This window comes from Lissotriton vulgaris, chromosome 10 (genome assembly GCF_964263255.1).
Source record: "Lissotriton vulgaris chromosome 10, aLisVul1.2, whole genome shotgun sequence".
Lineage (NCBI taxonomy): Eukaryota > Metazoa > Chordata > Amphibia > Caudata > Salamandridae > Lissotriton > Lissotriton vulgaris.
Genome location: NC_141698.1, coordinates 1121103403 through 1121347195, shown reverse-complemented (window position 1 = coordinate 1121347195; position 243793 = coordinate 1121103403). Strand labels below are relative to the sequence as shown.

General features: G+C 47.5%; 1 protein-coding gene across 1 annotated transcript; it reads left to right on the top strand.

Moving 5' to 3' along the window:
- The first annotated feature begins 206 nt into the window (after positions 1-206).
- PLEKHA8 (pleckstrin homology domain containing A8) lies at positions 207-174897 on the top strand. Its single transcript, XM_086942199.1, has 14 exons — positions 207-568; positions 7141-7257; positions 23650-23805; positions 29824-29960; positions 33220-33369; positions 41525-41565; positions 57652-57812; positions 74596-74779; positions 81008-81093; positions 82163-82221; positions 125051-125181; positions 128548-128618; positions 171284-171345; positions 174120-174897. Exons 1-14 carry the CDS (start codon positions 529-531, stop codon positions 174318-174320), a joined length of 1596 nt encoding a protein of 531 aa, XP_086798325.1. The 5' UTR covers positions 207-528; the 3' UTR covers positions 174321-174897.
- Positions 174898-243793: the final 68896 nt, after the last annotated feature.

Genomic DNA, 243793 nt, shown 5'->3' with positions numbered 1-243793 from the left:
ACATCCCATGTCGTCCCAGAACACGATTGGTGGTTAGGGGTCGATGGGCGGAACTTAGCCTCCGATAGGCCACCTTCTTGGTCGTGTCCTCGTCAGTATTGGACCACGCACACCAGAGCTGCTCCCATTGGTTGCCAGGGCTGATGGACAGAGCGGACCAGGAAGTGCTACGCGTGTGTCAGTCTGGCTGGCAGTGAGTGTGAGGCAGGGAGCCTCGGGGTACTGGAGGGGTCCAGGCTGGGGCAGGGCGGGGGCCTGGGAGAGGCGTCAGGGCACACCAGAGTCGAGGTGCTGCTGTCTACGGGGCAGGCAAGGAGGGCACAGTGACTGAGACCGTGGGTTTCGGGCAGTAGTAACTCTGAGGGTACGGTGGCCGGCAGGGGTCAGCGCCCCAGGGTTGAGCCCGGGGGTGTCCAGCACAGGACAACGGCGGCCAGAGGAGTCCAGGACGGATCACTAGAGAGCAGTGGCCGGGAGGGGTCCAGGGTGGCTCAGAGCCCTGGTTTGGATGGAGCCCCCAGTCCCAGCATGGAGGGGGAGATGCACAAGTGGACCAACTACTACAGCGGTGAGAGCCTTACCTCTGCGTGTTAATGCACGGGTTTATTATTTCATCACCTTTCGCAGGTGTGTGTCTGCACTACATGCACAATTCATTCAAACATTCGCCCCATTGCTCCATCTCCCTTCAGACCCTCGGTGTCACAAGCTTGACTCACCTGCAGTCATTCATTAATCTCGCTGACCTCTCGCAGGGAGTCTGCTGCAACACAAGACTTAGAAGCAAACCCCCAATGCTTCTCGTCACTCCACAAGTTCCCAAAAACAAGTCTTCATAAAACGCATCTTTTCGAGCCCTGCACAAAACCAGATGGGACCCTGCACCTCTCTCCAGATCTTCAAACTAAACTGGGCACTCTGATCTCGGGTCTTGGCCCCCAGTCTCACCTGGTCCTTGGCCCCCAGTCTCACCTGGTCCTTGGCCCCCAGTCTCACCTGGTCCTGTCGCAGATGCTGCTTTGTTGCCCGTGTCCCATTATTAAGTCTCCCCACTGCCCCAGCCTTCTAAGACTGACTGTTCCTTATGTCGCATGCCTGTTATCTTCCACATTGTTTTGCTGTAAATACCGCCCTTTCGTAGTAAAATTGTCTTCACCCGACAATAAAATTCACATGTAAAGTGCTTTGTTCCTCTGTGAATAAATAGTGTTATATCAAAAAAAAATATAATAAATAAACTCAATAGCCTTTAAGCTGTGCTGTGAACTTATGTTTGCCACAAGGCTTGTTTAACGTGCTCTGTTGAGTCCGAGACAATTGTAAGTGCATCTCGATAGTTAAAACAATATACATTGTTCGGTCCATGCTGTCAGTCACGTGTTTAAGGACATCAGCCTATATGAGATATCCGAATTGTTTTTGACTTGTACAAAAAGGTCTGCCCGTTGTGTATAGTTGTCAGTGCGTTTTATTTACTAATATTGCATGTTGCCGTTGGCATTGTGGTAGCCGACTATGAGGCATGTGAGTTCTGTGTGTGGTGTACCCTTGCTACACTTTACTTTGGTGGCTCTGGCCTGTGTCTGCAGGCAGGCATAGTTTAAAGGCGTCTCAACTTTGTAAATGCCACCAGGCTCATTGAAATCATCAGGAAAGCACAGCAAAGTGTAATAAGCAGGAAGAAATGCATGTTATGTGATGAGTTGGATCTTAATGCACTCTGATCTCCCTGCATCCCAGATAGGACATGCAGGTAGCCTGTCAAGCAGCTTGCAGAGGCAGAGCCAGAAGCCCAACCTGCGGATCCTGGGACGAGAAGACTAGAGCTAACTTCAAGTCGTGTTTTGTGGGTTTTCCTGATACATAAAATATAGGTTTCAGATTATTCTCACAGCAAAGACGGCTTAGAGGGTTTTCATCCCGTTTGTAACGTCCTCTGTATTTATTCTTTACGTTGTGGCCTACACCAGTGATTCTGTATTTACATGTGTTCAGTTTCTACCTACTTACTGCCAATCATGCTCCCTTTTCTTGCACATGTTGCGTGCCTACTGCCCCAGTGTCTTTGTCATAATCTGTGAAGTCATGATGCTACCATGGAATCTCTGCAATCCAGACTCCGCTTATCTCTAATTCAAACATCAACCTGAAAAATCAGCCACACTCTCCTCACATCGCTCACTGACCATTACTAGTTCCCCCAAACTCCACTCTACCAAATACGTAAACTCTATTCAGTCTCCCAAGGAACACGTGCACTGTCGTCCCCTGTTGTTGCCACATCGGCTGGCTGCTAGCCAAACAAAGTGTCTTATACATACGACTTACCTTGTTCTCTGAAGCTATCCCTTTGCACTGCTCACCTTGCCTCACTTAAAGCCTGGACTTTTCCATGCTGGCTGGGACTCGCCACTCTACCGATTGTGAGCTCCTTACTGTTGCTAAACTACTTTACATGGACATTCTGGTCCAGCAGCCTACAAGACATGCATACTTCTCAGCTTCTGACTTGCATCTTTCAGTGTAACTATATATTCAAAAGAACAAAGGGTCCCCTTATTCTCAAATGCATGCTAGAGCTGACTCCCACAACCAACATACTCGGGAGGCACCCAAGACCCCACCATACGTGCATGTGCTGTGTAATTTGTATATTCTCTTTGCAAGTTATGCCATTGTCTTTTTTCCCACTTGTCACACACCTGCGGCACATATCACATAAAGTGGTTCTTTCAGAAACGCTAGTGGCAACCATTAAATGCCAAACGCTCGCCACAATTACCCACAATTTATTCGATGGAACACAGAATTCCAAGTTGGACCAGTTCACCAGATGGGCTCTCCAACACTGGGCACAATGCTGCAGGACAGACTTCCATTTTTGGGTCCAAAGTTTCGCATGACATGCCTAGGATCCTGCAGTTAGTCAGATAGAGAAGGTAGTGTTGAAACCCATGTCTGCGGTTCTACGGTAGCCACAAGACGACATCTCCTCCATCATGTTCTGTAGTCTTAGTCTAGAAAACGTAGGACACGTATGGACTCTCTGGATGTTCTGGGTGACTGGGTAGGTGGCGCTGATTGGGTCGACTCTGGGGTGTGGTGTTTTGTGGACATTGATTCCTAGCAGGATAAAAAGTGAGGTCAGGCAGGACCTGTCCAAGGAGGTCCAGAGGAGTCTGAAGACATTCACCACACAGATGCCTTTGTCGGGAGAGATGCAGCATTCAGGGCACCACACAAGTCTCTGGACGTTCTTCAGGTGCTGAGGGACAACTTTGTGCGACCCCCTGCAATAATGTGGGATTGTCTTTGGATTGTGAGAAAGAACATGAGGCAGATTTTGGTTTTGTCTGCACTTAAGATCTTAAAGTTTAAATGCATCCAGTATTTGAGGACAGCAGAATTTCTGCCTCGAATGCCAAACTGTTCACTATAGATAGTAAGCATTGAGTGTGGAAACCAGCAATAACACTACACAGACACACACTGTTCTCCAGTCAGTGTGCTGTCTAGCTGTGCGCCCTATTCGTGTGCTTAAAAAACATGGCACTAAGGTGCTCCAATTTTGTTAAGTATCTTGTTACAATTTCTTTCTTGGAGATCTCTCTATCTATTTATCTATCTCCTTCGGAAGTGAAACCGACACGACAGGCTAGGCAACGGCTGCATTGTATATTGTGAGTAGGCTGATTGTGTGACTAAGGCAAACCTCTGGGCTGTAGTTGTCACACATTTCTGACACAATGGCTCTTCTCATGGGTGGTGCTTCTTGTTTCTGAGAAGCGGTTTCATGTTGTGCTCACAATGGCTGGCTGGCTGGCGCCTGAGGCCCTCTTCTTTAGTCGTTCGCTGGTGCTTTCCGAGGCGCCTGACCGGTGTCACCTGTTCTTGCAGCCCAGCCCTATCATTAAGGCCCCGCGATCAGAAACACCGCGCCTCTGACAAGCGTGGCTGGGGACGGGCTTCTGCTGCTACTGATTTTTATTTCCCGTAGCAAGCTCCTCAAAACCTCCAAATTTTAAATTTGCCTTCAAATATGCAAAGGTTTTCTGCGCATTATAAGACAATTTGAAGGACACATTTAGATCATTGTTCACTCTGATGAAACCCACCTAAATGTAAGCAGGCTTTTCATCTACAAGTTTACATTTTGCACAGCTTTTTGTAACTATACCTGGGCAAATGTATGGAAATGTATTTTAATGCAGGTTTATCCATTGCACTATCAAATGTTGCAAAATACATGATTTTAATACAAATATTGAAAATTATAAAACATTACAGGTTTTTGAAGTTGCAGAGTTCTCCTAAAACCTTTTTATAGGATAAATCATTTGAGTGTCATTTGTCGGCAAATCAGAGCGCCCCACTCCTTCTTCGAAGTCATGGTGGTCCATGTCCTTGTAATTCCTTCGCAATAATACATATGTCCAGTTAGGCAGTTGGATATTGGACGCAAAGGGATAGTGTGATGAACCCTTATGCATAGGGTGCGTGTGCCGTAGGACTTTGCCATTTTTATGTCTGGGTTTTACAACATAGTTCTCAAACAGACCTTTTGCTAACAATATACATATAGTGGGCTTAGGGTCCCCCACCCCACCTTTTCAGCCACTGGCTTTCTACGCGCAGCCTCTTTCAGCCATTAGCTTGAGACTTTGTCAATATCAGCTTAGCTCAGCCAGTGTAGTGTTCGTCTCTCACCTAACGCTGTTGGCTGTTTAGATGTATCCTTTCATTTCCACTCCAGTGCTTGCATTGAACTACCTGACAAACCACACACAGCTACAGCTCTCTCTGTCCGCTCCGGCTGGGTCCCTTGTGTATGCCTCGCTCTAATGTGCAAATGCTACCCGTGTTGGCACATAAGACGCACACACATTGGCTTCGCCAGTACTTGTTTATTTTACAGTCCTCTGTTAGGTGGGTTCCATTGCATCACTCAGAGTTTCTTTTCTAAATAACCATTGTCGTTTGCCAATAGAATATGAATGAATGCTTCGATTGTGTGCGAACACCAGCAGTTTATCTGAATTGACAGCCTCTTGTTGGTCTGAGGTGTTCTTTTGAAGCGGAAAAGCTCAACCAACAATATGGTTCTTTTGCTGTCTTGCACCCGTGAGGATGCGGTTGTATTGCCTGTGCAGTACTCTCGGTTACTATGTGATTGTTAGTTGAGTGTTGTATGCTGATGGGTGGGAGCGCCTAACCTGCATAATGGTTTTGGTTTTGTTGTTTTGCTCAGGGGAGTTGTGGGGGGGCTGCCCAGCCTGTACTGTTGCAGATGAAATTTATAAAGATGTACTGCCTCCAAACATATATTACGTTTCAAAGAGCTCCGTTCTAGCTCTGCTGGGAATAGGTCGCTCGCTGTTACTGGTGAGGATGTTTCCAGGCAGGTCCTACCCCTTTGTCTTTCCCGGAGTGCTACTTCAGGAAGGCTCATGATTGCCGGGTGCTGTCATCACTTTATTGTGCCCATGTTTGGAGCCCACATCATCGCTACCTGCTGTGAGAGCCATCACCTTGCACAGAGACCCTGCCTACACTTTAGTCAGAAAAAACGTTTGAAAAGGAACCAACCTCAACTTTTTCAGGATTGTAGGCAGTGGATCAACATTCTTTGTGCAATGCTTAATTCTCTAGATGTGTAAGAGTTGTGCATATTACGCACATGCAGTGATCTATGGGAAATCATATATGAGGTATGCCTTTGCATACGAAAGGCACATAAGATACCATCTTCAATGTAGTATCAGACAAGTGTCTACAGTCGTGCGGTGAATGTTGCTTACACATTGCATGTGTCCAAGGGCCGTATGTATCAAGATATCGTTTTGCGATTTCTAAATAGCGATTTTTTGCGAATCGCTATTTAGAAATCGCAAAACGGTATGTATGTATGTATGTACAAAATCGCTATTTTTTAGCGATTCCTTATCATTCTTTGTTTGCGATTTCGCAATTTGCGAAATCGCAAATAAAGAATGATTTCCAATGCATTCCTATGGGCCAGGAGGCCCATAGGAATGATGGTGCAATAATTCTCAAATTGCGAATTCGCAATTTGCTAATCGCAATTTGAGAATTATTACAAGGGTGCAGGGGTGTCTCAAAGACACCCTGCTGCACCCCTCAAATCTACATGTGTGTGCATGTGGCACACATACATGCCCTATGGGCATGTATGTGTGTCACATACCACCCTCACGAATGCCAAATAGGGCATTATAATGAGAAATCGCAAATTACCACCAACTACAAGTTGGTGGTAAATTGCGATTCCTTAACACAAATTCGCACTTCAAAAATGTATCATACATATCATTTAAGGAATCGTAAAATTTGCGATTCCTTAAATGCTATGGCAAAATAAGGAATCGCAAATTATTGCGATTCCTTAAATTGCGATTGTATGATACATTGGAAATAATGCAAGAAGGCCGTTTGGGAATCGCAAAGGCCTTTACGATTCAAAAATGGCTTCATACATATGGCCCTTAGTCACTCTCTGGTTCACAGTTCCCGCAAGACATTTTGTTTCTGAATTAAGTCTCCTACGAGAGAAAATTGCGAGATCTATGTAAGTGGAAGATAAACATATTGCATGTGATGTGCATAGCCCAATAATCTGCGTTTATGCAAACTTACTCTTGTGTAAATTCTAGCTCTTAGTCCTATTTCATTAGCGGGTCACACCAGTCCTAGCGTTTTCTATTATTGCTTTTCATTGCATCGTAATATAACGAAGCATTTTACAAACGGGAGCAGGAGTGCATGGCTAGAGAGGATCAGATGGGACAAAGGTTGTATTGTGCCCTGTAGTATGCTTGGAGATTATCCTTCACACCAGGTGTGACCACTGTAAACGGGCCAGACCAAAGTCATATTTTCGTAATATCCATATTAGATAAGTTTACAGGAAAACTATCCATTGAAGCTCATTTGCACGGAGAAGTGTTGTCCCGAAAATCTGGCAAGGATCCCGTCTTGTTCAGTTTACGTTGATCACCCTGAACGTTTCCGGCTCTTTTCACAGTGCTATGACTGCGCTGCCCCTAGAGTAAGCAGCCGTTCTCCTTTTTGTGTTCATATTTTATTGTTGTGTTGCTTCATGGATTGATTCTTCCTTTTCAGGTTGGCAGCCCAGATGGTTTATCCTCAGCGGTGGGATTCTGTCCTATTACGACTCGAGGGAGGAGGCCTGGAAGGGCAGCAAAGGAAGCATCCAGATGGCGGTGTGTGAAATCCAAGGTAAGGAGGGGCGGAGTCCTAGAGACGGAAGCCTCTTCAGAAGGAAGGGGGCTCTGAGTAACAACTCTGTTGGGCGGTGGGGTAGTCGGACTCTGAGATGGGCACCCCATGGAGGGATGGAAGTGGGACCCTGAGCAGGTGATCCTAAGCGGAGGGGTGTGAGTGGACTCTGAGCAGTTGATCCTAAGCGGAGGGATGGAAGTGGGACCCTGAGCAGTTGATCCTAAGCGGAGGGATGGAAGTGGGACCCTGAGCAGTTGATCCTAAGCGGAGGGATGGAAGTGGGACCCTGAGCAGTTGATCCTAAGCGGAGGGATGGAAGTAGACCCTGAGCAGGTGATCCTAAGCGGATGGATGGAAGTGGGACCCTGAGCAGGTGATCCTAAGCGGAGGGATGGAATTGGGACCCTGAGAAGTTGATCCTAAGCGGAGGGATGGAAGTGGGACCCTGAGCAGTTGACCCTAAGCGGATGGATGGAAGTGGGACCCTGAGCAGGTGATCCTAAGCGGAGGGGTGGGAGTGGACCCTGAGCAGTTGATCCTAAGTGGAGGGATGGAAGTGGGACCCTGAGCAGGTGATCCTAATCAGAGGGATGGAAGTGGGATCCTAAGCGGAGGGATGGAAGTGGGACACTGAGCAGTTGATCCTAAGCGGAGGGATGGAAGTAGACCCTGAGCAGGTGATCCTAAGCGGAGGGATGGAAGTGGGACCCTGAGCAGATGATCCTAAGCGGAGGGATGGAAGTGGGACCCTGAGCAGGTGATCCTAAGCGGAGGGATGGAAGTGGACCCTGATCAGGTGATCCTAAGCGGAGGGATGGAAGAGGACTGATGTAAATGAAGATATAAGGCTATTAATTAAATATAAGGCATTTATTATGCACCACAGAGAATAACTGGTGATCCCATCAGAAAGCAGGGAGCTAACTGACAAGGCAGAACAGAATGGAAAGTGACATCAGGGAAATGGAATGTAAGACTTAAAGGGATACAGTAAAACATAAGTATAGAGAATACAACATATCCTCTCCCCTTCATAAGAAAGGAGCGAAAGAGAAAAAAAAAACAAAATGCAAGCACATGCTCTCCATTACAGGGAGAGACCTTATTTGCAAACAAAATCATGTAAGTAACCTGGAGGTCTCCTCACCCTGTGAGCTCTCCCAACGCTAACTTCCCTGGGGGAAACATCACAGCCAGACTCAGCTTGGGCACTAGCTTCCTTAGAAGAAATCTCACGGTCACATTCAGCCTTTTTGTACAGTGCCACACGCCTCAAGTTCCAACTCTCACCATTGAATAGAGTTACAAATCTTTTATGGACAGACCTGACTTTAAATGGCCCCCTGAACTTCGTCAATCCAACCCCAACACGACCAGGTTTGACTTTCACCCAATCATTTACTGCAATCTTACAACTTCCAACCGGATCACTAACAACAACAGGATTGTCAGGACCAACATTTAACAACTCTTTCATCCAAGCAGCGACAAGTTTGGTGCCAGCAGAACGTCCCCTCATGATACAAAAAGGGACCAACCCAGTCACGCCATTTTCAGTAGTTCTGTAGGCCCAAACCAGGTCATTAACTAATCCTCTCACGTCTGATCTAGAGGAGATTGCCATCTGAATTGCGCCTTTAACCATCCGGTTCGCCCTCTCGACTATTCCATTCCCTTGAGGGTTGTAAAGTGAGGTTCTTGAATGTGCAATTCCGCACTTCTTCAAGAAATTGGCCATTTCTAGAGAAGTCAATTGCGTCCCATTATCAGTGACAATCCTTGTCGGGAAGCCTTCCTCTCTAAAAATGTCATTCAACACAGTGATAGTGTTATTTGTAGTGATCTCCTTCATGAACTTAACAATTAACCATTTTGAGGAAATATCCACTACTACCAACCCAAATCTCATATCTTGGCTCAACTGGTAAAACGGACCAATGAAATCGAGACATATAGTGTGCCATGGACACCCAGGGTCAACTATTGAGCCACAGCCAACGTGACTACCGACTTTAAGCCTCTTTTCGCTCTCTAAGCAATCAGTACATTTCTCTACCCACTGGGAGATTTCTAAGTCCATCCCGGGCCACCAAAAGTTCTCCCTAATTCTCCTCTTAGTGAGGGACTGGCCCAGATGACCCTCATGAGCTAGCTTGAATAATGTAAACCTCACATCTTGTGGAGGGATGAATTTATCTTCCATTAAAATTAAAAACCCATCTCCATCCAAGACAGACAACTGTTCGAGTACTTTTAAATAAGGCCGAAGAGCGGGGGATAGGCAACTCTCTCTCCTTGGACCCTTCACGATCAAGTCTTTCACTTCTCTTAGCACCACATCCTTAACCATAGAGGTGTTCCACAGACTCTTACTAATCGCCCCAGCACAAATATCCACCACCTCATCCACAGCAGCCACAGACCCTTCAGAATTGAGTGATTCTACACCCAACTTGTCTACCATCTCCCAAGGTAGTGGGAGTCTAGAGAGTCCGTCAGCTTGGCAGTTCCTCCAACCCGGAATGTACTCAACAGTGTACAGGTACTCTTGAATCCTAGCAGCGAGTCTAGCTAACCTCGCAGAACCCTTCCCAGCTCCCCCAGGTGACAGAATTTTAACTAAGGGTTTGTGGTCTGTCAGGAGCGTAAATTTGAACCCCCACAGGTACATCCTGTAATACTCACAACCCCACGCTGCGGCTAAAGCCTCTCGCTCGATTATGGAGTAGTTCCTCTCAGCTGTTGTGAGTGTCCTTGAGGCAAAAGCGACAGTCTTGAGCCCTGACTCGTGCACTTGAGCCAACACCGCTCCAACACCCACAGCACTCGCATCAACAGTCAAGACTGACCTACGGTTGGTATCAAATGGTGTAAGGATGCCTGCATCACAAATCTCCACCTTGATCCTTCTGAAACACTCTTCTTGCTCCGCACCCCACACAAACTTGCATCCCTTCCTCAACAACATTTTAATATTTTCAGTCTTCTCTGCAAAGTCTCTCACAAACTTGGCATAGTATTCGATGAGGCCGAGAAATGACCTCAACTGATCTTTGTCGCCTGGAGCTGGTGCATTCCTAATAGAGTCTAATAAATCCCTCTTGGGTTTCACACCATCAACCGATAGGGTATATCCAAGGTATTCAACTTCCTCCACCGCAAATTTACATTTCTCTTTTTTTAGAGTCAACCCAGCTTGTTCCATCCTCTCCAAAACGTTTTTTAAAATCACATTGTGTTCTTCGACAGTCTCTCCGAAAATCAGAACGTCATCTTGGAAATACACAACGTTGTTCACCCCTTTTAGTACAGCCCCCATCATTCTTTGAAACACCCCAGCTGCAGAGGCAAGTCCGAAGGGCATACGTGTGAATTGATAAATGCCCTCTGTTGTTATGAAAGCTGTCAATGCTTTGGAGTCTTGATGTAATTTTATCTGATGATATGCGCTGCGGAGATCCAGCTTAGAGAAGTATTTCCCCCCTTTTAGTGACAGAACTAATTCGTTGATGTTTGATAACGGGAAGTTATCTACTACAATGTTCTGGTTCAGGGTGCGAAGGTCCACACAAAAACGAAATTTTCCGTCAGATTTGGTTGTAATAACTACGGGGGAAATCCAGGGTGATGTTTCAATCTGTTCTATCACTCCCTGGTCAAGCATTTCCTTCAACATCTTTCTCACTTCTTCACGTGCAATGAATGGAACCTTCCTTACCCTGTGTTGCATAGGCACAGCATCATCACGCAGAATAATCTTATGTACATAACCTCTTAACTCTCCAATGTGTTCATCAAACAAACCATTCATCCCTTCAACAATTGAATCCGTGGTTATACTGTCTACAACCATTACCTGTTGTGCTGCCCTAGGATTAATGATTATACCCAAGTCATACTGTTGCCCCCATCCCAAAATTGCTGGACCTGATCTTGCTACATACACCTTTCCCTTGACGGAACGGTCCTGAAATGATATTACACAGACCATAAATCCTATTACATCTATACTCTCACCTTGGTAACCACAAGGACTAATATCACTGGGTAGCAATTGTACATCTTTCCAATACTCTAAGTACATATCCTTGGGAATAATGGTCCACAATGACCCTGGATCAACCATCAACTGGATCTCTATTTCATCAATAAGAAATTGAGCTTTTGGCCTGAATCTTCTACCAGGCACACCTTCACTCACACCATCTTCACCCAAACACAATATTTTGTTGGCACCCTCAACACCAACAATGTCTCTCACTGTTTCCCTGTTCTCCACAACAGCTACTTTGTCTGTATTACCACTTCTACACATCTTGGAGAAATGTCCTTTCCTCCCACACTTTCTACATACTTTATCAATTGCAAAGCACCTCCTAAAATCTGAGTTATGAAAAGTGCTCCCACACCTACTGCACATCCTTCCTTGAAATCTGTTTTTTTCATTGCTAGAGAACCCATTGTTGAATCGCCTCGGGCCTCTATCACTAAAATCTGCACCTTTCTTGTTTACTGCAGCGACTTCATCATGTTCAATACAAGAAACCCCATTCCCTTGCGCATTATCTTTTCCATTATCTCTTTTTTCCATCTCTTTCATGCATGCATTTGACTCCTCAACCACTTTCGCTATATCGATGGCCATTTGCAAGGTAGGATTTTTTGCAGCCCACAGTTTTTCCTGCATCTTTTTATTGCGACACTGCACTATCAACTGGTCTCGTATCATTTCGTCTCTTATCTCTCCGAAGCTACATTTGATAGACAGTTCACGTAACCTAGCCACGAATTGGTCTACTGACTCGTCAATCCTTTGGGGTTGAGTGTAAAATTTATGTCTGGCCATAACAATATTTACCTCCTTTGCATACTGCTTCTTCATACGAGCTTTTGCTTCTGTATACACATTGGTTATTGCTCTTCCATCTTGATTTAGTCCTACTGGAAGATATTTGAATGAGTGTTGTCCTTCCTTGCCTAGGGCGCTTAACAAAAGGGCTTTTTTCCTTGTTGCGCTGAAATCCTTCCCATCCAGCGCTTCTATATAATTTTCAAAGATATCTATCCATTCATCCCACTCAATGGGTGGATCTCCAGTAGTTTGAAGGAACATAGGAGGCACAATAACATTGAGGTTTTCCATTTTAAAAAAATAATAATTTCTTTTAAATAATACACTATTGGTATATGGCCTTTTTTAAAGGGAAAAAAAAAAAAAATTATTGTAGGTGCCACTCTTCTTCTCTACATACAGCTAGTCGAATTTTATTGATGTAAGAACTCTTCCACTCGAAACACACAACTAAAGGAACACATTTGCAAAGCTATAAGGTGCTTTAAATAGACTATTCAGTTTAAAGTCAATCAGTACTTGTAGATTGTTTCAGAAATTACTTGTGCTATCTTTTAAACAAACGAAATGATTTCCTTACGTGGTTTGTTGATGCTTGTTTTTTGAATAACAAGTCCCAGAGTGTGTCTTTAGTTATAAGCTGCGTTATCTAAATTCCTCGTCGATTCGATGTAAGGAACAGCGCTGGTATAACGCGTTGCTAGGTTACTGTTCAATGAAAACAGCGCTCGTGTAGCGCGTTGCCTAGATACAATTGAAACAAAATGGTGTCTGCGTGGCGTCAATGCGTCATTGCCGCCCAACGTCGCCTGACGCTGTGTTCGCGTTGCCTGACTTCCTGCTGGGCATTCGGAATGACGTTACAATAACTGGTGGTGACACGATGTGCACGAAGGACCAGGTAAGCGCTGACTGCTCGCGCTGCGTCTTCGTGACGGCACTTTGAAAAATGCAGAAAGTTTAAATGGTGCAGAAAACCTTTTTTTTTTTCGTGGATCCGACTAAGATTGATGGCAAAAATAAAAAGTCGACCACAAAAATAGTGCGTCTTGTATCAAAAGTCAACCACTAGGCAGTCCAAAGGGAAATAGGCACTACAACAGTTATACTCCGCTCTGCCTCAACTAAATTGAGGATTCAAACGACGATTGTCCACTACTTGCAAGGAACACAAACAAACTCGAAATATATTATAAGTCTCTTGAACTCACCAATAGTTTGAATCAGTTGGTATATGTCGATTTCTTTGATCTTTATGGTTTTTCTTTTCCCAAAGAATGTCTCTTTCTTTATCTGAATTTTCTCATGAAGAAGATGCAGTTCTTTATTTGAATTTTCCCATGAAGAAGATGTAATTTTCCAAAAGGTGTTTTTCTTTCCTTTTCTTTTAAATTTCTTTTCTTCTCAGTATGACGTTTTTTTCCTCTGTTGTCAAGTTTTGAAATAATTGCGTGGTTCTTTTCTCACCAGTGGAGTTCTTCTCCCTCTGTGGTTGTTTAGCTCGCTCTGCTCATCGTCGCCATGTGATGTAAATGAAGATATAAGGCTATTAATTAAATATAAGGCATTTATTATGCACCACAGAGAATAACTGGTGATCCCATCAGAAAGCAGGGAGCTAACTGACAAGGCAGAACAGAATGGAAAGTGACATCAGGGAAATGGAATGTAAGACTTAAAGGGATACAGTAAAACATAAGTATAGAGAATACAACAAGGACCTTGAGCAGGTGATCCTAAGCGGAGGGATGGAAGCGGACCCTCAGCAGTTGATCCAAAGTGGAGGGATGGAAGTGGGACCCTGAGCAGGTGATCCTAAGCGGAGAGATGGAAGCGGACCCTGATCACTCCACCTCCAAATGGGGGTAATGGTATGGGGGTACGGTATGGGGTTACAGAACAGGGCACCACATGTGGGGGAATTGATGGAGAACTCTGAGCAGGAGAACCCAGAAGCCAGAGTGGATGGGCAACACTGAGAATGATAAGCCCAAGGCAGACGAATGGATGGAGGATCAAAAGGAGGGCACCCTCATTGGGGGAAGGCCACCTCAAATGTTGAATGGAGGAGGCACTGAGCAGTGTCCTCAGATGTGTGAAGCAATGCTCATAGAATCTAGATCTATGGTACTGTCTGTTCTAGGCATGATATATTCTAGTTTGTTTCTGTTCTTGTTTCTCCTGGGCTAACAGTGACCGTCAGGAGTACATTAGTGGTCTGTGTGCAACACCCATGTTTTGTTATGTAGATTTTGTAGAGCTCGCTATCAACCGGAAGGGTATCCTGTAACTGAGTTGCAATTGTTGAGTTATGCTGACCAGTGTTATGTAGTGCCTCAAAAACGTGCGTTTGTGTGGGAGTAGTTTGAATTACGCTTGTTTGTGTATGGTGAGCCATTGGAGCCCCTTCTGCTGTGGTGTGATTTGAATGTGGCTTTAGGAGAGTAGGGTCTGCTTCCTATGGTTACACCCACTTTTTGCTGTGATTCTCTGGTTTTTTCGACTTTAGTGTGGCTGTGGGCCTGCTAATCAGACTCGCAGCCCAGCTGTTCTCTCTCTAAATTGATACCATGTACTTTAGGTACATACCAGATTGGTTAGTGGGTCCCCCTTGTGAACCCCTGTATAGTGTACCATAGGTACCCAGGGCATAGGTGCACCTTAGGCCTACCAGGGGCTGCAGCATGTATTGTGCCACCCCTGGATTGCCTTCCAAACTGACACCACAGGCTGATCACTTAGCTTGGGTAAGGTGGTGTAATCACCCCTTACTTAGATATAGTATACCTATATCTATATATACACCTATAAGTCACTCCTATGGCAGGCCTTAACAATCTTGGAGGCAGAGTGCTTGGTTTTATGTGAGAGGGTGCCCTAGCATGAGCTGAGCCCCTCTGCAGCTTTCGGAACCATCTCCTTATAGCTGTTCTATGATATAGCCATACCATATACTCTAAAGTGCATTATAATCCTCGCAGTTAATGCTAACTTTGGTTTGACTTTATCAAAACATGATGTGTAAGGTGTCAAACACTTTGGAATACTACCCCCGCCGCCAGTCCTGGCGGCGGGGTAGCATTCCACCCTTCTAGAGGGAGAAGACATGTAGTTACAGGTTTACCTGGTTAAAGTTAAACAGAGCCTCAGCATCACAAAATGGATGCTGCTGCCACAGACACAAGTCTGACCTCCTGCTGCTGGACGAAACTCCGGCAGGGGAGGCCTGGAAAATAGGTTTCCTGTCCAGGGAGGTGCCAGCACCTCCCCAGACAGGCTTGTAGTGTATTGGGGCAGGTTGGGTTGAATGGAAAGATGCTTTTCCAGACACTGTCTGGGGCACACAAGGTGCTCTATGCATAGCCCGTTTCAACCCAGTTGCTGGGGCACTCAGCCCCAGCTCTGGCGTGAAACTGGACAAAGGGAAGGGGGTGTAACCACCCCTTGCTCAGGTCCACCCATAGGAGGGACCTAGCCAGGTAGTCCAGCCCTCAACCTTAGTATAAGTATAGGAGCTGTGTCCCTAGGACTTTAGATTACCCTGGATGAAACTTTGATACAGAATCCTGGACCTTTGACATTCCATTTCAACTGGAAGACGGAAGACATCTCCCTTGTGGTCAAGGAGTGACCACCCTGTTCAAACGGGAGGCACCAACAGCAACTTTGCCGGTCTGCATTTTTGAGGCTCCCGCCGGATCCCGAAGAATCTGCAACACAGGACACGGACTTCCAGACATCTCTGACACCGACCCACACCCACAGCAAAGCTGAGACATGTGGCGGACACGAAAGACGTGGGACCGGAACTCCTGGACATCCTGCATTTTGCAAGCTGCACTCCTTCAACAAGGTATCTCGAAGATGTGCTTTGGGGTGCTTAAAGTCCCAGCCCCGAGCACCATTTGCCCCGAAGCCCAGGCCCCCACACTCCGCGAGTGTTCCGTGGGCCCGCTTTTGCATTTGAGCTCGACGCGTCTCCCCGGTTCCTTGCCCGTTGGCTAGTGAGCCCCCTGAAGACCTTTCTTTACAACAAACTTGCTTTCCTGGTTGCTCCAGGCTTGCTCCAGCTTCCCTGCAAAGGAGAAGCACCACAGACCTTGCTGGTCTGCAACAGAGCCAATCTTGACATCCTGCGTGGGTTACGGTTGCCAAGGCTTGTTGGGTCCAATCCGGATACCGACACCGCAGTCAACTAGATCCATCGTGGGACAGCTCGAATCCAATGCCTGGTCATAGTCTATGCCTCCTGGACCTTGTGGCTGAAGATGCAAGTTCAACTACTTCACCTGAAATCACCCGACATCGCCTGCTTCCTTCCTGGTCACTGGCTAGTGACCCAGACTCTGTCCCTTCTGCTTTCAGGTTCTTCAGATCTTCGATCCAACCGGACACCTTTCCTCTGGTCACCTGCAGCACTTCTTTGCAGCTCTCCATAGAAAACGACGACGAAACCCGACACGAAAAGACACCTATGCACCCGGCTTCACTGGGTGAGGTAACACGAGTACTCAGGTGCTCCCGTGACTCTCGAAGTGTCCTCGTTTATAAGGGTTCCATCCTAGTCCATCTGGAAGTGTCCTTAAACTGTAACTTTGTAACTTTTACGAACTCCATAGAATGCCAATGGGAACCCGCGTCTGTGTTTAGACACTGCACGCGTCTCCCATGGGCCTCCTACTTCCTAACCTTTGTTTGATTAGAGTAGCCCCAGCAATTCCATAGGCCCCAGGCCTGCTTTCTAATTCTCTTGTGGTTCTTATACCACTATTTTAGTATATGGTTTGTGAGGCCCCTCGGGCATAACGTATACTGTGCAACTTATCGTATATTAATTGTGTGACTTGTATTGTATTTTTACCTCTGACCTCAGAAATAGTGCAGAGGGGTTGTGTTTAGAATAAATACATATATATTTGATACTAGCAGCCCGTCCCGACGTTGTCCGGGTATGAATTGCTGCCGGCCAGTAGTAGATTGTTTTGTAGGATTTTGTTTTAGCATTTCTTATCTGTGACAGGCCTGTGAAACGCTCCGATTCACAGTGCACTGCTGATGCACTTAAGAGTGCACGTTCAGTAGTGTGTGAACTCGAGTTTCCCTACTTTATTTTTCCTTGCAATATTATATAGCGCAAACTTGACAACATGGCATGAGCACAATTTACATTACAGAAGAACACATTCATTTGTGGTAGGCACGGGGAGACAAAGCGATTTGCCTGGAATCACAGGATGTTGAGCTGATGCCGAGATTCGAACGTAGCTCCTCAGCTCTAAAGTTCGCAATTCTAGAACTTGTGGCGGGAGGTGTGTCTAAAAGTGTATGTCGGTGCTGGCCATCAATGAGAGAGACCTGTGCATTTTTCAAATGGGTGGTGAAAAAATATGAGTATGTTGCTGGAGATGTGGGCCGCCGTGCCACCAATATACTTACCGGGGGAGGGTAAACACCCATTATTCCGCAACTTTCTTTCCGCATACCATCACTCCACATACTTTCATTATGAAAGTACCATGACTCCGCAATGCCATTATAACGCATGTCATTACATTTTATATGCTTTTACCAGGCATACATTTACAACGAAATTCGTTGTAAATGCATGAATGGTAAAAGCATGTTTTATTTTTATGTTTGGATAAGGTGAGTATGGGTATAGGGGTATATGTTTTGGGGTACTGAGGTATATGTTTTGGGTGTTTGGGTATTTTAAGGGTTCAGATATAGTTTCGGGTTATGGGGTACAGGGGTAGTTTTAGGGATATTTATGGGTTTTGGGGTACAGGGGTATTTTTAGGGTTCAGGGCTAGGTTTGGGTTTTGGGGTATAGGGGTATTTTTAGGGTCCAGGGCTAGGTTTGGGTTTTGGGGTACAGGGGTATTTTAAGGGTTCAGGGCTAGGTTTGGGTTTTGGGGTAAAGGGGTATTTTTAGGGTCCAGGGCTAGGTTTGGGTTTTGGGGTACAGGGGTATTTTAGGGTTCAGGGGTAGGTTTGGGTTTTGGGGTATAGGGTTATTTTTAGGGTCCAGGGCTAGGTTTGGGTTTTGGGGTACAGGGGTATTTTAGGGTTCACGGGTGGGTTTGGGTTTTGGGGTACAGGGTTATTTTTAGGGTTCAGGGCTAGGTCTGGGTTTTGGGGTACATGGGTATTTTTAGGGTTCAGGGGTATTTTAAGGGTTCAGGGCTATGTTTGGGTTTTGGGGTACAGCGGTATTTTAGGGTTCATAGGTAGGTTTGGGGTACAGTGGTATTTTTAGGGTTCAGGGGTAGGTTTGGGTTTTGAGGTACAGGGGTATTTATAGGGTTCAGGGCTATGTTTGGGTTTTGGGGTACAGGGGTATTTTTAGGGTTTAGGGATAGGTTTGGGTTTTGGGGTACAGGGTATATTTATAGGGTTAAGATGGGTTAGTGTTTAAGGATGTTGGGGTATTTTAAGGAGTAAGGGTGGGTTATGATTATGGGGTGCAGGGGTATTTAAAGGGAGCAAGGTGGGATTAGCACACAATATGAGACATGGCATGAAGGGCGGAACGTACCACACGCCCCCAGCGTTTTGTCACGCCCCCCAGCACACGCCCACAGCACAACGCAGACACGCCCACAAGGGACTACTTTGCTGGCACGGTTCTTTTACCTTTTAAATGTATATGGTGGGCGTCTGCATAGCCTATGTCCTTCTGCTGCAACTGCCCTTTCTAATGCTTTATTGGGTGTTGTGATTGTTACTGTGGTTCCTGAGATTACCTGCATCAAAGGCTTGGGCTCTCTCTTTAATATATTAGTATTGATATACCTTGTGTGGTGTCCTTTCATTTGGTATTTAAGGGATTACAATTGGTAAAACAAACCGCTTCACATGCTCTTTGGAGTTTAGCCTAACACTGCTGGTCCATGCTACCACTAGGATAGCTTGTCTATAAGGTTGACTTTACAACCACCATCAATAATGGTCGATTAGACTGGTGCAAGGTGCCACTAGAACTAGTGGACATCTTATGCCAGGCTAACTTCTCACAGTGGCATTAGAGGTTGAGGGTGATTCTGGCGGCTGAGTTCCGAATGGTCTGCAGCATTCTGGTGAGTTTTTAGTTGATAACGGCATGGAGGGTGTTCCATAGTCAAGCTTGCTTGTGACTAGGGCGTGTGTGACCGTTTTCCGGGTGCTGACTGGGAGTCATTTGAACATTTTCCTCCGCATCTTCAAGGTATGGAAGGATGAGGCATTGGACTGGGTGGTCATGTCAAGTTTGCCATTGATGCAGATCCTGAGGTTCTTTGCATGGGTGGTGGAGTCCCACGTTGAAATGCTCTTCTTGAAGTTTCAAATTCGGTCTTGTTAGTGTTAAGCTCCAGACAATTGGTCTGCATCCAGTGGGTAATTTCAGTCCTGCAGGCATTGAACTTGATATAGGTACTGTGCGTCTTGCTTTTTGAAGGAGAGAATAAGATGCATGTTTTCAGCGTCGGAGAGGATATTGATTGTAAGAGCTGATGATGCTGGCTAGAGGGATTTTGAATACATTGAACAAAGTCTGGCTCAGAGATGATCCTTGCAGAACTTTGTATATGAGGTCATGGGCATCTGAGGTGCCCGGTGGTGCCAGGCTGACTGACTGGGTCCTTCCAGTCAGAAAGGAACCGATCCAGCTGAGTGTGTGTCGTTGGACTCCAATGTCGTGTAGGCGTCGGATGGAGTGGGAGCCAATGTTACACGCTGTGGAGAGGTCCTAGAGGATGAGAGTTGCTGTGTCTCCACCGTCCAGAGTCATGCGGATGTCATTCGTGACGGCAATGAGTGTGGTATCCATTTTGTGGTGGGGTCTAAAACAAACTGAGTGGTGTTGAGGAATATGTGGTTGTTGAGGTAGGTGCGGCGCTGTTGATGAGTTTATCGAAGACCTTGGTTGGGAATGGTAGCAGGAAGATAGGTCTGTTGTCGGCGAATGTCCACAGATTGTTTCTTCAGCAAAGGGAGGACAATTGCGTGTTTCCAAGTGCCTGGAAAGGTTGCAGAAGCGGGGAAGGCATTAATGATGAGTGTGAGCATAGTGTTGATTGTTTGCAGTCCTCTGGAGTAGGCGTGGTGGGGGTAGGGGTCGGATGAGGACAGGGATCCAATGGGGCCCCTCAGTGGATAGAACCCTTGACTAAGTTGGTTGAATCATAGGGTCTGTAAGTGATTTCTTATGCTGATGACACACAGCTTCTTCTGCCCTTCCAGGACGAGGCATTTGACACCTCCATTTTTTCAAAAACTGTTAAAAACAGTGGGTCCTGGATGGGCGAAAGCTGACTCAAACTAAATTCCAGTAAAACCGAAATTCCGTTTTTTTTCATCACAAGCAAATACCCCTGATTCTCTCAGCTGGACTCTGCCCGAGCTGGGGGTTCCTTCCACCCCCTCTTCCTGTGTAAGAAACCTAAGCATCAAGTTGGATTCCACTTTGTCTTTTGAACCGGAGGTCAAACCGGTCTCGGCTGGCTGCTTTGCTACTTTGAAGTCCCTGCGAAAGATGTCGCATATGGTTCCTGTGGCGTCCCAAAAGACCATTGTCCATGCCCTAGTTACCTCAAAATGTGACTACGCCAACAGTATTTATCGTATTTATCTGGGCTTGCCAGCTTACCTACTGCAACGGTTGTAGATTATCCAAAATGCAGCCGCACACCTCATTCTCGGGCTCCCGATATGTCAGTCAGTTTCTGCTCATCTCCGTCAGCTGCACTTGCTTTCTGTAATCAGTCGCAACAAATTCAAGGCTTTAATCTTTGCCTACAGAGCTTTGAAGCTTAAGGGACCTCTGTATTTGAAATGCAGACTTGAGGCTTACTGTCGGGGTAGATCCCTGAGGTCTAATTTACTGAAGCTCCTGCATATCCCAAGGGTCAATAGGGCTAGGCGCAGTGGGAGATCCTTTACTTTTCTTACGGCAAAACTTATGAATTTGCTTCCGGCAATTCTTCGGTTTGCACCTTTGGAAAGGATCTTTAGGAAAGGTCTGAAGACCCATCTGTTTAATGCTTCGGCCGATGCTCAAGGCTGCTAGCCAGTTTTTGGGGTGGTCCTCCTGCTAGCGCCAAGACACTCCTTCAGGAGTAGCTGCGCGCCCTATAAATGCCTATTGTTATGTGGTGGTACAAAAGGGGGTGGTGATGGACAGAACATCTGAACCAATCAAACACTCACACCCAGTCAAAAGATCTGGGTTTAATCCATCACCGTTCTTTAGCCCACTCTGCCACCCCAGTTCAGACATGGCCATATGCAAATCAGTCGACCCTGTGCCTCATGGGAACAGTCCAGCCCGAACTGCCAAACCATGCCTTCCCTGGACCGGAAAGAAGCTTCCTAGGACCAGTTTCTGGCATTGCAGCCGTCTTCAGCCAGGCTTGCTTGAATCCAGTGGCAAAGTGAGCAAGGGACTCACGTCTGAGCATACCCTGCCACACTAATGGCGAACAAAGCGGTACAAAAGGGCACATGAAGCACAGGGTCAAGGCTGATTTGCATATGGCCATGTCTGAACTGGGGTGGTGTGGAGTGCAAAAAAACGATGGATTTAGGCCCAGATCTCTATACTGGGGTGAATGTATGACATTGTTCTGCATTCTGTCCATCAATTGTTGTTTTTGCATTTGTCACCCCGAGTGGGATGGGTATGCTCAGCCGTGAGTCCCAGGCTCTCCACATCACTGGAGTCAAGCTATCCAGGCTGAAGACGGCTGATAGCCAGAAACCGGTCCTAGGATGCTTGATTCCGGTCCAGTAAAGACCTGGCTTGGCAGTTCGGGCTGGACTGTTCCCATGAGGCAGAGGGTCAAGGCTGATTTGCATATGGCCATGTCTGAATTGGGGTGGTGTGGAGTGCAAAAAAACGATGGATTTAGGCACAGATCTCTGTACTGGGGTGAATGTATGACATTTTTCTGCATTCTGTCCATCAATTGTTGTTTTTTCATATTGTTATGTGGTGGCAGCAGTTCCTTCTGGGGTGATGATGGGTCATGTGATTAGCGTTGGTTCTGTGGATCAGATCTGGAAGCGTTTGACCAAGTCTGTCGGGTCCGGTTGTGGGTTGAAGTTGTTGTAAATGGGGGTGATTTTGCTGCTGAAGAATTGAGAGAGATTGTTACAGAGGTCCTGCAAGGGGGTGGTTGAATTGGGGCCGGCTGCTGTTGACCCATCCCAGTTACTTAAAGCATCATCTCTGCCGACAGCCAAGAAGACAGGATCTCTTTCTTTTGGCTCTAGCACCCTGGGCTGTGCAAGATCAGATTTTGAGCTGGATAGTGTGAGCTGCAGTAGGCTGCTCCCCTCAGACATATGAGTGAAAGTTTGTGAATGAAGCTCATCGTGAGCCTGCCTCTGAACCTAGCTAAGGTACTTGGATTGAGAGTTGTGAAAGAACATCTGTTTGTCTACCAGATGTTATCAGAGCCATTTGGAAAGCAGCCAGGGGTGTGAAATGAAGGAATAGGCCATCTCCATAATTCATATTGTGTGACTATTGGGTTAAACATATTGCCAACGTTTAAATGCGTAAAATCGTGGACATTCTGCTCACACTGCCAAACTCCTCTCTTTCATGCATATACAAACTATTCTGTTCCTTTCCGCCTAGCACTGGCCACTCCTAGCCAGGGCCGGCGCTAGGCATGCGCAGTGTGGACAGCTGCCCAGGGCTTCGCACTCAGCTTGCTAGCACTGGGCCCGCAACAGTTTAACACACCACCAAACCTCTTGTACTCTTGCTGATTAACTTGAAAGAAATGTGTCTCTTTGCAATTGGACCTGTGAGAAGGGGGGGTCCTTGGGCCTCTTGGGGATGGTGTTCCAGTTGCAAGGAGACATATTTTTCCCTTTTGTCCTCCAATACGGCCACCTCTCAGGCTGCCCATTCAGAGACTTCGCAGGATGCCCATTGTCCTTCACTTCAGCGCCCCACAGGTTCAACTCTCAGCTCCCAAGCAATTTGCTCGCCTTCAGTCCCATAGGGGCTGTAAAAGAGGTTCTTGTAGATGGCAGAGAGGGGAGTTGCAGCCCAGGAGGAGTCTTCACAAAGAAGCTTCCCGAGCCCAGAAGGTGTCACTTATGCAAATTAGAGGGGCCTCGCACATTCCCTTTCGGCCCTGGGCCCCATAAATCCTAGAACCGGCCCGCTACCGCCTTGAAGTGAGGACTCTTCAAACAGGCCTGGGGTGGTTCAGTATTTCATTGGCACACACTGTTGCCCTCCTTCATTTGCGCAGTGGGTGCAGCCGATCCTCCTTCTTCTGCTCTGTGGGCAGTCCTGTTTCTCCATTTTGTTTAGAAAACTCTTGATTGCCGGGCTGCACATAGTGCTCTGGTATTAACTGCATGCCTGTTACTAGTCACCCTTCTGAGGTCCACCAGCACTGTGTGGCATTTCAATCCAATTTCTAGCATGCTCAATATTGTACCAACATTTGACCGCTCACTTTGATCTTTTGAATGAGGACATTTGTATAGGTATGTCTGTCACTGTGCTGTAGCACTTACCCTCTGCTCTCCAGTTCACCCCACAGACAGCACCCGGATGGACCTGGTCATTCCCGGACAGCAGCGCTTCTACCTGCGTACCCACAGCGCCTCTGAGCGGCAAAGGTGGCTGGTGGCACTGGGCTCTGCCAAAGCATGCTTAGCTGACATCCGCACCAAGAAAGAGACAGGTAAGCGGCCAGGCACACCAGCACAAGCAAGAACCGCACCAGCATAGCTTCATTTTTATTTAAAGCATATCTTGAGTCTATTCTGCGCTCAATAATCTTTAGGCTATGAATTGTAATTCTGGACCCACATGCAAGCCTCCCTCTTTCCTACACACATGAAGCCCAAATACGCCATGGGTGATGCAGCTTTTTGTAACTGTGGGGGTTGTGTTTGAAGCTTTAAGTACACGGAGGCATAATGTTCTCCCCATCTTCACGATTGTTCCGCAATCTTCTTACCAACAGTGGAGAATAGCGCTTAGATGCTGTGCCTGTTCCATTCTTGGGCTCTCTGCTTATCCTGTTTATAGGATGCCAACTTTCTGCCACATGTGTTTTACATTTTTTCTTTAATCTTTTTCCTACAAAACGCTCCAAAGTGGGTGCCTTATCAGTAACCAGAAAGTGGGCCAAAGTGAAATAATGGATAAAGATTAGGGGCAGAGGCACTGCAGGGAAGAATGCCTGGAACACTGTCCTCTCCTGGTAAATCACAGGGTCATGGGGCAAGAGATGGATCCCAGGAAACTGGAGAGAATGTTGACCCTTTTCAGAAGGCAGCTGGGGTATAATTTGTAATGCAAGTAGGTGACTCCAAAGGGTGGCTTTGTCATATTGGTTTAGGAATGCCCCTCCTTTTGAGTGGAGGGCCTTTGCACTCATGTCTGTTCCTCTTCTTCCACAAGCTATGACATGGATCCAGAGCTCTGCTTCCACCTTTTCTCAGTTCCTACCAACTTCTAAATTAAGAAAAATCGACAGCATCCTGGGGAATTGTCATGAGACAAATGCTCCCTGAAGCACCTGAAGGCCTTCTTGGAGCACAAAACCAGACTCTTCCATGGAGCATAAGTAGAGATGCTGACCTTTTAACGTCCAGAGGTCACTCGCGGTCCCCGTCATAAGATATGTCTAAATTGAAGTCAAGGGGCAAGTCACAAAGGAAGCTTAAGAAATCCAAGTGGGGTTTTGCCCTCTTCCCACTGCTCCTGATATAGAGCGAGGTTGTGCAACAGGTGGTCCTATGGCCCAACTCTGGCTGCATCTTCAGACACTGGCACAGTTTCCATCTTGGAGCCAACGAGCCCTGAGTTTCCTGGGCCTTGGTTGTCGCCATAGCAAATAAATGCCGCTAATGTGACCATAGTGCAGTGGTTCAGAGCTGTTCTTGTTCCCTTCGGCATACCCTTTGGTCCCATTGATCCATTAGGAGCTCCAGACAGGCATCCCTCTCCAGGACCATCAGACCGTGCCTAGTCTCTGGCCTCCTGCTAGCACTGGCCCCCACCTCGAGTGCTTTGCTGCGAGCTGTGTCAGAGGTTCCCACTCCAATGTCTACCCTGGCACCAGAGGCACAGCTAACTAACTGCACAGATTCTGGTGCTGGATCTGACCATGGCATGTTCTTGACCTGTGTCTTGGTACGAGATATCTAAGGCTCAGCCTGTGCTGTTTTAGGACTCCGAAGCCGTCCCTTATAACGTTGTTACTTTCGATGGCAGCAGGCCTTTTTCACCTCCGATGCCGGCCAGGTCTTAAATCGAGCCCCCAGGACAGGAACACCGATGAGGAGGTGGATTCGCTTCTCCCGTCTCACTGCACAGATGAATGCCTCTAGGAGTAGTTGCAAATTACTGGAGGTAAGGACACTGCACCTGTGACTGGCCTTCACTCTCGCATGGGTCCTCCATAGAGGAAGAGCGCCCCTTTTGCAGTGATGGTTTCGGAGGATCATGAAAGTTCTGGACTCTCATCTTCTTACTGTTGACACTGACCTCAATCTGTTAATGGAACTCTTACAACAGGAGACCTTGCTTCCTGGCAGTGACTGATTGCATTACTGTGACTTGGTCTAACGCCTTGTATTCGTCCTTCATTGAGCCAGACAATAGTACTGTTTCCCAAGCCTGTTCAGTTCCTGATTAACAAAATGATCACCATGTTGATACTGCCTAAAAGGGCAGTGTGGCCTTCCAATTGCTATATCTGGAAGCTCTCCGTCTATGGTGCCGGTAGCTGATCACTTACAGGATTTCCTTAACAGCCAGCAGCCTGGGGGGTGGGGGTTCCCCTCAATATCAGAACAGACAAACTCGATCAGCATCTTCTTTCAGATTGCCAGTGGTGCCTGCATCTGGATGTGGTGCAGTGCATTTTCACCGCATGGAGCGTGCCCAGGGTAGTCCTGTTCGGTACCTTGGGTAAGACACATGGTTATGTCTTCTGTGTCATGGAGTTTCCTCTCCAAAGTTCTTTCAGAAATGCGTTCCGCCTTTGCTGTGGCATGGGGTTCATTGAATCATTTCCGCATCTGCCAATGATCTCACAAGATCTGAAGAAAGTCAAGATGGATAGAGCACCGCTTATAAACCAGCGATAAACCTTTGTGGCCATGCAGGGTCTGCATTTCGAGCTTCTGAACCTCAGCCTGTGCCCTACACTTCGGCTCCCTCTTCAGGATATCCTGTTGACCACGCAACAGAGCAGGGTTCCTCCTCCATACCTTCATAATCTATGCTTCCATGGGTGAAGATTGGGAGCAACAGGTTTGATTTGCTGGATGTAATAATGGCGGCTCACCGCCCTTCAACTAAGTACATCTACTCGGGTCATTGGGCTAAGTTTGGTATCCGTTGTGAGGACTGATGTATTGATGCTCCTCCAGCGAAGTTGTCTTATTTACTCTTGTTTCTTTTGTCATTGGCCAAGCAAAGTCTTACTTTGGGCACTGTTAAGGGTTACATTTTGGCTCAGTTGAACTTTGTGCCTTGGCCTGATCAGCCCTGTTTGTTCAAATCACACTTTGGGATGCATTTTCTGAAAGGTCTTGTATATTTCCACCTAAACCTTTTGTTATGCTGCAGTGGGACCTTAATTTGTTTCTTACTTCTTTGATGTGTACACCTTTTTGGGTCATGCACAATTGTATCCTAAGGTTGCTGACTCTTAACACCATCTTTCTTATCACAGTCACCGCTGCGTGATGCATAAGCAGCGGCAGGCATTATAAGCTCAGCCTCCATATACCACATTCTTATCTGACAGATCGGTGCTTCAAGCTCTGGTGTCCTTTCTTCCAAAAGTGATCATGCTGTTTCATGTGGGATCACCAGTCACTCTCGTTCTTGTTTTTCCTTCTGCTGCACCCCTTAGTTTCTATATTGATGGCACTAGGAAGCAGTATCTGAAGGATCAACTTTTTATTAGGTTCACCAGTACAAAGAAAATAGAAAGGCCGTCCGAGAGTGGACCTTGTCAAGGTGGATTGTCCTCACTCTCAAGCTGTACCGTTCTTTAGATCAAAAGACCTCTGGAGGGACATTCCACCAGGCCCCCACTATAATCTTAGCTAGGGGTGATCCAGTGTTGAACATCTTCCGGACTGCTACATGATCATCTGTTCACAGGGCATTACTCTATCAATTCTCTGGTCTGCACCAGGGTTGTTTTGCCCACTTGGTCCTTCAAGACTTCCTGGTGTAAAATCCACTTTTCAAACCGTCTCTACAAAAGATGAGGAATCCATGATTAGAAGTATTTTTCAGAAGAAAAGCTACTTACTTTCGGTAACACTCTTTCTGGTGGATGCTTTGACTGCAAATTCCAGACCACCCACTCTTCTCCCCATTTTCTGGAGCAGACATTTTGTATTTAGAGGGTCACAACCTATATTCACCCCTCTATTCCTAGTCGCCCCTCATCTTAGGGCGTATAAAATATGGTGATAAACTGAATGTAGCACGCAGGGGTGGCACCTATACGTGGCTCCTGGTCTTCACATCCGGAGATGGTGCGTACATGGTGCAGCACCCACTAGTACAGTCTGCTCTTGCAAGGTTTCCAGATCCAGTCTGGGAGGATTCAAAAGGTGACACACTTGCAGTTTGGATACCCACCATAAAGAGTGTTACCAAAGGTCAATAACTTTCTCCGCTTCTCACCTGCAATAGAAACTTACTGACAGGAAGAGAGGTGTCTCCACTAAACACACACCTATACTAACCGCAAGAAGGTTATTTGTCGCTCACTGTGGGAACACACACACACTGACAGGAAGAGAGAGGCCTCCACTGAACACACACCTATACTAACCGCAAGAAGGTTATTTGTCGCTCACTGTGGGAACACACACACACTGACAGGAAGAGAGGGGCCTCCACTGAACACACACCTATTCTAACCGCAAGAAGGTTATTTGTCGCTCACTATGGGAACACACACACACTGACAGCAAGAGAGGGACCTCCACTGGACACACACCTATACTAACCGCAAGAAGGTTCTTTGTCGCTCACTGTTCAGAACACACACACGACAGTAAGAGAGGGACTTTCACTGGACACACACCTATACTAACCGCAAGAAGGTTCTTTGTCGCTCACTGTTCAGAACACACACACTGACAGTAAGAGAGGGGCCTCCACTGAACACACACCTATACTAACCGCAAGAAGGTTCTTTGTCGCTCACTGTTCAGAACACACACACTGACAGTAAGAGAGGGACCTCCACTGGACACACACCTATACTAACCGCAAGAAGGTTCTTTGTCGCTCACTGTTCAGAACACACACTGACAGCAAGAGAGGGACCTCCACTGGACACACACCTATTCTAACGGCAAGAAGGTTCTTTGTCGCTCACTGTGGGAACACACACACACTGACAGCAGGAGAGGGACCTCCACTGGACACACACCTATACTAACCGCAAGAAGGTTCTTTGTCGCTCACTGTTCAGAACACACACACTGACAGCAAGAGAGGGACCTCCACTGGACACACACCTATACTAACCGCAAGAAGGTTCTTTGTCGCTCACTGTTCAGAACACACACACTGACAGGAAGAGAGGGGCCTCCACTGAACACACACCTATACTAACCGCAAGAAGGTTCTTTGTCGCTCACTGTGGGAACACACACACACTGACAGCAGGAGAGGGACCTCCACTGGACACACACCTATACTAACCGCAAGAAGGTTCTTTGTCGCTCACTGTGGGAACACACACACACTGACAGCAGGAGAGGGGCCTCCACTGAACACACACCTATACTAACCGCAAGAAGGTTCTTTGTCGCTCACTGTTCAGAACACACACACGACAGTAAGAGAGGGACTTTCACTGGACACACACCTATACTAACCGCAAGAAGGTTCTTTGTCGCTCACTGTTCAGAACACACACACTGACAGCAAGAGAGGGACCTCCACTGGACACACACCTATTCTAACGGCAAGAAGGTTCTTTGTCGCTCACTGTGGGAACACACACACACTGACAGCAGGAGAGGGACCTCCACTGGACACACACCTATACTAACCGCAAGAAGGTTCTTTGTCGCTCACTGTTCAGAACACACACACTGACAGCAAGAGAGGGACCTCCACTGGACACACACCTATACCAACCGCAAGAAGGTTCTTTGTCGCTCACTGTTCAGAACACACACACTGACAGCAGGAGAGGGACCTCCACTGAACACACACCTATACTAACCGCAAGAAGGTTCTTTGTCGCTCACTGTTCAGAACACACACACTGACAGCAAGAGAGGGACCTCCACTGGACACACACCTATACTAACCGTAAGAAGGTTCTTTGTCGCTCACTGTTCAGAACACACACACTGACAGGAAGAGAGGGCCACCACTGAACACACACCTATACTAACCGCAAGAAGGTTCTTTGTCGCTCACTGTGGGAACACACACACACTGACAGCAGGAGAGGGACCTCCACTGGACACACACCTATACTAACCGCAAGAAGGTTCTTTGTCGCTCACTGTTCAGAACACACACACACACACACACACTGACTCTTTACATAAGCCACAAAAACAGGTAAGCATGTACAAATCAATTCATTTTTGTTTAATCTGTAAATGATAAATTGTTAAAATTGTGAGCATACCTACAACTGACTGCCTATTATATATTTGTAACTTTGTATATTTTTTTCAATGTTTTCTAGAGTTTGGTGATCACATCTCAGCATTGAAGGAGAAAATGTCTGAACTGCGGCTGCGCTGTGATCTCCTCATTCAGCAGCTCAATAAAATCAAAGCCTCGTCTGCTGCACCCTGCACAAGCGCAGATCCTCCGGCACAGGTGACGTTTATTGGGGGACAAGTTGGCTGTGCCTGAACTCCGCTCTAGTGGCTGGCTGAGGTTTGTCCTAGTGGCTACGGTAAGATGCAGTGTAGTAGCTGATCTGTGCACTGCCCTCGTGGTTAAGCTTACAAGTTGCCTGTAGTGAGTTGCTCCCTGCACATCGAGGAAATACAGGTTCTATTATTTGCTTCCCCCCTTGACAAAAATTGTAAGATTATATCTAGGGGTGATCATAACTTGCGTAATTATGCAAAATGATTGCACGATTATGCAGAATAACATGAGGCGCCTAACCCAGCATTTAGTACTTTGCACCCTTGCGCCCTAAATGGACAAGAGGATGAATTTTGCGCTAAGAAAATGTTGGTAAATACAACAAAACACAAACCGCAGCAGCCGCTTAGATTTGCTAACTTTGTCGTTCCTGTGATCTTGCGGTAGCAATTATGCATCAATTTACTCAGAATTATGCAAACTTGTGTAATCGTGTCATCTTCTCTAATTTCCCTATAAAATAGTAACACAAAATTCCTCCCAGACTTTATTCTAGTACAATTACGTCATCTCTTTAGGCCTATATTCCTTATCATGTACAACATGAAAAAGTTTAGAAATGGGTGAAATGCTTCGTAATCAGGACAATGTAAAGAGCCTGGACATTTCCATGCGTTGCAGAGAGGCCTGCTCGCATTGGTCGCATGCGCTGTCCAGTAATTCACATGATCTGAGCCCACCCAGCAGAGCATTGACGGTATGTAGCCCTTGTATCTCGCCGCCTCCTGTGTGTTTTTATAGGTGGATCAGGTGTTCTATTTGCATGCATGCAGTGTTTGCAGGGCTCCCTCTTCCCACAGTGAGTTTAGTGGGATCCGTGTAAAATCTTTAGCCGCAAGAGACATTTGTGTTGATTAATCCATACAATGCAGTGGAGATCATTTAGATGCAGCCCTTACAGTCACTGATTTTTAATATCAAATTCATTATTTGAAGCCGCAGTAGCTTTCAAACAGCACAAGCTTATCATTAATTTCCCCACACTACAGGCAATATTGTGTAGGAATCTTTTCTCTTGTGTGGACACCTTTGAAGCACCACCCAGACCCCCACCCGCTCCACTCCCCCCATGAGTCCCAGTGTGCAGGTTGTATGTGTATAGTGGTATTGGCATTCATATAGCACAGCCTGTCGTTACTATTGCCTAGTAGCAGACTTTCAGAAGTCTGTATAGCTCCTGGTTTTCCTTCAGTGTCTGAGTGGTCATGTGATAAGTTATGGTTATCATCTTTTGTTTTGTATCTGGGAAGGTCGTGCTATAAGGGTCACTGAGCTGTTGGGGTGTTAGTTTAGGAAGGGAGTCGTTTAGCTCGGGCTTTTGCTATTTTCTTATGCGCCCCTTATGCATCCCTCATGCAGGTCAACTGCTCAATACCCATTGACCAGAATTGGGCAAAGGATTGTGTTGAAATAGTTTGGTATTTTTCAGCTTTGTCTGTGTTTTATTAGTTGTTTATGTGAAGTGTATCATCATGACAAGGGACATTTGGAGCAATCTGAAGTCCATTTATATGGCAAATACGCGCAGTGTAGGATATATGTTGAGCTCTTTGGTTGTGTGTGTGTGTGTGTTGTTTTGTGATGGTGAAGTTGTTTGGGTTTCTCATATTGGATTTATCTATATGGCACAAGGGCAGAGTAGATATGTTCATACTTTTGCTAAATGAGTGTAAATAAAGGTGGCCAATGGTAAACTTTGGCAGAACATGTTGTCTGCCTCCTCTCAGATTGTTGTTGGGAGCAAAATACACAAGAAGGGAACATGAGATGGGGTAATGAGGTGAACCTGCTGTTTCCCGTTGGGAAGCCGCCCTCCTCCATCTTACCCTCCACTTCATACGAGGAGCTGTTTGCAAATATTCCAACAGTAACCATAGGCTTGTTTTGGTAATAATGAAACATTTGAACACAATAATGGAATCCTGTTACCTGAGGTTGCTGGGCTTAATTTACAAGGGGGACAATTGGAATCACCCCAGGGGGCAGGTACTGCACTCCAACATAACATAACAGGCGTATTTGTAAAGCGCAAAACTACCCGAAAGTGTTCTGCCGTTGAGTAACAGATGTTTATTGTTACCCAACTCAGTGGTACTCCTTTTATCGACCTTGAACGAATGAAAGGCTGAGTGGACTCGCCGGGATTTGAATCTGTGACCATGATGTCGAACACATCCCCTAGGAATTGTGGGATTGGGGACTTCAGTTTAATATCTCTGGTCGAAGGGTGCCCCAAGGGACTGCATCTTAGGAGGTCCTTTAGGATTAAGGTCTCTTCAAACTCAGTCAAAAGAAAAAGATGGAAGGTGGCTGGATGTGACATCTGTCTCAGCCCATTAGGGCCTTTTGTTGTTCCACATACATGTTTTGTAGACCCCTCTCTTAGACTACTTTCAATGGGTCTCTCTTCTTCGACAGCATGTTTCCAACCACATCACCTCCTCCGAGCACTGCAGCTTGCCCTCACTCTCCTTGGCTTTATCACCACCTTTTGCCTTTCTCTTGTTCCTCTTCAGTTTGCTCTTTACACTCCCTGGGATGATCAGTCCCCCGATTCACTGACTCTACAGGGTGGGAAGGGTCATTCCCGACTATAGGCTTTTTGTATATTTCCTATTGAATGTTGGGGGGTGACCAATTCTACTTCAGTTTGATGTTGTTTAGCTGTTTGCCGTAAACTTAGAGATATGAGTTGGTAGTATAGTATCCAGGTTTGAAATATTAGGAAAACTGAAAAAGCAAATTCATTGGATGTTTCTCAAGAAACAATAGTGCTCAGAAGCAGCCATTACACCGTTTGTTGTTAATATGGGCTAAATGGTAGGTTTTCTCAATTGGGGATTTGCACACTCGCAGTATCTGAAGGAAATAGCATTCATTGCGTCTTGTACAAGATGTTAATGCATCATAGCCTTTCCAAGAATTTTCAGAAGGGAACTGGAAGGCCTTTTTTTGGTTCTTTATGTCTGCAATTTGGGGAAATTTTAAGTTTTTCTAAAGTAAATTTATGTCTATAGATGTTACGTTAGGTTAGTGCCATTTGTATAGATGATTTGTTGATGACTTTCATTTTCAACTGTATTTTGTTTATCTTTGTCCTCTTCAGTCTGTTTTTTTGACTACGATTGTAGGGTGCCCAGACAATCCTTGGGGTGTGGTTTACTCCTTGTAAAAAGCTACATTTGGAATGTTTTGTTTTTAGGAAGTAATTGAAACAGATGTACTACTTCAGTCTACTACCAATGCATTCCTGAAGACCCTAGAAGAATGTATGCAGATCTCGCACACCACCTTCAACTTGAATGTCCCACCCCAAGAATCAAAGCCGGCTGGAGTCCCCAAACCAAAGAAGGTAAGATTTGAAAGGCATACTAGATGACTTAAACCCTGGGAGGGATGAAAGGACTTCTTTCGGTATACTCTGGAAGATGGAGATCTAACATTACTAGTGGCGTCTGAAGGCAGCTTATGGCGGTATGGGAGTGCCTTATGGGTGTGAATGCAGCAGAGAATGAGGTTTGACTGTAGCTTATGGGTGTTAATGCACCTCCTGAGGGAGGGTACACTGTGAGAACCCTCCAAGTATTAATGTAGTTGCTATCCCATTACCCCACAGGGGGGTGGGGGTGGGGGTGGGTGGAAACAAGCTAACACAATACAAGGATAGGAGGCTTTCAAAATGTATACAGGTGTGCCCTCTGCCTGTGGGGAAAAAACAAACACCAAGGTTACCACTCTGGTCTTGAATGACCTCTACATAGGCCTAATGTATCTCAAAACTGTTCTTAGAGATTTTGTCTGTAGTGAGTCCACATACAGCAACTTTTTCTGTTTAATACTAGAAAATGTTACACAATTTATTATGGTTGTGTAAATGTGCTTTCTTAGGAAACAACCCCATTGAGATGCATTGAGTGTTGTGAGGTGAAGCGTTAAAAAACGTTGTCATTAGTCCATTCCTAAAGCATTGGATTAGTCTGGAAAGCAAGAAAGTCTGGGCCAATAGGTATTTATCGTTTTTTTTCATTTACTGGGGAAATCTGTAGCTCTGCAAAGATCCTCCCTGGAGCTACCACCCATCAAGAAACCTTTGTGCAAACATTGAGACTCCCAAGGGTGCGGCTGAAGGAGTTTCGGCCTAATAAAATTGTCTGCCAAGATTTTTGATTTCTCGCAATATCAGCAGGAGCATCCAAGCCACTCTGGGCCTGAAAAGTGCAGCTATGGCCGTATCAGAGTGTTATTTAAAGAAAATGACTGCAGCCCCAGCCACTAAGGGCTGCCAAGAAGCACAACCTTAGCCACTGGAGAGCCGTTAGTAGATGCAGGAGCATGTGTACACACTGAATATAGCATGGAAAACCCTCTGAGGACAATATATGTTATAAAGGCCAGTGCACATCACAACCCCATAAGGTACGCGTGTCACAGCGCGGACCAGGATGGGCCGAAGATGGATCTTTTAGAGATTAAGCCTAACTCTTGGGCGACCTTAACTGTTGGCAATGCGTTGGCAGAGACCTGCACTGTACGTGGTATGGTCTCCAGTAAAGCACCACTAAACAAAGACTGGTGCATACAGCTTTCATTCAGGGAACTCCCATCGGCCAATCCGAGACAGGAAAACTGAAGGCCAAGTAGAAAGGCAAAATAATTGCAACTGGGCACTCTTTGTTTGCGAGGCACACTAAGTGGTACACAGTGAGTGAAAGCAGGGGTCCCATTCCAGAAAAAGAAAGAAATTATTGATGCTGCAGGGGCATAGTCAGTGGTTGACGGCCTCTTGGATGGTGACATTTTATGGCTCATTAGCACATATGCAGCAAAAGTTCCACTGGTGCTACGCTTGCAAAAGGTTTAGCATAAACTGATAAACTACAGCCGGTCCCTCACAATATGGGGTGGGGACTTTGTGTTTCAGAAGTTACAAAGAATAGGTCCTACCCTCCCCAAAGGACAACACGATAAACATTGTAAATGCAGCGGATAATTAGGAATGGATTGAAACTTGATGAGGACTATAATGCGAACATATCAGCCAGGGATAAGGGAACACTCCTGGTGATCCCCAGGACGTAAGCCAAACACCCGCATTGATAAGTTCATAAGAGCGAGACTCTGTCACGAGCACATACAACTGAATATTTACGTAAGGACAACTTAGATCCTCACCCATTATTGCTGACACCTAAATGAGTTGTACCCCTCACCTTACTACTGTCATGGCTCCTACAAATGTCAACCCTACAAGACTCTGCTTCCAGAGCGATACTGCGAGAGGTTGTAGGGAATTATTTGAAAGAAACTGGGGACACAGTGGGTGACATGGGATAGAATGGGAGGTCTTTAATGAGGTTCTGAGGGGGCAAGTTCATAAAAAGAGCTAAGGCCATTAACGATACAGACCCAGGGACCTAGAAATGGAAATTGGGGCTGAAAAATGTGCTGATGTCCTCATAGGAGGATGAATTGGATAGGGAAAGAGAATTGTGAGCATCTGTGCTGGGATGCCCTTGAAGCCTTGATTACAGAGAGTACACAAATAAGATGCATACAGACAGCGTTAAGCCTGTGGCCCTATTGGCAGTGTTGCTGAAAACTGAGCAATCTAGGGGAGAAAGGGCATTCCTATGTACCGATCTAGGGGATGTAGTGCTTGAAAAATGTATGGCTCTTTTTAGGAAATTCAACCAAAAGCTACAAGAAGAGCCATCACCGCAGACAACTCACAACTATCTGAGTACTTGGAGAGAGTGGGGTTAGTATCTTGTTTAATGTTTCGAGAGGCCACTTGAACATACCATAGCTGTGGAATAGAAATGAGAAGCTGTATGCACAGTGAGCATAAACAGATGCCTGGGTCAGTTGGCTTGGCAATTGAACCCTGATATGTATGGGACCCACACTTCTGGATCTAAATAACAACTGTAGCAAAGATGTAATACTTCCTAACATAATGAGGAAACAATGGTAGCCTTACCTAAGCCAGAGTGTAGCACATCCCCATATCGGAAAAAGCTATTCCATGTTCTAGCGTAAGTACCAACGGAATACCCATCGACTGCAGTACTGGCATTAGACCTACAGAAAACATTTAACTCATTTCATTGGCCATACCTTGATGCAGTCTTGAGGGGGTGGTGGGGGAGGAGGGAAGAAGTGGAAAGGGTATTTGTATCAACAATACTTAGTTGGATTAAGTTATTGTACACGTACCACATAGCCAGAGTGTAGAACGGTGCATGTGTAGCTCAAGGATTGGTCTTTGGGGAGGAGTACGGTGGAAGGGTGCCCTTTATCTCCAGTCCCGTTTGCTTTGTCTACAGAGTCTCTCGCGGAACACATTAGAAATATGGAGCACAGGATGAAAAGATATAGTTGGGTCCCTCCAAGTGATAGCCCTATATGCAGATTTCATGTTTTGTTTATTAATACGCCTGAAACACAAATACGTGATATCACTGAGTAACTAGACTACTTCAGAAGCCTGTCGTGCCTGGAAGTTAATTGGCGGATGTTCGTTGTTCCCAATACAATTCACAAACCTTGGAGCACCGCAGTGGGCCTACTCGCCACTCTCCCCTTCATTCCAGCATCTATGACCATCAAGCATCCTCATGTGTCTTGGGGTCCATTTTATATTGCAGATATCGACCTAACAGTGCGCAACATCCTTTGGGCTATCCAGGGTTATGTACAGTTCTGGATGACACGTCCCCTGTTGACGATGGGTAGATAGCACTGTCTAAGATGATAACACTGCGTTTTGCTACACTTCTTAAACGTTTGCCAGTCCTCCTGCCTAACCAGTGCTTCTAGAAGTTTGCCTACTTTAATTTGCACGGACCTAGAAGGGCGGAAGGTGCAGACATTACTAGATATATTGCATCCTCTGCCGCAGAAAAGGGGGCTGAAGGCTTCTCACTGTTAAATCTACTACAGTGCTGCACAGCTCCAGTTTATTGTCACATGGGCCCCCCCAGTCTGAAGTAACAGAAGCTGAATGTGCGAGTGTCAGCAGTTTCATATACATGGGGAGCACATTATTTGGGTAAAAAACAAAGCAGAATGAACTACCCAAACTAGTGGCAAAACCCTGCTGGAGTACAAATGTCCTATTCAAGAACGAGGACCAGATAGGTGCCCTAGACCTGCCACATATGTTTGAATTGAATTGAATTGAAAGAAAATTTATAATGCGCAAAACAATAACCCGCAGGTATCAAGGCGCCTAGCAAAAGATCAGAGAATGATCAGGAAAAAGACATGAAACCCTACACATATGCTTGCTGGAAGAGAAGGGTTTTTAAGGCAGTACGGAAGTTCTGTAAGGACGGGAGAGATCTCAGATCCAGAGGAAGTTTGTTCCACCACTTAGGGGCAAGAGTGGAGAAGGCTCTGCCGCCCCATTTGGCTCTTCGTACATGGGGGGCTGCCAGAAGCAGTTTCCCAGAGGAGCGCAAGTTCCTTCGGGGAACATAGTGGGAGATGATGGATCCTATTCCAGTGTCGCTCTTTTTGGCGATGGCTCTGTAGGTCATACATAGGACTTTAAACCGGATACGATATTCTACCGGCAGCCAGTGCAGCGTTTTCCTGGCTGCAGTGGCCGAAGAGCGTCTGGGAATATCCAGGACAAATCTGGCTATGGCGTTTTGGACTACCTGTAAGCGCTGCAGCTGTCCTTTATTGAGTCCAGCATACAGCGCATTACAATAGTCCAGACGCGAGCCGATAAGAGCAACAGCTATTTGTTTTCTTGCCTGGAGGGAAAGATATTTCCTGACCCTTCGTAGGGTGTGAATCAGGCCCCAACAGGTGGAAAAGGTTCTGCTCACCTGGCTGCCTAAGTCAAGGGCAGGGTCTATTAGCACCCCGAGATTTTTAGCAGAAGATGTGGGGGAAGGGCATGTTCCAAGAGAGTCAGGCTACCAATTGGCTGACCAGATGTTTTCTTTCCCCCCAAACACCATCACCTCCGTCTTCTCCCCATTCAGTTTCAGAGAGTTCTGGATCATCCATTTACCAACCGCCTCCATGCAAGATCTAAACTTGGAGGCGATTAGTTCAACTGAATGGGGAAGAGAGATGAGGATTTGAGTGTCGTCTGCGTACGAGACTACCTCCATTCCGAATGATCTTATTAATTTGGCTAGTGGGGTAACATAGATATTAAAAAGGGTCGGGCTGAGTGCTGACCCTTGAGGAACCCCACATAGCACAGGACGGGATGGAGATAGGAACTCCCCAAGCTTGACTCTTTGTTCCCTCCCCGTGAGGAAGGAGGTCAAGAGATCCAGAGCTGCGTTCTTCACCCCCACCTCCCTCAGCCGCGATGTAAGTACTGAGGGGGAGAGGGTGTCGAAAGCCGCAGTTAGATCTAGCAGGACCAGGAGAGAGGTCTGGCCCTCATCTACTGTCGTGCGGATCTTGTCAAGCACGATGGTGAGGGCTGACTCGGTGCTGAATTCTTTCCTGAATCCATGCTGGGAGGAGTCTAAGCATCCCGAGCTTTCCACAAAGGCGGCAAGATGCTTGTTAAGATGTGTCTCGAGCATCTTCGCAGGAGCAGGGAGCAGGGAGATAGGCCGGAAGTTTTTTAGGACCCCCGGATCCAGAGAGGCCTTTTTCAACAGGGGTTTTACTACCGCCTTCTTCCACTCTGCAGGGAAAATGCCATCTCTAATGGCTAGATTCATTATCTCTAGCAGCGGTGGTAAGAGGGTCTCCCTACACTGCTTGATGACTTTCAGTGGGCAGGTATCCAAAGGGGAACCAGACTTGGTCTTGGCTAACAGTAGCTCAAGATCTTGCAAGGCCAGCGGGGGAAAAGCGTCCAGAGTGCATGGTGGGGAGATTTCTGTGATGATCGAACTCGTCTTCACCCTGGGTGTAGATGCACTGAGAACAGCTCTTTGTTCCTCGAGGGCTAGGTGGATATCCTGAATTTTAGTGTGGAAGAAGGAGGCGATCTTATCACAGAGATCCTGCGAAGGAATGACCGGGTCAGGGGCTTGCAATCTGACCAGGGAGTCAACAGTTTTAAAGAGTTCCTTCGGGGAGGAGAGAGAGGAAGTCGCGGTAACAAAGTATTCTTGTTTAGCCTGCACAATTTCAGCTTTGTATTTTTTAACAAGAAGTCTATGAGCTTCCTTGTTCTTGAAGTCCCAACTAGCATGCCATAGCCTCTCCTTTCTCCTCACTTCTTGCCTAAGAAGCCTAAGGGAGTCGGAGAACCAGGGGGCAGAAGGTCTCTTTCTAGCGCGGCGCCGGGATTGTTCTGGGGCTAGTTTATTCAGGGCCTCGGTAGTGACCTGTTCAAAGTGAGCGACTGCAGTCTGTACGCTATCTAGGCCAGTGATAGCAAGGCTTGCAGCCCAGGGCACGAAGGAATTGCTATTAATATTCCTGAAGTTTCTAGTAGTCTCTATTGTATGGTTCCCTAGTTTACGGGAGTTCACCCTGTGGTGTTTCAGAAGGAAAGGGACCGCCAGATGGTCAGACCAGGAAAGATGGATTGGGTCCTTGGTAGTCAAACGGGGGTCATTGGAAAAGATGCCATCCAGAGTGTGTCCTGCACGATGAGTGGCTCCCGTGACACGTTGCGTAAGCCCGCAAGATTCTAGGGCCTCAGTGAGACAGGAGGTATCAGAGAGGTCGTGCCGTTCTAGGTGGTAGTTAAAGTCACCCAGGATGGAGAAGTTGTCTCGGCCAAAATAGGGTTCAAGAGATTGGAGGAGGTGGTGCGTGAAGTGGGTTCTCGAGCCGGGGGGACGATAAATTAAGATAGCGTTAAAGAAGGGGCGTTGCTCTTCCTTTATTTTAAAATAAAGAGCTTGAAAACTGTCAGGAAAATCAGTCATGGGTACTATGTGGCATTGAAGGTGATCTTTGTAAAGGATCGCTATCCCCCCTCCCACTCGTCCCTGCCTATCTAGTCTGGCCAGGCAGTAACCTTCAGGGACAGCCTCTATTAGATCAGGGTCGGAAGAGTCCTTAGCCCAGGTTTCGGTCACAAACACTAGAGTGGGCGTTCTGTCCAGTACCATCTCCTTAAACATAACCTTGTTCTTGATAAGGGAGCGGGCATTGACCAAGATGCCCTCTACTCCTACTATATTAGACCTGGATGTGACGGGGTGTTCAGGGGTAGGGTAGATGGGGGCGGGGTTGGGAGGTCTTGACGAGAGGTAACAGCCACATCGAAGTGGGAGCAGGAAATCATCCGGTTCATGAGAATGTGAGCAGCGTTTTTTACAAGGTTTAAGAGCCAACAGATCGCGAAGAGAGTAGCTGCGAGGGGGAGATGACATTTTACCAGAGTCCAGGGACCAGCCGTCCAGTGCGTCCTCAGCGCGGACGGGCGCAGACGGGCTGGACTCTGGCGTGACTCCGGCAGGCATCCGGCGCATCCGCTACCGCGTCCGCTACGCGGAGCAACAGGGGTCTCTTTTATAGCGACTAGAGCGCGAGGGCGCGCCTACACACCCAAGATGGCCGCTAAACAGCCCTCGCCTCCCCGGGACCAGCTCTCAGCGTCAACACTCAGCTGAGAGCGGCCCAGGAGGTAGAGGAAGGTAGGGAACAAAGATCCTAGATGAAATCCGCTTTTTAAAATCAAGCGCAAATAAAATGCAAGCGTCACTCGGGACGCGATTTAAAATTAGCGTTGCCCTCTGCAGTTGAGTCTGTGCCAGAGCAGGTAAAGAAAAGAGGAGTAGAACCTCCGGCTTCCGCCTCAGAGGTTGAAAAAGGAGTCCGGTGGGCCCGCCGCTCGCCGCTTAAGCTCCAGGAGAAGAAGATGTACTGTTAGAAACTGTAAGGGGCATGTATTCTGACTTCATGAGGTGCAGTTTTGGAAATCAGATTGGTAATATGAGATACCACGTGGAGAGTTCCTAATGCTCTGGGCTATAAAGCGCAGTGAGGCCCATATAGGATTGTGACAATGTAGACCCACAGAGATGGAACCATGCCAGCAATAGTGATCGCGGGATCTTGACTTGGGTGATGTCGGCCATGCATGACCAGCAGGAGAAATACTGTCTCTACCTTCAATAGTCATGAAAGACACAAAGCATACCAAACTGGACATGTGGGAAGCTGCTTTAGCGGTGTTTACTAGGAAATCAGGTGAAAGGCCCCATGAGGGAGTGTAATGAAGCCTCCTATATTAAAGTAAAACGGTGACTAGGAAGAAAAGTGGCGGGGGAGAAATTTGTGTGTATTAGTTTTGTTGTTCACCACCTGCTATTATTGCTATGTAACGCCTAAATAAGATGCAGGCACCATGTACACAGTCGCGATGAATTTAATATAAAATGTAATCATTACAATGATTGGGAGTTTTGTGAGGAAATGCCTGTACTGTGGGTTTGAAAATGTCAGTGTGTTTAAAGTCTGCCCAGCAGTAGATACATGTATAATGCATCTGTTTCAGAGTGATGAAAAGGGATTGGAACCAACTTGGTGAATATTTAATAACGCCAATTTACTTTTCCCCTCAGGTCAAGCAGCCGGAATTGTCCAGTGGCGTCAAGGCTGAGAGGTGAGCTCCCTTAACCTCCCTTCGCTGGGTGGTGTTATTGTGAGACTAGGTGAAAACAACAAGGACCCCCTGGGTAGTATATAGACTCCTAGGGCAGGGTAATAACTGGTGTGAGAAAAATCCCAGGACGTCTAAACGTACAGTGTGAACAATCGGGATAGGTCAGTGGTCAAGAAGGAATAATCGAGGAATTAACAATGTTTATATAAAATATATATTTTTAATGAGTATTTGTTTAAAAAAACATATAGTGTATGACCAAAAGGTCAAACCATATGATAAGGATAAAAAATGCTTCAATTACATACAGTTCTAATAATCATACAACATAAAATTCATAATCAATACAATGCAATTTATACACAAAAATACACGTAATAAATCAAATAGTAAAAAAGAGCATAAAAACTCGACGCGCGTTTCGGCAGTGAACCGCCTTCTTCAGGAGACATAGAATAAATCAACATTGGACGCTCTATCCATGCAGTAACAATGATGGAAGGTGAAATCCTCTGCAATTTTGATAGGACTAGAATAGATTCAAGGTGGAGATGGTCCTGATCTCCACAGTAGTAGGTAGAAATCGATACTAGGGCTAAACGATGTCTTGTCCAGATGTGGCTTTATATGGTTTCCGAGTACACTCACATAACTGGATGTTTCCAAATGGAGCTGGCAATGTATGTAGCGCAGATGTAGACAGTTCTAAAAACGTTGATAACAATATTGCTTTGACTTTCACGCGATATAAATGATTGCAGTTTCGGTGAGTATTGCCCGGTATTGGTTGACTCGAAGAATGATAAAAGAAGTTTCTTAAATAAGTGAACATTGGACGGACAGCAGGGTAGTGCTGCTCCGACGCTCGTGTTGTGGGGACCCGACCTCCACACAAAAAGAAGATAAGACTTCTCTTAAGAAAGTAGACGATAAACGGACAGCAGGGTGGCGCTGCTCCGACGCTCGTGTTGTGGGGACCCGGCCTCCACGTTTATCGTCTACTTTCTTAAGAGACGTCTTATCTTCTTTTTGTGTGGAGGTCGGGTCCCCACAACACGAGCGTCGGAGCAGCACTACCCTGCTGTCCGTCCAATGTTCACTTATTTAAGAAACTTCTTTTATCATTCCTTCGAGTCAACCAATACCGGGCAATACTCACCGAAACTGCAATCATTTATATCGCGTGAAAGTCAAAGCAATATTGTTATCAACGTTTTTAGAACTGTCTACATCTGCGCTACATACATTGCCAGCTCCATTTGGAAACATCCAGTTATGTGAGTGTACTCGGAAACCATATAAAGCCACATCTGTACAAGACATCGTTTAGCCCTAGTATCGATTTCTACCTACTACTGTGGAGATCAGGACCATCTCCACCTTGAATCTATTCTAGTCCTATCAAAATTGCAGAGGATTTCACCTTCCATCATTGTTACTGCATGGATAGAGCGTCCAATGTTGATTTATTCTATGTCTCCTGAAGAAGGCGGTTCACTGCCGAAACGCGCGTCGAGTTTTTATGCTCTTTTTTACTATTTGATTTATTACGTGTATTTTTGTGTATACATTGCATTGTATTGATTATGAATTTTATGTTGTATGATTATTAGAACTGTATGTAATTGAAGCATTTTTTATCCTTATCATATGGTTTGACCTTTTGGTCATACACTATATGTTTTTTTAAACAAATACTCATTAAAAATATATATTTTATATAAACATTGTTAATTCCTCGATTATTCCTTCTTGACCACTGATCTATCCCGATTGTTCACACTGTACGTTTAGACGTCCTGGGATTTTTCTCACACCAGTTATTGTGAGACTAAACCTGTTCATACTATACTTTCACCATTAACCCTTTCCATGCGGCCGCGATTCCCCTGGTGTGCTGTAAACAACACGAGCAGGGGCGGGCCGTGACGAACCCCAGCCGTCATCAGCACACGAGCACCGTAGTCCATGACGGCTGGGGTTCGTCATCAGCATGGAAGGGGTTAAGATAAGGAGTTGCGTGCATCCATGGCATTGACCTCCGCTTTCCTTGAGGGGTTGATGGCTACACGCGGCATTGAAATAGTCCCAGACTAGTGTCTTCGCATGCCAGGTTTTACGGTTGTGACTGGGGGTGAACTAACCTTGTGCTCTGAATCCAAGGGCAGTGATGCACTCTTCTGTCTTACTGTCTCCATCAGAGATCACATACTCTGGAGCGTGAGGGCTACTGGCAGAAACAGGGAAAGGTGAGTGGAATAAGAGAGACAGCAGAGACACTTCCCTCTGCCACTTTGATTTCTCACTTTTGTTGATCAAGGGTGTCTCCAGGATATAACAGATAGCTGAAAGACAAAATGTATCTTAAGTACCGTGGCACAGATGGTTCTCTGCTTATCTATTATAGTGAGTGGATATACTGTATCTATATCTCTGTATATCTTACCATCTGTACTTTGATGGGGAACTTGTGATTATTGAAAACTAAACCTACAAAGAATGCGAAGAGCCAATAAACTTTCACTTCTCAAATAAGTGCCCCGAGCATCATCACTGTGTGTTCTCTTTGGAAAATGAATTCTAGCTTCTCCTTGACTTTTGAAGAACTGCAAGGTAACCAGCAATGTTGATGTTCTGCTGTTCCCTAATTATAGCAATTAGTGTACATACTAGAACTCGAATGATTTATATTTTGATATTCATAGCTGGCATGAAGAAGATAGTCCAGTGAAGAATCCTTCATGGTCTGTCATAGAATAATCCTTGGTAAATGTATCAATCTCAGCAGACCTATAATTCATATCAATGGTCAAGTTTTATTTCCAACAGAAATTTTACTTTTTGAAGCCCTTGTCTGAATTTTCAATTTCTTACATACTAATCCTTAGGAAAAGAAATGGGTCTTTGCAAAGGAATTCTACGATCTTTGTACCAAGGTTCTGGCTGCAGGAATGTTGTATCGCGTTGACCTAGCAAAGATGCTGTAGCCCATGTGGGAAGTTCTAGCCATATGTACAAGATCACTTCACCTCTCCAAAATATAGAGGTATTCCTGGTAAATATGGTTCATTGTCGGGTCGTTGTTGCATAGCACATTCTGTGCGCGGCCTCAGTCCAGATACTCTTCAATGACCTCAGTGCCAGAGTTCTTGAAGTATCACTCCCCGCGCTCGTTTGGATACATGCAGTACAGAGTGCCTGTAGCCCCACTTCCTGATACCCTACTGAGGCTGGCTACTTTGGTTTGTGTTTCCAACTGGTCAACAGAGGGTTCGTACCAGCTCTGAGCTTGTCTTCAGAGACTGGTTTTAAAACGATGACAGTTGTGCATATTTATTCCTTAGCAGGTGAGGAAAAGCTGAGATGGGGGAACATGCTTGTCTCCTAAAATGTTTTGAAATGGTAGTATTTACTTATTTCTGCCAGTGTTTCTTTTCCACAATGCCCCTTTTTGTTTTTATGGAGTGATTAAAGACTTGTGATGTTTGGATGGCCTGTGTAATCTCGACATCTTGTAAGACCACAAGTGACACAATTATTCAGAATTTACTTGTAACTGTGGTGCCCAAAGTGACCCTGGAGGCGCTTGAAGCCTTAAGTAGCAGAAGTTCCCAAATATGAGTCCAGGTCAGCTGGGTAGTGTGAGGGAGCTCTGAGCAGGTGGACAAGTCTCATAGGGCCCAAAGTACCACCACTGCAGCTGCTTAAATGCATAAAAATGAGACTAAGAGTCCTCAGAGGATTAGAGTGGGAAAAGACGCTTGTCAAACGGGTTGGACCAGAGCCATAAAAACCCTTAGGCAAGATGCAGAAACCTTTAAATTGAGCTCTTTGTTGATGACTCTGCTCAGAGCAGGTTTTATGACACAGCAGAGCAAAGAACCCAGTCCCCTGAGTAAGGGTGCAGCAGGGGTTGGGCGAAGCGAAGTCGCGTGACAGCAGAGTGCTAATTTTTCCCAGTTCCTTGCGTGATCAGCTCATCGCCAGGGTGTCTTTTTGTTGCATGTTTGGATTTCTACTCTCTGCTTAACCAATTATAAAACCAGGGCTCCAAATCCCAGAAAACAAGGAACATTCCTAGGCTGGATGATCCATTCACCCATGGACTATGAAACTTGAACCCTCTGTGATTGCAAGCTGCTGCAGTTTGAAACTGTCCCAGGGCAGGAAGAATAGCTTAAAGCCATGAACACAGGGCAGAAGACCTCTAGACGGTACCCTTGGCAGTCACTGGAGACATTTAACCTTCCCAGTTCCAACTGGCGTGTCCAATGAGGATCATCACAAAACTTCATAATAATTATCGTAACAGTTCACACTGCATCCTGTAACCTTCTCTGGATCCAAAAGAGTGATGTCCACTACCCCCAGCAAAGGCCCGCGCTCCCCAGATGACCCAGTAAGGGGTGGAAAAGGGAAAGGTTTACTTCATGTCTAAACAGCATCTGTCTCCAAGTCTGATGAGCCTGTTCGTGCAGTCTGAATATCGAGATGGAAAGGTATTCTACATCCCATGTGGAGGGGTGCGCAGTGGCACGTTTCCTCCCTGCAGTTTAACAGAGGCCTGTCCCTTCCCAGATATTCCTCAGCTATGTGGCGGCATGCTCGGAGAAGCCCAGGCTTGAAGAGCAACGCCAGCAGTGAGGTTTTTCAACCTCTCACGTCCTCTCAAAGCTAGCCTAGCCCTGTAGGGGAACTCCATAGGCTCTCTCCTCCTCCAAACCATATCCAAAGAACCTTGTGGTTACAACAGTGCATTTATAACAGTGTGATGGTACCACACTACGTAACCTTGGGAACCAGCTGTAACTTGGCACCAACCCTCTCCACAAGATTATATTACCTGCTTTATAAAACATGCCCTGCCTAAAGCCTGCTCCTGTCCAAGGCTAGTCCTGAGCCGGGGACTAGAGTACTTAAACAGTTTACTGAGGAGCATACTCCAGCTAGCTGCTGGCTTGGCTTCCCTTACCTTTGTAGCCTTGTGGAGCTCTCTGCCACGGTCTCTAGTGAGGACCGTGCTGGGTCTCCACAGCCTAACTTACATGGGGTTCAGCCACTCCTCCTAATACCCCCTAACCCACTGATGGAAGCAATTCTTGTGCTTCCTAGGGCTGCTCTGGGGTTCGTGAGCACAAAGCCATGCAATCAAGGCCCCTTCCTGATCTGAAGTGTGCACCCAGCAAGTGATACTTGTATTGTATTTAATGCAACGTTTCAAGGCACAATGCCAGTGCCAGCCAATCTTATCAAGTGTCCTCTCCTCGCTGTGCATTCCATGTAACATGGAATGTCCCAGGGCATGCGCAGAGCCTCCATGAAGCCGACACTCGCCTGCTGACCCTGATGCCGTGTAGTACAAATCATGGCATTCACCTGAAAGTTGGAAATCTGAAGTGCCAACAGCCACATTGGCATTTTCCCGACTCTTTGCGCTTCCTGTGTCACTTCCATCGACAATCCTCTCTTCCGCTCCACCTCCACCATCTCTGTCGGGCAGGGCTCCCAGTAAACGGTCCAGAGCTCGCACAACCTTCTTCATGTCGCATGCATTCACGCCAGCAAGCACTTGTAGGATCTTTGGAAAATTTGAAAGATTTTTTTCTCACTCTTATCAAGCCTCACTCTGAACCAGAGACCCATCTTAAATCCAAAATAGCTCCAAGGAGTTACATTACCATCTGTTCTCATATCCTTCTTTCATGATAACACTCTTTCCAAATATCCAACTGCAAGCTCGGAACCTGAACCAGCAGTGCATCAACATGTAAGTGGCACAGCCATTGGCTCTATTGGGCATGGTGCAGTGAGCCCACACCAACTTCTTCATGGCATCAATATACCGCACTCGCCCAGAATATGCTCTCACCCTACCTTTACACGCCTGTCTACCTTTCCACATGTCCATTGTGCTCTGGGGTGATATTCCAATGTCAAGGCATGGCAAACTCGCAATATTTCCAAGAATATTTTGTTGGATACCAATTGCATGCCATTTTCTGTGAGTATCTGTGCTGGCAAACTCTCCCTTTTGAACAATTATTCTAAAATTATGTAAATATTTCTCGCTTCTACCTGCTTGACAAAATGTACTTTTGGCCTACATGTATAGTGATTGACTACTTCTATTGCAAACATGGAGTCTGAGCCCAAGGCGAGAAACGGCCCAGAAATATTCAGTGCTTTTTAACACCAAGGCTGGTTGGTGGTGACTACATTTCAGGAAAGAAGCACTCATCCCTCCATGACCTTCATGGGCCATCTTTTCCGCGACTTATGTGGAACTACTGAAGTGCACTTTCTCTTCAAAACGTACTGACAGAACATTTCTAGCTCCACATTTTCCTAAGACTGCTCCTCCTCTTCCGGATCTCTTTTCTTCAGCCATCCTGACCAGAGGTATTTGCTAATCTTTCTCAGTATTTCAGCACCTTGCTTCTCTATTACCCGTTCCATCTGGGGGACACAAGTGGCTTTTGCCTAATTCACAGTTCTACCATACATAATTCATCCATATCATCCTGTCCAGGAGAAAAAGGTAGTCTGCCAGGACTCTACCTCCAATTTAAATGATTGCAATCTCAAGAGCCATAGATGCATTCAAGGTGTTGCTGGATTCCTTTCTTTGAAATCGGATCAACCAGTAGTTTATGGTCCGTGTAGACAACAAGTTCACTTCCCCGCACGTGCTAAATCCCCCCAACCCCTAGTAACAGACCACCATATAGTAGTCCTGTGATTGTCTGAAAACACTTGATGCATAAGCCACTTCCTTTCTGTCCCTTGCTTGCTTAAGCACCACACCAAGTCCTTAGTGGCTCAAATCAGTGGCTATGATTATTGGAAGTCTTGTGCCAAAAGGTTTGAGACGAGGAGCTTTGCATAGATCAACTTTCAGTCTTTGGACATGTTTATCTTTTCAGTACAATTCACTTTGAACTCGCAATATTACTCCACTTATCCGATAAATGAGCAGAGTTGCACCATACTGACTGGATCCCAAGCTGCCATTATTACTTGTAGCAAGCTTTCTTTCGGTTTGATGTCCAGTATTGTGAGCTAAGTAATCCTCCCCTTCGATGCCCAATTTGCGGTTATGACCCTTATCGATAGACCGCTCGCCCTCAAATTGTCAAGCACTTCTTTTAATGTGATTCTCCCAATGTTTTCCTAACACCAGGGTGTCATCCTAAAAATTGGTGACATTTGTGATCTGTTCGAAAGGTGTGTGCTTCTCCATTTAAAATACCTCAACCCAAATGCAAGTCTGAAGGGCATGCTACACAATGTATATTTGGAGTGACAAATAAAGTTAGTTGTGTAGAACTTTCCTCCAGTATGATCTAGTGGTACGCTGAGGAGAGATTCAGGGGAACAAAAGCGTTGCACCTCTGAGGTACCAACGTCACGTTAATATTAGGTCATGGGTGTTGATAATCCCATATGTTTTGGGTGAGATCTCTTAAATTGATGAACATTTTCAAACTGCCTCCTGCTTTAATTGCCAGAGCGACTGTAGTCAACAACTGTGATGCCTGAATATGTTCAGAGGTGAAAGGTGATCAGAGGCTCTAGGGAGACATGTTACTCCACATCATAGCGGTAAGGCCCCTTATGTACAGGGCATCCCTTACATATTGCTAATTTACACATGCAAACATATCTGATTTAGGACAGCATTACGGATTTCTTGGAATTGTTGAACAGGACATTTTTGCTTGATTGGGTTTCCAAAATGTGTGAGAAAACTGCAGGTTCGTACATATTCCCCTCCGGACTCCGCTTGCCCAAATCCAAAATGTTTAGGCGAAAATGTGCGGGGAATGGGTGATCAGTGGGAAAGCAGTACTGGAATTACAGATTTCCTTGGTAATTGCTAATTTCTCTGAGAATGCTAAAGGTTCACCCTGAATCCCTATTAGCCCTGCACTTTCAAGTTAAGTGAACATCTGGTATCATGAACTCTGGGCGTGCAGAAACCATTGCATTAAGTTCAATTATAAAGAGGATGCTTGAGGGGGAAAATCCATTTTTTTTGTAAGCAAAAAATACCACATTTAGCTTTTGTATGCTGAATATTTTCTTAACACTCTCTGTCTTTGGTGTTCCCAGATTATGCCATGTATGCTGATCTTTCAGTAGATGCATGCAGGCTTCGCTCTTTGTACAGAGAAACTGTTTCTGACAGGGGCATCCTAAGGTAGAGATGTCCAGGGTTAGAAGGAACCTCAGCAGTTGAAGCGAGTATGACGAATGCTGCTATTATACAATCTCACTCAGGCTGTAGATAAATAGCAGGTGTGCCCCACAATGATAAATAGCAGGTGTGCCCCACAATGCTTCCACTGCAACAAAAGAGCGAATAATTACCCACACCAAAGCAGTGAAAAAAGGCGTTGCACTGACAGAAGAATTTTGCCTATGGAAGAAAATGTTCATGAAATTAGTCGGATGTAATAAATTGGGGCACACATTTTTCATAGTGGTTTGTTTTATTCTCTTAGGGCAAAATGTACTAATTTTTCATGTAGCAAAATGATCACGTTTTATGCGTTGCGTGAATGGAGGATGCAGCGCAGAAACAATCGAATAAGATATGGCACTGTATCGCTCTCCCCATCTATTGTTACACTTCAGGCTGCCTTGCTCTACACATACCCATGAACCATTGTGCAACGCTGTACACATGATGCCTGCAAAAAGCACAGTTGATGGACAGAATGCAGAACACTGTCATACATTTACCCCAGTAAGAAGATCTGGGCCTAAATCCATCGTTATTTTGCTCACCATGCCATTCCAGTTAGGACCCAGCCATATGCAAATCAGTCTTGACCCTGTATGACATTGTTCTGCATTCTGTCCATCAACTGTTCTTTTTGCAGTATACATGATGTCTAGCATGTTTTGTACTGGGAGGGTATGCTTCCCGTACCAAAGACTGCACTTAGACCTAGTTTTAAACTTTTTCAAGTTTGTATGTGAGCTGAACATGCAAAATTGGAAATGTTTGCAGAAATCTTTTCTCCAATGTTACGACTACCTCAAGGATGCATCCATTTTTGATTTAAAAACCATGTGCATTTTTAGTAGATGGAGCCTCGCATTTAAACCATGAGTGGATCTATAAGGACTGTTGGACCTGGGCTCTCCAAGTCACATAGGGTAGCTTGGCATAAAGTAGAAAGGCCTAACTCCAAGGTACATGTGTTAAGGTTGCGTCTCACCCACTCAGTAACTCAGTGCCCATCCATCCAAAAATGACACTACACCTTAGTTTTTATAAAAGTAGAAAAGGTTTATCTTTCCTTCAGTGTTTTTATCAGTTGCACTTCATTCAATACATCACATAAAAGTCATTACTTCTGAAGCACTGGCATTTGCAGGTCTTTTTCTAAAGTACCCGGACAGATTTAATTTGGCAAATCCTTTCAGCTTTCTCTAAATCAGGAGGAGTAGTATGATTATCAACAGAAACTCTTTACATTACCCCTTTTGCCAAGAACACATTTCCATAGTACCTCCACAGCACTGGTATCTTGTCACAAGTAACAAATAGTTGTTAAACTAAAAGGCTGCATGCAGATTAGAGCAATAGATCAGTTACACGGTGAAAACATTCCACATTCATTTAAGGAGAAAATTCACAATAGCATTTCATACAGGTAGGAAGTTGTTCACATCAATTTGGACAGTTTAACAATTCCCTCTAGGTAAATAAAGAGGTGGATATTTTCACGGACTTCTGGCCACACCTCGGCTTTAACCGGTTAACAGAACTCCCTCTCCGGGTCTGCCAAGATTCAAGTTTGTAATAGTTTTAGTCAAGCTCTGATTCCACCCTTAGCGTAACCCCGCTATCGCCAGCTCCCAGGGCCTCTACACGCTCTCGATGTATCACAGGGAGAGAGAGCGAACCAAGAATGGGCCCCGCAGAATGCTCCTGATTACTCCGGTTCGACAACCCCACTCCCCGCTTACTTCAAAACCAGAGACACTGACACACTTTCTCCCTTGCCTCTCCCTCGGGACTACCGGCGGTTGAAGGACCTGTCACAGCAGCTCCTGCGGCCTCCGCCCACTCTCCCCGCTTACTTGAAGAGTTCTCTGGCTGGTTCAGAGTCCTGTCCCCGGTACTCGTCCAGCGGCCGTCTTCGCTGGGGCCCGGGGGACTTGCGTTCTTCCCACTGCCGTTCGAGGAAACGGGAGGGAAAGGAAATCCGGCGTTCCTCACCACTCTTGACGGATCTTCGGGAACCCTTATTCCACCGGCTCCTTCCATCGCAGGCCCCGCCTTCTCTCCGCCTACCTCACTGTGGGACGGCCTCCTCCAGGGTCACGGCTGACTTCTTCCTCCTCAGCTACGCCCCTGCCCTGCCTCCTGTCACGACGTCACGCCGCTCATGGCGTTTCCTTGATTCCAGCAATACAGCTGGCCGAGTCCGCCCGAGCCGACTCTTCCGTCTCCTCGGCAGCTTTCACGGGGCTCTCCTGCCTCCGCAAGTTCGACCACAGATCTCGCTTAGCTTCCTCCTCAGCCACTTCGGAGGGAGCAAACCCCAAAAACGGCACCCCTCGGTGCGGTCGTGGGACACAGCAGACACCTGGAAACAACGCGTCAGATCCTTCCACACCGTGAGTGAACCCACGTTCTCAGGGACTCCTGCGCCTCGCTTCCCTCAGTAGACTCAAGTTGTCTTTAAGTGCGCTGGGCATCTGCAGTTAGACTGGAGTAACTCGGTGTTAGAAGGGCTGGGTCAAATAGCAGGGGGAAAACGTCATACAAGTAGGCAACCGATCCAAGGAACGATCTCCCTTTGCTTAATGCGCCTCTCTCCTGACAACTTTGCCTCACTCCTCCTGCGACCCGGTTCCACAACACCCTCTGGCCAATACTCAAAATGGCTGCCTAACATTCCACCTTATATAGGCTGACCCAGGAAGGTCCAGAAGGTTCCAGATGGTTCTGGAACATTCCTATGCTAACCTATGGGTCCAGTCTCTAAGGTGGCAGTTGTGGCAGTTGCTGGCCACCATTTTGTGGGTCTTGTGAATCTAGTCAGGTAGGCGCTAAAACCTCAAGAAAAGACTATGAGGGCAAAGAACACCTAACCCCTAGGCCAACACCTGAAAAATCCAGTGGACATAAAAAAAAATGAAAGGTTGTGAGGGGCAAAAAGGGGAAAAAAGAAATAATTAATTAGGAGGGACTACCCAAAGGGCAGACAGGTCTAACAAGGACACACTCATACCACCCTTGGTATGCCCCTATGTCTTAAAGTAGCAACAATATATTGCTGCTTTGCAACATTTTAGGTCTACATTCCAGCACTAAACGAGTTTGGCCCTGGAAAATAAATCCTGCTTCAACACTTAGTGCCAGGTTTACATAACAAAGGGGAAGCAAACCAACTAAAAGTATTACTAAATCTGCCCCATAGTGCTGTAAGGACATTCATAGTATGTTGCACTCATTAAATGTAATCTGACATTGGGTAAAAGATGCCTGCATTTACTGTCTTTCATGCAAAAGGGCACGATGTGAAAAATGACTTGCCTTTTACGTGAAGAATAAAGACTTGAGCAAGATGTCATTATGGGCAAGTACATGAGGGACAGGAGGGGTTCTATCCATCTGGCCTTTATGTACTTGTCCAGTGCTTTTGACAAGGTTAACCGAGAAACTTTGTGGGCACAAATGGCGAAAATGGGCTTTGAAGAAGCTTTGGTATCCCTCCTACGTAGACTACTCTCTTCCACAGCGGTCGCCATTTGTTATTGACCTGGGGGGGAGAAGACGGGGCCCATTGTCTCCACGGAAGGTGTTCGTCAGGGCTGTATTTGAGCTCCATTCTTGTTTTTATTGTACACAAATGGTCTAGAGGCCTTTTTACAAGGAACTTGATTTCCCAAAAATAGGAGGCAAGGCAATCCCAATGTTATCCTACGCTGATGATACTGTTTTAATGGCTTTGACAGCCAATAGCCAACAAAAGTGTTTGAACGCTTTTACTGATTTTATGTCCGTGTTGGACTTAAAAGTAAATGTTATTAAATCTTATGTTGTGGTGTGTGGCACTAAAGCTACGAAAAAAAGGAAATTTGAGGTTGGGGCAAAACCATTGATAAGTTAAATAATTTTACCTAATTAGGGAACATTTTTAATGATACTTTAAATTGGGAGCACCTCATCACCGCAAGGGTACAACATACAAGTCAGAATGTAGAGGGGCTGTTTCGCTCTGCCGTAAGTTAGGCCACAAACCAGTGACAGAACTTGTTAGCCTATGCAAAGCGAAATGTCTCCCCGTGGCAGGCTTTGGGGTGGGGGTCTGGGCTACCATAAAACCTGTCATCTGTAGGTTCTGGAAAATAAATGTTTTAAGAGACTGGTGTGGGTCCCAAAGAGTGGCCCTACAGCCTTCTGCCACCAGGAGCAAGGGTTGACTTGTCTGGAAGATCGAACTGCTATCTCCTCACTGCTCTTATGGGCCTGATCTGGTTATCTGAGGACTTGATGTTCTCAAGGGACGTTATCAAAGATTGCATTGATCTAGACAACGCATTGTCTATCCCCTGGCTCCGTTTCGTGAAGGGTAAATTACATGCATTAGGATTGCGGCACTTCTATGACAATCCTACAAGTATTGATATCAATGCAAAGAATGTTATAAAAGAGGCATTTTATGCCAGGGCACATTGGCATCGTGTACAAATGGCAGCATTAGGCACCTCAAGTTCACTACTTGGGGAACAGAAATGTTACCTAACTTTTGCCATCCATGTTCAAACACTCTTTTATCTGCCCAGGCTTCCAGTTAAGCACATTGCACTTTCTGGTGGCCTTTCCAAAGCAATTAGGCTGGGTCGACAGTTTACCATCTTCATATGTCATACTGTACGTGTGACAATATGACATCTCCGAGCACGTTGCACTTTATTTTGTTCTGTCCTCTTTATAAAGAGACAAGGGGGAAATTTGTAACCCCAGTTTTAAGGGGCGTACAGCCATATCGCTATATTGTTGGCTTTAACCGCATCGATGCTGCGGCGATTTTTGCGCTGTGCGGCTCTTTTCTAAAAGCCGCGTTACATGACGAGCTCAGCTCGTCATCAGCACACGCCACCCGTGGCTGATGACGAGCTGAGCTCGTCATCAGCAGCGAAGGGGTTAATTTCTCACAATCCTTGACTACTGCATCTATTCGTATAGCTGTCTCGAATTTTATTAGAGTTGCGATGTCTGTAAGAAAACGCTATGCGCTATTGGGACTTGACTAAAAACCTTTGTCCCCCTTTTACACCAACCAATCCAAGGGGTGAAATAGTATGGATGACATTAGAGGCTCATATTTGGGGTATTCTATGTTTCTTTTTAAACTGGTTTGAATCCCATATTGTTCCTCCTTTTACGGATTGCTTTTAACCATCCTCTGTAACCACAGCATGTAAATGTATTGAAGCAAAATGTATTTGTGAACTTTTATGGTTCTTGGAACCGAATAAAGATTACAGTCCCAAATATGCCTGCTTTGCTTAACCATCAGCCCTGCACTGTGACACAAATGCAACCTTGTTCTATCTGGTACAGAATATGTATGTTTTCCAGTACAAATTCTGACTTGCAGTACCTGTACAAGCGTACGTCATGTAACATTCAATTTCACATTAATCTCCCTTGTGGATGTAACATGTAACTTATTGTGCAACATATGCCTAGTTGCACTTGGCTTGATCATTGGTAGAAAGCCAGTTTAAGGTATTTTAGTTGACCTGGATGTGCATCAAACCCAAGTGGTGGTTGCACCAGTTCCCATGAGGCACACCTTGTTTGCATGAATGAAGGGGGTTTTTTGTACTTTGAAGCGCAAACCAATTTTTATGCTGTGTAGGGTTCAGCTTTTGGGGCTGAAACTTTAGTACAGGAAAGTTGATTGACACAACAATTTTCGCTAAGGAACAATGCGATGGGACACACAAGTGCCTGCTCAAACTGTTAGTAAATCTGCGTATGAATGTTCTAGTGCGCATTTTGCTCAGTTCATATCATATGAAGCCGGGTGCATGTGTGTATATGGGCTGGCATTCTGTGCTCCGAGACTTCTATATGCAACCCGTATTGAATTCCAGCTGGGAGGTCTGAAAATGGTATCTACAGATGAATATTTGTCTCTTACAGTGGTGCAAAATCTGCTGTAGGAAGCGATACACAAAACAGAAAATTATAGATATGTTATAATGGGATATTGCTGAGTCTCTGTGCCGTTCACCACAGCAAACGTGCCTTGTGTGTCGCTGGAGTTTTTGAGTGAGGATGATTCGGATGAAAATCATTGAAAGTTGAGTGACATAAGTGAATGGCTAATTGTTCAGTCCAAGAGATTTTGCAAAGGGCTGGCTAAGTCTGTTTTAGAGGTAGTAGAGGGTCTCTGGGGTGGTTGAAAAGTAACTCATGGTGGCCTGATCTTGCTTCTCAGCTTATATATTGTGCACTCCAACAGCGAAGGGAGCCCACACAAGCTATTTTGACCCCAGGTGTTGATATGGCTCCATCACCACTGTTCAAAGTGTCAGCCCCACCGAAGGTTTGGTGTAGTGGCCCCCTGTTGCAGGCCATGATGTTGCCAGAGAAATAACGTCCCTACATGTATATCATGCCTATAAGTTAAACTATAGAAATGCTGTCAATGTGTAGATTGTCAAGTAACTCCACCTTGGCAATATTTTGAAGTCGATGCTATTGTTACAATAACTATGCAGGTCGATAGTTTGATCGTAGTTTGTTTGGCCATGCCTGGTATTAACAGTTTCTCAGCTACAAAGTCTGTAGTGCGGGGCGTTTAAAGACGGCCGGCCTGGAAGGCCTCGCCTCGGTAGGCTGCCATTAGCCGTTCCTCCATGGAAAGAATGGAGTTCTTTTTTCCCCAAGCAGACACTCGCCCTTGCTTGTCCTGCTGCCTGCTGCTCATTGACTGCTGTGTGCAGGTGGCAGCACGTGGTCCAGGAGCTGTGCACTCATCTTGCTGTCATCCGGCTTTTCCCTGCGAGTTCCTACTCTGGATCAGTCGAAAAGCCAGGTCTTGAGGTCCTTCCTGAACGTGTGCAGAGTCCGGAGCATCTGATGTTAACAGGGAGCTCGTCCCAGGTCTTGGCTGCGATGTGGGAGAAGGCTCTCCCGCCTGCTGTTTCTGCGGATGCGGGTACCTCTGCGAGGGTGAAGTCGGCGGAACTGATGTTTCGCTTGGGTACGTGGAAGGGTAATCTCTCTTTGAGGTATTTGGGTCCGATGTCGAGTGATTTGAAGGTGTGGATGATGAGTTTGAAGGTGACCCTTTTCTCGACGGGGAGTCGGTGGAGGTCTCGTAGGTGTTGGGTCATGTGTTTGTGATTCAGATTCCTGAGGATTAGTCTGGTAGCAACGTTCTGGATGGTTTCGAGTTTGTGTAGAAGGGTTCTGTTGATACCGGTGCATAGGGCATTGCTGTAGTCCAGTCTGCTGGTTATGAGTGCGTGGGTGACTGTTCTTCTGCAGTCGGAGTCCATTTGAAAATCTTGCGGAGGATGCGTAGGCAGCTGAAGCTGGTGGAGGCGACAGCGTTGATCTGGCAGTTCATGGAGAGGGAGGAACCCTTTCATGTCACACATGGGTATAGAGGGCACATGTGGTGCTCCATACCTCCCCCTTTCTGTGTCTGCACCACAGATTGTGCCTGGTCTTCCGCTTGGTCTTTGCTCTTATACTGTGGTTACTCATGTGTGAAGGTAACTCTTTTTAATATCACACATGGATATGGAGGGCGCATCTGGTACTTCACACTTGACCCTTTCCTTGTCTGCACCACAGATTCTGTCTGGTCTCCAACTCGGTCTTTGCTCTTGCACCTCGGTTACTCCCCTGTGTCTGGTCAGGCAGCTCACCAGTATCTTTTTATCATTGTTGTTTAATATGTGTGTCTCCAAGCACTCGCTCAATGCAGGACGGGAGGTTTGTGGGGTGCACATGCTAGGGAAGGAGTTTGGGGTCCTTACGTCAGGTCTTGCTTGGTTGGCAGCAGATGTGTCACTCCAACTTCTGCTCTTTCGCAGGCTCGTCGAGTTGAACAATAATTGTGAGAACAGGCCTGGGATCCCGAACAGGATCTTCAGGGAGGTCACCGTGATCCCCAACGACGTGCAAGCCCGCCCCCTGAGCCCCAAGAGAAGCCACGAGGTCCCGGCACCCCAAAACCTGCAAGAGAAGGCGACAGGTAAGGGAACCTCACTTGATGGTCAACTGCACGAGGGGGGCAGTTCTTGCACAGAGGGAAATGATCACACTAAGATTGGATTATAATGAAGGCAGCAAGGGTCAGGTCAGAGTCAGTCAGTCAGCCTCACACGTCAAAGACTGTCCTTCCAGAAGGGAGAGTTACATGTGACTGCCTCTTCCCCAGCCCTAGCAACTCTTTAGAGGCTTTGATCTTTTTAGGGGATTTGCTTATACACTAATCTTCTGTCCCATAGCTGTTTGGGATAACACTTTATTTTACCAGTCTTCATAGCTGTAACCCTTCATTAGTATGAGTACTACTATTATTATTATTACTATTACCAGCTCTTGGGTCTAGTTTGTTTGCAAGCCTGGCCGATGTTAAGGACTAAAGCCTCGCTCTGCGTCCTGGCGTTTTAAGTTAAAACCAGCATTGGCAAAGCCAGTGGCTCTCGCCTGTACGAGCGTTATTGCCGTAGTCAAAGTGTTCAGCCATTTTGGACTGCTGCGTGGCTGGGCTGCTATGCATCATGGTTAAAAGTTAGGGTAAAAAGCGCCATGATACATCCTGCGCTGGAAGTGTCAAGGCGCTTTTTTCTGGCAGGACACATTAGAACAGTGCTCTTGTGTAATTTCTGCAGCAGCCGACTGTAAAACGTTTACATTGAAGCAAATATCTTGAATTCTGCAGCCGAAAACAGGATGAAAACAGGATGAAAATGAAACATCCATTGTTTGATAAGGCAGTTATTAAAGTCCCCCTGATATTAATACTGTTTGATCCTGACTAAGTCAACAGTGTATACAATGGACATCTTTTGTCCATTCAAGGAAAGCAGTAATACAGAGCATAATGTTTTAGCGTAGAATAAAAATGACCCCTCGTTTCCTAGTCTATGCGTTTTAAGATATTTGACAAAACTGACGTTTCAGCGACTAAGTGCAAAAAATATATTGCACTGGGGTAAACGGGGTGGTTAAAACAGCACTATGAAGTGGCCAGCCATGACATTGTTTTAAACTTCTTTCAGTGGTAGGGAGAGCAGTAACGGGAACAAAAGCAGGTGGAAAAAGAACCTGGATGGGGCGGTTAGGGGTGAAGGGAAAAAAAAGGCAAAGCCAATCGGTTTTGCCACTTCAAAATCTATTTGTTTTATCATTTCATTTTAGACATGTGCAATGCGGCTTAAAAATAAATAAAGTGCTTTGACGCAGCCAGTGTTGACTGCATAAGTGCCATTTTTTTCTTTTATAACATGTTACACTGCAGTTTATGCTGCTGTGCATTATGTGTAAAAAAACAAAAAATCATGGGGAAGATGGTTGAGGGGAGTAAAATGGGCGGGATAAAAATGGACAGGGGGTGAAAATGGATGACAGTGGGGGGAGAAGGAGAAGAAAATTAAACTGCACATATAACGGTTCCTTTAAAAACTCTGTTATGGGTTTTCTTGATATGGGTGTACGTGTGGGATGGGGGTGTTTAGTACCACTAAAACAGGTACTGCGACCAAAACAAAATGTCAATTTAAAAAGCTTTTTAAAAATACTTGTGTTTGAGATATTGAGCTTAATGACCGTTACTAACCAAGTTTTTACCGGAAAAGCACTGCAAGGTTGTTAAAATGGTAACCGGTTTTAAGCAAAGCGGGTGCATTTTCTGCATGATCCCCCCCCATTCCCAAAAACACACACATGCATGTTATTGTGAGAGAGAGAGTTGCCGGGAACACAGCATATTCTGTTTTTAGACTGCGGAGGTTTAGGAAACCAAGCAGGGGGAGGGACAGTTACAGCGAGCCACTTAATACTTGCTCAATAGAATGCTCTGGGTCATAATAGCCCTTCCTGCTCATCGGCAGCAAGGAGGACGAGGCGCTGCTGTTATTGGGGCTTGGTCGCATCCAGCATGGGAGAGAGGTAGGGGCAAAAGGAGACCTGCTGCACACGGGAGATGAGCCACTTAACCACACATACGCGAGAGGGGGGGCACTAATAACTGGAGTGACACCAGTAACAGCTGAAACCAGGGGGCTGGACAAGTTTTACACCTGAACACTGTGCAGTGTATTTACAACTATAGAAGCGGAAGAAGCTCACCGTTAGCAGGTGCATGTGGGAAAGGACACTAAAATTACACCAGCTCAGCGGTCAAAGTGGATTAAAACAAGCAACACCGGGACATTAGTCACTTTGAAGTCAGAAAAAGAAAAGTAAACAGGCACCCTCGGAAAACCGCATCTGACAGTTGACCTTGGTTTTTGAATGCAAAGCATATGCGGCGAGATGAGAACAAGATTTACAGAAGCGGAGCGAGTGAAAACACGAGCGCTCATGTGAAGTGTCCTTAATCAAAGAAAAAAGCAGTTCCTAAAACAGTTCCTACAGTGGGAGCAATGGATGGATAGTAGTATTTGGTCCATACTATCGGGGAGGGCTAAACACAGAAAGATCATGCATGACTTGGATAAATGGGGAGAAAGAATATGAAAGCAACGATGGAGCCAGCAAATGGGAAGCATATGGGCGGGTTGAAGCCCACATATTGAATACAACAGTCTCTTCAAGATTGCACAGACACTGTCTAATTGAGACCTAAACAGTGGCTGAAAGGTGTGCCGCCTTATGTCCAGACTGCAGGAGCATAGAGTAGAGCTCAGACTCTCGGCCTCTCAGCTCGCACGTGCATTGATCCATGAGCAGGGGAGTAGCCCAAAACTATAAATACCCCCCACTTGAACCTGCAACCAGAATGTTTGAGAGCGAGACCGCTTCTCCATAAAAGGGTTATCCTTTCATATTTTCTACCTATTCTCTTTTCACTTCTTTTTACTAGCACTCTCTTCCATTAATCGCCCCTTTCATCCTTCCTCCACCTGTCTCCCTTCTCCTTTTGTCTTACCCTCCCTTTCCTTTCACCTCTCTCCCGCCTGCTTCCTTCCTATTTACTACTACCCCTTCTTCTTTTATCTCCCACTCTGTGTCTTGTCCGATCCTTCACTTCCAATCTTACCTTTGTCTCTCTGCTTTCTATTCATTTTTTTCTCTTTCCCTTTCTTGCCTTTAACGCCTCTTCCTATTTGTCTAATTCTCTCACACCCCTCCATTTGGCCCTTTTTACCTTTTCATCCTTCTGCTTTCCTTTTTCGATCACCTCTCTTCTGGACAGTTGAAATAACAATTAACATGTTTTGTCCAGTGTGGTACCCTATGATTTGATCCACATGTTTACGAATTTGGACTAAAAAGTAATGTAGTTGATAAAATAAAAGCAAGTGAGACATAATCATAACGATTGGTATTTTTCCTCCTTAAGGGGGAAGAGTAATCTAAATATTAAATATGAAAAATTAGTCATGACAGTTACAAATGAAGTTCCTACACTCTCTATAGTGAGCTATATGCATTTCTGGGGTTATAAAAAAGTGAGTGAGTTTCTGCAGTCCTAAATGAAGGTTTCATTCTTATTCCCCTTTCTTATTTTCAACTTATTAAGAACATAAGTATACTTTTAGTGCTTAGAAAGAGCAGAAATATATTTTGAGCTTAAAGAAAACAGGTTTGAAGTATGTGGTTCAGACTTCCCACATGGAGAAAACTCTCCACAGATGCACTTCATCGAAGGAGAAGAGGGAGAAAAAGGCATCTATGGCCTCTCGCTCTCCTGTTAGACACAACTTCTTGTGGTGCTTGAACAATTTTCAGAGTGGGAGTGCTGCAATCCATGTTTCATCACTAAACTTATGTTGATAGTGAACAATTCGAATGTGACGCAAAGGCCACGTGTAGACAACGAGCCACGTCTATTCAGCTGGAGAGTGGTAGGGCTCTGGTATGTATCTGGCGGCGTGTGTAGGATCACACAATCTCACAAATCTAATATTAAAGCATGGAATGGCAGCCCACTGTTATTTCTAGACACCACATTCCACATTGACATGGCCACTAATTTGTGCAGACATTTCACTGACACAACTATATAGCGCGCAAATGATGTGTGGAATTAGGTTTCAGCAAATATTTGTCTTTTGGGCAACACCAAGTAATTGATTTGTTCTGATCCTATCAAAATTATTGTTTCCATCAAACTTGTAATTAAAAAATATATATTGTGCAATCATGCGAATACATTTTAAACATTTGTAAGGTTCATTGATGGGTATGTACGTTTTGTTGTGTGTTTGGAAAAAAATGACACCTTCGTCTTTCCTTTCACACCAGCAAGATTGCCAAACACTTCACCTTTCAAAATCCTCTCGCTTTGCAGTTAAAGAAAAGTAAACCTCAATTTGTCAGAAATAGTTTGACATTTGACCTCTGTCTTTAAATCTAAGGCAAACATGATAGGATAAAAATAACATTTAAAGGCTTGTTTATTGGGTGTTCACCTTTGGAACTCCAGCTCGGTGATTTTGGGTGTGCTACCGAACTGCCCGCGCCCCTACTTCCAGCGACTATGCTATTAAAACAAAGCAGGCCTTTGGTAACGCGAGCCAAGAGTGATGGCTGACCTGGAATTTGTCTTGCTATTTATCTTGGGAGAAGGGCAGGCACTTAGAGGCCCTCTGGGGTTGTAGTTCTACACAGGCAAGCCTCCAAGAAGAGGAACCGGTGTGTGGACTACGACCCTCCCCCCCCCCCCCATAAACCTCACTCATCGTCACGAGTGAACCGAGCAGGAGCTCCTCTTGGTTCGGTGCAAAGTGCTCTGTGGGTCCAGTAGCATACCCACCCCCCTTCCCCCTCTCTCGCTTCTGGGGCAGGTGGTTCAAGACTCCATTGTTCATGAGTATCAGAGGATGGAATTGGGAGTACATTCTCACTCTCAGCTCTCACATGCATTGATCCATGGATATAAGAGCATGGAAAGGAGCACAGTCTCTTGGCCGGAGAGGCGGAGAGATTGTGCTCCATTCCATGCTCTTCACAGTGGGCAGGGAAACAGATGAAACGTCCGCTCCCAGTGGGCGGGAACATTTTTCTTCCTCCCGCCTGCTGGGAACTGTTTGCTCTCGCTTGGTGTGAGCTTTCAATTGCTCCTGCAAAACGAGAGCAAACCAAGGTTGCCTGCCCGCACTATTGCAGGCACGGAAACCGCTGTGTCTCAGGAGTGGGCACCCCGGGCCATAGCTGGAGCCGGGCCATGGGTGATAAGATCCTCAGGATCATTAATGGCTCCGCCAGGTGGGCTGCGCAACACCTCCTCTCTCACTCCCTCTCCCATATTTTTTAATGGCAGTGTCAAGAGGGTTGGGGTCAACGGGGCCGAAATCAGTCCGGGAAGCGGGGGCCATATGTCCTCCTGCCCACCCTCTTTTTATTTTTAATTGCTGAGACCCGGGAGTGGTGGTCCCAAAGGCGGTGTGTCGCCTTCATCTTCATTTTGGATGGCCAGGCCCCAGGGAGGTTGCTGTCCCTGGGGCTGAAATCCACCTGGGAGGGAGTGTGTGAACCCTCTTAACATAAAAGGTATTTCCCCCAGGGGCCTGGCCTACCTGGTGGGCTTTAGAAAAAAACAAGCGCAGAAGCCTGAACTTGGTGTTTTTTCTTTACATTTTGCATCAGATTGACGGATCCTCTGCAATTATGTGGAAAATTTAGACAACATGTTTTAGGTCCCTGTGTGATCCCACCTCCAGGCCTAGAGGGTCAAGGAATTCCTACCCTGCCCCCTTATTGTTTCTGTTATTGTTTTTTCTTGGGAGATGGCTGCCAATTCTTCCTGGTTGAAGTGTTGGCAGCCAGTCGGACCTCCCAAAGAGATCTGTTGGTTCCGTGGAGGATTACCGTCCCTAGATATCTTTTTCCTTTAATAGCTACTGAACTGTTTTACACCAAATTACAAAAAGCACTGCTACTGGGCCAAGAACTAGCTTGCTTGTAAATTTAGTGTAATTCCGTTCAGCGGGTCCGGCTGTAGTCGTGTTCAAGATCCCTTTGGGAAATTGCATGCAGAAAATATCCCAAAACTTTCCAGACGGTAGCTGAAGTGAGCTGTACACTAATTTTGGAAATTTCACGAAGGTTCGTCAAACGGCACCAATGTTTTTGGCAAAACAAAAAACGCTTTATGGAAACTAGGTCCTAACTATAACTACCTATTGGCTTCTGCCATTAGGAAATATAGATATATATTACCTACAAAACACAATATCCCCATGCAATTTCCATAGAAATCTTTGAACAGCGCTACAGCAAAAAACAGCTGAAGGGAATTGCACCAAATTTTGCAGAAAGCTGGATCTTTACCCCAAAAACATGCGTTTTGTAATTTGGTGTAGATCAGTAGTGTTTGGGAAATTTAAAGTTCTAAATGTATAGATATTTGAATGGTTTGGCTAAAAATAGACTATTCTGACAGGCTCTGGGTGTTTTTTTCCCAGAGAAAGCCCTCTGATTGGCCGGCCACAACATGAAAAGAAATGCTGTGGCGGCTATTACAGGACTTGGGTACTTGGTCCCTGATCTGAAAGTGTATGGAAAAAAGAGGACCTAAGAAGTCGGGTTAGGTGATGCCCTGACCCCCTAGCATTTGTGGGGGCAGAGGTGTGGGGGGGTTAGGGTCCTGATGATATTATTATTTTTTAAACCTTTCGCTGTCCTGCAGCACTTCAGCGGGGCTGAGAAATAACTTGCATACTGACCTCCTGAGAGCAGGCTTGCATGTGAGGGGCAGCAAGCTGCCCACGGAGGGCCAGCAGAAAGGGACTTGGGCATACAAATGTAGAACAGAGTAAGGAGGGCAGGTCAACTTGGGCAGCGGGAGCACACTGAATCACGAGGTCAAGAGGGAGGGAGCAGGGGCAGCAAGCGGACCACAGCACACAACCTGTCATGGGCATCTAGCTGACCACGAAGGGCTGATGGACGGGAGCAGGAAATTCACAGACTATGAGAACACGGGGAATAGGGGCTAGGCCATCAATTTGACCACGGAGGAGAGACCATCAAGAGCAACAGTGAGACTACAGACAGTAGGTGGGAGGGACAAGCAGATGTAGAATATAGGGAAACGGACAGGGGGAGGCAAGGGCACCACGCTAATAATGGAGGGCAGGCAGGCTTAGTCAGAAGAAGCACATTGGATCACATTGGTCAAGAGGGATTGCTTTGGGAAACACACATGGAGAATAGAAATCTGGTGGGAGGGGATGAAGTGACGAGGGCTGAAAAGGTGCCATATAGAGAACTCCAAGACAACAGTGTAGGTGAGACTTGGCGTTCCCAGGCGCTCTCCCCCTTGATACCCATTTAACTTGGGTTAAGACAATAGGGCCAACATGGCAAAAAAAGAATATCAAAAGGGCGGTCTCCATGAACGAACAGCGCTGCCCAAACCTGAGCGGGAAGAAGAACCTCCCATACTATTCACTAATTCCTTGTGTTTGAAAGGGAAAAAGGGGGTGCAGGGCCTGCAGAGTGTGCCAAGATGTAATCCCCAGTTTCAATGTATTGTGCCTCACTTATGCTCTTGGTGTAAGTCCAAATGTACAAGTAACTTAAACGATTTCTATGTGTTTGCTGTGTCTCTCATTACTAAAGGGCATTAGTGAACATGGTGTCTGAGACTATGCATCACTGATATAATTGCATATGTGAAGTGACAGATTAGTGCCAAATTATAATATCTGAAGTCTGTGGAGTCACTTCCAGCAAATTTAGTGAGGCGATGTCGATGGGCCCGCCATTGATGAGCTGTCCTCCCTCATTGATGGGACATGTGTTGCCTCACTGTTAGTATCCTCTGGAGTAACAGTTATTCGTTCTGTTTCACGCACAGCTTTCTGCCGCTCCTGCATGATCTGTTCCAGGTCGGGCCTCGATATCAGACTTGGTGGGCGTTTCTTGCATCACCGACCGCAGGTCCTGAGTCCAGCAGCTACTTTGTTCCGAGTACTGGGAATTCCAGATGGGCGAAGGCCCGAGAATTGTCCAGTGGTTTCTAGCCAGTCCCCCGTCTCCTGTGGCATGTTGAAAAATCTTATTTTGCCACCTACCAGCACTCAGAGCCGTGCTGGGTATAGCATAGAGTATTGAATGTTTTTCTGTTTAACTTGCAGAAAGGAGTCTCTCTGGCGTTGCACTCCTAATGTATAATCCAGGAAAAATATTACTTGCACATGCTCTATTTTAATGTCCGTATGCTTTGTCGTTTCATGCAAAATCGAATCTCTGTCCCTATAGTTCAGTACCTTGAAATTAAGAGGACGGGCTCCAATTCCATGCTCTGGTCTTTTGGAGGGGATGCGATGCACTTGTTCTATTGTGAAGAAGTGGGACAGAGAGGAAGCGATCATTAGTTCCTTAACCCAGTGTTCCATAAATGCAACCGCAACCGCATATTGGCTCTCTGCTCCTTCCGGTAGTCCAATTTAGTGGATATTATTTCACCTGGAGCACCCTTCCCCGTCTTCCACCCTGTCTTCTAGGTAGCGAATTCTGGCTGGCTTTGTACGTGTTTTGCTGTTTTTCAATGAAGTCCGTAATTGGCTGGAATTCGTTCAGGGTATGCTCCACAGTGGTCCCAAGACCTTTCAATTTTCTATGGTCTGCATGTAATCGCATCAGGTCAGTTGCCACCTTATCGATTTTGGATTCCAATGAGACTCTGATTCATTCAATGCCGTTTAATATTACATCCAGTCTATCCTCCGGCGGGCTTGGCTAGTCTGTGTGCGCGGCCTGCTTCTTCTCATCCATGTTTGGGGTGTACGAGGAATTCTTTGGAGGCTCTCGGTCCGACAGTGATGGCAGCTGTCCGCCACCTTGCAGGGCCAACAGGCGCAATGGATGGGAGGGCATGAACCAGGCATGGCACCTCTTAATGTATCCGATGATGTCTTTCTCTGGCTAGCGGTGTTGTAAAAGGGGGCTCGCAGTTCAGCTCAACCACAGTACAGAACTATAACCCCCGGCTGATGCCCACCTCAAGCTACTCAAGGAGTCTGTGTCTATGGGCACAAACTGACACATCCTCAAAGATGCACAACATCGTATTGCAAAGTTTGTGCAGGACTAAACTTGAGTGATCCGGTGCCTTTATCTCCCTGCAAATCCAGGGAATGCCATGTTCGTGTCGTTGTTGTGGTGTAGGGCTTAAACCCAAGTGACCTCAGATGCCAAGAATGTGTTAAAGATTCCGCGTGGAGGGAGGAGCTTTGTGCGCAACCAAGATGGTCGCGTGAGCACAGGGCTCCCGAGACCCTCGCCACCTCCCGCATCTATCCTGAATTTTATCCTGACTACGACGACGGGTTATTGACAACGTGACCCAGCTGATCTAATAGCTGTTTCCAGACATTGATTTGGACTCCGGGAACCGTAACTACGATACTAAATTTTGTGGCCTGCTCCACGGAACTGCCTGGGGCTCGAGTCATCATGGTGCCCAGGTGGTAGTTGAACAACAACGGCCAGCGGGGTCCCGCTTACGACCTCAGAGTTAACTTTCGGTTTCGTTTTTGATTCCCCTTGCCTCCTCCTATTCCTGCATCGCCTTGCCAGCCCGGGAACCGGACCCCGCAACTTTACTGTGGGCCAACAGTAGGGTGTCCCTGGTCGTGGGACACCCAGCCGGGAATCGTATCCGGGGATCCCCGTGGGTGGATTGCGAGGAGTCATTTTTACCAGGTCCCAAAGGCCCCTTAGGGGCGCAGCACCTGATATGGCGGGCAAACCTGACAGCGAGAAGCGAAAGACTAAGACCATTCACCGTGGGGGCACCATTCAAACGAACATAATGGATCGCTATACCCATCCTAAAGGGTCCCCCGGTGGTACGAGTCGATCTCTGGAGGACGCCGGCGACTCCTCAACTGCTGTGGATGATTTGACCCTTCGCGATGTCATGGGCGACATTGCTAGTATGAAAACATCCATTGGTCAACAGTATGAGGCTCTGGCCCTAAAGCTCGACACCATCGCAATTGACGTCAACCTGATCAGGACTGACCTATCGAAAACCAACAAAAAGGTCAAATCCTTGGATCTTAAGACTTCCAGCCTTACGACTGATGTCTCCGATTTACAGACGGAGGTTTGCAACTTACGATCCTCCAATGATCTCTTTGCCCGTCGGCTGGAGGATTTTGAAAGTCGGGCCAGACGTAATAACAACGTATCATTGGGGTCCCTGAAAAATCGGCAGAGTTCCCAGCGGATCTCCTCGTAGAGGATCTCCTCTTGAACCATCTCGCCCCCAAAGGCCTGAGCAACTTCTTTGCGGTGGAACGCGCACACAGAGTGCCGGGTGGGCAGCCTAAACTGGGTGCCCCGCCGCGGCCTATAATTGCCAGAATCTTCAATTTCAGAGACAGAGACGCTATCCTGCAGGCATCGCGAGTGGGGGGGCCCCACGAAGTTCGAAAACACAACGGTGAGCTTCTACCCTAATTTCACCCAGTTTGTTCAGAAACAAAGGATGGGATTCTTGGGAGTGAAGCGGCGACTGCGAGACATGGGTATGAAATATGTGATGCTTTTTCCAACTCGGCTACGTGTTGAACACAATGAACGGACGTTCTTCTTTAATCGCCCCGAAAACGTGAGTGACTGGCTGGACACCTTGCCCGCACAGCGTGATCGCTCGGAACATTTTGGTGGGACTGAAGGAGCCGAGGGTGGCGCGCCGGAACAGGAATGAGAAGTGGTAGCGTTTTTTTCGGACAATGTACAGAACTGGCAGCTGTGGTTTCATGACTTTTGCGATACTTATGGTACTGTACCCAGAGGTGGCGGGGGAGAATGGGACTCTTCCTCCTCCGGGTTTCTTTTTGTAGACTAGTTTAATAATGGGGCGACAGGCACACTGCAAGTTGGGATGGCTTTTGAGTCTATCGCAGGGGTGCATGGTGGAGGGGTGTATTTTTGGGCTTTGTGGGGGGGATGTTTGGGTCTGTTTCATTTTGTTTCAAGGCAACACATCGTCGTACATCTTGATCTGGGTGTTCTGTTCGCTATGGGGTAGATTCCTCACTGGTTTTTGGGATGGGGGGTAGGGGGTGGAAGTTATTGTGCTGGAATGTCAATGGGTTGGGGACAGGATAAAACGTGGGGTTGTGTTACAACTATTGAGACGCCTTTCCCCTGATATAGTTTTATTGCAAGAGACACATTTGATTGGCAACACATGCCATGCTATGAATCGGCGAGGATATCGTCTGATTGCACATTCTGGATTCACCACCGGATCTAGTGGGGTGGGTATCCTAGTCAGGAGTTCCCTCCCCCTGGAGGTAGACGACATAATCCTTGATGATAGGGAACGCTATGCTGTGCTCACTGGTAGGTGGGAGGGGAAGAACATCTCACTGCTCTCTATGTATGTTCCACCTGGGCTGCAGACCACAACCTTTGCTGAACTGGGGAGGGTTGTTGTAGGGCTCCCTGAGGGCACTCTGATTATGGGTGGAGATTTTAACTCTATTGTTTAATGTAGGGAGGACCGCAACCCCCCCAGGGACCTCACAAAAACACAGTCATGGTTAGGTGAATTTTTGCAGATGCTGGGACTGGTAGACTGTTGAAGGCTAATGCATCCGGGACAGGCGCAATTCTCTTTTCACTCTGGCGCTCACGGCCGCCTCTCAAGGCTTGATTATATCTTGATGCCGGCGGCGCAGGCCTCTTTGGTTAGGGAAGTTAGACATCTTGCCAGGGGTATTTCGGACCACTCCCCACTGTGTCTTTTGATGGACAGGAGGATGGGTGCTGAGGGTCGAGTGGCTCCGATTAACCCTTGGTACCTCTGTAACCCCAAAACCAGGGCTGAATTGATTAAGTCTTTTGATCATTATTTCACGGAGAATGTGGGGTCTGTATCCTCTTCTGTTTCATTGTGGGAGGCTTTCAAGACTGTTATCCGTGGACAGGCACTATCGCTAATCGCTGCTGCTAAAAAAGGCAAACATGAGGCAGTGGTCCTCCTAGAGTCCGAAATAGCAGAGTTGGAAGGGGATTTAGAAGTGGAAATCACTCAGGAGAAGGTTCATGTCCTTGGTCTCAAACAACTCGATTATAGAGCCCTGGTAACGGACGCTGCTAGAATTGCTAGTAGAGAGCAGCAGGGACGGCTTTACGATGTGGGAGACAAGGCTGGGAAGCTGATCGCTTGGTTAGACAAAAAGGAGAGGGCGAGTCGTGTGGTTCCTGTGGTTGAGAGAGCTGATGGAGTGCGTGTGACTGATCCGGTTGAGATTGTGGAGTGTTTTGCGGAACATTTACGAAATGTGTACTTTCCAGTCTCCGATAGACCAGAGGAAGACTCCCATTTACTGCTAAGGGACATCGCGTTGCCGCGCCTATCGGACTCAGATAGGGATTTGATGGACGAAGCATTTTCGGTTGATGAGGTGGCTGCTGCCATCCGATCAGTCCGCTCGGGTAAAGCTATGGGCCCCAACCGTCTCCCCATTGAGCTTTACAAACTGCGTCCCGATAAAATGGCGCCGCATCTTCGTGCTATGTTCCTAGAAGCTCGAGACATCGGCTCCCTTCCCTGTGATCAACGACTTGCGACCATCGTGGTGATTCATAAGGAGGGGAAACCGCGAGATCGCTGCGCATCCTACAGGCCAATATCGCTCCTTAACGCTGAGCCCAAGATTCTAGCTAAATTATTCGCAAACCGCTTGATAAAGGTGATCGGTGACCTGATCCATCCGGATCAATCTGGTTTCATTCCACATCGCGACACGGAGCTGAATCTGCGACGCCTGCGTGGCGTCCTGGCGAGAGCAACGTCGCTGCGTGATCCGGCCATCTTGGTTTCTTTGGATGCTACGATGGCCTTTGATACGGTGGAATGGCCATATCTCTGGGCTGCTCTTGCAAAGTTTGGTTTCGGTTCCGGTTTCATCGGCTGGGTGAAACTTCTGTACAAGGAACCATTGGCTCAGTTTGTTGTAAATGGTCGGGTCTCAAGGTCCTTTGTTTTGGGGAGGGGCACGCGACAGGGGTGCCCGTTGTCCCCACTTCTTTTCGCCCTCGCCTTGGAACCTCTAGCGGCTTGGCTGCGGTGGGAACCATCAATGAAGGGTATTCAGTGGACCCCAGAGTTTGAGGATCGAATATCATTATACGCAGATGACATCTTGTTGTATCTCTCATCACCTCGAAAGTCCTTGATAGTACTGATTGATGTACTGAACTCGTTCGGGAGGAACTCCGGCCTTGTGATTAATTGAACCAAGTCCTGTGTTTACGTACTTTCGGGTGACACTCCCTCTTTACCGCGCGGCTGTCCGATACAGGTGACACAGACTGGATTTAAATATCTGGGGGTCTATATTACACTGGACCCCGCTGCCCGCTATGAAAGGAATCTGCTTCCTCCACTCCGACGATTAAAATCTGATGTGTATCGGCCTGGAGTAGATTGCCATTGTCCCCTCTGGGGCGCGCAGCCCTGTTCAAAATGATGTCCTTGCCGCGGTTTTTGTATGCACTTCAGAACACGTTCGATGTAATTCTGGCGGGTTATTTCCGTGCGGTCGAGAGTCTACAGAGGCAGTTGGTATGGGGCGGACGTCCACGTATCGCCCTCGCCAAATTGACGCTCCCCTGGTATGACGGCCGTATTGCACTTCCGGACATCAAGCATTACTACTGGGCCTCCCAGCTGGGAGCGATCAACCATGGAATGTACGGTCCGGTGTTGAACCCCGCGTTCGAGATCGATAAGTGGCAGCTACCGGGTGGACACTATAACAGGGCGCTTTACTCCAAATCTGCGGAAGGGAAACTGTCGGGACCCACTAATATAGTAGTGCGAGTGTGGAAGTGTGCGAACGTGGCAATGGGATGGGCAGACCGTTTGACCCGGGCTACTCCACTCTATGCCTCTGATAAATTGGCTAGCTTGTGGAAGGCGAAAGGCTTTGCGAACTGGGATAGGATTGGTATTAGTAGGGTAAGCGACCTCTGGGCCAAGGGTAGGATAAAGACCTTCGAGGAGTGAAGACAGAGTACAAACTTAATGACAAGGAGTTTAACCGTTATATACAGGTCCGCCACGCGCTGAATTAGTTTTTTCCTGCAGTTGTTGCTATCCCGGAATCGTTCCCACTCGAAGATCGGATGCTTGATGGATACGTTCCAGACAGCAGTATTTCTCTGATATATAAAAAAATGAATAACGACCGTGCTGACCTGTTGATGCACCTTAGAGAGGTTTGAACCAATGATGGTTTAGAATTAGATGATGAGGACTGGCAGTCTGCGATAGTCTCTCCCAAGGAGGTCGTGATTCCAGTCTGTCTCCGATTCGTGCAGCTTAAGATCCTGCACCACATCTACGTGACTGGCCATCGCTTGATTCAGATGGGTTATTCTGTTGATGGATTGTGCAAGCGTGGGTGCGGTCTAACTGGTACTTTCCTCCACATAATTTGGGAATGCCCGGAGATAGCAGGGTTCTGGAATCGAGTGCATGCAGTGATGACAGAGGTCACGGGAGTTGCGCTACTACCCGAAGCCAGGCGTTGCTTGCTGAATGTATGGGAGACGACGGATTATAATGTGGCGCAGACTCAGTGGGTGACCCTGGGGAATATGGTGGCCAAGAGAGATATAGCACAGTTGTGGGGCTCCCAAAGGCCGCCCACGGTCTTGGCATGGAAGGAGAACATGCACTGGTGTAGGTTTCGTGAGAAAACGGTGTATGTGGCACGTGGTAGGCCGAGGAAGTGGGGTAAAATTTGGGGTCAATGGAATGCTTACCGGGACGATGCGTGCACACCTCCCCTCACCGAAGTTCTAGATGCTCCTCTCTCCCCCTGATCCGACATTCCCAATGCTATCTGATCCTACTGTAAAGTGGCTTTGTTTCCCCCCTGCCCCCTCCCCCTTGTTTTTCTTACTGATGTTCTTTATTACATTGTGATGAGTTCCCTCCCCTATTTGAGCATGTACCCAGCTGTATGTCTACTATTGCCTTGTTTGTTATCGTTCTATTCTCAATAAAAAGAGTTTAAAAAAAAAAAAGATTCAGCCTGGACCTGGCAGGTAGTCTCTTAGTGGTGTGCAAGACTTCGAGTAACAAGCACCCCCAACACAGACTGGCTCCTGCTGTCAATGGTAGTCTACTGTGGCCAGTGATGACCCTGGCCTATCACTCGGAGCAGCCTCCTCTCACCAGTTCTTGGGCTCAGTGGTTTTACTAGGTTGCCTTTAGGGCGTTTATGCACTAAAAAGTTCCAGGGCCGTGCATCCTAGGTGAGGTTTATGTGCCCAGCGGGTCCGGGCTTGATCTTCGGCCTACCGGGTGCTCGCCTCCTGTGACACTCCTTGCGCTGCCCCATGCACCAGCTCCTTACTTCGTTCCGGTCTCTGTTGCTCACCCGTCGTCTCCCTCTGCTTCAGGACGCGCTGCCATGGGCTTCCATAGCAGCGTCTCCCATATTGCGCCGGTTTCCTCGCAGCTCTGCACCTCGAACCTCCGTTGTGCTGGGGACTCGTTCTCTGGGGCATGTCACTGTGACTCACACGTCCGGCTCCTCGCTGCAGCACCTCACAGCTGCCTGCCTACGAGCAACACTCCCGGTCCGGACCCCATCTCAAGTCAGTCAGCAGAGCCCGGTCGCTCAGGTGGTACAGGACAAACCCCCCCCCCCCCCCGAAACCCACCCCACCCCCGAAGCATGCAGAGACCACTGTCTGGTCTTCCCTCTGTGAATTCTGTGCGAACACATTTGGCAGATTAAGGGAGTTCTGAGCGGAGCAGCTCTAAAGTGTGTCCGCCATGTTGCTCCTGCAGGCCATGCGTCCCTTAGTGCATAGATCTTGCATATGAAAAAGAAAGCATATTTGCAAACATGAAGAATAAAAATAGAACCTCTAGAACTTAACACATCAAAAAAAGGTGTTCGTTATTTGTTACAAAAGGATATTAGAATCTGTTTAATACAAGTCATTTTCTTTTTTAAGGACACAGTAGCGCGGAATGTGTAGATACATGCAGAAAGATTGTAACTTTTCTACAATTACCTAAGGAGTGCAAATAAATAAACATGTTGCCATAAATATCTCCGTTTTGTTTAGACTTTAAACAGCTGCTTTATTTATGCTCCATGACCAGACCTGACTTTTCCCCCAGCTGCTGGCTCTGGCAGCAGGCATTGTAACCTCAGAACTCAACTGTAATAAGATATTACAGTTGCGTGGCAATGTCATTTCTTGATAATAGTCGACTTGGTGTTTATTATGAAGATTAGAGACCAATCGTTATACAGGGATTACAGAATCCCTTCTATTATATATACTTCTCTTTCACAGGCGGGGTGGATGAACAGACTTGTCTGCCTCTGGTTAGACCTGCACAGAGATTTTTCCCGAAAACAGGATTCTGTCATGTCTGGCAGTGGAGTGTGACATTTTCAGGGCCATCCTATCAGAGGCTTAAAATGTACATCTTTCTCAATATTCATCTCCTCTCTGCCCATTAGTTGTAGGATCTGCTCAATAGGTTCTGACCTAAACTTTTGCCAGGGTTTGATTAAAGTCTGTAGCAGCCATAGGGCCTTTGTTCCCTAACAAAGCGTGCACGGGTATTAAAGGTACCAATGGGTTGTGATTCTGTGTTTCCTGGACTTCCTTTTGTCAGTGGGTGGTAGAAGAGGGTAGTGGATCCACTTGCACAGTTGTGGCATTGGTTAAACTGTGATCAAATAGACCTGGTGCAGGGGCGGCCTCTGCTGCGCTCCAACAAAGAGGGCTGACTCTGGTAATGTGATATGAACCTCACAGCACTGATTCAGAAAACCTTCTTGTTTCTGGCCTTTAAGGTGATGATACCCCAGACGCAGTGTGCGAATCATGTGCAGCCGACGGTGACATCGGTAGCCGTTCTCTACCATCAGAAGGTGATTCCCTCCAAGAACCCAGCACTCCGTCCCAACCAGAGGTTGAGCAGGACCATGGTGAAGACAGAACGCAAGTGAAGACGTTCTTCAGCATCATGAGCCACAGGTAAGGTTCCCCCTTGACGTACGCAACCAGGAAACTTTGCATTTCCTAAGTTGAGGCAGAGGGAAATGGCTCCCTGAGCAACCATCCGCTTACACCCCAAGGGGCAGGAGCAATAACATCTCATTCTAGTTCTTTAACTGTAAAAAACCCATTGAAGTGGTCAGTTCACACATGGGTAAATGACAGGGAGCCTTTGACATGAGTGTCTACATTTCCAACCTCTCTGGTGAGAATTAAAGTGGCCCTCAGATTTGAGGGCCACCATGGGCCAGGTCCCACTAGCAGCTAGGATTTAAGGTCTGTATGAGTGCGTTTGATCAGTGAGGGGTAATTCTTTTTAATAGTTTCTGATAAGCACAAAAAGACAATCAAACCGCTCCTGCTCTTTTTTTTTTTCCCATTTGGTTTATTAACCAAATGTACAGTTATTTAAATTCATTACAATAAAACACCAACCAATCATATATACGTAAAAGTGTCTACTCATATGTGGGTTATCGTCAACTTAAACTCACTGCTGTGAAACCTCTGAAAGAGCTTAGTGGTGCACCAGAGGCTAAAACTATACATAAATGACTGCTGCTGCCACCGCACTAGTGTTCAAACCAGTTCGAGGCATATGAGCTGCAGATTACACACCATGCATAGATTACCACCATGCATAGATTACCACCTAGTGTTTGGCCCGGATGTTTGCAGTTTGTTTTTGTCCTGAAAAGTCTTTGGAAGTCACGAGATAGGTGACTCCTCCTTTGGCCCACAGTGCACATGGGCATCGCCTCCATTCCCAGATGTTTTTTTCCGCCACTGGACTCGGATGTGTTTCCTGCGCTCCGTGTTGGAACCGATTTTCCTTCAGTGTGCAATCCTCACCTACTCCAACAATATTGTTTCAAACGCGTTTCCAATCAACGCTACTTTCCAAATTCTTCGATTCCGGTCGTCGACGAGGCCTTCGGGCCTACCAATGCCTCATCCTCCAGCTCATGGAAAGGACGCCATTTAAAAGATTTCCTCAATGTGGGTCGAAGTTTCCCCACACCGATCTCCATGAGGTGTGCAACCTTTGCCTCTCACCGGAGCACGAGGCCAGAGTCTGTTCGGCGTGTGCCTCTTTCCGCTCAAAAAAGACAATTCGGGACCGATGAGCTCAAAGAACAATGGCTCGCTCGTCAGCTTCCATCCCGGACGACATCTTTGAAGAGGGCGTTGGCATCCCAGAGCAACTGCAAGACCATGGCGTCGACCGCAACTCCGAGGCTGAAGATTCAGAAGTCGATCGACATCACTCCGGCGCAGAGGGTAGTAAGTAAGAACGTCGACCCCGACCCTTCCTCAACACCTTTAAAAAAGGCTTTGTCACACCCTCACCTTCAGGCCCGGGTGCACACCGAGAGACTGCTTCCGATGTCCCGCCTTTGAGCTCGGCAAAGAAGCCTAATAAGCCTCTAGGCGACTCGGAGCACACCTGCCGGCAAAGAAAAAGAAGCCATCTTCTTCCTCCATGCCAGCTGCTTCCACATCTAAGCACCCCTTCTGATCCAGCATACATTAAAGGACCTGTACCATTAGACTCTCTTGTAGTCTCCAACGCAAGTAAGAGAGCGAATTCACAAACATCAGGCGAGACTCTCCCGCCAGATAAAGAGTCTAAGCTCCTTGATGCATTAGGGGAAAGAACAGCGTCACAGGCTGCAAACATCTGGCGTATTGCAAATATCCAAGCATTACTTGCAAAATATGACAGGGCACATTGTGATGAATTAGAATCCATCATGCAGCACCTTCCAGACAAATATAAAAATAGGGCAAATGAGCTTATACAAGAGGGTAAAAATATCACTAATACCTCTATTCACTGTGCTATAGATTCGACCGATACTGCTTCAAGGGCAATTAATACCAGTGTCTTTTTACGTAGACATGCGTGGCTACACATTTCAGGTTTTAAATCTGAATGAAGTACAAAGTGCCATCCTCAACCAGCCCTTTGATGAGCAACACTTATTCGGCCTAATGTGGATGTATCTCTTGAAAAAATGAAAAAAGATACGGATATAGCAAAATCTATGGGAGCCTTGCAGTTGCAGACGTTCTTTTCGTCGCTCATCTTACAGAAGCACCAACAGAGGGTACTCCTCAGATAATCCCTCTACCTCTTACAAAGCCCCTGCCCAATCCACCTTAGGCAGAGGCTACTAAAGAGGAGGTTACTTGGGTAACAATAACAAAGGCAGAGGCAAAACTAATAACTTCACTCCCGCCCTATGACTTTCCCCCACTTCCCTCACCACATTCCACTCTAGTTCGGGGAAGACTACAACAATTCCTTCCTGCCTGGATCAACATCACATCAGACAGGTGGGTGAGACAAATAATTCAGTCAGGTTACTGTCTAGAACTAACATTTACCCCCCAAAGACACCACCCAGACAGAACATTTAGTTCTATTAAGACCAGAGGTAACATCTCTCCTACAAAAAAGTGCAATAAAATTAGTTCCATTGCACCAACAAAACAAAGGAGTGTGCTCCCTGTACTTTCTCATCCCAAAAAAGGACGGCTCTCTCAGGCCTATTCTAGACCTCAGACCGTTAAACCTGTACATACAATCAGACCACTTCCACATGGTCACGCTTCAGCAGGTCCTTCCTCCTCTGTTACAAAACAACTTCCTTGCTACCCTATATCTCAAGGACTCCTATTTCCACATTCCTATTCACACAGCTCACAGAAAGTATCTCAGATTTGTACGGGATGGTCCGCATTTTTCAATTCAAAGTACTCCCGTTCGGAGTCACAACAGCACCAAGAGTGTTTACCAAGTGCCTAGCAGTAGTAGCAGCACACTTACGAAGACCGCGCATTCATGTCTTCACATATCTAGATGACTGGCTCATAAAAGCCCGTTCCCACAGTCAGTGTGTACAGCATACTCACACCACCATCCAATTACTTCACAACTTGGGATTCACAATAAACCACACCAAGTCTCACCTACAACCGTCCCACGTACAACAATATCTAGGTACCACAATAAACACATCAAAAGCGCTCGCTTATCTATGTCCGGCCAGGATAACAAATATGCAAACCCTACTAACAAAATTCCAACCGCAACACTCTCTTCCAGCTCGAGTGTTCATGTGACTCATAGAGATGATGGCCTCCTGCATATTCATAGTACCTCATGCAAGGCTACCAATGCGTCCTATTCAAGAGTGCTTAGCACAACAATGGAACCAGGCTAAGGTCAATTAACAGACCTAGTGTTGGTAGACAGTCAAACTCACCGCTCTCTGCAATGGTGAAACACCAAAAAACCTTTCCAAAGGTCGACCGTTCCTAGAGCCAGTCCATCAAATAGTCATAACAATGGACGCATCGCTCTCCGGCTGGGGAGCACACCTACTGCAGCACACCATGCAGGGCAGGTGAACGCTGCAACAAAAATTACTCCACATCAATAACCTGGAGTTACTAGCCATATTTTTAGCACTAAAAGCATTTCAAAAACAAATATCAGGCAAAACTGTCTTAGTCTGCATAGACAACATGACAGCTATGTATTACATCAACAAACAGGGGGACACACATTTTCTGAAACTCTCTGTTAGCGGAGCAGATTTGGAGACGGGCCATTCCACAAAAGATTTTTCTCTTAGCCCAATGGTTCCAGGAGTACAAAACTCCGTAGCAGATCTGTTAAGCCGTCAAACGCAACCGATTCACGAGTGGGAACTTCGCCCACAGGTTCTCCAACCATTCTTTCAGATGTGGGGACAACCTCAGATAGACCTCTTCGCTACCCATGAAAACGCAAAATGCCCAAGCTTCGCCGCCAGATATCCACACCCGCTGTCCAAGGGCAATGCGATATGGATGAACTGGCCGGGCAAATTTGCGTACGCCTTTCCACCTCTCCCACTACTTCCCTTATTGGTACGCAAACCCCAACAGTATTCCCTGACACTCATTCTGGTAGCTCCAACTTGGGCCAGACAACCGTGGTACACCACACCGCTGCAACTTTCTGTGGTACCACACCAAAAGCTATACCTGTCTCCACGCCTCTTAACCCAGAACCATGGAGAGATCAGACACCCGGACCCAGCTCATCTCAACCTGGCAATCTGGCTCCTGAGGTCATAGAGTTTGGTTATCTTAACCTTCCTATTATCGCACAATCGAACAATGTAGCTCACCCTAAGAACAACAAAATGAAGCGGGTCTAGGATTGAGCTTAAAAGAGGGTTTTGATGTGCAAATCTTTATGACAAATCGTTGATGTCTATGTCTGTCTCTCCCCCTTTCTTTCTTTCAATTGCATAACCTGTTTTCAATTTTAGGTGATTTCTTTAATTTGGATTACTGATTAAGTATGAGAATTTGTTAATGTTCATATGAAATGTGACTGTGTTTTTAATTTAGGTGATTTTCTTAATTTGGATTAGTGTTCTCAGTATGAGAATTTGCTAATGTTGATATTAACTGTGACTGTGTTTCCATTGTTTGAGAAATTTTTATGAAATGACAATGTATTTTTACATGTTTTAATAAGGCTTTGTTTTAATAAATTTCATATATTTTATATATAAAAATGTTTTTGTTCGTGTTTATGCTTAATTAAGTTTTGGGTCAAATACCAGTATTTGGGCGTATTTTCTCAGTAGCTCTACCAAGGGAAATTGCTTGATTTCATTATCTTAACCTTCCACCTGAATGTATGAACGCTATTAAAGAAGCTAGACGTCCCACCACTAGGGCATGTTATGAAGCCAAGTGGAAACGTTTCGTAATATACTGTCAAAACAACCAAACCAACCCTTTAGATGTGTCTATTCAACACATCGTAGGTTATTTAATAAACCTCCAAAAATGTAACTTAGCGTACACGTCTATTAGGCTGCACCTTGCTGCCATTGCAGCATACCTACAAAATGGACAACATCTATCACTTTTTAGAGTTCATGCCATAAAGGCTTTCATGGAGGGCCTCAACAGAATAATTCCACCCAGAACATCACCTTCACCAGTGTGGAATTTAAATATTGTTCTCACAAGGTTAATGGGACCTCCATTTGAACCTTTACATAAATGTGAACTGCAATGCTTAACTTGGAGAGTCACATTCCTAGTAGCCATTACTTCTCTCAGAAGAGTTCGTGTGATACAAGCATTCACCATTCAAGAACCCTTTCTGCAAATGCACCACAATAAAGTGGTTCTACGAACCAATCCTAAATTCCTTCCAAAAGTTATTTTGCCTTTTCACCTCAATCAATCTGTAGAGCTGCCTGTATTCTTCTCGCAGCCACAAACAGTCTCAGAAAGAGCTCTTCACACATTAGATGTCAAAAGAGCATTACTTTACTATATCGAAAGAACACAACCTTTTCGTAAAACAAAACAACTTTTTGTGTCTTTTTCACCACCACACAAAGGAAACCCTATTTCAAAATCAGGGATAGCTAGGTGGATTGTCAAATGCATACAGATTTGTTACCACAAAGCTAAACGTACGCTATCTGTTCCTCCCAAAGCCCACTCTACAACGAAAATAGGGGCTTCAATAGCATTTTTAGGGAACATCCCCTTAGATGACCTATGCAAAGCGGTTACATGGTCTACAACGCACACTTTCACAAAACATTATTGTGTAGATGTGCAAACTAAACAACAAGCTACTGTGGGCCAGGATGTACTCAAAACACTGTTTCAAACTACTGCAACAGATGCAGGTGGTCGCCTCCAAGGATGGGTACTGCTATACATTCTATGCATAGTGTGTAACCTGCAGCTCGTATGCCTCGAACGGAAAATGCTACTTACCAGTATGCATCTGTTCTTGGCATGTAGAGCTGCAGAGTTACACATGACCACCCGCCTCCCCTGCTACTTTTCTGTTCCAGTTTTATTTTATTTAAATACAGCTTACATAAGCAACCTTCCTGTTTCCTACAAAGCTCCATCATTACCCTGCTGGCGAAAAACAATCTGGGGATGGAGCCGATGCCCATGCGCACTGTGGGCCAAAGGAGGAGTCGCCTATCTTGTGACTTCCACAGACTTTTCAGGACAATAACAAACTGCAAACATCCGGGCCTAACACTAGGTGGTGATCTATGCATAGTGTGTAACTCTGCAGCTCTATATGCCAAGAACAGATGCATACTGGTAAGTAGCATTTTTCTTCCCTGCACTGATCTCCGTGTCTGGTATTTTCAGATTTAATGATATTGTTCTCCTGGAAGAAGATGGTATCCCGACGCAGCTCTTCCTCGACTCCTGCTACGCCATTGTCCCCGTTCTCGGTAAGAAGCCACCTGTAAGGCAGAGAGACTTCTAATCACTGTTAAAAAGCTGTGAGGTATTTATGAGATTATGTGCTGGATTTGTTGCTTACCACAAAGCATCTGCACAGGTCGGGAGCGGGGATGAATTATGGGAGCGAGCTTTGGACTGTGTTTTGGCTGAAAGTGGAGGGAAATGTGTATGTAGTATATCCTCACACTGCAGGTAGCTTTTGCCACAGCCCGGTGCCTGCAGATCGGTATACTGTGTGACCCCGAAGACATTGCACCCTGGGTGGGTGCTGCAGTGCCCATCTATGCTGTGGTGAGGGAACAGGAGCCTGTAGTCTGCTCACTCTTTACTGGGCACAGCTGCAGCATTAGTGGCTGCAGGAGGATTGACTGTGTTCCTGCCAGGTGCTGCGGCATCAAAATGGGATGCAGGCGTTCTCAGTAGATTGTCGCTTACAGAGGACACAAACTGGAGATGGAATGAACCCCTCCAATCTTTTGACTGGGTGTGAGTGTTTGATTGATTCAGATGCTCCGTCCATCACCACCCCCTTTTGTACCACTTTTGGCCGCCATAAGTGTGGCAGGGTATGCTCAGACGTGAGTCCCTTGCTCACTTTGCCACTGGATTCAAGCAAGCCGGGCTGAAGACGGCGGGAATGCCAGAAACCGGTCCTTGGATGCTTGTTTCCGGTCCAGGGAAGACATGGCTTGGCAGTTCAGGCTGGACTGTTCCCATGAGGCACAGGGTGAGACTGATTTGCATATAGCCATGTCTGAACTGGGGTGGCAGAGTGGGCTAAAGAACGGTGATGGATTAAACCCAGATCTTTTGACTGGGTGTGAGTGTTTGATTGGTTCAGATGCTCCGTCCATAACCACCCCCTTTTGTACCAACTCAACCTGCAGCATGAATGTATAGATTCTGCCATTTCGCAGTCTGCTGCAGGCACTCACTGTGCATTCTGGCTGGTGCAAGAAGGAAGGAACACAAACCTAGAAACAGCTGATCATAAAGCCTTGCGAATGCAAACTACCACTTTCTACAGTTCACCCAAATCTTGTGTCTTCTTTGCAGATAAACTTGGACCCACAGTCTTTGCACCAGTTAAAATGGACTTCGTCGGAAATATCAAGGTAAGTGCTCCATACAGATATGCAATCCTATCTCCTCTTCTCAGAATAATTCTTTCCCCTCCTTAGACTGATGTGGTGCTCTGGCACTGCAGGTACTAGGTCCATGTGAGAAACAATTGTAGGATTCCTTGAGCTTGTTTCATTTTTGCTAGCTTTTGTGAGGGCTGTGGATGCTAATGAGCAGTTTGAGGGCCCCTTGAAAGAAGACAGGGTTGCCAGATGAAACCCTTTAGGTAACTTGCCCTTGCTCTCGCCTGGAAGCACACCCGTTGCCCTAATGTAGGCCCCTTCCAACATACAGAGGGAAAAGAGCCAGCACTCTGAGATGGACACAGATTCCTTCACTATGAGATTCAAACTGATAGAATCAGGGCAACGACGAAAAGTTGACTTTAAATGAAATTTGAACTGGAAAAGCTGTTTTTCCTCGTGGTTTATTTTTCCTTTTCTGTATTATGATTTAATTATTGCAAAGGCACAGCTTGCGCAAAAAGTTGATTGAGGGATTAACATGATGTCATCCTTGATATGTTTCATACAGTCCAATGGTTGACTGTGCTGTGGGCTTAGCAGAAAGGTCATACAACATTAAAATATGATATATCGCCTCTATTGCAGATTATATTCACTTTGGAAGAACCCATCCAGATACTTAACACACACACACACACACACTCATGTAGACAAGCGCTGGAGTGACTCCATGAAGGAACAAAGAGAAGATTAATATTTAAGGCTTCAAATTTTTCCCAAATGGAGATGCATTTCCTTCGATAATTTCTGCTCCTGAACAGACATTTTGCTAGTCTTACAAGTTTTCAAAGACCCAGAACCCGGTCATCAACAGAAGGAAGTCTTGCAGAGTCTTCCTGTCTCAAGATCCCTCTTTTACCCACGAGTAAAACACAAAGGATGAATTCTGTTTGCTTCAGGTCCAGATTAAAGAAGTTTACAAAATAATGTAATAAACTCAGTAATGACATGTTTTGAGTCTGAGGCAAACAATGCAGCATATTCTCTAATTTTAGTCTGGACGGGTCCAAAAGAGATGTAAAATGGTTTATCTGGAACCCGTTCATGGTTCGATGAATTATATTTCTTCATCGGTGTAGGTTTCAATTATGGGAACCATAGAATGAAGTTGATCTAAGTAGGGTGAGGGGCAAACTGGCAGGTCTAGCCCCCCCCATAAGAGTCAGGGAGTTGGTGTGATTGATTGATTGATTGATTTTAGACTTATAGAGCGCATGGCTGCCCTGAAGCGTCCCAGCGCTAGTCCTAATCTGAACCCAATGAACTCAAGCGAAGGCAAAGTTAAGGAATGATAGGGAAGAGAAAGGTTTTGAGTGCTTTTCTGAATCTCAAGTGATCCGATTCCATTCGAAGTTCTCTCGGGAGGGCATTCCATTTGTTTGATACATTCAATGAGAACCGGCGGCCTCCTGTGCGGGCCTTCCTCACTCTCGGAATGATGGCCAGATTTTCTCTATCTGAGCGAAGGGCCCTGGTCGACTTGTAGGGGCGGATCAGTTCTCTCAAGGCCGGAGGGCCTTTGCCCTGCAGAGTTTTATGGGCGATGCAGAGTGACTTAAAAGTGATCCGCTCTTTGATGGGGAGCCAGTGCAGGGCTCTCAGCAGTGGTTTGGCTGAGGCCCGTCTCGGCGCCCCCATCAGCAGCCTAGCTGCAGCGTTCTGGGCTCGCTGAAGAGTATTAATAGTGGCAAGGGGGGCAGCGAGAAAAAGGGAGTTGCCGTAATCCAGTTTGGACAGGATCAGGCCCTGAATCAGCAGCTTTCTGGATTGGAACGGAAGGAGGGGGAGGACCTTCCGGGCTGCCCGTAACAGGCCAAAGCACCCTCCTGCCACCTTCTGCGCATGGGTCTTGAAGGTTAGTTGGGGTTCAAACCAGATCCCCAGGCTTTTGATTTGTTGCTTGGGAGGAGGAAGATCTCCCATACAGGCGGGCCACATCTCCGGGGGCAGAGAGTTGAATTGATTGCCTAAGAACATGATCTCCGTCTTAGTGCCATTTAGCTTGAGTTTCGAACTAGACATCCAAGAGGAAATGGCTGTAAGACAATCCGGGAGGTCGGCTGAGCGGCCCTCTTGTTGTGACAACGAGACGACAAGCTGGGTGTCGTCTGCGTAACTAATGGATTTAATCCCGAATGGAGCTACCACCTTCTCTAACGGGGCCATGTAAACATTAAACAGTGTGGGGCTGAGGGAGGAGCCCTGCGGTACCCCACACTGAAGAGGGATGGCCTTAGACATGGACCCGTTTTCCCAGATCCTGAATGATCTCTCCTCCAGGTAAGACTGCAACCATTTGAGGGCTGATCCTGCAATGCCCAGCCGGGCCAAACGCTGGGCCAGGACTGCGTGATCTACGGTATCGAATGCAGCGCTTAGATCCAGGAGGATCAGAGCTACCGATCCCCCTGAATCCAAGATGCATCTCACCTCTTCAGTCACCGCCAAAAGGGCGGTGTCTGTGCCCTGACCCGGGCGAAAGCCTGTTTGAGAATCACTGAGGAGGTGGTTGGACTCCAGATACTCTGAAATCTGTCTATTCGCCACTTTTTCGGCTACTTTGCTCAATCCAGGTAGCAGAGAGATAGGGCGGAAATTTGCCAGATCAGAGGTGTTTAGTCCCGGCTTCTTCAGAAGCGTTTTGACTCTGGCCTGCTTCCAGCTAGGGGGCACTATACCTGAGGATAGTGACGTATTGAGTAGCTCAGTGGCTACAGGGGCAATGGTGTTCAAAGTTTGTTTTAAAATGTGCATCGGGGCTGGGTCTGAGGGCGAGCCACTTTTTACAGAGGAGAAGATGTTACAAAAGTCTTCCTTGGATATAGGACTGAATGCATCAAATTGGGGGCCGACAGGGTCAGGAGGAGGGGTCTCGGTAGGTACGGTGGCTGGGGATTGAGGGAGGCTGTCTAGAATTTTCCGAATTTTGGTGTCGAAGAATTCAGCTAACTGATTGCATTTCAGTACTGGGTCATTATGGACCAGAGTGGGGGCTGGGACTTTAAGTAGCTGGTTTACAATTTTAAATGTTTCTCTGGCAGAGTTGGAGGAAAGACGGATTTTTTCTTCGAAGAAGGCAGCTTTAGATTTTTGCCGTGCTACTTTGTAGAGTTTTAGGGCAGCTTTATATGCAGATTTATTAATAGGTGCCCAGTCTTTCCGCCATGTGCGCTCCGCTCTTTTACAATCTTTTCTGAGATCTCTTAGTTCTGGCGAGAACCAGGGAGATTTGAAAGTGTTGCTCTTTTTAGTACAGAGTTTAAGAGGTAGGACCGAATCAAGGGACTTAGTCAGCCAATCTTGAAAATTTGCATCTGCCTGTAGGACATCGGGTTCTGCCGGAGGAGTCGATTGTTCGAGAACAGAAATCAACTTCTCTACTGATAGCCTTGGCCATGGCCTTTGGAGTATACGGGGGCAGGAGACCTTAGTTTTTTCATTGTAAAATTCCCATGAAAAGGGTACTAAAAAATGGTCTGACCATAGTAGCGGCAGCGGGGGTTTGGCTGCGAGCTGGGGGATGTTGGAGAAGATCGGATCCAGCAGATGGCCTGTGTGGAAGTAAGCCTGGTTACCCTCTCCTGCCCATTGACTGTAGACCAGACTTTTTTACTCCTGTACCACTGACAGTACAGTTGGCGACAGTAGGAGTTGCTGGCCATGCCTGCTGGTGATCCGGCAGGACCGGGTCAGTACAGTTCAGCACTACCCCCAGTCCATTTAAAACCTTTCCCATTATACCTTCACCCCATCAGCCTACCCAGAAAAACCCTACGAAAACTAAGTAAAAGAGTAATATTTAATTTTAACTACAGTGGGAGCAGAGAAGCAGGTCCAGTAAGACTTCACTTCCTTCTGCCTCCAGCAATGGTTAGTTGGTGCTGGTGGCTTCCACTGGGCACTAACACCACTTCTTCCTGAGGACTAGGACTCTTTGCGTCCTCCCAGCTTGGCCGACCCGATAATGAAGATGGGGGAGTCTGCAGCATGTCCTGTCCAGGCTACTCACCAGGGACTGGTATGTCCTCCTCTGTTTTCTGTCCTCTGCATAACTGCTGAGGTAGCCTGCGCATGGTGCTAGGCTGTTTGCTGTCTGTACATTGCAGGCGTACAAGCGAGCAGTGCCATCTTAAGATGTTTGGGGAGCCTCATGCAAGAAATATTTTAACGGTCCCCCTTTTGGAACAGCATTGAATTTTATTACCCATTTTCTGCTAATTCAAGCCCCGTGATGGGAAACAGTTTGGAATTCCATTTTAAAAGTTGAGAAATAGACAGGAGTTAGATAAAGAGAAAGTTCACTTTCCCAGGGGCCCCTTGAAAGGTGGAGCCCTGAGCAATTGCCCTTTGCCCACGCCTTAAATGTCTTTGCAAGCGAGCCCAGTACCTGTGAAGTAATCACCTGTAATACATTAGACAGCTACTATGACGTAAACTGGAAAGTTTAAGCAGTATGCTGTGCGCCAAGTGGCCTGTGTACTTCGGAGAGGTGTGTGTGGGGGGGGGTGGGGAGGGGGTTTCCACGCTGGTTAGTCATATATGTAAAGAGCCACATGGTCCTCATATGAAGGTGACCCATTTTGCACCACCATGATGGCTGAATGCAGCCAGAGGAGATAAATAAAGGGGCGTGGGGTCGCTCGGGGTCCACCTCCAGATTGTGATACTAGTGTCTGGCATTGCTTTGTTGATCCAGCAAATGTTTGGGGCCTGCACCTCTACAGGCCTCACTGCCCAGAAGCTGGTTCCTCAACTGCTTTGTATTGGGTGGGGGCTGTTGGGCTGAGCAGTCACACTGTCCATGGGGCTTGACAGTTGCATGGATCAAGGGGCGGTCAATCCCACTGCCAGTGGGGAGCCATTAAGTCACACTGACCATAGGGCCCCCGTGTCTGTCCCACTGCCTAGGGAGTCCCAAGGTCTGTCCCTGCAGTGGGGTGAAAGGGGGAAGGTTATGGTGGGGGGAGTGGTATGTCACACTGCCAGAAGGGGAATCCCAGGCGTGAGCGGGGCGTTGGTCACATTGCCCAATGTTCGGGTCACTGTTGAAACTCCCGAATCAGTCCATCTTCCTTTTTGGCCAGGTCAATTTCACTGTCCAGGGGACAGGGTTAGAATCACTTCCCTGGGTGGCTGGGTCCGTCACTTTCACTGCTCTGAGGGGTGGTGGGAAGGTACAAGGGGTGAGTAGGAATGCCAGAGGGGCCTGCGTCTGTCACACTGAGGTGCTGGAAGGTGGGGTTCTGGAGGTGGGATTACCTTGCAGTAGTTCAAAGGAGAAAGTTCAATAAAGAGGTGTTTAAATCTTGTTTTTAGGTTGAGCCTGGGAATACGCATCCGAAGGATGCGGTCCAGGTGGAGAACTATAGCTAGCTGACTCGGGGGAATGAGGACAAGAAAGTGCCACGCGCTTCTCTCCGGCTGGATTCAGCTGCGTGCACGCGCACCCACACTCACGCATGCGCACATCACAGCCACACGCATACACAGCCACACGCATACACAGGCACACCCCCCGCCCCGCACCTACACACACACTAGCGCACCTACACGCACACACAGAGACCCCCACACACACACACCAGCGCACCTAGACACACGCACGCACACATACAAAGACTCCCCTCCCCCCGCCGCCGCAATTGCACACATACACATACACACACACACACACACACACCAGCACCGGACCCCACTCACCGGCTACGCAGGATTTCTCTTCTCTGGGTCGGCCCCGGGGCTCTGCGTAGCTCACGGGAGCCCCGGGCCGCGGGAGGACTCGGCTTCTTTGCTCCATCCCGGCGGGCAGCCAATCCCCCTGGCCCGCATAATACCGAAAGGATCATTTATACTCCTGCTCAAATTCGTATGTGGAAGGTAGAGCATATGACATCTTGTGTCAAACACAATCCCGAGGATCTACATGAAAAAACTGAAATTGGGTGTAGGGACTGTAAATCCCCTGTACCGCTATTCAATAATACATCCAGCCATTATACTAATGATGCCAACAAACCCACCAATATATCCATTTTTCTTGTTAATGCTCGCTCCCTGGCCTGTCATAGGCAAGATATAGCTGATTTAATAGTGGACCAGGCAATAGACATCCTTTTTGTAACGGAAACATGGATGGATGATTCATCCGAACCCGATTTACAAGTAGCAGTACCAGACGGCTACAAGGTGTTTAGGAGGGATAGGCAAGGGGAAAAAAGAGGAGGAGGCTTGGCAATTATTAGCCGAGACATTTTCCCAGTCAGAACCTCTCCCGTCCCATCGCTAGCTTGCGAGGCGTTACAGTTCACTATCTACCTAAACCCCTCACACAACCTTAAAGGAGTGCTTATATATAGACCTCCTGGTCCTCGCGCAGAGTTTCTCTCCTCTTTCATCTCTTGGATAGAACCACTAGCCATTGAAGACTACTTTATTGTACTGGGAGACCTTAATTTTCACTTAGATAAGACAGACGAAGCTGACACTCAAGCACTTTTAGCTGAATGTCACACTTTGGGTCTAAACCAACACATAAAGGCACCCACCCACGAAGCTGGACACACTCTGGATGCAATATTTTCTAACATCAATGAGTTGGAGGTTTCCAACATATTACCTTTGACATGGACAGATCATCATGCCATAGGCTGTCGCCTACCGAGCAAACGAATCAACCTTGCTAAACAGGCTTCCTCTCAAAACAAATTTAGAGTGTGGAAGGACATCAATTATGATACCTTCAGGAAGTCTCTGACCAATACTCGCCCTGAAATCCAGCCTAATCCTACTGAAGCAGTAGATCAGTTTCTTAACTGGGTGGGCAAGGCAGTGGAAAAGCACGCCCCACTAAAAACCACTTCGAAAAATAGACAAGTGCCATCTGCACCGTGGTATTCAGAGACCCTTAGAAAACAAAAACAGATCTGCAGACAGGAGGAAAAAATATGGCGAAAAACCTATGACAACATAAGTAAAACCAAGTATAAAAAGGAATTAGCCACTTACAAAAACATGATTCATGAGGAAAAAAAGACATATTTTGAGCAACAAATTGAAAAGTCGAAAAATTCAAGCCGACAACTATTTGAAGTAGTTAAGACACTGTCAGGAAAAGTGCCTGACTTGAGTCCCCCCCAAACACAGGAATTTTGCAACAATTTGGCAAGTTTCTTCTACTCAAAAGTTAATGACATCTATTCTGAATTTTCGGTGACTGCACCTAATACCACCAAGCAACTAAAACAACCAAAAAAAATCCCGAATTGCTCATTTGCTAAATTCAGGGACGTGACGAAGGAAGAGATAATGGACATCATGAGACAGGTAAAAACCGGCTCTTCTTTAGATCCTTGCCCCCCCAAAAATTTTCTCTCCAATAATAGATTTGGTAAGTGAAGTTATCACTCCAATATGTAATGCCATGTTCCATGCTGGTATCTTTCCAGACAAGTTGAAAAATACCTTATTGAAACCCCTCCTTAAAAAAAGTGGATTAGAGAAAACAACTCTAAAAAATTACAGACCTATCGCAGCCTGCCTTTTCTGGCCAAGGTTGTGGAAAGAGCCATGAACAGCCAATTGGCTGAGTATATAGAACAGAACACTCTCCTGGACGAGTCCCAGTTCGGATTTCGCAAACTCCATGGAACCGAGACTGCTTTCATAAAGGCTGCCGACGATATAAGAACCATCAGAGACCAAGGAGGAACAGCGATATTGGTCCTACTGGATCTCTCGGCAGCCTTCGACACGGTCAATCACACAGTTCTGATTGACCGTGTCGAAGAGATGGGCATCTGCTCACTAGCCAAAGAGCTCTTAGCCTCTTTCCTCTCGAACAGGACGCAAGCAGTGACTTTGGGCGTATTTCAATCCACCGAACTCGCCCTTCCATGCGGCGTTCCGCAGGGCTCATCCCTAAGTCCGACACTTTTTAACATCTATGTGTCGGACTTAGCCAGGGTGATTAAGAACTACCGGATGAGCCTTACATCTTACGCCGACGACACCCAACTGGTGATCGCGATCAAGAACGACGGCGAAGAAGTATCCGCCAACTTCCAGGAAGGTATGATAGCTATTAAAGATTGGATGGCTGAGAACTGCTTGCGCCTCAACTCAGAAAAAACGGAGGTAATGATCTTCGGAAAATTATCCCCACACTGGTCAAATAAGTGGTGGCCAACTCCGCTTGGAGCCCCCCCCAGAGCCGGTACACAAAGTTAGGAACCTGGGAGTTGTCTTTGACGACAACCTCAGCTTCGCTAACCATGCCAACCAGGTAGCGTCCTCTGCTTTTTACAAGCTTAAGATCATCAGGAAAATACTGCCATTCTTACCTGAGAGTACAAGGAAAACAGTGGTGACTTCCTTAGTACTCTCGTCCCTCGATTACTGTAATGGACTCTTTGTAAATGCGCAGGCAAAGGTGGTGGCCAAACTGCAGCTCATTCAAAATGCCGCAGCAAGGCTGCTAGCTGGCATCCCCAGATTCCAGTCGACCAAACAGGCTATAAGAAACTTCCATTGGTTAACGGTGAGGAACCGCATCAGATTCAAGACCTTGTGTCTCACCTATAAAGCTCTCAAAGGTCAGGGCCCAGCGTTTCTTAAACAGAAACTATGTTACTATCTCCCGAAAAGATCGCTTCGATCGGAACAGAGACTTCTTCTGGTGGTGCCACGAACCAGGACTGTTAAATGGGGCGATCGATGCTTCACCAACTCTGCAGCCAAACTTTGGAACACGCTTCCAATGGAATTAAAATCGGCACCTTCTCTAATCCAATTTAGAAAACTTGTAAAAACATGGCTATTTGACCAATAGCCGTCCAATACATCTTTTCACAAGTTAGACTGCACGATTAAAATGAGATTGCCAGCTTAAGTCGCAGCGCCGAGACACCCACGGGTATTTGTCGCGCTTTAGAAATGTTTAAAATAAATAAATAAATAAATAAATAAATAGCCCAGCAGCAGGCGGGACTTCCTTCTTTCTTCTGGCCCGGCCTACGTCTTCTCTCCCGTTGCCTGGCTTCCTGCCTCAGGGGTCCGCCAATGGCAGCGCGGCCCCGAGCAGGGAGGCAGGCACAGAGTTTCCTCTGGAATCCCGGGCCCGTCGGCGGTGATAATTTATTTGGGGACACAACCTGCATTAGAGTTGTTTGCCAATATAAATTTTTTTTGTGCCTCAAGTCTACTTTGAGGCCGGGGACTGGGAAAGGGCTGACTATCGTGACACATTTTCCTCGCGAGCTGGACACCATGTGCTGTGACTCAAAAAATAACTCGCACTGAAACTGTGCAAGAAAATCACTAGCGCAACAATGCTCCCCTTTGTTATCCCTCCAGTTAATGCTGGTTAACCAATTACTTTATCATACTGTGGGGCCCCCGACTCAATCCAAACACACTTTTAAGAATGGGTAATTTCAGAGGGCGGGATAGGCTGCGAGTAAACCATTCGCGCGCTGGAGGGAGGGAGCCATATGTTACCCACACAACATAAACCATGTGACGTTTCATAAATCCACAGCGTCTGAAAAGGCTGTCCGTGAGTGGCTGACCAGCCTGCATCATATCTGAAAAAGTCATTAATAAGTCCCGTCTGAAACCTGAGATGCGGACTGTACGTTACCGCGTCTGGGACAAGGAGAGGATGTTTGGTCTGCACTAAACTAAAGGGGGCGGGAGGGGGAGCGAGTGGCGGTGAAGGGAAATACTGCGGGAGGAGAAAAGTTCAGAGCGAGAAAACACACGCGAGAAAAAAATAACAGAACCACTCTGCCGAGCCTGGACTCTGTGCTTCATGGAGGGCTAAGCATGCCTTGAAGAGCGAAGCATGCCCTGCGTGTAAAACTCCCTGATCCAGGCGGCTTGTTTCATCCCTGCATCCGCTCGACAATGAAGGATAAAAGGTCAGTCACTGCCAGTGGCGGGTGGGCACCCTTGGTGGGTGGGCAGCGGGCACCGTGTGGTCTAAGAAACAAAAGCAGTTTCCGCAGAGCGAAGAATTGTATTTGCCCAGACAATGTGCCCTGATTGACTGTGGTGCCTTTGTGATGGAAAAGTTTGCTGGCTGGAAAATGTCTTATTTTTGCTTACTTTGTGAAACATCGGTTCCTCTCACTGTCTGTTTGTGGTGAGATGTACTTTTGGGGGCGCCCTTGCTCCCCCGCAGGTAGCGAACCGAAAACGCAGTTAGCACAATAGGGAACGGATGTGCGGTGCTTTAATGCGTCTGGTGTGAGTTCCTTGCAGCACTCTGAATCCTGGGTATTCTCCAGTTGTTACCGGCGGGGAGGGCACGGCCGGAAGAGGGCATTGTCAGAACGCTGAGAGAGTCCTGCCAATAGACGCCGCGGTCCCCTGTGCCCTCAGAGGGGGTAGGGTCGGCTCTTATAGGGCGCTGATGTTTTATGGCACGTAGTTTTGTCCTCATCCGTGAAACCAGCGCTTAATAGGACGGAAGCTTACAATACCTCGGGCTCGTGAGCTGTTAGTGACACATTCCCGAAAGAATGATTACAGGGTGACACAGAAAAAGACAGGGTATTAGCACTACTCGAGGAAGCGTTTAGAGAAAGAAGCAAGCGCTTAGAGGTTTAAAGTCTTTAATTAACGAGCACTAGAGATTATGTAGTTATCGAGACTGGTCAAATGATGTGAATAAAAAGCCATGCCAAGCTAAGGGCAGTTCCCTACTCGCACGGCATTGGTAAGGTCCCAACTCTTAAATGACTCTCACTTTATCCCCCTTAAATAAATACGTTGAGCATTATTAAGAAGGGCACGTGGGAAGACAAAATTAACATGTCACCCATCGGGTATTGGAAGGACCTGCCAGGAAACAGGAAAGAACAGCAGAATATGTTCTATACACTCTATGGAATAATCTAAAATGTGACCCCGCAGTACCAAAGACAGAAATGTATTTTTTCAAAGTGAGAAAAAAAATCAAGTACATTGTAAACCCACTAATTTGGCAGTGAATGAACAGAGGCGGGGTTTGCCACAGATGTTGAGCACGTGGGCCGGAGATAGGATATCCAGTGTCCGATTTCAAGTACCAAAGGTTTTAAAGGAACATTAATGAGAAGCCCCCAAATATCAGGGCGTGAACCAGCTGCGGGAATTCAGTTGAGATATTTCACGCTTATCAAGATATACACCCCTGAGAAAGAAAGCCGGTGCCACTAGAATTCCATGGATAGCTTTAGGATGAGTCACTGAGCTTTTGTCAGCCAATCAGATCAAAAATTATATGAGTTTCTATGCAGACGATAAACTTGCTAAATAGTTCAACAGATTGAGCGTTGAGTCATAATTGGCAAATGGTCCAGGTTGTGTGTAACTCTTACTCCTGGTCATGGCTTAATCTTAACTACCAGCACTTTGCACTCTGGGACCCATTGGCCATGCTTCTGATGGGGCAAAGGTGGGTGGGTATCCTCAACACATGTTGGGTGGTCGGAGCAAGCACCTGGCAGTAATATATAGAGTGAGGGTCAAATGGTATATGCTGTAGCCTGCAACTACATCCGTCCGTCCGTCCATCCATCCAACCATCAGTACATCCGTCCATCCATCCATCCGTCCGTCTTCCCGTCCGTCCATTCATCCATCAATGCATTCGTCCGTCCGTCTTTCCATCCATCCAGCCATCTATCTGTTCATCCAGTATGTAGTATCCTTCCAGACAGTTTGTCTGCTCTTTCTACAGTATTCATCTAGATGTCAATAAGCTGCACCAACAAACCCACCACATCTGGTACCCTTTGTTCAAACTACAAAAACCATCCGCATAGCTAATAAGCAATATACATCCACTCTGTCTGCTCTCTGGCCACTCCATCTTTCCATCATCCCATCCATCCATTTACTCATCCTATCCATCTATAGCCCTCACTCTATCTATAGCCCTCACTCTATCTATGTATCGCCCTCACTCTATCTATGTATCGCCCTCACTCTATCTATGTATCGCCCTCACTCTATCTATGTATCGCCCTCACTCTATCTATGTATCGCCCTCACTCTATCTATGTATCGCCCTCACTCTATCTATGTATCGCCCGCATTCTATCTATCGCCCTCACTCTATCTATCAAATGGTTAAAATAAGTTCTTCAATGTTTCAAGCTTTATTACAAATGTCACAAAAAAGATGTTAATATTTCACTTCTGTTCTTGTATTTTTGTCACACTAAAATACACTGAACATAATCACAAAAGTTGTTTACAAAAGTTTAAGCTATTGCCATTACAAATTACAATAACTTTTATTTAAGTATTAATTATAAAAAAAAATAAAAGCCATTGTTATTTGTAATATCAATACATCCAAGTCACGTAAATACAACACATATTGCATTACAAATGCTATAGGTGTCACATTATCAAAAGTTACAACTATTGCCATTGTAAATGCCAAAGCTATTAATTTCGCTATTTTCAAAACCAACACATAAATAAAAACATTGCCATTCACAATACCAATAGCTCCAACTTTCCTAATGCGAGACCTATTGCATTGTAAATGCTTGTTATCTTTATCTTGTTCAATTTGCTGTGCGTTCAAAGATGGAGGCCAAGTGTCCTGCAATGTATACTAACAAACTAATGCTTATTCAACAAGGAGATTTGTGTGTACTTTTTTTAGGTCTCGGCTCGAACTGAGAAATGCTGTATATACATTGTGGGCTTAAAACCCGCCCATAGGCTTCTCATTTGCTGGCACCATCGTCGCTCCATTTTTCGTTCTCATCATTTGTGAAGGGCATGCATACGTTCTGCCTCTTCCTGTGTTTAGCCCTCCCCGAGTGCACCGCCCAAATACTTTAAACCTACACAGCGACCATTTTTACCCATTGTTTAAGTACTACTTTATTATTTGTTTAAATGGGTGACTCGACCCACCACACATTAGGCGTGATGTTGTTTTAATTAGCACCAATTTTATTAATTTTATAAATCCTGTGCTTATCTCCAATAAACAAATTGTTTTGAATATATCTCCACATATTTCTATGATGCCCTCTCGTGGGAGGAGTCCCCGGCGATCCTCACCGAAGCCAAGGCACGTCAATCTTTTGTAAGGATACATCTTCTAGAGTTCTGAACAATAGAAAATAAGATGCTATTGGAACCAAAAGAAATTCCTGGCATTAGATCTGAGCAGATGGAAGTATCACATTGTTTTTAGAAGTCTTTAAAACACACCCACACAGCTCGATCTGCAATGAAACCACACAAGGATAGAATACGCATATACGTCTGAAAGGTGTCCTTGAAGCATTGTTGCTTTCATATCTCTGGGGACAGCTTTTATTGTACACCTTCTCCAATGTGTACACTGCTCCTAAGCGACGGTCTTTGCTAGGTTGTGGGTGGCATATAGAGGAGAAGAGATACTTCAATGGTGTCTCTTTTCCTTTATTTATAGAACGATGGCAGTGATCAGCAGCAGGCTCCTGATTATTTCCAGTGCCCGCGCCCTTTAAAGGGGAAGCTATTTCCAAGTCATGTCTCAACGGTATTTCACCTGTAATGTGACAACTAGCATTGGCATTTCATCCGCAAGGTATTCTACTTTTAATGAGACGACTTTCACTGTGTTGTACTGTTTCTGAGAGACTGCTCAAGAGGACTAGGCAAGTAAACTAAACGTGATGGCATTGCGCATCAGTTTGTGATTTTCCGAGCCATGGGCTTTGAAGGCTAATCAATCAATCAAGACACTTATAAAGTGCACTACAAACCCGTGAGGGTCTCAAGGCGCTTGGGAGGCGGGTGGGGGGCGGGGGGGGGGGGGGTGCCGCTACTGAACGAAGAGCCAGGTCTTGAGGAGTCTTCTGAAAGCCAGTAGATCTTGAGTCTGACGTAGGTTGGTGGGGAGGGTGTTCCAGGTCTTGGTGGCGAGGTGGGAGAAGGATCTGCCACCGGCGGTTGTTCTTTGGATGTGGGGGACTGTGGTGAGGGTGAGGCCGGCGGAGCGGAGCTGGCGGGTGGGGGTGTAGAAGCTGAGACGTCTGAAGAGGTATGCTGGGCTGGTGTTGTGGAGGGCTTTGTGTGCATGGATGAGGAGCTTGAAGGTTATCCTCTTGTTGACGGGGAGCCAGTGCAGGTCTCTCAGGTGGGGTGTGAAGTGGCTGCGGCGGGGGATGTTGAGGATCAGACGTGCCGAGACGTTCTGGATGCGTTGCAGTCGTCCCTCCCAGGAGGTAGGCCGACGTTCCTGCATGGAGGACGTTTCCGTAGTCCAGCCTGCTGGTGACGAGGGCCTGGGTGACTGTTCTTCTAGTTTCGGTGGGGATCCACTTGAAGATCCTGTGGAGCATTCGGAGGGTGTTGAAGCAGGATGAGGAGACAACGTTGACCTGTTTAGTCGTGGAGAGGGTGGAGTCGAGGGTGACCTCTATGTTGAGTGCGTGGTCGGTGGGTGTCGGGGCTGTTCCTAGTGTTGTCGGCCACCAGGAGTCGTCCCAGGCACCGGCGTAGCTAGGGGGGTCCGAGGGGGGCGGTTCGCCCCAAGCGGCACTGTTTTGGGGGCGGCCCGACCGCGCAACATTAATGCCCGGTGCCCCTACTGTATTAGTATCTGTATTGGTCTATTGGATGGCGGCTGCGGGAGTAAAAAAAAGTGCGTCCTGGTGTTGTACGCGAGAGAACGTGCGCACAACACCAGACGCCCTTCTTTTTACTCCCGCGGCCGCCATCCAATAGACCGTAAAGGGTGCTAGGCCGTCGCCTCACAGTGTACCAGATTCAGAGAGAGTGCCTCCAGGACAAGGAGCTGTGGGAGGACTTCGACGAGATGATCGTCACCAAGACAGGCAGGTGAGAGCTCACGCGAGCGGAGACCCCCCAAGCACTGAGAAGGCACAGGGCATATTCTGTACAGTAGCGGAACACGCAGCCTCTCCACTATCACACCCTAGTACATGACCCCCCTGGTGTCACTTGGAACTGTACTTCCTTTATTGTGGATGCCGCTACGGCTATTTGAGGATTCTATTTTTGCCACTGCTCCTCTTTAAAGATACACAAGGGCCCTGTAACCTTTAGCTGTTACGTTATTCCTGTCAGTGTGTTCCCCGTACAGAACTAAACTCAGCCTGAGCGACTGTTCTGTGACCTCTCTCTACTCCGTGCGCCCCCCGGTTATGTCTCGCCTTAAAGAAATTCTCGGCATGATGTTTGTGAGATTTAAGAATTATTGATTTATTTATTAGTGCATTTCTATTCAGATACTCACTGACCTGTCAGTGTTCCCTTTGCACCCTTGAAATAAATGCTCTTCAAAGTGCCCATTAAACAATGTGTCGTGCACAGGTGTGTTTTGTGGGTTGCGTTATATGGGCTGGGGGGATGGGTCGGGGTTGTTTTGTGGGCTGAGGGTGGGTCGGGAGTAATTTTCTGGGTTGGTGACGGGTCGTGGAAGTTTCCAGGGCTGGTGGGGGAGAGGGAGAGGGGGGGGGGGGGAGTGTGGGCAGTTTAAAGGGCTGAGGGAGTTAGGGGTAGTTTAAAGGGCGGGGGGTTGGGGTCGTTTTCAGGGCTTGGGTGCCATCTTAGGGCTCAGGGCAGGGATCGTAATACTTCTTAGGACTTAAGGGGGCAGGGTAGTTTTTAGGGTTCAGGGGTAGTTTGCAGGGATATGAGAAGGGCGGGCGAAAAAGTTACTGGGGATAGGGTGGAGTGGATTAGTTTAGGAACTCGGGCCAGAAGCAGGGGTCGGGGGGGCAAAAATGTGTGCTTCCTCTGAAAAAGACTACTTTATTGCACTTTTTTCCGAGTGGGGAAGCTTCTGATCAGTACTACAGGACTAAGATTGTTATGGTGGCGAGCCAATGATCAGGGCTTTTGGCTTCAACTGCTTTTGATGAATAGTTACAGTAAAGACAGTAAGCCTGAGGTACTTATTGTGAACTGCATATGTAAAAGTCAGGAATTTAAGGGTGGATTGTTAGTACTCTTTATTCAAGCCTGCAGCGCGGTGTTTGATATTTGGAATCACACAGATTACTGTAGTACGCAAGGGTATTGGTGGTAAATACCCCTACTGACAAATCGTGGGGATAAAAGATTTGCTCAGTAATAATTCTTGTTAGGCCCTCTTGATAGACAATAGTTTGCTTTCCGAAGTGTAATTCTGTACACATGTGTGATGGTTGCCTTGTGGAACAGTTTATGCTTAATAGAGAATGCCTGAGTTAGTAATGGCTATAGGCCGATTGGTTTAGTGGAAAGAGTTCTGTCGGATGCTGATCTGTTTATTATGAAAAACTAGAATAGGTATTTGTTGTGAAAAGCAGTTGTTAAAGCAAATAGACCTTTAATGGCAGATTGACGTCACACTATTACAAGCTATAAACAGGTATTTTACATAAAATCTCACAGATTACTGGGCGAGGCCAGAGCTTTGGTGTTCGTCAGTCAATCTGACAAACCCTGTATAGAGGATGTTCACTCTATAACGCTTGTCAGGTTCTTTAAAAAAGATCTAAAAAGATTGTATATTGTTTTGCCAACATGTGCACTTTTGTCCATGTTTGTAGTTTTATAACTGGATGCATAATGTTTGGCAGTTAAAAATTGTTTAGCCAGATTCCATAGGTTTGATCTGTTTGTTACAAAACGTAATTGCATAGCAATAATGCCTAATGTGCATAGTGTGCAAAGCATGTGTGTACCATGTTAAAGTCTGCATACTTGTATCTTGTTACTTGTAGTCTCATCGATTATCTTTACCATTAAGGCATTTTCGAGATTTACCATGATATTGATCGGTAATCTCACAAACGTCCTTTTATTAATTAGACATGTCACTGTCATGAGTGTAAAATCTGAAAATTTTGGGGAAGCAACAGTGTGGAGATTGTAGTAGCAAAGCATTTATTGTGGCATTGATAATGCATTGTTGGGGAAAGCTAATACTACCTGGAATCTGAAAGCACTGATAAGGCATTAGTGGAGGAAGATCATGCGTACCTCAACACTGATAAGGCCCTTCTGTGATAATGCCATACTGCATAGGTCTTGTAGCAATGAGGCGGTGCTGGTAAGGCAAGTTGGCGGGCCTGGGATTCTCAAGGAATGAGAACACATCAGTTAAGAAGCTGGCACTGTTGATAGGCCTGCATGCTTTGGTGAATGGCGATGCTGTAACCCTGCAGGGTCGTACTTTTTTGTTGCTATAGTAGCTTGCTGCTGTGGTGGGCCACCAGTGCAACTCTCAATTAATGCAGGCTGGTGCTAGGTTGTTGACAAGATAGTTAGATCTTAGAAATTTCCCTTGACTTGAATTGAACTTAGCTGTTACACACACTCCAACTTAGATCGTCACCAAGCAGTAGGCACTAGGAGTTTGGCAGAAACTCTCTGGCTGCAATGGTGTGGGTCTGACTGTTGAGACGGGTGTGACTAAGGCCAGGCTTTATGTGTACCACCCTGCCCCCACCTCCCCTCAGTAGTTCCTGCTGTTCCGAGTTCACTTGCATTATTGTACCTCAAGTCAGAGCACATCACGTTTGTGCCCGTCCCCACTGCTTTAATGTGGGGGTGGGGACCATGATGTTTGGTCATTTTAATGTCAGCTGTAGATGATGGCTCATCGAACGGTGTCATGTATGTGCATGCTTGCATTGTGCTAAGGGGATTACCAGGTAATCATTCACGCAGCTCTCTGATGGATGTCACATGCAGTTTTTCTGAGTCCCCAAATAGATCATGCAGCTGTGTGTTCTCCTTTGCATGATTGATCGAGGTAAATATTAGCAGCGATACTATGTGTCTCTCAGACCTCTTTCAAGTGCTCGCCATCCTTTTTCCCCTGCAGCCCCATGCCCCCCCCACGACCCCTCCCAGGGGCGGCCACCTGAGGGATAGCCCCGGGCGCCACAAGCTCTAGCTACGCCTCTGGTCCCAGGCTGAAGGGGTGGAGCCGAGGAGGAGGACCTCTGTCTTATCCGAGTTCAGCTTCAGTCGGTTTTTCCTCATCCATTCGGCGACAGCCTTCATGCCTTCGTGGAGGTTGGTTTTGGTGGTGTGAGGGTCTTTGGTGAAGGAGAGGATCAGCTGGGTGTCGTCGACGTAAGAGATGATGTTGAGGTTGTGCTGTTGGGTGACGTGGGCGAGGGGTGCCATATAGATGTTGAACAGCGTCGGGCTGAGGGAAGAGCCCTTGGGTACGCCGCAGATGATCACGGTGGCATTGGGGCGGAAGGGGGGGAGGCGGCCGCTCTGAGTTCTGCCAGAGAGGAAGGATGTGGTCCAGTCCAGGGCCTTCTCTTGGATTCCGGCGTTGTGTAGCGCGTTCGTAGTGTGCGGTGGCAGACCGTGTCGAATGCGGCTGACGGGTCAAGGAGGATGAGGGCGCTGTTTCTCCATTGTCAGGTAGGGACCTGATGTCATCGGTGGCGGCAATGAGGGCGGTTTCGGTGCTGTGGTTGCTGTGGAACCCGGACTGGGACGGGTCCAGGATGCTGTTCTCCTTGAGGTAACGGGTCAGTTGCTTGTTGACTATTTTCTCGGTGACCTTCGCCGGGAACGGGAGTAGGGAGATGGGTCGGAAGTTCTTTAGGTCCTTAGGTTCCCCCTTGGATTTGTTGAGTAAGGCGTTGATCTCTGCGTGCTTCCAGCTTTCCGAGAAGGTTGCTGTTTCAAAGGAGATGTTGATTACTTTACGGAGATGGGGTGCAATGGCTGTGCAGGCTTTGTTGAAGATGTGGTGAGGGCATGGGTCTAACGGTGATCTGGAGTGGATGGTCTTCATGATCTACCTGGTGACCTTGTCGTTGATGCTGGTCCAGGAGAGCAGGCAGTTGGTGTAGGTGGTGGTCATGGGGGCGGTGGTTGCTGGGGCGGTCGTGGCGTTGAAGCTGTTGTGGATGTCGGCGATCTTGCTGAGGAAGAAGCTAGCCAGCGAGTCGCACTGGTCTTGCGAAGGCGGGATGGTGTTGGAGCTGGGGTTGGAGAGTTCCTTCACGATGTTGAAGAGCTCTTTGCTGTTGTGTGCGTTGTTCTCTAGACGGTCTTTGAATGAGGACCTCTTGGCGGTTAGGATGAGTTGATGATGTCTGCGAGTGGCGTTCTTGCGGGCTGCGTAGCTGTCTGGTGTTCGTTCTCGGATCCAGTTCTTCTCCAGTTTTCAGCACGTTCGTTTGGAGGCCTGGAGGTCTTCGGTGAACCAGGTGGTTTTCTTGCTGGTGTGGCTGTTGGAGGGTGTCTTGAGTGGGGCGAGGGTGTTGGCTCAGTTGTCGATACATTCTGAGGTTGCGGGCGGCAGTGTTCGCGTCGGTGGAGTCGGCGGGTGGGTTCTGGGTGAGGGTGGTGGTTAGCTGGTCTTTGGTGACTTTGTTCCAGCCGCGGCGAGGCATCTGTTGGGTGCGGTGGTGCGCTTCCTGAAGGAGATGTGGATGCATTGGTGGTCGGTCTAATGGGGTTCAGTGGTGTGGTTGAAGGTGATGTGGGGGCTTGCGGTGAAGATGGGGTCAAGCATGTGGCTGGCGGTGTGGGTGGGTGTTGTCACGAGCTGTCTGAGTCCGAGGTTCGCGAGGTCGATCAAGGTGTTGGAGTTGGTGTCGTTGTTGTTCTCTAGGTGGAAGTTCAGGTCCCTGAGGAGGATGTATTCCGTGGAGGTGAGGGTGTGTGTGCTGACGAAGACTGCGATGGAGTCGCTGAACTGTGGTCAGGCTCCAGGGGGTCTGCAGATGAGGGTTCCTCTGAGGGTGGTGTTGGGGTGGGGAACAGCGTTTACAATGCAACTTTTACCACGCACTACCTTTACCACGCAACTATTACCAGGCAAGTTGTTACAACGACTTGCGCTGAGGTGAGCTGTAGGATAGGGAATGGTTTAATTTACTATCCAAAACCTTCCCTACTATCCACGGGGACTGGAGTTGGAATAGTAAATTAAACTATTCACTATCCAGCGCCCCCCAACGCTAGTCGTTGTAACTACTTGCGTTGTAAAAGATGCGTGGTAAAGGCATGCGTTGTAAAAGCATGCGATGTAAAAGCATGCGTAGTAACAACATACATCCGTTGGGGTCGAGGTGGATCTGGAAGTGCAGGTGTTCGGCGGTGCTGAGGGTGTCGTCGGTGTTGGTCTAGACTCTAAGAGTGTTCATGTGGACGATGGCGATTCATCCACCTACTCCGTTGGAGCGGTCCCTGCAGGTGATCTTGTAGCCTTCCGGGATGGCTATGGCGATGTCTGGTGCTGAGGTGGGGTTCAGCCAGGTCTCCGCCAGGAAAGCGAGGTCTGGGGCGGTTGAGTCGAGTAGGTCCCAGAGTTCAACGCCGTGTTTGTGGGCGGAGCAGGTGTTGAGGAGGATGCATCTGAGGTAGTTTGTTTCTTTCCTGGGCGGTGGTTTGGTGGGGCGGGTGCTGGTGAAGCTGCAGGTCCAGCAGGTGAAGGGGCCTTGGGTGCGCTTCGGGGTGGCCCGGTAGCAGGTGTGTTCTCGTCCTGGGTTGAGTGCATGAAGGGTGCCAGCATCATAGCGGAGTCGAGCCTCTTGGCGTTCGTTCGGGGGGGCCAGGCGTTCTGGCGCTGGGCGCGGACGGGCACAGTCAAGCTTGCCTTAGGCACGCCTTTGGCGCGCCTGCGGCGCGGCTGCGCATCATCCTCCATATAGGGGGAGGTGGGAGGGAGGCGCAGCTGGGAGACGGGAGTGGGTGGCATATGGGCGAGCGAGGGGGCGGGGCCGCAGGGAGACAGCGGCGGGAACGGAGGGCATAGCTGGGTGCTGGCGGCAAAAGGGGGGCAGAACCAGTGACAAAACAAATAATAAAAACAAATAACGAAAGGGGGCACAGAAAGAAAAAGTGGGCAACAATAACAAATTACAGGAACAACAGGCACTAAATAGAGCGGAGGAGCGGCAAACTTACGGCAGCAGTGGGGGAGAGGTACGGAAACAGCGGAGGTACTGTGCGGCATGGGGAGTGGCCTGACCTGCAAGCAGGGTCAAGGCTACACAGGTCCTGCCCACAAATGGGGGCACTGAGGTCGTTGGCTAGAAGCGTAGTTTGGCATTCTGTGAAAGGCCCTACCCGCAACGTTTCAGACACTAGAGAGTGCAAAAAGAAAGTTTTGGGTCACATGGCCTGTGGCCATTTTAAACGTACGTAGGTCTTCCGGTCTCCAAATTACACCTAGTGGCAGTTCTGAAAAGCGAGCCATCACCTTTATCCCATTGATGGCAGAAGAGTTTATTAACATGTAACAAGACAGGTTATTTGTACCAGTCTTTCCCGTCACCCCTGAGTGGAATTTGGATTTCCTGGCAGCAGTGTTGCTTGTGCTCGGACAGTGAGAGAGGAGAAGCACTGAGGTTGCTGCTTCATGCATCGCAGGGGAGACAAACCACACAGCAGGACCACGCAGCATGCAGCAGCTGCTCCCTGTAAAGCTGAGCAGGGTGTACCAGCTACTGAAGCTGGCACTGCAGGTTGGTTTATTTATTTATGCATTTTTATATAGTGCAGACTTTACCCTAAGGTGTCAGAGTGCTTCACAATAGGACCAGTTACGTTACATGGGGAGATTATTACAAATGTACATGTTTCAGAAGCAAATGAGATTCAAAAAGAGGTATAATACAGCAATAGATGGCAGTCACTCAAACACACAAATACACACTGGGATGACACTTTTGCAGGCATAGAATACAACATTTACAATAGTGAAAGAACTTCCTTGAGGAACTTGAAAGGGTATGTATTAGTTCTGGAAGTGTCTTTGGAAGAGAAGAAATTTGAGGTCAGTTTTGAAGGTCTGGGTAGAGGTCGTGGTCCGGAGCTGCGGCGGAAGCAAGTTCTAGATGCTCACCGCACTGCCTGAGAAGATTGAGCTATCGATCTTTACCTTTTGAAAGTGGGAGGCTCAATGAGTCATTTTTCCGTATTATGAGACTGTCTAGAGCCTCCAGAAATGTTCAGTTTATTCGTCAGGTAGCAAAGGGAGGAAGTGTGCAAGGCTTTGTGGGTGATACAAGCTGTCTTGTAGATTTATCCTGCCTCGATGGGACGCCAAAGGAGGGAAGACAAAATGGGTGTGATCTGGGCACTTCTTTTGGCCCCAAATATAAAACAAGCTGCTGAATGGAGAACGCATTTAAAAGGGGAAAGGTTGGATTTGGGGAGGCCAGTAAGAAGAGAATTGCAGTAATCCAATCTAGCTAGAACCAGCGATTGGACCAGTGTTTTAAGTGGCTGTGCTACTCGTCATGTAACTCAACATGCTCTCTTCTAGTCTCTTTTGAGCGGAATGTCCGCCCATTGCTTCCTTGTGCTCAACAAGTACCCTGCGTGCTTCGGCACCAGTTGGTGCCGCAAGTTCCTCAACCGACATCATATGTTGGAGTCTTGGGGCCGCGCGCCTTCTCGACCTCTTCCATTCACACTTTAGTCTAAACTGTAATACTCATTACTACGGAGTAACCCTTCACCCCCAGCGACCACAGAACTCTGTCATTCAAAAACTTTATGCACCTGTCCTCTATAGCCCTCTCATCTTGCACCCATCATAACACACAATACACCATGTTCTTTTTATCTATTAATGCCTGCTGTTTAGCGTGTAGTACCTTCTCACTTTCTCCCTGAACTCATCCATCTGAAAGTTGACCCAGAAGCATTAATGGCAGCCGGGGCTCGCCCATAGAGGGCACCAGGGCTTCAACCTACCAAACCTCCCCCATCTCCAAGTAGCCGCTGACATGGTTTTGCACTTTTTCATGAAAACGATTTTTCATTTCCAAATTAAAGTGCAGCATCATGCCAGCAGCAAAGGGGGCTCCACTGTGTATTTGAATTATCCATGTGCGATGCAGCAGCTTCTTCATCCCACCTGACCTATTTACCATACATAGCCAACACGGAGCATCTGAATCAATCAAACACTCACACCCAGTCAACAGATCTGGGTATAATCCATCACCGTTCTTTAGCCCACTGTGCCACCCCAGTTCAGACATGGCCATATGCAAATCAGTCTGACCCTGTGCCTCATGGGAACAGTCCAGTCCGAACTGCCAAGCCATGCCTTCCCTGAACCGGAAACAAGCTTCCTAGGATCGGTTTCGGGCTGGACTGTTCCCATGAGGCACAGGGTCAGACTGATTTGCATATGGCCATGTCTGAACTGGGGTGGCAGAGTGGGCTAAAAAACGTGATGGATTAAACCCAGATCTGTTGACTGTGTGTGAGTGTTTGATTGGTTCAGGTGCTCCGTCCATCACCACCCCCTTTTGTACCGCTTTGTTCGTCATAGGTTGGCCGGGTATGCTCAGACGCGAGTCCCTTGCTCACTTTGCCACTGGATTCAAGCAAGCCTGGCTGAAGATGGCTGTAATGCCAGAAACCGGTCCTAGGAAGCTTGTTTCCGGTCCAGGGAAGGCATGGCTTGGCAGTTCGGGCTGGACTGTTCCCATGTGGCACAGGGTCAGACTGATTTGCGTAGGGTCATGTCTGAACTCGGGTGGCAGAGTGGGCTAAAGAACAGTGATGGATTAAACCCAGATCTTTTGACTGGGTGTGAGTGTTTGATTGGTTCAGTTGCCCCGTCCATCACCACTCCCTTTTGTGCCACTTATTTATGGTCACACTAGAGTGCCTGATGGTACATTTTTAGGTCTCTGCTCTAGATGGCGTGCATGCGCTGTCTTGAACTGAGACATGCTGTATCTACTTTGTGGGCTTAGAGCCCGCCCATAGGCTTCCCATTTTATGGCACCATCGTCGCTCCATTTTTAGGTCTCGCATAGGGCAGCGCATGCGCTGCCTCTACGAGGCATGAAGTAATCTGTGTGTTGGGAGAAACTCCGCCTATTGCCGGGTAATTTCTGCCTCCGCTTGCCATTTGTTTAACATTGGCATAGCTTTTCTTATGGGCTTATTATTGTCTGTAGTTAGGATGCGTCACTTCCATTAATTCCAGAAGCAGCACAGTCTAACTACAGTTTTCGTACGCTTTCGTAAGGACTCTTTTTTGCACTGTTCGTCAGTGCAATGGCAGCAGTGGGCACCACACACAACACTCTTGGCAATGGCGGGCGCTTCTTCTTTATTTTTGTTCCGGCAGCTGCCTCTGCATCAGACCACCACCAGCGCTGCAGCTGCTGGGCATGCTGTGCAGACTCACCCCCCTGCCAGCCTGTCATCTTGCCCGTCTGACTCCTTCAAGTAGCGAGGTGAGTCGGCCCCCTCTCCCCGTCCAGCAATTCACTGCCACCAGCCCATGGTAATCCGTCCTCTCCCTTCACCCTTGTGGTGTACGCTGCCTGGCCACCGGGAAGAACGCTGGATTGCGGTGCATGCGGCAGGGGAGACGGTGTGGGGACTGGCTGAGGGCCGAGAGAGGGTGGTCCTGTCCCGCTGCTCCCGGCACACTTCACACACAGATGCTTGGGGCATTCAGGGCGGCAGTTTGTCCCATGAACCGTCCATATGGCCCGCCCTGGGTGGGTATATATATTTAATTACGACTCTCCCATGCACCACTTCTAATTGAGCTAGGTCTTACTTACGGTTACTTATGGTTCTGGGTTGTAATTGTATAGGATCTGCTATGCTATGCGTGTAATTCGTTCATAAAGCTAGTTCACATGTAAATATGCCTCTCCTAGGCAATGCATATAATATGGTGAAATTGTACAAATATATACTATTTTCCCACGCAGTTTATAATGGTATTCAGACTGCCATAGGTGTGATAAAAGCTTCTCCTATGCATTGCTTGTAATGGCATGAGGCTTATGTGCATGTAATTATGTATATTTCCAATGCTTTTTTTTTTTTGCTAACATGGTGCCTGCTTCACTTGCAGCTACGCAATTCCTTTTCAGTGCACGGGCCTCCAGTGACAATTCCTCATTGGCTAACATGGCGCCGGCGCTAATAACGTATTTACTAGCATGCTGCTTTACTCGCAGCAACGCAATATCTTTTATGGGCACGGGCGCCGCGCTTTGTTTCATGATACCCGCTTTCATGCAATCTCTCTTGGTCCACCTTTAAAAAGCAGCAGCAGCACTGCCAAACCATTTCCGCTGCTACCGATCACACTGCAAGTTTTAAGGGGTGGGTGGGGTGGGACAGAGCCCAGCCAGACCAAATCTCTGTCTCCATTGCCACTGAACCTGCTGATAGAACTCCTCACAGACGTCTCTTTACTTTCAAAAGTAATCTGGTATGGTTAAATAGAGTGGATGCTTTTTGCTGTCCTTTTGTTGATTGTTGTGTGTTGCCCAGTAATCTACAGTTCCATTCCCATACATGCTGCCAGCAATGGTGTGCAAGGGCTTGCCGTGAGCCGCTTTCTGTTACTTGTTATAGATTCAGAACATGACTGTGTCCATCTGCCTGTGCTAACGAGTGTTTAACAAAATCTATTACACTTTATCGCACTTCTCTGCTTTTTTACTATTTATTCATTGCCATATTAACTATTGGTAATTTTTCAGATTTATTTTGAAATGTCATCAAGTTTGTATTGATTGATTGTTGTGTGACGCTACTGTTTTTTCTGCAAGAGTATGCGCTGTAAGCTTGATTTCCTTGCCTAAGCACTTTTAAAACATTTTTTATGATGCAGCCGCTGGCATCTTCATTCAATGAGTTCAGTCCTTGATGGTTAACCCCACTCCGAACAATAGGTCTTGCATTTTTAGGTCTCGCTGGCGTTGCAGCGCGAAGCGCTGCCGCCAACGAGACTTATAGCTGCCGTGTTTGCCTCCAAGGGAGACAGACCTGGAGACAGACCTGTGCACGAGCAGACACCGGTCTGTGAACGCGCGGGAACGCCAACGTGCACGCTCACGGCATCACGCTCCTGTCCTCCCACGTCTCTTCCGAGGCGCGCTCCAGGCCGACTTGTGGTGTGCGTGCTCCAGCGTTTCTGTGGCCCATTTACCGCAGCATGGTACCAACAGGCTTGGGGGCTGGAGGTAGACGACATGTGGTAAGTGAGGGCCGGGGGGATTTGTTTGCTTGTTAACTCTGAGTTTGTACCAAAGTTTAGCTAGCAAATTGAAATGAGGGGAAACTATGTCATTGGAAGATTCTGGATGAAAAAAATGTATATGCCATACCCATATAAATATTTTTGAACCAAGGCGGCAAGTACATTTTTTTTCGGGTATGCCGTACAAAAGGACACGGAAAGTGGTACATGGGACAAAGCAGGTTGAATGATTTACATGTACCAGAGTTTTTGAATATTGTATGCGATCGGCTTGCAGTTACAGAAAAGATAACCGCATGGACAAACCTAGCTCTTTCTACAAAACAAGCCAGGCATGCAACACATGTATGGCTTCATTTCTATATTCACATATTTACTCTGCTTGATTAGCTAATTATTCACCACCAGCTTCCTGTGGCCCAGATCCTTGTCCCTGATCAATTTTCATGTCCGATAACATAAGAACGATCTGAAGCATTTTAAAGGTGCATGTATCTGTAGGAGACTAAGAAACCAAGCTCATGGATCCCCAGTTTCCATCAGCTTCACTTGATGGCAATATTAACAAAGGAAGTAATACTGTGTCCTCTTCATGTGGGCAGTGGTGTTTCTTTGTGCCTAGGTAATCTCCGATACCCTTGAGGTCTGTTTACCCTCTAGCTGTCTATTTTGTGGTGTTATGACAATCTTTGGTTTGGTAGAACAGCCCAAAGTGATTGCACCACATGAAGTACGTGAAAAGCGTGCAGCAGTAGATGCTTGATACTGAGCAGATTGTTTTGGTCTGCTGAACGCCTGTCATCTGTGTGGATAAGGAACTCTTTTTGATTTAAATACATAAAAGATACATTAAAAACTTAAATAAAAGTAAACCTAAATGAACAAAAAAATAAGTTCAATACATAAGTTATAAACCCAACATTTGTAGTATTTATAGCCGCTATTTATTAAACATGTTACAAATCCCCTACTGGGATTTGTATACGTACAGCAAGAATGTAGAGCAAAGGAGAACCTTTACCTTAGTAAGACCTGCAATGGAATTGAAATGTTGCTACAGTGGGCACCGGATAACTGAATTCAAGAAGCGAAGGGTCAGGAGCATCTTACATCAATAATATACTAGACAACATTATGTTTAGAAGTGTATTAGGAACAGGGTGATGACATTTTTCGAGAATCAAACCATTTTTGTGGGGCAAAAGGTGAAGTTCCGGTCATAACCCAGGTGTCTAGATTGCAAAGTCAGGTTTTTATGCCTTAAATTACATTTTTCCCTAATGTGCAATAATTTACCATGGAGAAGTTGAGCTGTGCCCCTTTACAGAAAGGAACGGTCTCTAAAAAAATCTCAACTGCATTTCTTAATATTTGTTCCATGTATTTTATTTTTATAAAGTTATCAGAACGTCTTTTGTTTAAGAACAACTCATCTCAACAATGTCCACTGTTTACAGTTGTTTTACATCTCAAAATCCACTTCTTAAAATGCAATGCAGTTAAGTCTCTGCGTCTCAATTTTTCTACTTGGACAGTCTATTAATTTATTCAAAATCAATTATTGGACATTGATTGTACTGTTAGTAATAGTCAATCCTTTTCCTTCCAGGGTTCTACCATTTTGTCTGGGCCCTATAGTTCCACGAGTGTGTATATCGTCATATAACATGATATATATATATATATATATATATATATATATATATATATATATATATATATATATATATATATATATATCCTACTGGCGGTTGCCAGTAGGTAGTTATAGTTAGGATTATTTTCAATGCATTTCTCAACATTCTATTGGGAATAACTTTGGCGCTGGTTGAGGAATCTGCCTGAAAATTTCCTCAAATTTGCCTCGCGGCGCCCCGGTCCTTCCCTGAAAGTTTGGGGGGGATTTATCAAGCGGGGGCCGAGATAAAAGGGGGGTCCCAAAACGTGTTTTCCCCATGTTAATTTCCATAGGACGGTCGACCTCACTTTTAGCCCGAACGGCTGAATGGATTTCCACCAAACTTGGCAAAATTGTAGGGACTGGTAGCCCGATGTGCCTTTGCTATGTCTCAAGATATGTGCTCCAGTGAATTTTGAGTAATTTAGGTTCTAAAAAATATATATCTATAAGCGCGCCCCGGTACGCGCACCGGGGAGCGCACCGGGCGCACTACGCGAGTTCGCGCGCGGAAAGCTGATTGGCTCTTGGATGTTTGTAAACATTCCAAACAGTCCGGAGCGGCCGCCATCTTGTGTCTCGGTAGGATCGAGACACAAGAGGTGGCAAAAACAAAGGGGGAAAAGACCATAAGGGGGCAGAGTAGACCCCCCCTGACCCCCTAGGTTTGATGTGGGGGCTATAAAAGGGCCCCGCGGGGCAAAAAAAATATATTTTTTTTTTCGATTTGCGCGGGGGAGCGCCCGGTACGCGCACCGTGGAGCGTACCGGGAGCGTACCATGGGGAAAAAGAATGACAGATTTTTTAAAAATGTAGCCTTTTTTTATAAATTTGAGGTAGTTCTAAAAAGAACTGTTTTTTTCTTCTTTTTGTTGCTTTATATTTTTTTTATTGTTTTTATGAACTTTTTTACTTTTTTTGGCTTTTCTGAACAGTTTTATTTTTTTTGTATTTTCTTTGGGGAGAAACAAAAAACAGGAATTAAAAATGGCTCAACTGGAGCACAAAAAAAATCAGGAAAAATTATGGTTTCCTCGGGCATTTGTGGTTATCAATAGCAACATTAATTAATGTGATGCTTTGCTGACCGTAACTAATTGTTTTGTTGCAATATATACAAACAATTTTGTAATCCTTTAACTTTGTTTGTATATTTGGGTCTGTCTCACTTGCCTCTGGACCCGATGGAGTGGGTTCTTTTGATGTTGAGGCTCTGGATGTTGATTGGGGTAGCTTACTGCAAAGGTCCCTTAGCTCTGCTGAAGAATAGTTGTTAGGGTGCAAACGCATCATGTGCCGAATCATAGTATGATTCCCAAAGGAATATTTTTTGTTAGGGTTCCCCCTGGACAGCTCAGCTTTACAGATCAGACAAGTCACCTTCGCAGCGTTGACTTTTTTGAATCCCCTTGGGATTTTGAAAAACTCCCATATGAAGTGCTATTTTGTTTTTTATGGAGGATTATCTTCAGGCAGGTACTCCCTTGTCTGTTGCTCCTCTTCATCATCCTCCTCTTCTTCTTCTTGACCACCAATGTGATCTTCTGGTGGTCTTTTTGATGGTGATGGTGGTGGTGGTGGTGGGGCAGATGCTCCAGCTGCTGATATGACTGTAGCAATCTCTGTAAGGAAAAAGCAGGTCTTCCTCACTCAAATAAAGTGAGAATGAGGAAAAAAGGTGGGGGCTTTGATCATTTGGAAAACAAAACTGTTCTGAACCAATGAAAAGTGTTATTTTCAAGTCACATGATCCGGGCTTTCATCATTTGGAAACCAAAACTGATCTGAACCAATAAAAAGTGTTATTTTCGGATCACATGACCCGACGCGCTTACGCTACGCGCCCCGGTGCGCGCCCAGGGGCACGCTCGGCGGCGCTTACGTTGCGCGATCGTATGCGCTCGGGTGCTTCCGGGTGCGGTTACGCTGTGCGTCATATGATGCATCACGCGGCTACGCGATACGTCATGATGTTGTTTTCGTTCGCGGCAATAGCGCTAACGGGACGCTCCCCGGTACGCGCCCCAGGGCGCGCCGTAACATTGCGCTCACCTGTAAGCGCATCGGTAAGCGCACCGGGAGCGCTCCAGGGTGAAATAAATATATATATATATATATTTATATGAATATACCTTTTAAAAAAAAGTATTAAAATAATATACAAAATAGGATTTTTTTTTTTTTAATTACCTTTTTTAGCTATAGACATTTGCTATTAAATAACCTTAGAAATACACTAAAAAATACATAGGTTTGAGGCCCTATATATAGTTAGGAATAAGCATTTAAAAAACCTATGAAATTCACTGAAAAAACCATAGGTTTCACACCAGTTATACTTAGGAATTAGCATTTAAAAAACCTATTAAATTCACTGAAAAAACCATAGGTTTCACACCAGTTATAGTTGGCAGGAAGTTTTACTCCCATAAAACCATTGAAATTCCCACGTTATAGTTAGTTGGACTCACTATAACTTGCGCGTGCAATGCACTGCTGATGACGTCACATATTACATCACTCATGACATGGTCAGTGACATCACTCATGACCTCACTGATGACACCATCCTTGTGACAGAGTGGCAGACCTCCTTTCACTGTAATGTAACCCATGAAACACATATTGAAAAATATATAAATTAAAAGTTTTTTAAAAAATGGAGATACCCATACCAGTTACAACAACCAATTCAATAATTCCACCATCTATTTACACATCCACTCATTCACCAACAGTTCTATATAGTCACTCATACATATACTCACTCATCATATGTAGTGATTCACCTATACATCCTGTTACAAACCGACAGTCATCCAAAAGTTACTCTCACACATACTCACACATGCAAATAAACTATTGAACATCCATTTATTTGCATATACAGCTATACACACACTACCACCTTACTTCTAAGGAAACTTACACATACTTACTCTCTTAAACAATCACTTATAGAAACACATACTTATTTAAACAGGAACTCTTTCAATATCTCACTCTCACATATACTCACTTATATACATCAATACTCACATATACTAGATTAAAACATATGTAGTTACTGATAAAGACACTAGTGAGACAGTCATTCACTCACTAACACACACATATACACACTCATCCACCCATACAGTCCTGCACATATGCTGTCTTCAAAACACATACAAAGAGATAGTCATTCATGCATCTATGGGATAAGTAATACCCCCACGAAACCATACAAACACTCATACTGATACTAACAAAAATCTAATAACCCGTATACCTACACATGTACCTACTCACCAACCCATGCAGCCACTTAGACACAAAGTGAAACACTAATACATATATATAAATATTTAAACATTACTCACTAATGTATGTATTCACTAAGAAACACTTAATAAGCCAGTTAACTAATCAATGTTTTTTTAAAAAAAACATCCATTTAGACACTTATTTAAACATTTATTCTTCCATCGACCTTTACATATACATATATAAAACAAATTTATTTTTCAAAAAGACACACATTTACTGGATGGTGTCATCAGTGATGTCATGAGTGAGGCCACTGACCATGTCATGAGTGATGTAATATGTGACGTCATCAGCAGTGCATTGCACGCGCAAGTTATAGTGAGTCCAACTAACTATAACGTGGGAATTTCAATGGTTTTATGCGAGTAAAACTTCCTGCTAACTATAACTGGTGTGAAACCTATGGGTTTTTCAGTGAATTTAATAGGTTTTTTAAATGCTAATTCCTAACTATAACTGGTGTGAAACCTATGGTTCTTTCAGTGAATGTATATATATATATATATATATATATATATATATATATATATATATGGAATTCTCACTTGACATTCAGAAATATAAAATTGCTATCTATGTGACTGGAATAGCCTTTATATGCTGTTGTAGCAACAGATTAGTTATGTATGGATATTTTGTTGCATTTCCTAATTACTTTGATTTGAATCCTGGCCCATTTCTGCTACCTATTTAAATAGTAAAACGTCTCAAGTCTGTGTAGTAACTTCCTAGGCGGAGGAATGAGGAAGAAGGGGAGTTGAAGTTAACCTAGTTGATTATATAGCTCAAAATTGCCCGATAGTTGCAATGGTAGGACAACAATTTGGACACACAACGATGTACATTTTCAATCGGATGCTCCCACTGGAGCTAAACCTTTGGTCTGTCTCTGCCTGCATGAGTTTCTGTAGTTCCTTTCAGTTGAGCTCTGAACTGTGTGGAATGGTGTCATTTTTCCAAATTAAGCTGGCCCTTTGTAATGTGCTTTAGTACTGTCTTCCTTGAACAGACGAAGGATCTGAATTCGGAATATAGTCAAAGAAAATTACCCCTTTCTGGATAGTGATTTGGGGCCTCGTCACTCTGTCCTTAAAAACTACCCATAGCATCTTTCCTTAAGGATTTATCTTTAATGCTCATTTGTTTAAAAACTCGAGTTTTCTAGTTTTAGGTGTACTTGCTGAGAGTTGGCCTCATTAAACAAGCATTAAAAATGCAATAGGTCTCGCCTTTTATTAAGTTAAAGTCATTTGCTTTGCTACACAATACCATTAGCAAAGCAAATGGCTTTAACTTAACCAAAGGCGAGACCTGTTGCATTTTCAATGCTTGTTTGTATGGGCAGCACAGGAGAGGTAGCCCCCCTGTTGACCAATTTATTTTGATTAAAAAAAGCTACACCAGCTTCCATTCCACCCTTATTACAAGTGACCTGATAATTGCCATGGGGCCGGTTAGGCAAGTTATCGGCCCATTAAAATTACATATTTAGTGTGAACACCTCATGTCCACTGCATGTTGTCCTGCGTATTTTACCCATATATTTCACCTTCTGGAAGCAGGCACATTTGTGTGTCTGATTGGTAAGTGGGGGCATCTGAGAACGGGTGGATGGATGTGTGAATGAATTGATGGATGAATGAATTAGTGGTTGAGAGCATGGTTCATTAATGAATTTATGAATGAGTGTTGTGCTGTGACACGACTGTCGGCTAAAAAACAATTGCATTTGCAATGCAATAGGCATTTTATTTATGTTTCAAAAACCAAATCATTAATAAAAAGCATTGTCATTTACAATGCCAATAGCTCAAACTTGCGTAAATGTGAGACCTGTTGCATTGCAAATGCTTGTTCATACTTCCCATCTGTGAAGGGCATGCATGCCTCTTTTAAACCTTAGTGGGTCTGGAGCAGTGTGTTAGAAACATATGACCAAAAACATTTACATGGACAACGCCAAAAGCTCTAGCTCGGTCATTGCAGAAACCTACTGGCTTTGCCAATGCTTGTGTTTCCTTGATTGCAGAGTGAGGGCATTTTGTATTCAAACTGAGTGACAGTCTTACGAAATAAGGCTTAGTTTGAGGTCTAAAACAAAGTTGAGATGCCCACAAAGATTTTCTGTTTGAATCTTTCATTCTTGTGTGGAACAAAGCCTGGCCAACATGTGTTCCCCAACATCAAGGTCGCTTCTTCAGGACCAATACATTACCCTAAAGCTCTAATAGCCACACAACCATGACATCTCATATCCCTTGTTTAGGTGCAAGCGAATACATCAAGATTTGGTAAAAAATGAAATAAACTCTATTGGTCAATTTCTTTAACAATTTCAAAAGTAGAAATATTGTTCTTGGGAAACAGTCACTTTCCTTGAATAGATAACCGACTCTCCGCCATCTAAAAATTCGAGCAAGCGTGAACATAATTCCTACTTTTGAAAACATTAAAGAAACTGACTACAGAGTTTTTGTTTAATTTTTTTTGTAAAAGATTTGAATTGAAAACTTTGTGTGCACATTTTCTTTGCTTTAGACCTCAAACGAAGCCTTATTTCATGCGTTAAATTTGCAGTGGTGCAGGATCATGCCCAACGCATTTTGAGATCTATGTTGTCTGACCACAGGAGCCTCCGTGTTCCCCTTTCTGTCATTAGTTGCAAGTGACAATCTTGCTGGGTACAAGAAGTATGAAAAGAAATGCTTATGTGATTTTCTTTTTAAATCGAAATAAAGTATAAATGATGAAAATTTAGGCAAATGTAAACTGTTTTCTAAGACACATCAAAGTTTAAATACTTGTAAATGACATTCACAGATATTTCATAATAGAGCAGCAGCAGCACAACGAGTTCAAATGAGGCACGTTCGTTTTTTTGTCATTCTTATGTGTCAACCTAACAAAGATTTTAATGGGATCAAAAGAAGCCAAGACGCTTTACACGTGTAATGCACGAATGATAACTATGCACTGAACTCTGACTTTTACACATTATAATTTTTGCGTCACTTCGGTTTAGCAGGACGCAGCACGGCTGATTCTGCATTCCTCTTTAGACGCCTTCTCTGGAGTCCATTTCAATCGAAAACTGTCTCTCTTGTAAAGGCAGTGCCCTATATAGCACACCAAACTTTAGTCCTATATTGGAGACACTGTGCTCCAAAGTGCACCACTGGACAGACTGCAATGTTTAGCAATTTTGCGGTTTTCAAAGAAAACACACAATTAGCTTGTAATCCTGATCCCCCTGTGATTTTCAGACATTGCTGTAAAAAGAGAGAAACCTTACAGCCTGTTGAAACAGTATGCGAGTAATGCAACTACAATGGTCCGAATTGGACTAAAGGAAGACCTATCATTATATGGCTCGCCATCTGAAAAAGATATTGAAATGGCGATCAAGGGGATACGGACCTCAGGGGCGATGGGCCCAGATGAGCTTCCAATTACTGTATTAAAACAAAATAGTAAAATGTGGAGTAAAATACTCTATCCGGTGTTTAATTATTGCTATACAAACAAAACGGTCCTCCCATCCTGGAAGGGGAGTAGATTAGTCCCCCTGCTCAAGAAGGGAGACAGAGATGCCCCAAAAAACTATCGTCAAATTGCTCTTTTAGATGCAGTAGGTAAAGTATTTGCTAAATGCCTCATGATGCAAATAAATGACTGGGTGAGGGAGTATGAAATCTTACCTATTGAACAAACAGGGTTTAGGTGGAAGAGTGTACGCAGCGTTTATAGACTTCTCCACAGCATTTGATAAAGTAGATCGGCCGTTGCTGTGGGGAAAACTGTTGGACCTGGGTATGTCAGCCATCCTTTTGGAATTAGTCCGTACTCTCTATACTGATACCTGGTGTAGAGCCTTATTGGGAGGGGAAAGAGGTCTCTCCCAAATAATCCCCACTGCAAATGGCCTAAAACAAGGATGTTTATTGGCCCCTCTACTTTTCTCCCTTCCCCATGCTCTGTCTCAAAGTGAGGGCATCGCCCCATTATTGGGGCGAAAATCAATTGTTTGTTTACTCTATGCAGATGATATACTAATACTGGATTTAACGCCGAGGGGACTAAATAGTCGTCTTCAGGTGCTACATGAATATGCAGAGGCCCATTTTTTAAAGATAAATGTATCTAAAAGCAAAGTAATGTGCATGCACGGTAGAAAAAAGCTGAATTATGGAAATTTCGTTTGGTCTGTAGGTGGGCAAAAACTGGAACTTGTAAAATCATACGTTTTCTTGGGAAAAACAGTGTGTAGCAATTTAAGTGATAAAGCACACACATAAAATAATATTCATCAAGCAATTACACAGGGGAAAAGTTTGGGTTCCCTCTATACGTCAACTGGAAGTAGACACTTTGGAATTTTATTAGAGGTATTTCGTGCTAAAATCCCTGCCTCTATGTTGTATGGTATTGAACTACTTGATTGGGGTTTCGTAAATACAACAGAAGGCAAAATTTTACGGAGCCCTGCCTCAGTTAACACTGCTTGTCCTGTGGCCGCTTTAAGGGTGGAATTTGGTTTAAGAAGTACCTGGGTACAGGGTCTTGCAGGAATAGTACGTTGGGTGATAAGTCTTGTAAAGGGTGAGCTAGGTACAATAAGATCTTTTATCCGGAAAGAATTCTTAGGAAGTTTAAATGAGCAATCAGTAATTGTTAAAAAAAAAATTCAGAGCTGCTGTAGCCTTTCTTCAACTGGATGAAACTGTACTGTTCACCCTTTCGCCATATCAATTAAAAGCCACTTTGAAACAGGCTACTTGGAAATTGAGTTTGACCAGGGATAGAGAAGCCCGCATCCTAAAGAGAGGCACCGACCCATCTATTGACTCCTGTGTGATAAATAAAGTGCAGGCTTATATTACTTGGAACCTGCCCCATGGAGTGCGCCATTTTTGGTTACTAATGAGGCAAGGTCTACTCCCTCTAAACAACTTATTAGCTAAATGGTATGGTTGCTCTCCAGCCTGCAATATGTGCAATAATCCTATCCAGGATATTACTCATGTACTGTTTATTTGTCCTGCTCTATCATTATGTCGACGTAAATGGAAAAGGCCTATTTGTTTATCTTTATCTAGTCTCTCTGCCTCTGCCCTGACTGACTCTATGTATGTACCACCGAATGAAATATTTTGTCATAGAATTTGTAATTTTTTAAAGTGTTTTTTAGATATATATTAAAACATTTATATGGTGGGTTTTATATTTAAAATTGGTTTTATATGATCTTTCCTATATTTATACTAGTTGTATTTCAATGTTTCGAAAATGTAAAGTAAAATTTTATGTGGATCTCTTCGGAGTTCCAAAATCATAAATAAATTTAAAAAAAAAAAATTTGAAACAGTAGCAAAGTTGAAGGAAATGTGCTGTAAAGCTGTCAGCACATTCTCCGTGTTGCCTCATCTTATGATTCTTGTTAAAAAAAAGACATGATAGAAATTATGACAATTATTAACAAATTGTTTTTATTACTGGGCCTCATAACACACTGCGAGTAATTTGTCATACAATGAAAATTGTTTTGCATATTGTTATTACTTTTTATCTTAAACCTGTACTCATTACAACCGCTTTGTATTACTTGCCCTGTCATTTCCATAGTGTCAGCGGCAAGTTTTCAAAGTGTTCCCATAACAGAGCACAGCAATAAAAATCCCTGTGCTGCATTGCGTAAATGGGAGAGAGCTGATGCTGCTTGTCCACCATTCTGAATACACGTGGCTCGTTTGCTACGCTGGCTCTCTGTGTAACACTTGGATTTTTCACGACCCCTGTGACATCGCTGATATACAATTAAGGATTAAGGAGCTCCACTCCTTAATCCTACCCAATATTTTTGTGATGACATAGCTCTTCATTTTCAGCAGAAAGTCCTGAAAAATGTTCACGAATTTTCCTCTTCTGAGGAAATTAAGCCTGCTATGGGTTGTACTTTGGCAGTCCTGCCTACTACGCCTAACCTGGCATTGTATTCAGCTATTACAGTTCCGCGTACTATGGAACTTCTACTTGGTCTCAAATCTGGGTCCCCTACTGATCCTTGTAGAATCTCTACACTTCAGCTGGTGCCCGATCTCAGAGCAGAGTCTTTGTGCAAAATATTCAATATTATTATTCTATCTGGTCATTCTCCAGGCATCTGGAAGGAAGCCACTGTCTCACCCTTTCTTAAGAAACCCAATGCCGATCCTTCAGAATTAAAGAACTATAGGCCAATTTCTCTTCTCCCTGCACCTGCCAAAATGTTGGAAACATTTATTAATTTTTCGAAACACACTACATTCTGGATAGCTCCCAGAATGGGTTCCGGGCAGGACACAGCACTGAGTCCGCCTTGATTGCAGCTTCTGACTGTATCCGCATGCAGGTCGATCGGGGTGGGTCAGCGGTGCTGGTCCTGCTCGACCTTTCGGCGGCGCTTGACACCATATCCTCAGTTCGCATGATTCAGCGACTGCAGGATGTTGGTGTCACGGGGGAAGGCCTTACAGCTCCTTCAATCTTTGATGTACGACAGGACTAATATAGTCCGCTACGGCGGGTTCAAAGCCAAATCATTCAGTTTTCCTTGTGGGGTCCCCCAGGGCTCTTTGCTTAGCTCTACTCTTTTCAATCTTTATGTGACCCCCTTGGCTTCATTGGTGAGATCTTTTGGCTTCCAAGTCCTCTCCTATGCACTCGACACACAAATTATTATTTCAATCTCTGATGATTTGCAGCTGGTCGCTCAAAGGTTTAACACCTGCATGACCAGCATTATACACTGGATGCAGGACAATTCTCTAAAAATCAACACAGAAGTTCTGGTTTTCGGCACTCAGCCCCTTCAAATCAAATCAAATCAAATTGACTTTATTTCGGATATATTGCAATCCATAAAAGTACAAGACATTATACATTTCATTTTAAAAACATCACAAAGTTACAAAGTCAATATTAAATACATACAACATATAAGTTTCTTAACAAAGTGAGTAGACAAGATCAGTACAGGGAAAGTGCAAGTAGTGCCCATGTACGGAAAAAGTGCAAAAGTGCTTCGGGCTGTAATTCACAATTACTCATCTAGGCATTTTCTTATTCTCACAGTTAGTTTTAAAAATTCTAACACCTGGAGGACACAGTCAGAGTGCAACAGCTGTAAATATACAAGGGCGGGTCTAATTTGGTCTGCCGCCTGGTGGCCTGATACCTGTGGCCCTCTTCCTTTCCCGGTAACAACTGCCAAAAATGTGAGTGTCATTTTTGACAAGGGGCTGACTTTTGACGCCCAGGTGAACCTTACGGTTAACACCTGTTTTTATATTCTTAAAATGCTTAAGAAAGTGTTGCCTCATATTCCCCAAGATCTTCATCGACCCACTATCATTGCCTTAGTCACCTCACAGCTTGACTACTGCAATGCCTTATACCTTAGTATCGGTAAAGGCTCATTGAACAAGCTGCAGGTTGTTCAAAACGCTGCGGCAAGACTTGTACTGAACATCCCCAAATTTCACTCCATTAGTGAAGGAATTCGTAATTTACATTGGCTTCCGATTAGGAAGCGTATCACCTTTAAGGCTCTGAATCTGGTGTACAAGGCCATGCATGGTATCGAATCTTTTCACCTTGCAACCCTATTTCATTGGCACACCCCAGGCAGTTCCTTGAGGTCCTCCACTTAGAAAAAGCTTGTCTCACCTAGATTTTATCGTTCCAGATGGGGGGGGTCGTTCTTTCTCCGTGGTGGCCGTCAAACTCTGGAACACTCTCTCCCTCTATCACCATGGCTAATTCACTTGCTTCCTTTAAGAAGATGTTGAAGACCTGGCTTTTTGCATCATAGTTGGTGATTGTCTGCTTCCCTATTGTCCCGCTTAGCGCCTTGACACCTATTTTGGTTTAGTGCGCTTTACAAATTTTCATCCTATCCTATCCTATGGGAGCAGCCCCACTCTGAACATTGTTACAGTGCCACAGTGCTTAGTGGGCACAAGTTCTCTTAAGTGAACATTACAGCACACTGTCACAAATTGCTGCATCAAAGAGACAAAGTGACATATTCCCCACTGTGGGATAGAGATGGGAGGATGGACAGATGCAGATAATGGAGGAAAGGCAAAAGGGATTAAAAAGAGACATGTGAACAAAGAAACCGGACCCAAACCAGAGAGCAGCTAAGGTAAAGAGGTGAACAGATGAGATTTAGATAACATAACGAGGCACAGACAACCTGTGCCGACGATGCCAACACAAAAAGGAGATGAGATAGAGGGATTGTGGCAAGGAAAGAAAGAGCGATTGTGAGGCTGATAGTATTAGATACAGATGAAATATATAGATCTACAAAGACAAGGTCCTTTTTGTTCAGGCCTTTTAAATGAAGTTCCCATGCACTTAGGGACATTATCCTTTAACACCACTGAGATTTCTGTGAGTGTGCAATGGCCACCTTCAGATGGTAAAGAATGCCTTGTCTTTGAACAAAGTGCTTTGTGACTAGTCGGTGGAAGACACTGAGCTTTAGCTTTCGATCACCCGAACTAGAGCAAAGAGTCTCTACTTTCACGTCTTAATGCATGGAATGCACACCCATTTGTAGGACAGCTCAGTGGGTTATTACACTGTCGAGATCTGTGTATTACACACTTCCTAGACTAGGCTGGAATTCATGCATGTCGACTCATTCTTTTGTTCTCCTGAGCCCTTAGAGCTGTGTTAATAACTCCTGTCATCAGAGCAGAGAGAATGCACAGCTCCTATAACTGCACTATAAAGGTGTACTGATTAATACTGTTTATGATATTTATTGTTTCTCTCCCTATTTATAGCTTCAGCATCTGTTTAGGAACTATTATTCGTTATTCTGAAAAGTAGGGATGGTTGCTCTCAGATTGACAATTGAGATTAGGTATTTATTTTATTAGCTCGCAAAAGAGATCAGCTGATCGTGTGCCCAGTGTCCAGATCTGTTCCAAGTCTGGAGAGTACTAATTCCACTACTTGTGTTGCTGGCTCAGCCATTCATCTTTAGGAGGTCCCTGAGTAAAGTTTACTTGCTCTACGGGAGTTATCTCCAAAGCAGGTAAGCTCTGAGACAGCAGAGCTGGTAGCGGGACATAACAGAGGGAGGAAGAGAAAAGCCTAGAGGGGACGTGGGAAAATCAATAAGGCTGTAGAGAACCCCGAGCCAAGCTGAGGCAACAGACGGGGCACTTGGACAATGGTATTAAATAAAGAGTTGCAGTGATAAGAGAGTGCCCCACTTTTTAACAGTTCGCCATCTGTTTTGGCTTGCAGGTGGGTCTGATGCTAGTTACAAAAACACTGTCCATGCACAACCTCTCCCCTTCTCTCCACCCTATGATACTGAATTATCAGAAAGAACGGTCATATCACTCACTCCTGTCCTATCAAGAGAGAAAAGACAAAATATCTGCTGATTCAGATTTTTTTAAAACCAATTGTCTCCCAAATAATATGAAAAACGTAATTCCTCAATTTCTAAGTTACAGATCGATGGAGAGGCAATCTGAAACCTGCCATATTATATAAAACATATTTTTAGTCACCTAATGTTGTAATTTGTGTCCATATTCAGCCCAGTTTCCACCACATTCAATCTCTTGATCCAAATTGTTTTGCAGAGTCTGAGTTTCAGTTAATGACAACCACCTCTAGGTTCTCTAGTCACATGATCTATACCATGGAACATGAATCTCCAAGCTCAACTACATGTGCAGTCATAGGATATTTTACATCCCCTTGTTTCAAAGCTCCAATATGTTCTATGATTCAGTCCCTTAATGGTCCAATGGTACTCCCAACATACATCTTTAGACACTGACAAACAAGTACATATACCACACATTTTGTACCCACAACTGATATTATTAAGTTTAGCAAACACTTCAGCCACTTAGTTTAGGAGACACATTAAAGTACCAGGAGACACTCTGGTTGAATTTAGCAGCTTTGGTGGACCATGTCAGGAAAGGCAACTTATGCCGTAAATCAAACGCACAAAAGGTGATGGGATACTTCTTGCAATACGTGTAACCACTGGGAGCCGCTTGTGGAAGCATCTCACACCATTATTCTTTTGGCCACCATGCCACCTCAGATTAGACCCAGCCATATACAAATCAGTCCTGACCCTGCTCTAGTGTGGACAGTCCAGCCTGAACTGCCAAACCAGATCCTCTTGATGGGTTGGAATGCTGCCCGAATGATTATCATGTGGTTAGGCTTATTGCAAGTGTTCCTTCCATCTCCTATTGTGCGTTTCATCCTGTGGCGGCTTTATCTAGCGAATTTGCCAAACTGATACAAAACACACAACACAATGTTCATTCTCCTACATCGCACCCAAGACCTGGAACAACCTCCCTCAGCCCATCAGAGCCCCCTCCTCCCTTCTTGAGTTCTGCAAGTTCTTGAGTTCTGGCCATGAAATAAGCACCTTGGGGACCACATCGCTACACACCTGTCCAAGCGCCTGGATACCCTCTCCGGTGATTAGTGCACTAAACAAATCAGTGTAATATGACATAACAATGCACAATACAGTGGTTTCTTAAGAAAGAAAAGGGCACATATTGGGATTACCACACTCTATTCAAAAGGTATTCATCATATAGTAGAACATTGAAATGTTGACAGGGCCACCGAAGACAGTAGAGCAGCGGCAGGCTGTAAACGTTGGTCTAGGCTCACTGCCATCACCACTGGAATGTGATCAATTATAGCTTCTGACTCTTTCTCTCTGGGATAGGTAGATTGCAGGCGAAAGGGAGAGGCAGGAGGTGTGGGAGAAGGCAAACAACGAGCTTTCACCTCCCCCATCCCTTGTGCTTCACGTGGCGTTAGAGCAGCAAAAGTAGGGGAGGGGGGGAATGCGTGTGTCAGAGAGGGTTAAACACTCACCAGGAGCTGTGAAAGGCTCAGATGTTTCTGAGTCGATTGGCTTTTTAAACCCCCTGTATGTTCAAAGAGCCCTTTTTTGATTAAGAAATGCTGCCCTCTTAGAGTTCCATGAGCTTATAAAGGAACTCTGCCTTCAGCCTCATTTCTCTGTTTTTCATGGAAGTCTTTGGAGACTTGCAATATCCTTATAATGTACGCCAGAGAAATGATCTATCTCTTGATCTGTTAGCTCCTGCTTCCTATTTCCTGAAATACTTTTCCCTCTTTTGCCTCTATGGTACTTATGTTTGATCCCATCATGATATGTCTCCCCTTCTCTTGTCTGCTGCAGAACCCAGGTTCCTCACACACTCATTCTTCTGAGGTCAATGAAATGAGTACCGTTGAGTTATAGTGACACCTTTTGTTGCATTGCTTTTGAGACCTTAGGGGAAACACAGGCAATCAATGAAACCTCTTATTGAACCCAGAATGTATTGAGGCTTTTGCATGGACTGAAGTCTAGCGAAGTCTGCCTTTTATGTGAGAGACAAGACATGGACACGTGTCCCTCTCTAAAAGGCTGGCTTTGGTCATAAGAACTCCGTGGTTATTAAGGAAACCTTTAATGCTCCTAGTTAGAAACCATCTCTCCAAGGGTCAGTCTGCTAATCCTGTCCAGCTGGTGTACTTTTGTGCTGCTGATGCTTTCAACAAGATGCTGCATTAAATGCTTGCTCTCTAACCATGTACAGAGTCTCAGAGAAAGAGCTCACCTGATTTTACTATCAGCTTCTCGTTTCTGAGAATGACCCATCCAATCTAACTAAAATGGAGTGAATAATGGGCCAATCCTGTTTGTAAATGCTTAGTGTTAAGTTAGCGTGCCCTGTTCCCTTTATGTGAAATGTTGTACTGTTGTTGTTCACAGAAAATCAACCAAAAATTCATCACACAGAAGGAAGAGTTCCACACACTGCAGAGCATCGTGCTTCATGAGGTGACGAACAACGTGGCGGGGGTCAGGAACTCGGCCACGGAGGCCTTGCTGTGGCTGAAAAGGTAAAGAGTTCCTTCGGCCGGGCGGGATTGGTGGAGATATGGGACTGAGATAGGACAGCTTCCAGCAGTACAGTGGACCACCTGCATCCACTGGGCCAGCAAACACAGCCATGGTGCTGTGGCATGGTATCTGCGGGTGACCGTGCAGTGGATGTGTGGCGGGAGAGGAGGTTTAAACCTCTCTAGCTGACTGCGCATCTGTGCACATGGGAAGGGTGCATAGGATTTTGAGCAGGTCCACACTCCCCCAGTAGAGCTCATCTAATTTCCACCGTGTACAGAGAGTTCAGCAATTTCTCTTTTGGGAATGTCTGAAGAAACCTCTACTGTGAACCCCTTTGCTGTCCAGTGCCCTATTACTTTGCAGTTTGGTTTGTGCTATACAAGTGCCTCATACATATACATAAATGCACACACACACTTATATAGGGTAAGTGGGGTGATTTCAAAAGTCTCTTCTGACCGAGCTGGAGTACTCTTTACAGTATGGCACTAGGGATGGCTTCAACCCAAACCCCCTCACCCTCCAGTAGAGCGTGGCTGCCTGACCTGCCCCCCCTCCCCTCTTGAGGACTTTGCTACCCGTAGTGACCCCAGCTCTGCTACAAATATATCACAGCCCGCACACTTTTCTGCCCCTGCTGCGTTACAAACTTTTTTCACAAATTTTTATTGAAGCCGGAAATTTAAAACCTAAGCATATAAACATATAAAAATTGCATCCTTACTTCAAAACAAGACAGAAGAAATCTCATCTGGGACAATTTAGACAAATTCATAATACATTAATAATACGCACAGCAAGGATCAATATAAACATTTACACAATCAAAAATTCATAAAATTCAACACCGAGACCCGGCCTACAGAATGTAAATGTATTTGAGCTTATATAGCGCACAGCTACCCGCAGTGGGTTTCCTGGCGCTTGCTTAGGGAACCCGTCCTGGTATTCCCCTGTGAGATAACCCCGGCAGGGTATTTACAAGGTGAAAGCCAGGCATCCCGCCGCGAGGGGCCGTTGTGGAGATTAAGCAAGCTATTGCCCAGAGTCGCAGAGTGTGAACCCATGAGTCGAGAAGGCACCGGAGCGAGAATTATCGAGTCCGTGGAATTTTTAGCCCAAGACCCGCGGAGGCGGGGAATTGAACCCTGGTCCAGGGCCGATCTCAGCTTCCGGGTCTGCCGCCTCTAACCCCTGAGCCACACTTCTCCACATAAGAAACAACATAAAAGCAGTCTCCCCCCCCCCTTTGTTTAATCAAAGTAGAAACCCCATATTTTGTTAAATTTCTTAACACTTCCCATTTGTAGTCCAAAAATGCGTTCACTTTTCTTAACTAATTTCATCTTCTGACCCCACTCCAAGCCCGAGGGAATCAAGTCGGTGCGCCATTTTTGCAATAACAGTGATCTGGCTACTGCCATGCTACATACAATAATTGTATCAATGAGTCTGTAAAAGAAGGGTCAGGATCAAAACCAAATAGAATTAATTTATCGTTGACTGCCAATTGGATATTATACTCATGTTCCAAATAGCTGAATAGATCTACCCAATACTTATAAACTTTTGGACAGCTCAACATAGTATGCGACCAATTGGCTAATGGATGAATTTGATAACGAAAACATTGAGAGGACTGGTTCGCATACATTTTCGAAAGAGAATGCGGAGTTTGATACAATAACCATTTGCTGAAAAACCGCATCCTGCGCCAGTTTGCCCCTCTCAACGTGCTAAAATTAAGTTTATTAATAGTTGACCAAATATGGGTAGACTTCTCGAAATTTCCATGATCCGACCATTTCTTAATAGCTTTCAGCTCAAGATCCACTCCCTTAATGGAGGCTAGATATTTCTCCCAGGCACCAGTTTTTTTATCAGATGCTCTAACCAGTAGTTCATCAACCAACTGGCTATGTTCAATTAAAAAGAGACCTCTAATTCTACAAAATATTTATATAGCATGCTATATGAATTTACCAAAATAAAATCATTTGAGATCAACCGTGACATTTCAGCTATTGTCACCCAATTCCCATTTCTCCAATAGTCTGAAACTTTGCTAAACCCAGCTGCTGCCCGTTTTGACGCCACATATAAAGGCTGTCTTACCCCTGCCAAGGGCAAGATTCCTTCTACCAATGTGGCTGAATTAATTACAGGAAAAGAGTACCATTTAAGAAAGGCCTGTCGTTTTTTAAATAACCAGTCAAGGCACTTATAACGCACTAGTTTCGGTGATCTAACAATCAGCAAGGGGGAGTGAATTTGACTGTCCTTACAAATTAAGTGCATAAAATTATTACAAAAAAGGTTTGGTTGCGGTGAGAGTTTGAATCTAGATAAGTATTGTGCAAAACGAGCTTCATAGTAATCCCTTAGGTTTGGAAGGGCTAATCCTCCCTGATCCAAATCCTCATATAAAGTGCTGAGTTCCGATTCGAGGGGTTTTCTTTGCGCAGAGGAATGCTGTAAACATGGACTCTACCTGAGTGAAAAAGAAGCCTAATAAAGTGCATGGTATTGAGGAAAACAGAAAATTAAATAACGGAAGAACAGACATTTTAATTAAGGCCACTCGCCCCAAAATAGAAAGGGGGAGCATACTCCACCGAGAGAACAAGTCCTGCACTTTCTTGATAAGAGGAACAAAATTCTATTGAAATAAATCGTTGACAGATTCAGAAAAAAACCCAGATATCTCTTTGGGTTGATATTTACAGAATTACGAATGTCAGGGTGAAGATCTAAAGTTACCCTCCCACATTGCAATTCTTCTGTCTTCTTCCCTTTATTTATTCGATAACCATCTAATGCCTCAAAGTCTTCAAACAACTGGAAGACCTTTGCTTGGACCTCAATTGTTGCTTTGATCATGAGCACGATATAAAGTTTTAATTTAGGCATTGATGGAATTGGGGGGCAGATATCAGCACAGTTCCGAATAGCTATTGCCAAGGGCTCGATGAAAAAGGCAAACAGAACTGGTGATAAGGGGCACCCCTGCCTTGTACCTCATTTAATTTTCAACGACCCTGCCACAGCCGTATTGATAACTACATTGGCTACGGCGTCAGCATACAGATTACTGATGAAAATTATAATCTGAGATGGAATACCAAAAGGCTGCAAAATTGTGAACAGAGTCTCCCAAACCACTAGATCAAAAGCCTTCTCGGCATCCAATAGTAAAACTGAGGCTGGTATCTTCTGTATATCAAAATAATCTAAAGCCTCTGTCAAAAAGTGGGTATTCGTAGCTAATTGTCTGCCAGCGATAAACCCGTTTTGATCCGGATGGATCAAATCCGCCGCGTTACAAACTTAACTCAACCATTCTGTTCCTTTCCCTTCCACAGGGGGTTGAAATTTCTGAAGGAGTTCTTGACAGAAGTAAAGAACGGAGAAAAGAGCATAGATACTGCGCTCAGTAAGTGAAAGTTTAGTCTTTTAGTGTGGTTTTGCAAATGTTAATATCCAAACATGCCAAGTCTGTGATTATTTAGCAGGAACACTACTTGTTTTACAGAGGTATGCTTCTTGCAGAGACAGGACACCCCCCCCTTTGTTTTCCAGATTACCTGATGTTCCCCCCATTTGTGTACATTTGGCCTACAGTTCTTGTAATTATCATGCAGTCTTTGGTTTTTGAACAACACACGTTCATGGAATGCTGTGTGCTGATGACCGTTATTGCATTTTTTTATTTTGTTTTACCAATGTAAAGGGCATTACCCTTTCTTTGAATTGAAGACTGTGACCTTGGATGCTTGTACTTGTTACACTCTCTACCATTAAATTAATTCTAGAAGTTTTCAAATTGAAATGTTGCTGCATGGTTTAAGAGGGCGTCTCTGCGAGGGTAAACTGCATTGCTATTTACAGAGGGAGAAAGAATGAGCCTTCATACTTTGTGGTTCCCTCACTTACAGAATGTTTCTCTTTATGTAGTGCTTGAGAAGTGGGAAGAAGCCTACGGGAGAATCATTGATTAGTGAAGTGTGGCCCTCAGATCTCACAATGCTTGCAGGTTCACTCCAGGATGAGCGCTCGGGTCTTTTAGACCCACAGTCAGTAACTGAATCACTATTGGTTGAAAAACCTGGCAAAACATGACTATTTTAAATGATTCTTAATTCAGAAATCTTTTATGGTTCAACTTTATTGGCATGATTAAGCAACAGCAGCGGCAGCCCTGGGCATCTGTAAACCAAAATGGCGGGAATAGTGGAAGTGACATCACACACACTTTGACCATAATGACATCCAAGGAGGTGACATCATATGACAGTGAATCTTCCAGCAACTGATGTCACGTGACCTTAACCCGGATGAGATAAAAATAATGGACATCACTGAAGATGAATATTAACTTTGTGATTAAGATTAAAACATGTGCGGTACAAAAGGGGGTGGTGATGGACGGAGCATCTGAATCAATCAAACACTCACACCCAGTCAAAAGATCTGGGTTTAATCCATCACCGTTCTTTAGCCCACTCTGCCACCCCAGTTCAGACATGGCTATATGCAAATCAGTCTGACCCTGTGCCTCTTGGGAACAGTCCAGCCCGAAATGCCAAGCCATGTCTTTCCTGGACCGGAAACAAGCTTCAGAGGACTGGTTTCTGGCATTCCAGCCGTCTTCAGCCCGGCTTGCTTGAATCCAGTGGCAAAGTGAGCAAGGGACTCACGTCTGAGCATACCCTGCCACACTTATGGCGGCAAAAGCGGTACAAAAGGGGGTGGTGATGGACACAGCATCTGAATCAATCAAACACTCACATGAGGCACAGCGTCAAGGCTGATTTGCATATAGCCATTGTCTGACCTAGGGTGGTGTGGAGTGCAAAAAACGATGGATTTAGGCCTAGATCTTTGTACTGGGGTGAATGTAAGACATTGTTCTGCATTCTGTCCAGCAACTGTTATTTTTGCAATTTTCACCCCGAGTGGGCTGGGTATGCTCAGACGTGAGTCCCAGGCTCTCTACATCACTGGAGTCAAGCTATCCAGGCTGAAGAAGGCTGATAGCCAGAAACTGATCCTTGGATGCTTGATTCCGGTCTAGGAAAGACATGGCTTGGTATTTCGGGCTGGACTGTTCCCATGAGGCACAGGGTCAAGGCTGATTTGCATATAGCCATTGTCTGACCTAGGGTGGTGTGGAGTGCAAAAAACGATGGATTTAGGCCTAGATCTTTGTACTGGGGTGAATGTAAGACATTGTTCTGCATTCTGTCCATCAACTGTTATTTTTAAAATTAAAACATGACACACATGTCTCTGTTGGAGACACCTATGCTAGCGTGCTGACATTACCTTTGAAAGTAGTGGGGTGTAATATAGCACTTGTCCTAAACTGTGGTGATCAAACCGAAAAAGCCACATGTCTTCTGGGAGGGTTTCTGGGTGGAGTAGGTTGTCCATCCCTCCTACCCCCTCAACAAAATTTGAAAAAAATGGGGACAAAAAGTGCATTTTAAAGCAAACTATTCACATAGATCTGCTTAAAAGCCAGGGACTCTGAACTGGCACTAGTTAAATATGCAAGTCCTTTCATGCTGTGCCAAGCCAGTGAAACCTGAGGCACCCCAGAAATTGGCCCTCTTTTTTCAAAATGTGCTATGGTGACCCCTATATTCCAAAAATAACCTCCATTGTGCCAGGACCAGCATTTTGTGTTGGGTGCCCCCTTACAGCAACAGTTCCATACAATATGCTAGACCCTTAATTTTGCACGGGTGAACCTTATGTCAAAATTTACTTCTAGCATGTTCGGTCCAGCTTTTTTCCATTGGTGTCCCCCTCCTCTTTGCCACTGCAGTACTCCTTTATATCAAGAATCGCCTTGAGCGTGCTAGCGCCACCATTTTTCCATTGGTGCTCCATATGCAAAGATTTCCTCAAGTATATCTGTACCAGTATTTTATCGTGGGTGTCCCTTATGCCAAGAATTTCTTCTATTACTCCGGTGACCTCCAGTACTCTAGTGCTGCCATTTCTCCATGGGTACCCTATGCCAAGAATGACTTCCAGTACTCTTATGCCGCTATTTCTCCATGGGTACCCTGTGCGAAGAATGACCTCCAGTACTCTAGTGCCGCCATCTCTCCATGGGTACCCTGTGCCAAGAATGACCTCCAGTACTCTAGTGCTGCCATTTCTCCATGGGTGCCGTATGCCAAGAATGACCTCCAGTACTCTAGTGCCGCCATCTCTCCATGGGTGCCGTATGCCAAGAATGACCTCCAGTACTCTAGTGCCGCCATTTCTCCATGGGTGCCGTATGCCAAGAATGACCTCCAGTACTCTAGTGCCACTATCTCTCCATGGGTACCCTGTGCCAAGAATGACCTCCAGTACTCTAGTGCCACCATTTCTCCATGGGTACCCTGTGCCAAGAATGAGCTCCAGTACTCTAGTGCCGCCATTTCTCCATGGGTGCCGTGTACTAAGAATAACCTCCATTACTCTAGTGCTGCCATCTCTCCATGGGTACCCTGTGCCAAGAATGACCTCCAGTACTCTAGTGCCGCCATTTCTCCATGGGTACCCTGTGCCAAGAATGACCTCCAGTACTCTAGTGCCGCCATCTCTCCATGGGTACCCTGTGCCAAGAATGACCTCCAGTACTCTAGTGCAGCCATTTCTCCATGGGTGCCCTGTGCCAAGAATGACCTCCAGTACTCTAGTGCCGCCATTTCTCCATGGGTGCCGTGTACTAAGAATAACCTCCAGTACTCTAGTGGCGCCATTTCTCCATGGGTACCCTGTACTAAGAATGACCTCCAGTACTCTAGTGCCGCCATTTCTCCATGGGTACCCTGTACTAAGAATGACCTCCAGTACTCTAGTGCCGCCATTTCTCCATGGGTGCCGTATGCCAAGAATGACCTCCAGTACTCTAGTGCAGCCATTTCTCCATGGGTGCCCTGTGCCAAGAATGACCTCCAGTACTCTAGTGCTGCCATTTCTCCATGGGTGCCGTATGCCAAGAATGACCTCCAGTACTCTAGTGCCGCCATCTCTCCATGGGTACCCTGTGCCAAGAATGACCTCCAGTACTCTAGTGCAGCCATTTCTCCATGGGTACCCTATACTAAGAATGACCTCCAGTACTCTAGTGCCGCCATTTCTCCATGGGTACCCTGTGCCAAGAATGACCTCCAGTACTCTAGTGCTGCCATTTCTCCATGGGTGCCGTATGCCAAGAATGACCTCCAGTACTCTAGTGCCGCCATCTCTCCATGGGTGCCGTATGCCAAGAATGACCTCCAGTACTCTAGTGCCGCCATTTCTCCATGGGTGCCGTATGCCAAGAATGACCTCCAGTACTCTAGTGCCACTATCTCTCCATGGGTACCCTGTGCCAAGAATGACCTCCAGTACTCTAGTGCCACCATTTCTCCATGGGTACCCTGTGCCAAGAATGAGCTCCAGTACTCTAGTGCCGCCATTTCTCCATGGGTGCCGTGTACTAAGAATAACCTCCATTACTCTAGTGCTGCCATCTCTCCATGGGTACCCTGTGCCAAGAATGACCTCCAGTACTCTAGTGCCGCCATTTCTCTATGGGTACCCTGTGCCAAGAATGACCTCCAGTACTCTAGTGCCGCCATCTCTCCATGGGTACCCTGTGCCAAGAATGACCTCCAGTACTCTAGTGCAGCCATTTCTCCATGGGTGCCCTGTGCCAAGAATGACCTCCAGTACTCTAGTGCCGCCATTTCTCCATTGGTGCCGTGTACTAAGAATAACCTCCAGTACTCTAGTGGCGCCATTTCTCCATGGGTACCCTGTACTAAGAATGACCTCCAGTACTCTAGTGCCGCCATTTCTCCATGGGTACCCTGTACTAAGAATGACCTCCAGTACTCTAGTGCCGCCATTTCTCCATGGGTGCCGTATGCAAAGAATGACCTCCAGTACTCTAGTGCAGCCATTTCTCCATGGGTGCCCTGTGCCAAGAATGACCTCCAGTACTCTAGTGCTGCCATTTCTCCATGGGTGCCGTATGCCAAGAATGACCTCCAGTACTCTAGTGCCGCCATCTCTCCATGGGTACCCTGTGCCAAGAATGACCTCCAGTACTCTAGTGCAGCCATTTCTCCATGGGTACCCTATACTAAGAATGACCTCCAGTACTCTAATGCCGCCATTTCTCCATGGGTACCCTGTGCCAAGAATGACCTCCATTACTCTAGTGCTGCCATCTCTCCATGGGTAACCTGTGCCAAGAATGACCTCCAGTACTCTAGTGCAGCCATTTCTCCATGGGTACCCTATACCAAGAATGACCTCCAGTACTCTAGTGCTGCCATTTCTCCATGGGTGCCGTATGCCAAGAATGACCTCCAGTACTCTAGTGCCGCCATTTCTCCATGGGTGCCGTATGCCAAGAATGACCTCCAGTACTCTAGTGCCGCCATCTCTCCATGGGTGCCCTGTGCCAAGAATGACCTCCAGTACTCTAGTGCTGCCATTTCTCCATGGGTGCCGTATGCCAAGAATGACCTCCAGTACTCTAGTGCCGCCATCTCTCCATGGGTGCCCTGTGCCAAGAATGACCTCCAGTACTCTAGTGCCGCCAACTCTCCATGGGTGCCCTGTGCCAAGAATGACCTCCAGTACTCTAGTGCTGCCATTTCTCCTTGGGTGCCGTATGCCAAGAATGACCTCCAGTACTCTAGTGCTGCCATCTCTCCATGGGTACCCTGTGCCAAGAATGACCTCCAGTACTCTAGTGCCGCCATTTCTCCATGGGTACCCTATACTAAGAATGACCTCCAGTTCTCTAGTGCCGCCATTTCTCCATGGGTACCCTATACTAAGAATGACCTCCAGTCCTCTAGTGCCGCCATTTCTCCATGGGTACCCTGTACTAAGAATGACCTCCAGTACTCTAGTGCTGCCATTTCTCCTTGGGTGCCGTATGCCAAGAATGACCTCCAGTACTCTAGTGCCGCCATCTCTCCATGGGTAACCTATACTAAGAATGACCTCCAGTCCTCTAGTGCCGCCATTTCTCCATGGGTACCCTATACTAAGAATGACCTCCAGTACTCTAGTGCTGCCATCTCTCCATGGGTACCATGTGCCAAGAATGACCTCCAGTACTCTAGTGCCGCCATTTCTCCATGGGTGCCGTATGCCAAGAATGACCTCCAGTACTCTAGTGCTGCCATTTCTCCATGGGTGCCGTATGCCAAGAATGACCTCCAGTACTCTAGTGCCGCCATTTCTCCATGGGTACCCTATACCAAGAATGACCTCCAGTACTCTAGTGCCGCCATTTCTCCATGGGTACCCTATACTAAGAATGACCTCCAGTCCTCTAGTGCCGCCATTTCTCCATGGGTGCCGTATGCCAAGAATGACCTCCAGTGCTCTAGTGCCGCCATTTCTCCATGGGTACCCTATACCAAGAATGACCTCCAGTACTCTAGTGCCGCCATTTCTCCATGGGTACCCTATACTAAGAATGACCTCCAGTGCTCTAGTGCCACCATTTCTCCATGGGTACCCTATACTAAGAATGACCTCCAGTACTCTAGTGCCGCCATTTCTCCATGGGTACCCTATACTAAGAATGACCTCCAGTACTCTAGTGCCGCCATTTCTCCATGGGTGCCGTATGCCAAGAATGACCTCCAGTACTCTAGTGCCGCCATTTCTCCATGGGTACCCTATACCAAGAATGACCTCCAGTACTCTAGTGCCGCCATTTCTCCATGGGTACCCTATACTAAGAATGACCTCCAGTACTCTAGTGCCGCCATTTCTCCATGGGTGCCGTATGCCAAGAATGACCTCCAGTACTCTAGTGCCGCCATTTCTCCATGGGTACCGTATACCAAGAATGACCTCCAGTACTCTAGTGCTGCCATCTCTCCATGGGTACCCTATACTAAGAATGACCTCCAGTCCTCTAGTGCCGCCATTTCTCCATGGGTACCCTATACCAAGAATGACCTCCAGTACTCTAGTGCTGCCATTTCTCCATGGGTACCCTATACCAAGAATGACCTCCAGTACTCTAGTGCCGCCATTTCTCCATGGGTGCCGTATGCCAAGAATGACCTCCAGTACTCTAGTGCTGCCATTTCTCCATGGGTGCCGTATGCCAAGAATGACCTCCAGTACTCTAGTGCTGCCATTTCTCCATGGGTACCCTGTGCCAAGAATGACCTCCAGTACTCTAGTGCCGCCATCTCTCCATGGGTACCCTGTGCCAAGAATGACCTCCAGTACTCTAGTGGCGCCATTTCTCCATGGGTACCCTGTGCCAAGAATGACCTCCAGTACTCTAGTGCAGCCATTTTTCCATGGGTACCCTGTGCCAAGAATGACCTCCAGTACTCTAGTGCAGCCATTTTTCCATGGGTACCCTGTGCCAAGAATGACCTCCAGTACTCTAGTGCCGCCATTTCTCCATGGGTGCCGTATGCCAAGAATGACCTCCAGTACTCTAGTGCCGCCATCTCTCCATGGGTACCCTGTGCCAAGAATGACCTCCAGTACTCTAGTGGCGCCATTTCTCCATGGGTGCCCTGTGCCAAGAATGACCTCCAGTACTCTAGTGGCGCCATTTCTCCATGGGTACCCTGTGCCAAGAATGACCTCCAGTACTCTAGTGCTGCCATTTCTCCATGGGTGCCGTATGCCAAGAATGACCTCCAGTACTCTAGTGCCGCCATCTCTCCATGGGTACCCTATACCAAGAATGACCTCCAGTACTCTAGTGCCGCCATTTCTCCATGGGTACCCTATACTAAGAATGACCTCCAGTCCTCTAGTGCCGCCATTTCTCCATGGGTGCCGTATGCCAAGAATGACCTCCAGTACTCTAGTGCCGCCATTTCTCCATGGGTACCCTATACCAAGAATGACCTCCAGTACTCTAGTGCCGCCATTTCTCCATGGGTACCCTATACTAAGAATGACCTCCAGTGCTCTAGTGCCACCATTTCTCCATGGGTACCCTATACTAAGAATGACCTCCAGTACTCTAGTGCCCCCATTTCTCCATGGGTACCCTATACTAAGAATGACCTCCAGTACTCTAGTGCCGCCATTTCTCCATGGGTGCCGTATGCCAAGAATGACCTCCAGTACTCTAGTGCCGCCATTTCTCCATGGGTACCCTATACCAAGAATGACCTCCAGTACTCTAGTGCCGCCATTTCTCCATGGGTACCCTATACTAAGAATGACCTCCAGTACTCTAGTGCCGCCATTTCTCCATGGGTGCCGTATGCCAAGAATGACCTCCAGTACTCTAGTGCCGCCATTTCTCCATGGGTACCCTATACCAAGAATGACCTCCAGTACTCTAGTGCTGCCATCTCTCCATGGGTACCCTATACTAAGAATGACCTCCAGTCCTCTAGTGCCGCCATTTCTCCATGGGTACCCTATACTAAGAATGACCTCCAGTCCTCTAGTGCCGCCATTTCTCCATGGGTACCCTATACCAAGAATGACCTCCAGTACTCTAGTGCTGCCATTTCTCCATGGGTACCCTATACCAAGAATGACCTCCAGTACTCTAGTGCCGCCATTTCTCCATGGGTGCCGTATGCCAAGAATGACCTCCAGTACTCTAGTGCTGCCATTTCTCCATGGGTGCCGTATGCCAAGAATGACCTCCAGTACTCTAGTGCTGCCATTTCTCCATGGGTACCCTGTGCCAAGAATGACCTCCAGTACTCTAGTGCCGCCATCTCTCCATGGGTACCCTGTGCCAAGAATGACCTCCAGTACTCTAGTGGCGCCATTTCTCCATGGGTACCCTGTGCCAAGAATGACCTCCAGTACTCTAGTGCAGCCATTTTTCCATGGGTACCCTGTGCCAAGAATGACCTCCAGTACTCTAGTGCAGCCATTTTTCCATGGGTACCCTGTGCCAAGAATGACCTCCAGTACTCTAGTGCCGCCATTTCTCCATGGGTGCCGTATGCCAAGAATGACCTCCAGTACTCTAGTGCCGCCATCTCTCCATGGGTACCCTGTGCCAAGAATGACCTCCAGTACTCTAGTGGCGCCATTTCTCCATGGGTGCCCTGTGCCAAGAATGACCTCCAGTACTCTAGTGGCGCCATTTCTCCATGGGTACCCTGTGCCAAGAATGACCTCCAGTACTCTAGTGCTGCCATTTCTCCATGGGTGCCGTATGCCAAGAATGACCTCCAGTACTCTAGTGCCGCCATCTCTCCATGGGTACCCTGTGCCAAGAATGACCTCCAGTACTCTAGTGGCGCCATTTCTCCATGGGTGCCCTTTGCCAAGAATGACCTCCAGTACTCTAGTGGTGCCATTTCTCCATGGGTACCCTGTGCCAAGAATGACCTCCAGTACTCTAGTGCAGCCATTTTTCCATGGGTACCCTGTGCCAAGAATGACCTCCAGTACTCTAGTGCCGCCATTTCTCCATGGGTACCCTGTGCCAAGAATGACCTCCAGTACTCTAGTGCCGCCATTTCTCCATGGGTACCCTGTGCCAAGAATGACCTCCAGTACTCTAGTGCCGCCCTTTCTCCATGGGTACCCTGTGCCAAGAATGACCTCCAGTACTCTAGTGCAGCCATTTCTCCATGGGTACCCTGTGCCAAGAATGACCTCCAGTACTCCAGTGGCGCCATTTCTCCATGGGTACCCTGTGCCAAGAATGACCTCCAGTACTCTAGTGCTGCCATCTCTCCATGGGTACCCTGTGCCAAGAATGACCTCCAGTACTCTAGTGCCGCCATTTCTCCATGGGTACCCTGTGCCAAGAATGACCTCCAGTACTCTAGTGCTGCCATCTCTCCATGGGTACCCTGTGCCAAGAATGACCTCCAGTACTCTAGTGCCGCCATTTCTCCATGGGTACCCTGTGCCAAGAATGACCTCCAGTACTCTAGTGCTGCCATTTCTCCATGGGTACCCTATACCAAGAATGACCTCCAGTACTCTAGTGCTGCCATCTCTCCATGGGTGCCCTGTGCCAAGAATGGCCTCCAGTACTCTAGTGCCGCCATTTCTCCATGGGTACCCTGTGCCAAGAATGACCTCCAGTACTCTAGTGCTGCCATTTCTCCATGGGTACCCTGTGCCAAGAATGACCTCCAGTACTCTAGTGCCGCCATTTCTCCATGGGTACCCTGTGCCAAGAATGACCTACAGTACTCTAGTGCTGCCATCTCTCCATGGGTACCCTGTGCCAAGAATGACCTCCAGTACTCTAGTGCCGCCATTTCTCCATGGGTACCCTGTACAAAGAATGACCTCCAGTACTCTAGTGCCGCCATTTCTCCATGGGTACCCTATACTTAGAATGACCTCCAGTACTCTAGTGCCGCCATTTCTCCATGGGTACCCTGTGCCAAGAATGACCTCCAGTACTCTAGTGCTGCCATTTCTCCATGGGTACCCTATACTAAGAATGACCTCCAGTACTCTAGTGCCGCCATTTCTCCATGGGTACCCTGTGCCAAGAATGACCTCCAGTACTCTAGTGCCGCCATTTCTCCATGGGTACCCTGTGCCAAGAATGACCTACAGTACTCTAGTGCTGCAATCTCTCCATGGGTACCCTGTGCCAAGAATGACCTCCAGTACTCTAGTGCCGCCATTTCTCCACGGGTACCCTGTACAAAGAATGACCTCCAGTACTCTAGTGCTGCCATTTCTCCATGGGTACCCTATACTAAGAATGACCTCCAGTACTCTAGTGCCGCCATTTCTCCATGGGTACCCTATACTAAGAATGACCTCCAGTACTCTAGTGCCGCCATTTCTCCATGGGTACCCTGTGCCAAGAATGACCTCCAGTACTCTAGTGCTGCCATTTCTCCATGGGTAACCTGTGCCAAGAATGACCTCCAGTACTCTAGTGCCGCCATTTCTCCATGGGTACCCTGTGCCAAGAATGACCTCCAGTACTCTAGTGCCGCCATTTCTCCATGGGTACCCTGTGCCAAGAATGACCTCCAGTACTCTAGTGCCGCCATTTCTCCATGGGTACCCTGTGCCAAGAATGACCTCCAGTACTCTAGTGCCGCCATTTCTCCATGGGTACCCTGTGCCAAGAATGACCTCCAGTACTCTAGTGTTGCCATTTCTCCATGGGTGCCGTGTACTAAGAATAACCTCCAGTACTCTAGTGGCGCCATTTCTCCATGGGTACCCTATACCAAGAATGACCTCCAGTACTCTAGTGCCGCCATTTCTCCATGGGTACCCTGTGCCAAGAATGACCTCCAGTACTCTAGTGCCGCCATTTCTCCATGGGTACCCTGTGCCAAGAATGACCTCCAGTACTCTAGTGCCGCCATCTCTCCATGGGTACCCTGTGCCAAGAATGACCTCCAGTACTCTAGTGCCGCTATTTCTCCATGGGTACCCTGTGCGAAGAATGACTTCCAGTACTCTAGTGCCGCCATTTCTCCATGGGTGCCGTATGCCAAGAATGACTTCCAGTACTCTAGTGTTGCCATTTCTCCATGGGTACCCTATACCAAGAATGACCTCCAGTACTCTAGTGCCGCTATTTCTCCATGGGTACCCTGTGCGAAGAATGACTTCCAGTACTCTAGTGCCGCCATTTCTCCATGGGTGCCGTATGCCAAGAATGACTTCCAGTACTCTAGTGCCGCCATCTCTCCATGGGTGCCGTATGCCAAGAATGACCTCCAGTACTCTAGTGCTGCCATTTCTCCATGGGTGCCGTATGCCAAGAATGACCTCCAGTACTCTAGTGCTGCCATCTCTCCATGGGTACCCTGTGCCAAGAATGACCTCCAGTACTCTAGTGCCGCCATTTCTCCATGGGTACCCTGTGCCAAGAATGACCTCCAGTACTCTAGTGCAGCCATTTCTCCATGGGTGCCGTATGCCAAGAATGACCTCCAGTACTCTAGTGCCGCTATTTCTCCATGGGTACCCTGTGCCAAGAATGACCTCCAGTACTCTAGTGCCGCTATTTCTCCATGGGTACCCTGTGCCAAGAATAACCTCCATTACTCTAGTGCTGCCATCTCTCCATGGGTAACCTGTGCCAAGAATGACCTCCAGTACTCTAGTGCCGCTATTTCTCCATGGGTGCCGTATGCCAAGAATGACCTCCAGTACTCTAGTGCCGCTATTTCTCCATGGGTACCCTGTGCCAAGAATAACCTCCATTACTCTAGTGCTGCCATCTCTCCATGGGTAACCTGTGCCAAGAATGACCTCCAGTACTCTAGTGCCGCCATTTCTCCATGGGTACCCTGTGCCAAGAATGACCTCCAGTACTCTAGTGCCGCCATTTCTCCATGGGTACCCTGTGCCAAGAATGACCTCCAGTACTCTAGTGCCGCCATTTCTCCATGGGTACCCTGTGCCAAGAATGACCTCCAGTACTCTAGTGCCGCCATTTCTCCATGGGTACCCTGTGCCAAGAATGACCTCCAGTACTCTAGTGTTGCCATTTCTCCATGGGTGCCGTGTACTAAGAATAACCTCCAGTACTCTAGTGGCGCCATTTCTCCATGGGTACCCTATACCAAGAATGACCTCCAGTACTCTAGTGCCGCTATTTCTCCATGGGTACCCTGTGCGAAGAATGACTTCCAGTACTCTAGTGCCGCCATCTCTCCATGGGTGCCGTATGCCAAGAATTACCTCCAGTACTCTAGTGCTGCCATTTCTCCATGGGTGCCGTATGCCAAGAATGACCTCCAGTACTCTAGTGCTGCCATCTCTCCATGGGTACCCTGTGCCAAGAATGACCTCCAGTACTCTAGTGCCGCCATTTCTCCATGGGTACCCTGTGCCAAGAATGACCTCCAGTACTCTAGTGCAGCCATTTCTCCATGGGTGCCGTATGCCAAGAATGACCTCCAGTACTCTAGTGCCGCCATTTCTCCATGGGTACCCTATACTAAGAATGACCTCTAGTACTCTAGTGGCGCCATTTCTCCATGGGTGCCGTATGCCAAGAATGACCTCCAGTACTCTAGTGCTGCCATCTCTCCATGGGTAACCTATACTAAGAATGACCTCCAGTACTCTAGTGCAGCCATTTCTCCATGGGTAACCTATACTAAGAATGACCTCCAGTACTCTAGTGCAGCCATTTCTCCATGGGTGCCGTATGCCAAGAATGACCTCCAGTACTCTAGTGCTGCCATCTCTCCATGGGTAACCTATACTAAGAATGACCTCCAGTACTCTAGTGCAGCCATTTCTCCATGGGTAACCTATACTAAGAATGACCTCCAGTACTCTAGTGCAGCCATTTCTCCATGGGTGCCGTATGCCAAGAATGACCTCCAGTACTCTAGTGCCGCCATCTCTCCATGGGTACCCTGTGCCAAGAATGACCTCCAGTACTCTAGTGCCGCCATTTCTCCATGGGTACCCTGTGCCAAGAATGACCTCCAGTACTCTAGTGCCGCCATTTCTCCATGGGTACCCTGTGCCAAGAATGACCTCCAGTACTCTAGTGCAGCCATTTCTCCATGGGTGCCCTGTGCCAAGAATGACCTCCAGTACTCTAGTGCCGCCATTTCTCCATGGGTGCCCTGTGCCAAGAATGACCTCCAGTACTCTAGTGCAGCCATTTCTCCATGGGTGCCCTGTGCCAAGAATGACCTCCAGTACTCTAGTGCAGCCATTTCTCCATGGGTGCCCTGTGCCAAGAATGACCTCCAGTACTCTAGTGCAGCCATTTCTCCATGGGTGCCCTGTGCCAAGAATGACCTCCAGTACTCTAGTGCAGCCATTTCTCCATGGGTCCCCTGTGCCAAGAATGACCTCCAGTACTCTAGTGCTGCCATTTCTCCATGGGTACCCTGTGCCAAGAATGACCTACAGTACTCTAGTGCTGCAATCTCTCCATGGGTACCCTGTGCCAAGAATGACCTCCAGTACTCTAGTGCTGCCATTTCTCCATGGGTACCCTATACTAAGAATGACCTCCAGTACTCTAGTGCAGCCATTTCTCCATGGGTGCCGTATGCCAAGAATGACCTCCAGTACTCTAGTGCCGCCATTTCTCCATGGGTGCCGTATGCCAAGAATGACCTCCAGTACTCTAGTGCCGCCATCTCTCCATGGGTACCCTGTGCCAAGAATGACCTCCAGTACTCTAGTGCCGCCATTTCTCCATGGGTACCCTGTGCCAAGAATAACCTCCATTACTCTAGTGCTGCCATTTCTCCATGGGTACCCTGTGCCAAGAATGACCTCCAGTACTCTAGTGCCGCCATCTCTCCATGGGTACCCTGTGCCAAGAATGACCTCCAGTACTCTAGTGCCGCCATTTCTCCATGGGTGCCGTGTACTAAGAATAACCTCCATAACTCTAGTGCTGCCATCTCTCCATGGGTACCCTGTGCCAAGAATGACCTCCAGTACTCTAGTGCCGCCATCTCTCCATGGGTACCCTGTGCCAAGAATAACCTCCAGTACTCTAGTGCCGCCATCTCTCCATGGGTACCCTGTGCCAAGAATGACCTCCAGTACTCTAGTGCCGCTATTTCTCCATGGGTGCCGTATGCCAAGAATGACCTCCAGTACTCTAGTGCCGCTATTTCTCCATGGGTACCCTGTGCCAAGAATAACCTCCATTACTCTAGTGCTGCCATCTCTCCATGGGTAACCTGTGCCAAGAATGACCTCCAGTACTCTAGTGCCGCCATTTCTCCATGGGTACCCTGTGCCAAGAATGACCTCCAGTACTCTAGTGCCGCCATTTCTCCATGGGTACCCTGTGCCAAGAATGACCTCCAGTACTCTAGTGCCGCCATTTCTCCATGGGTACCCTGTGCCAAGAATGACCTCCAGTACTCTAGTGCCGCCATTTCTCCATGGGTACCCTGTGCCAAGAATGACCTCCAGTACTCTAGTGTTGCCATTTCTCCATGGGTACCCTATACCAAGAATGACCTCCAGTACTCTAGTGCCGCCATTTCTCCATGGGTACCCTATACTAAGAATGACCTCCAGTGCTCTAGTGCCACCATTTCTCCATGGGTACCCTATACTAAGAATGACCTCCAGTACTCTAGTGCCCCCATTTCTCCATGGGTACCCTATACTAAGAATGACCTCCAGTACTCTAGTGCCGCCATTTCTCCATGGGTGCCGTATGCCAAGAATGACCTCCAGTACTCTAGTGCCGCCATTTCTCCATGGGTACCCTATACCAAGAATGACCTCCAGTACTCTAGTGCCGCCATTTCTCCATGGGTACCCTATACTAAGAATGACCTCCAGTACTCTAGTGCCGCCATTTCTCCATGGGTGCCGTATGCCAAGAATGACCTCCAGTACTCTAGTGCCGCCATTTCTCCATGGGTACCCTATACCAAGAATGACCTCCAGTACTCTAGTGCTGCCATCTCTCCATGGGTACCCTATACTAAGAATGACCTCCAGTCCTCTAGTGCCGCCATTTCTCCATGGGTACCCTATACTAAGAATGACCTCCAGTCCTCTAGTGCCGCCATTTCTCCATGGGTACCCTATACCAAGAATGACCTCCAGTACTCTAGTGCTGCCATTTCTCCATGGGTACCCTATACCAAGAATGACCTCCAGTACTCTAGTGCCGCCATTTCTCCATGGGTGCCGTATGCCAAGAATGACCTCCAGTACTCTAGTGCTGCCATTTCTCCATGGGTGCCGTATGCCAAGAATGACCTCCAGTACTCTAGTGCTGCCATTTCTCCATGGGTACCCTGTGCCAAGAATGACCTCCAGTACTCTAGTGCCGCCATCTCTCCATGGGTACCCTGTGCCAAGAATGACCTCCAGTACTCTAGTGGCGCCATTTCTCCATGGGTACCCTGTGCCAAGAATGACCTCCAGTACTCTAGTGCAGCCATTTTTCCATGGGTACCCTGTGCCAAGAATGACCTCCAGTACTCTAGTGCAGCCATTTTTCCATGGGTACCCTGTGCCAAGAATGACCTCCAGTACTCTAGTGCCGCCATTTCTCCATGGGTGCCGTATGCCAAGAATGACCTCCAGTACTCTAGTGCCGCCATCTCTCCATGGGTACCCTGTGCCAAGAATGACCTCCAGTACTCTAGTGGCGCCATTTCTCCATGGGTGCCCTGTGCCAAGAATGACCTCCAGTACTCTAGTGGCGCCATTTCTCCATGGGTACCCTGTGCCAAGAATGACCTCCAGTACTCTAGTGCTGCCATTTCTCCATGGGTGCCGTATGCCAAGAATGACCTCCAGTACTCTAGTGCCGCCATCTCTCCATGGGTACCCTGTGCCAAGAATGACCTCCAGTACTCTAGTGGCGCCATTTCTCCATGGGTGCCCTGTGCCAAGAATGACCTCCAGTACTCTAGTGGTGCCATTTCTCCATGGGTACCCTGTGCCAAGAATGACCTCCAGTACTCTAGTGCAGCCATTTTTCCATGGGTACCCTGTGCCAAGAATGACCTCCAGTACTCTAGTGCCGCCATTTCTCCATGGGTACCCTGTGCCAAGAATGACCTCCAGTACTCTAGTGCCGCCATTTCTCCATGGGTACCCTGTGCCAAGAATGACCTCCAGTACTCTAGTGCCGCCCTTTCTCCATGGGTACCCTGTGCCAAGAATGACCTCCAGTACTCTAGTGCAGCCATTTCTCCATGGGTACCCTGTGCCAAGAATGACCTCCAGTACTCCAGTGGCGCCATTTCTCCATGGGTACCCTGTGCCAAGAATGACCTCCAGTACTCTAGTGCTGCCATCTCTCCATGGGTACCCTGTGCCAAGAATGACCTCCAGTACTCTAGTGCCGCCATTTCTCCATGGGTACCCTGTGCCAAGAATGACCTCCAGTACTCTAGTGCTGCCATCTCTCCATGGGTACCCTGTGCCAAGAATGACCTCCAGTACTCTAGTGCCGCCATTTCTCCATGGGTACCCTGTGCCAAGAATGACCTCCAGTACTCTAGTGCTGCCATTTCTCCATGGGTACCCTATACCAAGAATGACCTCCAGTACTCTAGTGCTGCCATCTCTCCATGGGTGCCCTGTGCCAAGAATGGCCTCCAGTACTCTAGTGCCGCCATTTCTCCATGGGTACCCTGTGCCAAGAATGACCTCCAGTACTCTAGTGCTGCCATTTCTCCATGGGTACCCTGTGCCAAGAATGACCTCCAGTACTCTAGTGCCGCCATTTCTCCATGGGTACCCTGTGCCAAGAATGACCTACAGTACTCTAGTGCTGCCATCTCTCCATGGGTACCCTGTGCCAAGAATGACCTCCAGTACTCTAGTGCCGCCATTTCTCCATGGGTACCCTGTACAAAGAATGACCTCCAGTACTCTAGTGCCGCCATTTCTCCATGGGTACCCTATACTTAGAATGACCTCCAGTACTCTAGTGCCGCCATTTCTCCATGGGTACCCTGTGCCAAGAATGACCTCCAGTACTCTAGTGCTGCCATTTCTCCATGGGTACCCTATACTAAGAATGACCTCCAGTACTCTAGTGCCGCCATTTCTCCATGGGTACCCTGTGCCAAGAATGACCTCCAGTACTCTAGTGCCGCCATTTCTCCATGGGTACCCTGTGCCAAGAATGACCTACAGTACTCTAGTGCTGCAATCTCTCCATGGGTACCCTGTGCCAAGAATGACCTCCAGTACTCTAGTGCCGCCATTTCTCCACGGGTACCCTGTACAAAGAATGACCTCCAGTACTCTAGTGCTGCCATTTCTCCATGGGTACCCTATACTAAGAATGACCTCCAGTACTCTAGTGCCGCCATTTCTCCATGGGTACCCTATACTAAGAATGACCTCCAGTACTCTAGTGCCGCCATTTCTCCATGGGTACCCTGTGCCAAGAATGACCTCCAGTACTCTAGTGCTGCCATTTCTCCATGGGTAACCTGTGCCAAGAATGACCTCCAGTACTCTAGTGCCGCCATTTCTCCATGGGTACCCTGTGCCAAGAATGACCTCCAGTACTCTAGTGCCGCCATTTCTCCATGGGTACCCTGTGCCAAGAATGACCTCCAGTACTCTAGTGCCGCCATTTCTCCATGGGTACCCTGTGCCAAGAATGACCTCCAGTACTCTAGTGCCGCCATTTCTCCATGGGTACCCTGTGCCAAGAATGACCTCCAGTACTCTAGTGTTGCCATTTCTCCATGGGTGCCGTGTACTAAGAATAACCTCCAGTACTCTAGTGGCGCCATTTCTCCATGGGTACCCTATACCAAGAATGACCTCCAGTACTCTAGTGCCGCCATTTCTCCATGGGTACCCTGTGCCAAGAATGACCTCCAGTACTCTAGTGCCGCCATTTCTCCATGGGTACCCTGTGCCAAGAATGACCTCCAGTACTCTAGTGCCGCCATCTCTCCATGGGTACCCTGTGCCAAGAATGACCTCCAGTACTCTAGTGCCGCTATTTCTCCATGGGTACCCTGTGCGAAGAATGACTTCCAGTACTCTAGTGCCGCCATTTCTCCATGGGTGCCGTATGCCAAGAATGACTTCCAGTACTCTAGTGTTGCCATTTCTCCATGGGTACCCTATACCAAGAATGACCTCCAGTACTCTAGTGCCGCTATTTCTCCATGGGTACCCTGTGCGAAGAATGACTTCCAGTACTCTAGTGCCGCCATTTCTCCATGGGTGCCGTATGCCAAGAATGACTTCCAGTACTCTAGTGCCGCCATCTCTCCATGGGTGCCGTATGCCAAGAATGACCTCCAGTACTCTAGTGCTGCCATTTCTCCATGGGTGCCGTATGCCAAGAATGACCTCCAGTACTCTAGTGCTGCCATCTCTCCATGGGTACCCTGTGCCAAGAATGACCTCCAGTACTCTAGTGCCGCCATTTCTCCATGGGTACCCTGTGCCAAGAATGACCTCCAGTACTCTAGTGCAGCCATTTCTCCATGGGTGCCGTATGCCAAGAATGACCTCCAGTACTCTAGTGCCGCTATTTCTCCATGGGTACCCTGTGCCAAGAATGACCTCCAGTACTCTAGTGCCGCTATTTCTCCATGGGTACCCTGTGCCAAGAATAACCTCCATTACTCTAGTGCTGCCATCTCTCCATGGGTAACCTGTGCCAAGAATGACCTCCAGTACTCTAGTGCCGCTATTTCTCCATGGGTGCCGTATGCCAAGAATGACCTCCAGTACTCTAGTGCCGCTATTTCTCCATGGGTACCCTGTGCCAAGAATAACCTCCATTACTCTAGTGCTGCCATCTCTCCATGGGTAACCTGTGCCAAGAATGACCTCCAGTACTCTAGTGCCGCCATTTCTCCATGGGTACCCTGTGCCAAGAATGACCTCCAGTACTCTAGTGCCGCCATTTCTCCATGGGTACCCTGTGCCAAGAATGACCTCCAGTACTCTAGTGCCGCCATTTCTCCATGGGTACCCTGTGCCAAGAATGACCTCCAGTACTCTAGTGCCGCCATTTCTCCATGGGTACCCTGTGCCAAGAATGACCTCCAGTACTCTAGTGTTGCCATTTCTCCATGGGTGCCGTGTACTAAGAATAACCTCCAGTACTCTAGTGGTGCCATTTCTCCATGGGTACCCTATACCAAGAATGACCTCCAGTACTCTAGTGCCGCTATTTCTCCATGGGTACCCTGTGCGAAGAATGACTTCCAGTACTCTAGTGCCGCCATCTCTCCATGGGTGCCGTATGCCAAGAATTACCTCCAGTACTCTAGTGCTGCCATTTCTCCATGGGTGCCGTATGCCAAGAATGACCTCCAGTACTCTAGTGCTGCCATCTCTCCATGGGTACCCTGTGCCAAGAATGACCTCCAGTACTCTAGTGCCGCCATTTCTCCATGGGTACCCTGTGCCAAGAATGACCTCCAGTACTCTAGTGCAGCCATTTCTCCATGGGTGCCGTATGCCAAGAATGACCTCCAGTACTCTAGTGCCGCCATTTCTCCATGGGTACCCTATACTAAGAATGACCTCTAGTACTCTAGTGGCGCCATTTCTCCATGGGTGCCGTATGCCAAGAATGACCTCCAGTACTCTAGTGCTGCCATCTCTCCATGGGTAACCTATACTAAGAATGACCTCCAGTACTCTAGTGCAGCCATTTCTCCATGGGTAACCTATACTAAGAATGACCTCCAGTACTCTAGTGCAGCCATTTCTCCATGGGTGCCGTATGCCAAGAATGACCTCCAGTACTCTAGTGCTGCCATCTCTCCATGGGTAACCTATACTAAGAATGACCTCCAGTACTCTAGTGCAGCCATTTCTCCATGGGTAACCTATACTAAGAATGACCTCCAGTACTCTAGTGCAGCCATTTCTCCATGGGTGCCGTATGCCAAGAATGACCTCCAGTACTCTAGTGCCGCCATCTCTCCATGGGTACCCTGTGCCAAGAATGACCTCCAGTACTCTAGTGCCGCCATTTCTCCATGGGTACCCTGTGCCAAGAATGACCTCCAGTACTCTAGTGCCGCCATTTCTCCATGGGTACCCTGTGCCAAGAATGACCTCCAGTACTCTAGTGCAGCCATTTCTCCATGGGTGCCCTGTGCCAAGAATGACCTCCAGTACTCTAGTGCCGCCATTTCTCCATGGGTGCCCTGTGCCAAGAATGACCTCCAGTACTCTAGTGCAGCCATTTCTCCATGGGTGCCCTGTGCCAAGAATGACCTCCAGTACTCTAGTGCAGCCATTTCTCCATGGGTGCCCTGTGCCAAGAATGACCTCCAGTACTCTAGTGCAGCCATTTCTCCATGGGTGCCCTGTGCCAAGAATGACCTCCAGTACTCTAGTGCAGCCATTTCTCCATGGGTCCCCTGTGCCAAGAATGACCTCCAGTACTCTAGTGCTGCCATTTCTCCATGGGTACCCTGTGCCAAGAATGACCTACAGTACTCTAGTGCTGCAATCTCTCCATGGGTACCCTGTGCCAAGAATGACCTCCAGTACTCTAGTGCTGCCATTTCTCCATGGGTACCCTATACTAAGAATGACCTCCAGTACTCTAGTGCAGCCATTTCTCCATGGGTGCCGTATGCCAAGAATGACCTCCAGTACTCTAGTGCCGCCATTTCTCCATGGGTGCCGTATGCCAAGAATGACCTCCAGTACTCTAGTGCCGCCATCTCTCCATGGGTACCCTGTGCCAAGAATGACCTCCAGTACTCTAGTGCCGCCATTTCTCCATGGGTACCCTGTGCCAAGAATAACCTCCATTACTCTAGTGCTGCCATTTCTCCATGGGTACCCTGTGCCAAGAATGACCTCCAGTACTCTAGTGCCGCCATCTCTCCATGGGTACCCTGTGCCAAGAATGACCTCCAGTACTCTAGTGCCGCCATTTCTCCATGGGTGCCGTGTACTAAGAATAACCTCCATAACTCTAGTGCTGCCATCTCTCCATGGGCACCCTGTGCCAAGAATGACCTCCAGTACTCTAGTGCCGCCATCTCTCCATGGGTACCCTGTGCCAAGAATAACCTCCAGTACTCTAGTGCCGCCATCTCTCCATGGGTACCCTGTGCCAAGAATGACCTCCAGTACTCTAGTGCCGCTATTTCTCCATGGGTGCCGTATGCCAAGAATGACCTCCAGTACTCTAGTGCCGCTATTTCTCCATGGGTACCCTGTGCCAAGAATAACCTCCATTACTCTAGTGCTGCCATCTCTCCATGGGTAACCTGTGCCAAGAATGACCTCCAGTACTCTAGTGCCGCCATTTCTCCATGGGTACCCTGTGCCAAGAATGACCTCCAGTACTCTAGTGCCGCCATTTCTCCATGGGTACCCTGTGCCAAGAATGACCTCCAGTACTCTAGTGCCGCCATTTCTCCATGGGTACCCTGTGCCAAGAATGACCTCCAGTACTCTAGTGCCGCCATTTCTCCATGGGTACCCTGTGCCAAGAATGACCTCCAGTACTCTAGTGTTGCCATTTCTCCATGGGTGCCGTGTACTAAGAATAACCTCCAGTACTCTAGTGGCGCCATTTCTCCATGGGTACCCTATACCAAGAATGACCTCCAGTACTCTAGTGCCGCTATTTCTCCATGGGTACCCTGTGCGAAGAATGACTTCCAGTACTCTAGTGCTGCCATTTCTCCATGGGTGCCGTATGCCAAGAATGACTTCCAGTACTCTAGTGTTGCCATTTCTCCATGGGTACCCTATACCAAGAATGACCTCCAGTACTCTAGTGCCGCTATTTCTCCATGGGTACCCTGTGCCAAGAATGACCTCCAGTACTCTAATGCCGCCATCTCTCCATGGGTGCCGTATGCCAAGAATGACCTCCAGTACTCTAGTGCTGCCATTTCTCCATGGGTACCCTATACCAAGAATGACCTCCAGTACTCTAGTGCCGCTATTTCTCCATGGGTACCCTGTGCGAAGAATGACTTCCAGTACTCTAGTGCCGCCATCTCTCCATGGGTGCCGTATGCCAAGAATTACCTCCAGTACTCTAGTGCTGCCATTTCTCCATGGGTGCCGTATGCCAAGAATGACCTCCAGTACTCTAGTGCTGCCATCTCTCCATGGGTACCCTGTGCCAAGAATGACCTCCAGTACTCTAGTGCCGCCATTTCTCCATGGGTACCCTGTGCCAAGAATGACCTCCAGTACTCTAGTGCAGCCATTTCTCCATGGGTGCCGTATGCCAAGAATGACCTCCAGTACTCTAGTGCTGCCATCTCTCCATGGGTACCATGTGCCAAGAATGACCTCCAGTACTCTAGTGCCGCCATTTCTCCATGGGTGCCGTATGCCAAGAATGACCTCCAGTACTCTAGTGCTGCCATTTCTCCATGGGTACCGTATGCCAAGAATGACCTCCAGTACTCTAGTGCCGCCATTTCTCCATGGGTACCCTATACCAAGAATGACCTCCAGTACTCTAGTGCCGCCATTTCTCCATGGGTACCCTATACTAAGAATGACCTCCAGTCCTCTAGTGCCGCCATTTCTCCATGGGTGCCGTATGCCAAGAATGACCTCCAGTACTCTAGTGCCGCCATTTCTCCATGGGTACCCTATACCAAGAATGACCTCCAGTACTCTAGTGCCGCCATTTCTCCATGGGTACCCTATACTAAGAATGACCTCCAGTGCTCTAGTGCCACCATTTCTCCATGGGTACCCTATACTAAGAATGACCTCCAGTACTCTAGTGCCGCCATTTCTCCATGGGTACCCTATACTAAGAATGACCTCCAGTACTCTAGTGCCGCCATTTCTCCATGGGTGCCGTATGCCAAGAATGACCTCCAGTACTCTAGTGCCGCCATTTCTCCATGGGTACCCTATACCAAGAATGACCTCCAGTACTCTAGTGCCGCCATTTCTCCATGGGTACCCTATACTAAGAATGACCTCCAGTACTCTAGTGCCGCCATTTCTCCATGGGTGCCATATGCCAAGAATGACCTCCAGTACTCTAGTGCCGCCATTTCTCCATGGGTACCCTATACCAAGAATGACCTCCAGTACTCTAGTGCTGCCATCTCTCCATGGGTACCCTATACTAAGAATGACCTCCAGTCCTCTAGTGCCGCCATTTCTCCATGGGTACCCTATACTAAGAATGACCTCCAGTCCTCTAGTGCCGCCATTTCTCCATGGGTACCCTATACCAAGAATGACCTCCAGTACTCTAGTGCTGCCATTTCTCCATGGGTACCCTATACCAAGAATGACCTCCAGTACTCTAGTGCCGCCATTTCTCCATGGGTGCCGTATGCCAAGAATGACCTCCAGTACTCTAGTGCTGCCATTTCTCCATGGGTGCCGTATGCCAAGAATGACCTCCAGTACTCTAGTGCTGCCATTTCTCCATGGGTACCCTGTGCCAAGAATGACCTCCAGTACTCTAGTGCCGCCATCTCTCCATGGGTACCCTGTGCCAAGAATGACCTCCAGTACTCTAGTGGCGCCATTTCTCCATGGGTACCCTGTGCCAAGAATGACCTCCAGTACTCTAGTGCAGCCATTTTTCCATGGGTACCCTGTGCCAAGAATGACCTCCAGTACTCTAGTGCAGCCATTTTTCCATGGGTACCCTGTGCCAAGAATGACCTCCAGTACTCTAGTGCCGCCATTTCTCCATGGGTGCCGTATGCCAAGAATGACCTCCAGTACTCTAGTGCCGCCATCTCTCCATGGGTACCCTGTGCCAAGAATGACCTCCAGTACTCTAGTGGCGCCATTTCTCCATGGGTGCCCTGTGCCAAGAATGACCTCCAGTACTCTAGTGGCGCCATTTCTCCATGGGTACCCTGTGCCAAGAATGACCTCCAGTACTCTAGTGCTGCCATTTCTCCATGGGTGCCGTATGCCAAGAATGACCTCCAGTACTCTAGTGCCGCCATCTCTCCATGGGTACCCTATACCAAGAATGACCTCCAGTACTCTAGTGCCGCCATTTCTCCATGGGTACCCTATACTAAGAATGACCTCCAGTCCTCTAGTGCCGCCATTTCTCCATGGGTGCCGTATGCCAAGAATGACCTCCAGTACTCTAGTGCCGCCATTTCTCCATGGGTACCCTATACCAAGAATGACCTCCAGTACTCTAGTGCCGCCATTTCTCCATGGGTACCCTATACTAAGAATGACCTCCAGTGCTCTAGTGCCACCATTTCTCCATGGGTACCCTATACTAAGAATGACCTCCAGTACTCTAGTGCCCCCATTTCTCCATGGGTACCCTATACTAAGAATGACCTCCAGTACTCTAGTGCCGCCATTTCTCCATGGGTGCCGTATGCCAAGAATGACCTCCAGTACTCTAGTGCCGCCATTTCTCCATGGGTACCCTATACCAAGAATGACCTCCAGTACTCTAGTGCCGCCATTTCTCCATGGGTACCCTATACTAAGAATGACCTCCAGTACTCTAGTGCCGCCATTTCTCCATGGGTGCCGTATGCCAAGAATGACCTCCAGTACTCTAGTGCCGCCATTTCTCCATGGGTACCCTATACCAAGAATGACCTCCAGTACTCTAGTGCTGCCATCTCTCCATGGGTACCCTATACTAAGAATGACCTCCAGTCCTCTAGTGCCGCCATTTCTCCATGGGTACCCTATACTAAGAATGACCTCCAGTCCTCTAGTGCCGCCATTTCTCCATGGGTACCCTATACCAAGAATGACCTCCAGTCCTCTAGTGCTGCCATTTCTCCATGGGTACCCTATACCAAGAATGACCTCCAGTACTCTAGTGCCGCCATTTCTCCATGGGTGCCGTATGCCAAGAATGACCTCCAGTACTCTAGTGCTGCCATTTCTCCATGGGTGCCGTATGCCAAGAATGACCTCCAGTACTCTAGTGCTGCCATTTCTCCATGGGTACCCTGTGCCAAGAATGACCTCCAGTACTCTAGTGCCGCCATCTCTCCATGGGTACCCTGTGCCAAGAATGACCTCCAGTACTCTAGTGGCGCCATTTCTCCATGGGTACCCTGTGCCAAGAATGACCTCCAGTACTCTAGTGCAGCCATTTTTCCATGGGTACCCTGTGCCAAGAATGACCTCCAGTACTCTAGTGCAGCCATTTTTCCATGGGTACCCTGTGCCAAGAATGACCTCCAGTACTCTAGTGCCGCCATTTCTCCATGGGTGCCGTATGCCAAGAATGACCTCCAGTACTCTAGTGCCGCCATCTCTCCATGGGTACCCTGTGCCAAGAATGACCTCCAGTACTCTAGTGGCGCCATTTCTCCATGGGTGCCCTGTGCCAAGAATGACCTCCAGTACTCTAGTGGCGCCATTTCTCCATGGGTACCCTGTGCCAAGAATGACCTCCAGTACTCTAGTGCTGCCATTTCTCCATGGGTGCCGTATGCCAAGAATGACCTCCAGTACTCTAGTGCCGCCATCTCTCCATGGGTACCCTGTGCCAAGAATGACCTCCAGTACTCTAGTGGCGCCATTTCTCCATGGGTGCCCTGTGCCAAGAATGACCTCCAGTACTCTAGTGGTGCCATTTCTCCATGGGTACCCTGTGCCAAGAATGACCTCCAGTACTCTAGTGCAGCCATTTTTCCATGGGTACCCTGTGCCAAGAATGACCTCCAGTACTCTAGTGCCGCCATTTCTCCATGGGTACCCTGTGCCAAGAATGACCTCCAGTACTCTAGTGCCGCCATTTCTCCATGGGTACCCTGTGCCAAGAATGACCTCCAGTACTCTAGTGCCGCCCTTTCTCCATGGGTACCCTGTGCCAAGAATGACCTCCAGTACTCTAGTGCAGCCATTTCTCCATGGGTACCCTGTGCCAAGAATGACCTCCAGTACTCCAGTGGCGCCATTTCTCCATGGGTACCCTGTGCCAAGAATGACCTCCAGTACTCTAGTGCTGCCATCTCTCCATGGGTACCCTGTGCCAAGAATGACCTCCAGTACTCTAGTGCCGCCATTTCTCCATGGGTACCCTGTGCCAAGAATGACCTCCAGTACTCTAGTGCTGCCATCTCTCCATGGGTACCCTGTGCCAAGAATGACCTCCAGTACTCTAGTGCCGCCATTTCTCCATGGGTACCCTGTGCCAAGAATGACCTCCAGTACTCTAGTGCTGCCATTTCTCCATGGGTACCCTATACCAAGAATGACCTCCAGTACTCTAGTGCTGCCATCTCTCCATGGGTGCCCTGTGCCAAGAATGGCCTCCAGTACTCTAGTGCCGCCATTTCTCCATGGGTACCCTGTGCCAAGAATGACCTCCAGTACTCTAGTGCTGCCATTTCTCCATGGGTACCCTGTGCCAAGAATGACCTCCAGTACTCTAGTGCCGCCATTTCTCCATGGGTACCCTGTGCCAAGAATGACCTACAGTACTCTAGTGCTGCCATCTCTCCATGGGTACCCTGTGCCAAGAATGACCTCCAGTACTCTAGTGCCGCCATTTCTCCATGGGTACCCTGTACAAAGAATGACCTCCAGTACTCTAGTGCCGCCATTTCTCCATGGGTACCCTATACTTAGAATGACCTCCAGTACTCTAGTGCCGCCATTTCTCCATGGGTACCCTGTGCCAAGAATGACCTCCAGTACTCTAGTGCTGCCATTTCTCCATGGGTACCCTATACTAAGAATGACCTCCAGTACTCTAGTGCCGCCATTTCTCCATGGGTACCCTGTGCCAAGAATGACCTCCAGTACTCTAGTGCCGCCATTTCTCCATGGGTACCCTGTGCCAAGAATGACCTACAGTACTCTAGTGCTGCAATCTCTCCATGGGTACCCTGTGCCAAGAATGACCTCCAGTACTCTAGTGCCGCCATTTCTCCATGGGTACCCTGTACAAAGAATGACCTCCAGTACTCTAGTGCTGCCATTTCTCCATGGGTACCCTATACTAAGAATGACCTCCAGTACTCTAGTGCCGCCATTTCTCCATGGGTACCCTATACTAAGAATGACCTCCAGTACTCTAGTGCCGCCATTTCTCCATGGGTACCCTGTGCCAAGAATGACCTCCAGTACTCTAGTGCTGCCATTTCTCCATGGGTAACCTGTGCCAAGAATGACCTCCAGTACTCTAGTGCCGCCATTTCTCCATGGGTACCCTGTGCCAAGAATGACCTCCAGTACTCTAGTGCCGCCATTTCTCCATGGGTACCCTGTGCCAAGAATGACCTCCAGTACTCTAGTGCCGCCATTTCTCCATGGGTACCCTGTGCCAAGAATGACCTCCAGTACTCTAGTGCCGCCATTTCTCCATGGGTACCCTGTGCCAAGAATGACCTCCAGTACTCTAGTGTTGCCATTTCTCCATGGGTGCCGTGTACTAAGAATAACCTCCAGTACTCTAGTGGCGCCATTTCTCCATGGGTACCCTATACCAAGAATGACCTCCAGTACTCTAGTGCCGCCATTTCTCCATGGGTACCCTGTGCCAAGAATGACCTCCAGTACTCTAGTGCCGCCATTTCTCCATGGGTACCCTGTGCCAAGAATGACCTCCAGTACTCTAGTGCCGCCATCTCTCCATGGGTACCCTGTGCCAAGAATGACCTCCAGTACTCTAGTGCCGCTATTTCTCCATGGGTACCCTGTGCGAAGAATGACTTCCAGTACTCTAGTGCCGCCATTTCTCCATGGGTGCCGTATGCCAAGAATGACTTCCAGTACTCTAGTGTTGCCATTTCTCCATGGGTACCCTATACCAAGAATGACCTCCAGTACTCTAGTGCCGCTATTTCTCCATGGGTACCCTGTGCGAAGAATGACTTCCAGTACTCTAGTGCCGCCATTTCTCCATGGGTGCCGTATGCCAAGAATGACTTCCAGTACTCTAGTGCCGCCATCTCTCCATGGGTGCCGTATGCCAAGAATGACCTCCAGTACTCTAGTGCTGCCATTTCTCCATGGGTGCCGTATGCCAAGAATGACCTCCAGTACTCTAGTGCTGCCATCTCTCCATGGGTACCCTGTGCCAAGAATGACCTCCAGTACTCTAGTGCCGCCATTTCTCCATGGGTACCCTGTGCCAAGAATGACCTCCAGTACTCTAGTGCAGCCATTTCTCCATGGGTGCCGTATGCCAAGAATGACCTCCAGTACTCTAGTGCCGCTATTTCTCCATGGGTACCCTGTGCCAAGAATGACCTCCAGTACTCTAGTGCCGCTATTTCTCCATGGGTACCCTGTGCCAAGAATAACCTCCATTACTCTAGTGCTGCCATCTCTCCATGGGTAACCTGTGCCAAGAATGACCTCCAGTACTCTAGTGCCGCTATTTCTCCATGGGTGCCGTATGCCAAGAATGACCTCCAGTACTCTAGTGCCGCTATTTCTCCATGGGTACCCTGTGCCAAGAATAACCTCCATTACTCTAGTGCTGCCATCTCTCCATGGGTAACCTGTGCCAAGAATGACCTCCAGTACTCTAGTGCCGCCATTTCTCCATGGGTACCCTGTGCCAAGAATGACCTCCAGTACTCTAGTGCCGCCATTTCTCCATGGGTACCCTGTGCCAAGAATGACCTCCAGTACTCTAGTGCCGCCATTTCTCCATGGGTACCCTGTGCCAAGAATGACCTCCAGTACTCTAGTGCCGCCATTTCTCCATGGGTACCCTGTGCCAAGAATGACCTCCAGTACTCTAGTGTTGCCATTTCTCCATGGGTGCCGTGTACTAAGAATAACCTCCAGTACTCTAGTGGCGCCATTTCTCCATGGGTACCCTATACCAAGAATGACCTCCAGTACTCTAGTGCCGCTATTTCTCCATGGGTACCCTGTGCGAAGAATGACTTCCAGTACTCTAGTGCCGCCATCTCTCCATGGGTGCCGTATGCCAAGAATTACCTCCAGTACTCTAGTGCTGCCATTTCTCCATGGGTGCCGTATGCCAAGAATGACCTCCAGTACTCTAGTGCTGCCATCTCTCCATGGGTACCCTGTGCCAAGAATGACCTCCAGTACTCTAGTGCCGCCATTTCTCCATGGGTACCCTGTGCCAAGAATGACCTCCAGTACTCTAGTGCAGCCATTTCTCCATGGGTGCCGTATGCCAAGAATGACCTCCAGTACTCTAGTGCCGCCATTTCTCCATGGGTACCCTATACTAAGAATGACCTCTAGTACTCTAGTGGCGCCATTTCTCCATGGGTGCCGTATGCCAAGAATGACCTCCAGTACTCTAGTGCTGCCATCTCTCCATGGGTAACCTATACTAAGAATGACCTCCAGTACTCTAGTGCAGCCATTTCTCCATGGGTAACCTATACTAAGAATGACCTCCAGTACTCTAGTGCAGCCATTTCTCCATGGGTGCCGTATGCCAAGAATGACCTCCAGTACTCTAGTGCTGCCATCTCTCCATGGGTAACCTATACTAAGAATGACCTCCAGTACTCTAGTGCAGCCATTTCTCCATGGGTAACCTATACTAAGAATGACCTCCAGTACTCTAGTGCAGCCATTTCTCCATGGGTGCCGTATGCCAAGAATGACCTCCAGTACTCTAGTGCCGCCATCTCTCCATGGGTACCCTGTGCCAAGAATGACCTCCAGTACTCTAGTGCCGCCATTTCTCCATGGGTACCCTGTGCCAAGAATGACCTCCAGTACTCTAGTGCCGCCATTTCTCCATGGGTACCCTGTGCCAAGAATGACCTCCAGTACTCTAGTGCAGCCATTTCTCCATGGGTGCCCTGTGCCAAGAATGACCTCCAGTACTCTAGTGCCGCCATTTCTCCATGGGTGCCCTGTGCCAAGAATGACCTCCAGTACTCTAGTGCAGCCATTTCTCCATGGGTGCCCTGTGCCAAGAATGACCTCCAGTACTCTAGTGCAGCCATTTCTCCATGGGTGCCCTGTGCCAAGAATGACCTCCAGTACTCTAGTGCAGCCATTTCTCCATGGGTGCCCTGTGCCAAGAATGACCTCCAGTACTCTAGTGCAGCCATTTCTCCATGGGTCCCCTGTGCCAAGAATGACCTCCAGTACTCTAGTGCTGCCATTTCTCCATGGGTACCCTGTGCCAAGAATGACCTACAGTACTCTAGTGCTGCAATCTCTCCATGGGTACCCTGTGCCAAGAATGACCTCCAGTACTCTAGTGCTGCCATTTCTCCATGGGTACCCTATACTAAGAATGACCTCCAGTACTCTAGTGCAGCCATTTCTCCATGGGTGCCGTATGCCAAGAATGACCTCCAGTACTCTAGTGCCGCCATTTCTCCATGGGTGCCGTATGCCAAGAATGACCTCCAGTACTCTAGTGCCGCCATCTCTCCATGGGTACCCTGTGCCAAGAATGACCTCCAGTACTCTAGTGCCGCCATTTCTCCATGGGTACCCTGTGCCAAGAATAACCTCCATTACTCTAGTGCTGCCATTTCTCCATGGGTACCCTGTGCCAAGAATGACCTCCAGTACTCTAGTGCCGCCATCTCTCCATGGGTACCCTGTGCCAAGAATGACCTCCAGTACTCTAGTGCCGCCATTTCTCCATGGGTGCCGTGTACTAAGAATAACCTCCATAACTCTAGTGCTGCCATCTCTCCATGGGTACCCTGTGCCAAGAATGACCTCCAGTACTCTAGTGCCGCCATCTCTCCATGGGTACCCTGTGCCAAGAATAACTTCCAGTACTCTAGTGCCGCCATCTCTCCATGGGTACCCTGTGCCAAGAATGACCTCCAGTACTCTAGTGCCGCTATTTCTCCATGGGTGCCGTATGCCAAGAATGACCTCCAGTACTCTAGTGCCGCTATTTCTCCATGGGTACCCTGTGCCAAGAATAACCTCCATTACTCTAGTGCTGCCATCTCTCCATGGGTAACCTGTGCCAAGAATGACCTCCAGTACTCTAGTGCCGCCATTTCTCCATGGGTACCCTATGCCAAGAATGACCTCCAGTACTCTAGTGCCGCCATTTCTCCATGGGTACCCTGTGCCAAGAATGACCTCCAGTACTCTAGTGCCGCCATTTCTCCATGGGTACCCTGTGCCAAGAATGACCTCCAGTACTCTAGTGCCGCCATTTCTCCATGGGTACCCTGTGCCAAGAATGACCTCCAGTACTCTAGTGTTGCCATTTCTCCATGGGTGCCGTGTACTAAGAATAACCTCCAGTACTCTAGTGGCGCCATTTCTCCATGGGTACCCTATACCAAGAATGACCTCCAGTACTCTAGTGCCGCTATTTCTCCATGGGTACCCTGTGCGAAGAATGACTTCCAGTACTCTAGTGCTGCCATTTCTCCATGGGTGCCGTATGCCAAGAATGACTTCCAGTACTCTAGTGTTGCCATTTCTCCATGGGTACCCTATACCAAGAATGACCTCCAGTACTCTAGTGCCGCTATTTCTCCATGGGTACCCTGTGCCAAGAATGACCTCCAGTACTCTAATGCCGCCATCTCTCCATGGGTGCCGTATGCCAAGAATGACCTCCAGTACTCTAGTGCTGCCATTTCTCCATGGGTACCCTATACCAAGAATGACCTCCAGTACTCTAGTGCCGCTATTTCTCCATGGGTACCCTGTGCGAAGAATGACTTCCAGTACTCTAGTGCCGCCATCTCTCCATGGGTGCCGTATGCCAAGAATTACCTCCAGTACTCTAGTGCTGCCATTTCTCCATGGGTGCCGTATGCCAAGAATGACCTCCAGTACTCTAGTGCTGCCATCTCTCCATGGGTACCCTGTGCCAAGAATGACCTCCAGTACTCTAGTGCCGCCATTTCTCCATGGGTACCCTGTGCCAAGAATGACCTCCAGTACTCTAGTGCAGCCATTTCTCCATGGGTGCCGTATGCCAAGAATGACCTCCAGTACTCTAGTGCCGCCATTTCTCCATGGGTACCCTATACTAAGAATGACCTCTAGTACTCTAGTGGCGCCATTTCTCCATGGGTGCCGTATGCCAAGAATGACCTCCAGTACTCTAGTGCTGCCATCTCTCCATGGGTAACCTATACTAAGAATGACCTCCAGTACTCTAGTGCAGCCATTTCTCCATGGGTAACCTATACTAAGAATGACCTCCAGTACTCTAGTGCAGCCATTTCTCCATGGGTGCCGTATGCCAAGAATGACCTCCAGTACTCTAGTGCTGCCATCTCTCCATGGGTAACCTATACTAAGAATGACCTCCAGTACTCTAGTGCAGCCATTTCTCCATGGGTAACCTATACTAAGAATGACCTCCAGTACTCTAGTGCAGCCATTTCTCCATGGGTGCCGTATGCCAAGAATGACCTCCAGTACTCTAGTGCCGCCATCTCTCCATGGGTACCCTGTGCCAAGAATGACCTCCAGTACTCTAGTGCCGCCATTTCTCCATGGGTACCCTGTGCCAAGAATGACCTCCAGTACTCTAGTGCCGCCATTTCTCCATGGGTACCCTGTGCCAAGAATGACCTCCAGTACTCTAGTGCAGCCATTTCTCCATGGGTGCCCTGTGCCAAGAATGACCTCCAGTACTCTAGTGCCGCCATTTCTCCATGGGTGCCCTGTGCCAAGAATGACCTCCAGTACTCTAGTGCAGCCATTTCTCCATGGGTGCCCTGTGCCAAGAATGACCTCCAGTACTCTAGTGCAGCCATTTCTCCATGGGTGCCCTGTGCCAAGAATGACCTCCAGTACTCTAGTGCAGCCATTTCTCCATGGGTGCCCTGTGCCAAGAATGACCTCCAGTACTCTAGTGCAGCCATTTCTCCATGGGTCCCCTGTGCCAAGAATGACCTCCAGTACTCTAGTGCTGCCATTTCTCCATGGGTACCCTGTGCCAAGAATGACCTACAGTACTCTAGTGCTGCAATCTCTCCATGGGTACCCTGTGCCAAGAATGACCTCCAGTACTCTAGTGCTGCCATTTCTCCATGGGTACCCTATACTAAGAATGACCTCCAGTACTCTAGTGCAGCCATTTCTCCATGGGTGCCGTATGCCAAGAATGACCTCCAGTACTCTAGTGCCGCCATTTCTCCATGGGTACCCTGTGCCAAGAATGACCTCCAGTACTCTAGTGCTGCCATTTCTCCATGGGTACCCTATACTAAGAATGACCTCCAGTACTCTAGTGCAGCCATTTCTCCATGGGTGCCGTATGCCAAGAATGACCTCCAGTACTCTAGTGCCGCCATCTCTCCATGGGTACCCTGTGCCAAGAATGACCTCCAGTACTCTAGTGCCGCCATTTCTCCATGGGTACCCTGTGCCAAGAATAACCTCCATTACTCTAGTGCTGCCATTTCTCCATGGGTACCCTGTGCCAAGAATGACCTCCAGTACTCTAGTGCCGCCATCTCTCCATGGGTACCCTGTGCCAAGAATGACCTCCAGTACTCTAGTGCCGCCATTTCTCCATGGGTGCCGTGTACTAAGAATAACCTCCATAACTCTAGTGCTGCCATCTCTCCATGGGTACCCTGTGCCAAGAATGACCTCCAGTACTCTAGTGCCGCCATCTCTCCATGGGTACCCTGTGCCAAGAATGACCTCCAGTACTCTAGTGCAGCCATTTCTCCATGGGTACCCTGTGCCAAGAATGACTTCCAGTACTTTAGTGCCGCCATTTCTCCATGGGTACCCTGTGCCAAGAATGACCTCCAGTACTCTAGTGCCGCCATTTCTCCATGGGTACCCTGTACTAAGAATGACCTCCAGTACTCTAGTGCCGCCATTTCTCCATGGGTGCCGTATGCCAAGAATGACCTCCAGTACTCTAGTGCTGCCATCTCTCCATGGGTGCCCTGTGCCAAGAATGACCTCCAGTACTCTAGTGCCGCCATCTCTCCATGGGTGCCGTATGCCAAGAATGACCTCCAGTACTCTAGTGCCGCCATTTCTCCATGGGTGCCGTATGCCAAGAATGACCTCCGTACTCTAGTGCCGCCATCTCTCCATGGGTACCCTGTGCCAAGAATGACCTCCAGTACTCTAGTGCCGCCATTTCTCCATGGGTGCCGTGTACTAAGAATAACCTCCATAACTCTAGTGCTGCCATCTCTCCATGGGTACCCTGTGCCAAGAATGACCTCCAGTACTCTAGTGCCGCCATCTCTCCATGGGTACCCTGTGCCAAGAATGACCTCCAGTACTCTAGTGCAGCCATTTCTCCATGGGTACCCTGTCCCAAGAATGACCTCCAGTACTCTAGTGCTGCCATTTCTCCATGGGTGCCGTATGCCAAGAATGACCTCCAGTACTCTAGTGCCGCCATCTCTCCATGGGTGCCGTATGCCAAGAATGACCTCCAGTACTCTAGTGCTGCCATTTCTCCATGGGTGCCGTATGCCAAGATGACCTCCAGTACTCTAGTGCTGCCATCTCTCCATGGGTACCCTGTGCCAAGAATGACCTCCAGTACTCTAGTGCCGCCATTTCTCCATGGGTACCCTGTGCCAAGAATGACCTCCAGTACTCTAGTGCCGCCATTTCTCCATGGGTACCCTGTGCCAAGAATGACCTCCAGTACTCTAGTGCCGCTATTTCTCCATGGGTGCCGTATGCCAAGAATGACCTCCAGTACTCTAGTGCCGCTATTTCTCCATGGGTACCCTGTGCCAAGAATAACCTCCATTACTCTAGTGCTGCCATCTCTCCATGGGTAACCTGTGCCAAGAATGACCTCCAGTACTCTAGTGCCGCCATTTCTCCATGGGTACCCTGTGCCAAGAATGACCTCCAGTACTCTAGTGCCGCCATTTCTCCATGGGTACCCTGTGCCAAGAATGACCTCCAGTACTCTAGTGCCGCCATTTCTCCATGGGTACCCTGTGCCAAGAATGACCTCCAGTACTCTAGTGCCGCCATTTCTCCATGGGTACCCTGTGCCAAGAATGACCTCCAGTACTCTAGTGTTGCCATTTCTCCATGGGTGCCGTGTACTAAGAATAACCTCCAGTACTCTAGTGGCGCCATTTCTCCATGGGTACCCTATACCAAGAATGACCTCCAGTACTCTAGTGCCGCTATTTCTCCATGGGTACCCTGTGCGAAGAATGACTTCCAGTACTCTAGTGCCGCCATCTCTCCATGGGTGCCGTATGCCAAGAATTACCTCCAGTACTCTAGTGCTGCCATTTCTCCATGGGTGCCGTATGCCAAGAATGACCTCCAGTACTCTAGTGCTGCCATCTCTCCATGGGTACCCTGTGCCAAGAATGACCTCCAGTACTCTAGTGCCGCCATTTCTCCATGGGTACCCTGTGCCAAGAATGACCTCCAGTACTCTAGTGCAGCCATTTCTCCATGGGTGCCGTATGCCAAGAATGACCTCCAGTACTCTAGTGCCGCCATTTCTCCATGGGTACCCTATACTAAGAATGACCTCTAGTACTCTAGTGGCGCCATTTCTCCATGGGTGCCGTATGCCAAGAATGACCTCCAGTACTCTAGTGCTGCCATCTCTCCATGGGTAACCTATACTAAGAATGACCTCCAGTACTCTAGTGCAGCCATTTCTCCATGGGTAACCTATACTAAGAATGACCTCCAGTACTCTAGTGCAGCCATTTCTCCATGGGTGCCGTATGCCAAGAATGACCTCCAGTACTCTAGTGCTGCCATCTCTCCATGGGTAACCTATACTAAGAATGACCTCCAGTACTCTAGTGCAGCCATTTCTCCATGGGTAACCTATACTAAGAATGACCTCCAGTACTCTAGTGCAGCCATTTCTCCATGGGTGCCGTATGCCAAGAATGACCTCCAGTACTCTAGTGCCGCCATCTCTCCATGGGTACCCTGTGCCAAGAATGACCTCCAGTACTCTAGTGCCGCCATTTCTCCATGGGTACCCTGTGCCAAGAATGACCTCCAGTACTCTAGTGCCGCCATTTCTCCATGGGTACCCTGTGCCAAGAATGACCTCCAGTACTCTAGTGCAGCCATTTCTCCATGGGTGCCCTGTGCCAAGAATGACCTCCAGTACTCTAGTGCCGCCATTTCTCCATGGGTGCCCTGTGCCAAGAATGACCTCCAGTACTCTAGTGCAGCCATTTCTCCATGGGTGCCCTGTGCCAAGAATGACCTCCAGTACTCTAGTGCAGCCATTTCTCCATGGGTGCCCTGTGCCAAGAATGACCTCCAGTACTCTAGTGCAGCCATTTCTCCATGGGTGCCCTGTGCCAAGAATGACCTCCAGTACTCTAGTGCAGCCATTTCTCCATGGGTCCCCTGTGCCAAGAATGACCTCCAGTACTCTAGTGCTGCCATTTCTCCATGGGTACCCTGTGCCAAGAATGACCTACAGTACTCTAGTGCTGCAATCTCTCCATGGGTACCCTGTGCCAAGAATGACCTCCAGTACTCTAGTGCTGCCATTTCTCCATGGGTACCCTATACTAAGAATGACCTCCAGTACTCTAGTGCAGCCATTTCTCCATGGGTGCCGTATGCCAAGAATGACCTCCAGTACTCTAGTGCCGCCATTTCTCCATGGGTGCCGTGTACTAAGAATAACCTCCATAACTCTAGTGCTGCCATCTCTCCATGGGTACCCTGTGCCAAGAATGACCTCCAGTACTCTAGTGCCGCCATCTCTCCATGGGTACCCTGTGCCAAGAATAACCTCCAGTACTCTAGTGCCGCCATCTCTCCATGGGTACCCTGTGCCAAGAATGACCTCCAGTACTCTAGTGCCGCTATTTCTCCATGGGTGCCGTATGCCAAGAATGACCTCCAGTACTCTAGTGCCGCTATTTCTCCATGGGTACCCTGTGCCAAGAATAACCTCCATTACTCTAGTGCTGCCATCTCTCCATGGGTAACCTGTGCCAAGAATGACCTCCAGTACTCTAGTGCCGCCATTTCTCCATGGGTACCCTGTGCCAAGAATGACCTCCAGTACTCTAGTGCCGCCATTTCTCCATGGGTACCCTGTGCCAAGAATGACCTCCAGTACTCTAGTGCCGCCATTTCTCCATGGGTACCCTGTGCCAAGAATGACCTCCAGTACTCTAGTGCCGCCATTTCTCCATGGGTACCCTGTGCCAAGAATGACCTCCAGTACTCTAGTGTTGCCATTTCTCCATGGGTGCCGTGTACTAAGAATAACCTCCAGTACTCTAGTGGCGCCATTTCTCCATGGGTACCCTATACCAAGAATGACCTCCAGTACTCTAGTGCCGCTATTTCTCCATGGGTACCCTGTGCGAAGAATGACTTCCAGTACTCTAGTGCTGCCATTTCTCCATGGGTGCCGTATGCCAAGAATGACTTCCAGTACTCTAGTGTTGCCATTTCTCCATGGGTACCCTATACCAAGAATGACCTCCAGTACTCTAGTGCCGCTATTTCTCCATGGGTACCCTGTGCCAAGAATGACCTCCAGTACTCTAATGCCGCCATCTCTCCATGGGTGCCGTATGCCAAGAATGACCTCCAGTACTCTAGTGCTGCCATTTCTCCATGGGTACCCTATACCAAGAATGACCTCCAGTACTCTAGTGCCGCTATTTCTCCATGGGTACCCTGTGCGAAGAATGACTTCCAGTACTCTAGTGCCGCCATCTCTCCATGGGTGCCGTATGCCAAGAATTACCTCCAGTACTCTAGTGCTGCCATTTCTCCATGGGTGCCGTATGCCAAGAATGACCTCCAGTACTCTAGTGCTGCCATCTCTCCATGGGTACCCTGTGCCAAGAATGACCTCCAGTACTCTAGTGCCGCCATTTCTCCATGGGTACCCTGTGCCAAGAATGACCTCCAGTACTCTAGTGCAGCCATTTCTCCATGGGTGCCGTATGCCAAGAATGACCTCCAGTACTCTAGTGCCGCCATTTCTCCATGGGTACCCTATACTAAGAATGACCTCTAGTACTCTAGTGGCGCCATTTCTCCATGGGTGCCGTATGCCAAGAATGACCTCCAGTACTCTAGTGCTGCCATCTCTCCATGGGTAACCTATACTAAGAATGACCTCCAGTACTCTAGTGCAGCCATTTCTCCATGGGTAACCTATACTAAGAATGACCTCCAGTACTCTAGTGCAGCCATTTCTCCATGGGTGCCGTATGCCAAGAATGACCTCCAGTACTCTAGTGCTGCCATCTCTCCATGGGTAACCTATACTAAGAATGACCTCCAGTACTCTAGTGCAGCCATTTCTCCATGGGTAACCTATACTAAGAATGACCTCCAGTACTCTAGTGCAGCCATTTCTCCATGGGTGCCGTATGCCAAGAATGACCTCCAGTACTCTAGTGCCGCCATCTCTCCATGGGTACCCTGTGCCAAGAATGACCTCCAGTACTCTAGTGCCGCCATTTCTCCATGGGTACCCTGTGCCAAGAATGACCTCCAGTACTCTAGTGCCGCCATTTCTCCATGGGTACCCTGTGCCAAGAATGACCTCCAGTACTCTAGTGCAGCCATTTCTCCATGGGTGCCCTGTGCCAAGAATGACCTCCAGTACTCTAGTGCCGCCATTTCTCCATGGGTGCCCTGTGCCAAGAATGACCTCCAGTACTCTAGTGCAGCCATTTCTCCATGGGTGCCCTGTGCCAAGAATGACCTCCAGTACTCTAGTGCAGCCATTTCTCCATGGGTGCCCTGTGCCAAGAATGACCTCCAGTACTCTAGTGCAGCCATTTCTCCATGGGTGCCCTGTGCCAAGAATGACCTCCAGTACTCTAGTGCAGCCATTTCTCCATGGGTCCCCTGTGCCAAGAATGACCTCCAGTACTCTAGTGCTGCCATTTCTCCATGGGTACCCTGTGCCAAGAATGACCTACAGTACTCTAGTGCTGCAATCTCTCCATGGGTACCCTGTGCCAAGAATGACCTCCAGTACTCTAGTGCTGCCATTTCTCCATGGGTACCCTATACTAAGAATGACCTCCAGTACTCTAGTGCAGCCATTTCTCCATGGGTGCCGTATGCCAAGAATGACCTCCAGTACTCTAGTGCCGCCATTTCTCCATGGGTACCCTGTGCCAAGAATGACCTCCAGTACTCTAGTGCTGCCATTTCTCCATGGGTACCCTATACTAAGAATGACCTCCAGTACTCTAGTGCAGCCATTTCTCCATGGGTGCCGTATGCCAAGAATGACCTCCAGTACTCTAGTGCCGCCATCTCTCCATGGGTACCCTGTGCCAAGAATGACCTCCAGTACTCTAGTGCCGCCATTTCTCCATGGGTACCCTGTGCCAAGAATAACCTCCATTACTCTAGTGCTGCCATTTCTCCATGGGTACCCTGTGCCAAGAATGACCTCCAGTACTCTAGTGCCGCCATCTCTCCATGGGTACCCTGTGCCAAGAATGACCTCCAGTACTCTAGTGCCGCCATTTCTCCATGGGTGCCGTGTACTAAGAATAACCTCCATAACTCTAGTGCTGCCATCTCTCCATGGGTACCCTGTGCCAAGAATGACCTCCAGTACTCTAGTGCCGCCATCTCTCCATGGGTACCCTGTGCCAAGAATGACCTCCAGTACTCTAGTGCAGCCATTTCTCCATGGGTACCCTGTGCCAAGAATGACTTCCAGTACTTTAGTGCCGCCATTTCTCCATGGGTACCCTGTGCCAAGAATGACCTCCAGTACTCTAGTGCCGCCATTTCTCCATGGGTACCCTGTACTAAGAATGACCTCCAGTACTCTAGTGCCGCCATTTCTCCATGGGTGCCGTATGCCAAGAATGACCTCCAGTACTCTAGTGCTGCCATCTCTCCATGGGTGCCCTGTGCCAAGAATGACCTCCAGTACTCTAGTGCCGCCATCTCTCCATGGGTGCCGTATGCCAAGAATGACCTCCAGTACTCTAGTGCCGCCATTTCTCCATGGGTGCCGTATGCCAAGAATGACCTCCGTACTCTAGTGCCGCCATCTCTCCATGGGTACCCTGTGCCAAGAATGACCTCCAGTACTCTAGTGCCGCCATTTCTCCATGGGTGCCGTGTACTAAGAATAACCTCCATAACTCTAGTGCTGCCATCTCTCCATGGGTACCCTGTGCCAAGAATGACCTCCAGTACTCTAGTGCCGCCATCTCTCCATGGGTACCCTGTGCCAAGAATGACCTCCAGTACTCTAGTGCAGCCATTTCTCCATGGGTACCCTGTCCCAAGAATGACCTCCAGTACTCTAGTGCTGCCATTTCTCCATGGGTGCCGTATGCCAAGAATGACCTCCAGTACTCTAGTGCCGCCATCTCTCCATGGGTGCCGTATGCCAAGAATGACCTCCAGTACTCTAGTACTGCCATTTCTCCATGGGTGCCGTATGCCAAGATGACCTCCAGTACTCTAGTGCTGCCATCTCTCCATGGGTACCCTGTGCCAAGAATGACCTCCAGTACTCTAGTGCCGCCATTTCTCCATGGGTACCCTGTGCCAAGAATGACCTCCAGTACTCTAGTGCAGCCATTTCTCCATGGGTGCCGTATGCCAAGAATGACCTCCAGTACTCTAGTGCTGCCATCTCTCCATGGGTGCCCTGTGCCAAGAATGACCTCCAGTACTCTAGTGGCGCCATTTTTCCATGGGTACCCTGTGCCAAGAATGACCTCCAGTACTCTAGTGCCGCCATTTCTCCATGGGTACCCTGTGCCAAGAATGACCTCCAGTACTCTAGTGCAGCCATTTCTCAATGGGTACCCTGTGCCAAGAATGACCTCCAGTACTCTAGTGCCGCCATTTCTCCATGGGTACCCTGTACAAAGAATGACCTCCAGTACTCTAGTGCCGCCATTTCTCCATGGGTACCCTGTGCCAAGAATGACCTCCAGTACTCTAGTGCCGCCATTTCTCCATGGGTACCCTGTGCCAAGAATGACCTCCAGTACTCTAGTGCAGCCATTTCTCCATGGGTACCCTGTGCAAAGAATGACCTCCAGTACTCTAGTGGCGCCATTTCTCCATGGGTACCCTGTGCCAAGAATGACCTCCAGTACTCTAGTGCTGCCATTTCTCCATGGGTACCCTGTGCCAAGAATGACCTCCAGTACTCTAGTGCTGCCATCTCTCCATGGGTACCCTGTGCCAAGAATGACCTCCAGTACTCTAGTGCCGCCATTTCTCCATGGGTACCCTGTGCCAAGAATGACCTCCAGTACTCTAGTGCCGCCATTTCTCCATGGGTACCCTGTGCCAAGAATGACCTCCAGTACTCTAGTGTTGCCATTTCTCCATGGGTGCCGTGTACTAAGAATAACCTCCAGTACTCTAGTGGCGCCATTTCTCCATGGGCACCCTGTGCCAAGAATGACCTCCCGTGCTCTAGTGCCACCATTTCTCCATGGGCACCCTGTGCCAAGAATGACCTCCAGTACTCTAGTGCCGCCATTTCTCCATGGGTACCCTGTGCCAAGAATGACCTCCAGTACTCTAGTGCCGCCATTTCTCCATGGGTACCCTGTGCCAAGAAAGACCTCCAGTACTCTAGTGCCGCCATTTCTCCATGGGTACCCTGTGCCAAGAATGACCTCCAGTACTCTAGTGCCGCCATTTCTCCATGGGTACCCTGTGCCAAGAATGACCTCCAGTACTCTAGTGTTGCCATTTCTCCATGGGTGCCGTGTACTAAGAATAACCTCCAGTACTCTAGTGGCGCCATTTCTCCATGGGTACCCTGTACTAAGAATGACCTCCAGTACTCTAGTGCCGCCATTTCTCCATGGGTACCCTATACCAAGAATGACCTCCAGTACTCTAGTGCCGCCATTTCTCCATGGGTACCCTGTGCCAAGAATGACCTCCAGTACTCTAGTGCCGCGATTTCTCCATGGGTACCCTGTGCCAAGAATGACCTCCAGTACTCTAGTGCAGCCATTTCTCCATGGGTACCCTGTACAAAGAATGACCTCCAGTACTCTAGTGCCGCCATTTCTCCATGGGTACCCTGTGCCAAGAATGACCTCCAGTACTCTAGTGCCGCCATTTCTCCATGGGTACCCTGTGCCAAGAATGACCTCCAGTACTCTAGTGCCGCCATTTCTCCATGGGTACCCTGTGCCAAGAATGACCTCCAGTACTCTAGTGCCGCCATTTCTCCATGGGTGCCGTGTACTAAGAATGACCTCCGGTACTCTAGTGCCGCCATTTCTCCATGAGGTGAAGACTCTGAAATGAGTCTTCATCAGAAGTTGAAGTTACCTACCTTCAGTAAAGCTCTTTTTGATAGAGACTCTACCCAACCGCAAATGCCTTATCGACCGTCCCTTCCTCTTTGTTTTGTGAATTGGTCTTTGTCCATTAAAAAGATCCGAAGTCTAGGAATCTCCACACCTGTTGGCCTAGTTTGCTGTTGGGGCTCTGTGCCTGGGGAGGTGGAAAACCTCGACAGCCGCTGATGTCGGCACACAGGAGCAGCGACTATATTTGTCCCACATGTTCTTTCCAGAGGGGAACAGCCTCAGTGTGGAGCCGCATGATGCCACTTGGCAGAGTGTGGAGATACTGCTCAAAAGTTTCTGGATCCAGTCTGACGTCTGGGGAAGTACTCCGAAGATGAGGAATCTGTGGTTAAATAGAGTCTCTATCAGAAAGAGCATTACTGAAGGTGAGCAGCTTGTTAGTTTATTGTAAACTTCCGTAAACTCTTTGATGCATCATTTCGAGCTCTTTGAAGGCTTTGTCAGGATTTATGAAAGAACAATGCTGCCCAACAGCACGGTCTAAAAATTCGAAGTTATTAACCGCCTGCTTTTTGTCTCTTGTTTTAAGGCATTGCCTATGGTAAAACACTGCGGCAGTACCACGGATGGGTTGTGCGAGGAGTTTTTGCGGTAAGCACTGCTTAATAGTCTTCTAAGGCAACAAATCTATTTGTTACATCTTGGTAAAGACTTCAAATTGTCTAAGCATCTTTTTACTGCTCTGTTTCCTCTGCAACCTACCCTTACTGACAGTTCCCTTTGGTGTCATTGTCCTAGTCACTTCAAAAGCATTAAAAACCTCAATTATAATAATTTTCAAACACTTTTATTTTAGCAACTTGGCATAGGTAAGGTTCACATGTAGAACAAAAAAAAGTGCTGAAGTAAGTGCACCTATTTTTGCAAGTATGCTTCGCTTAGCTCCATTCGCTAAATTTCCTTTTCTTCCTATGGTAATGTTTTGCTTTTTAATTAAGTAAAAAAACCAAGTGTCCCGTTTGAGTTCCTATCAGTGCCCTGTTATGTCAATACGTTTTCAAGAACACCACGTGAACCTTTGTGAGCAATTGAGTTTTTTCAGGACCTTGCGAATATTCAGTCTGAATGCTTGCTGGTTTTTACACTTACTGTAAATATTTGTAAGCATTCGAAATAAAACCATGCACAAAGTCAAGAGTGTAAAACTCACACACTGATAGGTCCATCTATAACACTTCAGACATATCGGCCAAAAGTTATGTTTGATTTAAAAAAAATAGATCCATATTTGCAAAGGCCACAAAATAGCTTATTTCCAAAGTCACCATCCTGGAAGGCACACCCACCTCAACCATCATGGGTCACGGTTGACTGGCCATTCATATGAGAAATATCTGACAAACTCCAGGTATGCTGAAACCTTAAAATAAACAGAGTAATGTTCTCAAACAGCACTTATAATACATAACCAAAGATTGCAAAGCCAAGTTGACACCCATGTCGTATACAAATTCAGAAACAACAATTGATGGACAGAATGCAGAACAATGTCATACATTCTCCCCAGTACAGAGATCTGGGCCTATATCCATCTTTTTTTTGCACTCCACACCACCCCAGTTCAGACATGGCCATATGCAAATCAGCCTTGAACCTGTGCCTCATGGGAACAGTCTAGCCCGAACTGCCAAGCCATGTCTTTTCTGGACCAGAGTCAAGCATCCTAGGACCGGTTTCTGGCTATCAGCCGTCTTCAGCCAGGATAGCTTGAACTGGGGTGGTGTGGAGTGCAAAAAAACGATGGATTTAGGCCCAGATCTCTGTACTGGGGTGAATGTATGACATTGTTATGCATTCTATTCATCAACTGTTGTTTTTGCATTTGTCACCCCGAGTGCGCTGGGAATGCTCAGACGCGAGTCCCGTGCTCTCCACATCACTGGAGTCAAGCTATCTAGGCTGAAGAAGGCTGATAGCCAGAAACCGGTCCTAGGATGCTTGATTCCGGTCCAGGAAAGACATGGCTTGGCAGTTCGGGCTGGACTGTTCCCATGGGGCAGAGGGTCAAGGCTGATTTGCTTATGGCCATGTCTGAACTGGGGTGGTGTGGAGTGCAAAAAAACGATGGATTTAGGTCCAGATCTCTGTACTGGGGTGAATGTATGATATTGTTCTGCATTCTGTCCATTAACTGTTATTTTTGTATACAAATTCAGGCCAGAATTTTTGTGAAGCCCGAAAACATATGTGATGTTTACAGACATCTTATGTAGCCAAGGCCTCGTGAATTATGCAATTCTCTGACCACAACATTATGAGTTTACTGCCCTTGCCACATAGTTATTTATCTCCAGCAGATTTTAACAATCACAATTTCCAGCTTATACTGCCACATATGTTACTGCACAGTGGCATTTCCTTTGCAAAGGTTAACTGGTCAGCTTTCAGTTGCAGCTGTTAGATATAAGTGTTACATTTACCCTACTACAGTGAAATCCTACAGCATTAACATGGTAGATAAGTCGAGAAATTCTGTCACAAAATATGCTGCATTGCACCATTTAATTCATATTCTTGAACAGCAAACATGACACATCAACGAACTCTGCGTGGCTAAACCATACAGTGTGGGCGGCCTAAGTAATGCAACAAGTGCATACATGCACAGATCACAATGTACAGTGTGCTCCGAAGCGTTCAAAGAGATTTGCAAAGGTGAATCGGGCATCACAATAGTGTTTTTCGACTTTTAAAATATGAGCCACACAAGATATTGTTTGCAAACAACCCCGAGGGAAAAAATGTGCATGTCATGTAATAAAACAAATGAAAAATCCTCAAAAACTAAAGTTATGTTGAAGTTGAGGTTCACCAGGTGTTAATATTGGGTAGAACAGAAAACCTCAAAGGACCACAAACTCTGCAAAGATGGTATGCTCTTCTTAATTCCCAAAACGTATTCTCTATCCTCCACTCAGGGAAGGCTTTCCCCTGTTTCAAACATCTTTCCTCTCCCTTATTTCAAACCTCTTTCCTCCAACCATGATGGCTGTCCTTTATTTCAGACATCTTTCCTCCACTCATGAAGGCTGTCCCTTATGTCAAACCTCTTTCCTCCAACCATGATGGCTGTCCTTTATTTCAGACATCTTTCTTCCACTCACAAAGGCTGTCCCTTAGTTCAAACATCTTTCCTCCACCCATGAAGGCTGTCCCTTATGTCAAACATCTTTCTTCCACTCACAAAGGCTGTCCCTTAGTTCAAACATCTTTCCTCCACTCATGAAGGCTGTCCCTTATGTCAAACATCTTTCCTCCACTCATGAAGGCTGTCCCTTTTTTAGACCTCTTTCCTCCACCCATGAAGGCTGTCCCTTAGTTCAAACATCCATTAACATGCATTGTTTCATCTCCCTCGCCTCTAGCTGGCTCTGAAGGCAGCTCCTACTTATGACAGCTTTGCGGCTGCACTGGCAGTGGGCATTGATGATGATGACTGGAAGGAAGCCTTTGAGTGGGCTATGCAGAGAGACCTGGACATTTACCTGCCAGCCATGGGGAAGCAGCTGGCCCTGCTGGACGCGCTCTACGAAGAGTACAATCTGGAATCGGATGAGGTGGTGTGACCCTCGAGGAACGGCGACCCAAACTCTGCTTCACGTACTCTACAGACTCATCTGTGCTTGGGGTGCTCTGCCTCAATTCACCCTGATGCAGATGATCTACATACAAACACCGCTTCCAGTGCCTGTTTGCCTCCGACCATGGACACCTGGGTGCTATGGTTTCTCATATGTGATACCAAATCATTGGGAAATCCCTCTTCGTTTAGTTTAACTTCTGCCCATCAGGGCTGGTTGAGTCCGATGTCAGTGATCCACTGTAAACTGAAGCCTCGGTATTTAAATATAAAACCTGAAGGGATTATTCGACCCTTGAGGCAGACGTCAGTATTTTGCATTTCCACAGGAGTTAAAATCACTTTGTACTAAAAGGAGCATTTATTCCAATCCCCCACTGTTGGACTTGGCCTTTTTCCCCAAAAATTTTTCGCTTTTGACCCCCTTATCTGGATTGTCTCCCCCATGGGATTAAACCTGTATAGGCCATGAGTGGTGTGAGACACCTTGTGAAAATGTAATTACCTGACATAATGTGAGCACTTGTAAAATCCCCCATTTTAAAACTGCACCCCCATTTTGGAAATGTACCTGACTGAAATGTATTGTTTTTAAAATGGATGCCATGGCCATGGGTTTTGCCACTGGACTGACATAGGTCAGCGGTCTAGATAATATTACCCAGCTACCCCTAGTTTTGGAGGGAAAGCCTGGCACCCAGGGTGCTCACCCCCTCCCCTAGAACCAGTTTAGGCTAGATGTGCCAACATTCTAGAAGGTCCTGGCACTGCCTGGGAGGAGGGTATAAAGAGGGTGAAGTGTCACCAGAGGGTCAGTCAGCGCTGGGACAAGGAAGGGAGGGGGACCTGCTGTGAGGTGCTACCGCCACATGGGCCTGTGAGCTGGGCCCTGCACCCCTATGAACCCCCCCTCTACTGTCCCCATGGGCCCCTGATAAGGGAGGGCCCCTACCCAGGTCCCAGACACTGTGGGACCTTGAACTACGCCAACGCTGAGAGAAAGAGGTGCCCAGAAGAGGAGGAATGCTGTGGGCCTGAGCCCCCCAGGAGGTGAGGAGTGTGCCCCTGGGGCTGGCTGTGGAACTGTTCGCCCTCCCCTCAATGAGGTGCGCCTGTCAGACGCTGTTTGGGGAGGTCGGTGCCCCCAGGAAGTTGTGGCCTGAGGAAGTTTGTGACTGCACAGCGCTGAGGGAGCTTACCCCTCGTTGTGGCGCGCGCTCTGCGTGAGGAGAAACTGACCAGAAGGGAGCCTACCCCTCATTGCTGTCCTCTGTGAAATCACTGGGCCCTGGAACTGTTGAGGCCCCCTAGTGCTTGTGGCCCTGAGAGCTGTAGGAGCAGCAAGGGAGGAGCAGTGTGCTGTAAATAGCGCCATCTGCTGAGGAGAATCGCGCTGTGTGGGCTGAGGAAACCAGTGAGGAGAAGGAGACTGCAGCGCTGCGGAGTGCAGTCCTCTGCCCAGATAAGGGAATTCTGCTGTGATTTCCTCAAACAGTGTAGGGTTAGACCTTGTGGCTCTCATCCTTTGATTTGGCCCCCCAATATCAGTCTGCCCTAGATTCAGCGCCTGTTCCCTTATTTAATCATCCCATAGGGCGCCCCCTCTCACCTGCTGTGGAGCAGTGGCCAGGAGAGATCGGCGCCGGATTGTGACTGAGGTGCTTTGGAGGTGAAGGGTGCCAGACTTACTGAGGCAGCGCCGCCTTGGCCGGGACCCCTGGGGCACCGTTCGCGCCTGGTAATAGCACCCCCCGGGATCCACTGAGCCGGTGAAGCCTGGCGAGGCTTTCCCTCGTATTCGGGACCCCGGGGGCGCCCTCCGCGTTATTGACGCGTTGCCTGCAGTGACCCGGTGAAGGAGGAAGTGAACGCGCCTACGCGCATACCCCGGCTGAAGCTGACGTCCCAGGAAGGAGGGGCACCGAAGTGGGCAAGCCCGAGAGAGAAGCGTCTCCTCAGGGATCAGCCGTCGTGAGAGGCGGATCCTACACGGGCGTCCCCGCGCATGTCAGCGGGAGTAGTAACCCTCGCCGGTCAGCACGAAGGAAGAGCGCCGGCTGCCGCTACAGCCGGAGTGTGTGTCCCGCCTCTCCCCTCTGCTCGCGCGCCACAAGGAGAAGCTGGCCGAGCAGAGAGGGGGAACTGAGGGGGCTTACTGCCATCGTTTCTTCCCTCCACTCTAGCGCTAGGCAAGAGGAGCTGGCCTGAGTGAGGAGGGGGGGGGAGCGCTGTGAGGCGAGAGAGCCTTTTCCACCCTCGTTTTCCCTGGCCATATCGGTGGTGAATTCCACCAAGCGACTGGCGAAGGAAGGACCCAGCAACAAATAAACTCAAGTAAGGAGGTGAAAGTACAGGGGGAAGCAGCGTTAGCGCCTACAGTAAGGCAAATAAGACACTGGTCGTTTTCAACCCTGTTTCACCTTGGTTGGGGAGTAGAACCAAGGATCCTGCTGATAAAGTGAAGGAATTAACTTCTCATAGAGTTTACTGGTTAAACTGGACTTCCTCACTGAAGTCAAATTTGGTTAATGCTGGGTTCTGATTAAAAGTTTTGTTAATGATAAATGCTTATGGAGATATGCTATGTCGAATATTGCGTTACCCCCTTTACTCCTGCAGTGAAGTGATTCTTAAACTGAGCTGCATTGTGGTGACATGTTTAGTGTTATGCCTAAGCTAAGGTGATTGGTGGCCCTAAGCTGGCCTGACAAGTTATTCTAGGCCCTGTATATGCCCCTTGATAATGAGCCTGCCATACTGATTCCTGTTAGGGGTTCCTGGCTAGTATGTGCTGTAATGCTATATTGTCTTTCCTTACAGGGGTGGGGTTTGGCGTCATAACGCCTGAGGTGTATTGTTGCATGATGTGGGATTTTGAAATAACAGCTTCCCTAAGGATGAGATCCTGAGTTGGCCCCGCCAGATTGGCCCCAGGTCTAGTGTTTAATTAACCATCCTTTTTCCTTACAGCTATGGACTATGGACTATGGACTCAACCCTTTTGTCCCATGTAGATAATTCCCCTGATGTACTTGGCTCCGGTGCCAGTTGGCGCCTTGTTGTGACTACCACTATTTTGTTCCTTTTTACCTTGCAGGTTGGAGACATAACTAAACGTAATCTTTTTCCAACCAAAGGTGGTGTCGTGACTCTTTTTGTGGTGTGATTGGTGTGTCGTCTGTGGGTACTGCGTGAATGCTTCACATGTCCTCGAAGTTTGGCCTGCCCGCTTGATGCCATGCTACCCCCTTTGAGACTTGGGCAACCCCCATTTCCAACATTTGGTGGCAGAGCGGTGGGATAGGACTTGTGTTTTGCGCAGTACCACAGCGGCCACAGGTTACACTGCAAATAGAGCTTTGGAGGTAATCCGAGCCTTGTTGTGGGGATTATTGTGTTTTTTGATTGCCTCCTCCTGGAAAGTGTTGTAGCAGAATTGTGTCCCCTTGTTCCACTGGGAGGGTGTGTCCCGAGTGTACCTCGCCACGATGGGGTTGATCTACCAGGAAGGTGAACTGATGGAGTACACCGAACAGGAGGTGATAGACTTCCTCCTGGAGAGAGGGATACCCCCAGTAGGGAACATTAGGAGGAACCTGTTTCTCTATGAGGCCCTCAAGAGGGGAGAGCCCTTAGAGATTGATGGGGACTTATCTGACTACCCCCCCGAGGTGTTGAAGGGTCAGTGGGTTAGAGACCAGAGAGAGGGCTCCCCATCCAGAACCCTGGGAGGTAGTTATTCCGAGGGGGAGGAAGAGTTTGAGAGGGCGGAGACGCCAGTAGCTGTGGAGGACACCGAAGATAGGGAGTCTCGCACTGGGTCCAGTCCCGGGGGCACTGCCCCATCCCTTTCCCTGTCCCCAGAAGAGTGGGTAGATAGGAGAGAAGAGAGGGAGTATCAGCTGGCGCTGGCAAAGCTCAGGCATGCCGAGGGCTTAGCGCAGCTGAGGGTAGAAGAGCAGCGACTAGAGACTGAAAAAGTCCTAGCGCTGGAGAGGATGGCGGAGGCGGAGAGGGCCTTCGCCAGGGAGAGATCAGCTCAGGTGGGTAGGTTGACCCCTGAGAGTGGTTTCAGGAGTCTGGATTCACCGAGGTGGGTGGGATCCAGTGGTGGCAGCGAGTGTAGGTCCAGTGCAAGGTGTCCCACTCCCGAAGCCCAGGAGACTGTGCCTGATTCCCCGGAGGAGGAGGACGGGTTAGTGTTGAGGGGCAGGGGAAAGCTGTCCCATCAGTCCTGGGGAGAGTTTGAGGAGGAGTGTTGGACTGTACTGGAGGATTGGGTGGTGAGGAGAGCAGTGGAGGATTGGGAAGGGCTGTGCCATGCCGTTATCCGGGAGCACATGCTAAGGAGTTGTTTCCCAACACTGCGTCACCATCTGTTGCAGTGCGGGTTCTCAGACCCCAGGGAACTTGCACGGGAGGCAGACCTCTGGGTAAGTGCCAGAGTGTCTGGGAAGGCTGAGGGGAGTGATCCCGAAGGGAGTGAGGCGGGGAGGTGTCCCAAGGTACCCCAGCTGCGGCCACCAGGCCTGGAGTGTTCTTTAAGAGAACCCCAGCTTGGGAGGCTAGGCTGCCCCGGTGTGTCATCCAGAGGGAGGGATCCCCTTATGTCAGGAGAACCCGGAGCATCATTAATCAGAGCTTCGGTGGTTCAGGGGACTGACCAGTCACAGGGACTAGATCTTGGACTGGGGTTCCGGGTTCAGGAGTTGCCTGGCCTGGAGGGTGGGGTTCCTGTAAAGCAGGTCCCTACCAAATTGACTCCCAGGGGTACCACTTCCAGTGGGAGGGTGCGGAACTCTGGGAGGGGGTGCAGAGGGAGGAAGGTCTCCTCTCTGTCACCGGCTCAGCCACAGGGCATAGATCCCGGGTTGGGTGGCCAGGGACAGGAGTTGCCTGCCCTGGTGGGAGGGACATCTGTAATCAGAGTCCCCCCGGAAGTGACTCCCAGGGGTACTTCTCCGGGTAGGAGGGTGCAGAATTCTGGGAGGGGGTGCAGGGAGAGGGAGGACTCGCCCCTGTCACCGGTTCAGCCTGTGAGTTTCGACTCCAGGTTGGGGAGAGAGTTGTGTGAGGGTGTCCCCAGGCGTAGGAGATGGAGGAACCCAAGGAGGAGAAGTAGGGGGAGGGGAGCCTCGCCCCTAAGGGCTGGTCATTCTGAGGATGTAGACCCCAGGTGGGTGGACCAGTGGAAATTTGGAGAGAAGAGAGTGGTTCCAGAGTATCACAAGCCTGAGGCTAGAGCCTCCCACTCTAGGAAGGAGAGACATCCCACTAGGGAACACCAGTGGGGTGGTTCTGTTGGTGAAGGGAGGGTTGCGAAAGAGAACCATTGGGTTCCAGAGTGGAGGAGAGACTGCAGGTGCTCCTGTAGTTGCAGGCCTGCGTCCACCTTTTTCCGCCCCAAGCAGGGAAGCCCATCAAGGCATTGATGTGTCTACCCTGGCTTTTGGCTGGGGGGGAGTCGTGTTGGACTTGGCCTTTTTCCCCCAAAATTTTTCGCTTTTGACCCCCTTATCTGGATTGTCTCCCCCATGGGATTAAACCTGTATAGGCCATGAGTGGTGTGAGACACCTTGTGAAAATGTAATTACCTGACATAATGTGAGCACTTGTAAAATCCCCCATTTTAAAACTGCACCCCCATTTTGGAAATGTACCTGACTGAAATGTATTGTTTTTAAAATGGATGCCATGGCCATGGGTTTTGCCACTGGACTGACATAGGTCAGCGGTCTAGATAATATTACCCAGCTACCCCTAGTTTTGGAGGGAAAGCCTGGCACCCAGGGTGCTCACCCCCTCCCCTAGAACCAGTTTAGGCTAGATGTGCCAACATTCTAGAAGGTCCTGGCACTGCCTGGGAGGAGGGTATAAAGAGGGTGAAGTGTCACCAGAGGGTCAGTCAGCGCTGGGACAAGGAAGGGAGGGGGACCTGCTGTGAGGTGCTACCGCCACATGGGCCTGTGAGCTGGGCCCTGCACCCCTATGAACCCCCCCTCTACTGTCCCCATGGGCCCCTGATAAGGGAGGGCCCCTACCCAGGTCCCAGACACTGTGGGACCTTGAACTACGCCAACGCTGAGAGAAAGAGGTGCCCAGAAGAGGAGGAATGCTGTGGGCCTGAGCCCCCCAGGAGGTGAGGAGTGTGCCCCTGGGGCTGGCTGTGGAACTGTTTGCCCTCCCCTCAATGAGGTGCGCCTGTCAGACGCTGTTTGGGGAGGTCGGTGCCCCCAGGAAGTTGTGGCCTGAGGAAGTTTGTGACTGCACAGCGCTGAGGGAGCTTACCCCTCGTTGTGGCGCGCGCTCTGCGTGAGGAGAAACTGACCAGAAGGGAGCCTACCCCTCATTGCTGTCCTCTGTGAAATCACTGGGCCCTGGAACTGTTGAGGCCCCCTAGTGCTTGTGGCCCTGAGAGCTGTAGGAGCAGCAAGGGAGGAGCAGTGTGCTGTAAATAGCGTCATCTGCTGAGGAGAATCGCGCTGTGTGGGCTGAGGAAACCAGTGAGGAGAAGGAGACTGCAGCGCTGCGGAGTGCAGTCCTCTGCCCAGATAAGGGAATTCTGCTGTGATTTCCTCAAACAGTGTAGGGTTAGACCTTGTGGCTCTCATCCTTTGATTTGGCCCCCCAATATCAGTCTGCCCTAGATTCAGCGCCTGTTCCCTTATTTAATCATCCCATAGGGCGCCCCCTCTCACCTGCTGTGGAGCAGTGGCCAGGAGAGATCGGTGCCGGATTGTGACTGAGGTGCTTTGGAGGTGAAGGGTGCCAGACTTACTGAGGCAGCGCCGCCTTGGCCGGGACCCCTGGGGCACCGTTCGCGCCTGGTAATAGCACCCCCCGGGATCCACTGAGCCGGTGAAGCCTGGCGAGGCTTTCCCTCGTATTCGGGACCCCGGGGGCGCCCTCCGCGTTATTGACGCGTTGCCTGCAGTGACCCGGTGAAGGAGGAAGTGAACGCGCCTACGCGCATACCCCGGCTGAAGCTGACGTCCCAGGAAGGAGGGGCACCGAAGTGGGCAAGCCCGAGAGAGAAGCGTCTCCTCAGGGATCAGCCGTCGTGAGAGGCGGATCCTACACGGGCGTCCCCGCGCATGTCAGCGGGAGTAGTAACCCTCGCCGGTCAGCACGAAGGAAGAGCGCCGGCTGCCGCTACAGCCGGAGTGTGTGTCCCGCCTCTCCCCTCTGCTCGCGCGCCACAAGGAGAAGCTGGCCGAGCAGAGAGGGGGAACTGAGGGGGCTTACTGCCATCGTTTCTTCCCTCCACTCTAGCGCTAGGCAAGAGGAGCTGGCCTGAGTGAGGAGGGGGGGGAGCGCTGTGAGGCGAGAGAGCCTTTTCCACCCTCGTTTTCCCTGGCCATATCGGTGGTGAATTCCACCAAGCGACTGGCGAAGGAAGGACCCAGCAACAAATAAACTCAAGTAAGGAGGTGAAAGTACAGGGGGAAGCAGCGTTAGCGCCTACAGTAAGGCAAATAAGACACTGGTCGTTTTCAACCCTGTTTCACCTAGGTTGGGGAGTAGAACCAAGGATCCTGCTGATAAAGTGAAGGAATTAACTTCTCATAGAGTTTACTGGTTAAACTGGACTTCCTCACTGAAGTCAAATTTGGTTAATGCTGGGTTCTGATTAAAAGTTTTGTTAATGATAAATGCTTATGGAGATATGCTATGTCGAATATTGCGTTACCCCCTTTACTCCTGCAGTGAAGTGATTCTTAAACTGAGCTGCATTGTGGTGACATGTTTAGTGTTATGCCTAAGCTAAGGTGATTGGTGGCCCTAAGCTGGCCTGACAAGTTATTCTAGGCCCTGTATATGCCCCTTGATAATGAGCCTGCCATACTGATTCCTGTTAGGGGTTCCTGGCTAGTATGTGCTGTAATGCTATATTGTCTTTCCTTACAGGGGTGGGGTTTGGCGTCATAACGCCTGAGGTGTATTGTTGCATGATGTGGGATTTTGAAATAACAGCTTCCCTAAGGATGAGATCCTGAGTTGGCCCCGCCAGATTGGCCCCAGGTCTAGTGTTTAATTAACCATCCTTTTTCCTTACAGCTATGGACTATGGACTATGGACTCAACCCTTTTGTCCCATGTAGATAATTCCCCTGATGTACTTGGCTCCGGTGCCAGTTGGCGCCTTGTTGTGACTACCACTATTTTGTTCCTTTTTACCTTGCAGGTTGGAGACATAACTAAACGTAATCTTTTTCCAACCAAAGGTGGTGTCGTGACTCTTTTTGTGGTGTGATTGGTGTGTCGTCTGTGGGTACTGCGTGAATGCTTCACATGTCCTCGAAGTTTGGCCTGCCCGCTTGATGCCATGCTACCCCCTTTGAGACTTGGGCAACCCCCATTTCCAACACCCACAAATCACAATGTTGGTTAAACTAGAGTGCCACTTAGTTTTATTGCCCTCTGAAGAGATACTGGCTTTGAAAATACTCTGATCATGACTAGAAACAAGAATTGAGGCGTAACTACCGATTTTCAGAGGAATTCAATTTAAATGTGTCTCTGTGGTTTGGGTGTTGGTATATGCAGTTTAACCCGCACGTGGCACATCTCTTCCAGGAAACCCAGAAGCCTCTTCTTGGACCAAAAAATCCATGATCTGACCCAGAAATTCTGCCTTGAATGTTATAGATATGCGCTATACAAGTGTTAATGACTGAGCGTGGCTGCCTGCAGCTCTGTGCCCATCATCGTTTTAACTTCTAAATTACTTCCGTCTTTGTGGGTACATAAGGGTCATCGGTGTAAAAAGAGGATTCCGCCACAACATTGCTTTTAATTTGTGGCTATGTTGGTCCATGTTAGCGAGGAGCCCATCTGAAGACCTGGACAGCAATTTCTGCTGCTCAGCAGGGGGCGCTGGAGTGCATCAATGTCTGCTGCTCAGCAGGGGGCGCTGGAGTGCATCCATTTCAGCCTTTTATAATTTTGAAAAATCTAGATAACTGGATTTGTTTGTTACCCAATTCTGATGTTATTTTTGTGAGTTTGTTCCTGAAATGACAGACCAAAGCCATTTCCTGAAGTTTGGCAATGTGCACTGTGGTATTTCACACAATTCTACTGAGTAAATTCTACCAATAAAACACAAACCTTTCAGCTGGTCACCCCTAAGTTTTTTAAATTTGTTTTAGAAGTCTGAGGTTGAATTTGAGCCCAGGCCAGATGAGTTCGTCTTACATCTGGATGCCTAGTTGCTTCCCTGCAGCTCCAAGACATTGACGTAGTTCATGATTTCTGGCTGTCTTTTGTGTGCTGGTGGCATCTTAGCCTGGAGACCTGTCTGATGTGCAGGCAGACCCATTTTATGTAGTGAAGTAAATAATAAAGCAAAACTATCATTTAATACATGGATGGTGGTGTTTTTCACCCACTCAGTACCTGTAAAAACCCATGTGATCCTGTGGCGGCGAAATCCTATTCAGACACATCACTGAGTTTTGGGATACTCAAAAAAAGGTAGTAAAGCTTTAGTAATGCGAGCATTTAACCTCTAAGAATAATCCACGCTTACTTGATATTTTGCTCTTGAACAGATAATGCATTGATGAAGGTGTTGTGTGCCAGAAATGACCAATACTTTCAGACGCAGGCAGCAATCTTCAGCTGAAGCTCTGCACTAAGACAGCACAGAGACTTGAGAGATGTTGGTGAAACACCAGCCTGGGCGGGCATTCTTTGTGAGAGATGGATAGTGCAAGACAGCCAGTGCATGCCTCTATTCTTGGATGTAAAGTGAAAAAGAGTTCTCCCTAATCTATTCTTGGATGTTACAGCCCCTTCTTTCATTCCTGCATGGCTCCTGCAGTTCTGCCTTAGAGACACCATGGAGAGTGTGCACTGTCCCTTTTCTTCCCAAGCTTTTATCATATTGAAGCACCTGTATTTAGGGTAGCAAATACCAATTTTTTCCCTATTAACTCAACTTTCTAGTGTGGTTATTTCTTTTTTTGGCTAAATTAGCCCTCCTTCACATGGATTTTAGCAGCAAATGTATTTTCTTTCGAGAATTCTGCATATTTTTCCTGGGAGGTACATTGATAATTTCAACAAAGCTTTGACAACCAAGTTCAGTACAGTTTTCATCAGGTTCTATATGGACTGTCTTGCCCCACACAGAGCTTGATTTACATGTCCCTTGCATGCCAGTCTCACTTTTGTGATGATACTTTGATATGTCATCAAACCTGTCCGTCCATCGTGTCTGGGGTTCAGTTTGCAAACTCTTAATCCAAATACTTCCGCTACAGTGGGAATTGCTGCAGAATGGATGGTTCTCTTCTGCCATGGTTTGGGTTTCCCAAAAACCTTTGAGGCTTTCATTCTTTACCAAGTTCAGCAGTCACCATGCTCTGAATTCAAAGTGGGAAGAAAAACTAACTTTGGAAGAACTGCCTTTAATCCTGACTTTTTACAAATTTCTTGCTCACCCGCTTTGCTCACCTTCCAAGGAAACACCAGTCAGTCTGCTAAAAAAAGTTTTTATATACCACAGCCTGAAAGTTATTCCTTTTGCACATGTAGTATCCAAGGGAAACATGTCATTATTTAGCTGACCACGAAATATATGCACTTATTTTGAAATGTGTCAAAATGTCATTTTAATTGATTATGTTGTTTCTAAAAACATTCTTTTCTGTATTTATTAAAGAAAATACTTTAAGGTTAATCCTTAGCACTGAGTAAATGTTACTTGTTTAAATAGTATTTTGCTTTTTTTATGGGGTTTAATTAGTATCTTTTGTGTTTTTTCATTAACGGGGATTGCATTATTTTTGTTCTTGTATGGGATTTAATGAATTTTTTGGGATTGGATGCCATTTTTGGTCTTGTTTGGGGATTGTATTTTTGTTTTTATACCGTATTGATTGTTTTTGTATGTGCATGGTACACTCGTCTTTGTTGTATGCAATTTGAATGGACTTTTTTTGTACGTGGTCTCCGAAAGGCTGTGGACAGAACTGTATTTACAAAGGCCAGGTAATACTTTTAAAATTATATATTTACTTTTAATAAACAGGAAAACTTCACACCGTTATCCGTCTGCTTTTATATGTTAAGACACACATACATTTCCAAGTATGGAGCCGAATACTACCAAACTGCAAGGCCTGAGGTAGTAAAGGGAAGTTATGTCCTTTGCAATGTAATTACTTGAACATTGTCTTTTATGGTGCTTAGGTAAAACTTGCATGGCCCCACTGGAGCCGCTTCCTTCCCTCCTGTTACCTTCTTAGATTGAGGGTGACGTGGGTTTGGCTCTGTCCCACCTTCACACCTATGTCCCAGTGCATGCCAGAAAAGCCTGGTCTAAAATTTGGAGGCAGAAAGATCTGAGCAAGAACATACTTGACTAAGGAAAGCTTTTGAAGTGGCCAATATGTTATTCCACCATGATCACAGTATGCATCCAAAACCTGTCCGGTCACACCTTGTAGGAATTCCATCTTTTCTGTGTGGTAACCCCCGATTTATTTAGTTTGCCTTTAGCTGAACTCTGTTTTCCTGGCTTTAGAACTCTGTGCACTTAACACTGCAGTGGTATAGTTCACGTGCTCCTCTGTCAAGCATGGCTGGATTGTCTTATTCCTAACTGACAGAATTACCTTGCCTATACTTCCTCAGTATATTGTTTAGAAAGTGCACTCCGGGCCTGGAAGCTAAATGCCAATAGTGGACTCCAGCAGCAAATGTGCCATCCACTAAAGTATCAGGGCAAACTCGACTTTAGGCCTACCGTGTGCAGCCTGACTGCTGTAGTGTAAATCCTGCAGTATGACTTGTCAAACTAACCCTTTTTTACAGGAGAAAACCTTACTTTTAAATATTACTAAGTCAACCCTACATAGGACGTGCAGCCCACAAGGTAGGGTGTGTGATATTTAGAAGTACGACAAGTAGAAAATTAATGTGACCATGTGCCTATAGTTACAAGGACCAAAAAGCAATTTTCTCTGTGGCAGGCCTAGGTGTTCTATGTAGAAAATCAGTGTGTATATTACAATACTAAATCTCAGGAATAGAACCAGCCAGAAAAATAATTAAACAAATAATCAAGAGCTGTTACGTTCACTTTCACGGCTATATAATCCTGCATTCTTTGTAGAGGAGGTGTGGAATAGCTAGGTATTTAAGGGAACGTATTCAGGGTCATTGCATCCTATGCAGAACTTTAGATCCAGGTGAGAGATTAAATGGCTTCTTGAAAAGGAGAGCTACTGTTGAGAACCAACTCTCTCAAATGCCTCCTTTTACAAGTCCCTTGGGACAGACAAGGACTCTCTTAGAATTTATGATGCTGGGTTGGACTAGGGTCTTGCTCAACTAGCACTGTAATTTATGAGCCTCACGTCCCTCGGATATATATATATATATATATATATATATATATATATATATCTCCCTTATTATTATTATTAAATTATTAAATTACACTTGTATAGCGCTATCTACCCGGAGGCCTCGTAGCGCTCATGACTGACACTTTATTAGCGCGGGCGCAGGGCAGATCAGTGTGCTTTTGCATACAAGTGTGTTTTAAGGGTTTTCCTGAAAGCAAGATGGTTAGTGGTTTCCCGAAGAGATAGGGGAGGGCGTTCCAGAGCCTGGCCGCGGTATGTGAAAAGGAGCGACCACCCCATCGAGCCTTCTTGACTCTGACGGAGGTGGCCAGCTGAAGGGAGCCAGAACGGAGGGAACGCACAGGAACGTAGGGGGTGACTAAGGTCTGCAGAATTGCGGGACCAGTGTGATGGAAGGCCTTGTGTAAAATACACATAGATTTGAATTGCACTCTCGCCGCAATAGGGAGCCAATGGAGTTCTCTTAAGGCATCCCTGGCTGACTGTCGGCGAGGAAGATTGTAGAGGAGGCGGGCCGCACTGTTTTGGGTGACTTGGAGCTTTTGGATGACAAAGGAAGGGGCTCCCAAAAAAAGAGCATTCCCATAGTCCAGGCGCGATAATATCAGGGCCTGGACCAGTATCCTCCTGGCCTGAAAAGGAAGCAGGGGGAGCACCTTCCGCAGCATCCTCATCAACCCAAAACAGGTGGCTGCAATCTTAGTGGCTTGTACTGAGAAATTCAAGGCTGGGTCAAGCCAGATCCCTAGGCTCTTTATCTGGGGCTTGGGAGTCGGGGGCTCACCCAGACATGGTGGCCAGATGGATGTAAAAGCGGAGGGGGAAGAATTCCCCAACAGAATGACATCCGTTTTCTCCCCATTGAGTTTTAGACAGGAGGAATGCATCCATCTGGCGACCGCCTCCAGACAGGGACCTAAGGTGTGGGACGAACCCTCCGCGTAGTCTAAAGAGACCACCAGTTGGGTATCGTCCGCGTAGGTGACAATACGCACACCGAAGGGTTGGACTATCCTGTCTAGAGGCTCCATATAAACATTAAACAGGGTGGGGCTCAGGGAGGAGCCCTGAGGAACCCCACACCTGAGAGAATGTTTAGGTGATACTGCCTCACCCTCAAAGACCTGGAAAAACCGGTCGGTCAAGAAGGACGTCAGCCATTCCAGGGCCGCGCCCGACACGCCCATGTCCGTCAGTCGTTGCAACAACGTGACATGGTTCACCGTGTCGAACGCGGCACTCAGGTCCAATAAAATAATGGCGACTTTCCCACCCTGATCCAGCACAGCTCTTGCTTCTTCCGTGACCGCTAGAAGCGCAGTTTCTGTCCCATGTCGCGGACGGAACCCTGTCTGAGAGGCACGCAGGAGACTGTTTGACTCCAGATAGTTCGTTAGGGTGTTGTTTACGTGCCTCTCAAGCAGTTTGCTCAACCAGGGGAGCAGGGAGATGGGACGGTAGTTTGCCAAGTTACTTTGGTCAAGATTGGGCTTTTTCAGCAGCGCTCTTACCATTGCGCACTTCCATGGCGGGGGAACGGATTTGGAGGAGATGGAGGTGTTAAGAACATCCAATATGATGGGGCGGATCGTATCCATCGCCAGTTTGAGAGTGTGTGGGGGTGCTGGATCATTGGGAGATCCAGAGGTGACTTTAGCAGTCAGTTTATCTAGTGCTGGGGCGTCCAAGGGAGGAATAGTGTCTAGCCTACAAGAAGCCAAGGCATCGGAGGTTGGGGGAGTGGAGGGTTCCAGCTCGTTATTTGAGTCCTCAAATGAGGAGTAGATTGTAAGAATCTTTTGAGAGAAAAAGTTAGCCAGATCGTTGCAGCGGTTTTGAGCGCCCTCAGTATCGGGGCATTCAACTGGGGGGGAAACGAGGGATTTCACAATTTTAAAAATTTCCCTAGGGGCATTGGCGGCTGCTTGAATTCTGCTGTCGTAGAAGGAGGTTTGCGCTAGTTTTAGCTCCTGTTTGTAGAGCCTAATATTGGCTCTATATTCATCCTTCTTAGTTTGGGAATAGTCCTGTCTCCAGGCTCTCTCCTGCTTACGGCAGGCTAATTTCATACTCCTAAGTGCGGGGGTATACCATGGAGCAGCTTTTGGTTTTTTGGTAAGATTGTTGTTTTGAGCAGGAAGAACCATATCATGTGTAGAGGTGATCCAGCCGTCAAAATTGTTAGCTGCTATGTTGGCATGCATCACCTTCCCGGGGGGGCCTCTAGCCAAAGCAGCTTCCCATGCAGGGAGGGAGAGAGAAGACCATTTCCTAGCTTGGTGTTTGGCGAGACAGTAGGCAGAGGGGAGGGTATTAGTGCGCCAGATGAAAGGTATCACAAAATGATCCGTCCAAGGTAAAGGGATGGGGGGCTCCACTGTGATGTCGTTGATATTACTAAAGACAGTGTCGAGAAGATGACCTCTATTGTGCGTTACATGGAATCCCTTTTGATAGAGGTCCAATGCTTGAAGATTAGCACGGAGCGAGTTAGCGGCAGTGTCGAGAGGATCATCAAAGTGCAGGTTGAGGTCCCCCAACAGGGTGAGATTAGGTGAGGATAAGACGACACTGGCAGCCAACTCAGTGATCTTAGTAATAAAATCACTAAGGGCGCCTTCAGCTGGAGAGCGAGATTCTCTTCAGGCCCCCCACTTCTTTCCACTCTTTCGTACATAGGGCTGCAGAAGTGTTGAAACTTCTCCTAACATCTATTGAGGCAATTGTACCAGAGCCTTCAACTCCTTGTCTGAACCACTTTTACCTTTTAACGATGGAACAGACGGTGCCTGCCAGGGAAAAACTGTCTTCCACTCTGTCTGGAACTAGCTTGGTTGCTAGACTTTATCGTCCCACCCCTGGTCATCCTTCTTTTTTGGTGGCTTATCCGTCACTAGAAAGTTTGGTAATTTAGGTATGTTGCTCTTCACAGCATGCATTGGGAACCTTCCTACTGCCTCTTCTTACACAAAATCCAACCACTACAACAGGGGTTTCCAACCTTTTCTGTACTGAGAGCTACTTATGTTTAATGAAATGCATTGACAGCTACTAATATTATTAGTGCTTGTATGATTATATATTTTTTTAAATGTATAATACTTCAACCAAGCAAAAGCATTCTGTTTTAATAAGCTGGGCTGAACAAAGGTGAGCTACTCTGAGGTAGCTGGAGAGCTACAATAGCTCACAAGCTACTGGTTGGAGACCCCCGATTTAGAAACATGTAGGAAGAAAATATCTGCTGGTAGTGTGCCGCTCAAATCCTTTAGTGGTTCACGCTTTCTTGCCATAGTTGCATGGTTTGTTCGGCATGCTTCAATTGATGGCTGTTAGACCTGGCACTATTGGCGTGGGTCTCCCTTCCGTTTTGTTGCTGTTGCCTCATGTGTTTTTGCTGGTGTTAGCTACTCAGAGCACTGTGCCACTGCCAACCAGTGCCACAGTGTAAGTACTCCCTGTGTCAATTGCTGTATTTATTGGATTCCATGATTGGCTTATTTGGTTTACTGTCAGACCCTAGTACAGTGCACCAGGAGTGCCCAGGGCTTGTAATTCCAAATGCTGCTAGTGGGCTTGCAGCACTGGTTGTGCCACCCACAGAAGCAACCTTGTAAAATGTGTCTAAGGTCTGCCAATGCAGAACCTGCGTGAAGTCTGTTACTGTCATGCTGACTAGGCAAGTGCACCCACTTGCCAGTCCCTAAACCTTCCCTTAACTTCATATTAGTCGCCCCTATGGTAGGCCCAATGGCAGGGTGCATTGTAAGTATAAGGTAGGACAAGCTCTGCTGTGTGTGGCATGTCCTAATAGTGAATTACAGCCATTTTTGTGTTTCACTATTGCAATGCTACCTGTTCTCCATAGGCCAGAATGGGCTGTTGGAATTATTACACTCTATGATCCTAACAGACTCAGGGAACATGGTAGAAATTCAAGTTTAGTATGCCTGAAATCAGAGTAATAAAATACATCTTTTAGTAAAGTTTATTTTAATATTCTGTGTTTTCAAATACCACTTTTAGAAAGTAAGTATTTGCTTGCCTAACCATTTCAGCACGCCTCTGCTAGGATGTGTATCTGCTGTCTGGTTTCTGTGAGTGACAGGGCTTGGGAATTCAGGGAGACAGGCTGGGGCACCCCGGTGGTGAATAGAGACATTTACATCCAGATGGGTAGGAGGAGTACACCTGGATTCTGATTAGGACTTTGCCTTTCCACCACAATGCTCGCTCCACCCCCTAGGGAGCGTCTGATGTCTCTTCCCTGCACACTGAATAAAAAAGTCAGGCATGTCAACAAAGTGCTCAAGAACTGGACTGGACTAGGCAAAGGCCCCCTGGCCTCATAGAATAAAAGATTAGGGGTATAAGTATTGGGACCCTGCTCCCAAGAAACTAGATCCTGCCCGACAAGAAGGAACTGGGAAAGCTGTAAGGAGGGGTACTGTCCCTGACTTAGGGGATTGGCCTGCGGTGGTTGCCGAGCTGCTGAAGGAGAGGAGAAAGACTACAAAGACTTTATTTTCTACTTGTGCTTAAAGATCTCAAAGGGATTGTGAGTGAGCTTGCCCCCTGAACGAACTCCCAGGACTAGTGGACTACACCCGCCTTGAGGAGAGATGCTGGAAACGTTGATTTCCCCGAAGCGCTGAAACAGGGAGCTGTGTGCGCCTCGTGAGGATTAACTCGTACACTAGGAAGCCCCGTGCCAAGCCGTCCGCCTCGAACAATGTGAACTATGGCCCCCAACGAGCTGTAGCTCGCACCGTGAAAGGAGGACTCGTCCGCCTCGAACAACGTGAACTTGGGCCCCCAACGAGCCGTAGCTCGCACCGTGAAAGACGGACCACGCACCGCACATCGCTTTACCCCCCCTTCAAACCGCACCACTCAAAGCACACTCTGCCGCTGGTGTTGAAAGTCTGCAGCGCGTAGAGCGCCTGGGTACGTCTCGCACAACCATAGCGTACTGTCCACCTCGCACCGCGCTCAAAGGATTAAAAGGCGCCAGCTCTCAAGGTACGGCTCGTACGCCGCAACGAACAGCACCCGCACCGCACAAAGCACCATCCCTCAAGCAACGCGACTCTGGGCCCCTGCGAGCCGTAGCTCGTACCGTGAAAGGAGGACACCGCTGCGTGTGACGCTTTTTGTTTTCACTGCATTGTCCGTGACAAACTCTTCCATCCAAGGTACTGTGTACAATTCGCCCTGCCTCTTGGTACGCCTCGGACCGTGTGGTTCTGTGGTACTGCGGTCCTGTGGTTCCGTCATTCCGAACCTGTTCAATAAAGGTTGTCTGATATAGACGATTTTGGTATCAGCGAACCGCAAATGACAAGTGCGGTGTGTACGAGTCTTTTCGTCATAACCCATTAATGAGAACACTACGTATTTCGTTTGAACCCTCGGGTTCCATTTTGTGTGCAGAAGCCATGTTGTGTGGGTGCCCTCACATAGGCCGATGACTATGGCCGAACGAGTCCTTGGGACACGTACACCTTAGCTGACTTCTGTGTGACCTAGCCAAACTGACTCCCTTGCCCGAGGCTGACCTCGCTGAGCCAGTTCCTTGTAAAGCAGCTGGTCAGATAGAGATCAAAGAGCAGGACATTGCTGAGTTTATGGTACAAGCACACACCCTTCTATCTTGCTTTTCATCTGTTTCTGTTCCTTCCTTTATGGCTTAATTATTGATTTGGGTTGAGGTCTTTATGATGGGTTTGTCCGGCCCATTCGAACAGGAATGTTGGATTTTGCCTTGTCATCTCTGGTGGGCTGGACAACGGAAAGTGGCATTGTCGTCATGCGATATGTTTGAAATGTCGTTCTTCTATTGGTCAGTGTGTATGTAATTGATGCTAGCCAGGAATGTGATTTTTAGCATAAAAGACGATGCTCCGTTCTATGAATTTGTGCAGTCTCTAGCGAACTACCCATGTTGTGGTTCGTAGATCTCTGTTCCTGGTTGCAGCCAATAAATTTGGTCTTTGATGTGCAACAAGTGTCCCGTGTCTCTGTTTGCCGAGGCAGGGGAATCCGAAGACATCGGGCGTTATCCCTGGCGCCGCTGGGTTCTAAAACCCGGTTCTTCAGTTGGCGCCCAACGTGGGGCGACTTTAGCGGTACCAGTCCAAGCCCGAAGATCGTGAGGAGCTTCGTGTGAAAATTCTGGAGGAAGGCCTGCCACTTCATTGACCCCTGTATGTCGTCGTGGTCCGAAAGTCTTTGCTGCGAGGCTCCCCGCTTTCCGACGACTACGAAAGACTGCTGCCCTGACTGTCGCCCTGTCTTGGAGCGATTAGACGATTTGTAGAGCGAGACAATAGACGGGTCTTCTGGTGACGCCATTAACATTTCAGTTAAGTATAAGTAGAGCGTCTCCCAGTCCTTAGTTTTGTTTTGGTATCCCATCGGGATCGCTTTGATTTGGTACCTGCAGGCCCCAAAGCCGAGGGACTCGTGTATTCACGAGACTATCGTTTTGAGATTTCCCTTGAAGTTTGAAGCTAGACTAGTGAGCGAAGATGCCTGGTCTTAGCAGACTTGGAAAGATATTTGGTTGTGGTTGTACTAGGGATTCCCGATTGGAGGATTCGTGTCCGGTTCCTCCAATTGGAACTCCGACCTATGAGCTCTAGGTAAAACATGGAGTGGGCCCCATTACGTATAATGAAATGTGGATCAAGTATACCAGAAATGACGGCGTCCTACAGTGGCCCCGTTATGGTAGCTTTGAACAGGAGATTTTAGACAATCTCGAAGTTAAACTGTTGAAGAAGAAAGCCCGGCCGGCGATGTTTGACTCTTTCCGCTTATGGCGAAAGGAAGCTAAACAGAAAGAAATTAAGTTAGCGAAGAAAAATAAACGAGAACGAGGTATGTCAATGGTGCAAGCTGCTATACAGTTTAGGGATAATGAGGAAGAACAAGAAAGTAAACAGATGCTTAGGCAACGTAAACTAGCGGTAGACAAGTGCTATCCAGCTTTGCCACCTCAACAGCAAGAAGAGAAGAAAGATCTTTTGAAAGATCCTTTAATGTTGCATCTATTGAGTTCGCCACCCCCTTATGTGCAGAGTGCTACAGCACCTCCGCCACCTGTAGTTGCGCAACCTCCGGTTGCTTTGCCACCTGTGATTCCTCGACAGCCAGCTCCTCTTCCACTGGCTCCTATTTCTTTGGCACAGCCTTCTCAAGGGCCGCCGATTTTGCTACCTCCTTCGTCTGCTATTCCTACACCAGTGTTGTCTGTTTCTTCTGTTACTGTTCCGACTTTGGTTTCTTCTCATTCTGCTCCGTCTCCTGTTCTTTTGTCAACTTCTCCTTCTGCTCGACAGAGAATGACTGATGCTGTTGCTGGTCTCTTTTCTCCTCTGTTGGGTTCATTGGGCTATCTCCTATTGTAGAGCGTAAGCAATTGCATAGCCAATAGCCTGATCCTAATGAACGGACAGTGTTAGATCACTTAGCTCGTAAATGGATTACGTATCCTTCGCACTATGACCTTGAGGGTGTTATGGATGTTTTTCTTCAATGGGAAGCACCAAAACAAAGATATGTTTTTGATATGATGTGTTCTTTCCTTCGTGAACAATGAGAAGATGGTGAGGTAGGACAAACTCCGCCTGAGTTGTATCGCATACGTTCTGAGTTTGCGAAAGGGACTGTTGTGGGTCTTGGAGTTAGGAAAGCAGTTGCGACGTTGTTGTCGTTTAGGAGTGAATCTCCTTCTCATCGACTGTTTGAGCCTGATTCATCGGTTAGGAGGAAGGCATGTCAATATCCGATGCGTGAGGTTCCCCCAGTTTGGAGACCAGGTGATGCAAACGTTGTTCCACCTATTCCGCCACACTTTCAGCGTGTCTGGGTACATGTTCCTTGGAAGCGTGCTGAAGTGTTAGCTCTTAAACAGACTTTGCCTGATCCGCGTAAAAATCCAACAGGGTACTATAAGGAGCTATCTCAAACTGCGGATTCATGTATTATGAATCTAGCCGATATAGACATTTTGTTTGGGAATGTTGTTCCACAGCCTATTTGGGGAAAGATTCGTCATTCGGATCATGCACAGGAATTAGGTGATACATGGAATAATCTTAGAGCTGCAGATGATAGACAAGTAGGTGGTGCTAAACCTGAGGATGTGATTGCTGAACTCCCTGGTAGGATTATTGATTATATGAAGACTTTAATGCCAGCTATACGTGTTAATTGGGACACGTTATCTGCATGCAAGCAGAAGTAAGACAAAACTGTGTCCGACTTTTTCACTAGGTTCAAAGAGACATTCGTAGACCACAGTGGTCAGGACATGAGTACTGAAGGTGGTCAACGGTTGTTCGTTGACAAATTTGTTCATAACTTGCTTCGAGAATTGTGCAATAGATTGAAGGATTCTGAGACTGCTTGGGCTGTTTCCACGTCAGCGCAGATTTTGGCTACTGCCCAGTACTATGAGAATAGGAATAAGGATGAGATAGAGAAAGCGGATAAGAAGACTAAGGAATTGAAGACTAAAGTTCTTATACAGCAAGCTTATCCGTCTCGTAATAATCAGCGCGATTATCAGCAACCTCAGCAATATCAGAGAAACTCGCAAAGGTGCGAGTCTTCTCAACAGCGTTTTCCTGTAGGCCCTAGTCAGTGTGCGTATTGCATAGAAGAGGGTTATTTCAAGAGTCGTTGCCCGGTTCTGTTACAGCGTACGAATGGTGCTTCTGGTGTGAGAGGTCGAGGTGTTCAACAAGCTCCTAGAGGTAGAGGACGTGGTGTGTTCCTCAGAATGCGCGTTCTTTGCCTCCACAGAATTCTATGAATAGCTTTGATCAACAGAATGGTGCGTCTGGTAGGACGGCACAGTACTATGCGGATGATTACTACGTCGAAGGTGAGAATGTGGATGGTAATGATTGCTAGGACAGCCATGGACAAAGAGAGGGAGTTGTTTCAGTTCCAGTGGATCAGAGTGGACCCTATGTTGAAGTGATTGCATCAGGTGTGTCAGAGCCTTTTCTGTTGGATACTGGTGCTGCAAAGAGTTCTATTATGCACTCTAAACTCCCTGGCGCACCTTTGTCTGGCTTAAAGAATGTTTCAGTAGGTTTTTCTGGCGCCCCGGTTACGAATCCGATTTCTAGTCCTTTGTCTATTTCTGTTGGACCTCGTGAATTTGAAGCACCTCTCATTCTGACGACTGGTTGTGGGGAGAACTTGTTGGGATTGGACTTGTTAAAGAGATTGTATGCAACACTATATTGTTCTCCGTCAGGAGTACACCTTACATTGGGTAAGAGAGTGATCTCTCCGATGTACTTGTCTAAAGATTGACTTCCACCTGAATTGTCTTCTGGATATTGGATATTGGATGGGTATTTGTAGAGTGCTGACGTTCGCTCCCAAGGGAGCATCTTGGCGCTGTAACACCTGGGATCAGAACGACGGGAAGATGTTGGGGGGGCTAGATAGCTGCTTTAGTCCAGTCATGGGAGAGATTAAAAATCCATGTTTTGAGGAGCTTCCTAAATGGTTTCTCCTGCGTCTGAAATCTAAGATGCCTTGGCATGCTGTTCCAGGCTCTAATGGCAAGGGAACTGAGTGTTTTTCCACCCTTAGTCTTCAGGTTGAATTTGGAGGGGGTCATGAGGTTGTCTTGTGAGGATCTGAGAGTGCGACCCGGGGTGTAATGAGGGAAGCGTCTCGACAGATAGGATGGGCCGGATTTGTTGAAGGCTCGGAAGGCTACAATGAGAATTTTAAAGAGTATTCTCTTGTGCACGGGGAGCCAATGTAAGGACTTAAGGGCAGCGGAAATAGAAGATTTGCGTGGGAGTTTGAGGACAAGCCGTGCAGCAGTGTGCAGGACGCTTTGAAGTTTCAGTCGGGTAGATTTTTTGGTCCCTGCCAGGAGGCCATTACAATAGTCCACTCGAGAGAGTATGAGGGCTACCGCAACGGTCTTTCTGGAGTCGAGTGGGAGAAAGTCAAAGAACTTTCGCATGGACTTAATAATGCCAAAGCATTTACCTGCTACAGTTGCGACGTGGGTGTCGAAAGAGAGATCTGAGTCGAAAATGACTCCGAGGTTTCTAGCCGATGAGACTGTCTGAGGTGGGGCAGCAGAGTTGTCGGGCCACCACAGGGCTGGACAGAAAGACGCATTCTTTCCAATGGGCAAGATCTCGGTTTTATTGGAGTTGCAGCGGAGATGGTTGGCGTCCATCCATTGAAAGACCGCTGTGAGACAGTGCTTGAGATTAAGTTCGGCCGTGTTTGAATTGTCGTCGAGAGGGATGACAAGCTGAGTATCGTCAGCATAAGACGTGACAGTTATGCCGAACGATTCTATAAGAGTAAGCAGGGGGATAAGATATATATTGAAAAGGAGGGGACTGAGAATGGAGCCCTGGGGGACTCCACAGAAGATCTTTTTCTCTTTCGATTGGAAAGGGCCCAGTGAAACGGTTTGAGACCTGTCACTGAGGAAGGAACTGATCCAGGCAAGGGCCGAGTTAGTTATGCCGATGTCGTAAGCCTGTTAAGTAGAATGGAGTGGGAAATAGTATCAAAGGCCGCCGTGAGGTCAAGAAGGATCAGAATGGCCTTCTTCCTTTGATCTTGGAGACCTTTGATGGTATCGGTCAGCTCGATCAGGGCGGTCTCGGTGGAGTGTTTAGACCGGAAACCGGATTGCTGGGGGTGAAGTATGTTGTGGGCATCAAGGAAGGACTTGAGCTCTTTATGAACTAATTGTTCTGTTATTTTGCCCAGCGCAGGTAGCAGGGTGATGGGACGAAGGTTGGTTAAATCAGAGGGGGGTTTGTTTGCCTTTTTCATAAGAGGTTTAACCACACCCTTTTTCCAAGTGAGAGGAACAGATCCAGTTTTGAGGGAGAGGTTGACTATTTCATTAATGGTGGGGTTGATTTCATCAATGATGATGTGGAGGATCTTCGGGGGACAAGGGTCAGAGGGTGAGCCAGATTTGCATGAAAGGATTGCTTCTCTGGTCTGAGTTAGGGTCACCGGGGATAACTGTTTGAGACTGATAGCGGTCGGGCGAGATTGGTCTAGCTCCGTGATTGAGTACACCGGAGGGGGAGGGGGGAGATCTTGCAGCACAGTTCTTGAGAAGGGGGGATTTCTGGTTGAAGTGCCTTTGGTTTAGTGAAGGATTTTACTATGGAAAAGAGGGTTTGTTGTTTTTGATTGGCCTCTTTGATGGCGTTTACATAGTAAGTTCTTTTTGCTGCTTTAATGGTTGAGAGATAGTTTTTTCTCTGTAGAATGTAGTTTTTACGATCGTCATTGTCGTAGAATCTACGCCATTTACGTTCTGCTCTCCTGCAGAGTAGGTGTGCGTCTGTTAGGTCAGGCGTATACCAAGGGGCTTTAATTTTCGTATTTTTTTGGGTGTTGTCTTTTTTGTTAGGTGGGCATCGTTTGGAGATTTCTTGAGAGAGCCAGTTGTTGAGAGAGACTGCATCTTGATCGATGTTACCAGAGGGAAAGGGGGCATTGGTAGAGGACAAGGGATGAGAAGTAAGATTTTTCTGGACAGTTTTCCAGTTGATAGGGTAATTATGTTGGCGAGTTGGTTTTTTGCATTTCGGAGGGGGGTCGTTGAGGATATGGAAAGGGATCAGACTGTGATCAGTCCAAATTTGGGGAATGGGAGACAAGGTGGAGATGGACGGGAAATTGGAGCAGACACCATCAAGGGAGTGGCCAATGGAGTGAGTAGGTAGCTTGACGCTTTGCTGCAGATTGAATATATCCAGTGTCTGCTGAAAATTTCTGGTGAAGGGGTCATCGGGTATTTCAAGATGCAGGTTAAAATCGCCCAGGAGGGTGAAATGAGGGTAGCGGAGTAGGAAGTGTCCGAGTGCGTCGTTGAGGGAGCCAAGGAATTTCACGGCATTCCCGGGTGGGCGGTAGATCAGACCGCCTGAGAAAGAGAGGGTTTGACTAAGTTTAATGGAGAAGCCTAGTCCCTCTGCATCAGTAAGTGGGTCGAGGCAGAAGGTGTGGCAGCTATAAGAGTTCCTCAGGATGAAGGCAACGCCTCCACCTCTACCTTTCTGTCTGTCTTGTCTGTGAAGGGAATAGCCTGGGGGGAGGGCGATAGCTATGTCAGGGTTACTGTCTTCAGTGAGCCATGTCTCGGTGATCATGAGACAGTCCAGGTCACGGTCGATGATGAGATCGTGGATATCCTGACTGTGTTTGCACATCGACCTGGCGTTTATCAGACCTCCTGCAAAGTGAGGACGTTTGGGGGATGTTGGCTGCTTGGTGATGAAGTTAAGTGTCCAATGACATTTGTTACAGCTGGTGGAGCCGAATACTCTAGAAAGATCAAGCTTGCAGGGGCAGTCGGGTCCACCTCGAAGTTTGTGGAGGTCGTTGGGAGCATACCTGATGGTTGGAGGGAGTTGGGCAGGGGTTCCTGCGCCTGGCGCGGTCTTGGCGCGGACGGGCGCAGACGGGCATGCCTAAGGCGCGCCTTCGGCGCGCAACCGGCGCTCCCGCTGCGCTCGTCCGCTGCGCTTCCTCTGGCAGCACATGTTATAGTGAGCCCGGGGGGCGTGGCCTGTGAGGTGGGCGTGGCCCGATTTCTCGCTAGAATGGCGTGTGGAATCGTTGCAGCCGGCGTAAGCACAAGGACGCTCTCGGCTGTTTTAGGTAGGATTAAGTAATTTTAAAACACACAGAGTAATTCAAACAGTTTTTAAAAAGATGATTCGGTCTGTAGCAGCTCCCGGCGTATGCCTGCGGAGTCCTGGTCAGGTCTGGTAGACAGCGCTCGGCTTGGCGCTTAAGTAGTGAGCCCGGGGGGCGTGGCCTGTGAGGTGGGCGTGGCCCGATTTCTCGCTAGAATGGCGTGTGGAATCGTTGCAGCCGGCGTAAGCACAAGGACGCTCTCGGCTGTTTTAGGTAGGATTAAGTAATTTTAAAACACACAGAGTAATTCAAACAGTTTTTAAAAAGATGATTCGGTCTGTAGCAGCTCCCGGCGTATGCCTGCGGAGTCCTGGTCAGGTCTGGTAGACAGCGCTCGGCTTGGCGCTTAAATAGTGAGCCCGGGGGGCGTGGCCTGTGAGGTGGGTGTGGCCCGATTTCTCGCTAGAATGGCGTGTGGAATCGTTGCAGCCGGCGTAAGCACAAGGACGCTCTTGGCTGTTTTATGTAGGATTAAGTAATTTTAAAACACACAGAGTAATTCAAACAGTTTTTAAAAAGATGATTCGGTCTGTAGCAGCTCCCGGCGTATGCCTGCGAAGTCCTGGTCAGGTCTCTCCCTGATTCTCTTTGGGCTACTGGTCCTAATGATGTGGGTCTCCTAGAGATTCCGCCATATGTTGTGATGTTGAAAGCGAATGCTAGATTACCACGCATTCCGCAATATCGCATTTCCAGTGATGGTGAAAGAGCACTTTTGTCTATCATCTATGATCTGATTGAGAAAGGTGTGATTGAGGAAACGAGAGATAATGTGTGCAATAGTCCTGTTTTGCCCGTTCTGAAAAGAACCGATTCTTCACAGCCTTCTGTATATAGGTTTGTGATCGATCTTCGCGAGGTGAATAAGATTGTCGTTCCGCAATTTCCTTTTGTGCCTGATATCACCGCTTTACTGACTTTGATCCCGGCTACAGCCACGTGGTTTTCGGTGATTGACTTGAAGAATGCTTTCTTCAGCATCAGCATCCCGATTGCAGTGGAAAGTAGAGATATCTTTGGCTTCTCTTTAGGAGGACGAAGTTTCCGGTTTAAGCGCGCTCCTCAAGGCTATTGCGAGAGTCCATCGATCTATAGTCAGGCTTTGAAGACACAACTTGATTTACTTGTTTTACCTGATGGTGCTGCCCTTATCCAGTACGTCGACGATCTGTTAGTTGCTGCTGACAATGAAGAGATCTGTAGAGAGGCTACTTTGTCGTTGTTACGTCATTTGTCTGATTTCCATCATAAGGTTTCTCTTTCGAAGTTGCAATATTGTCGACAAGAAGTTACCTACTTAGGTCACCTCTTATCGAAGGAGGGAAGGAAACTGACCCCAGAAAGAATTCAAGCGATTGCGAAAATAAGTGTGCCTACGACACAGAGAGAAGTACGTGCTTTCTTGGGTATTACGTCGTATTGTAGACAGTGGATCCCTAATTTTTCATTGCTTGCGAAACCTTTGATAGCTCTTACTGTTAAGGATACTCCAAATCCTATTTCTTTGACTGACGAATGTCAGAAGACCTTTTCAGAATTACGTGATGCGTTGTGTTCGGCTCCTGTGTTGGGTACCCCAGACTACAATAAGCCTTTCACATTGTATGTCCACGAGAGAGAGGGATGTGCATTGTCAGTTTTGACTCAACAATTTGGCGATAAGCTGCGTCCATGTGCTTATTTTTCGTCGACTTTGGATCCGGTAGCTAGAGCATTGCCGAGTTGTCTGAGAGCTACATCGGCAGCGGCTGTCTCGATTCGACAGTCTGCCGGTTTGGTAATGGACAATACACTGATTGTGATGGTTCCACATGCAGTGGATACCTTGTTGAATCGTACCAAGACACAGAACTTAACTAGTGCTCGGTTGTCGGGTTACGAATTGACCTTATTAGCGAGTAATGAGCATATAAAGCGATGCAACACATTGAATCCAGCTACGCTGTTGCCGATTTCAGCTGAGACAGACGATACCGAACAGCATGATTGTTTCCTTAGGAATGAGGAAGAAACGAAAGGGAGGATAGACCTTAGGGATACTCTTCTTCCAGAGTGTGATGGTACCTTATGGGTTGATGGTTCGTGCTTCAAGCTTCCGAATGGTGATACGACTGCGGCATATGCTGTTATGACTTTGCATACGATTGTTGAAGCTGCACGTATCCCACATAATTCAGCGCAAGCAGCAGAGTTGATTGCATTGACAAGAGCGTGTGTGTTGGCAAAAGGAAAACGAGTGACTGTGTATACCGACAGCCAATATGCATTCGGTGTGGCCCATAGTTTTGGACGTTTGTGGAGAGAGCGTGGGTTCCTGACTTCGCATGGGACCAAGATCCAGCATGGTCAGTTGGTGAATGAACTTCTTGAATCACTTACTTTGCCGTTGCAAGTAGCGATTGTGAAATGCAGTGCACATAAGAAAGTCACGGATGATGTTGGTCGTGGTAATGCGTTTGCAGATGAAGTCGCGAAAGAAACTGCAAGAGATGTGATGAGTCGAATGTATGTTGCAGGTCCGGCGAGATGGGTTCCGGATGGAAATATGTGTGAAGATACGATTGAGTGTGAAATCCATCCAAGCTGAAGCTACAGAGAAAGAGTTGAATGAATGGAGAGAGAGTAAGGGTAAATTGGATTTGAATGGTTGTTGGATGGATTTGTCAGAGCATCAGAGATGGTTGTTACCCGATGCGTATGTACTTCCAGTGGTTACAATGGCTCATGGATTGGCTCATATCAGCGTGAAAGGGATTTGCAAGTTGTTGGCTCCGGTTTGGCAGAATGCTGGAATTCCTAAGTGTGCAGAGAATCTGGTTAAGAACTGTATGGTGTGTTTGATGTACAATCCTGGTAAGGGAATTCCAACTCCAGCTGGTCATTTTGCTCCTCCAACGTATCCGTTTGAGGCTCTGCAGCTAGATTTCATCCACATGGAGAGGTGCAACAACCTAAAGTACGTGTTAGTGGTTGTTTGCTCTTTTTCTAGATGGGTGGAAGCCTACCCTTTGAAGGATAACTCTGCCTTGTCCACAGCGAAAGCCCTTTTTAAGGAATTCTTCCCTAGGTTTGGATTGCCGAGAATGATCTGGAGTGACAATGGGAGTGAACTTGTGGGTCAAGTGATGAAGAGAGTATGTGATGGATTAGGTATTTGGCAGAAGGTTCACGCTGCAAATCACCCCCAATCAGCTGGTCTAGTCGAGTGCTACAATGGCACTCTCAAACTAAAATTGGCCAAAATTCAAGCGAGGTCTGGTTTACAATGGCCAGATGCCTTGCCTTTAGCCCTTTTGTCCATTAGAATGACTGTGCATTCACGAATGGGTTTGAGTCCGTATGAGATAGTGTTTGGTCGCCCGGCGAACATTTGGGGAGTGCCGAGGCCGACAAAGTTTAGCGAAATAGAACATCCTGTGTTGCTTGACTACCTGTATGAATTGACGGCTAAATTGCGTGTTTTGCATCAACAGGTTCACGATTCATTGCCACAAGCTTCAGAAGATCCAGGACACGCCATTGAACCTGGATCGTGGGTGCTCGTGAAGAATTTCTAGTGGACCAAGAACGAGCAGCCCCGCTGGAACGGACCGTATCTGGTGTTATCTACCCGTTCTGCAGTACAAGTGCACGGTAAAAAGAACTGGATCCACGGTGTACATTGTAAGAGGGCCCCTTTGCCTCTGCAGTACGACCGGTGGGTCCGTAAAGGACTTCCTGACTCTGAAACTGAGACTGTGCCTCTTTTTCTGCCTTTCAGCGATTCCCATTTGATTGGAACGAACACTGAGCAAGAAAGTGACGATCTTCTTCAAGAAGCTGTGCCTCCATTGAACCGTTTGAACACTGTAGAACCTGAACTCTTGTTCCGTGAACAGACATTGCCTGGCAAAGAGCGTTCTAATTTGTGACCGAGAGTCGCGGGACAAATAAAACACTGATATTCTTTCTTTTACTGATTTTTTGAAGGTTAGCTCTCCTCCGAGGAACTATTTTGATTTTTGTTTTTCGAACCGCCCTCTGGGTTCAGCTGTAGGGTAGCGGTTGCTTAAGTCTTTGGAGTGCAAGCCGAAGACGTTAGTTCGACGGTTCTGGTTGGTCTAAGGGAGTTGCCCTGGACTGACAGAAGCATTCCGTAGCACGGAACACCCTACCACCGCGAGCAGCAATTAGAGAGGATGGAATTTTTCGAGATAGAGAGACCTGTTGAAAGAATAAGCTTTAAGAGCAAAATTTGTAAACTGATGAGCTGAAAAAGATTTTCAATATTGTGTTTGTTAATGTTGCTTAGTTTGATGATGTTTTTAATTGGATATGTGACATTTTCTTTTCAAGTGACGTTCATGCCCACTACGCAACCTATACCTCCTCCTACTATTTCTTCTCATTCTTTTCACCCTTTGCCCGAACATGAAATCGTTAGAAGAATGGAATTTGCTAACAATTCCTTTGTTCAGCTTCTGCACCAACACAACAAATTGTTGGGTTTGTGGCCTTATGCCTCATACGACCGATAAAGGTATTCCTTACCTGGTTTTGCCTTTCAGCTACAATGGTTCTATTTGGGCATATAGAACAATGTTCATTATTCTCATGGAGTCTATCCCCAACGTTCCGTGAAAGATAGTCCGAAGACTAGTGCTCTGGTCAAGGGTATAGTCGACATGATTAGGGGAATTAGTTCCTATGAGACTATTTCGAGAGATGAGACACAAGCCTACATTGGTTGGAATGTTACTGGATATGGAGTTAGTCTGAGTGTTAACCAGCGAGCTAAAAGTTCTCCACCGATTTGGATAGTGTCCCATCAGGGTCATTATTGTCTGCAAGGTAATGGCAGGAATCAGAGAGTGCAGTTAGGGAAGAGTGTCTGTACTGAGACATATGTATTTGCGTCTCAGACTTCCCCAGCGTTCCTAGCAGCTAAGGGTACCTATTTCATCTGTTACGATAAAGCATATACCTGGTTGCCCCCTGACTTCTCGGGCACATGTTTTGTTTCGTTCCTGTTGCCTCCCACTTTTACAGCCGCGGCAGATTACCATAAGACGAGTGTTGCTAGAGGTGTCTTCAGTAAGGAAGATACCGCAGGGCGAGAATTGGGAGATTTCTTTAAGGGTTTTCTGCTGTTCCGGGGGCCTATGGCTAATAGCAGGAACATTCGACAGTTGACGAGAGTGGTTGAGTCCACCATAGTCGAAACTGCCGGTGTCCTTAGTAACTTGACTGCTGAGCTCCAGTTGGATCGACTTATGACACTTCAGAACAGAGTTGCGCTTGATGTCATACTTGCAAATAGAGGTGGAGTGTGTAAACTGATTCAATCGAGCTGCTGTGTTTTCATTCCAGACAACACTCCGACAGTCTTCCAGGCCATTTCCAAGCTACATAAGATCTCCGAGTCTGTACATATAGACGAGGGAGATTGGTCGTTGATGGGATGGTTTTGGGGATTGATATCCACATGGGGATGGAAGATTCTGATGGTCATTGGGATGATATTAGCTATCCTTTTCTTGTTCTGTCTCTGTGTACAGTGTGCTCCTGCTATATGTGGCCTCTGTGCTACTTCGTGTGCGAGGAGACCTGTCCAGAGAGAGTTGCTAAGTACTAGGATGATGCTACAGCAACATCTTGATGATCTGATGAATATAGACCCGGATTCAGACTGACATGGGTTTGGGTTTATTGCCTATGTAAAGGCAAAAGGAGGGTCTGTGGTTCTGTAGTACTGCGGTCCTGTGGTTCCGTCATTCCGAACCTGTTCAATAAAGGTCGTCTGATATAGACGATTTTGGTATCAGCGGACCTTCCCTTGCCCGAGGCTGACCTCGCTGAGCCAGTTCCTTGTTAAACAGCTGGCCAGATAGAGATCAAAGTGTAGGAGATTGCTGAGTTTATGGTACATGCACACACCCTTCTATCTTGCTTCTCATCTGTTTCTGTTCCTTCCTTTATGGCTTAATTATTGATTTGGGTTGAGGTCTTTATGATGGGTTTGTCCGGCCTGTTCGAACAGGAATGTTGGATTTTGCCTTGTCATCTCTGGTGGGCTGGACAACGGAAAGTGGGATTGTCGTTATGCGATATGTTTGAAATGTTGTTCTTCTATTGGTCAGTTTGTATGTAATTGAATGTGATTTTTTGCGTAAAAGACGATGCTCCGCTCTATGAATTTGTGCAGTCTCTAGCGAACCACCCGTGTTGTGCTTCGTAGATGTCTGTTCCTGGTTGCAGCCAATAAATTTGGTCTTTGACGTCATCAAGAAGTGTCCCGTGTCTCTGTTTGCCGAGGCAGGGGAATCCGAAGACATCGGGCGTTATCCCTGGCGCCGCTAGGTTCTAAAACCCGGTTCTTCAACCGGAGCGTCCACGGTGCTTGTGAGACTGTTTTTGTAGGTATTTTCATCACCGTAAGGGCCGAATCGAGGAATACGAATCGCACAGAACTTTGAAGATACGCTTTAAATGAGAACTCTTATTGCTAACAGTATTGTGGGTATTTTTGTCGTTATATGGTCTTGTGCTAAGTTTCTATATAAAAGTAACTATTTTTGATATAAATCTAGTGTTGTGTCCTTTTGTAGTGTTGTCGCTGAGTTCCTGAATGTGTTCACAAACGCTTAACCTACAACGCCTCTAAAATAAGCCGTCTGCTCGCGCCACTCTACCTAGAGGGTGAGCAGGGGTTATTTTTTAGGGTAATCCCCTTGTCCTGACTAGAGGAGAGGGTCCCTGCTTGCCACAAGTACTTACCTGTGCCAAACAGAGACCCCCAAATCTAACATTGGTGGGCAGCGGTGAGGATTCTGAATTTGCATTTCTGATACATGTACAGTGATTGGTGAACACTACGTAGTGAGTTCAGACCATAACGCAACCACGTACTTTTTAATTTTTGTTTGCTAAGAGAGCTGCATTTTTACAAAGTCATGCCTGGTTCAGTTAATGTAGAGAGGGCAGTATCTGTAGTCTCTGATGGAATTGAAATAGAATGGGAAAAAGAGAGACTAATGAGCTACACCCAAAACCAGCTGAAGGGCTTCTGCAAAAAATTCAAAGTTCCCCATACTGGACGTAGAAACAAGCCACACTACCAAAAGGTGCTGAGGGAGTGGATGGAGTCAAGGACGGCACCTGAAGATTTGGTGAAAACTGAGCAGGCAGAGGGCAGCAATGGCTTTGGCAGAGTCCTGTCGCCATAAGAGTTGGTAGACAGGAAGGAAACCAGGATGCATGAAATGGAGATGGCAAAACTTAAATTGAATGGGCAGCTGGAGCTGGAAAGCAAAAAGCTGGCTCTGGAAGAGAGAAGAATCCAAATGGAGCATGAAATGAAGTTGAGGGAAATGGAGCTAAAGGCTAAAAGTTTAGAGCTTACTCCCTCTGGTGGCAGCACACCGCCAGTGCAGGTAGAGTCAAGGGTGTACATACCAAAGGAAGTGGTTAAAGAATTTTTTGAAAATGATGAATAGGGCAGTGGTTCAAGGCCTATGAGGCAGCCATGTCTTTCCACCGGGTCCCTGAGAGAGATTGGGGAGCGGGGTTGTGGGGGCGGTTCCTGAGTGAGGGGCGGGACACACTGCTAGATTTGCCCTCAGATGCTTTGATGACCAGATATGGGTTAACTCCTGACTTGTATAGACAGAGGTTCAGGGGTTGCACAAAGATTCCTAACAGTATGTATGTTGAGTAAGTAACTGTTTTCTGCAGAGCACTGGACGGTTGGGTGAAGGGTAGCAAAGTTGAGGATTTTCAAGGGCTTCTTGATTTAGTTGCCTGGGAGCACTTGTCCAGTAATTGTTTTCCTGAGCTACGCCAGCACCTGATTGATAGTAAGCTGACTAACCCTAGGAAGCTTGCTGAGGAGGCGGACCGCTGGGTCAGTACCAGGGTCCACAAGGGTCAAGTGGGAGACTCCGCCAAGGGTGGGCAGGGTCCCCAGCAGAAGAGTGGGGGGACAAGGGTAAACAGAGGGAGTTCCAAAGAAGGCCCCAAAGTAGTCCCCAAGGGAACCAAGCGAAAGGTTCTCAGCCTCCCCCACCCCAGAAACCGACTGGGGCTCCAACAGGTCCCCCTATTCAAAGAGGGCCCCCAAGGTGTTACAGGTGTGGTGACCTGGGCCATTTTGCCAATGATCCCAAGTGTCACCTGTTTGGTAAAACTGCACCCCCCGGTGCATCCCCCCGGCAGATGGCTAGTGTAGCCCTGGGTGAGGAGTGGGTTGTCCAAGGAGGGGGAGGTCCCGCAGAGATGTCCCTTGTCTCATTAGGAGACTGTGATATGGTCAAAGAGAGCCAACTGCCCAGTAACACTAAAAAAATATGAGCAGTGGGTGACCATTAATGGCCAAAAGGTGGGTGCTCTTAGAGATACAGGAGCCACTGTGACAGCTGTCAAGTGTCACCTGGTGTCTCGAGAGCAGGTTGTCCCACATGCATTCTGCCGAGTTGTGAACGCCGACAACCCTGAGAGTCAGTGTCCAATGGCTTTGGTTCCCTTTGAGTGGGGGGGGGGTCTCTGGTACTCTTCAATTAGCTGTGAGGACTGCCATGCCTGTAGACTGTTTGTTGGGGAACGATTTGGAGAGCTCCCCTTGAGAAAAGGTGGAGAAGAGTACTCACCTGAGGATGGTGGTCTACCTGACTGGGCGTGCGTGACCACCCGGTCGATGGCAGCCAGTAGGGGTGCTCAAGAGGTCCTGGAGCCTGAGGGAGAGGCCCAGGGACTGGCCTTGGAGAGAAGACGCAGGAGGCGCGGGTAATCGGCCCCTGTTGTTTCCATGGTCCAAGAGGAAGCAGACCTTGAGGGGGATGCCCTGGAACCTACAGGGGAACAGATAGTTGAACTGGGGGACCTGCCTGAGCTGACCCATTGGCAGCAGAAAGGAGGCCCCTCCAGGGAAGAATTCTGCAGAGGGCAGAAAGAATGTCCTTCTCTCGAGGGTCTGCGGCAGCAGGCTGCAGCCCAGGCCAACGGTGATCAGTCTGGATAACATTTCATTTACTGGGAGAATGACCTCCTGGATTCAGAGCCTAAGGTTGCTGAGCCTAGATCAGCCCGTGTGCTGGTGGTACCCCAGAGCTTCAGACCCTTCCTACTGGGGCTGGCTCACAATGTGCCATTGGCAGGATATTTGAGGCAGGACAAGTCCTTTGAAAGGCTTGTCACCCCCTTTTATTGGCCTCAAATGCGCAGGAGCTCAGATGTTCACTGCAGGACCTGTCAGACTTGCCAGGCAAGTAGAAAGAGTGGGAGGAAGCAGAAGGCTCCTCTCTAGCCATTCCCTGTGGTCAGCACCCCATTCCAGCGAGTGGGGATTGACATTGTGGGGCCACTGGACTCCAGGACAGCCATGGGCAACAGGTTAATCCTGGTCCTGTTGGACCATGCCACCCGGTACCCGGAAGCCATCCCTCTGAGGACAGTGACGGCCCCCGTGGTGGAACGGGCACTGATGGGAATTTTCTCCCAAGTAGGATTCCCTCTAGAGGTGGTGTCTGACCGGGGTACCAATTTCATATCCAAGTATATGAAATCCATGTGGCAAGAGTGTGATGTAACCTACAAGTTTACCACACCTTACCACCCCCAAGGAAATGGGTTTGTTGAGAGATTCAACCGTACCCTCAAAGGCATGATAATGGGTCTGGAAGAACCCATGAGGCGTAAGTGGGACGTCCTCTTACCGTGCCTTCTCTTTGCTTACCGTGAGGTGCCACAGAAGTCTCTAGGGTTCACCCCCTTTGAGCTCCTGTATGGCCACACAGTGAGAGGACCTCTAAGTCTGGTCAAAGAAGGCTGGGAGCAATCTCCCAGGAAACCTCCCCAGAGTGTATATAGCTACATGCTGGCCTTCAGGAACCAGACTAGGCGTTTCAGAGCACATGCTGAGGCAAATCTGGAAGCCAGCCAGGAGGAGATGAAGCTGTGGTACGACCAGAATGCCACTCTGGTAGAGCTTCAGCCTGGTCAGCACGTGTGGATCTTGGCCCCAGTGGAGCCTTGTGCGCTCCAGGATAAGTGGACTGGGCCGTTTGAGGTTGTGAAGTGCAAGAGTCTTGCTACCTATTTGGTGGACTTGCGGTCTCCCCGGAACCCCTTGAGGGTCCTGCATGTCAACCGCCTTAAGCCCCACTTGGAGAGGTCTGAAGTGGACATGCTCTTGGCAACAGATGCTGGAATGGAGGAGGAGACTGAGCCTCTTCCTGACCTCCTGGCCGCCACAGAGCAAGATGGGTCAGTGGATGGAGTTAACCTCTCTCCCACCCTGACCCCTGAGCAACAGAATGACTGCCGCCAGTTGCTGGGACAGTTTTCTGATCTGTTCTCCCTGGTTCCTAGTATCACCGATTGGTGCGTCCATGATGTGGATACAGGAGACAGCTTACCTGTGAAGCACAAGGCTTACAGAGTAACTGACAGGGTCAGGGCTTGCATCAAAGAGGAAGTCTCAAAGATGCTTGCACTAGGGGTAATTGAGTCCTCCAGCCCAGTGGTCTTGGTCCCGAAGGCTGCAGCGCCGGGTGCCACACCCGAACTCCGGCTCTGTGTGGACTACAGAGGACTCTATTCAGTCACGAAGACTGACGCGCACCCCATCCCCAGAGCTGATGAGCTCATCGATCGGCTAGGGGCTGCCGGGTACCTCAGATCGTTTGACTTGACGTCTGGGTACTGGCAGATCACCTTGACTGATGGGGCCAAAGAGAGGTCCGCATTCTCCACACCAGATGGGCAATTCCAGTTCCGGGTTATTCCCTTTGGGATGAAGAATGCTCCTGTCATCTTTCAGAGGCTGGTCAACCAGGTGTTGGTTGGACTGGATGAGTTCAGTGCCGCCTACCTGGATGACATCGCAGTGTTCAGTGTCACATGGGAAGAACATCTGCGCCACCTCTGGGAAGTGTTGTCGGCACTGTGCAAGGCAGGCCTCACGATCAAGGCAAGCAAGTGCCAAATCAGGCAGGGTTCCGTGGTGTACTGGGGACACCAAGTTGGGAGCGGCCAGGTGGCGCCCCTACAACCCAAGATTGAAACCATCCTGGCTTGTAAACCCCCCAAAACCCAGAAAGAGGTGAGGGCCTTCTTAGGACTCACCGGGTACTACAGGAGGTTTGGCAAGGGGTATGGCAACGTTGTTGCACACTTGACAAAGCTGACTTCCAAGAAGCAGGCCAGGAAAGTGATTTGGACTGACACCTGTCAGAAAGTTTTTGAGACCCTGAAAACTGCCATGTGCACGGCGCCCGTGCTCCTGGCCCCCAACTTCTCCAAAGAGTTCCTTGTGGAGACAGACGCTTCAGAGCATGGTGTAGGGGCTGTTCGCTCACAGATGACTGAGGAGGGCTTTGACCAACCTGTAGCCATCATCAGTAGGAGGTTACTTCCACTGGAACAGAGGTGGAGTGCAATTGAGCGCAAGGCATTTGCTGTGATCTGGGCACTGAAGAAGCTAAGACCCTACCTGTTTGGGACTCACTTCCAGGTTCAGACAGACCACAGGCCCCTCAGATGGTTGATGCAGATGAGGGGTGAGAATCCAAAGCTGTTGAGGTGGTCCATTTGCCTACAGGGTATGGATATCACGGTGGAACATCGCCCTGGTTCAGACCACGCCAATGCTGACGGTCTGTCCAGATTTTTCCGCCTTAGTGATGGGAACTCCCTGGGGTAGGGTAGTTCTCCCCACATTTCAGCTGGAGGGGACACGTGTTAGACCTGGCACCATTGGCGTGGGTCTCCCTTCCGTTTTGTTGCTGTTGCCTCATGTGTTTTTGCTGGTTTTAGCTGCTCAGAGCACTGTGCCACTGCCTGTAGGAGAGTAGGGTCTGCTATCCTATGGTCACCCCAAATTTTTGCTTTTTGCTTCACTGGTTTCTGACTTAATGTGGCTGTGGGCCTGCTAATCAGACCCACAGCCTGCTGTTCTCTCTCTAAATTACTGCCAATGCACTCTAGGTGCATTACGAATTGGAACTGGTTCACCTTATGAGCCCCTGTATTAGTGCACCCTAGGTGCCCAGGGCATAGGTGTATCCAAGGCCTACCAGGGGCTGCAGCACGTATTGTGCCACCCCTGGCCTGGCCTCCATATTTGACACAACTGGCTGATCACTCAGCTGGAGTAAGTCGGTGTAACCACCTCTTACTTAGGTACAGTATGTCTGTGCCTAACCCTAAACTGGACACATATGTTCCTATCAGTCACTCCTATGGAAGGCCTCATCAATCCTGGAGGCAGAGTGCTTGGAAATATGTGAGATGGTGCTCTAGCATGAGCTGAGCCTGTCTGCAGCGGTCGGGAACCACTCCCTAAGCTGTTCCGGGATATTGCCATACCATATACTCTTAAGTGCATTATAATCCTCGCAGTTAAATGCTATCTTTGGTTTGGCTTTATCAAGACATGTCGAGTAAGGTGTCATACGAATTGGAATACTATCCCCTCGCCAATTCTGGCGACGGGGATAGCATTCCACCCTTCTAGAGGGACACGACATGTGTGTAGCCTTAACCCCGGTTAAAGTTAAACAGAGCCTCAGCATCACCAAATGGACGCTGCCAACACAGACACAAGTCTGGCCTCCTGCTGCTGACCGAAACTCGGCAGATGGTGGCCTGGACAAAGGGTTTCCTGCCTTGGGAGGTGCGAGCACCACCCCAGACAGGATTTTGTGTATTGGGTAGGACAGGGCTGAATAGAATCAGACATGCCCGGGGCACACAAGGTGTCCCCGTGCATAGGCCAGTCCAAACCGGTCCTGGGACTTTCCAGACCCAGGCTTGGCGCGGAACTGGACAAAGGAAAGGGGGTGTAACCGCCCCCCTTCCTGGTTCCTCCCAGAGGAGGGACCTAGTAGGTGATCCACCCCTCAGATTGGGAATAAGAGTGGGAGCAGTGCCATTGCACAGCAGATCATCCTGAATCAACTTAAAACTAAGAAGAAGACTGGACTTCGACATTCTGCTGCACAGAAGACTGAAGAGAATCTCCCTTGTGGCCTAGGAGTGGCCACCCTGTGAACACAGGTACCAACCAGCAACTCGACGTCTGCTTTGCCGCCGCCTCCCGCCGGAGACCGAGCCCAGAGCCCGACAAGAACCAGACTCCCAGACCTCTCAGAGCCCGATCCACAGGCCCTGCAAAGAAGGGACCCGTGGAGGCACCGAGTGACGTGTGACCGGACCTCTTGGAAGACACTCGAAAAGCTGACTGCGCAGCTTCTGAGGTATCCTCGACGTTGTGCTTTGGGGACTGAGAACCCCCACCACCGAGCAGCCCTTGCACCGAAGATCAGCCCTCCAGAATCTCCACGATCTGCGTGGGGCCCTTTTGCATTGTGCCACTCGACGCGCCATCCCGGCCACTAGCCACGTGGTCAGCGGCCATCTTGGCGACGAACCCGAAGATTTACACAGCAGGTCTGGTTGCTCCAGACCTACCCAAGCTCCTGTGAAAAGGAGCACCCGCTCTGACCTTGCTGGTCCGAGTGAACAGCATCTTTCAACTTCTGCGTGGCTTGCATTTGCCAAGGCCTGTTTGCTCCGATCAGGTCGCCGACACCGCCAACAGCGAGAAGCCTACGTGGGACAGCTCGTGACCGACTCCTGGACGTCCTCGACCCCGGGTATCCACGTGGCTGCAGAAAGAAGCTACCCGACAACGCCTGTTTGCACCCGACATCGCCTGGTTCCAATCTGGTTCCACGGTAGTCACTGGCTAGTGACTTTGAACACTGTCCCCTCTGCTTTCAGGTCTTCACATCTTCAGATCCACCCTTGGATCCACCGGAACCCTTCTCATCGAGCCGCCTGCAGCATCTTCAGCTCCAAGCACCATCGACCAGCGTGACGAAACCCGACACTACTTCGACCCTGTGCACCCGCTTCCTGTGGGTGAGGTAACTCAGCTCCGCCAGTGCTCCTGCACTGGTACACATCTCAAGGGCCTGTGTCTAAAGTTTTAACTCCGTAGGTCACTCGGAAGGTTCCTAACTTTCTAACTTTGTACTTTTTACGCACCATAGACTTTGTATTGGAAAGTGCGTACACTTTGAACACTGCACCCGAGTCCCGTGGGCCTCTCCCGACTTAGTCGTTGCTAGTCTCGACTAGCTCCAGCAATTCCCAAGGCCCTAGGCCTCTTCACTTTCCTCCTGGTATCTCTTATACCACTTTCTTAGTATATGGTGGCCCCTAGGGCTCATCCATATTGTGCAACTTTTGTGTATTTTAAACTGTCTTGTGATTTAACGCTTGTGCTTCTGTGCTCATAAAGAGTCCAGGGGATTTTATAGTTAATAAATCAATATATATTTTCAATATATATCTGTGTGGTGTCCCTTTCATTTGGTATTCAAGGGGGTTGTGTATGGTATAACAGCTGGCTTCACATGCCTTTCAGAGTTTAGCCTAAGACTGCTTTGTCCACGTTACCACTAGGATAACTGGTCTACAAGGTTGAATTACAACCATCATCATAAGGGTTGCTTGGCATGGTACAAAGTGATCACTAAGAATTAGTGAGCATTATATACCAGGCCAACTTCTCACATTGGTGGCAGCGGTGGGATCTGAGCTTGCTGTTGTTTTACCATTGCAATCTTTGAGATTATCATTTGAAAGATCATACAGGTACCTGCTAGGTACATATAAAACAAGACTAGTATACTTAAGTTCTACTGAACTTAGTTGTTGTAGAGCAAAGGGAGTAGCACACCCTAGCTACAACTTCTAGATAGGTTTAGTAGGTAAACACCAGTGTAGGTAGATTGCAACACATCCACCCACATTAGAGCAATGTCTGGAGCAGAGGGTTCCACTGGGAATGTCTCTGTTGAGAGTGACCCTCCAAGGGCACCATCCAAATTTGCTATTTTTCCCTTTAAGGAATTAAGACAGCTTTGTGTCTTAAGGGGTCTGACGACAGGGCCTTCCCCTACTACAGACCACCTAAGAGAGCTATTAGACCAGTCTGAGACTCTAAAGCCCTCTAAGGCAAACCCCACAGGGGATGCTGAAGGAGGCCATCCTTCAGAGGATGACACTGTAGACACCCCTGCCCCTATCATCCTGGTAGATGAGGAAGCCTCCACCACTGGAGCTCCTCAGGTAGATGTAGAGGAAGAGGAAGAGGAGGAGGAGGTGGAAAGCAGTGAGCCAGATGATGACAGAGATAGTCAGGTGCTGGTCAGTAGACTGAACCAGGCTAACTTAAGTGTGTTTGGGACTGAAGCAAGGCTGACCTTGCCCAGCCACCCAAATGGACTTAACCAGGGGCATAGGAGGAGGAGGAATCACTCAGGTGAATCCAATACCTCCCATGTCTCTAGAGGCTCTCATGGTCACTCCAGAAGGGAGATGACTAGCCCTCAGAGAAGGGAACATGAGGCCAAATTGAGAGAATCTCAAATTAGAGAGGCTGAATTGAGAGTCCAGAGACAAGAGTTAGAAATTGCCCTGGCCCAAGAGAAACTTGCTAGAGCAAGACAGCCTAGAGAGAGTGGGGTAATAGAACCCACTGGTGGCAGCAATATCCACAAGGATAAAGACAGGTCTTTTGATAATAGAAACCTGAGTAAGATTGTGCCCCCCTACAAAGCTGGGGATGATATCCATAAATGGATTACTGCAATGGAGAGAGCCTGCAGAGTACAGCAGATTCCTCAGGAGCAGTGGGCAGCAATCTTGTGGCTCTCCTTTGAAGGTAGAGGCCGAGACAGACTCCTCACAGTTAGTGATGGGGATTCTAGAAACTACCTGGTCCTTAAGAGTGCTCTGATTGATGGGTTAGGCTTAACCACTGAACAGTACAGGTTAATGTTCAGAGATACCCAGAAGACACAGACTCAGGACTGGTCTGAATTTGTTGAGTGTGCCACTAAGGCTCTGGAGGGATGGTTGCTGGGAAGCAAGGTTACAGACTATGAAGGATTGTATAATTTGCTGATGAGAGAACAAATTTTAAATAATTGTCAGAACCAGCAGTTGCATCAACATTTGGTTGACTCAGATTTGACCTCTCCCCAAGAATTGGGAAAGAGGGCAGATAAATGGGTAAGAACCAGAGTTAAGCAAAAGAACCAGAACCAGAACCAGGGTGGTGACCAGAAGAAAACAGACCAGAAGGGTGGGGAGCAGAAAGCTAAAGACCAGAAGTCTTCAACAGGGCACCAAACTGAGACAGAGGGTGGGTCCCAAACTTCCAAGAAGAAGAAGAAAGAAGGTGAGAAGAAACCCTGGTGTAAAACTTGTAAGAACACCTCTCACTGGACAAGTGAGTGTAAAAAGGGTGGAGCCCCCAGCACTGCAGCCCCTAAGGCACCTGCACCCACTAGTACAGTTAGCAGTGCTGGTCCTCAAGCCAAGGGATTAGTGGGTATCACTTTGGGAACTGAAGGAGATTCTGACCTAGTCAGAACCCTTACACAGGCTGTTCTGGTTTGTGAAGGGGACATAGAATTGACCCCTGACATAAGTCCCAGTAACCTGGGCAAATACAGACAGACACCTTTGATCAACAACAAAGTGGCTCAAGCTTACAGGGACACATGTGCCAGTGTCACTATGGTGACACCTAACTTTGTGGACCCTGGACAATACATGCCAGGCGATGATTACCTGGTGACCAATGCCAGCAATGTCACTACTACACATAGTGTGGCACTTGTTAACTTTTCCTGGGGAGGGGTAACTGGCCTAAAGAACGTCGTGGTTAGTGCTGATCTCCCAGTAGAATGTTTGTTGGGCAATGACCTGGAGAACTCTCTATGGTCAGAAGTTGAGTACAGGACTCATGCAGAGATGTTAGGGATATCATCACATGTCCTTGCTGTGACCAGGTCACAGGCCAAAAAGTGCCTCTCTGAACCTCAGGTCTTGGATCCTGGAACAATGGACCAAGTACCTTCCAAGAAGAAGAACAGGAGGGTTAAGGCTGTGCCTTCCCAACTGCCTACAAGTGAGGATCAGGCTTCACAGGAAACTGATCTTGAGACCCCTGAAGGAACTGTCTCTGAAGAACTTGAACCTGATCAGGTTGAGTTTCTGGGGACAGGGGGACCTTCTAGGGCAGACTTGGGGCAGGCTCAGTTAACCTGTCCTTCTCTTGAACCCCTCAGACAGCAGGCTGCTGCTGAGGCTGCTGGGAATGCTCAAGGTGCCCATAAAGTATATTGGGACGATGGACTCCTTTATTCAGAGGCTAGAGACCCCAAGCCTGGTGCTACCAGGAGGTTGGTTATACCTCTGCAATTTAGGAGCTTCCTACTCTCCTTGGCCCATGATATTCCTTTAGCAGGACACCTAGGCCAGAACAAGACCTGGGACAGGCTTGTCCCTCACTTTCACTGGCCTCACATGTCTGAAGACACCAAGGAGTTTTGTCGCTCCTGTGAAACCTGCCAAGCCAGTGGTAAAGCAGGTGGAACAACAAAGGCCCCCCTGATACCACTACCTGTGGTGGGGGTTCCCTTTGAAAGAGTGGGGATTGATATTGTTGGTCCAATGGATCCCCCTACAGCATCTGGGCACAGATTCATACTGGTGGTAGTGGATCATGCCACCAGGTACCCAGAGGCAATTCCACTTAGGACCACAACAGCTCCTGTTGTGGCCAGGGCCTTACTTGGAGTTTTCTCCAGAGTGGGGTTTCCTAAGGAGGTAATATCAGATAGAGGTGCCAACTTCATGTCTGGATATTTGACAGCTATGTGGAAGGAATGTGGTGTCAACTACAAGTTCATCACTCCTTATCACCCACAATGCAATGGGCTTGTTGAGAGATTTAACAAGACCCTAAAGGGCATGATTAAAGGATTACCTGAAAAGCTCAGGCGAAGATGGGACATCCTACTGCCCTGCCTTTTGTTCGCTTACAGAGAGGTCCCTCAAAAGGGGGTTGGCTTCAGCCCCTTTGAATTGTTGTTTGGGCACCCTGTAAGAGGACCCCTATGTCTAGTGAAGGAAGGATGGGAGTTACCTCTCAAAAAGCCTAAGCAAGACATAGTGGACTATGTACTTGGTCTCCGCTCCAGGATGGCAGAGTACATGGAAAAGGCATCCAAAAACCTTGAGGCTAGCCAAGAATTACAAAAAGCTTGGCATGACCAAAAGGCTGTCCTTGTTGAATTTCAGCCTGGACAGAAGGTATGGGTGTTGGAGCCAGTGGCCCCAGCAGCACTCCAAGACAAATGGTCTGGACCCCATACAATTCTGGAGAAGAAGGGAGAGGTTACCTACTTGGTGGACCTAGGAACTCCCAGGAGCCCCCACAGGGTGCTCCATGTGAACAGATTGAAGGCATATGTCAGCAGGGCAGACATGGGCTTGCTCATGGCTACAGATGAGGGACAGGAGGAAGAGAGTGACCCTCTCCCAGACCTGCTCACTCAGAACCCTGAGGATGGCTCAGTTGATGGTGTGGCCTTAGGTGGCAGCCTCACTGAACATCAGCAACATGACTGCAGACAAGTTCTACAGGCATACAGGCATATGTTCTCATTGACACCCAGTCAGACTAACTGGTGTACACATGTGGTGGACACTGGTGACAGTCTTCCTGTAAAGAGCAAAATTTACAGGCAACCTGACCACGTCAGGGACTGTATAAAGACTGAGGTGCAAAAGATGCTGGAATTAGGTGTCATTGAGCCTTCAGAGAGCCCCTGGGCTAGCCCAGTGGTTCTGGTCCCCAAACCTCACACTAAAGATGGCAAGAGAGAGATGAGGTTCTGTGTGGATTACAGAGGACTCAATGCTGTCACCAGGACAGATGCACACCCTATTCCAAGGGCAGATGAGCTCATTGACAAGTTGGCTTCTGCCAAATATTTGAGCACATTTGACTTGACAGCTGGCTACTGGCAAATCAGGTTAGCTGAGGAGTCTAAAGCCAAGACAGCATTTTCTACCCCTAGTGGGCATTATCAATTTGTGGTGATGCCCTTTGGTCTGAAAAATGCACCTGCCACCTTCCAAAGGTTGGTGAATCAAGTCCTCACTGGGTTGGATGACTTTTGTGCAGCTTATCTGGACGATATTGCTGTCTTTAGCTCCACCTGGGAGGATCACCTGGTCCACCTGAAGGAAGTGCTTGAGGCTCTGCAGAAGGCAGGCCTCACTATCAAGGCAACAAAGTGCCAGATAGGGCAGAGTAAGGTTGTATACCTGGGCCACCTTGTAGGTGGAGGCCAAGTTCAACCACTGGAGAGTAAGATCCAGACCATCAAGGACTGGTCCCCTCCAACTACCCAGACTCAGGTCAGAGCTTTCTTGGGCCTGACTGGGTACTACAGGAAGTTTGTTAAGAACTATGGGTCCATTGTGACTCCTCTTAATGATCTGACATCCAAGAAGATGCCCAAAAAGGTTCAGTGGACAGAAATCTGTCAAAAGGCATTTGATGACCTAAAGAAGGCCATGTGCTCTGCACCTATCCTGAAGAGTCCTGACTACTCAAGAGAGTTCATTGTCCAAACAGATGCTTCTGAGTTGGGAGTGGGAGCAGTGCTTTCACGGCTTAATGTAGATGGCCAGGACCAGCCCATTGCTTTCATTAGCAGAAGGCTGACCCCCAGAGAGAAACGTTGGTCAGCTATAGAGAGGGAGGCCTTTGCTGTGGTGTGGGCCCTGAAGAAGTTGAGACCATACTTGTTTGGCACTCACTTCAAGATTCAGACCGACCATAAGCCCCTCCTATGGCTTAATCAGATGAAGGGTGAAAACCCCAAACTACTCAGGTGGTCCATTTCCCTACAGGGGATGGACTTTACAGTGGAGCACCGCCCAGGGACTGACCATGGCAACGCAGATGGTCTCTCCAGGTACTTCCACTTAGAACATGAAGACACAACTGGTCAAGGTTAGTCTAATGTCCCTGCGTTTGGGGGGGGGGGGGTTATGTAGGAGAGTAGGGTCTGCTATCCTATGGTCACCCCAAATTTTTGCTTTTTGCTTCACTGGTTTCTGACTTAATGTGGCTGTGGGCCTGCTAATCAGACCCACAGCCTGCTGTTCTCTCTCTAAATTACTGCCAATGCACTCTAGGTGCATTACGAATTGGAACTGGTTCACCTTATGAGCCCCTGTATTAGTGCACCCTAGGTGCCCAGGGCATAGGTGTATCCAAGGCCTACCAGGGGCTGCAGCACGTATTGTGCCACCCCTGGCCTGGCCTCCATATTTGACACAACTGGCTGATCACTCAGCTGGGGTAAGTCGGTGTAACCACCTCTTACTTAGGTACAGTATGTCTGTGCCTAACCCTAAACTGGACACCTATGTTCCTATCAGTCACTCCTATGGAAGGCCTCATCAATCCTGGAGGCAGAGTGCTTGGAAATATGTGAGATGGTGCTCTAGCATGAGCTGAGCCTGTCTGCAGCGGTCGGGAACCACTCCCTAAGCTGTTCCGGGATATTGCCATACCATATACTCTTAAGTGCATTATAATCCTCGCGGTTAAATGCTATCTTTGGTTTGGCTTTATCAAGACATGTCGAGTAAGGTGTCATACGAATTGGAATACTATCCCCTCGCCAATTCTGGCGATGGGGATAGCATTCCACCCTTCTAGAGGGACACGACATGTGTGTAGCCTTAACCCCGGTTAAAGTTAAACAGAGCCTCAGCATCACAAAATGGACGCTGCCACCACAGACACAAGTCTGGCCTCCTGCTGCTGACCGAAACTCGGCAGATGGTGGCCTGGACAAAGGGTTTCCTGCCTTGGGAGGTGCGAGCACCACCCCAGACAGGATTTTGTGTATTGGGTAGGACAGGGCTGAATAGAATCAGACATGCCCGGGGCACACAAGGTGTCCCCGTGCATAGGCCAGTCCAAACCGGTCCTGGGACTTTCCAGACCCAGGCTTGGCGCGGAACTGGACAAAGGAAAGGGGGTGTAACCGCCCCCCTTCCTGGTTCCTCCCAGAGGAGGGACCTAGTAGGTGATCCACCCCTCAGATTGGGAATAAGAGTGGGAGCAGTGCCATTGCACAGCAGATCATCCTGAATCAACTTAAAACTAAGAAGAAGACTGGACTTCGACATTCTGCTGCACAGAAGACTGAAGAGAATCTCCCTTGTGGCCTAGGAGTGGCCACCCTGTGAACACAGGTACCAACCAGCAACTCGACGTCTGCTTTGCCGCCGCCTCCCGCCGGAGACCGAGCCCAGAGCCCGACAAGAACCAGACTCCCAGACCTTTCAGAGCCCGATCCACAGTCCCTGCAAAGAAGGGACCCGTGGAGGCACAGAGTGACGTGGGACCGGACCTCTTGGAAGACACTCGAAAAGCTGACTGCGCAGCTTCTGAGGTATCCTCGACGTTGTGCTTTGGGGACTGAGAACCCCCACCACCGAGCAGCCCTTGCACCGAAGATCAGCCCTCCAGCATCTCCACGATCTGCGTGGGGCCCTTTTGCATTGTGCCACTCGACGCGCCATCCCGGCCACTAGCCACGTGGTCAGCGGCCATCTTGGCGACGAACCCGAAGATTTACACAGCAGGTCTGGTTGCTCCAGACCTACCCAAGCTCCTGTGAAAAGGAGCACCCGCCCTGACCTTGCTGGTCCGAGTGAACAGCATCTTTCAACTTCTGCGTGGCTTGCATTTGCCAAGGCCTGTTTGCTCCGATCAGGTCGCCGACACCGCCAACAGCGAGAAGCCTACGTGGGACAGCTCGTGACCGACTCCTGGACGTCCTCGACCCCGGGTATCCACGTGGCTGCAGAAAGAAGCTACCCGACAACGCCTGTTTGCACCCGACATCGCCTGGTTCCAATCTGGTTCCACGGTAGTCACTGGCTAGTGACTTTGAACACTGTCCCCTCTGCTTTCAGGTCTTCACATCTTCAGATCCACCCTTGGATCCACCGGAACCCTTCTCATCGAGCCGCCTGCAGCATCTTCAGCTCCAAGCACCATCGACCAGCGTGACGAAACCCGACACTACTTCGACCCTGTGCACCCGCTTCCTGTGGGTGAGGTAACTCAGCTCCGCCAGTGCTCCTGCACTGGTACACATCTCAAGGGCCTGTGTCTAAAGTTTTAACTCCGTAGGTCACTCGGAAGGTTCCTAACTTTCTAACTTTGTACTTTTTACGCACCATAGACTTTGTATTGGAAAGTGCGTGCACTTTGAACACTGCACCCGAGTCCCGTGGGCCTCTCCCGACTTAGTCGTTGCTAGTCTCGAATAGCTCCAGTGATTCCCAAGGCCCTAGGCCTCTTCACTTTCCTCCTGGTATCTCTTATACCACTTTCTTAGTATATGGTTTAGGTGGCCCCTAGGGCTCATCCATATTGTGCAACTTTTGTGTATTTTAAACTGTCTTGTGATTTAACGCTTGTGCTTCTGTGCTCATAAAGAGTCCAGGGGATTTTATAGTTAATAAATCAATATATATTTTCAATATATATCTGTGTGGTGCCCCTTTCATTTGGTATTCAAGGGGGTTGTGTATGGTATAACAGCTGGCTTCACATGCCTTTCAGAGTTTAGCCTAAGACTGCTTTGTCCACGTTACCACTAGGATAACTGGTCTACAAGGTTGAATTACAACCATCATCATAAGGGTTGCTTGGCATGGTACAAAGTGATCACTAAGAATTAGTGAGCATTATATACCAGGCCAACTTCTCACACTGCCAACCAGTGCCACAGTGCAAGTGCTCCCTGTGTCAATTGCTGTATTGATTGGATTCCATGATTGGCTTATTTGGTTTACTGTCAGACCCTAGTACAGTGCACCAGGAGTGCCCAGGGCTTGTAATTCCAAATGCTGCTAGTGGGCTTGCAGCACTGGTTGTGCCACAGAAGCAGCCTTGTAAAATGTGTCTAAGGTCTGCCATTGCAGAGCCTGCGTGCAGTCTGGTACTGTCATGCTGACTAGGCAAGTGCACCCACTTGCCAGTCCCTAAACCTTCCCTTAACTTCATATTAGTCACCCCTATGGTAGGCCCAAGGACAGGGTGCATTGTAAGTATATGGTAGGACAAGCCCTGCTGTGTGTGGCATGTCCTAATGGTGAACTACAGCAATTTTCGTTTTTCACTATTGCAAGGCTACCTGTTCTCCATAGGCTAGAATGGGGTGTAGGAATTATTACACTCTATGATCCGAACAGACTCAGGGAACATGGTAGAAATTCGAGTTTAGTATGCCTGAACTCAGAGTAATAAAATACATATTTTAGTAAAGTATATTTTAATATTCTGTGTTTTCAAATACCACTTTTAGAAAGTAGGTATTTGCTTGCCTAACCATTTCAGCCCGCCTCTGCTAGGATGTGTATCTGCTGTCTGGTTTCGGTGAGTGACAGGGCTGGGGAATTCCAGGAGACAGGCGGGGGCACCCCTGTGGTGAATTGAGAGATTTACATCCAGATGGGTGGGAGGAGTACACCTGGGTTCTGAATAGGACTTTGCCTTTCCACCACAATGCTGGCTCCATCCCCTGCGGAGCGTCTGATGTCTCTGCCCTGCACACTGAATAGAAAAGTCAGAGTCATGTCAACAAAGTGCTCAAAAACTGGACTGGACTAGGCAAAGGCCCCCTGGCCTCAGAGAACAAAAGATATGCAGCCACATGCATCAAAGGAAATTGCATTCGCAAACGGTGCGAATCGCAAAATTCGGCCGTTTGCGAATGCAATTACCATTTTTGGGATGCATTAACATTTTTTAAATTTTCGCAATTTAAGAAATCGCAAAATTGCGACTTCTTAAATTTTGATTGCATTTAAGGAATCTCAAATTGAGATTCCTTAAATGCAATTCATCATACTCTAAAAATTTGCAAATTCGCAAATAAGGGGAGCAAATTACCATGAAGTTGACCTACGTCTCGCGCAACCGCAGCCTACTGTCCGCTTCGCACCGCGCTCAAAGGATTAAGAGGCGCCAACTCTCAAGGTACGGCTCGTACGCCACAACGAACAGCAACCTTACTGCACAAAGCACCGTCCCCTCAAGCAACGCGACTCTGGGCCCCAGTAAGCCGTAACTCGCACCATGAAAGAAGGACACTGCCGCGTGCAACGCTTTTGTTTTCACTGCATTGTCCGTGACAAACTCTTCCATCCAAGGTACTGTGTACGATTCACCCTGCCTCTTTGTAAGCCTCGAACCGGAGCGTCCGCGGCGCTTGTGAGACTCTTTTTGTAGGTATTTTTATCACTGTAAGGGCCGAATCAAGGAATACGAATCGCACAGAACTTTTAAGATACTCCAAACGAGAATTCTTATTGCTAACAGTATTGTGGGTATTTTTGTCGTTATATGGTCTTGTGCTAAGTCTCCATATAAAAGTAACTATTTTTGATATAAATCTAGTGTGGTGTTCCTTGTGGTGTTGTCACTGAATTACTGGATGTGTTCACAAATGCTTAACCTACAACGGCTCTAAAATAAGCCTTGTCTGCTCGCGCCACACTACCTAGAGGGTGAGCAAGGGTTATTTTTTAGGGTAATCCCCTTGTCCTGACTAGAGGAGAGGGTCTCTGCTTGCCACAATTAATTACCTGTGCCAAACAGAGACCCCCAAATCTAACAATGGCCCACATGTTTCTGAAGGCCTCGAGGGGAATTGTTCTGAGGTCTCGAAGGATAACGCCTCTTGGCACAATATTAATTGAGGGCTCAACACAGCTGATTCAATAGCTCAAGCCATGAGATCCACTCTTGCCATATGCTTATGTGCTTGGCAGCGCAAGTCTGGGTTTTCCTCAGATGTGTAGGCTACCGTTATGTTTCTCCCGTTTGACGACGCCTACCTCTTTGGTGTTAAAATGAACTCTGCATTGGAAAGATTTAAGGGTAACGGCTTGGTCTCTTCGCTCTTGGCCTATAACATCCACCCCAAAGGGATTACAGGCAGGCAGTTTCTCAGCTTTTTTGGCTTTCAGTTGTCACCAGCAACAAGCTTAATCCCAACAAGGACAGCCACCAAAGCCTTTCATCAGCCAGTACAGAGGCAGGGGAAACGCAACAGGAAGAGGGCTGCAGTGCGTTGTTATGTTCTCCTCCACATCTCAACCAGTGGAGCAGCTCTAGTTCATCCTTATGAGAAAACCAGGAGACTGGGGAAGGTTGGGTGTCCTCCTTTCTTTGGGCCTGGCAGGTCATCTTGTAGTGTAGTTCCTATATTCCTAATAGGCTCTGCGCATTGGAATAACATATACTATAGTTTAGACGTAGGACTGAGGTCGACTAGATCTCTAGCATATATATTAAACTTAATTGTGAGTGCCAGCTAGCTCAGAGGTAACTAGAAACTTTCTTGAATTCACAAGAAGGGATTAGTTTCTGACAACCGCATAAACATGACAACTTTGTTTCCCAAGAATAAGAAATTAATCTCTAGAGTCGCGTAAACAATAGATAGCTATTTTACTCAGTCAATTGTGCATGCTTTGTTTCACCAGAGGTGCTGAGAAAATAGAGAGATGGGCGTTTTTCAATAAAAAGTTTTTATTGAACAGTCTTTTTTCTTAAGCATAAGAAATATACTGCTACAATCGTAATACTGGTTATAAAGTACAGGGCATATAATACGAAAAGTATTATAAAGTAGTACTGTAAAAGCATGATATGGTTTCGAAGCCAAAAGTTGCCTAAAACATATAAAATACATACAGTAATAAAATAATGACTAAAAGTACTCAACTGGTGCTTCTAAAATACGCCTAACCCGGTGTACCTAACCTAAGTCTAGTACAAGGGAAGAAGTAAGTGAGGAGTAGCTTAGGTTTAGTATTTCTCTGCCAAGAATCTATCCAAGAATTCTCTAATGGTCTAATCGGCTCCGTACCTTGGTTTAGAATGAAGGAGGTCTTGTATCTCTCTCTCAGGACTCGGTTTCCCAGCAACCTGCAAAGTTAGCCTGGAAACACTGGAGCTGGATTTCTCGGCTGGAGAAAAGACAGCGTCTCTCAGTGCATCAGCTGCAGGGTCGGCTTCCTTCTGCACTTGCTGCTGCAGGGCGTCGGGCAAGTAGTTAGTCGAGCTGCTCCAAACCACTGTGTGTTTGTCTGGGCAAATGTAGGCATATTTATACTTTGACGGTGCCGAGTTTGACGTATGATTGGACTTAATAACGTCACTCAAAGACCCAGTTTTGTGAAAACTCCATGATTTCCTAGATAAATTAGTATTCAGGCGAGGGGAAGTCCCTAGCTGCTGGAAGCGGGTTTTTCTAAGAAATCGTTGTTGATTCTCGGAACTTAGTGGGAGGAGCCATGCCGTATTTGGACTGTATAGGCTCAGTCTAAATATGGTAATGATTTCATGCCTATATAAGGATTGGAAAGTTTATACCTATATAAGGGCATGAATCTGGAAAATTACACTAGGGTCCTAGATTCATTTACAACAATCTCTGTGGACCAGTGTGTTATTTAAATAGTGGAAAGATGGTACACCCTACTGTTCCCTGATACTCTTCACACCCACCCCCCCTAACATTCTTACATGTCCGAGACCACTCCTTGATTTCAAAACCAGTGATGGCAGCGCTTCTTTTGAAAGGAGCAGTGGAGTTGGTGCCAGAGCACGAAATTGGGCAGTGTTGTCACTCAAAACACTTTCTTGATCGAAAGAAGGATGGCATTCAACGTTCAATCAGAAAGGAGTTCAAGTTGCTGACCCTCGCTCAGGTCCTGTTGGTGTTGGAAATGAGAGACTTGTTGGTGTTATTCAGTTTGTAGGATGTATCGTGTTATAGTACTGCAGTAGTAGGAAGTACCTGTGTTTTGTGGTAGGATCCACCCATTACCACTTTGTGTTTCTTGTGTTCGGCTTGACATCGCCACCTCGTCTTTGCCAAGGTAATGGTGGTGGTTGCAGCACATCACAGGTGGTCGAGGATCCTGATTATCCTGTACACTGATAACTGGCGGATCAAAGCAGAGTCTCCAGAGGTGGTGATGCTCCTTCTGCAATTGATGGTAGCTCTGCAGTTCGAATTGTGTTTTTTCTGATTTTGTCTCGAGCCCTCCCAATGTCTTCATGTCTTTCCTCCTCTCCAGGGGATCCAAGATATCCAGGCTATGATTCCATCTTTCCAGGAAGGCGTGCAACTCCCAGGCTTGCTGGACCTACGCATCCAGGCTTCCTGTTTTCTCTTAGTCATACTTATTAGCCCGTGCAGGCTCTGCTGTGGTGTCTCTGCAGACAGTGGTTCCAGCTTGGGGGAGATCTGTCGGACACCATTCTGATCTTCCATAAAGATGCAGTGGATGTATATCTGCCAGGGAAAAAATAAGTCCCTACTCTGAGCAATATCCTTTGGTCCCCCTTCAACCGTGACCACAGTAGTGATTGATGCCTCTACTCCAAGGTACTGAGGGATCCGGAGATCAGAGGCCTCTGTCTCCAGAGGATGAGGGGCCTTGTATCAACCTGCTATAACTGTAGGCATTTTGTCTGGCCCTAAAGGGCTGCCTCCCTGCCATTCATGGTCTGTTTGTTCAGATCTTGATTAGCAATGCTACAGCAGTGTGCTATGAAAACAAGCAAGAGAAAGTGCAGTCTTATCTCTTCTGTAATAAGCTGAAGGCACACAGTTAAAGTGATTCTTTCTGCTTCACTACTCACCCTTGATTTGATTTGATTTCCTCATGCTCTTGATTCCTTGGGTTCTGAGGAGGTTTCATGAAAGCTGAGCGGGCTCATTTCAGCTCCTTTCAGCTATGATAGACGTAATCTTGTTTGCTTGCAGTCCTTCCATGAAATCGGTGTACTCTGAAAGATGGAATAAGTTTGTTACATGGTGCTTGCGTAACAATATCAACCAGGTTGTCTGTGATCCTCAAGTTTGTGACCTCTCTAGCACAGATAGGGTGTGTGGTAGGTGCCGCCAAGCGTTATTTGACATAAGCATTCCTCTGTCTCTCAGATCAGCCTTCCCTCTTCAAATCCCCATCTGTGATGATATTCCTTAAAGGATTGACTAATCTGTATTCCCAGTCTCCATTTATTATGTTTTAATGGGATCTCAGCCTTGTTTCTGCCTTTTTTATGGGGGCTCTGTTCAAGACCCTTCATAGCTGTCAATTTCGTTTGTTGGCCATAAAACAGTATTTTTGGTTGCCATTACATCAGTGAGACGTGCCAGTGAGCCACAAGCGCTGAGTGTCGTCTGCCAGTCACATTCACCTGGCTCAGTCTATCACCCTGCCATCTTTCTATCCCACGCTTCATTCCACAAAGGAGGAGAGGTTGCATTGCCTGGATCTCACAAGGGCGGTCAGTTTTTACACTTACTGTGAGCGAGACTTCAGAGTAGAGAGTCCTCTCGTTCTTGGTAATTTTTCAATCAATCAATCAATCAAGAAATTTGTATAGCGCGCTACTCACCCAGAGGGTCTCAAGGCGCTTGGGGGGGGGGGGGAGGGGGAGGGAAGGGAGGGTCCGCTACTGCTCGAACAGCCAGGTCTTGAGTTGCTTCCTGAAGAAGAGGTGGTCTTGGGTACGACGGAGGTGGATGGGGAGGGAGTTCCAAGTCTTGGCTGCCAGGTAGGAGAAGGATCTTCCTCCCATGGTGGCTCTTCAAATGCGTGGAACCGCGACGAGGGCGTGACTGGTCGATTGCAGTTGGCTGGTGGGGGTGTAGAAGGTCAGGCGGTTGTTGAGGTACCTGGGGCCCAGGTCGTGGAGGGCCTTGTGGGTGGGTGAGGAGACGGAACGTGATTCTCTTGCTGACTGGGAGCCAGGGCAGGTCTCTCAGGTGTCCGGAGATGTGGCTATGTCAGGGGATGTCCAGGATGAGTCGTGCGGAGGCGTTGGAGTCTTTTCTGTAGTTTGGCTGTGGTTCCGGTATAGAGGGTGTTACCGTAGTCCAGTCGGCTGGTGATGAGAGCTTGGGTGACCGTTTTCCTGGTTTCGGTGGGGATCCATCGGAAGATCTATCGGAGCATGCGTAGGATGTTGAAACACGATGATGAGACGGCGTTGACTTATCTGGTCATCGAGAGGGAGGAGTCCAGGATGAAGCCCAGGTTGCGTGCAAAGGTCCGTTGGTTTGGGTGTGCTGCCTAGGGCCGGGGGCCACCAGGAGTCATCCCAGGCAGAGGGTGATGATCCAAGGGTAAAATAAAAAATTGTAAATTGATACTTGTATAGCACACTACTCACCCGCAAGGGTCTCAAGGCGCTTGTACGAATACCGCTGTGGAACCCATCCTGGCTTTCCCTGTGAGGTGTCCACTCCTGGGCACCCCCAAGGTGGAGGCCAGGCATCCTTAGCGTTGTGGGGGCCGTTGTGGAGATTAAGCAAGCTATTGCCCAGAGTTGCAGAGTGGGACTCCATGGTTGGAATAGGCAATGAGGCAAGAATTATCAGGTCCGTGGAATTTTGAGCCCAAGACCCACCAAGGCGGGGAATTGAACCCTGGTCCCGGGCCAGACCTCTGCATCAGGGTCTGTCGCTCTAACCATTGAGCTACACTTCTCCGTCTTGTCCGAGTTCACTTTCAGGCGGCTGTTCTTCATCCACTCGGCTACTTCTTTCATCCCTTCGTGTAGGTTGGTTCTGGTGGTGGCAGGGTCGTTGGTGAGGGAGAGGATCAGCTGGGTGTCGTCGGCGTAGGAGATGATGTCGAGGTTGTGTTGGCGTGCGATGGCTGCGAGGGGGCTCATGTAGACGTTGAAGAGGGTGGGGCTGAGTGATGATCCTTGTGGTACGCCGCAGATGACTTCGGTGGCCTCGGATCTGAACGGGGGATGCGGACTCTCTGGGTTCTTCCGGCGAGGAACGAGATGATCCATTCCAGTGCCTTCTCTTGGATACCGACGTTGCTGAGGCGTTGTACTAGGGTGCGGTGGCAGACAGTATCGAACGCTGCGGAGAGGTCCAGGAGGATGAGGGCCGCTGTTTCCCCGTTGTTGAGTAGGGTTCGGATGTCGTCAGTGGTTGCGATAAGGGCGGTCTCGGTGCTGTGGCATTGTTCTTCTGGATCCTCATTTGCATTAAAATGTGCTATTAGGTTGCTAAGGAGGAGACCGTTTTTTGGGACTCTGGGACCATTCAGCCATGATCAAGTTGTCATTAGTGAGAGCTGTTCCTGTCACTCAGGTTGGTAAGGCAGCGACATGAGTGTCCCTGTACAGCGGTGCTACGCATTACTGTTGAGGTTTGTTCTGAGATCATCAGTGTGAGCTGTATCTTTAAATCCTTCAGCTCTTTTTTTCTATATATGTTGGCAAAATTGGATGTGAGGATGGAGCTTCAAAATGTTGCTTGCCTTTTTAATCACCACACAGTTAATGAATATGGACAGTGCAAGGCAATGACATTCAGCACGTGGAGGAACTGAGAAGGAAAGCAGTCATTAACTTATGAATGGGATCATTTATGAAAAAACTAAGCAGAGCTGCTCTTCAGACAGGGAAGCTATGCAGAACCTGTAAATAAAGGTGGGATTTTATGGAAGAATTGTGCCTCCTGCTTCAAAAGTGAGGATGCATTGTCTTAGCCCTGTTTTTGGTATGCTTTCTTATGGACCTCACAGGATGAATGATGAAATGAATGAAGTCTTGTAATGCGCGACTTAGCCCAAGGGCATCAAGGCGCCTAAAAAAATATTACAGCTTGTAGTTTATTCAAATGCAAGACTACGGGTAGGCCTCTACAAAGAGCCAAGTTTTAATGCTTTATGGAAGAGCAAGATGGAGGATTGTCCTGTCAGTTCAGGGGGAAGAGTGTTCCACAGCCTAGGGGCCAGGGAGGAGAAGGCCCTCCCTCCCCACCTGACTTTGAGGAACCGAGGGACAGACAAAAGAATTTTACTAGACGAGCGGAGGGCTCTACTAGGAGAGTAGGGGTGAAGGAGGGACCTGATGCCTTCTGAGCCTGATCCATACAGGGCCCCATGAGCAAGACAAAGGATCTTAAATGAGATCCTGGACTGGATGGGTAGCCAATGCAGGTTCTTCCTGGCCAAGGAGGCTGAAGAGAGTCTGGGAATGCTAAGAACCAGCCTGGCCGCCGCATTTTGCACTATCTGTAAGCGCTGAATGAGATTCTTATTGATGCCTGAGTAAAGGGCATTACAGTAATCTAGTCTGGAAGAGACTAGAGCCACAGTGACCTGCTTCCGGGCTTCCGGAGAGAGGTAGTGTGCGATCTTTCTCAGGATCCTGATGACACCACAGCAGCGGGAAACAGTCCTACTGACCTGACGGTCGAAGGAGAGCGTAGTGTCTATCAGCACACCCAGATTCCTGGCAGATTGAGGGGTCAGGGGACACACTCCGAGGGACGGAGGCCACCAGTCACTCGACCAGATGTCCTGCTTACCCCAGAAGATCAGAACCTCGGTTTTCTCTCCGTTTAACTTTAGGGAGTTCTGAGTCATCCACTGAGAAACTGCATCCATACAGTTCCTAAAGTTAAGAGCGGAGATACTCACCGATTGAGAGAGGGAGACCATGATTTGGGTGTCGTCAGCATATGGCAACACCTCTAACCCAAAGGATCTTACTAACCTGGCAAGTGGGGCCACAAAAATGTTAAAAAGTGTGGAGCTTAGGGACGGACCCTGGGGGACCCCACGCTGCGCAGGTTTGGAGGGGAAGAGGAATTCGCCCAGCTTCACCCTCTGTTCTCTTTGATTAAAGAAAGAGGTCAGGAGGCTTAGAGCTGGGGCCTCAACTCCCGTCTCCCTGAGGCACGCGACCAAGACAGAGGGAGACAGGGTATCGAAGGCTGCTGTCAGGTCGAGCAGGACCAGAAGGGTGGTCTGGCCCATGTCGAGCTTCGAGTGGATGTTGTTAATGACCACCGTAAGGGCAGACTCGGTACTGTGAGCTCTTCGGAAGCCGTGTTTAGATGAGTCCAGCAGGCTAGAGTCATCCTAGAAGGCACTTAAGTGATGGTTAAGATGAGCCTCAAGCATTTTTGCTGGTGCAGGTAACAGAGATATTGGGCGAAAATTCTTCATAACCCCAGGGTCCAGAGTGTCCTTTTTCAAAAGAGGTTTGACAACCGCCATTTTCCAAGAAAGAGGAAAAATTCCTTCAGTAATTGCTAGGTTCATCACCTCTAGCAGGTGAGGCAACACCACCTCCCTACAATCCTTGAGTATCTTGAGAGGGCAGGGATCCAGAAGGGATCCAGATTTAGTTTTATCAAGGAGGAGGTTGAGCTGTTCAGAGGTGAGAAGAGGAAAGTTAAGGAAATTGGGGCGGGGTTCATTCACCTGGCATTCAGGAGTGGGAGAAGCAGAGAAAGACGGAACACCCAAATCATGGTTGAGTGATTCAAGAGCATTATAGATAACTACTATTTTAGTGTGGAAGAAAGTAGAGATCTTATCACACAGTTCCTGAGATCGCACTATGGGGTCCGGCGTCTGAAGGGAATCTACGATCTTAAACAAGTCCCTAGGAGAGTTGAAGGAGGCCGTCAACAAAATGAGCCTTCTTTTCCTCAATTACTGTCAGTTTATACTCTTTGAGGAGACGTTTATGTATTTCTTTCTCCTTGGGATGGAGATGAGTCAGCCAGAGCCTCATCCAACTGTTCTGCCAATGATAGCCTTTCAATCTTACTGAGTGTGTCATGCTCGCCTTCAATCAAAGTACTTTATTTCAGTCAAATTCCCATAAAAGTGGGATTGCAATAAATAAAAACATTTATTACATAAAAAGATATATAATCAGTCAGCTTAAAGTCATATGCACATTGTACAACCATTTGATATCCGATAATTGGAAAATAAGTTTGAACATGGACTCGCTTTCATTTTCAGTCACTTATGACATTTGTGATTTGTTGTCATAAGGTTCAGCATTTAGAAGGTGGTCGTGAAAGAGAAGCTGTCACAGCCTGAGAGTTTGATTCTGAGGCGGCAGATGCCAAAGCTTGATTCATATTTGAGGAGTAAAATCAATGTCACTAGTGTCATCTCCTATTTCAAGCTGCAAGAACTTTGTGGACCAAGCCTTTTTTTGCTGGTGAGGCTAAAGCTCTCCAAGAGATAATTCTTCCTGCACAAATAGCCTTTTCCTCATGTTTCAAGTGACTAGGGATTTACAGCACTCTTAGTCTCCATATGAGAAACATTTGAGACCCTGGAGACTTTCTCAGGATTATCCTTTACCTTAAGTTACATTAAAAAATGTACTACAGCACTCAACCTGACTGTCTTGTTCAGCACCTGCTCAACCTTTTTAGATTTTGGCTTGTGAAAGCTCTTACAGTGCACAAGCAATGTACAATATATGTACAGAGGCTTTTCTTACAGTTGTTTGTACCAGACCTTATTCCATCAGACGTGAACAGAAGCACAACATTATTCCTTGTCAACCTTTCTTTCTTTAAGTTTGCAGGTAAAATGAGATCCAACAGGGCCATAATTCTCTGGACCTTTAGACACAGAAGCTGAATTTACTGGGGAAGGTTTGTGGCACTTGTATTCTGGGACTCTGACTCCAGCTGAACAGCACTCTACAGTGGTAAGACAGATCTCACCTGGACGAATTGTAGAACATCCCGACATAATGAAGAAACATTTGGTGTTCTCTAGGATGGTCAGACGGTGCTCATAAGAACCACATGTGATCTGATGTGTATGGCTGCAAGAAATGTTGAACATGCGATGTGTTTCCTGACTACGTCAAACACAGCTCACTCTAAAAGAAAAGTTTCCTTTACATCACGAGAGAAGGTGCTTCAACAGATAAATGCTTTGTTTAATCACTTGAGATCAGTTGGTTTTGATTGAGAAAATTGCCTTTTCGACCCTTACTCAGCACTGGCACAATACACCAGCAGGCTCAGCAATGGAAGACGTTTATTACAATGAGATTTCATGTGGCAGGAAGCAGGTTGCTATTTCCTCCTTTGTTCTTGGAAATTTGTCAACATCTTTGGAGGGAAACAATAATTGGAAGAGCACTACTGGCCTTTTGAGGGCAGGAAGCTCACCATGATGGGTTGGTTTCCCAGTGAAATTGTATCAGTATGTTTCTGAGATTACATTCCTGACCTAACAAGAAATGTCCAACCTAATGCTTGCACTCAAATATTTACCCTAATCTGTGCATGTAAAGATTATTCTAAAAAAATATGTCCATCCACTGTAGAAAAGGTTATGGTCCAACTCACGGTTCCTGCACAGACTTGTGTTACCAAAAGGGTATGTTGAGAACTCCTTTGTGTATTTCTGCCATTTTAACTGCATAGTCAAGAGTTTCTTGGGCTGCCACGTAGTCATTGACAAATATGTAGACAAAAATGGCTCCCCATTTGTTCTAGTACAGATCTTTAAATGGCTTGCAGCCTTTCCTTGCCCAATTCCACATAGTGCTACACCCTTTCTGTAGGAGAGTAGGGTCTGCTTCCTATGTTTCCCCCCCACTTTTTCACTGATTTTTTTTTACTTTAGTCTGGCTGTGGCCCTGCTAATCCTGACCACAGCCTAGCTGTTCTCTCTCTCTAAATTGATACCATGTACTTTAGGTACATTCCAGATTGGTTACTGGGTTACCCTTGTGAGTCCCTGTAGCTGGTACCCTAGGTACCCAGGGCTTAGGTACCCCAGAGGCCTACCAGGGGATGAAGCATGTATTTTGCCACCCCTGGTCAGCCTTCCAAACTGACACCACAGGTCTGCAATTGCAGCCTGGGTAAGGTGGTGCAATCACCCCGTACATAGATATATATATTTATATGTATACACACATATTAGCCTATAAGTCACTCCTATGGCAGGCCTTGACAATCCTGGAGGCAGAGTGCTTGGTTTTGTGTGAGAGGGTGCCCTAGCATGAGCTGAGCCCCTCTGCAGCTTTCGTAACCTTCTCCTTATAGCTGTTCTATGATATAGACAGTGGAGAAGTGTGGCTCAGGGGTTAGAGGCGGCAGACCCGGAAGCTGTGATCGGCCCTGGACCAGGGTTCAATTCCCCGCCTCGGCGGGTCTTGGGCCAAAAAAAAAAAATTCCACGGACTCGATAACTCTCGCTCCGGTACCTTCTCGACTCACGGGTTCACACTCTGCGACTCTGGGCAATAGCTTGCTTAATCTCCACAACGGCCCCTCGCGGCGGGATGCCTGGCTTTCACCTTGTGGATACCCTGCTGGGGTTATCTCACAGGGGAATACCAGGACGGGTTCCCTAAGCAAGCGCCGGGAAACCCACTGCGGGTAGCTGTGCGCTATATAAGCTCAAATACATATACTCCTAAGTGCATTATAATCCTTGCGGTTAATGCTAACTTTGGTTTGGCTTTATCAAAACATGTCGTGTAAGGTGTCAAACACTTTGGAATACTACCCCCGCCAGTCCTGGCGGCAGGGGTAGCATTCCACCCTTCTAGAGGGAGAAGACATGTACATACTGGTATACCCAGTTAAAGTTAAACAGAGCCTCCGCATCACAAAATGGATGCTGCTGCCACAGACGCAAGTCTGCCCTCCTGCTGCTGGACAAAACTCCGGCAGGGGAGGCCTGGACAATAGGTTTCCGGTCCTGGGAGGTGCTAGCAACTCCCCAGACAGGCTTTAGTGTATTGGGGCAGCGTGGGTTGCATTCATTGAATGCTTTTCAGACACTGCCTGGGGCACACAAGGTGCTCCATGCATTTCTCAGTTCAAACTGGTTGCTGGGGCACTCAGCCCCAGCTCTGGCGCGAAACTGGACAAAGGGGAAGGGGTGTAACCACCCCCTTCCCAGGTCCTCCCATAGGTAGGACCCTAGAGTTAGTCCAACCCCTAAACTTGCTGTAAGAATAGGATCCCAGTTCCTGGGACTTTAGATTACCCAGGACGAAACTCTGCAACATATATCTTTGACCTTCGACATTCCATATCGACTGGAAGACGGAAGACATCTCCCTTGTGGTCAAGGAGTGACCACCCTGTTCAAACAGGCAACAAAAGTATCTTTGCCGGTCTGCATTTTCGAGGCTCCTGCCGGATCCCAAAGAATCTGTTACACAGGACACAGACTTCCAGACATCTCTCACGCTGACCTGCGCTCCCAGCAAAGCTGAGACCTGTAGCGGACACGAGAGACGTGGGACCGGAACTCCTGGACATCCTGCATTTTTGCAACTGCACCTACTTCCCGACGTTTCCCGAAGTTGTGCATTGGGGTATTTGAAGCCCCTGCCCCGAGCACGTTTTGCACCAAAGTTCAGAGGCCCCACAATCCACGAATGTCCAGTGGGCCGGCTTTGTGCATTTCTGCTCTAGGCTCCTTCGCGGTTCCTAGTCCGTTGGCTAGTGAGCCCCCCCCGAAGGACAATCTTTGATTTCCTGAGCTTTCCTGGTTGCTCCAGACGTGCTGTCACTCCTCTCTAAAGGAGGAGTCCCTTAGACCTTGCTTTTCTGAACTGAAGCCAATCTCAACATCTTGCGCGGGTTGCTGTTGCCAAGGCTTGTTGGATGTAATCCGGATTCTGATGCTGCAGCACTCAACATCCTTTGTGAGACAGCTCGAATCCAGCTCCTGGTCATCGTCGACGCTTCCTGGTTCTCGTGGCTGAAGAGTCAAGCTTCATCTCGTTCACCTGAAATCACCCGACATCAGCTGGCATCTTCTCCTCACCATCTCCGATCCACCTGGACACTTTTCCTCTGGTCGACTGCAGCATTTCTTCGCAGCTCCCTTTTGGAATCGACACCGAAACCCGACATCAAAAGACACCTATGCACCGGCTTCCGTGGATGAGGTAACTCTAGTACTCCAGTGCCCCCGTTAGTCTTGACTCTCGAAGTGTCTAAGTCTACAAGGGTTCCATCGTAATTCACCTATACGTGCCCATAATCTCTAAAATTGAAATTTGTTCGTTCTCCATCGAAAGTCAATGGTGATCCGCGGCTGTGTTTAGACACTGCACGCGTCCCCCGTGGGCCTCATGCGTCCCTACCTGGGGTGGTTCCTGGTAGCCCCAGCGGTTCTGCAGGCCCTAGGCCTGCTTTCTAACCCTCACATGGTTCTTACACCACAATTTTAGTATATGGTTTGTGAGGCCCCTAGGGCATAATGTAAACTGTGCAACTTATTGTATGCTAATTAGGTTTCTTGTATTGTACTTTTACCTCTGACCTCATAAAGAGACCAGAGGGGTTGTGTTTAGATTAAATACATATATATTTGATATACACCTTGCGTGGTGTGCTTTCATTTGGTCATTCAAGAGATTATAACTGGTAAAACAACTTGCTTAACTCGCCTCTAAGTCTTAGCCTGAAGGCTGCTCTCCACAGCTACCATTAGGATAGCTTTCTATAAGGTTGACTTTACAATCTACCATCAATAAGGGTCTTTTGGACTGCTGCAAGGTGCCCACTAGAATAGTGGACATCATATGCCTGGCCAACTTCTCACACTTGCATATCTCAAGGAGGCAACATCTATGCGAGAGAATAGCAGTAAAGATTAAGCTTGAGGTGTCTAGGGATGTCCTTGTAGTCTTTAGTATATGGGCCGGAGTTTGAGATGCCACAACCAGCTTTGACCGAACACGAGAATCTAAGGTTTTCATTGGATGTCAACATCTCTTGCCCATCGTGATGGGTAGATCAAATTAATTTTTTTCATTTCTTGCTAAATTTGTGGCACCTGGTAGTTTTTCTCAGAATCTGGACACAGGCCCACCAGAGGCATACACATGTTTTAATGTAGCAAGGACCACTCACTCTAGGGGATTTTCCATTCTAAATCTGTTGAAGTCAATGGCCTTCAGTGCTCTTGAACACTGGTTGGGATTGTCTGTAGCAGACCACAGGCAAAGTTTGACTGGCTCCAATCTCAACCGATAAATACTAGCCCCAACAACTACCACAAATCATCGATCATTTCTAACATTGATGGCAATATCTCCACTGGTCTATCCATGTACAAGTCATCAACTGCATGGGGTCATATGTGTCAACCTCGCTAATTGGACTCGGCCATCCATCCCTATCCTTTTCATGTGGAGAATCTATAATAATCATTGTTAGTCAAACTTGAATAGACTTACTGGATAGAAAATCTGATATGATAATGTTGTTCTGTTAAATGCTTTTTATTTAGCCATCTACATAATCTCTGTCTTGGCACTTCATGTTCCTGGCTTAGATCAGCAGTTGTAGATTTTCTCCAAATATGTATCTCGACGAGGAGGTTGTCACCTGGCCTTAACTGTAGCTAATTTCTTTTAGGGGGTGTGGCTTCCAGAGGTAGGGATGGGATCTAGTGACTTTCCATCCTAGCCTATGTGGATGTGATAAGCGTGGGGTATCCATGGGAGTGTCAGGTGTGCATCCCACCGCATTAATCTTAATCATTCATGTTTGTCTGCCCATTTTTAGCATCCAAGACAGTGGCATAGGGACACCCCCACCCTCCATTATAGCAGCTTAAGCTGGGGCTGCCAATAGTCTTGAATGCCTTGCGAATTAGCCCTTTCAAACCTTCACTGTCTGAAAATCTGGGGATAAAAGCTCATACAGGTCTGTTAGGGAATGTCTGAAAGAGGGGTTTGGGCTGTTGGCTGGCATGTACAGAGAAGGAAACAGAAAGAAAAGCAAGTAAAATTGGGGAAAATAGTTAGAAATTCTCATATTATGAAAGAGAACGGTAAGAAAAAAGTGTGAGAGAAACAAGATGGATAAATAAGAAAGGCAAAGAAAGGGAGGGAACCAATAATGGATAGGTGGAATAAAGTGGTTGAATGGTGGGAGAAATGAATGTATGAAAGGGTGCACCAATGACAGATGGAGAGGTGAGAGGTCTGATAGAAGGGTGAAAAGTTTGACAAATGATAGAGTGAATGGATAGATGGAGCAATGAGAATTGATGGATAGGTTAAAGGACAGATGCATGAATATACTGGTATACATATGTATGAAAGCATAAATGTGTAGGTGAATGGATGGATAAATTTTGAGAATGGGCAGATGAAAGGTAACAAGATGGATAGATAAGGCTAGATGAAGGGTAAATGGATTTATGTATAGATAGATGGTAGAAGGTGAATAAATAGGCGAAAGGAAATTGTTGTTTGCTCATTTTGCACACTCAGTGTAATCAGGGACCTGGGGGCTATTTTATTTCAGGTTACTTCCTTTTTCCAGGAGGACCACTAATTAGATGATGGAATCGGAGCAAATGCTCATAGTTGCAATAATTAATTCCAGTAGAAGATGAGGCTAAATGCATACCCCTATTTGTAGAAGATGCCTTTGTTCAAGGGGAAGGTAGTGTTAATTAAATTTTATGTCTACTCTGGAGAGTGACCACTGCCAGGTCTTTATATAATGGCCTCTGAACTGCAAGCGATAGGCCTCCTGTGCTTTGCGCATAATAGACTACTTCTCACAGTCGGATAATTTCCTGCTGCAAAAAGTCAATATCATTGCGGCTGGACTCGTGGTCCTCGAGAGTGGACATTGTGTCTCTCACATCTGCCAGAACTTATTTGACTTCCTTAACATCTTGGCTGAGCTCTACCGTGACTGAATGTCCTTTCAAACAGATGCAAAGAGTACTTCCATGAAGGATCTTGTTAATGGGGCCTCCTCCTCGCCCCGCTCCATCTCTGTATCTGGCCTCCGAGCTAGTGTGCCCTCCCCAGTCGCGGCCACAGCCAACCTTGTGACCATATCTTTAAGAGAGCGTTTCTTCTTTCCCCTGGTGGATGCTATAGCGACTGCCAGAGACTGTCATCTCAAGAAGGCCGCTGTTGAGCATCACCACCAGCTGGGCCCCTTTCCAGTAGCACTACACAGATGCTGCCCTCTATGGGCCCCCAGACCATCTTCAACTCAGGTGTCGCAGGCTGAAGATCAGACCCACTGGGCAGTGCAGGCACAGGGGAACCACTGCTGAGGGACAAATGCCCGTGTCTGGCTCGGGAGCGGCCCAATCTTGTAGAAGATAAGGGTCTCTCAGGATATGCAAGATGCAGAAAAGAAATCTCTAGATGGCCAGTTACTGGCAGCATGGTATCACAGGCTATGCTAGCCGCTAGGCCTCAACATGCTCCAGAATCTCCCTCAACCCACTGCCTGGGTGGTAATCATGTTCTCGTTACTCTCAGCCCCCACTCATAATCACCCTTCTCTTGGGGAGGGAGAAGGTGCAGCGGGTCCTCACTCACCCTTCTACTCAGGGGGCTCGAACTCCGGGGCAGCCCAGCCCTGCCAGGTGCAGGGTGCCCCCCCCGCCCCCAAAGCCACACTAAGTGCAGTACTCTGGATGAATTCCCTCCCAGCCACAATTTCTCAAGGTGGTCCTGTGGAGGTGGCCCCAGCCTGAACAACCAAGATTGCTTCGCTTGTGGCCAGGGGTGTGTTTCAGGGGGTGTTTGGGGTGTAAGCCCCCCTTGATAAATGTTTTTTCTGATAAATAGTTGGGTACAGGTGCTTACAGTCTGGTATTTTGAGATGTCAGTCGGAATTCACCTGTGCTTTTGACATAGACAAACGCACACACACACTCCAACTCTGTTTTCAAAGTCCTCAGAATATTAGATATTTTACAAAAAATTGTGTTTGTCTCACCTACTTCTACCAATCCACATTCCTTTCCACTGCCCCTTAAGTCCCTCGCATGCACCCTGATTCCCCTATAATGTGTTTGAACATTATATGAGAGTCTGATTGTCAGACAGTCTGGAGCTCACCTCCACTCCCTTCCAATCTTACTATCCAAGCTATACCTCTGCCTTGGCAATCGGAGCGGGCACCCCACAGCCTCAGTCAGAGCCCAGGGGGCAGCGGCACTGAGGTTTAAGCGGTCCATCCTTGTCGTCCCATGCAGCTTTTTCAAGCTGAGATTGATGGCCCCCAGCGGCTCCTTACCACCTCTCCAGTTACCGCATTTGGAGCAGTGCCACTCACAGTCCTCTCTGGAGGCCGCCACTTGCCCGGCCACAGCATGCTCAGTGTCTCTTGGGTCTCTGCAGGTGGGTCTATTCGGCCTCCGTTAATCTCACCCCACTTAACCCAGCTCACTCAACATACTTCTCTGGGCAAGGCGCAGCATTTTCTCTTCTCTGAGGGCGGCTCCTGTTCCTCTCAGGCCCGTCAGGTACCAGACACTGCCTGGGCCACAACATTTGGGGCTGACGTCTTCTCCAGCCCCCACCTCTCGTCTTGACCCCTGGAGGCACTCCCAGGCCCAGCAGCCAAGTTCACATCACTCGTGAAAATCCAAGCATGCCCTCTCCCACAGCCCCCGTAGGAGCACAAGGGACCTGCTGAAAGCCTATGCAGCCCGCCCAGCGCCTCTCGATCGCCAAGGTTGGTCTTGCGTGGAAGCCTCCTCAAGCTGCGTTCTCTTACATCACCACATCGCCGCTCCAGCCACAGCAGTCAGGAGGCGACATTCACGGGTGCTCTCTGAGGGCTGCCATGCACCCAGCCATGGCCCTGTCTTGGCCGCCATGCCTACAGCCACCGGCATCTTGTTTCTTTGGTTTCATTGATTTTGATCATATATAAACAAGACCATACAAAAAAGAGTATTGGAAAAAGGTACACGTTATATTTGCTAACTAGTGAAGTATCAAACAGTTATTTAACATTTTAGTATCGGCTAAACAGTCTTCATTACCATAAATATAATTATATACTGTAATAAAAGAAAAGGAAGACAAGAATAATAAAAAAGGAAAAGAATAAAAGATATAAAATAGATAAATCCTTTAATAGAACAAAAGTTTACACGTTATTATGGCTAGTAAAATTTTAGTAGAACCACGTAGTTGTATTAAGAATAGTTAAACAATTAATCATTTACTCAGCAGATTAGATGTAGTCATGGGTGTAAAGCTATATAATTATCAATTGGTTTCCAAAATAAATGATAATTAGAAGTGTTATGAATTACACCTGTAAGGGATAAATTGGCTCCTCTTTTGGAAAAAAGTATCCATGCCCACCACGTACCTACTTACTGTAATGAAGCATTTTTCCAATTAGCAGTAATAGATTTCAATGCAGCTGAGATAAAAAAATCTAAAAGCTTGCCTTCAAGAGCTGTCAATTTTGTTGTAATAAAGACTGATTTACAAATCATTCTAGTATAAGGCAATATATCAGTAATATTCAATATTTTTGTTACTATAGTCTAAACATCATTCCAAAACCTACTAGTGTTTGGAAAATCAAAGAGCATATGTTTTAACAGTCCTTGTTGAGACTGAGAGCAATTCCAACATACAAAGAAATCAATAGTTTAGCTTTAGTTTAAATAACCTAAAAGGAATCCATAAGCAATTGAATAAAATAAATGTATTTGTTTGATATATAGAAATGGGCAACCATCCTGAGACGTTATTCAGCCAGATTTTCTGCCAAATATCTAAGGATAATACAATATCTAATTCTTTAGTCCAAAAAGAAGTTAAGAAAATAATATTATTATTTGTGCTTCCATTAAATTGTTTATAAAAGAGAGATACAGCATGGGAAGAGGAGGACAGGGTTTGTATGTATACAGACATATCAGATGTCACATTCTGGGGAAAATTATTATGGAAAGAGTCTAGTATTGAATACTGGATCATATTTATAATTATCTGTAGATTTTAGTTTGAACAATAGTTGTAGATCCTGAAAAGATAAAGTAATCCAGGTATTCCAAAATGTGAACCTATTTAACTTAAGTCTAGGTTTATACCATAACAATGAGTGTAATGTAAATGCCATTCTGTATTGGAAAACTGAATCAAAATCATTTAATATCAATGTTGCAGATTTCACAATAGTTGATTTCCAGAACAAACTTGTTAACTTAGACATGGTGACTAATGCTGGCAATGGAAACGGGGCAACCAAGCTTTGTTCAATACTAAGCCAAATAAGAGTAGTACCGTTCAGTTCAGTTCAGTTCAAATTCTTTATACAGCATTTTACATTTAACACCATAAAAGTACATTTTAAAAGAGAACATATACAGTTAAAAAAGCAATAAGACAATAAGAGAGATACAGTGGCTGATTAGTTACATAGTTCATATTCAAGACTAATATTCCCCCCTCCACCTTTCAATAGAAATTGTGGTAATATTGTACTCAGCAAATTCCTCTAGTATCTCTCAATTTAACTGATGATCGTAAAAAATTTGTCACAAAGAATAAAGTCAGGGGATCTTGGGCCATTTGTAAATATAAAAGAGTTTCTTTCGCGTGTCTAAATTTGCCCTTCTTCAGCAAGCTTATTAAAAAACGACGCCTGGGCATTGAATAAAATGGGCATAATAATACAAAATGAAGGGCATCCTGCGGAGATCACTGATCACAGCCGCAGAGACCCTTTGACTCAACTGAACTTCTAAAACCTGCCGGCTCGGCAAGTGGTGTAAAAGGTTGAGCCTAAAACGTGTTAATAAGAATCTGTCCTGGGCATTATGTATAAGGGCGAGATAAGGCTCCATTCCTACACAGGACCTCACTAGAACATGTGCCTTAACTGATTGTTTATTTCTGTCCCTAACTTCTCGTGCTATGGCTTTGTGTTTGAAAAACATCTCCTTTACTCTGACCTGGTCCCGTTTTGTTATACACGATGGCGTCAGAAAAAGATCCTCACTGCCAAAGCCTACCAAACCACCCCTAACGTACTTGAGCCATGGGATGTTCATTCCCCAATCCCCCCCCGCCCCCCAAGCAGTCCATTATTATCTGTTTTGTCAGACTTGCTTCTGGGTTGACCCAAATCTTTAGCCATGCAAGCAGAGGCCTGCTCCCCACCCCACCCTATCCTCTAAGAACACACAGCCCAGTTCTTTGTGTATAATGTGAGAGGATACACACTGTGGGACTTTGAGGAGCCTTCTCAGATATTTGTTTTCCTCTATTTGCAGTTTAGCTACCTCAGCCATCCCCCACAGTTCTGCCCCATACGCCACTTTTGAGTAACAGAATTATATAAAATCATCATTTGCTCAGGTGACCATCGCCCCAATCTGCGACCGAAATTCATTATTGCCCCTGAGCTGGATATTATTTTATTGCATTGTTCCTCAATCAGTGGTTTAAAATGTAAGCCCCTGTCAAATAAAATTCCCAGGTATGAAAAAGATTGTACATTTGCTATGCTAAATGTGCCTATTTTATAATTTTAAAATGTTCCCGGGCATTTGGGCCCCACCTCCATGACATACGATTTTGTCAAGTTGGCAGAAAAATCATGGCTAGTCCTAAAATCCACAAACCCTTCTATCAGAAGCTGCAGTCCAAGTGGAGTATGTGCCAGCAAGACCGCACCGTCTACATAGAGCAAGACTGGGATCGCTCTACTGCCTACTCTGGGTGAGTCCACTTGCAGTCTGCTTAGGGATTGTTCTAGACCATTGATATACAGCAAGAACAAGAACGGGGCCAGGATGCACCCCTGTATTCAGA

What these genes read in the sequence shown, in the direction of transcription:
- PLEKHA8 (XM_086942199.1), top strand. Translation starts at nt 529, where the DNA reads ATGGAGGGGGAGATGCACAAGTGGACCAACTACTACAGCG. An exon ending in TTCAGCATCATGAGCCACAG is followed by an intron (nt 74,780 to 81,007) that starts GTAAGGTTCCCC and finishes TGGTATTTTCAG; the next exon opens with ATTTAATGATATTGTTCTCC. An exon ending in CGCCATTGTCCCCGTTCTCG is followed by an intron (nt 81,094 to 82,162) that starts GTAAGAAGCCAC and finishes TCTTCTTTGCAG; the next exon opens with ATAAACTTGGACCCACAGTC.